The 266,587-nt window shown below is 54.3% G+C and overlaps 6 protein-coding genes, 1 long non-coding RNA gene and 2 pseudogenes across 18 annotated transcripts; 4 read left to right on the top strand and 5 right to left on the bottom strand.

The window, feature by feature from the left end:
• Nucleotides 1-13,542: 13,542 nt before the first annotated feature.
• On the top strand, nucleotides 13,543-14,479 carry LOC111178505 (small ribosomal subunit protein eS28 pseudogene; annotated as a pseudogene).
• Nucleotides 14,480-50,263: 35,784 nt separating this feature from the next.
• Nucleotides 50,264-90,865, top strand: SLC9A3 (solute carrier family 9 member A3). Of its 2 annotated transcripts, none has more exons than XM_089908637.1 (16): nucleotides 50,264-50,477; nucleotides 74,993-75,295; nucleotides 77,181-77,341; nucleotides 78,724-78,802; nucleotides 79,441-79,618; nucleotides 80,174-80,394; nucleotides 81,257-81,459; nucleotides 81,911-82,000; nucleotides 82,089-82,159; nucleotides 83,123-83,252; nucleotides 84,414-84,529; nucleotides 85,021-85,150; nucleotides 85,382-85,558; nucleotides 85,690-85,762; nucleotides 86,254-86,367; nucleotides 87,440-90,865. In XM_089908637.1, the coding sequence occupies exons 1-16, from the start codon at nucleotides 50,264-50,266 to the stop codon at nucleotides 87,799-87,801; spliced, it is 2,622 nt and encodes an 873-aa protein (XP_089764763.1). In that variant the 3' UTR covers nucleotides 87,802-90,865. The 2 variants fall into 2 exon arrangements, with proteins under 2 accessions (XP_089764763.1, XP_022437005.1); XM_022581297.3 differs by lacking the exon at nucleotides 87,440-90,865 and adding an exon at nucleotides 86,662-87,340.
• Nucleotides 90,866-92,401: 1,536 nt separating this feature from the next.
• On the bottom strand, nucleotides 92,402-118,881 carry EXOC3 (exocyst complex component 3). 7 transcript variants are annotated; one of them, XM_089908633.1, is made up of 12 exons: nucleotides 117,431-118,881; nucleotides 113,821-114,011; nucleotides 111,112-111,331; nucleotides 103,007-103,688; nucleotides 101,145-101,262; nucleotides 100,414-100,539; nucleotides 99,040-99,140; nucleotides 97,106-97,216; nucleotides 96,846-96,996; nucleotides 95,612-95,734; nucleotides 93,318-93,607; nucleotides 92,402-92,829 (listed from the first exon to the last, which is right to left on the bottom strand). In XM_089908633.1, the coding sequence occupies exons 2-12, from the start codon at nucleotides 113,962-113,964 to the stop codon at nucleotides 92,658-92,660; spliced, it is 2,238 nt and encodes a 745-aa protein (XP_089764759.1). In that variant the 5' UTR covers nucleotides 113,965-114,011; nucleotides 117,431-118,881; the 3' UTR covers nucleotides 92,402-92,657. The 7 variants fall into 7 exon arrangements, with proteins under 7 accessions (XP_089764759.1, XP_022437002.1, XP_022437003.1 ...); XM_022581294.3 differs by lacking the exon at nucleotides 117,431-118,881 and adding an exon at nucleotides 115,159-115,598; XM_022581295.3 differs by lacking the exon at nucleotides 117,431-118,881 and adding an exon at nucleotides 114,976-114,991.
• A 563-nt stretch (nucleotides 118,882-119,444) lies between these two features.
• AHRR (aryl hydrocarbon receptor repressor) lies at nucleotides 119,445-193,224 on the bottom strand. The gene is made up of 13 exons (XM_089908636.1): nucleotides 193,210-193,224; nucleotides 184,326-184,398; nucleotides 177,009-177,190; nucleotides 170,510-170,517; nucleotides 164,781-164,795; nucleotides 159,680-159,763; nucleotides 135,413-135,502; nucleotides 129,116-129,245; nucleotides 128,066-128,202; nucleotides 126,315-126,502; nucleotides 123,707-123,768; nucleotides 123,331-123,475; nucleotides 119,445-122,911 (listed from the first exon to the last, which is right to left on the bottom strand). The coding sequence occupies exons 2-13, from the start codon at nucleotides 184,385-184,387 to the stop codon at nucleotides 121,918-121,920; spliced, it is 2,097 nt and encodes a 698-aa protein (XP_089764762.1). The 5' UTR covers nucleotides 184,388-184,398; nucleotides 193,210-193,224; the 3' UTR covers nucleotides 119,445-121,917.
• On the top strand, nucleotides 123,394-133,761 carry LOC149749499 (uncharacterized). Its single transcript, XR_016392573.1, has 3 exons — nucleotides 123,394-124,679; nucleotides 124,878-124,986; nucleotides 125,154-133,761. It is a non-coding gene; the product is annotated as an uncharacterized LOC149749499 (long non-coding RNA).
• A 10,702-nt stretch (nucleotides 193,225-203,926) lies between the features above and the next one.
• Nucleotides 203,927-219,647, bottom strand: PDCD6 (programmed cell death 6). 2 transcript variants are annotated; one of them, XM_022581289.3, is made up of 6 exons: nucleotides 219,489-219,647; nucleotides 218,518-218,579; nucleotides 212,134-212,178; nucleotides 211,100-211,252; nucleotides 207,362-207,471; nucleotides 203,927-204,494 (listed from the first exon to the last, which is right to left on the bottom strand). In XM_022581289.3, exons 1-6 carry the CDS (start codon nucleotides 219,581-219,583, stop codon nucleotides 204,396-204,398), a joined length of 564 nt encoding a protein of 187 aa, XP_022436997.1. In that variant the 5' UTR covers nucleotides 219,584-219,647; the 3' UTR covers nucleotides 203,927-204,395. The 2 variants fall into 2 exon arrangements, with proteins under 2 accessions (XP_022436997.1, XP_022436996.1); XM_022581288.3 differs by having other exon boundaries at nucleotides 211,094-211,252; nucleotides 219,489-219,646.
• A 5,148-nt stretch (nucleotides 219,648-224,795) lies between these two features.
• Nucleotides 224,796-245,933, bottom strand: SDHA (succinate dehydrogenase complex flavoprotein subunit A). 2 transcript variants are annotated; one of them, XM_022581281.2, is made up of 15 exons: nucleotides 245,814-245,933; nucleotides 240,467-240,556; nucleotides 239,324-239,485; nucleotides 237,283-237,426; nucleotides 236,894-237,058; nucleotides 236,135-236,283; nucleotides 235,369-235,493; nucleotides 233,673-233,841; nucleotides 232,650-232,845; nucleotides 231,867-232,038; nucleotides 229,971-230,089; nucleotides 228,557-228,668; nucleotides 228,264-228,394; nucleotides 226,382-226,495; nucleotides 224,796-225,118 (listed from the first exon to the last, which is right to left on the bottom strand). In XM_022581281.2, exons 1-15 carry the CDS (start codon nucleotides 245,892-245,894, stop codon nucleotides 225,032-225,034), a joined length of 2,016 nt encoding a protein of 671 aa, XP_022436989.2. In that variant the 5' UTR covers nucleotides 245,895-245,933; the 3' UTR covers nucleotides 224,796-225,031. The 2 variants fall into 2 exon arrangements, with proteins under 2 accessions (XP_022436989.2, XP_022436990.2); XM_022581282.2 differs by having other exon boundaries at nucleotides 240,467-240,553.
• A 63-nt stretch (nucleotides 245,934-245,996) lies between these two features.
• On the top strand, nucleotides 245,997-259,639 carry CCDC127 (coiled-coil domain containing 127). Of its 3 annotated transcripts, none has more exons than XM_022581285.2 (4): nucleotides 245,997-246,100; nucleotides 247,255-247,385; nucleotides 255,916-256,155; nucleotides 258,613-259,639. In XM_022581285.2, the coding sequence occupies exons 2-4, from the start codon at nucleotides 247,265-247,267 to the stop codon at nucleotides 259,266-259,268; spliced, it is 1,017 nt and encodes a 338-aa protein (XP_022436993.1). In that variant the 5' UTR covers nucleotides 245,997-246,100; nucleotides 247,255-247,264; the 3' UTR covers nucleotides 259,269-259,639. The 3 variants fall into 3 exon arrangements, with proteins under 3 accessions (XP_022436993.1, XP_022436994.1, XP_022436995.2); XM_022581286.2 differs by lacking the exon at nucleotides 245,997-246,100 and adding an exon at nucleotides 246,112-246,220; XM_022581287.2 differs by lacking the exons at nucleotides 245,997-246,100; nucleotides 255,916-256,155 and having other exon boundaries at nucleotides 246,638-247,385.
• LOC115802653 (U6 spliceosomal RNA) lies at nucleotides 251,883-251,982 on the bottom strand (annotated as a pseudogene).
• Nucleotides 259,640-266,587: the final 6,948 nt, after the last annotated feature.

Raw genomic sequence — 266,587 nt, 5'->3', positions numbered from 1 at the left:
CTTCACATCCTAGGAAATACAGTGTGGTATCTGTGACAGATTTTCTGTTTGATGGTATGTCTGAAGAATGTTTGGGTTATTACTTCTATAAGAAAGAAACAATTTCTCAAAGTTGACAAAAACAATGATGGCCATTAGGAGGCATTAGAAGGTAGAGCGGGAAACACCCAACACCAAGTCTTGAACTCGATGCACACCCAACCTGATCTCGGGCGAATTACCTGAACATATAATGTTCATGTAACGTTTAACCTCGCTCTCCACAGTCCTGGGGTTAAGTGAGGTCAGAATCAGCCTGACAGCTCTGAGATAACGTTTCCACGTCTTTCAAAGCACAGGCAACCTCGGAGGTACTGTGGGTTTGGTTCCAGACCACCGCAATAAAGCAAGCTTCACGGTAAAGAGCGTCACACAAACTTTTTGGTTTCTCATACGAAAGTGCATGTGAAAGTTATGTTTACATCGTGCTGCAGTCTGCTAAGTGTGTGATAGCTTTATGTCTAAAAAAAGAATGTATATGCCTTAACTAGAAGTAGTTTATTGCTAAAACACTAACCATCTTCTGAGCCTTCAGTGACTCATAATCTTTTTGCTGGTGAAGGATTTAAAATATTTTGAGAATTACCAAAAAGTAACAGAGACAGTAAGTGAGCAAACGCTATTGGAAAAATGATGCCGATAGACTTGTTCAATAGAGCGTTGTCACAAACCTTCAATCTGTAAAAAACGCAGTGTCTGTGAAGTGCAATGAAATGGATTGCAATAAAGCGAGGTCCGCCTGTATGAGGCATGAGCTGCCCGTCGTGTGAAGCTGGCGGGGCTCTCCACCTGGCGAGAGGACGGGCTGAGGCAGGGGTGGGGGGACTGGAAGGGTCCTGGGCCACCTGAGAGCCGTTAAGGGGGAGCAGGCGCCAGCCGGGCCCCCAGGGCAGAAAAGGCACCAAGGGAGGACATTTGGAAGCACACGTGAAACGGAGCGTCTCGGGCTGGGGGCCCTGGAGAGAAGCAGCCCTGCTAGTGTTATGGGGCCCCTCGTGGGGCCTGACTCCACGCCTACACTGCTGTCCCGCTTTGCAGCCATCCTGCCCTGGAGGCCGAGGCGCGGGGCCTGGGATCTCACCCAGAAGGCTAAACAGGAGTTCAGCAAGCAGCCTGCCTGTCACTTTCCGGTGTGTCCTTCCAAAGTTTGTTTATGCAAATGTAAGCAAATGTATGAGCACGTCATTCATCACCCTCCCCCACTTTAGGCAAAAGGCCGCATGGCACACAGACCGCTATTCCCCACCTGTTCTTTTCCTGACGAGAGCGCTCGGAGCTCTGCCGGACGGATTTGAATTGGGAGTTGGTCGACGCCGTTCCAGGGCGTCGGAGCGAGCCAGCCCCAGCGGGTCCCGCTCAGTCACGGAACCACGGTGCCCCCGCCCTCGCCCCCCGCGTGGGGACCCCGTGTGGCCCGACTATCCCCATTTTACAGATGAGGGAGCCGCGACAGCGTTTGGGCCTGCCGAGGGCTCACAGCTAGGAAGAGGCAGAGCCAGGATTCAAGCCCAAAGCTGTTTGTCCCCAAAGCCCACACCCTTTCCCTTGAGCCTCTGGACTTCTCTTGTCCACCCCCCTCGTCTGTCCACCACCCACCCATCCTTCTGTCTAACCATCCAGTCATCAAGGGCTCACGGGTGCCACTCCCTGGACCAGCCCTGACGTTACAAACCCCGCAGCCAGAGCGACCTCCCTGACACGTAGAGTGGCCACGCCCTGTGTGAAACCCGCCCAAGGGTTCCCATCGCCTGCCCGCAGAGGAGGCCCCGGCCCCTCCCGGCCAGGCGCCCCTCCTCTCCCACTTCATACTCCGGACCCGCCCCACCCCCTCCTGCCTCGGAAGGCGCCGCCCTGTCCCTGTCCCACGCTGGAGCACACCTCTCCTCACCCCAGCCTCACCCATCGCCGGACACATGCGTCCTCTGCCGCTGCGGCATCGGCTTCCCTTCTCTGACTTCCAAACCTTGAGTTTCCTCTGGAGCTGCCTCTGCCCCGCTCTGTCCACATGTTTCCAAGGGCACCGGGGTGGGCGCCCGCCTCAAGCTGGCTGAGTGAGAGTCTGAATCAAGACCTGCTGACGCTTAGGAAAGAGGCAGTGTTTGTACCAGATTTTGGAGCTGGGATCGATTTGCCACTACTTGGGAGAGCCCACCTCTCTGTGAGAACACCGCATCGTGAGAACATAACAACAGAGAGGAAAATGGCTAAGAGATGGACTGGGCCAGACTTGTGAACTTATCACTTAAACACCTGGATCCAGCCATGTCTGAATGAATTGAGGCTGCCCCAGAGTTGGAGCAGGAGGTCATCACAGCTTCTCTAGAGCATCTGCTGGAGATGTGCTGACTAGTGGCACAGCTTGCTTTCTGTACAAGTTGAAAACAGCAGAGTTCTGTCCTACGATTCCATCTGTGGCTTCAACAACAAAAAGTCAAAATGAGTTCTGTCCACAACTTGAGAAACCACCTTAGAAACAGACATGCCATTCCAAGAGGAAACACACGTCACTAATTCACACCGTGGCTTTAGGTTGTAAATCTGCTTTAAAAGTACAGTTATAAGAACTACCATATGACCCAGCAATCCCACTACCGGGCATATACCCTGAGAAAACCATCATTCAAAAAGAGTCATGTACCAAAATGTTCATTGCAGCTCTACTTACAATAGCCCAGAGATGGAAACAACCTAAGTGCCCATCATCGGATGAATGGATAAAGAAGATGTGGCACATATATACAATGGAATATTACTCAGCCATAAAAAGAAACGAAATTGAGCTATTTGTAATGAGGTGGATAGACCTAGAGTCTGTCATACAGAGTGAAGTAAGTCAGAAAGAGAAAGACAAATACCGTATGCTAACACATATATATGGAATTTAAGAAAAAAAAATATCATGAAGAACGTAGGGGTAAGACAGGAATAAAGACACAGACCTACTGGAGAATGGACTTGAGGATATGGGGAGGGGGAAGGGTAAGCTTGACAAAGCAAGAGAGAGGCATGGACATATATACACTACCAAACGTAAGGTAGATAGCTAGTGGGAAGCAGCCGCATAGCACAGGGAGATCAGCTCGGTGCTTTGTGACCACCTGGAGGGGTGGGATAGGGAGGGTGGGAGGGAGGGAGACGCAAGAGGGAAGAGATATGGGAACATATGTATATGTATAACTGATTCACTTTGTTATAAAGCAGAAACTAACACACCATTGTAAAGCAATTATACTCCAATAAAGATGTAAAAAAATAAAATAAAATAAAATAAAGCACAGTTATAAATGGTGCACATTTGGTTTTCCTCGGACCCCACCCATCTACCCTCCACCCAGCTCCTGCAGTGTGGTTTCAAAAGACCTGCAGGTGTGACACCTTCCACACCTGCCCAGGTGGCCGGGGCACAGGGCAGCCACCCCATCAGGAACCCTGAGGGTGAGGGCCACTGGAGCTTGCCATGAAAATGGCATTGCTTTGTTTGTTCTCTTCCTGCTTTCTAATTCTGTAGCCAACAGGAGCATAACACCCGCGTGAAGGCTCAGGGATTGGAGACATAAGTATCAGCGGATGTTGGAGGGTTAAGAGCAGAGAAGGGAACACCGTACGCCCTGGTGCCGTGTGAATGCCCGAGTAGGGCAGAGCAGATGTAAAGAAATCTTTAAAACACACATATACAGAGACCGGGCGAAAGTCAAAACAAGGCAGAGCTTACCAGAGGAGGAACCTGCCCACACATTTAAGGATTAGGACAGAAGGGTGCGGTGTTTGCCCACATACTCCATTACCTCTGTGTTGCTCTCATGCCCGGCAGAGAAACCCCCGGCTGGCTGGTCCTCTCGGCGGCCCCGGACCTTCTTCCAAGGTCCTCATCCCGCGAAAGGAAGCGAGCGCTCCCACTGGGCCGCGCACACACCGCACGATCCGGTGTGGAGTCTGACGGCAGGACAGCCTCGGAGGCCGCGGGTCACACGTCCTCATCACAGCCAGCACCGTGACGTCCCCAAAACCCACATCCTCGGAGAGAGGCGACGAGTGCCCCAGGCCATGGCCCTCAGGGAGCCCGCCTCTCAGATGCCCCCTCCAACTCCCCCGACCCCAGTGCCTTAGGGCGAGGGCACAGGCTGGGGTCAGCCCATCTTTCTCGACCCTGAGAATTCAGACAGATATCCCCAAATAGTTGTCTACAAGTACTGATAATATTTTAGGCCTCCTTAATTCCATTGAGGAACGAGATGGCGATAAGGAAATAAAAGTGTGACGGTGGACGACAGTTGAGCACAAGGGATAAGAGCTTGAGTCCCAGCGCAGCCTCTGTCCAGCTGCGTGACTCTGGCCGGATCTAGCAGCCTTTCTCTGCCTCAGTTTCCTTACCTAAGCATGAGGATGCAGCTGCTCCCTGCGTCCCAGGCTGAGCCACCAGGGGCCCCGGAGCCATTGCTATTGAAGGGCTGATTTTTGAATCAGGGTTCCCTCCCACCCAGCCCGTCTCTGCCCTTCCTCCACCCCAGATTCGTCAGACAGCTTGGGTAGAATTGACAGCTCATCAATAATGAATGTTCCAATCTGTGAAGGCGACTTCCCATGCCTCTGATCGAGACGCCCTGTATGCCTTTTGTTAAATTTAGTCCTAAGTATTTTAGAGTTTTGATGCTATTAAAAACTGAATAAGTCAATATTTTTGTTTTCAACTTCTTTGCTACTGTATAGATACATAACTGATCTTGAATTCTGAGACCCAGCTAAGCTCTTATTCATTCTAGTAATTGTTGTGAAGATCCCTTAACATTTTCCGTGTTAATAGTTACATCATCAGTGAATCGTTGGAGGTAGTTTTACTTTTTCCTGGCCAATCTTTATTCCTTCTATTTCTTACTTTACTGCTCTGAGACCTGCAGTGAGGTGTGAAATAGACATGGTTAGAGCAGGCTTCCCTTCCTTGCCCCTGGTCTCAGAGAAGCATTCAGTATTTTGTCACTAAGTACGATGTTAGTTGTAGGTTTTACGCTGATGCCTTTGCTTCCTGAGAGCTTTTATCTTGTATGGTTTTTGAATTTTGGTAAATGCCCTTTCTGCTCCTACTATGATGTTTATATGGGTTTCTCCTTTATTTTTTCAATATGGAGAATTCCATCGATTTGATTTTCAAATACTAACCTAGTCTCACATTCATTCCTGGAAAAGCCCTACTTTGTCATGATGTATAACCTTTTTCATATATTGCTGGATTCACTGGCCAGTATTTTGTTTACATTTTTAGCGTCTCTTTTCATGAAGCTTGTTCATCTGTAACTGTCATATCTTGTACTGTCTTTACCTGGTCTGGACATCACAGTTTAGCTAGTCTCACGAGTCAGGTCGGGAAGCGCCCTCTTCTCCCTGGTTTGGGAATAGTTTATGGAATACTGCCGTTATACCTTCATTAGCTATTTCATAGAATTCATTTGAAGCCATCCGGCCCAGGCGTTTTCATTGTGAAAAGGTTTTTGATCACAAATTCCATTTCTTGAATAAATAAGGTGCTGCCTGTAATAGTATTCAGTTCATTAAAGTTCTTGCCCAGGAAATAGGACCGTTCTGATTGTCTGTCTCACTTGCTGTCAATCTTGGTAAGTTGTGTTTTTAACAGAATTTGTGTATTATATAAATTGTCAAATGTATCAGTATAATATTGTTCATAATGCTCCGATATTGTCCTATTAAAATCCATAGAACCTGTAGTGATATCCTCTCTTATATTCCTGATCTTGGTAATTCATGATCATTTTTTCCTTTAACCATCATTTTCTTCCTTCTACTTACTTTGGATTTCATTTACTCATCTTTTTTGAACTTCCTAAGGTGAATTCTTAGATCTTTCTTTGAAAACAATTTTTTTCTCTAATGTGAGCATTTAAGGTTATAATTTTCTCTTTAAGCTCATCTTTCGCTCACTTTACAGATTTGATATGTTATATACTCATTATCACTCAGTCTCAAATATTTTCTAATTTCCCTGATGATTTTTCTGACCCATGAGTTATTTTAAAGTGTGTTCTTTAATTTACAAATATTTGTGTACAATCATTATTGATTTCTAATTTAACTCCATTGTGGTCAGAGAATATACTCTCTAAGATTTCACATATTGGAAATAATTGAGACTTATTTTATGACCCAGCATATGATCTATAGTAGTATTAAGTTCCAGAATTTCCATTTGGTTCTTTGAAAAAATCACTTCCATTTCTCTGCTGAGACTCCCTGTTTATTCATTATGGTTATATTTTCCTTGAATTCCCTGAACGTGTTAAAGTTCTTATCTTCTAATTTCACCATTTGTCATTACCTGCCCACCAGGTAGATTTCTATTGGCTGCTGCTTCTCGTAGTGACAGTTCACACTTCCCGTCTCGTTGCACGTCTAGTTACTTTTATTGTAAACTGTTGTACGCCTGGCATTGTGCCGGTGTGTTGTAACAACGCTGAATTTTGTGATCTTTATCTGATGAGTGTTCGCTCTTGTCCTAGCGGGTCGCTTGCCTGACTGAACTCAAACAGCAGCTCTGTCCCCCTTCCGTGAGTGGCAGCGCCCCTGCTCAGTTCTTCCTGCTGTTGCCTTTCTTCATGGGACCCTTGACATCTTCCCCGCAAAAGCAGCCAGGGGCCAGCTGAGCATTTGGATGGAATTTGCACACAGATTTGAGCTCCCTCCTTTTTGCGACTTTAGCCTTCATTTCCCGGCATCTGGCTCTTCCATCCAGCAAGGCTGCAGCTTTCTCTTGGGTTACAGCAGCCCCACACCACATAGCCAAGTGTGTCCTTAGCCGAAAGCTGTACATGTGTGAATCTCACCTCTTGCAGCGCCTTCTTCCAAGGATTGTCTGTGTCTAAGTCGTCCTCCGGTGTCTTCGACTAGTGTTTCATATTTTTTCCAGAGGGCATAGTTATTATCTGCGGGAGAGTTACTCTGATCATGCTACCCTGCCACTTACGAAGCTCAGCTCCCCACATCGCTTTTATTCAATGCAAAGTTTTCTTTCTAAAGTAATTGATACTGTTTACATTTACTAATAGGATTTACCAATGTCTTTCCCTTCTCTTTTTTCATCCCACTCCTTCCTGAGGAAGTGTATACTTGGTGCTTATTTCTGGGAAACTCTAAGACTTATACACCGATCGCACATTTTAGGACATGACAATTTCGGATGACATTCCAACTTACATTAGATCTATTTTTGAGTCCTTTCAGTAAGACAAGACACCGAGAGAGACAACAAAGGTCTCACAGTCCCTTCCTTTCTTCCAAGACAACGTCGAGCCCATCCTCCTGCCACTGCCAAAGGCGAGATGTTCAAGGTCCTGAGTGAGGTGGTGCTGGGGATCGGCACAGGGGAGAGTCCCACAGTCTGCCAAGCTTAGTGGGAACACCTGGGCGTCTGTCCCAGAAAGAGGAGGTGTCTGGCCACTCTCAGCATCCTCCTTAGGAACCTTGTGACAGAGCTCTCTTTCTTCATTTGGGACACTCAAGTGCGGGTCTCTTCTTGTTTCCCTTTGAGGTATATGTGGTGAGGGTGCTATTGAAGTAGCCTCAGAGCCAAGGAGAGAAGTGCCTCCCTGGGCCCACAAGGCCACGTCGTGGAGGTCTCCCAGCTCCCAGCCTTGCAAGCCCACAGACCCCAGGCTTTGGTGTCCCTTTTCCAATGCCACGTGCAAAGGGATCCATTTGTTAGGGGCACGCCTACCTGTTCATAAGACCCCAAACTCAGATCTAACATACAGCCAACCTAATATTTCTGGTCACCATGTCCCAATCAAACTGGGACAACTGCTCGCCTGGGAATGGTTAATACCACAAGCCTCCAGGATGAAGGAAATGATACGGCAGGAGGAAATGTTTCTTTTAATGGTTGAGAGAGGATTCTCGGAGACGGTGGAGGAGGAAACCCCAGGACTCTGTCCCCCACCTGGGCGACATCTCACTGGCCCATCCCCCAGCCTCCTGAAGAAGCCACACATTGCATGCAGAGCATGTTGGAGAAGGACCCTGACCCCAGACATCAGGGACCTGTGCTCATCGCCACCTCCTGCTCCTGAGCACAGTGTTGCAGACAGAGGGGGTGCCAGTGTGGCAGCCCCCCTCTCTCTGACTGGAGGGACTTCCAGGGGATTTAAAGGGCCAGTGCTTTCCCTCCTTCATAGCTGTAGAATATACACACAAGGAAATGAGAAAGAAATGTAAAAGTTACACTACAAAATATCAACTAAACACGAAAGAAGACAGGAAATGATGGACTAAAGTCTATAAGGCATATAGAAAACAGACAGTGTAATGACAGAGTAAGTCCCTCCTTATCACTAATTACTTTAAATGTAAATGGATTAAACTCTCCAATCAAAAAGCAGAGATGAGCAGAATGGATAAAAACTCATGATTCAATGATATGCTGCCTGCAAAAGACTCACTTTGGATCCAAAGACATAAATAGATTGAAAGTGAAAGGATGGGAAAAGTTATTCCATGCAAACAGTAACCAAAAGAGAGCAGGCGTGGCCGGTACTAACATCAGACAAAACAGACTTGAAATCAAAAAGGTTATAAGCGACAGAGAAGGAATTTTATATTAATAAGAGGTTCAACCCAGTTAGAAGATACAAATACAAACTTTTACACACCTAATGATAGACCATCAAAATATATGAAGCAAAAATTGACAGAACTGGAAAAACAGACGGTTCTACAATGATGGCTGGACACTTCAATATGTCGCTCACAATAATGAACACAACAACCAGGCAGAAGATCAGTAGGGAAATGGGACTTGAACCTCACGACAAACTAACTAGAAATAACAGACGTATACCGAACATTTCACCCAACACAACAGCACACACAGTCCTCTTAAGTGCACACGGGACATTCTCCAGGACAGACTATAGGTTAGGCCATGAATTAAATCTCAATAAATCATAAAAAGTATCTTCTCTGACTACAGTGGGTAAAGTTAGAAATCTGTAACTGATGCAACAATCACTAATTTGTGGAAATTAAGCAGCACACTCTTAATCAAAGGGTTAAAGAAGAAATTTCAAGAGCAATTAGAAAATACTTAGAGACAAGTGAAAATGAAAACACAACATACCAGGACTTGCAGGGTGCAAAGTGGTTGAAAAATGGAATATTTCCTGCCATATCAGTAAACAAAGGCTATCACAGTCATCAGTGACTGCAGCCATGCAACGTGAGCGGGTGAGCTCTAAGGGAACTCAGGAAGGAAACAAAGAATGCCTGCCATCTAGCAGCCATCAGACTGCAGCCACTCCCAAGGGTAAGCCCTGTGGAAACTCAGGATGTGAAAACACAGGATACTGGCCCCAGATAGCTGAGGTGTATATCAAAGGAGTGACCTCAGTGAGCCCAGACTCTTGCATCTTCCCACACACAGAAAAGCGCTAAATTCCTTAACTCAAGATGTTGCGTGGCATGCGGGATCTTAGTTCCTCACCAGGGATCGAACCCGCGTCCCCTGCAGTGGAAGTGAGGAGCCTTAACCACTGGACCACCAGGGAAGTCCCTAGTCTTCTTTATTAACAGTAATCTTTTGTTCCTACTACCTGTCCTATTTTGTCCTTGCAAAATTCCTATATATCCTGGCTCCCCGCTTTGCCTCCTCAGAGCAGTTTTCTTAGGGTTACTTGAGATTCTGCATCCCAGGCTTCAGTATGTCCACTCAGTTTTTGTTTTTGTTTTTGCGATACGCGGGCCTCTCACCGCCGTGGCCTCTCCCGTTGCGGAGCACAGGCTCCGGACGCGTAGGCCCAGCGGCCATGGCTCACGGGCCCAGCCGCTCCGCGGCACGTGGGATCCTCCCGGACCGGGGCACGAACCCACATCCCCTGCATCGGCAGGCGGACTCCCAACCACTGTGCCACCAGGGAAGCCCAACTCTCACCTTTTAAGTTATGAATATTTTTTTTTCTTTAGTTGACACGGTGCTAAGGGGGAAGTACAGCTATAAACGCTTATGTTAAAACAGAAGAAAGAAGGACTTCCCTGGCGGTCCAATGGTTTGGACTCTGCACTTCCAATGCAGGGGGCACGGGTTCGATCCCTGGGTGGGGAACTGAGATCCTCCAAGATGTGCCTCACAGCAAAAAAATTTAAAAAAGAAGAAGAAGAAGAAGAAAGGTTTCAAATCAGCAACCTAACTTTACAATTTAAGGGACTAGGAAAAAAACAAGCTAAACCCAAAGCTACCAGAGGAAGAAAATAATAAAGATTAGAACAGAGATAAACAGATTATCGAATAGAAAAACAAAACAGAAAATCAACAAAAGCAAAGATAATTGACAAATCTTAGCTAGATGAACTAAGAAAAAAAGAAGATTCAAATACTAAAATCAGAAATTAAAGTGGGGACATTACTACCAATTCTACAGAAATGAAAAGGATTGTAAGAGTTCTATGAACCATTGTACACCAACAAACTGGATAACCCAGATGAAGTGCAGATTCCTAGAAACACAAAACCTAAACCACAAAGAAACAGAAAATCTGAATAGAACTAATACTAAGAAGGAGATTGAATCCGTAAATCAAAAATTTCTTGACAAAGTAAAACCCTGGACCCAGCGGCTGACCTCAGTGAATTCTACCAAATATTTAAAGTACTAAGGCCAATCCTTCTCACACTTTTCTAAAGAACTGAGGAGGAGGAGACTTGTCCTTACTATTCTATAAGACCAGCATTGCCTGATAACACAGCCAGACAAAGACCCTAGACAATAAGAAAACTACAGACCAATGTCCCTTATGAACACTGATACAAAATCCTCCACAAAACATGAGTAGACTGAATTCAGGAGCATATTAAGTGTTCCACACTCTTTCCCCGTGATCTGTGACCTCACTGCCCCCAGGGCACGCCGTGTACCCTCCAGGACCTGTGAGTAATAGACCTGTCTTTTCCAAGTTCCCTGATGGTTGTCGTGGAGGGCGTACTGCAGTCACACTGAGAGCCCCAGGGGCCGGTCCAGCCACAGCACCATCTCCGGGAAATGTCTGTGGGGCTCCAGGAAGGTAGTGCGGCTCAGGTGAGCGTCCCAGGCATCCCCAGAGGTGGCGTCGCTAGTAGCAGGCTGAGACCAGAACAACACACAATGGAACCTTATTCAGCCTTAAAAAGGAAGGGCATCCTGACACCTGCTACAGCACGACTGAACCTTGAGGACACTGAGCTCCGTGAAGTAATCCAGTCACAGGACAAATGCTGTTTGATTTCACGGTATCAGATACTGAGAGAGGTCAAAACCAGAGAGACGGAAAGTAGGGTGGTGGGGCGAGGGGCTGGGGGAGGGGGAGGGGAGGGATGTTTACGGGGACAGAGTTTCAGTTTTACAGGATGAAGAGTTACAGAGATGGATGGTGCTGCTGGCGGTACAACAGAGTGTACTTCATACCAGCGAACTGTACACTTAAAACTGGTCAAAATGGTAAATGTATTTTACCACAATAAAAAATTTGAAAGAAAAAGTGGTTGAGGAGAATAAGTCTAGTTTGGAGGAATAGAGGTAACCAACAGATAGTGTAATACCCCCTCCTAAGTATATACCCACGAAAAGTGAAATCCTCTATTCACATAAAAACTTGTACATGGATATTCAGGCAATATTTCTTACAATAGCCAAAGTATAGAAACAACCCAAATGACCATAGACTGGTAAATGGATACATAAAATGTGCCCATCCACACAATGGAATGTTATTTGGCAATAAAAATAAATGAAGCACTGACACCCACTACAGCTTGGGTGAACCCGGGAAACATTGTGCTAGGTGAGAGGACCAGGCACGAGGCCACGTAGCTATGATTTCTTTTCATGAAATGTCCCAAATGGGCAAAAACATAGAGACAGGAAGTAGATTGGTGGTTCCAGGGGCTGGGGGGAGGGGGGCTGCATGGTGATGACTAGGGGAGCAGGGTTTCTTTGGGGGATTAAGAAGGTCCTAAAATTGATCGTGGTGATGGATGCACAACCGGGAATACACTATAAGCCTTTGAAACACACACTGTAAACAGATTAATTACATGGTATGTGAATTATACCCCAGTAAAGCTGTTTTTCAAAAAACAAAAAGCAAACAGAAAAGAAATTTTGTCACAAAAGAATTGGGACCTCCTGGAAGTCCAGTGGTTAGGACTCCACGCTTCCACTGCAGGGCGCTGGTTCTATCCCTGGGCAGGGAGCTAAGATCCCGCATGCCGCATGATGTGGTCAAAAAGAAAAAAAAAGAGAAAGAAGTTATGTAACAAAATAATGACTCACGTATGTTAGGGCAACCTGCTCAGTTCAGAGGAAAGTGCAGTGTGATGAATGTGGAGCCCTGATTTTTGGAGGATCGCACTGAAGAGCTGGCCGGACGCACCTACTGTGCCCCGTGAACCGTCTCCTCTTAACACGCGTGGCTGGAGGGAGTCGTGGAATCGGGTGAGGGACGGGGAGCCCCTGGCCAGCTCTGCTGGTCAGCGGCACCCCAGAGAACTGGGCCTGCTCCCTCTCCATGCCTCTCAGGCCAGCTCACACACAGGGAGAGGGGCAACTGGCACTTACATTAATTTTTGAAATCATGTTTTATTTATTTATTTAAACAGAAAGCACATGTATACGGTAGGAAATTCAAAGGGGACAAAAGGGGTTTACATGATGAGCGGGTCCCCTAGACACCTAGTTTTCACCCCGGAAGTAATCAGTCACTGGCTTGGCCCCTGTGCTTCCAGAGCCGTCCATGCTGCAACATTCTTTTTCTCCACATTTGGGCATCTTCTGCCAGATTTTAACTCCTCCACAGATTGATCTATTAATGCCTTAGAACTTGTCTTGATTATCCAAGGTTTTTGACACGTCATAATATGATAGAGCTAGCTCCACCTCATGGCTGTTCCCTTCCCAGAATTTTCCTGGCTATTATCTATTTAGCCAGAAAATCCTTTATTCACACTACCCAATCAATCTGCAGATTTAATGCGATCCTTATCAAATCACGCATGACATTTTTCACAGAACTAGAACAAATAATCCTAAAATTTATAAGGAACCATAAAATACTCAGAATTGCCAAAGCAATCTTGAGGAAAAAGAACAAAGCGGGAGGCATAACCCTCCCAGACTTCAGACAATACTACAAAGCTACAGGAATCAAAACAGTGTGGTATTGGCTCAAAAACAGATACATGGATCAATGGAATAAAAGAGAGAGCCCAGAAATAAACTCACACACCTATGGTCAATTAATCTTTGACAACAGAGGCAAGAATATACAATGAAGAACAGACAGTCTCTTCAGCAAGTCGTGTTGGGAAAGTTGGACAGCTGCATGTAAATCAATGAAATTAGAACACATCCTCACACCACACACAAAAATAAACTTAAAATGGCTTAGAGACTTAAACATAAGACATGACACCATAAAACTAGAAGAGAACATAGGCAAAGCATTCTCTGACATAAATCACACCGCTGCTTTCTTAGGTCAGTCTCCCAAGGCAAAAAAAATAAAAGCAAAAATAAACAAATGGGACCTAATCAAACTTACAAGCTTTTGCACAGCAAAGGAAACCATAAACAAAACATAAAAACAAACTACAGAATGGGAGAAAATATTTGCAAACAATGTGACCGGCAAGGGCTTAATTTCCAAATATACAAACAGTTCATACAATTCGACAACAAAAAAACAAACAGCCCAATAGAACAATGGGCAGAAGACCTAAATAGACTTTTCTCCAAAGAAAATATACAGGTGACCAACAGGCACACGAAAAGATGCTCAACATCACTAATTATTAGAGAAATACAAATCAAAACTACAATGAGGTATCACCTCACACTCGTCAGAATGGCCATGATCAAAAAGTCTACAAATAGAGCAAATATATGGACACTAAGGGGGGAAGGTGGCTGGTGGTGGTGGGATGAATTGGGAGATTGGGATTGACATATACACGCTAATATGTATAAAATAGATAACTAATAAGAACATGCTGTATTAAAAAGTAAATAAAATTTACAAATTAAAAAAAAAGCATTAAAAAAAGTCTACAAACAATAAATGCTGGAGAGGGTGTGGAGAAAAGGGAACCCTCCTACACCGTTGGCGGGAATGGAAGTGGGTGCAGCCACTGTGGAGAACAACATGGAGGTTCCTTTAAAAAGTAAAAACAGGCTCTCTGCCCAACCACCGCCACGCTGCCATCATGGGCATAAGCCGTGTGCAGCCCACCAAGCTTGCCAGGGTCACCAAGGTGCTGGGCGGGACCAGTTTGCAGGGACAGTGCACGCAGGTGCGCACAGAATTCATGGGCTACACGAGCCCTCCATCATCCGAGATGCGAAAGGCCCCGTGCGCAAGGGCGACATGCTCAGCCCCACTGGAGTCACAGCAAGAGGCTCGGAGGCTGTGCTGAACTTGGGACTGGGTCCTGGACGTCTCGTGACCACTTGGCCCATGAGGGTGACCAGCTGTTGATAAAGTGTTTAGATTGTAAAAAAGTGAAAACAGAGCTACCATATGACCTTGCAATCCCACTCCTGGACATATAGCTGGAGAAAACCATAATTCGAAAAGATACATCCACCCCAGTGTTGATAGCAGCATTATTTACAGCAGTCAGGACATGGAAGCCACCTAAATGTCCATCCACAGAGGAATGGATAAAGAAGATGTGGCACATATACACAATGGAGTATTACTCAGCCATGAAAAATGGCTCCTTAAGGCTCCTCCTGGAGACTGTGCCCTTTGTGTTACTGCTGCACGTGGTGTCTGAACAAGTCAAAAGCATCAGATGTTCCTGCCCATCTGGCCTCCTCACCGTTCGTCTTGGTGTCACACAGATGTTGCATGAGGGCATTGCACCTGTATTTACCTGCATGATTACCCTTCTCGTGCGGCCACTCCTCCTCACTCTTCTCTGTTTCCAATCTGGGGCCTTTTTCTCCCAACCTGAAAAACTTCATTATTTCATCACACGAGTTTTGTCATTCCAAGGTCTGACATTTTTATCTACCCTCCATGTTTGCAGGATAGTTTTGCTTTGCATGAAATTCCAGGCAGGCAGGGATTATTCCTTTGCTTATGGTTGCTTGTTTGGTTTTTTTTGGTCAGCTCAGGGGTGATGTGTTTCACCGTCTTCTGAATGCACTGTTTCTGCTGCTATGAGAGCTAACATGCTAACTGCTGATCCCTCAGGGTGATGTCTTTTTCCTTTGGTTGCTTTTAGATGCTCTCTTGACGTTGGTTTGCAGGAGCTGGCTGTGACGTACGGAGCTGTGTGGGTCTTTATGAACGTGTTCTGCTTGGGTGTCACTGAGATTCGTGAATGTGGTCTTGACGTTGCTGATCAATTTGGGGAAATTCTTGGCACCTAACTTTTCAAGTATTGCTTCTGTGCCATGGCCTCTCCTCTCCTGGGTTGGGGTTCCATTTACAAGAGTTTTAGATTTTTGACCATTTTTCTGTCATTTCCACCGGCATATGGGTCCTGTAAGTCCACTGTCCCTGACTAAAGTGGAAGTCTCCTCCACCCCCTGCATTCCCACGAGGGGCTCCCCACTTCCTGAGGCTTAATTCTTTTAGGTTTCCTTGTATCCTCAGCCTTTTAATGGGTTTTTTAAACTATAAATTTATAGCTTAACCAGTTTGTGTGATTGTTGGGTGAATCTAGACAGTCTCTTGTGACTTTCTACATTGTAATTGAAGCAGAAGTTATCAATAAATGTGTATTTTTTATATAAACTTTATTTGTAGAAATTTTTCCTGACCATTTGAGAGTAAATTGCAAACGAGATGTCTCTTCATTCCCCTATACCTCCGGGACAGGACGCTAACTTGAATTGCGACCACCCTCCAGTCCTCAGGTTCCATGAAGTTTCTCCAACTGTCCCCCAGCATCCCTTAGCAGAGACTCCAACCCAAAATCGAGCATTGTTTTAGCCGTCACCCTTGACGGTTACGGTTCATTCATTTTGCAGAAAGCCCCTCAGTGTGGGTCTGTCAGATTTTCCTTGCGACCACAGGCAGGTTACAGGGCTGCGGCAGGAACATCCCAGACGTGGGGCGATGCTGTCCCCACGGCGCTGTGCCACCTGGCAGGACTCCCACCTGCCCCTCAGCTGAGAGGCTCCCCTGTTCACTTTGACCTTTAACTAAGGCAGTGTTTTCAGGCATCTTCACTATAAAGTTGCTTTTCCCCCCAGTGTAGTTAGGAAGCATTTTATGGAGAGGTTTTCTGAGGCGGTAAATATCCCATATTCCTCCTCAAATTTACTGTGTCTTTATTTATGGAAGTCTGGACTCATGTATTCCAGTCGCATTCGGTGGGTTATAGCTCATTACTGTCATTCTTTAGTTTCGTGGCCAAATCGCCCCAGACTCAGCCAGTGGCAGCCTGTTCGTGACGTTCCAATGTTCCTGCCCCGCCTTTCTGTGAACAACAACTCACTTTCTGACACAAGATTTCTGGCTCACCTGTACTTCCCTTGCCCCGGCCCTGGAATTGTTCGTCCACCGAGGTGGATCCCGGGTCCTTTGGGTAAAGGATGGTATTTAGAAGCCCAGGTCTGGGCGCGGGTGTGCTGGCTGCTGTTGGGTTGATCCCCAGACATCCCTGGTCCAAAGTGGGGAGCACATGGTTTCTTACATCTGTGATTATGTCCATATCCACCTGTATATTTGGAAAATGGTAAGTTCACACAGATGCCGTCAATTACAATGCAAGTCAGAGTTTACAGTCATTTTCTCTCTTGAAATTTGTGACTCCCTTTGCTGACAGTAAGAAACTCAGGTCCCATTGTCCTCAATGTGCTTACGTGTCTGATCCACCCTTTAGGGAACACATCTCCATCTCACCCCCCCAGGACAGCCTCTTCCTCTCACGTGTGTGGGTCCCCTCAGCCACTTGGGTTCCAACACAAAATGCCAGGCCAGACCTTTGTCCCCACCCCCATCTGCCTGGTGTGCTTGGGCCTGACCATGCGGCGTCCCCAGCCTCTGGTCGGGGGTCCTCACCTGCCATGGGCAAGGTTACCTGGGCACAGGGAAGTGGCAGGAGAAGCAGCCAGGGATCCAGCTGAGCTGGGGGACCCAGGAGCCTGAGCCTGACTTGGAGGAAGGGGTCTTGGCAGAAGAAAAGGCCCTGGCGCCGCCCTGAAGCCTGAGGAGCCCCAAGGAGGTGGGAGGGGGCTTTGTGAAGCACATGCTAGCTGCAGACCCCACGGTGGGAACCGCAGTGCCCAGTGCTGGACCTGGGGAAGTGTTACTGGGTGTGATCCCTTTCTGCGGTTCCCCCATCCCGGGCAGTATTCCAGGCGAAGACTGGAACGCCCTGATAAAGCAGCAATTAAACCCCCTTTCTTCATCTGCTTCTCTTTGCCGTGACCGGCAGATTAATCTCATGAGGGGCTGGGCCGGCCCCTTATCTCCCAGCACAGGGAAGTGGGCAACGCTCCTTGCAAAGGCTTTGAACTCCTGTGGGGAGAGAGCCAGTCCTAGGACGGCCCACTGGCCAGAACTCGGGACAGGGAAGGAGATGGACTCACAGCGGACGCCCCGAGCCTGGCGAGGTGCGTGCTGGGGCCCCACGTACAGCGTGTGGGCGCAGGGCCCTGGTGTGCGTGCCCTGGCGCCGTTGGACACCATGCACCCGCAGCCACACACCGCCCCCTGGAACAGCAGCGGCGGGGTCCCGGTGGCCAGCCTGCAGTGGCTCTCCGTGCGGACCCCCTTCCTGCTCAGCCTGTGGACACTCGTGGCCCTGTCGTCCATCCTGGGTAAGCACGGGCGTCGGGTCGGGTCCACTCCTGTCCGCGGGGCAAGCCTCTCGAGTGTGTGTGTGGGTTCCGGCTCTGGTTCAGGACTCCTCGTGCCCTGTGGCGATCTCGGGTCAGTACTCCCTTCCGGAACAGCACGTGGACCCCCAAGGCCCCTCGGCCACCCTGCCTGGGGTCCTAGTCCCGTACCTGCCCAGAGTCGTAGGGGGCTGAGCCAGAGAGGCTGATGGGCCTTTGGGGGCCCCTTTGAGGGGAAATGACTCATCGAGCACACGGGCACCGTCCTGGCTGGTGCAACAGCCGCAGAGCCCCAGGAAGCGGTGAGGCCAGGGGCCGGCCTCCTGTCTGTGCTCAGCACACACAGGGTCCTGCTCCCTCGTGGGCCAGGGTCTCCTCTTAGCACGTTCGCTTAGCAGTTCTCATACCGAGTATGAAAGGATGAATGCCAACCACCCCATATATTCACAAACTTAAACTGGCGGAGTCGGGATTTGTGAGTGTCTATTCCTTATAAGCACTTAGCCGCTTGGTAAGAGTGTGCAGAATCATTCAGCTCTGAGGATAAGTTGAACTTTAGGGCTATGGTATCAAATTAAATTAAAAACTGACATCCAGCATGTGATCAGTCAAGACAAGACAGTGTATTCTATTATGTCTGAGTCCAATGACCTCTTTGCAAGGAGGGTTGACTTGGCCAGAATACTCCCCTCGGTGCCATTGTCTGCGTGGGGTGATCACCCACGAGCGTAAGCGGCGTGTCTGTGGGCGGCTGAGGGTCCCTTCCAGCCTGCCAGCTGCCGATGACCACATGTCCTTCCTGCTGGTAGAAGTGCTGAACCTCAGGTAGCCACGTCCCACGGGCTCACGGGCACACAGGCCAGCGAGGAAAGGAAGGTAAGACTTTGCTAATTGAAGAGACACCTACAAAATGCAGGGCTCCCTCGGGACAGCCAGTTTCCTGGCCCTAGAAATTTCCCCGGGCAAGAACACATGTGCACCTACATCCCTCTGCTGCTGTGGCAGAAGGGAGCCGCCCCCTGGGATCCCAGAGAGAGCCTGGAAGGGCCTGGCGAGGGGCCCACGTCTACCTGCAGAATGACCCGAGGCCGGGAAGGGACTAAACAACCAAGGTCTTGCCCCCAGCTGCAGGGGGCTGGGGCCGCATCCCTCCAAGGTAGGAAATGGGGAGGGACAGCATGGCCAGAGCCCAGGCGGGTCCACGAGGTGCTGCCTGAGTCTGGGCCGGGAGGCAGGTGTCTAGGCATGGCTGCAGCTGCCCGCCCCAGAGAAGGAGTGGACCAGACTGAGATGGCGCTGGCCATCGGCCTGTAGTTCAGGAGGGAAGTGATAGCCAGGGTGACAGCACTCGGGCAACCGTGAGCGTGGACGAGGCCACGCTGGGTGGGCAGGGCCAGCCATCCAGGGCACCGACAGCCCTTTCCTCCGTGTGCTGGCGGAGGAGAGGCTTGGGGGCAGCGGGCATGTCTTGGAGGGCCGGTGGGGAGAGCGCCGAGGGGATTCTGGTGGAAGGCTCGTCTTCCAAGGTAGGAGGACACACAGCTTGTTTATGTGCTCTTAGGGACCCTCCTATCGGCGGGAGGAAGCAGGCGGCAGGAAGACCTAGGATCCTTTTAAACATGGAGCCGTTGCCAGGGGAGCCCCAGGGTGACGATGCAGAGAAATGGGAGGAAGTGGAGGGAAATTCGAGGGCTGACTGCACCTGTGGGCCGGGCGCACGAGGTAGGGGCAGCGCAGGCCCGGGTCGCTGGCCTGGAGCCCCTGCTGGTGGGTGGCAGAGGCAGCAGGTGTGCCGTCGGGGTTGGGAGGACAAGCCTGGGGTGAGGCCGTGGCAGTGAGGGGCCAGGGGCGCGGAGGCCAGGACTCCTGGAGGGGCGGTCCGGGAAGGAGCTGAGTGTGCATTTCCACAATGACAGATTCAGGCAGGAGCAAATGGAGAGGGTGGCATTGATCCAGGAGCTAATGAAATGAGCTGGGGAAACGAGGGGGCACGGCCTGGCAGCGGATGGCCATAGGTGATGACCTGGGTTTTTAGGGAGGGGTCCAGAATCAGTGGAAGAATTCTAGGGGCAGGCAGAGCCTCGTGGGCACACAGTGGTGAAACGAGGGGTGGTCTGGGAGGCGGGGCTTCTCGCGAGGGGCACCGATGGAGAGAAGGGACGGGGTGGGGTTGGTCCCGAGGACTCAGGGCAGGTGGGAGGTGAGGCTCTGTGGTGGGGAAGGGACGTGGCGGCCTCTTCACCCCCAGGAGACGGAGGTGGGTGCAGGCTCAGCCCAGGCCAGCCTTCCTCTTGACCTTGGTGATGGGGTTGCGTGGGGAGACAGTCCAGGAATCCCTGAGCTTGTGGGCGCGCCTGCAAGTGTGGCAGACTTTGCAGGACTGAAGCATCCGTGTGTCGGTGCAAAAGCATGGCTATTCGGACAACATGGACTCAGGCAGGCTCACACGAACGCCCTTCCACCTGCGCCGCTGCTTCTCATCAGGAACATCCTCAGCGGTGAACTGCGCACGGGCCCCACAGTGACGGCCAGAAAGCCATCACCCCCCAGGCTTCCCTGGGGAGCCCCCTCCCCCCGTCAGCCAAAGGTGGCCCCTGCAGCCATGGGGAGGGTGGATCTGAGGGGCACAGCCACGCCTGCCCCAGTGGGCGGGCTTGTCTGGGTGGGCCTGTCCCTGATGTACAGGGACAAGGGTTCTGCTGGGGAAACGCACGCGCACGCTGGGCTAGGGTAGCGAGTGCCCGCCGGAGCCGTTCCACCAGCCCCGCCAGGGCTTCAGAGAGTCCCACGCCCGCAATCCTCGCAGCTCAGGGCTGATGAGATCTTTGCGTCTCAGGCTTTCCGTGGTATCTCGTTTTGGTTTTGTTTGAATTTGCTTGATTGATACTGAGCCTTTATACATTTACTTATCGGCTACTTGGATTTCCGTGACGGTGACGTACTGTTTGAGCCTTTGGTCCACCTTCCTTGTTCTTGTTTGTAGGACTCTGTGTGACCCGACACTGCTGCTTTGTAACCCATGTATCGTCACAGACCCTCCCCAGCTCCAGCTTACCTTTCCTCCCTTAAAACCATGTCTTCTGAGTGCAGAGGAGTTTTCTTTTAAAGTAGTCAGATTTATCTGTGTTTTATGGTTAGTGTATTTTTGTCCTATGTAAGCCATCTTTCCAAAAGGACACCTAGGTTTTCTTCCAAACAGACACTTACTCATCCCAGTGACCTTGACTCACAAACACCATCCTTTACCCATGAGCCTGCGAAGCACCTTTGTCACAAGTCAAGTGACCATCGTACTCTATCTGGGTTCCCTATTCCCTCCCACCCTCTGTCCAGACCCGGCCTCTCCTAACCACTGTGGTTTCTTAGTCGGGACGCCCAGGAGAGCCTGTTCCGCTACGCACAGTCCTATCAGGGTGGGCCGCTTAAACACAGACACATTGTCTCTCAGTTCCAGAAGCTGTATGTCCAAGATCCAGGTGTCACAGGATGGGTTCCTCCTGAGGCCTCTCTCCTGGGTGTGTAGACAGCCATCTCCTCCCCCTGTCCTCACATGGCCGTCCCTCTGTGTGTATCTGTGTCCTGATGTCCTCTTCTTATAAGGACCACAGTCACTTTGGATTAGAGGCAACTCTTATGACCTCATTTAACCTTAATTACTTCCTTAAAGACCCCATCTCCAAATATAGCCTCATTGAGGGTTAGGGCTTCAACATAGATATCGGCAGGGGCACAGTTCTGTCCATAACACCTGCCTCATTCATCTTTAAGAGTGTTCTGGGCTATTCAGAGCTTCATGCGTGTCCGTGTAACATTTGGAATGAGTTTGTCAAGTACAGCAAAATCCTCACTGGGATTTTTATTGGGAATATATTGAATCCACAGATAAAAGTATTTTGCAAGTTGAGTCTTCTGATACAAGAACATGCCTTATTTCCTAATTTGGAAGACAAAGTGCAGCCCCCTCCATAAAGGGAGGGTTCTCGGTTGATCAGTTTGTTTCCAGGTAGCATTCTGTTCTCCCCCAGGCAACGGTATCACACTGGAGGTGAGTTTTTGGCCTCTGCTGTTGGCAGACTGGATGCTCAGCCTTGGTGTGGGGATGTGGGCGTTGCGTTGCTAAGCCCCTGCAGAGCCTCTGTCTCTGCCGCCTTGGCCACTTTGCCCCTGGGCTCACTGAGCCACAGTCCTTTGTCCACGTGCTCATGGAGGGACCCTCTGCAGTCGGCATCCCCTGGCGGGCATTCAGGAGGGACCCCAACATCTTAATGCTCTGTGCTTGTCCCAGGAGGTCCATCCACAGCTCCATCTCCATCCCAAAGACCACCTTGTCACCAGTTTTCCAACCAGGGGTGAGATTTGCTGCCCAGGGAGACATTTGCATTGTCTGGAGATATTTTTGGTTGTCCCACCAGGGAATAGAGCCCCCTGCATCTAGCAGGGAGAAGTCAGGGATATTGCTAAACATCCTACAATGCACAGGTTGTTCCCATCGACAAAGAATTACCTGGCACCAAATGTCAACAATTGAAGTTGGACCCTTACCTCACACCTTATAAAAAAAAAATAACCAAAATGGATACATGACCTAAATGTAAAACCTAAAAGTATGACCCTTAGAAAAAAACATAGGGCAAAATTTTCACAACATTGGATTTGGCAGTGATTTCTTTGATATGACACTAAAGGCACAGACAGCAAAAGAAAAAATAGACAAATCGGTCTTCATGAAAATGTTAAATTCTTGTACATCAAGAATTTGTACATCAAGATGTACAAGGGCTTCCCTGGTGGTGCAGTGGTTGAGAGTCCGCCTGCCAATGCAGGGGACACGGATTCGTGCCCCGGTCCGGGAGGATCCCACATGCTGCGGAGCGGCTGGGCCCGTGAGCCATGGCCGCTGATCCTGTGCGTCCAGAGCCTGTGCTCCGCAACGGGAGAGGCCACAACAGTGAGAGGCCCGCGTACCACAAAAAAAACAAACAAAAAAAAGACACTATCAACAGAATAAAAAGACAAACCACAGAATGGGAGAAAATATTTGCAAGTTATATATCTGATAAGGATTTAATATGCAGAATATATAGAGAACTCCTGAAACTCAACAACAGCAAAACAACAATTCAAAAATGGGTAAAGGACTTGAATAGACGTTTCTTCAAAGAAAATATACAGATGGCCAATAAGCACATGAAAAGATACTAATCATTAGGGAAATGCAAATCAAAACTACAATGACATACCACTCCACACTCCTTAGGATGGTTTCTATCAAAATTTAAAAAAGCCAGAAAATAGTAAGTATTGGCAAGGATGTGAAGAAATTGAAACCCTTGTGCACAGTTGGTGGGAAGGTAAACTGGGGCAGCCTCTACGGAAAACAGTAGGGAGCTTACATAAAAAATTAAAAATAAAATTACCACATGATCCAGCAATTTCACTTCTGGGTATATACTCAGAAGAATCGAAAGCAGGCTCTGGAAGAGATATCTGCACACCCATGTTCACAGCAGTATTAGTCACAGTAGCTAAAGTGTGGAAGCAACCCAAGTGTCCATTGGTGGATGAAAGGATAGCAAAATGTGATATGTCCACACAATGGAATATTATTCAGCCTTAAAAAGGAAGGAACTCCTGACACCTGCTAAAATATGGATAAAATCTTGAGGACTTTATGTTAAGTAAAATAAGACAGTCACAAAAAAACAAATACCCTGTGATCCCACTCACAGGATGTCCCTAGAGCAGTCAACTCCACAGAAACAGAAAGTTGGACGGTGGTTCCCAGGGGCTGGGGGAGGGGGAGTTAGTGTTTAATGGGACAGAGTTTCAGTTTGGGAAGATGAGAAAGTTCTGGAGTTGGATGGTGGGGATGGTTGCACAACGACATGAATGTACTTGATGCCGCTGAGCTGTGTGTGCACTTAGAAATGGTGAAGATGGTAAACTTCGTGTTATGTGTGCTTTCACGTGAAAGACTTGGGCGTAAAATGCCAACAATGCTAAGGTTGAAGGACCCTGGATGAACCCTCCCAGCAATCTGCCAACGTCCCTCCAAGTCCTGCACATGCCCGTGAGTGTCCCCGCCCCCCCCCTCCCCGCCACCAGCGCTGAGGCCACTTCCACACCCGCGAGTTGCTGCGGCTGCTCCTCACGGCATCCCGCCCCCGTGTCTCCCCATCTGCTTTCCCTCATTTTCTCCCGCGGTCCGTGCTGCTGCGTGGACCGCCCCCCTTCAGCTGAAGGCTTCTCCTTGCTATGTCGTTTGTGTTTGTAGCACAGGAATGCTTTTGCTTATCCGAAAACATCTTTATTTTGCCTTCATTTTGGAGGATACTTTCAGTGAGTATAAGATTATAGGTTGGCAGGATTTCTTTTCTTCCGCCACCTTTCAGACGTCATTCAATTTTCTTTTTAAATAAATAAAATCATTTATTAAGAGCACGTTACATTGGCTCAGGAATATGCAAATAAGAAAATTACTTCAAACAAAAAATTTGGATTACTTGTCTTTTTCATACTGATTCCCAGAAATTCTAGTTTTCTGGATACTAATATCTGTTCTATGAATTGCAAATATCTTCTCACAGTCAGTAGCTTTTTCTTTCTTTCTTTCTTTCTTTTTTTCATTTCTAAGGTGTATTTTCTTGAAGAGTTTTAAAATTTGAAACTAACTTAACGATAAACCTATCTTTTGAGGTGTTTTATTTCACTTATGGTATTTTCCCTCCACCTGGAAGACAACATGGTTCTTATTTAGCTTTGGTCTAGCAAACTTGTAAGTATTTAGTCAGTTCGCTATAAGCTAATAAGTAACCTCAAAAGTGTGGAAAATGACATTCTCATCTTGAGACAGGTCACCTTGTTGCCTGAGAAGTATCTGGTCCAGCTCTGCCCCAGAGGAGGGGGTGTCCATACAGCAAGAGAGTGGTGCCTTGTCTCTCCTTAATCGTAACAGGAACATAAAAGGCCATCCCAGTATCACAGAAATAACACAGTAATAGCTCCTACCTCACTGGCTGTGATAAAGATGAGCTGATATAACTGCTTACACTGTGTGCCCCACTGTGTCAGCTTCCTTGTTCTTTTCCTAAGGGGCAGATGCGCTGGGACCCTGAACAGTGTGGGTGGTCCAGGCAGTGTGGGTGGTCCAGACAATGTGGGTGGTCCGGGCAGCGTGGGTGATCCATGCAGAGTGGGTGGTCTGGGCAGGGTGGGTGGTCCAGGCAGAGTGGGTGATCCATGCAGGGTGGGTGGTCCGGGCAGGGTGGGTGATCCGTGCAGAGTGGGTGGTCTGGGCAGGGTGGGTGGTCCGGGCAGAGTGGGTGATCCATGCAGGGTGGGTGGTCCGGGCAGGGTGGGTGGTCCGGGCAGGGTGGGTGATCCGTGCAGAGTGGGTGGTCTGGGCAGAGTGGGTAGTCCGGGCAGGGTGGGTGGTCCGGGCAGGGTGGGTGATCCGTGCAGAGTGGGTGATCCGTGCAGGGTGGGTGATCTCTGCAGGGTGGGTGGTCCGGGCAGGGTGGGTGATCCGTGCAGAGTGGGTGATCCGTGCAGGGTGGGTGATCCGTGCAGGGTGGGTGGTCTGGGCAGGGTGGGTGGTCCAGGCAGGGTGGGTGATCAGTGCAGAGTGGGTGATCCGTGCAGGGTGGGTGATCCACGCAGGGTGGGTGGTCCGGGCTGGGTGGGTGGTCCGGGCAGGGTGGGGTCCGGGCAGAGGAGAGACAACCATGGAGACATCAGGCTGTACCCCTTTCCCCAGTGGGCTTTCCTCGAGTGTGGCTTGAGTGCTGGTCTGGGCGCCGCTCCGGCATCATCTGGAAACCTGCTGCTGCTTCCCCGGCGGCCTTGCCCTCAGCCTCTGCACCGGGAAGCAGCGGCTGTCCAGCAGGTGGCAGGCCCGTCAGCTCCTCGCTGGGGCCACCAGCCCGAGGTCCCCTCCCGCTGCTTGCTCCTTCTCTCTCTTCTCAACCCACCGCACAGAAGGAACGGTGCTGGCCTGGCATTTTCCTGTTTCTTGGGAATGTACGTGCTCCTTTGGTTTATTCTCACAAGGTTTTTATACTTAATCAGAATTAAGGGTAGGAGGTCAGAATCCAGAGAGCACAGCCGAGAACCCTCCCAGGAGTTCCAGGAGCCCTCGGGGTCCCTGAAAGGTGGCATGGGGGCCGCTGTTCCATCCCCGTGTTGGGGAGAAGGGGCAGACTCAGGAGGAGGGGCCTGGGCACGTGCTGGCACTCTGCTCCCCTCCTGCTGGTCCCCGCCACGGAGACAATCCAAGGACACGGAAGTCGGCTCCACTGGTCTCCAGAACCCCGAATCCTCACCTGGCTTCTGCAGTCAGTCACGGAGAGAAGAGATCCTCCCCAGCTCCACATGAAGACAGATAAGTAACTAGCTTCTTTTTCAGTATCAAAGCCCCCCACACGCCACTTAATGTTTCAACGTCCTCAGCTTGGGGAAGATTAACAAGTGTGTCTCCGTAAGAAATGGTAGAGAGGCCGGAGGGTCTTTACCTATTCCCTCACCCGCCAGCGCAGCGGGGCCGTGGCGCACTGCCATCATGGCACTGCCAGGAAGTGGGCCCGCGAGATCTGGAAACAAAACCTGTGCTGGCCCCCCGCCTGCTTCCACCGGTCAGACCCCTGAGCGTCCGTGCTTCCCTCGGCCCGACCCCACGTCTTGGCCGCAGCCCCTGGTGGCCCAGGCACCTTGGGGAGTAAAGGTGCATCCCAGGGTCACCTGGAGGCCCCAGCGTCACTGACCTCCTGGCAGGCAGTGAGCTCCCTGCCGTTCATTTCCATTTCTGGCTAACTTTCCCTACAAATACTGGGGCTATGGTCTTATCTTTATATCAGATGTTTTGAATGGTAAATATCCAATGAACACGGAACAGCTGTGTCGCCCTCGCTTTGGTCCAGAATGGAGGCACGTCTGGGTTTTGTTCGTGCTCGAGAGAAGCTCTGGGGCCCAGCACTTAGCCCTGTGGTGCTCGCGCTGGTCTCTTCTCTGAAACGAGCTTGGGGGTGGGCACCCGGGGAGGGATGGACACGGCTTACTGTGTGTGGAGGGTCCCTGGTGGGGCCCCGGGGCAGAGGTATATGGGGAGAGCTCTCGGACCCGCAGCTCTGGGCCCCTGGCACGTCCCTGCAGCCCAACCCAGCAGCCGTGGTCGGGTGTAGCTTGCTGCCCTGCTTGAGGCGGGCCGCTAACCTTCCCTCGCGGGGGTGGGAGCCGTGGCCCTTCGGGGGCACCTAGGCCGCTGCCCTGCCTGCTGGGACTCGGTGCTCACGCAGGTTATTCACAGGACAGCAATGCGAGGGAGGCCGCGCATGAGGTTCATAAGAGTTAAGCAACCTCGCAAGGTCCCTGGGTGGGAAGACCGCACGAGCCTCGCCAGGGCACCATCCCAGGTGTCACCACCTCTGGGGCTCTTATTTATAGGAGCCTTGTGCCGTGTTGAGCATAGTTACATAAGTGGCCCAAAACTCCTTTGAGAAGGAGATAGGGGTGAACACCCTAAATAAACAACCGGAGGGATTTGTTGAAAGGTAAAGACTCGTTTATTTCCCTCGTCATAAACCTGCCGTGGTAACTGGGCAGCGAATTCGGTGGCCGGGGCGCCTGCTGAGGCCCTCGCTGCTTTCGGGACCTTCTTGTAGACACGTGCTGGGCGGCTGGTACGAGACTCCAAACTGGGGAGGAAACGCCGGAAACAACAGAACCAGGGGCTGCCCCTCCTCGTGTGGCTTATTCCTGGCTCTCTCTGAGCGGGCCTGGCTGGTGCCCACAGTTCAGTCTGCACGGCAAATGCTGGGCAGACACTGTCCAAATAACTCTTCCGTTTGCTTGTAGCCATGTGTGTTCACTGTAAAAAATCTGGGAGCTGTAGAGAAGTATAAGTTGATGAAACAAAACCGCTCCCAAGTCGTGCGGTCTGGAGCCTGTCAGGACCTCGATGCACGTCCGTGCAGGCAGCATCCACGTGTGTGTGACCTTCTCTCCTCCGCTCTCAGCATCACGTTGCACATATGAGGGTCCTGATTTTTTTTTTCTCCTAACATCACATAGTGGACATTTTCCCATGTCATTAAAAGTGTTTGAAATTTTAAAGGAAGCAAACATCAGATGAATGCACTATAATTTCTTTAATCAGCCCCTCGTTCACGCTGCTTACTGAAAGGCATGTTATGGACCCAAGCGTGTGTCCGTGTGCGAACACTGACCCTTCAACACCCCCATACCCAGCCCCAAGTGCAGATCCCACATGTTTCCTCACCTTTCTGGTAACAAAGGGACTCTATAAACTGTGCCCAATGCAAAGACAAGACTATCCCGGGGCAGTATTCAAGCTGGCACGAAATGGATATTCATTCACTGTGCACTTGCTGCTAGAGGACCCTGGGAAGGTGGTGCCCGCAGAAACGGGCAAGGCCACCAGGTCAGGAGGCCGGCGAGACGCACAGGGCACAGCCACAGAGGTACCGGGTCATCTGTCCTTCGCAGCTGCCCGGCGTGATATTTGGGGTGGGGGGGGGCGGTCCCTGTGGCTCTGGTCTCCTGGGGGGCAGGACAGCAGCCCCAGCACAATGGCTGAGGGACCAGCAGCCTCGGCTCCTGGTGCAGGTGTGGGCAGGGCCGGGGGCTCTCACCTGGCGCCTGGGCCTCAGGTGAGTGAAGCAAAGAGCCCCTTGGGTTCACCTGAGCCAGCAGCACCGCCCACGGTGGGCTGTCCCAAGGGCAGGCCACTGGCAGGAACCCATCCTGACCGGACCGCTCCGTGGGCCTGGCTGCCCTGGGTCGAGCGGCCTGCAGACAGGGACGTCAGCAAGGCCCGCACAGCACCGGGCAGCACCGCCCAGACAAGCCACACCCCGCCGGGTCCCGGGGGCCAGCCTGCCCCGGTGCCTGGGAACACGGCCCCCCACCTGCCTCGCCAGCCCCTCCCCGGCTGCCTGCCTAACAGCCCATGTCTCTCACCCCCTTTGCTGGTGCCAGACTTGAACAGCCTTGACCCTGGGCCCCTGACCACACCCCCGGGCTATGCAAGTGGCTGGACAGTGCCCGTGGCACTGAGGTGAGCCTGGGAGGGCTGAGCCCCGGGGTGCTGATAACAGCACTTGAAGGTAGGGCTTCCCCTCCCCGGTCTGGCGGGCCCTGGAGGCGGGGGGCGGGGGAGCAGGGCCTGACCCCACTCCCTCCCGAGGGTGTCCGCTCTGCCGGGGTCAGGGTGGCAGGAGGGAGACCCTGGTCTGGCGAGGCGCTCCTGGCCGCTCAGAGCCCCCGGAGCACACCTTCTGCCTCCTGGGCCCCAGGCTGGGCCTCCCTTCTGCCGGGGGTCCTGGGTGCCTTCCTGCTGGGTGTGAGAGGGCAGGAGATAGCAGCGGGGGGGACCCACGTTCCTGACCATCTGGAGGCTCCAGGCCCCCAGGGTGAGCTGTGGAGACAGCGCTCCTGCCTTGGCTCCCCAGCAGCAGGCCTAGCGCAGGAATAATGGGGTATCACGAGGTCCACGCCTGTAACTCTGGGGACTTTACTGGCAGGAGGGGCCGTCTCCCAGGCCCACTCACCTGTCTTCTAACAGCACCAGGTACGTGGTGCCCCAGCGCAGAGCAAGGCCACAGTGAGGTGAAGGGCAGAGGACGGTCCAAGGCCCCCCAGAGACCTGCAGGCCGGCTCCAGGGCAGGGCGCTGGCAGGGTCTCAGCCTGGGCAGGTGCTGCCATGAGGTCCGGCAGCCACACGTCGTGGAAAAGCCGCGCGTGGGTTCCCCGGGGTCAGGGTCACGGTCACGTCATGGCGGGCAGGACCGCAGGGCCGCCTTTCCCGATAAGCCCCTGCCAGCCGCTGCGAACCTGGAGGGACAAAGTCACTTTCCTGCACGGCCTTCCCGGCACCTGCCCGGTACCTGCCCGAAGCGGCCAGAGGCCACAGAGGCCGAGCCTGCCGGGAACCCAGGAATCCACCGTGGGGTTGCGGGGACGTCCCCACCCTGCGCCCCTTGGGGCCCAGGGCCGATTCTCTGGGCTCTGTGGTGGGCGGTCCTCATGGCCTTGAGGGGGTGGGGAGGCGGGCCTTCAACCGGTTGGGGGCCGCATGGGCCGGGGGGCAGGAAGGAGGCACCCTCGTGTCCGGGGCTGCCACGCCTTCCTGAGGAAGGGCCGGGCCTGCTCTTCACCAGCTAAGATAAGCGGCTTACCCTTGGGGAGTGGCCAGCATGGCCGTGCCAGCCTCTGCCTCCTGGAAGCCCCGTATCTGATGGCTGAGCAGCAGGCGCCACCACCCTCCCGCTGCTCGCACAGTTATAAAGCATCGAAGTCACACAGGGTGAAGACGTCCCGGGCGCCGGCCCCTCCCGCCGCAGCCGCTGAGCCTCGAGCCTGCGCGTGGCGGAGCGAGCTTGGCTAGAGGTGACTTGATCATAAAACGATTGGCAGATCCTCAGCCCGAGCGTCCAGGCAGGAGCCCCGCCCGCTATCAGGAGCCCTCGGGGCGGTGGCGACAGGCCTCTGCTCTGAGCTCCCTTCTCCTTTGCTGCTGAGGGCGTGGTAAACCACGAGAGGCTAACAGCTGGGCGTGGGCAGGGCAGAGACTCTGGGGCCCCCGAGTGGGCCCGGCTCCCAGCCCTCGGGAACAGCCTCCACCCCACGAGCGCGGCCCTGACCACACTTGCTCTCTCATCTGGTGGTGACGTGGCCCCAGGGAGTGTCCCCAGAGGAGGCCTTGAGGCCTGCGGAGCAAAGCCCCCCGGGACCCAGAGCCGGTGGGCGTCCAGCTGTGGCTCCCTAAAGCCCCGGCCACCCCACTGCCGTCCAGTGCCCCATCCAGGGTGCGTGTGCAGAAACCCCAGAGGCATTACCGCCTGGGCTGGCTGAACTTGGGCACCGGTGTCTTCCTAATAAACAACACGTGAAACATCCCTAGATGATCTCTCTTCACAACTTTAAGGTAAAAGACACCTGCTTCTGACTGAAGCAGCTCTGCTGGTTCTGCTTCAGAGCCTGCTTCTGACACGCGCTGTTCGCACAGCTTGCACAGACGGGGGCTGCCGGCTGGGCTGCAGCTGCAGGCTGGGGCTGCGTCTTCCCCGCGCGGTCTTTCCCGACCACCCCCGCCCTCATCCCTCATTCGCGGGTTCATCCTGCACACGCGGGCACCAGGGGACCAGCACTGACTCGGGCAGAGAAACCCCGGCGCCCAGCTCCACGTCAGGGGGGACAGGCGCTACAGAAACAGAAGGGGTGCGCTGGGGGTCGCGGTCTTCAAGGCTGGAGGTCAGGGGAGGGGGCGGTGCCGCTCAGCACGGTTTGAGGACGGGCCTGCAGGGGGGTGGGCAGTACAGGCTTTGGGGGGAGGGCAGGTCTCACAGAGGCCAGAGGCGGGACAGAGGTCAAGAAGAGGTGTGGGCGCAGGGGCCAGGTCTCAGGTGGGCTTTGATTTCTCCAGGGGGCATCAGCAGGAGGCTGACGGCCCACCCACCTTTTAAAAGGATGGCCTCACCTCCTACAGGTCAAGGGCCTGGACCAGACCAGGTGTCACGACCCCGCATGGCCTGTGACCATCGCCACGTTCTGCTCATCCTGGGGAACTGACTAAACACACTGTCCTGTCCGGACACACTTTCTGTTATCTTTTCCTATTTTTTAAGACTTAATTTTTCTAGAGCAGTTTTAGGTTCAGAGCAAAACGGAATGGAAGGTACAGAGAGTTCCCGCATACCCGCTCCCTGCCCCCCACACAGCCTCTCCCATTATCGACGTCCCCACCAGAAGGGACATTCGTTCCAACTGATGAACCTATACTGGCTCATCCTCTCACCCGAAGTCCAGCTGACACTGGGGCTCACTCTTGGTGCTGTACATTCTATGGGTTTGGACAAACGTATAGTACGTGTGTCCGCCTTTATGGCGTCCCACAGAGCAGCTTCCCTGCCCTAAAACCTGCCTGTGCTCCACCTGTTCTGCCCTCCCACCGAACCCCTGGCAACCCCTGATCCTTTTAACGCCTCCACAGTCTTGCCTTTTCCAGAATGTCCTAGAGTTGGAATCCTACAGGATGCAGCCTTTTCAGATCAGCTTCTCTCACTCAGTCACATGCATCTAAGGTGCCTCCACGGCTTTTCATGACTTTGGTGCCTCGTTTGTTTTAAGAGCTGAAAATATTCCAGGGCCTGAAGGGCGCCTTGGTCGCCTCCAAGTTTTGGTGGTGATGGATACAGCCGCTATGAACGCCTGTGTGCAGGGTTTTGTGTGGACGTAAGCTTGCTACTCCTTTGGATAAATCCCGAGTACTGGCGTGATTATGGATCAGATGCTGAGAGAATGTTTACTTTTGTAAGAAACCACCAAGCTGTTTTCCAAAGTGGCTACGCCAGTTCGCATTGCCACCAGCAACGAGTGGGACTTCCTGTTGCTCATTGCCTGTGTCCCAGGTTGTGGCTGTTCTGATCGGTGTGTTCTCGTTGTTGGTCTCTCGTTGTTCTAATTTACGCTTCCCTGCTGACACATGAGCGGAGCATCTTTACATATGCTTATGTGCAGTGTGTTTATCTTCTTTAGTGAGAGGTCTATTAACGTCTTTGGTCCATTTTCTAATTGGGTTGTTTGTTTTCTAAATGTTGAGTTTTTAAGAACTCTTTGTATAATTTGGATTTTTTTTTGGCTGCGTTGGGTCTTCGTCGCTGCACGCAGGCTTTTCTCTAGTTGCGGCCAGCAGGGGCTACTCTTCGTTGTGGTGCCTGGGCTTCTCGTTGCAACGGCTCCTCTTGTTGCGAAGCACGGGCTCCAGGCTCTCAGGCTTCATAGTCGTGGAGCAAGGGCTTAGTGGCTCCGTGGCATGTGGGATCACCCGGGACCAGGGCTCGAACCCGTGTCCCCTGCATTGGCAGGTGGATCATTAACCACTGTGCCACCAGGGAAGCCCTATCAGATGTGTCTTTTGCAAGCATTTCCTCCAGTCTGTGGCTTGTCTTCTCATTTTCTTGAAACTACCTTTTGCACAGCAGAAGTTTTTAATTTTAATGAAGGCCAGCTTATCAATTATTTCGTTCACGGGTCATATCTCGCTGTTGCATCTAAAAACTCATCTCCAAACCTGAGGTCATCTAGGTCTCTCCCATCTTGTTTTCTGGGAGCTTCATAGTTTTGAGTTTTCCATTTAGATCCCTGATTCATTTTGAGTTGCTTTTTGTGAAGGGTGTGAGATCTGTGTCTCAATTCATCTCCTCTTGGACATCCATTTTTCCAGCACCATTTGCACCCTGGCTGATGTAATGCCCCTGAGGCTGCCACCTCCCGGAGCCACTCTCCCTCAGAGTACGAGCTGGAAAAACCGAATCTATCTGAATATTTCCTTGAGCACATCAGTGATTGGCAGGGATTTCTTAGGGAATGAATGCAAATTTTGCTTTGAAGCCAAATATGACTGTTGGATTGTCTGCTGCCCCAGGCCCCGTTTCCCGAGGGTGGGTCGCTGGGTGAGTGTAGAAGCAGGTCTCAGGACTGGAGCCCAGGGCCGCAGGGCACAGGTCCTGCTCCGAGGGGCTCTTGCCTGGAACAAGCACCCGCCGCCACAGAGGCACCTCTGCAGCAGCATCGCAGGCCGCGATTTGGGGCTTAGCTGCTCCCTCCTCCTGCTCTGGGTCCCGGAGCATCAGTCTGAGGAGCTGAATGTGACTTCAGGGCTCTAGGGGATGCTCCAACCTTAGGCCTGAGGGTCCAACAAAGTTTCTCATTTCCTTGTTGAAATTCTCTCCAGGGAAGACGAACTGGGTGACCTGGTGCAGCTCAAAGCTGCAGTGGGACCCTGGGCTGGAACCCACACTGGCCTCGGTCCACCCGCAGAGCACTCCACCGCCCCCAAGAGCGCCTGCGGCAGGACTCGGGGGAGGCCTGCTCTCGGGTGGGCAGGGCCAAGAGGCAGGGCCCAAAACTGTCCTCGGCGAGACTCGTGCTGGGCATTTCACGAAAAGCTTCCGTGGTCATGGTGAGAAAGCCACAGAATTGTGGGTGCCGGCCTTACCCGCTGCATGGCCAGGTGGGACCTCCCTTGGAGACGCGGCCTGAGCACCTGGCCTGGCCACAGGGGGTGTGCAGATCTGGAGCTCCCAGGCGCCACCTGAGTTAACAACTGCCTCCTCTTAGAAGGGGGCTCGGCCAGCTGGCACCCCCTGCAACGCAAAAGTGGGGAACGGGGCTAGCGCCTGGTCCTCTCCTGGGACGTGGGGAGCCAGGGCGGTGCGATGGGCCCGGCACACTGCTTTTTCGCTTGAACCCCAAATAAGACGTGGCGGCGACCCCACCAATGCAGTCAAATTGTAACAACGCACCATGATTCCCCACAACTCACCCACAATTTCAGTCTGCCTACAGGCCAGAGGGATGGCCTTCAGGGAGACCCAGTATCAGCTCGGCTCAGCCCCGGCCCGGCCCCCGCCCCAAGCCCCGCCCCCAAGGCCCCGCCCTCTCCTGCGGCTCTAAGGGGGAGGGAGCTGAGAGCAGCCAGACCGAAGGACGAGGGCACAGAGGGTCAAACGGTCTGCACGGCAGCGCGGGGGGGGGGGGGGGGGGGGGGGGGGGGCAGATTGAGGGCGCCGTGCAGCCCCGTGCCTGGCCTTGACACTCACCCTGCTTGTGAGGACGGCCTGCTTGTGACGGGGCTGGTCCAGATGCCGCCGCTGCCCCTTCTCCAGTCCCAGACCCTGGGGTCTCGCTGACCCACTGATTCTCAGGCAGGGACGCCCCACCTCCACGCCTCCGCTCCCCCAGCTCCCACTGTCCCCACCCCAGCTGGCCCTCCCTCCACTGCTGGGCTGGCTGGAGCCCGCATCCTCGTCTGACCCCACTGCCAGGGGGCCCGCCCCCCACCCCCGCCCCCCGGGGCTGCAGGACAGACCCCCAGGTGGGGCTGGTCCACTCCTGCCTGCCGCCGGTGGGCACATTCTCAGGCTCGGGGCCAGAGCCCTCCTCTGGGCAGACTGTCTCCAGGCCTGAGGCCTTTGCGGGAGCCGCTTGTGGACACCGTCGTTGTGGTCACTGTGGATGAGCCCTGTCTGGACTGGCTTCCCGACAGGCAGTGGGAGGGGCAGGGGGAGGTAACCCGGGCTGAGCCCGCTCAGGACAAGGAGAAAATGGACGGTGTGCAGGTCAAGCCTGGCCTCTGGAGATCCCCGTGAGGAGGCATGAGGGAGGGGGTCTGCAGCTGGCCTGGGGGCGACAGGGGAGGGCCCGAGGCAGGAAAGAAGGCTCGGGGGCTCAAGGGAGGACCCAGAGCCCAGGGGAGCCTCAGAGATAGGCAGGGGCGGCTTCTCCAGCCACCAGGCAGAAGAGACAGGCCTTGGGGGCTCAGAGCGGGCGTCCTCCCCACGCTCCTGTTGCTGTAGAGGCCCAGGGGTGGCCAGGGCAGCTCCCTGCGTCCAGGGAGGGGGCTCTGATGGGGTCTTCGGGGAGGCTCTTTGGCCTGAGGCTGGACCAGGGGCCACCTCTCCTTGGAAGCCGCTGTCTTGAGGCACCCTCTGCCGTCAGCGTGAATTAGCAGGAGTTAACGCGTAGTTCTGCAGCCCGCGCGGGTATCTTGCCAGAACCAGGCTATTGTCTGATAAGGATTGAATGAGAAGAAGGAGGGAAAACACCCGATAAGAGCCTTCTCCCATTGTGAGGCGCACCAAGGTCAGGAGGGGGTCGGGGGAGGGCACAGACCTGCCCCTCCACCACCCAGGTGGGGCCGCACCTCCGGGACCCCGGTGTTCCACCGATGTCCGCGCCGCCCTTGGGGGACTTTGCGGCGATAGCTCAGCGCTGGTCTATACTGAAAGTTCCGAGTTACTCTGTTCTTACCACTTTGTGCTAGCGGCTACCCCGGGGCTGGTCACTCAGGTCACCCTGGGAGCCCCGGCCTTTCCATCTCCATGGGCTTCTCCCTCCCGGCTCACAGACAGCAGCCCTGAGAGGCAGGGTCAGGGCGAGTGGCTGTAAGGTCACCCATCCCACGTACAGGCAGTTCCCTTCCTGCTGGCAGGTTCCAGTGGCAGGTCGGGCAGAGCACAAGCTCTTGAGGTTAAAGTAAGAACATGGTGCGTCATAAACTGGGCTCATGTCCCACCCAGCCCGAGCCCAGGGCCCTCACGCCACCTGTTTATGGGCCCGGCTGCCAGCGGAAGTAGGGCTGGTGGCTAAGGGCCCGTGCCTGCTGCTCCCCAGAACGATTCTGCCAGGGCGGGGTACTGGCCTCTGGGGCACCTCCGGCCCTGCCCAATGCCCCCGTGTGCAGGTCACACCTCCACCCTCCTTCCTGGGGTGATGGGCACCCTTGGGCACGGCCCCCTCTCAGACGAGGCCCCCTCTCAGACGAAGGGGGGCACCATGCATGTTAGAGAAGAGCTCCCGTGGACTATGACTGGGAGGCGCCCCCCACAAGCTGCTCAGAGGCGTGGACTCACAGGAATCACCATCCGGAGTCTCAGGACACACGCGCTCACACACGGCTTTGCTGTCGGCGTCTGGTCCTGGTCGAGGACAGCCTTCCTGCCCTTGGTCTCCCGTGCTGCCAGCAGGTGAAGGGTGTCTGCCTGGGAGACGCCATGGGGCCGGGCGCGGGATGCCGCTGCGGTGCTGGCAGCCTCGCCTCCGCCAGCTGATGGGGCCAGGCCCACGGCTGGCAGAGCTGGGCCCCCCCGAGAAAGCCTGTGGGTGCGTGCAACCTCCTCCAGCCACCTGCACCGTGACCATCACGCACGCGACACAAGGTCCACGCTCTGCGGCTTTGTGGTGTTAATGAAAATACTGCTGTGTTGGTCAGCAAATGTCTGGTGGTCACCTGGCCAGCCCACTGGAGACGTCATCTCCCCCGGTGAAGCCGTCCTCTTGCCTGAGCACACATGTGCAGACACACTCTGGGGCGGCCGCGGCCACACTGTCCACTGGTGGACAAGGCTGAGAGGTGGTCCAGCCGAGGTTCTCGGCGTGTCTCCTGAAACCTGCTGGCCAGGGACTCATCAGGGTTCCCAGTCGCCCCAGGCCAGCTGCCCCCCACCGCCAGGCCTCCCCCTCAGCCCTCATGCTTCTCCCACTGTGGGCTCTGGGACGACGGTGCTGGGAGTTGAGTGGAGAGGGGCTTCAGGCCGAGGTGTGTGGGTGCACGCCAGGGAGCGGCGACCGCCACAGTCGGCGGCAGGCAGCCCATGAGCAGAGCGCCTGTTACCCAGGGCCGTCTGGGCAAGTTCATAAACCAGTTGCTGTTATCATACATCACTCTCCTTCAGGTGAGCCAGCCCAGCTCAGTGGGGCACGTCCACTGTGGCTAAGCTCTGTGCCGGCCCCGTGCCCGGGCAGTGGCTTCACTGGGACCATCACAAGTGGCCTTGGGTGCCTGCAGAGAGCACCTTCCTCCTGCATGGGTGGACAGTCGCCCACACCTCTCACTCACTGAGCCCAGACACTGGACCCTCACGTGGAGCCCTCGGGCTGGGCGCTGTTGCCATCACCCCATCTGACAGATGAGCTATTAAGTCACTCCCCAAAGGCAATACAGCCAGCCAGAGCAGGGGCAGGATTCCCCCAGGCCCTGGGGCCGGCGCAGGCCCACCCTCCACACTGCTGCCCCTCAGGGAGAACGTCCACAGCCAGGGCAGCCATGGGGGCTCTGGGGGCCTGGCTCCAGGGCCACGTGATGCGCGGTGATTCACCAAAGCCTTCAGCTTCCTTGCTTTACGATGGGATTAGGAGGCGTGGACGGGGCTCACGGGGCTCACTGTGCATGGGGTTCCCATGGGTATCGAGTGAGATCAGGCACGCAGTGGGGGTTAGAGGCTGCTTTTATTTCTCTGTGTATGTAACTCCCGATCTCTAAATAGGGAAGTCCAAGGCAAAACAATGAGCATATTCATTTGCAGGCAAGCACAAAGGCCCATCCGTGTCCTGAGCCAGGATCCCAGGGGGTAGGCAGCAGTGTGGCCGGGGAACCGTGCGGCTGGCTCACAGACATGCACACGTGTGAGCAGGCCACAGATTCTTCCTGGTACGTTTTCTTAAATGCCAAAGGTGTGTTAAGTAAAGGACACCTTGGCCCCAACACAAAGGAAAACTCCACAGGCTCGGGAATTCCCTGCCACAGTCCGCGCCGTGAGCTGGTCGTGGGCAGACGATATGCATTTGATAAGGTGTCAGAGTCACAGAATTACTGAGAAAATATTTTCACGTGAGGGAAGTGGTGAGCAAGCATCCACTTGCCTCTTGCTCTTCAGTCGATTTCGGCCGACTGTGGCCCGGCGAGCCAGCTGGGAGGGGGGCCCAGCCTGGCTGTTCTGCGGGAGGACCCTGAGCAAGCATCCAAGAAAAACACCCTTGTTTTCACACGCTGAAATGCAGGAGCAGGAGAGATTGATTTTTGAAAATATTATTCCTGAAATCTAAACCTGCCGCTGGTATTTCCCGGCAGCCTGGCTGCTTGGGCATCTCCCATTCGGGATGACAGCATTCACCCTGGGCTTGGCTGGAGCCGCTCAAGGAAGCACATTTGAACTGGGGAGGAAAAACTTGAATTTCCATATTGTCTCCCCCGCCTCGCCCCACATCTCCGCAGTGACCTTTGCACCCAGCTGGCATGGCCGGGGGTGGCAGGGGGGTGGGGTGGGGGGGTGACTGCTGCAGGAGGGGTGGGGAGTGGCCCTTCCACGCCCTTTCTGGGGCCACTAAACGGTGACTCAGATGGTGTTGCTTTCCCAATTCTTCCTCAGAATTACACTCAATAAACCTGGCGACTCTATTTCTGGAAAGAAGTCCGGTTTATGTCCCACACGGCCGTGTCTCCTTTACAACCCCCAATTGACCTCGGCCCAGCCAGGGCCAGCCCAGGACAGCCTGTCCTCACCGGTGCCTTTGCTGCCTGGCCCGGGCGGTGCTCAGGCCAAGCTCCAGCTCAGGAGTGACAAGTGAGGATGGGCTGCATCCAGGATGGGGCAAGTCCTCCCTGGCGGTGGGGTGGGAACGGAGGCCAGAGGGGATGCAGCTGGACTCGGGAGGGGTCCCCTGGGCTGAGTCTGAGCCACCGGAAGCTGGTAGGGGCCAGAAGCTCCACAGCCCAACACCCGAGCTGCGGATGGGAGGCCCGCTCAGGCCACTCCTCAGGGAGATGGGCTCAGCGTCCCTTCCCTCTCCAGACTGGACCTTGGCCCGTGAGACTCTCAGCCTAGGGGTGTTGGCTCCTGCCCACGGGGTCCCTGCAGACAGGCCACCCTCACGCGCAGCCTAGGGCTGTCTCTCTGCGCGGGTTTCCCAGTCTCTCATCCTCCCTCGATCTGCTTTCACCCTCATTTTACAGATGGGGAAACCGAGGCACAGAAAGGCCACGTACCCAACAGTACTCCACAATCCCCATGAAAGCACCAGTGTCCTGGGAGCCTGGTGTGCAGTGGCGCCCGGCAAACCTCATGCCACGAGCAGGTCGCCGGACATAGGCAGGATGCACTGGGGACGGGGCAGCAACCTGCAGAACGCTTCCAACAGGCCTGTGACGATGTCCACTGGGGGACCGGGAGACAGACTCGCCCCCCTCGGGGACAAGAGCTGGTCTCGACAAAGCATGGCTCAAGGCCCAGTCCTGGAGTCCCCGGCCATGGGGCCGGCGAGAGGCGTCCCTGGAGAGGCCCTGGCGGGGGTGCGGGAGTGGCAAGGGTCAGCGGGTCTCAGCCGTCTCAGGCCCCAAGGGGTGGAGCAGGGGAGCACTTGGCCGACGCAGAGTGTCCCCGCACGCAGGACAGTCCTGTGGGAGATGCACTGAGGACAAGAGCAGGTTTGCTGAGCCCGGCTGACCGCGGGGCCTGGTGGCCTCCCATCTTGGCTTCTGCGTCCCCTGGAATCCAGCACACACCCTGAGAGGGCAGGTCCCTGCTGGGGCCAAGCCCGGGGCATCTGGGAGCCTGGGGACAAGCATGTGGGGTTGCCCTGTCCTCTGGCTCCACCCCGTCACCAAGGAGGCCAGCAGCCCCGCTCCCCCTGCTGCTCCTGGCCCCGTGGCCCCGTGGCCCCTGTGCCCTACAGGGGAATGCCAGGGTCTTCAGGGACCAGGCGGCCCTACCTTGGGTCATCTTCCTCCAGTGGGGATGGGTTCCTCCAGAGCCCTTATTTCTGTTTGGGGGTGTTTCTCAGGGGAGTCTGAACAAACAGCTGTGCTCAGGCAAGTATGGGCCAACAGGGGTGGCCCCCGCAACGGCATGCTGCACATGTCAGCAGGGCAGGTGGAAGGGATCCCCAGACCCTGGGACAGGTGACACGCTCGTGCCCTGCAGCGTCCAGGCAGAGGGCCTCCCACGGCTGGGAGGCCCGGGGAGAAACAGTGGAACGGCCTGGGTGCACAGTGGGTGCCTGGGCTGGGGTCGGCCTCCTGCCCGGACACGGATGGGTGTCCTGCACCGAGCCGGCCCCGCCTGCAGCCAGGGCCGAGGACTCCGCGAGGGTCACTCGGGACGGTGCAGGGACAGTGTGTCTGGGACCCTCGCTGGCAGGGAGCGGTGCTGCTTTCACAAAAGCACCAGCAGAGGCGTCAGGCCAGAGGGAGCAGGGCCGTCCTGACCGACCTCGCAGACAGAGCCCTTTGTCCTCCCTGTGGCCCTTCTGACGAAGGCAGGCAGCCCTCGCCTGGGGGCCTCGAGGGAAGAGGCTGTTGGGGGCGGGCGGACCTTGGCTGTGCCCTGGACGCCGAGTCCCCCAGAAGCCGCCCTGTGCCAGGCAGTCTTGCATGAGTGGCGTCGCCATCTGAAAGGCTAATGTGTGCAAATGAGTGCTCTGCTCACCGCAGCCCTGCCTAGGAATGTGCCTCCCCGCCACACATCCCACACGCTCCTCCCGTGAAAACTTTCCATCGTCAGCTGGTCCCGCCGCGCGCTGTCCTCGGGGAAGCCTCCAGCTTCAGGCAACACCGGAGCTGGTCAGAGAGCTTGAAGGGAGGCTGGGGGCAGCTGCTCTGAGGCTCAGGGGGACAGGGGTCGGCGGCTGCGCGCTCACCGTCGGCTGGTTTCAGGACTGAGACTCTGGTCGTCGATTCCGCCTGTGAGTCCCCATGGGGACCCCGGCGCGAGCCAGTGTGAAGCTCCCCAAACAGGAGCCTGTGGCATTCGTGGTGCTTCCTAAATGGGGACAGTCCCGCTGGTGACAATGACAGGCCCCCAGAGCCAGCCAGAGCACCAGCCTGAGTCACGACAGAGGCAGCCGGGGGTCCAGCCCCGCGGCCTCCCGCCACCCCAGGGCCCCGCCTCTCCAGGTTCTGCAGCTGCCCAGGCCTCCCGGCCCCTCTAGCGTGTGTGAGCCCAGGGCTCCCAGAAGGCTCCTGGCTCTCTGTGAGTCCGCAGCCAGCCAACCAGACACGGCTCACACTTAAGAATGAGGGTAAAAGGACAGATGCATGAATCTGCTCACGGACAATTTTCATAGCATGTTAGTAGGAGTTCTAAAGTTACTCCTGGAGAAATCTCTCTGGATTTTTTTTTCGGGGGGGGGGAAGGGGCGTGGTCAGGGGGAGCCATGCTGCACAGCTTGCGGGATCTTAGTTCCCCGACCAGGGACTGAACCCAGGCTGCCGCAGTGAAAGCACCAAGTCCTAACCCCTGGACCGCCAGGGAATTCCCACTCTGGATTCTTTTAAAGTAACTGCTGTCAGGGGTGAATGTGTTAAAAATGCTGGCGCGTCCCCGGCGAGTGGGGCTCGTCCCGGAGGACAGCAGTCCGTGCGGGAACACAGTGTTCACTGGGCGGCACCCAGCTCCGAAGTCCGGAGCCTCCTAAGCCCTCTGCACACACCGTGCTGGCCCCAGACAAAGCCCAGCTGCCCTGCTCTCCCTGTCTGGCTATTGTCACCTGGCCTTTTAGGCGAGTGTTTGCTCTGGGCCTGGCCTGATACTATCGATCGTCAGGTGAAGTGGGGCTGCGGGTGAGGTAGCAGAGGTTTTCAGTCCCAAGGGGACCCGCCGTGGTGCACATCGCGGGGTGCAGGTGAGGCCACCGGGCCGTCCACATCTGTGCTCCGTGGTGGGCGGCCACCCGGGAGAACTCGGGCTCGTCAACATAAAGGAGACCTGGCCCGAAGCAGGTGGGCGTCTGGGGGCGGGTGCAGGCCCAGCGGCTTCCTGTGTCAGCGGCTCCAGGCCCTTCTGGTTTCAGGGGAAGCACGGAAAGTAAAGGCATCAGGAGAGTCTGAACGCCCCCCTGGAGGGAGGATGCGTGTGGGGAGAGTGTTAGGGCTGGGACGCAGCTGCCCGACGAGTCAATTCCTTTCTTCTTCAGTAACGTCCAGCAGCCGGAGCGACGTGGTGCTGGAAGGCAGACCCGACGGCGACCGGGGGCCCCCCAGCCCATTCTGAATGCCCCTTCACTCATGTGGCTACAGCCCTGCGGCCCCAGGACTCAGCGCCCCATCCTTCCCGGCTGGGCGCTGGGAGTGCCCAGCCAGCACGCAGCCTGGGGGTCTGTCTGCATGGGCTGCAGCCTTTACTTTGGGGGTGAACGGGCCCTCACAGAGGGTGGGCCTGGTAGGACTGGGCTGGGCCCAGGACAAATCCAGTGATGAGGCTGACCCAAAGGCTCAGCCCAGCAAGCCCACTGCATCTGGCCGGGACACACCCCAGAGTCCGCGGGGGCCATTGGGCCTGGGAGGAGGCCAGAGGACGTGGCCCGGATGACCACTCACCTGTGAGAAGCCCCGGGAACTCCAACGACAGCCAAATTCTGTGTGAACGGTGACTTGGAACGCCGCAGGGCAGAGGCAAGCAAGACGGGACCACAGGAACTTGGGGTGGCGGTGAAGTGATCCCCATGTGGCCGCTGCCACTTGGACTGGCCCTGCTCTGTGTCTCTGTGTCTCCAGGGCTCTGCTCTGTGTCTCCAGGGCTCATTCGTGCTGTTCTGACATTTAGGCACGAGGGTCCACTTCCCATGGGTTGGCTGGGCAGCTGGGGTGTCGTTGCTACATGCAGAGCCTAGTGGGTCAAGCAAATCTCTGCTGAAGGGAAATGAATATAAAAGGGGAACTCCTGGGGAAATTAACTGGGCCCAAAAAGCCGAAGAAAACATTCGAGCACATGGAGACATTTGAGCTAAGTCTGAGCAAGTGATAGAGCAGAGGGGAGCTGTGGCCCTGGCGGGGTGCTTGCTGTAGGTGACAGGAAAGACAGACACGGCAAGAAGCCCACGGCAACGCCCAGGCCCTGAACCCGGCGATCGCCATGCACACGTTACTAGTTACGAGCAGATGCGTGAACGTAAACCTTGTCAGACTTGATGAGAAAACAAAAAATGTACTTTAAATATAAAGACGGACGGAAAGCAAAATGCACTTTAAATATAAAGATGGATGGAAAGCAAAATGTACTTTAAATATAAAGACAGATGGAAAGCAAAACAAAGGACAATGATTCTCCATACACACATTAACCAAAAGAAAACTGGTGTGGCTACACGAGTATCAGAGGAGACTTCAGGCAAGAAGTATTAGGAGACAGAAAGAAGGACCGTCCATAATGACACAGAGCCAATTCAACCTGAAGACACAGCAGTCCTCAAACACAGCTTAAACCATGGAAAGCAAAAGCTAATAGAACTAAAACGACAGACAAAGCCATCGCCAGAGAGGAAGGTTTTAACGTATCTCTCTCAGTTACTGAAATTAGTAACAATATAGATTTGAACAACACAATTAACCGATTTGACTAAACAGACTAATATCAATAATAAAACCCTACATCCTTCAACTGCAGAATGTACACTCTTATCAAGGGTGCATGGAATATTTACCAAAATAGCCCAGATTCTAAATCACAAAGCAAGTTTTAACAAATGTAGAAGGATTGAAATCACACAGTGTACGTTCTCTGGTCATGGTGGAATTCTATTAGATCTCAACTACAGAAAGATAACAGGAAACACGCCCAAATATTTGGAAATTAAGCAACTGTCATAAGCGAAACACTTCTAAGTAACTTTTGTCAAAGAAGAAATTACAATGGAAATCGGAAAATATTTTGAACTGATAAGAAAATGCAGCATATTAAATCCACCGGAATATCAGAGGGGGCTTTATAGTTTTGTTTTTTTTTTAATTGAAAAAGTCACATATTGAAAAAAAAAAAAAAAAAGGAGAGGGCTTCCCTGGAGGCGCAGTGGTTGAGAGTCCGCCTGCCGATGCAGGGGACGCGGGTTCGTGCCCCGGTCCGGGAAGATCCCACATGCCGCGGAGCGGCTGGGCCCATGAGCCATGGCCGCTGAGGCTGCGTCATCCGGAGCCTGTGCTCCGCAACGGGAGAGGCCACAACAGTGAGAGGCCCGCGTACCGCAAAAAAACAGAAAAAAGGAGAAGCACTGAAAATCAAAGACCTAAGCTTCCAGTTCAAAAAGCTAGAAAAAGAATATCAAATAAAAGCAAAGAAAGAAGGAAAGAGACAATGATGACTATGAAACAGAAGATGGAACTACAATAAAGTCAGCAGGACCAGAATCCAGTTCCATGAGAAGATTCATGATGTTGAGAAACCTCCGGTAGGATGGATCCCTAACAAGAAAGAAAACAAGAATGACCAACATGAGGAACGGAAAGCGAAACATCACAGCAGAGTCTTGCAGACACAAAAAGGATCTTAAAACACTATGAGGAACTTTGTGTCAATAAACATGATATTTTTGATGAAAAGGGCAAAAATCCTTGAAAATTCAATTTACCAAAATGGACACAAACAGAAACAAAAAGTCTGAATAGTCTGAGATTTATTAAAGAAATTAGATCTATAATTTAAAGCTTTTCCACCTAGAAAAGTCCAGGCCCGGATGCTTCCCTGGAGAATTCTCCAACAGCATCTTGCACATCTCGTGATAGATTTTTTTTCCTAGGTATTTCGTATTTTTGATGTTGTGTAAATAGTCTTTTTTTTTTTCTTTGCAGTATGCGGGCCTCTCACTGCTGCGGCCTCTCCCGTTGCGGAACACAGGCTCTGGACGTGCAGGCCCAGCGGCCATGGCTCACGGGCCCAGCCGCTCCGCGGCACGTGGGATCCTCCCGGACCGGGGCACGAACCCGTGTCCCCCGCATCGGCAGGCGGACTCTCAACCACTGCGCCACCAGGGAAGCCCCTAAATAGTACTTTTAAATTAACCTTTGGACTTCCCTGGTGGCGCAGTGGTTAAGAATCTGCCTGCCAACGCAGGGGACAAGGGTTCGAGCCCTGGTCCGGGAAGATCCCACATGCCGTGGAGCAACTAAGCCCATGCGCCACAACTGCTGAGCCTGCACTCTAGAGCCTGAGAGCCACAACTACTGAGCTTGTGCTCTAGAGTCCGTGAGCCACAAGAGAAGCCACCGCAATGAGAAGCCCGTGCACCACAACGAAGAGTAGCCCCCGCTTGCCGCAACTAGAGAAAAGCCCGTGTGCAGCAACAAAGACCCAATGCAGCCAAAAATAAATAAATTTTAAAATAATAATAATAAAGTAACTTTCATTTTCTAAAGAGTTTGTTGCTGCATGTAGAACTGGAGCTGGTTCTGTAGCCAGCAGCCTTGCTTGCCCACTTCTCCTTAATTCTAATAATTTGTCCAAGTCCTTCTTGGCATTGCTAAGAGTTCTCCTTCTTGTCTCTCTTGTCCTGAGTGGATTTTCAATTTCACCGAAGTCCCTTTCTGCCTCTGTTGATGGTCACCCACTTTCTCCCCAGTCTGTCAAATGATGGTCACAGGCTGGTTCTGGGGGCCGAGTGCTTAGGAGGTTCCAGCTGCGTCCTGCAGGCAGGGTTTCCTGGCCGCTGGGCTGGCCTGGAGGCCGGGAGGGCAAGTCACCAGGCACAGGGTCCAAGCATGCCCCCAGCCGAGGGGTTTTCGTGGGGTCTCAGTGCCAGGAGCACGGTCTGCGGTTTGGGGTCCCAGGGTCATTTTCGGGGAGCCGGTGCCTGGTCCCTAAGGAGTCCCAGCCGGGGGAGGGCATGGGATGTCAGGGACATCTGTGGTAGGGGTCCCTCCCATAATGGGGGTCTTGCTTCCAGAAAAGGGGTCACTGAGACCCTGCAGGGAGGGGTCAGGCCCGGAGAGTGGGGGTCCCGCCAAGAGTCCCCAGCGTCAGGGCTGCAAGGACCAGCTGGCAGGGGAGTGGCATCAGTGAGAGAGGGGGGTGGGGGTCTTTCAGGTCACTGGAGTCAGGGAGGGTCTCCGGTGTCCTCGAGGGTGAGGAGGGGAGGACGGGCATGGCCCCTGGTCAGGGTCGGGGTCTGCAGCCGGCCCAGCCCCCAAAGTCCAGAATGTGCATCGCCCTGGGGGGCCCATGGGGGCCTAGACCCTGTGGCGCGGCCCACAGTTCCCAGGACCTCGACCCCACCTTGGACCCTGGCCTGGCCATCCTGGCGGTAGGACAGTGCTGGGGGTGTGAGTCCAACCCCAAGGGGGGCAACCTGGGGGCACTTGGGACAAGATAGCGCCTGCTTGAATGTCCAAAGGCTCCTTCCCTGCAAGCTCGGCCTTAGGCCAAAGGCTCCAGGCTCACCCGAGGCCTCAAAGCCTGACAGGCAGACCACAGAGGAGCTGGACTCACAGTTTGTTCGAGAAATGCAATTTTATTCCAGCAATCAAACAAGAGAACATAAAAATTCAATTACGGTGATTTTGGACAGCTCCCAGAGGGGCTGTCACCTGGACAGTCCCTGGCACACAGTAGGTGCTCAGCAGAGGGAATAAGGCAGTGCAGGAGTTCCTGGGTAATAAAACCTTCAGAGGAGCCGGAGTGACCACTGGGTAGCGGTGATGAAGCCCTGTGTGCAGCCTCCCACATAAAACATAAAAACGTGACTCTCATCCCTGTGTGTCGTCAGCAAAAGCAATGAGCCTCTGCCTCTTTATTCACAAGATACTTTTCACCAACGACGTGAATGAGATTCATAACCAAAATTACCATGATGGACTAGATGCGATGTTTTCCATTTTTATTTTCTTAATTTTGCAGACTGGTTACTTGCATTTTTTTAACTTTTTAGGTTATGTTGTATGGTTGTGGCTTTTGCATGGGTGTTATGGACTGAACTGTGTCCCCCCTGAAATTCCTATGTTGAAGCCCTGACCGTCCACTGTGATGGTATTTGGAGGCAATTAGGGGTAAATGAGGTCATAAGGGTGGGGCCATAATCCAATAGGATCAGTGGCCTTATAAGAAGAGAAAGAGAGAGAGCTCCCTCCCCCCTCCCACCTGCACTCTGAGGAAAGGCCACAGAGGACACAGCAGCTGACAGCCAGGAAGGGGCTCTCACCAGAACCAGAACTCTGTCAAGCCTTGGCCTTGGGCTTGCAGCCTCCAGTTCTGTGACAAAACAGATTTCTGCTGTTTAAGCTCCCCTGTCTGTGGTGCTGTGTTCTGGCAGCACAAACATCTGTGTGCAGGCAAACCCACAGGTGATCCAGGCTAAGGGGGAGGGGAGTGGAGTGGGGGCAGGGGGCAGAGAGGGGAGGCGCATGGCTGCCTGATGGCCACTGTGAGTAGCGCAGTTATCAGGGTCCTGAGGACGCTTCCCAACACGCCCTGCCAACCCTCCTGCCCAAACACAAACCGCCCTCTGGGTACATTTGGCCTTGCAGGTGTGTCCTGGTGTGGATGGCAGCCTTGGAGTGGAGTCACTGCAGCCCTGCCTAAAATCACACCCCAGTTAGAAGCAAGGAGGTCATGAAGGCTGCACACCCACCCACAGCCCCAGTCCACGGGGGTGACACTGTGGAGAAGTGGTTGAGGGGAGGCGCCAGCAGCTGGGCGTGGGTGTCAGAAGGGAAGGAACAGTGCACACTCCATGCCCCTACGCTGACTAGGCTCACAGGGCAGGCTGGCCTCCGCACCGTTCTTGACCATCTGCCCCGGGGATGCTTTCATCCTACAGATGCCCACAAATCCAGCCAAACAGCCACGCTTCTCACCCGAGCTCTGCTTCCCGTGTGAGGTGCTCCAGCCTCTGCAGGGGCTTTGGGCTTCCCATCCCCTGTCCTTGGGCATCTTGTGATCACCTCTGCAGCACCCGGTCCAATGGCCAACGATGGCATCACGTTCCTTCTGAATCCGTGAGTCCACAGGGTAACGCTCTGCTCTGCTGCCCTTTGGATGGCTTCTCGGGTCTCAGAAGCAGCCCCACTCAGGAGAAATGCCGTGAGTTCTTAGGACAGGCTCTTGGCGAAAACCCCAGAGGGTGACATGAGCGGAGGGCCACTGGGCAGGCAGCACACGCTGTTCTGGTGGAGATGTGGCTGTCCTGTGCGATGTGAGGGCGCTGTCTCCACAGAGGCCACTCTTCCGAAAGGCTTTGCTCAGGAGCCCTGACAAAGGGACAGGGGCGTGTGCTGGGCCAGAGGTACCCCAAGCTTGTCTGAGGGCTCTGTCTCCGGGACAGGGGGCTGAGGATGGGGCTGCGGACAGAAACATGGACACGGCTGAGCTCACCACAGCCCACTGCGCCGGGCCACACCCCTGGTGCTGGGCGCCGTGTGCCAGACCCTGTGCTCAGCTCAGTCTAGCCCCTGACAGCAACGCTTGAGGCTGGCCTTCCTCCCCCTACTGAGCACCCCTGGGCTACCTCACAGCAGAAAGTCCTCGAAGGACACCCAGTGAGGACTGAAACCCTCGGCAGCATCTGCCCAAATGGTCTCCCAGTTCCCCCCCTACACACACACTCAGAGCTCAGCCGCCCAGTCAGGCCACCCACTGAAGCAGGATGTGAACCCGCTCTCTCTCCACTATGCCACTGGTGGCCGCTTCCCATCAGCAAGAAACCGGGGAGAAAACGCAAGGGACAGGCATACTGCTCAGGTCTCCTGGGACTCCTACATAGACTCAGATACTAGAAGATGCACCCGCCGCGTCCCCACCCACCTGCCCACCAACCCATCTGTCTTCTGTCCATCCAACCAGTGTGTCCTGGGTGCTCTGTGGGTCAGGCAGTGTGTCAGGAACTGGAGAGGCAGCCAGGAGCCTCACGGGCTTTATGGAGCCCCTCATTCATGGAACGCTCTCCCCACGGGGAGGGCAGGCCTGGCTGGAAGCCTGGAGGAGGCAGCCCGCGTGTCACAACTGTGAGATGCGATCAGCTGTGGTGGGAGGAGAAGGCAACACCTCAGAGAAGGAGACCCAGAAAGGGTCTCCAAGGAGGTCAGGGAGGGAGCGAGTCCTTTCCTCTAAATAGGAGGGTCCCCAGGCGGGCGACAGGGCAGGTGAAAGGGGCGGGAGGGAGGCTCTGAGCAGCTGCGTGGTGGGCACAGGTGCTGAGAAGAGGCCAGGTTTCTTCTGGGTTCTGAAGGTGCGGCGGACAGGTATGCCGGGGGATCGGAGCAGGGCGCCTGCCTCCTAGGCCTGGGGCAGAAACCCTGGGAGAGGGTATGCCCGGTAGGTACTGAGGCTGCAGGGCGGGCCTGGGAGGAAATGAGGGCTGTGCTGGCCTCATCCAGGGCCCAGGTGAGCCATCCAGCTGACAGCACCAGCCAGAGCAGGTGGAGGGCTGGACGTGGAGCCAGGGCCAAGCCCCGGGGAGGAAGGGCCGGGGATCCCCCTGCTGGAGGTCTTGGGGGGTGCGGGGGGGGGCTGGGCTCCCGGGTCGGAGGGGAGGGGCCCCTCATGCAAGGCACAGGGGCAGCCCTGGATGGGCGAGGGCAGAGGGACTTGGTTTCTCCCTCACCAAGGTGCAGTGGGGAGGCCCTGGTTTCTGACAAGTTGTTGACCCTGTCAGGAAATGCAGGCTCCAGGCGGAGACACAGCAGGGGCCTTAAGGCCTGGCCCCTTCCGACCGCAGGCCTCTAGTGGGTTCGGTGCAGCCCCAGGCCCCCGCCTTTAGGGACGAGGAGCGCCTCCGGGTGAATGTGCCCACAGCGGCCCCAGGCAACTCAGGACTGGAGCCAAGGGGCGCCCGAGGCACCGACGCCCACACCCGGCAGCTGAGACCGCAGGGACCCCGGCGCTGCCCTCCGCCCCCAAGGGAGGCGGTCGCCCGGGCCTGCGCCCTCCAGCCCCGGGCGCCAGAGAGGGCGGGACGCAGAGCGCGCGGGGCGGGGAGGGGGCAGGCCGGCGTGGGTGGAAAATGAGGCTCCCGGGGCGCGGGGGTGGGAGGCGAGGTCTGGCGGCCTGGCGGGCGTGCGCCGCAAGCCGGCGGGCGGGCCGAGAGCAGGCGACTCCGGCTGCGCTCTCGTGTGCGCGGCGAGGGCGGGAAGGCTCCGCCCCGGGGAGGGAGGGGGCGTCGGATTAAAGGCCACCCAGGCGGGCGGGGACCAGGACAGCAGCCCTCACCCAGAGCGCACTCAGCTCCGCGCCGCCCAGCGCGAGTCCCGCCGGCCCCGCTGGTCCGGCGGCCCCGGCGCGGCACGTCCCGCAGAGCGCAGCAGGGCTCTCGCGACCGGAGCATCTGGACTGGGCGCTGAGCGGTGGCGGCGATGTCAGGGCGCGGGGCCCCGGGCCCCGGATGGGGGCTGCTGCTGGCGCTGCTGGCGCTGGGCGAGCTGCCGCGGGCGCAGGGCGTCGAGGAGATGCCTGACGGCGCGCACGGGGAGAGCCAGGGCTTCCAGGTGGTCACCTTCAAATGGCACCACGTCCAGGACCCGTACATCATCGCGCTCTGGATCCTCGTGGCCAGCTTGGCCAAGATCGGTAAGCCGGCCCGGGGTCCGTCGGCGCGCCGCGGCTTCCCCGCCCCCCCACCCGCTGGGTCTGCGGGTCCCTTCCTGCGCCCCCGCCCCCGGCGGACAGAGCCGGCTGCCTGCGCCGCCTTCTTCACGCGCCCCGCCGGGTCCGTGGTCTTCCCTGTGGAAGGGGCGCGTCCAAGGTCGGTTGCCCGGCGGTCCCGTCGGGGAGCGCCGCGGCCAGCCCCGGGGATTCGGCCCTTGGGTCGCTCAGGGCGAGGCTCGGGGACTGCGAGCCTGGCCGGGCCCGGAGTGGCAGTGCTCGTGGCCGAGGGTTACTCGGTCCCGGCCGGGCGGGCGCAGCCTCCTGAGTCCCCGCGTCCCCGGGTCTCCGCGGTCGGCACTCCCTCTGCCCCATCCAGGCCAGCAGACGTCGCGGACTGCTCCGCGCTGGGGCTCCCGCAGCCAGGTTTTCTGTCCGTCGGGCTTGTCGGGGCTGTTAGTGCAGGAGAGAGGGAATGTCCTTGCCTTCAAGCGCCGGAGCACTCCGTCCCCAGTGCAGAAAGAAAAATGGTGTCACCAAGATGAAAGCCGGTACCGTCCTATTTATAGGAGCAAGTTTTCCACTGACGGTGTTTCTCTCTTCAAAATCCTGGTCTGTCAGATTTCTCTCCTCCTGACTGGCTCCACTGAGCCAGCAAAGTGGGAACTGCAGGTAACTCCCGGGCAAGGTGACAGGAAGGTCAGCTTTCTTAAGAGCCTCTGAGGACCAAAGCTTCAACGTGTTGATCAACACCAGGGAGGGTCTTCCGTGAGGTGGCGGAGATGTGAGGGCAGGTGTAATTAGTAGGTGGAGCGGGGGAAACCCTGTGAGGGGGTCTGAGGACTCCCCCCTCACCACAGAGCAGCCGGACGGGGATGGGTCCGCAGAGGTTTTGGAATGGGGATGGGCCGGGGGTGCTGGCCTCCTCAGCGGGGCCAGGAGGGGCAGGCTCTGGGGAGAGGCGGTCAGAGGACTTTGGACCTGGCTTTGGGGGCTCCCGGTGTTCCTCGGCGGCTGGTTACAGCCCGTTTCTCCTTCAGCCCTGCCTCTGCCATGTGTCCTGCCGTGCCAGCGACCTCCCTTTAAGTCTCTCGTTTTGTTCTGTTTCTTTCAAAGCTCTCCGGCCCCTCTGCCTCCCCCTTTCTCCTCCGGTGTGTGTTTAGTTCCTTGGCCCTGCTGCCCAGTCCCTGTGCCCAAGCTGCCCTCCACTCCTTGGCTTTTTTGTGGGGGATTGTGACGTCAGGAGTGAAATGTCGGCACCGAGAGGCGGTCTCACGTGCTATGTGTCCTCTGGGTGTCTCTGCCGCAGGGGACTTGCCGACACTGGCCACTTTCTACTGGCCACTTACGGGGCAGGTCCAGCCTCACCCTGGGGCTCTAGGAGCAGCACCCCGTCCTGAGGCTCCCCTGGGAGCTGACCGGTTTCTGGGGCAGAGCGGGGGTCTCCTCCTCAGCCCCCTTCTCTCTTCTGTGAAACCACAGATACGTGCAGGGTGGACCCATGACACTCCGGGGGTCCCCACCTGGGACCTGGAGCCCCCCTGTCGTGTAGAGCGAACGTGTGCTTCCTGTGCAAGCCCAGCCCCAGGTCCTGCACCTGGAGGTCCAGTGTCTGTTATTCACCCAGGAAGAGCCTGCCCCGAGGTCTCCTAAGCGCTCAGCTCCTCCAGAGGGGACCTTCTTGGGGGGGGGGGGGCCCTGCTCCCACCAGCTCCGCCTCTCGTGGGCAGGGCGGGCCCAGAATGTGTTTGTCTGTGGCCACTTCAGTAGCTCCGCCTCCCCTGGGGCTGCTGGCCCCATCCGAGGGGGAAGGGGGGCAGCTTGGGTAGAGGCTCGGTGGGGGGCTGTAAGGGAACATGAACAGGACCCCGGAGAGAAGACCCATGGGGCCGGCCTAGCTGGCCTGGGAGTGCCCTGCCCCGGGCCAGGCCTGACCCCGACGCTGCCCACGCTGTCCTGCACTTGGAGGGTCCTGCTGTGACGGCAGAGGGTCTCGCCCGTGAACAGGCTGCACAGAGGGACTCTGTTCTCCCATCTTAGAAAGCAAGCTGGGACCCTCCCCAGGCCCAGCCCCCTCCCAGCCATGCCCCTGTCCTCTGGAACCCACTGCACTGACCCTGCCCAGGTCCCCAAGGCTCTCCGGGTGGCTCAGCATGGGCTTCACGTGACCCCGCCTCTAGCCCAGCAGGTGTCTCTGCACAGACATCCCTCCCCCGCCCCCCGCACCTGACGGAGAAGAGGAACTGGGGTGGCTGCTGAGCTCGCAGATGCCTGAGGCCCCAGGTCCCTATTCGCAGACGCATTTGGGCCTGCCGGGTCCCTACCTGCTGTCGCATCTTTAGGAAATGCAGAAGGGGATGAAGCCAGGGAGGGAGCTGGCCCACAGCTCCCGGCTGGGCCTGCAGGGCCGAGGTTGAGGACTCTCCTGCACTGGGGGCTGTCTGCCCTTGGGTGTATGGGGAAAGCCCGGGCCGGGGTGGGACGTGTGCTCCCCAGGGGGCCTCGAGTCAGCAGCCACTCACACCAGGATCAGTCTGGGCCTTGGACCAGGTTGGACTCCCTCTCCCTCAGCCTGTCCCACCTCCTCTGGCCTCCTCTGGGGCCAACGTCTAGTGGGCTGGGTGGGCGCGCTTCGGCCGCGTGCGATGGCGAAGCTGTGGCAGCAGTGGGCGGGGCCCACCTGAGGCTGGGGATCCAGGCAGCTTCGGGAGACAGCCTGGAGGTGGCGGGTGACCAGGGTAGGTGCTCCTGGAGGCCGCCAGGGAGACCCCGTGTGTCGTGCTCTGGCGCCGAGCCAGTGGGTTGAGGGCTCCGCTCACTCCTGGCCGGAGCTGCTGGGAGCGGTGACTTGGCTTCTGAGCTGCGGAGCCAGAGGGGCAGGCGGAACTCGCCGTCTCTGCTGTTTCTCCTCTCCCTCTCCGTCTCCTCTCTCTCTAAGAGGGCGCCCCCCCCCAGATCCCACCCCCAAGGAGGCAGGGGGCTGCCCCCACACCCTGGCAGGAACACTTCGGGAAGAGCCCGGAGCCCGTGGGTCCCCCTGGATCCAGAGAAGGGAGCAGCTGGGGTGGGTGGCGCTGGCCCAGGCGTGCCCAGCAGCCATGGTCCTCTGAGATCCTCGGCCTCTCCCCCATGGCCCCCAGGGTTTTGTGAGTGCTTCTGTTCCGTGCTTGGTCACCCCCTCCCTCTTCACCCAGTCTTGGAGGAAGAGACCCCGGCGGGGGGCACGGTGTGTCTTTCCTAACCAGCAGAAGCCGGACGTGGTCCCCCGGGCACCCTGAGGAGTAGCCAGGGCCTTTAGGGTCACGCGTGCGACCCTATCTGCACACTTTACCCGCTCTGCCCCTCCGAGACTGCAGCACCTTGGCTCCTGGAGACGCAGGTCCCTTTTCCCACCTGTGCTCCAGCTGGAGCTCAGCCTTGGGGTCCCGCTCTGTTCGGCTGGACGTGTCAGCCGCTGCCTTATCAGGTCAGACTCTGCTCTCCAGGCCCCTAGACCCCGATTCCCGTCACTTGCAAAGCGCCTTCCCTGTGGCTTCTCCTCTGGTCCAGCCCCAGCCCTTGCCAGGGGAGGGGCACAGCCCATGGCTTCTGTCCAGAGCACCTGCCATGTCGGTGGATTTCTCTGAAGTTCAGCCTTCGGGCGCTGGGTGTCTGCCCTGGGTTGTGCTCCCAGGCTGTCGGGGAGTGGTGGACAATATTTACCTCCTTGGGTTGACACCAGAAGCTTGTGGTTTTCGCTCCGTGTGCTCTGGTCCTAAGACCAGAACCCCCATCACTGCACCCAACCTCTGTCCCTCTTTCCTGTGGGCTCCCCGGCGCCCTCCACCATGCTCTCCTCCCTGTTCCCACCAAATTTCCCTTACACCGCAGCGTGAGCAGCAGGAGTCTTCGGTGGACCCCATCCTCCCAGGAGTAGACGAATCAGTGGGCCCTAGTGGACCCCAAGCCTGGCAGGACAGATGGAGTCAAGACCCATCATCCAAGGTCTTGGAACCAAGGCCTCTCCCAAGAGTGTCTATGGGAGGGACATTCTGTGCTGAAAGTGTAAAGTCTCATTTGTCAGGAACTGCCCATGGGAGAATTAGCCACGGGCTGTCAAACAATCCCCTGCATTTGGAGCTAAGGTACCTTTGTGGAGTATCCTGAGGAAGAGGGGCAAAGGTTGGGAAGTGCTGATAGCCCCAGTCCTGCCTGCTTGGCAGAAGGAACTCTCCAGGGATTTTCCCATCCAGCCCACTCCCGCGGTCCAAGAGAATCACAGCAGTGTTCCCAGGACTGCAAGTCCCAAAGGTCACTGACACCTGCCGCTGGGCTCTCCCAGTCTGGTGCCTGATCGGCCTCACGTTTATTTCTTCCCAGCGTCTGAGTCCCTTTTGACAGCAAGTTTTCCCAGGAGCGTGTGGCAGAGTGGGGCAGGAGGCTCAGTGTGCGGTGGACCAGGTCAGGGCTGGTGGTCCCGGGCTCCCTCCACGCCTCCTGCCTTCCCTCTGAGAAGGGACTCCTCCAGCCCTCTCTGCGCTGGAGCCCAGAGTGGGTGGTGACCTCCCTGGGCTGAGGTGGGCACAGCTGGGGCCCCGTCCCCTGCACCAGGAAACCTTGGAGGCGCCTGGGTGCTTTCCTGGCGTGAGGTCCGCTCCACTGGGGTGGCTTTGTGCCCAACCCCCGCCTGCACCTTCGCTCCCAGCCAGCCCCCGGCCTCCTTCCTGACCTTGCTCGGTGTCTCCTGCCCCTTCACCATCCCTTCTTCATACTGTGAAGTCTGTCTCCTCCGTCTGCCCAGGGCAGGGGGAAGAGGGGCGCTGGCGGAACCCAGGTGCCTGCAGAGGCCGTCCCCACCCAGCCCTGCCTACAGAGCCCATCAGACTGGGGGAGTTGAGCTCCAGGGGCCTGTGGGCCGGGTGGGGATGGGGGAGGCACAGTATTAGTGGGGGGGTGGGCAGGGGACTGGCAGGGTGGCAGAGGCCCAGGGAGCGCCGGGCACGGGAGCAGCAAGGCCCCGTGGGTGCGAGGCTATGGCCCTGCCGCTTCCCTGGGTTCTAGCTGAAGCCCGGCCGCTACCCCCCGTCCCCCCTGCGGCCAGGCCAGGAGCCCCACCCACCAGCATCTCTCCCCCCTCCTCTTCTGAGCTCAGAACCCTCCAGCCCACTGGGGTTTTGAGGTCGCCCCCTCAACACTGGGGTCTGGGCTCAACCAGGTCAGCTCTGCAGAGGCGGGGGCTGTGTCTGTTCGTTCCCGCGTGTCCCCAGCGCCTGGAGGCCGGCCTGCCCCGGCAGCGCTCCTGCAGGTATGTGTGCGGACGCGTGTGCTCGGCCGGACGCGTGCTGGACGGGTGGCTGGACAGGCGTGTGAGTGGGTGAGGGAGCGGACACTCCACGGTGGTGTGAGCTTCGTCCAGACCCTCGAGATGCTAAGCTCCTTAGCCAGATTCTCGACCGGAATTGCCACACAGGCACACCCGGTGACCGCCGCAGGCTGAGGGCAAGGCCGCATCAGCTTGGAGCACCGTGGGCTGTAGGTCTGAGGCGGGGAGCGCTCGCCCGCGCGAGGCCCGGCCTGAAGCAGCTCCCTGACGAGCTGAGTTGGTCAGTTCACACCCAGTCCTGCCTCCTGGAGCAAGACAGGGCAGAACAGGCCCGCGGGTCCCCGCTCGCAGGCTGCAGACGGACGCCTACACGCCCTCTGGGCGGAGCCTGGACTCGGGCCCCAGCCGCGCAGTATCCCCGGCCCAGGACGACATCTGGGCTCGAACGTTTGATTTATTCTATTAGTGCAGCCAAAATGCTTGATTTTTAGCGGCCACAACAGCTCCGAGTGCTAGTTTAACATTCATCTTACAAACCTTAATGCTGCCACGTGTCTGGCGCTGCTGCAGGCCGCGAGGACACGGCTTCCCATGAAACAGACCCAGACCTCCCTCGGGGTGTGTCACACCCCCCGGAGCAGGCGAGTTCGCCGCAGGGTGCATGTGTCGAGTCCTGACGGAACAGGGAAAGAAGGGAATAACGCAGGTGGGGAGGAACGAGCCCTGAGGTTTAGGGGGACGTTTCCAGGGTCCAGACGGCCCTGCAGAGGCCCTGAGGTGGCCATATGGGGGCATGTTTGTGGGGCAGCTGAGGAGGCCCCCCAGGAGAGGGGTGGCAGGTGAGGGGCCAGCGGGTCCACCAGCCACATGCGTCCCAGCGAAGTGGGGCCTTGGAGGCTTCTGGGCCGAGCACCCTTGACCCCTCCGGGAGGGACAGGACCCCAAGGGAGAGATGAGGGTGGGTCGGACCCATCACCCCCTGAGCTGAGCTGCCCCGTGGTGGTGTGTAATGTTTGCAAAATCCCTCTGATTTTGTAAGATTCTCCCCATAAGCATGTTCAGAACAGACAAGCCGGAAAAATGGTGCGTACCTGCTCAAGGATTAGAAGGGAGAGCCAGGTCTGCTTTCCGGAGACTCTGAACGAGGTGTCTGAGCACTAAGGGCCCAGCCAGGCCATGCTGCTCCAGCCTCTGCGCCCCCGGTGTCCCAGGACAGGGAGGGGCCTGGTGCTGCCTCGCCTCTGCCAGGACCCCGGCTCTGCCAGGCCTGACCCACCTGTCAGGGCTGAGGTCCCACTGCAAGGCACTGGGCAGCACCTTGAGGTCATGGGGTCTTTCCTTGGAGCTGGCCGCACCTCAGGTCCACTTCTGTGAGCTGAGCGTTCGCTCATCGGTTCTAGAATGAATGGAGAGGCCCCAGGGTTTGCTGGACACCGGGGTTCAGAGTCCAGGCTGAGGGCTCAGGTGGTGGCCAGGGTGCGGGCTTCCCCTCTGCGGGGCAGTCGAGATGGGCTGCAAAGGGAGGGGCCGGCAGAGGAAGACGGGCTGGCGGAGGCAGGGCCGGGCAGAGACGCCAGCCCCGGGGCCCCAGCGCTGGCGGGTGGGAAGGTGTCAGGGCTGCCGCAGCTACGGTGGGGGGTGGTCAGGGCCGGACGGTGGAGAGGTGGGACAGGCTGGAGGCTGTGGACTCGGGGGGGGGGGTGTTGAGCTGAGTCATCCCAGGCCCCTGGTTGAACCCTCTGCTTCTGGCGCAGATGTGGCCCTGGCGGGGTGGCCAGCTGTCGGCTCGGCGGAGCGTCCCGTGAGCCTGGACCTCCAGCCTCCAGGGCCGGGGGCAGACCAGGATCCTCTAGGGCCCACCCTGTGCTCGCGGAGGAGGCCGCGGGCTGGAGGGCGAGGGCCAGGCTCCGCTTCCTCCCGGGCATATCAGGAGGTTTCCAGTGAGTTTACCGCCTGCTTAGCTCTCTTGCCAAAGTCCAACTGGTTTTGAGTTCTCAGCTGGGAAAGGCCCAGCGTGAGAGCTGGAAGCGGCTGCTTCTCACAGCTCTTGGAACCACACAAAGGGTGGGAACCACCAGCTCACGGGGCTCTGTTTCTGCTCAGGTGTAGCGGGCCCTAGACGCGGGGGCACAGCGAACACGGGCCTGCAGCCTCCCAGCCTGCTTTCCTTGGAACATGGCCCGCACGCGCTGGGTGCTCGTGCAGCGCCCCCCTGCCTGCTGCTCGCTGTGGACCCATCGAGGCAGGGCCGCCCAGAGGCCTTCGCACCTGCATGTGTGTGCTGGTGCCCGTGGGTTGAGGGTTTCACCTGTGGCACTAAGATCTAGTCCCCAAGGGGCCGTGGATGCTGGGGGCCTGAGGACCTGAGGTCCCCTCATGTGCCTCTGGGTCACCCTCTCCCTAGCAGGGTCTGTGAGGAGTGGGTGAGACAGGCCTGGGGCTCTGGTCGTGCTCACGTTGTCCTCACCCCACACAGCCAGCGGGAGCACACGGGGCCGTGAGGAGACCCCCGGGCCCCACTCCAGCAGGAGAAGCCGGGCTCCCAGGGGCGTGCTGGGAAGAGCCTGCCGGTGGTGGAGGAGGCTTGGCCCCCCGAGAGCTGTATCCTGGGGTCACAGAGACCTTTCTGCTGCAGAAGCCGCCGGGCACCCCCAGGGCAGGGCCCCAGAGCAGGCCTGGGGGCGGCGGTGGGAGGGGTACGGCCTCCCTCCTGCTACTTTGCACAGGCCAGTTCGGAGGCCAGGCTCTCCGGGAGGCAGTGTCACCCCCACGCAGCACCGGCAGTGACTCAGTAACCGAGCAGAATGTGCGAGGGCACCTCCACGTGTGACTGCTAACCCTAACCCTAACCCTTCCGCATCCTGAGGCTGCAAAACCTTCATTCTCCTTCAGTTGACAATCCGGACGGAGACCCGCTGCCTTGTAGCCTGGGGCGTGTGGCCGGCCTCAGACTCTCAACAGCTTCTGGGAGGCCTGGCGAGACCCCCGGTTCTCAGTCCGGTTCAGTCTCCTGGGGGTCGTCGGCCCAAGCATCTCGAATCAGAGCTTCTGGGGTGAGGCAGGGACCAGGCCCAAGCTTGTGGGTCTCCAGGGGGGGCAGCAGGCGGAAGCAGATGGTCGCTGTCCTGAGCAGGTGCCACCTGGCTAGGCTCCTGGAGGCTGCCTGCAACCTCACAGAATTTGAGGACTCCCCAGGGCCCCCCCACACTCTTGCACCTGCCTGGTCTGCTACTGCATCTAAGAGGACTTGTGATGGCCTTGCTATGGGCAAGCTGCTGTCCCCTCTGACACCTCAGCCTCCTCAGCAGGGACACGGCCAGGTTCAGCACCTCCCTCAGGTGCAGACTTCAACAGGTGCTTAGAGGGTGCCTGGCGGACATTCTGTGAACACTGTAGTTACCCTGCACAGCACCCGGCCTTAATAAGAGGTCAACGAACAATAGTTGAATGAAAATGAAAATGCCAAGACAGTCACACGATAACTACAGATACTAAGTCTGAGGTGGACGGTGGGAGCCAGGACCTCGTGGCACCAGCAAGGGCAGGGGCCAGTGTCCTTTAATGCCGGGTAAGGAGGGGACTGGGCAGTCCTGCCCCCCACACACACCTGTTGCCTGCAGCCTCCCAGTTCCCACCTGTCCTGGGAATGATTTTGTGGACTCGGCAAGGTGCTGGCTTTTACCCAGTGAGGTCCCAGCTGGAGAGGGTGTTGCATGGAGCTGGCCAGGAGTGACCTCCCTGTGACCTGGTGTCGGCCCCAGGCAGGTGCACCTCAAACCCCGGCTGTTAGGTGACCCTTTCGGTGCTGGGGTCTCCAGTACAGTGTCGCTAGGATTTGGGAGGGGGGATCATGTGACCGCCATTTAGCAATATAATTAGCGAACAGAGCAGGGCTCAGGGGTGAGTGTGTGAGGTGGGGCCTGTGGGCACACACCCACGTGCAGGCTGTGAGGGTCCAGCCCTCCCCCGCTCATCCCCTCCAACCCCATACAGCCTACCTTCCTACAAAAGGAGGGCAGTTTTAAGCTTCTGAGAAGGCCCTGGATGGAGAATGCGGCGTCTGTTGTCAAAATCCTTTACTCATTAACTTGCTAGGACCAAGAACGTTCCAATGTCAAGGGCGCCCTCAGCCCCAAGCCCTGTGCACGGCCTGCCTCGGGGGTCTTAGGGGAGCACATCCTGGCCCAGCACCCCCTCTGCCTTCTGCCAGGGCACCCCAGGGAGGCCTGGCAGATGCAGGGTGAGCACACGTGGCCGGCCGCCCAGGGGCGAGGACAGGCTCCTTTCGCCAGACCGGGGGAATCAGTCCAACCCGACTGCCTCCCCGGGCCCAGTGCTCTGGGACCCTCTTCCCAACATGCCCGTCCCCCCGGCCTCTTCCAGCTGGTGCGGGGGGCAGAGACCAGGGGAATTTGTCTCTGCAGCCCCCGCAGACCCCCACCTGGCCCTCAAGGGCACCCAGGGAACTGGCACGAGAGCAGCAGCTCCGGCGGGCTTTCCATTTACGATCCTGGATTGCTCATGATCTGGAGAGATTCCTTTCAGTGTTAATGAGCTGAACATGTCTGGAAGGCAGGTGAAGTGAGCGCCCTCCCAAGCCACCAGCTGCAAGTCACTGCCGTCCTGAGCCGTGCTTGTGGCCCGTAGCCACGGGATCTCGGGGGAGGGGGGCCCGAGGCGGCCAGGAGAGGAGTGGGAAGGAGGCCGGCTGCCCGGACGGCCTGTCCTCAGAGGAGGCCTGGCCCCAACCCCGCACCCGCGGTGGCCGCCTCTGAGGACAGGCCGCCCGGAGCGCGTGGGACCACCACATCCCCGCCCACCCCCACCTGCAGGAGCCCCGGGGCCCGCACTTAGCTGTGCTCAGCCTGACCCGCGCAGGCCCCACGGCCTGACTGTGGGAAGTTAAAGTTAAACAAGACAAATCGTCCGCTGTCGGGGAGCAAGGTCCTCTGCTTCGCAGCCGTGCACTCATGTGCACCTCCTCCCGGCAGCCTGGCCTGGGCCCACCCATCGGGGGCCCACGGGGTGTGCGCAGGGGCGGGGCGCAGGGCTCGCAGCCTCGGCTCTCGCCTCCCGTGGAGCCCCCGGGCTCCGAGGACCCTACGTCGGGTGGTCGTCGGGGCCCCTCCTTCGGAGCAGGGAGAGGCCCGCAGGGGTGAGGAGAGGACGCTGGTCCTGGCAGCGAGGCCGCGGCGCCCCGGGAGGGACTTCTCCCCGGGGAGGTCCTCTCGCCCCGAGTCACGTGTGAACGGAGCTCCCGGATCTCGGCGAAGCGCCTTGTGCCGCAGACTCGAAGGTCTGAGACTGCCATGCACCAGGGCTGACCGGCGCTGGACCGCGGGTCCGGCACGTTGCTGGCTTTGCCGTCGTCGCCGGGGCCGCCAGAGCTGGTGTCTGAAGCTGGTGCCATCCCTGCTCGCGCACGCCTCCCTCACCACCTGCCCTCCTTGGCGCCCCGCCGCACACCCCCCAGTGGGCAGGCCCCCTCCCGGGCTGGCGTCCCGGGTCCCGGACCTCACTCTGCTGGTCCGTGGGACCCCTCCCTGTGGATGGCAACAACACCCTTTGCAGTAAAAAGTGGGGCTTTTGTTTGTAAAAGTTCTGGGGGAGCCTTCCCGTCGTGTTGGCGCAGTAGAATCAGGACAGATGGTTGACGCTGACGGGAAGTTGCAGGCTGACGGCACCGGGTTCTCCCTCTGGGTGACAAGCAGGCGTGTTTCCCAGCCCGCCCGGCCCGCCTTCTCGTACTCAGTGTGTCACCTCCATCCCTGGCCCGGCCTCCTGAGGCCACATCCCAGTGCTAGGCCCACCCTCCAGAGGAGCACCCACCATGGCTGCAGAGATGCTGGCTTTTAAAAATTAGTACACTGAATATTTTTAGTTGTAAATTTACAGGATCATTGAGCAGAGAGTCCAGAGAGTTCCCTGTACTCCCATCCCCATTCCCCTCCCCCCGCCACACACACACAGTTTCCCTGTTGTCAACATTTTGCACTGGCACTGATCATTGGTTACAATAGATGAACCAATATCAATACGTTATTATTAACTGAAGTCCAAGGTTTACATTAAATTTCCATCAGTGTCATACAATCTATGAGTGTGGACAAATGTCTAATGACGTGTATCTACTTTTTTATTTATTTCTATTTTGTGGAATCTTAGTTCCCCAGCCAGGGATCAAACCTGTGTCCCTTGCATTGGAGCGGAGTCTTAACCACCTGACTGCCAGGGAAGTCCCACCCACTGAGGCTTTTACTGTCTCCATGGTCTTGCCTTTTCCCAGAATATCCTAGAGTTGGAATCCTACAGGATGCAGCCTTTCAGATGGGCTTCCCTCACTTAGTCACATGCATCTAATGTTCCTCCACGTCTTTTCATGGCTTGATGGCTCACTTCTTTTTTGGTGCAGAATGCTCCACTGTCTGGATGGGCCACAGTTTATCCGTTTGCCGGCTGAAGGACACCTTAGCTGCTTCCAAGTTTTGACAGTGACGAATACAGTTGCTATAAACATCTGTGTGCAGGGTTTTGTGTGGACGTAAGCTTTTAACTCATTTGTGTAAATACCAAGGAGCATGATTGCTGGATCACATGGTAAGAGTGTGTTGAGTTTGTAAGAAACTATTATACTGTCCTCCAGAGCGGCGACGCCCTTCTGCGTCCCCACTGGGGTTCCTGGAGCTCCATGTCGTCACCAGCAATTCGTGTGGTCAGTGCCTGGACTTTAATGATTGTGGAGGATGAACAGTGGTGCTGTTTCCGTTTGTGTCTCCAACAGCGCATGGTGTGAGTGTCTCTCCGTGTCCTAACTTCCGTCTGCACTTCTTCTTTGGTAAGGTATCTCTTTAGACTTGGGGCCCATTTTTCAGTTGGGTTGTTTTCTGATTGAGTTTTAAGAGTTGTTTGCATATTTTGGATACAAATCCTTTATCAGATTTGTGTTTTGCAAATACTTCATGCCTGTCTACGACTTTTTTCATTCTCTTAGCTTTCACAGACACTTCATTAATTTTAAGGAACCCCAACTTATCAGTTCTTTCTTTCATAGATCATACTTTTGGTGTTGTGTCTAAAAACTCATCTCCAGACCTGAGGTCATCTAGGTTTCTCCTGTTTTATCCTCTGGGAGTTTCATAGCTTTTCAGGTCCCCGATCCATTTTGAGTTGATTTTTGTGAAGGGCGTGAGGTCTCGATTCATCTTCTGTGTGGACGTCACTTGTCCCAGCGCCATTTGTTGAAGAGACTGTCTCTGCTCCGTTGCGTTGTCTTTGCTCCCTTGTCAAAGGTCTGTGACCACATTTATAGGGTCTGTTTCTGGGCTCTGTTCTGTCAGTTGATCTATATGTCTATTCCGTCCCCGACACCACACTGTCCCGGTTACTGTAGCTTCACAGTAAGTCCTGGAGTCGGGTGGCGTCCGTCCTCCAACTCGGTCCTTCTCCTTCAATGTTGCCTTGGCTGTTCTGAGTCTTTTACCTCCTCTCCATGTTAATTTGAGAATCACTTTCTTGATATTCACTTACAATAACTTGCTGGGATTTTTTATTGGGGCTGCATTGTATCTGTGGATTACGTTGGGAACTGATATCTTGACCATATTGAGTCTTCCTCTCCATGAACGTAGACTCTCTCTCCATTTATTTAAATCTTTTTCAGTTTCTTTCATCCAAGTTTAGAAGTTCTCCTCATACAGGCCCAGCACATATTTTGTTAGATTTATACCTAAGCATGGGTTCTTTTGGTGCTGATGTAAATGGTATTGTGTATTGAATTTCAAATTCCATACGTTCATTGCTAGTTTATAGGAAGCAACTGACAATCTATATCCTTCAGGCTTGCTACCATCGCTTACTAGCTCCAGGAGTTTCCTCTTGATTCTTTGGGGTTTTCTACTCAGCTAATCGTGTCACCTGGGAGCACAGCATCTGCCCTGCGGCCCCGCCCCCAGCAAGGCCGCTGTGCTCGCCCTGTGGCTCCTGGCTTTGCTGCCATGTGTTGGGCATTTCAAGCTATCTTGGCCGGGACCAGACATGAGGTGGGCAAGGCGGGAAGGAGCTGTGATGTGAGCTTCCCAGATGTGGGGAACCTGCCCCCACCCACGTGTTGCTCCCTGAGTTCTGACGTTCCCACCGAGGTTTCAGTGCCATACACTGTTATGACGACACGAGACGTGGCCTGGAATAGCACGGATCACTGTTCCATTTCCTGCACAACCGTTCGTTTTACCTAAAGTTAACTATTGTCTGGGGTCGGTGGTGCCATTTTCTATGTACTTAAGTAACTCCCTGCCCCAGACCCCTGCGGGCTGCTGTGCTACACAGCACTCCAGCGCCCGTGTCTGCTGCTTTGTCCCGAGACACCAGGTCCCTGGGCTTCCCTCTGCCACACACAGCACCGGCCCTCCCGTCACTCTGCCCTCCACGGGGCACCCCGCCTGCCATCCCATGCCTTCTGTCTTGGGGAGCCCCTCTTTGGTGGACTCCTTCTCCATCAAATGTGACTTTCCCCCCCTTCCTCTGCGGACTGGCTGTGCAGGAGAGGGTGACATCGACCGTCCTGAGCAGACTGATGACCTACTGGATTCATGCTGGGGACCCCCTCCCCTCTCCCCTCCCTCCTCCCTCCTCCTCTCCCCAGTAATGATGTGCTTTGAGGCAGATCTCATTTCATCTGTCGAGCTTGGTCCCTGGAAGCACAAGCCTTTCATCTGGAGATGTTTGTGGCTGCTTCGTCCGTGTGTCTCCCTCTGTCCCTCTTCTAGCTCCTTCTGAGAGAACCTGTGTCGTCCTCTTTCTACTCTTGAATGTCCTCTCCTGCATTGGTGTCTCTGTCTTTTTCCTCTGTCTTCTGAGAGATCCTTTAACTTCATCTTCCAACACCTCCGTTGGGTTTTGTTGGGTTTTTTAATTTTTTTTTTTCTTGGCTGCGTCAGGTCTTAGCTGCGGCACGCGGGATCTTCGTTGCGCCATGCAGGCTCTTTGTTGCAGCCCGCAGGCTTCTCTGTAGTTGTGACGCGCAGGTTCCAGAGTGCGTGGGCTCCGTAGTTTGCAGCACGTGGGCTCTAGTTGAGGCGCACAGGCTCATTAGTTATGGCACACGGGCTTAGCTGCCCCGTGGCATGTGGGATCTCAGTTCCCCGACCAGGGATAGAACTCGCGTCCCCTGCCTTGGAAGGAGGATTCTTTACTGCTGGACCAGCAGGGAGGTCCCTCCATTGAGTTTTTAGTTTCTGCTCCCGTATTTTCTCATATAAACAGGAGTTCGTAAATCACTGACTGCACCCTTTGGCCTAGGATGCAGCTCCTTTTCCCGGTGTGGACCTGCCTCTCCCGGCAGTGTTTCCTCACTTGCTCTGCTTGTGTTTTACATGACTCGGCCGCTGGTTTTCAAGCCCAAGACCTCCCACGCCCCACCCCCAGGGTGGCTGATCAGGCTGGGTCCGCGCATATGGGGGCCGACCTCACGGTGCCCAGCAGGGAGCGCGGGGGCTGCAGGAGTGGGGAGGCCAGGATGCCAGCGTCTTCAGACCACCCCCCCTTCCTGCTGGCCTGGCCAAAAATCTAAAAATAAAGAAAATAAATGACACCACTGCCCTTTTGTTTCCACCGGGCTTGGGAAGGAAACACTTAATCCACCTTCCTTGCAGGAATCTGATTTTCATCTTTACGGCAGCCCAGAAAGGTCTAGACTGTCATCTTATGATAAGAAAACCAAGTCTAAAAGGAATAAAATAATAACTTGCTAGTGACCAGCAACACAGGTCCCTCAGAACGGAAAGCCCTCGAATGTGCAGAAACCCTGTCTCTTGACCCCCCTGACAGGTGCTATTCCTCTGGGTGGCCCCAGCATGGGGTGGGGGGCAGCTCCTGCCCTTGGTCCTGAGCCCCCTGCACGCATTTGGGCCAAACGATGGGAACCTGGGGGTGCAAAGCAGTCCCAGTGAGGGTGTTGGCTGTGCTGTTCGCCCCCAGGGACAGTTTACATAGCTCAGTCCAGCTTTTCTCAAGACCCGGTGCCCGTGCAGGGTCCCCTGATGGTCTCCCCACCTCGGGAGCCCTTTGCCCCCTGCAGCACGGTGTCCATATCAGAAATCAATAGTCCCGTCACTTCCTGCTGCTCTGGGTCTGGGCAGCGGCCTGTGACAAAGTCCTGGCTTCGGGGCCAGTGCTGGGAGCGCCCTGATAGCAGGGGCTGCGGTGATCCGGCAGCCACGTGAATGGCAGACGTGGTTTATGACACCTTGGGACATTGCCCACACACTTTATCTGCACAAAAGACATCCTCAGAGAAAATGGCCTTGCTGAAATTTTTCACACGAAGGTATAAAGGTCAGCGAGATGTAACGTTGCTCCTCTGCAGGAAATCTGTTTCCAGATTCCCCGAAGCCACGCCAGAGTGGGGCATCCTGCATCCTGGCCCCGGTGGACTTCAGTGAATTTGATCACTGCAGTCAGTCTCCAAACCTCCAGCCAACCAGCAGCTCCACCGAGGTCAAGACTTTTCTCCCCCCACGATGGCTCCCTGTGATGTAACTAACTTTATGTTCTTAAATGCTAGAACTTTGAAGAATGCCTTTTCCGGTTTGTTTAGCCTCCAGTGCCACCAGCCTCCAGCTTCCTCTTTCTGTGAAAGTAGAGTCACCGAGCACATGCCGTCCTGTGGCCCTTTTTACACCTCCCGCAGAGAAAGGGAGTTTGTGTGGTGCCGGCGCCGGGATCTGTGTGATTCTGATTTGGAAACCTTACCTCTACCTGCCTTTGCTGTTTTCGCTGCTGTGCCTGTCACAGCTCAAGTTCAATGAATTCTTTTGTGAAGTAAGGTCTCAGTGACCTGATTAGCAGCTACCTTCAGCAATCACGCCCTGTGTGTCATTAAACTGACACCGTCAGCGTGAACCATCTGTGCCTTGGCTCTGCCGTGGTGATCTGCTTGGGCTCAGGCTCTCCTCTTCTGAGAGCCTGGCCCCAGACCCCACCCAGCTCACCCCGAAGTCCAGGCGCCCACTTCACCTCTGACCTGCAGCTTTTAGGCCCTTCCCGCACCCAAACTTACCTGCCCTGGACCCTCAGCTTCACTTGAAGACAGAGAAATAGAAATCATCTAATCTGAAGTAGTTCTCAAGTCTATAAATTGATACCTTTCATCAAATTGGGGATGTTTTTGGTCATTACTTCTTCAGATTGTTTTCTACTCCATTGCCCTGTCCTCTCCTTCTAGGACTCCAATTTCTTCTGATATTGTCCCACAGGCCACTGAGGCTCTGTTTACTGTTGATCTTTCTTTGTTCTTCAGGTTGGATCATTTCTACTGCCATCTCTATGTGCTGTTAAGCCTATCCACTGACTTTTTTATTTCGGTGATTGAATTCTTCAATTCTAGAATTCCAGCTTGGTTCTTTTAGATATCTTCTATTTCAAGGGCCAGCAGACCACGCCCATGGGCTGGCTACCAGTTTTTGTAAATAAAGTTTTATTGGAACACAGTGGTGTTCATCTGTTTATGTATGTTATGACTGTTTTGTGCTACAGTGGCAGAGCTGAGTAACTGAAAAACAGAATGTGTAGCCCACAAGCCTAAACAATTTACTATCTGGCTCTTTTAGAAGAAAATTGCCAAATCCTGTTGTATTCCACTGCTGAGATTTACTATTGTTAATTCATTACAAGCATATCCTCCTTTACATTCTCGAGCATGGTTATAATAGCGGTTTTTACGTCCTTGTCTGCTAATTCCAACATCTGGATCATCTTGAGGTCTCCACTGATTTATGGATCCCATTTTCCTGTTTCTTCGTATGTCTAGTAATTTTGGTTTGTTTCCAGGACACTATGACTGATACATTGTAGAGACTCTGTATTCTGTTATGTTCCTCTGGAGAGCATTGATTTTTGTGGTGGGTGTTGTTGCTGCACTGTGGTTTTGCCAGGACTGGACTGAAACTCCAAATGTGTCTCCCTGTGGTGACAGCAGCTGAAACCTCTGAATTTTTAGCTTCTGCTGGCAGCTCAGGACCTGCCTCTCTTGTGTGTAATTCAAGGATCAGCCAGAGATTTCAAGAGTTCGTGCACAGAATTTGGGGTTTGGCCTCTCAGGCTCTTTCCTTTCTGGGATTTCCCCCCTCTCTTTTCAGCTCCTGTGGTTGCCCTGACCTCTAGCCTCTGATTTTTCAATCCAGTCAGACTGTAGGTTTCTATTTGAGTTTTAGCTGCTCTGCATGGCCCCAGCTGGGACCTGCCCTCTGAAAAAAAGCCATAAAAAAACAAGGAAAAGTGTAGAGCCCATCTGGTGTCTGCCTTCATTTACTCTCTCTTCAGTGTTGTGTTTGTTGTAGGTATTTTTTCCAGAGCTCATGGTCATTACCCAGAGGACAGTTGGCTGGACAACTATTGACAGCGGGTCCATTGCTGGGACAATGGGAGCCACTCCACTGGTGCCCATCCATGAGGTGTGATTGTCATGAATTCTTCTCCCAAGTCTTTAAGTCAGAGCCAATCATGAAATCATAAGAAAGAAAAGCTTAAAATGTGTGCTTCCTTGTATGTGGAGCACCCAGGAGCGGGCTGACACAGAAGAAGGATGGAAAAGCCTCTTGGGGAGAAGGGCACTGTGGGTGGAGCAGGGCTGGCGGCTGCAGACCCAGCTGGCGCTGGGGCCAGGCCACTCACTCATGGCTTCACTTGACAGCACTTGTTAATTATTATCATTAATGTATATAATTATATGTGACATCACCAGTCACACCTGCTGTGTGGTTGCTGCCTGCCCTGCAGGGGATGGCATCTGGGTGGACGTCTCTGAGCACAGGACGAGGGTCCTCGGGCCAGTGCCTGCCCTGGGAGGGGCTTCGGGGACTCCACGGCGTGACTGTAGAGGGTGCTGGAGAGTCAGCGCTGGGAACTGCGTGTGTGTCTGTGTCCCTGTGTGTGTCACTGTGTCTTGTGTCCCTGTGCGTGCCACTGCGTGGGTGTGTCTGTGTGTCTTTGCCCCTGAGTGTATGACATTTCAGGTCCCACCCGGACCGCTCGTCCTCCCGAGCAGGGGGAGGGTCCCCTGTGCATCCCAGTGACTTCCCATCCTTCTGCTGGAAGTGTTTCACCATTCATCTGGTGACTTTGAAGCAGAGCTGGACTTACCAAGGCTCGTATGTGTTAAAGTAAAACCAAGGGATTTACTGCGCCGCTGCATCGCGTGGACTCAGCTGAATCCGGCCGAGCAGTCCCTGGGGGCGGTGGCCACAGAGGGCCTGACCCTGGGCCCCGGGCTCCCGGCCGCGTTCTGAGGGGGCGTGAGGGCCATTGGCAGCGACCTTCCGGTGCCCGCCCTGCCCAGGGCCCCCTCCAGAATGGCGGGCTGGTCGCAGGGCCTCCGGACCTTTACCGTCAGTCCGAGGGTTTGTAATTAGAAGTAAACACACGTGTCTCTGCTCTTACCGTCCTGCAGCCGTGCTTAATTAGCTGTGACTCCCCAGGCCTTGGCGATCAGAGACCCGTGGGCTCGCAAGTCCCTGTTGGGAGGCCCGGCGGGCAGGCAGCTCCGGCCCGGCCTCATGCGGCTCCTCGGGGCCCTGCCGACGCGGCGCCCCTGGATTTGTGCTCCACAGAGACTGTGTCCTGTCTCCTGCGGTCGTTAGCGCTCTGCCGGGTCCCGGGTGTGTGTCACGTGCTCTCCCTGCATCGGCACCTGTAACACTTGTGGGGTCCCAGTCGCCCGCGAAGCTGCTGCCTGTGGGTCTCGGCCTGGCTCTGGCCCTGCGGCGGACTTGCACTTGGGCCCCAAGTGGGCCCTTTACACATAGGGCGCGGGAGTCCCTCGAGGCCTCAGGCGGCCTCCACCCTCCCAGCCTAAGGGTTGGCTTCCCAGCAAATGCGGGACCGATGGGGAGGGCTGCCCCCGCCACTCGCTTCCCAGGGGCGCGGCCCCAGGACACAGGCCCTCGATGTCCGTGGCCCAGGCTCTGGGTTGGCCGGACGTGGAGGCCCCAGAGCTGCAGGGCCCAAGGTACCGAGGTGGCTGCTCCGAACTGCTTCACGGGCCCTCATGTCTTTGGAGGCAAAGGAGGCGAAGGTTGGGAGGGGGGCATCAGGACCTGCGCTGCTGTTGGGGTCTCTTGGCGAGCAGGCCCCCAGCAGGTGCCCCCAGCAAGGGCCGGGGTGCCAAGGGGTGGCGGCGATGAGCCCCTCCACTGTCCTCGCAGCTTCCCCAGAAGACCCAGCCATCCGGGGCCATGGATGCTGGAAGGAGGGGCCCAGCACGTGCTCTGGCCGCTGCCTCCACCCCGTCATCCCCGCCATCTCGCAGAAGCTGCGACGTGAGTGACTGTCTGTCCTAACCATGCACAGTCCGCGGCCGAAGGAAGGGTCTGGCCCCCAGGGACCTGCCCCACCGGGAGTGGCCTCCCTCCCGGCTGGTGGACAGCATCCTCAGGCACACATGGACGCCCAGGCACCTGGAGCTTGGCCCACCAACTCCTAAAACGCCCATTATGGGCTTAATGGCTGAGCCACTAACAGATTGCCATTTAAGATCAATCCAGTCTTCAGTTTAATTAGCTCATTACAATGCGGACTGCCGTCTGATGGTGGTCACGGGAGAGCCGCCCGCAGGCCTGACCGGGCCCAGCTGGCAGGACGGCTCGTGAAGAATTCCCATGAAGCAGAGACCCTGGAGCTCTGGGCGAGGACGGAGAATGGGGCCCCCTGCACACTGTTGCTCCCCCTCCCCCCAGACCAGACAGACCAGAAGCCGGGGGCCAACCTGACGCCAGCGACCTCGGACCACAGGGGAGGGGCAGCGCCGTCCGCCCCGACCGCTCGCTCAAGGGAAGGCGCGCGGACCCGCACAGGCAACCAGTGTGCGTCAGGCCGTTCCCCCCACACCTGAGAGGCAGAGGGTGCGGACGGAGCTGCGTGACACGGGGCGGCAGGGACTGACGCGGAAGCAGGAGCTGGGGAGCGAGGGAGGGAGGAACCCCCTGGAATAAAACGTCACCCAAGAAACAGAAGGAAAGTCTCCGTGGAGCTTTACATCACAGACAAGGGTCAGAATACAGATTCAGTAAGACAGAAGCTCAAATTGAGACAAGAAAATGGTGCTGAAAATGTCAAGAGGATTTTCCTAGCTAAGAAAACTGGAAAAGAAGTAACACGGTGAGATCTGAGAAATAAGCTCGGGACAGCAGGAACCAGACGGAAGGCTTGGAGGCAAAGCACCGGCCGGACAAAAGGTCTGAGAGATTGTGGGTGGCAGGCGGGCGGAGGCAGCCGCTGACTCCCTCCTCCCGGCGCGCTCGCTGGACCCCACGGGCCTCCGCAGTCTGCCCGGAACCGACTGTGAGCAATGAGCGCGCGGCACGCGCGTAGTTAGCGCGATGGCCTCGAGGAGCCGGCCTGGCTGCTGCGGGGACGGGGATGCCTCCTCGAAATGCAGGCTGAGCCAACGTCCCCCGTATCAGAGGAAGGAGGAGAATCAGCGCTAAGATATACCCTTGCTATGAGGATGCTCTCAAAGACAAAACATCTTCTGACAACCAGACAGAAAAAGCAAGCAAACTGGCGACCACATGGGAAGAGTAAAGTAAAAACCGGGCTGGTCCGGCCCGTCTCCCGGGTCTGCGGGAGGCTAGGGGCCCAGCCGGGCAGATACCCGCAGACGTGAGAAGGTGGTGCCGACCTCTGGCCCCCAAGGGAGACGGGTGCCGAGACTGTCTGGGCGAGGGCCTTGCGGCGGAGGGTTCCGGTGGGGTCCTGACACCCCCAGGGGCTGGAGGGGCCACGCTGACTCGCGGGGTTTCGGGAGCCTTTCTCTCCGGAGTTGGGCAGGTCCTTCCGTTTCAGGACTATTTTTAAATATTTTCTTGGTGAAATTCAAGTAAAAAATTGAACATCAAACCTTCAGTAGAAAACATAGGAGAAAGGAGGGCTTTTTAAAGCATAACACAAAACTCAGAAGCCATGGAGCAGAAGACCAACAGATTTACGTAAACAGGAGACATCTGCACATAGCAAAACATGAACAAGAAGCTAAGTGACCACACCTTCGAAAGTGAAGATACACCTGCGCCGGTGCGCGAAGAGCTGCCCGTCGGTAAGAAAAGGCTGATAACCCAGTGACGCGGCAGCATGGTTCACAGAAAAGGAAGAAATGTCTCCCAAATGGGAAGAGACGCTCAAACCTCACTCGGGATAAGAAAGTCAGGTTAAGATGCCGTCTCCCACCTGCCTGGGATGAGGGACAGGTGACCACCGCCCCCAGACCCCCCGTGGGCAGGTGAGACGGGCATCTGTGCAGGACACAGGTGAGCGCTCAGTAGGCCCTGCCGTGCACAGAGGTTGGAACGGCACGCCCGTCCGTCCACGCTGTGTGTGTATATACTTCTTTCTCAATGAGTAAAAAGTTCAAGTCACATTTTCTCTGGGTTTTCAGGGCTTCCTTCCAAGCAAGAGCATCTGGTGTGAAGTCAGCCTGTGTGTCATCCACCCGTTTTCCAAATTAATAAGATGTTCTGGTAACCAGCTGCTGTAGAGGAATGTGGCGGGGGGTTGGGACTCCGAGTTCCCCAGGGGCCGAGTTTTGTTGCTGTTGTTAAGGGCCACCTGGTTCCTCGGCACCTTCCTGCCCCGCTGGCCCCACGGTTGTCAGAGGAGATTGAGATCCGAGGTCCACTGGGAATGTCTAATCTGGGGAGACGTTCGGCTAAAGACTGAACACGAGCCCCAGGACCGGAAGCCAGCCCTGGGCCGCCCCTCTCTGCCGCCTTGGCAGGGGGTTCGCTAGGGGTCAGCGGTCACTCGTGCTCCGCACCTGGCCCTGGGCCCAATGACCCGCGGTGCTGGCCTCAGCTCCAGGGGCCCCCAGACCAGCGGGCACCGGGGGGGGTGAAGGAGCAGTTGAGGGGCCGTCCCAGACGTGACCTCCGCTGGAGCCTGGCCAGGCCAGGAGGACAGCAGGAGACACACATTTCGTGGGGAACAGCAGCTCTGGTGAACGGGGTGGGGTCACGGGGGAGGCCCTCCGTGCAGTTTGCTCGGGGCTCGCTGGGAGTTTGGGGGGCAGGAGCGGACGCCACCCATGCCCCAGAGAAAGGCACAGCCTCACGACTGTCCAGCAGGTAGGGGACTCGGGACGCGCCTGCGGCTCTGGGCGGCTTTTCTAAACTCGGCTCCCGGCTGCCGAGCCCATCGGGAAGGAGACGAGAGGACAAGCCCGCCGTCTGTGGACTTCAGGGAACCCCTGGGAGGTGCAGAGGAGGGGCGAGAGCCGCAGGCCTTTCTATACCAGCACAACTCCCGAGCGGCTGTCAGAGCCCAGTGCGGACTCCTGGGCCCAGGGCCTGCTGATCCTGGTGTCCGGGGGGATCCTGGGGCCTGCAGGGGTTCTTGCGCTGCCCTGTGCGCTTGGCCGTCGGGGCCAGGAGCCACGGGGCGGAGGGGGCGTGGGCACGGCCTCCCAGGTCTCCTCGCAAAGCCTAGGGCGGCCCCGACCGACCGTCACTCAGCCCGGGGTGCGGGAGTGTGTCGTCAAGGGAAGACGCGTCTCTCCGGGTCCTTGCCGGGTGGCCGGGGTGGGGGGAGCAGGTGCCGCCAGAATGGGGCTCTGGGGCGCTGACCCGTCTTCCCCACGTCAGGGCCCCTCCGACGACGCTGGGCTCAGAGAGCCCCTCCTGGGGACCATGAGCCTGCCAAACCCCGATGCCGCACGCTCACGGGCAGGGCAGGGCTGGAGGACTTCCAGGGAGCTGGGGCTCGTGCTCAGGCACGGCCTCCCTTGCCGTACCTGCGGCAGCCACCGAGGCCTGGTAACTGTGTCACGTGGAAACGTTGAGGCATCAGCCTCCTGGCCTTTGAGTCTCCCCACAAAGGCGGGACCCCTCTGCTGGCTCCTGGGGAAGCACCTCTACCTGGGGAAGCAGCTGCCCTCACCCCCCACCTGCCACGTGTGAAAACTTTCAGAGGAAGAAGCTCGCTCCCAAATCAAAATGTGCAGCTGGTGCTGGGGCGCCAGCGGGTCCTCGGGTCCTGGAAGCAGTGCCCGTTCTACCTCCACCGGCTGAAACCTGACCCTCCCCGCGCCACAGAGTAGGGCCCGCACCTGTCATGCTGCGTCTCAACCAGACGCGGAGAGGACCGTCCCGGGGGACGAGACGCAGTGACACGGGCCCTCCTTCCTCAGGGAGCCCCCTTGAGAGCCAGCATCTAACCCCCAGATGTCCCCTGGCTACCAGCAAGGACACAGGCCAGGGACAGGGTGCAGGGCTCCTGGATCAGAACCCGCGGGACCCGGCCCAAGAAGCCTTCCCTGAGACAGCTGGGACGGGTCAGCCTCTCCCACTGGACGCCCCGCCCCCTGCTGCCCTGGGGTCCTTGCATCTCAGGAGACAGCTCTCCTTAGAATACAAAAGAAGACCTCTCCGTAAACAGAGCTTTCGTGAGTGAGGAGAGAGCTCTCAAACTGCTCAAGCTGAAAAGCCCGCCTCTTCTGTCAACATTCCAACTATTTTGAAATCAGACTTAACACAGGATTCTTATCACATTTTCCCCTGAGTCTTAAAATAGAACAAAGGAGAAATGGCCCCAACTGTTGGAGTGCACGCCTCCCTCAAGGTCCTGGCAGGGTTGACAGGTGAGGGGGCCGTCGCTGGGGTGACCTCTGCGGCCCCGCTGTCCCCCGAGCGCGTGACTGCCGCGGTGGGGCTGATTGCTGCTGGGGAGCCCTGAGGCCCTGGCCTTACAAGGCTCTCATCCTGGGCACTCTGACCCCAGGAGAGCCGAGTAGAGGGGACGGCCGGCATGGGGTTCCTCCACGGAAGATCAAAACACAGCTAGGCTTCAAGCAGGGTGAGGGTCCCGGTCACCAGGTACGGCACGAGGGATGATGTCGGAGGGGGTCAGTGGGGCCTGCGGGCCCTGCACTCTGCCCACCAATCCGGGCCTCCGTCCCCAAGCCACCGTGCAGCCCCTCTGGCCTATCACAGGGGGCTCCCTGTGGAGGGGGGCCATTCTCTGAGCAGGAGGCAGGGGGACATCTGAGGAGGGTGTCCTTGGAGCCAGGGCGACTGGCAGGGCCTCCTCTGCGGCCACAGACCCGGATGTCGGGCCTTGTTTCCCGAGTTCATGTCTGTCCTGTGGTGCCAGGCCAGACCCCCCATTGCCCCCCCCGTGGGGTCCCGGCCCCCCTGACCCCTCCCCTACCCCGCAGGCTTCCACCTGTCCCACAAGGTCACCAGCGTCGTCCCCGAGAGCGCACTGCTCATCGTGCTGGGCCTGGTGCTGGGCGGCATCGTCTTGGCGGCCGACCACATTGCCTCCTTCTCACTCACACCCACGGTCTTCTTCTTCTACCTGCTGCCGCCCATCGTGCTGGACGCCGGCTACTTCATGCCCAACCGCCTCTTCTTCGGCAACCTGGGCACCATCCTGCTGTACGCCGTCATCGGCACTGTGTGGAACGCGGCCGCCACCGGCCTGTCCCTCTACGGTGTCTTCTGCAGCGGCCTGATGGGTGAGTGGGCACCGCCCCCCGGCCGGGGGGCTCATGGAGGGTCCTGGGGGATCCTCAGGGCGGGCTCCAGGCAGCCTCGTTTAAGAAAGCCCAGGACGAAGAACACAGACCTTAAGGGGGGGGTGAGCTTAGGGGTCATCAAGAGATGTCACCGGTGGCCGCATGCCCCTCCTGGCTTGTAAGTCGTCAGTAGCCAGCCCACGCCCGGCCCCAGGCCGAAACACGTGTCCCGCTTGGGAGTAAAGTCTGGTCTGACCAGGTCAGGCAGTGGGTGGCGCAGTGGGAATGACCCAGCCTCAGTCCCCCCATCTCCAAGAGGCCAGGGAAAGAGGAGGAGGCCCCTGTGGCAGAGGCCGGCATCCGAGTCCCACGATCGTGGAGCCCAGGTAAACCTGCACCTGAGCAGAAGGTTTGGGTGTCATTTCTACGCAAACCGGCAGGGAAGAGCCGCACCAGCTTCTCCTCTGTCACCGTGGCATCTGCTGCTCCCCCACCCCCGCTGGTGTTTCCTGCCGGCTGGTTACTAACCTTGGCCCTGGCATACCTCAGAGGTGCACCCCACCCACCTGGGGGCTGGCCATTATCCACCGGGGAAACCGGAGCAGGTGGGGCCTGGGCTTACCTGAGGCCTCGCACAGATGTGCCCGATCGCACAGCCCTAAATGCAGCCCGTCCCGGGGTGGCTACGGCCGCCCCTATTTGCCTCCGGGCTCTGCAGTTTGAGCTCCTGGCATCGGGGACCACTGGAGGTGGGTGTCGGCACCCCGGGCGCCAGTCCACGCTCAGCCTTGGCCTCAGACACTTCCACCAGCTGAACCAGACCCAGGGCCAGGCCCTCTGACTGAAGGAAGGGCATGGCACCCCGAGCCCCACGGTGGGGCTCACAACCTACCTTGAAGTCGCAGTGACAAGACTATAAAGAAACAGGGGCCGAAGGTCCCCCCTGTGGAGGAGTCACCTCGGGACTCTGTCCTCACCCCGTGGGGAGTGCGCACTTCCGCGAGCCCCCGCTGCCGTCCGGCACCACCCCCAGGCCCGGCCGGGAAGCCCACGAAGGCTGGCGTGAGGCCGCACGCGCCCGGCCAGGCCTCCCAGGCGCCTGAGCCGCAGGGGCCGTGTGGGTGCGATTAGACTGCTTTCATCGGCGGTGCCGTAGGCAGTTGGGACAATCTAAGGCCATCGGGCCACCTCCAGCTCCCGGGCCCAAGGGTAGGTCTTGGGGTTTGGAACGGGCATTCCTGCTCCTCGAGGGCCCACAGCTGTCTGAGGCCTGTGCTCAGCCCTTGTGACACAGCTGGTCAAGGCCGGGTGTCAGCCAAGGTCATGGAGCAGAGCAGCGCCCAGGGGACACCCAGAGCCGGGGCCCTGCCGCCTAGAGAGCAGCGGTGGGTCTCTGCTGAGCGGCGGCCGGGCTCCAGGCTCGGAGGTGCGGCCCAAGGCCAGGGTGCACCTCCGAGGAAGGGTCACCTGGGGGGCGTCTGGGCACAGCGGCCCAGCACCCAGAAGCTCTGGGCCATAGACAGGCCCTGCAGGTGGGCAAGGCCGTGGCAGAAATGAGGTACTGGAACACACAGCCTGGCGGCCCTGAGCCCACAGTGCAGTCCCGGGACCTTCCTGGCAGGGCTGGTGGGTGGTGGACTGACCCGCCAGGGAGGAGGGCAGGCTGCCCCCCGCACCGGGCTCTCCTACCTGGGAGGCTGCCCCCACCCCCCCGGGCTCTCCTGCCTGGGAGGCTGCCCCCCCACCACCACCAGGGCTCTCCTGCCTGGGAGGCTGCCCCCCCACTCCCCGGGCTCTCCTGCCTGGGAGGCTGCCCCCACCCCGGGCTCTCCTGCCTGGGAGGCTGCCCCCCGGGCTCTCCCGCAACGGCCCACTCGTCTTCCAGGAGACCTGAACATTGAGCTGCTGGACTTCCTCCTGTTCGGCAGCCTGATCGCCGCCGTGGACCCAGTGGCTGTCCTGGCCGTGTTTGAGGAGGTGCACGTCAACGAGGTGCTGTTCATCATCGTGTTCGGGGAGTCGCTGCTCAACGACGCCGTCACCGTGGTGAGCACAAGCGGGAGGGAGGCACCTGCCTCTCGGGGCCTCTGCGCGCGCCCCGCCAGCGCCTCTGCCGCGCTCTCCTGCTCCAGGGCCTCCTAACTCAGAATGACCGGCGGCTTTAGTCAGATTGTCTGGTTCTTAGAGCCCACTTCACACCTTCGCAGTTGGCGACTTCACTGCTGAAATCTCACGAGCACTGTTCCCAGCTTTGGGTCCCGGCTGGGGCCCCCATTCCTGATTGTGGAATCGGTGGACGATCACAGTCTCACGGGGACCACGGAGGGGAATCAGCTGCGCTGTCGGGAGCCCGCGACCCTGGCGGCCGGCAGGGGCCCGCGTCAGCTCCGTGCGGGGTGGACAGAGGTGCAGGAAACGGGAGGCGGCTGTGACTGGACGTCGGCGTCCTCCGCGACACCGGGCCGCGGGCTCCGGGGCAGTGAGGTCCCGGGCGGGGGCAGCGCAGAGCCGCCTGCCTTCCCCGCATCGGCCGGAGGTGCATCTGAGCGCCTGCCCGCTGGCACCTGGCCTGCGGATTCGCAGACACAGCAGACGTGCAGTCTCCTCTTTGCTCTTAAAGCCCCATGCTTTCGTGTCTCGTAGAAGCGGGAACTTCTGCCCGAGCCAGGGAGCTCTTCCCTTGACCCCTCCGTGAGGTTCATCTCCCCAGGACCTCCGTTCCCGTAAAGAAGCGGGGCGGCTGTGGTCTGGTCCCGTGACCTTCACGGCTGCACCGCGCCCCCCCAGTCCCTGTGCGTCGGCACTGCGTGGGTTTCCTTCTGGTAGCACAGCTTTGCAACCCACCCCTTGAGGGCCCTCTCCCCCGCTGGAGAGCACAGACTTGGGAGCACAGGGACAGGTTTCTTCCCTAGGGGCCTGCAGCCCACCCCAGGCTTCCCCTTGGGCCCCTGTCCTGGACGTGGAGCCTCTGCATCATTTAGGAGCTCAGAGAGCGCAGCAGCGCCCACTCCCGAGGCCTAGGATGAGGTGTTGGGCCTTCATCTCAACGTCTTGGCAGGATAAGGTCTAAATGTCAACAGGCAAAGATGCCCTGGGTGCCACCCCATAGTCAGGGCCCAACATAGCAACAAAGTAGCTGAAGATGAAACTCTGGGTTTGTCCTGGGAAATGAAGTCGAGGATTGTCACTGTGGGCTGGCTTCGTGGTCGCCCTGCTTAGCCGACAGTGGGAAAGGCCAGGTTTTCTCTGAAGGTTCTTGCTCCTTCCAGGCTGCTCTCCTGCCCCCAGACCCCACACTGCTGCCGGGATGATTTCCTCCCGGGGCTTTTCGGTTTCCGTTCAAGTTCCACAGGGCCTGGGGCCCGAGGCAGGGAGGGGTCAGCGCTGACCCAGGGCTGATGGTGTCCCGTCTGCCTCTGTCCCCCCAGGTCCTGTACAACGTGTTTGAATCTTTCGTGACGCTGGGTGGTGACAAGGTGACTGGCGTGGACTGCGCGAAAGGAATAGGTGGGTGACTGGCAGGGCCGTGCATCAGGGGAGAGCTGGGGCCGGTCTGTTCTCCAGAACATGGGCCCCTCAGGGCGGTGTCAGTGACGGTCTGGGACCCACGGCCCGGGGAGGAAACGGCGTTTCCACTTCCAAGTCTCGGCCACAGGTCCCTCCCTCCCCCACGTGTTTCACTGGCACGATTTGATCAGGCCCCAGGCACCCTGGGCGGCAAGGGTCATCGCTCCATCAGGCCCAAAAGGAGGCCGTGGATCCCGTATCCTGGGGGTCCCGGGCATTTCTCTGGGCAGGGACAGTGACAGCGGGCTGTCCCTGGGGGCCCAGGACCCAGTCCTTGCTGCCAATGCTCCGCACAAGGGCTCCTGGTCGCAGTGCTGCCTCCACGGGGGGGAGCAGCCGGGCCTCCCTCGGGCGCAGGGCTGTCCCCTCCCCAGCTGTCCCTGTGGAGGCTGGAGCCGACGCCCAGCCTGTCTCTGTCCTCCGAGAGAATCGGCCTCTTGTTTGCTGAGCTGCCGGTGCCTCGGGGGGTCAGCGGGAGACCTCAACGAGGAGCGGTCCGGAGGCCGGCGGCCAGCTCGCCTACGCCGCGGCCACAAAGGGCCATTCAGGGGCCAGCGGCAGCGTCCTTGCCCTTGCAGTGTCCTTCTTCGTGGTGAGCCTGGGGGGCACGCTGGTGGGGGTCGTCTTCGCCTTCCTGCTCTCGCTGGTGACGCGCTTCACCAAGCACGTGCGCATCATCGAGCCCGGCTTCGTGTTCGTCCTCTCCTACCTGTCCTACCTCACGTCAGAGATGCTGTCCCTGTCGGCCATCCTGGCGTGAGTCCTCGCTTGCTGGTGGGCCACAGCCTCGGGGTCCCGGGGAGGGGTGGCCCGTCCCCCGCCCGCTCTGCCTGGCCCACTTCCCCACGCTGAGTGGGAGCTCGCTGTGGGCGCCAAGAATTTGATCTATTTAGTCCTTCCAGTAAGGAGTTGGTGTTTTCACAGAACTGTCAGGGGCTGCCGCACCTGCTCTGAGCAGAGAAAGGGCCCACACGCAGCCCCTCCCGGGGACTCTGAGTCTCAGAGCTGGCCCGCTTTGGGGTGGGGACAGAAACTGAGGCAGCCCACTCCCCCGCAGTGCGGGGCCCAGGCCTCCAGAGGCCGTAAGCAGCGTCGGGGTGCGGGGGCCCACACGCCCAGCGCAGGGCACCGAGTCCTTAGGAGGAGCCCTGTGCTCACGAAGAGGAGGGCTGACCTGTGGGGCGGACGTTTACCTGGGACGCAGAGGCCCTGAGGTGCCGCCTGCCCGGAGACGGGCCCTTAGCCCCACGGGGGTCCGGTGGGAGCGGAGCCTCGGCCCGAGACCTCACGGTGGGCCGGCCCGTCCCGCAGCATCACCTTCTGTGGCGTCTGCTGTCAGAAGTACGTGAAAGCCAACATCTCGGAGCAGTCCGCCACCACGGTGCGCTACGCCATGAAGATGCTGGCCAGCGGGGCCGAGACCATCATCTTCATGTTCCTGGGCATCTCGGCCGTGGACCCTCTCATCTGGAAGTGGAACACGGCCTTCGTGCTGCTCACACTGGTCTTCATCTCTGTGTACCGGGCCATTGGTGAGGGGGCGGGGGGCATGGGGGGCACTGGAGGGAAGATGGGGATGACGGGGGCATGGGGACCACGGGGATGGTGGCAGGATGAGGGGACACAGTCGGCCAACGGCGGGGATTGGTTGCAGGGAGTCTGTGGAGCCCCGGACATGCTTTTGCCCCCAGCCCCCAGCCCCCCAGCCCCATGAGTGGCAGGTTCAAGAGACCCTGGGGAGCCTCAGGCTGGCCTGGCCACTGGCCCTCCTCAGTGAAGGGGCAGGCCTCCTCACAACCTTGTAGCCTCACAACAGAAATAGGACAACCTAGAGGTCAGAGTGGAAGGTTCCAGCACCCAGGGGAACCCACGTGGCTTCCCACTGACTCACTCTGGTGTGGCCACTCGGGGACAGCATCAGTCACCATGGCACGTGAGAGGCAGGACCCTTGCTGCCTGCACCCAGCTCAGGTCCCTGGTCCCTGGTGTGTGGCGCTGACCCAGGGCCAGGGAGGGGAGGAGACGAGAGGCAGTCCAGGTGGCCCCCACGCGCTCTGCCCACAGTCACTGAACTGTGGGCTCCAGGGAGCAGATGCTCTGCGGGCAGGTGGCATCTGGTCCTGGAGCTGCTGGGCAGTTCCACCTGTGGTCACAGTGAGGCCTGAGAACTTCCAGAGCTGCTGGGAGCAGAGCTGCGGGGTGTGCGGAGGTTGGCTGGTGGCCCAGAGGGCAGGGGCCTGGGTCCAAAGTGGACAAAGGGACTTGCGGGGAGGGGGCTGCAGGGTGGAGTTTCCTGGTCCCACGTGCAGAATGCGGCTGCAAGGAGGGCCTCAGCAGGGATGGAAGGGCTGCGTCCCCCTCCCAGAAGTGCTGAGCGCACACTGGACCCTGCAGGTGTCGTCCTGCAGACCTGGGTTCTGAACCGGTACCGGATGGTGCAGCTGGAGATCATAGACCAGGTGGTCATGTCCTACGGCGGCCTCCGCGGGGCCGTGGCTTATGCCCTGGTGGTCCTTCTGGACGAGAACAAGGTCAAGGAGAAGAACCTGTTTGTCAGCACCACCATCATCGTCATCTTTTTCACTGTCATCTTCCAGGTACTGTGCCCTCCCCTCCCATAGTGGGCGGGACCCACTCTCACAGGCTCCAGGCCCAGCTGGGTTTGATAATTTTAGTAACTAGGAGCAGTTTTGTAGGTTTCCACGTGGCCCCACTGGGGATGCAGCGCGACTTGCCCTAAAAACGTCCTTCCTCGGTCCTTGCTGGTTAACGAAACCCCAGTTAGTATTTCATTGACCAGACATGCCCGGGAAGGGCCCCACTTCGCCTTGCTTTTGGCTAATCTAAGGAGCCGGCCAGGGGCCTCCGAGGGTGTCCGGTGACCCGCAGGTGGCAGGGGCTCCTTCCCGCCGGGAGGTGGGCACAGACCGCCTGGAGCCTGGCTAAGGGGCGGCTCCTTCCTGCCCATGCGGGTGTGGGTGGGTGCTGGCTTGGTGGGCCACAGTGGGGCCTGCCCCAGCCTCAGGGTCCGGGTGCCCTGTCTTCTAGGGCCTGACCATCAAGCCCCTGGTGCGGTGGCTGAAGGTGAAGAGAAGTGAACAGCGAGACCCCAAGCTCAACGAGAAGCTGCATGGCCGGGTAGGGGGAGTGGGGAGAGGAGGGAGGGGGAGGGGGGAGGGACGGGTCTGTCCAGATGATGCTGACCCACTTGCCTTTCCTCCCAAAGGCTTTTGACCACATCCTCTCAGCCATCGAGGACATATCAGGGCAAATTGGACACAATTATCTCAGAGATAAGTAAGTGGCTGGAGTGGCCCCTGACCCAACTGCAACAGGAAAATTCAGAGGCACGTTTGTCTCGGCTGTTAACTGATGACTGTGGGACCCCCAGGCTATAGAAGGAATCTCTGGCATCACCATAACCCTAACCCCACAAAGCCCTAGTGACCTAAGAATACTGCCCTCAAAGGAGCCAGAAGCCACTTGCCCACTTGTCTGGGTCCCCCCCTCCCCCTCCTGCCCCTTTGGCCGCTGGAGCTCCCTCCTCCCCCAGAGCCCACTTCTCCTCCTAGAATCCCTCTCCTCCTTTTCCTGGGAACCCCCTTCCCTCCTTTAGATCCCCTCCTCCCCCTGGGCACCCCTGTCCCCCCATGTCCACTGTGCCCATTCAAGTCTGGCCCAGCCACCTCCTTTTCTGACCCAAATAACCCATTCTATTTGTGTTGGAGTTAAAGCCTCCTTCTGGGCAGGCTAGTTCTCTAAGTGTGAGAGCTCAGGGGGCTTCTGCCAGCCTACCACTGGTGCAGGTAAAATGCACCCCGGGCACTGTAGCCAGAGCCCCGGCCCCGCCCCTGCCGGCCCACCCCGCCCTCCACCCATCTTCCTGGAGGGTTAGGCAGTCACGGGAAAACTGCTTGCAACATCCGCATTAGAGGAGAAGGTGTAATCCCACTTTTACGCACAGCACGCTAATGACCACGCTGCCATGACAGGAAAGTAGGAGCGACGCACATGACTGGGAGGCGGGGGTCAGGTGGCAGCATGGAGGCTTTTGCGTCCTTTCTTTCAAAGCTCGCCTGTGTGGTTGTCACAGGAAATGGAAATCAAGGTGTCCTGCCCCAGCAGCCAAACACTGTCCATCCCGAGTCCGGATGGTGGGAGGGGGACCCCTGCTCCCCACAAACGCCACCAGCGCTCCTCTGTCCCGGGGCCTCACCCAGGCCCTGCCGAGCGCTGACAGCTATTGGTTTGGCCCCCCAGGTGGTCCAATTTTGATAGGAAGTTCCTCAGCAAAATCCTTATGAGAAGGTCAGCCCAGAAATCACGAGACCGGATCCTGAATGTTTTCCACGAGCTCAACCTGAAGGACGCCATCAGCTACGTGGCTGAGGTACCAGATGTCTCGTCTGCTCGTTTTGTTGGAGTCGGGGTTGAAGCAAGACAGACACACATGTGGACAGCTGCTGGGGTCCTGCACCCCGAGGTCCCGGGGTGGGGCTGGGGGCAGCTGGCGGGCGACGCCCGGCCTTCTCGATGCCTTAGCCGCGACTTCACCTGAGCTCCCAGGTCCTCAGGCACTCCCGAGGATGGGTCATGTCACAGCCCCCAGTCTGTGGCACTGGTGGGTCTGGGATCGCAAACCCCAACGTGCACAAGCTCCAGGCTCCAGCAGGGGCGAGGCCAGGGGATGGAAGCTACTGGAAGGACTGTCGTCTGCACCTCCGACCCTGGCTGAGAAACTGCAGCGCACGAATCCCGGCCCCTGTGACTGTGATGCCTCCGAGGCCTCGCAGCCTGAACGGGGCTGGGAAGGTGGGAGGTGTTCTCCTGGTGGTGTCCCCCTCTGCTGGCCGCATCCTCTCTCCTGGGGACCCTCCGCGGCCCCCAGTCCCCAGGAGGTAACACAGGCTCCCGGCAGGGCACCAGCCTCCCCTCCACCCGCTGCTGCAACGTCAGTGCCTGTGACCCAGGCCTGTGGGCGCCTCCCTGCTCAGACCAGACGGGGTGGCATGTCCCCCCGGGCTGTGCCTGTGAGCGGCGGCCTCTGGCAGGCCCGCCCGCAGCATCCGCTGTGCCGTGGCGGGGTGGCCCCAGCCCGGCCACCTTTCCCGGCTCCACCCCCCTCTCCTAGGGCACCCCAGCACACGGCGCCGCACCCCGCTTGGCAGTGTGACTACTGTTGCCCCAGGGCTCTGCTCCGTGTGGTTTTAATCTGATTCTGGAGGCCTGGGGATTCCCTTCTGGGGTAAACGAGGGCAGCTGGTCTGGAGCCCCCAGTGGGGACAGGGCCACCTTCCCAATCCCGGGGGGATTCGTGGTGTCTTCCCGATACTCCCCGAGGTGCACCAAGGCGCCGTGTCCTTCGCACGATCGTCTGCGAGCCGTCCAGCTCCAGCACGGTCCCCACCGTGGCTTCCAGGGCCTCGGCTCTCCCGTGGCTGCGAGGTGCCTGGGGGCCAGCGCACAGCCCCTCGCGGCGGCTGGGGCCCTCTGGCCGCACCGGCTCCCTGCAGCCAGGCCACGGGTGCTCATGAGGGCGCCACTCCTGCAGGGAGAGCGCCGCGGTTCCCTGGCCTTCATCCGCTCCCCCAGCACGGACAACATGGTCAACGTGGACTTCAGCACCCCGCGCCCCTCGACCGTGGAGGCCTCCATCTCCTACCTGCTGTACGTGCCCCAGGGCTGCCACGGGCCAGGCTCTCCCCGGGCCCCCCAACCAAGCCGCAGGCACCAGCAGTGGGCACGCTGGGGCTCCCGGCACGGAGCGGAGGGGGCGTGGGAAGGGGGCCAGGGCCCCCGCACCAGATTCCCCCGTAGTGTCAGTTGGTGCTGGTGGTGGCACTGATTCAGAGGCAGCAAGGCAGGGCCGGGCAGCAGATTTAAGGCCGGAGGCTTCATTGGGAGTGCCCCCTCCCCCCGCCACGAAAGACAGGGCCGCTGGTCCTGGATTTCAGGCCTCCAGCCTCTGCCCGGCCGGGGTGCTTGACTGGGGCTTGCGGCCAGCTCAGGGCTATTCTGGACATCACCCACCGGCAGCCATGTGCCGGAGAGAAGGTCGGGGCTTTGGAGGGGCGGGTGCACTGCTAGGGGCCGAGAAGCCCTTGGGGGGACGGCCCCCAGGTTGCGTTGCAGCGTGCGCTCACCGAGGCCCCGCACAGGAGGGAGAACGCCAGCGCCGTGCGCCTGGACATGCAGTCCCTGGAGCAGAGGCGACAGAGCATCCGCGACACGGAGGACATGACCACTCACCACACGCTCCAGCAGTACCTGTACAAGCCCCGGCAGGAGGTGGGCATGCCCGGACCCCTCCCGCCAGAGCCTAGGGCGGGGCAGCATTCTCACCGCGCCCCCCCCACCCCGCCCCAGACAAGGCGGGTCCTTGCTTGGCGCAAGACGGCTCCAGCAGGCCGGGAGGGGGCAGGGGAGGGTCGGGGCTCGGTCCCCGGGCTCACGTCCGGGGGCAGCCCTGGCCCTGCGGACACCACCAGCTGTGACTGTCCGGCCCCCCTCCTCCCCCAGTACAAACATCTCTACAGTCGACACGAGCTAACTGCAGACGAGGACGAGACGCAGGACAAGGAGATCTTCCACCGGACCATGCGGAGACGCCTGGAGTCCTTCAAGTCGGCCAAGCTGGGCGTCAGCCCGCACAAGAAGGCCTCGAAGCTGCTCAAGAGGGAGCGCGTCCAGAAGCGGGTGAGGGCGCCACGCTTGGGCTAGCCTCACCGAGGGGGGTGCCCCGGCGGCAGGGCCGGGGGTCTCCCGGGGGGTGGACAGGCGGATCGGGCACGACCCAGAGCTGTGAGCAGTTTCCTTCTGTCTCTCAGAGAAACAGCAGCATTCCCAACGGGAAACTGCCGATGGTGAGCCCCCTGCACGATCTCACCATCAAGGAGAAAGGTACGGCTGGGCCGTGGCAGAAACGCTGGTCAGCGGGGACTCAGGAACGCGCGAGGGGCAGGCGGGTGCAGAGCGCTGTCCTTCCAGGGAGGCCCTTCCCCTCGGCACCCGGGACCCTTGCTGCCCTGCTCTTCCCGCTGCAGCCGCTCTGGTGCGCAGTGCCCTGGAGCTGGGCTCCGCATCCCCTTCCCCTGTGGCCACGTGGTCCCAGCCCCTCCCTTCCAGCTCGCCCCCGTCCTCAGAAAGGCCAAGTGTGGCTGGGGGGGGGGGGCAGCGGGAACCCCCGGTGTGGTTCTCTTTGCCCAGCCCCGTGCTGGTGCGACCCTCAGGGCACCGCCGTCCGTGAGCTGCCCAGAGGCTGCTGGGTGAGGTGGAGGCAACGACAGCACTCGGGCTCGGCAGGCCGGTCCGGGGCGCCGGTCAAGAGCGCGGGACGAGGTCGTCTGCGCCTCCAGCCTGTTCCCCTCATGCTGCCCCTTCCCTGCCACCAGATTTGGAACTTTCAGACCCTGAGGAAGCCCCCAGCTATGATGCCGAGGAGGTGAGCAGGGGGATCGAGTTCCTGGCGAACATCACGCAGGACGCAGCGACAGACTCCCCCTCAGGTGAGGGGACGGCCCTCTGCCACCCCAGAAACGATCACTGGCGGGAGGGCCGGGCAGTCGAGCGCTGGGTCCATGTGGCCGCACGGTTGTGGGCAGCAGGCCGAGGCCTCTGCTCTGAAATAAGGGAGAGCGAGAGCCGGTGGCCCCCAAAGGCCCATGACCCTGACCTTCCAGGTGACCTTCCAGGTTGTGGCTGCCTGCCGGACGAGCTGGTGTCTGAGGCCAGGGCAGCTCCCTCCCTCTCTGCCCTTGGGTGTGCCTGGGGAGCTGATGAGCCGCTGCCCTTTCTCCTAGGAATTGACAACCCCGTGTTCTCCCCGGACGAGGACCCCGGCATCCTCTCTGCGGTGCCGCCCTGGCTGTCTCCTGGGGAGACGGTGGTGCCCTCCCAGAGGGCCCGCGTGCAGATCCCCCACTCTCCCAGCAACTTCCACCGCCTGGCACCCTTCCGCCTCAGCGGCAAGTCTGTGGACTCCTTCCTGCTGGCCGACGGCCCCGAGGAGCAGCCCCACGCCCCGCCCAACTCCACACTCATGTAACTGGTCCCTCTAACCCCGCCTCTCTCCTCTGCTCCTCTCGCAGCGCCCGCCTCCTCCCGCCTGGACCTGAGCTTCTGCACACTCTCTCCGGCAGCTGCCTGCCTCCTTCTAAGCCTGTTCTCACAAGCCTCTTGTTCCAGCGCACGTTTCTTAAAAGACCCATCTGACTTCCTGCTTCTCCAACCGAGCGGGGTGGGGGATCACTGCTGTCGAAGGACGTGACTGTTTTAGGCTGTCGGTTAGGAGAACGTGAGCTCAGAGCGGGCGGGGCACAGGGAAGGGGAAGGTGCTTTTCTCCCTGAAGGCCCGCGGCCCTGGAGAGCCCACTGACTGACAGAAGTGAGTCCAGGAGAGACCCTCACACCGAGGGCAGTGCAGGGGGGCTCCCCGAGGGCCGGCGCCTCTGGGGCAGTCTTCTTCCCGCGGCTTCGCCTCCGGGCCTCGCACCCTCCTCGGGCCTGGGGTGTGGTCCCCGGTCCCGCCTGGGCTGGGGGCGCCGCGCTGCCGCGCGCTCACGCCGGCTTCTCCCGCAGGTGACACCGGCTCCGACGCGCCGCTAACCGGACGCTCGTCCCCGCGCGAGGCCCAGCCCGCCGCCGAAAAGACCCCGCGCGTGCGCGCCCCGAGCCCGGCCCCGCCCAGCCCCGCGAACGCCCCGCCCACTGCGCCGCCCGACCCCTATACGGGAGCCGGGCCTGCTCCGGGGACGGGGCCAGAGCGCCGCGGGCTACCTGGCGCACACGCGCGGTCGGCGGCGGCGCGCCGCGTGCATAGCCGGCGCTCTTTCCAGCGGCCCCGCGCGCGCCGCCGCCCCGCGTTGCTCAAGCTGTCTTCGCTGCAGCCGTCGTGCTACGCGCCGCCGCACGCGCTGGAGCAGGAGGAAACGCCGCTGTGATGGCCGCCCACCAGGGGTCTGCACGCACGACCTCGCCCCCGGGGTGTGCCCCACGGCCGCGCCCCCCTGGGGTCTCCGTCCCCCCCCCGGCCGCGCCCTCATGGGGTCTCCACCCCCCCCCATGGCCGTGCCCCTCGGGGGGTCTCCGCCCTCATCACGGCGGCTTTCCCGGCATCTGCACCCATTACCTCGCCCCAGGCGATAACTTCGACCCTCACGACCTCGCCTTCCAGGGGTCTCTACCCCGCCATAGCCGCCCATCCGGGGATCTGCTCCCATGGTCGTGTCGCCTGGAGTCGTGCCCTCCATGGCCTCACTCCCAAGGGGTCTTCCGGTCGCCTGGAGTAGCCCTGGACACTCACCCATCCACTTGGGTGCTGGGGTGGACAGGAGCTGGACTCCCCGGGGACCAGATGTGCAGCAAGGCCTGAACCTCGGCATTGCATAGGGTTCCTGCAGAGAGGCCGCTGCGGGCCAGGAAGTGGGCCGTGAGCCTCCTCCACCTTCTGGGAGGCCTGGGCAGGTGCCCTTGCCGGGAGACTCCATTGTGGGCCCTCTGTCCCGTCCTGGATTTGAACTGAGCCGGCACTTGTGTGTTACTGTTTCCACAGTCACCCCTGACTCAGGGACAGTCTGTGCTTGAGTTCTTGCCACCGGTGTCCATTCTCATCACTGCTCGGGAAACTGAGACCCAAACCAGATGAGATTTGCCCACTGTGATACCCACCCAGGGACTCCAGGCCAGGCTGGCCTCTCCCAAAGCCCCCAGGCTTCTCACCTTGGGGCAGCCCCGACTCCAGGCTGGGATGCGGGATATCTTCGTGTCCACTCACCAGGTCTTTGAACCACCTGTCACCTTAGGGACTGTAGGTACAACCGCAGAAACATTCTGCGTTTGCTCATCCTTTTTGTGCTGAGATTCCCAGAGCCCAGCCCTCGCCCCGCAGACACCCCAGTCTCAGTATGGTGGCTTCTGGGTCTGCAGGCTGATGTGCAGATCTGCTCACCACGTGAGCCGCTCGCTCAGCCGTCACCAGGACAGGAGTGACACACGGTTTGCAGTACTTGTCCCCACACTCGCAGCCATTTTGACCCACTCTGAGCACAAAAGCCAGCCATTTGTCTGACGCACAGACCAAGGCACGTGCTCCGTCCACTCGCTGCAGGAGTGGTTCATCCAGAGCAGGCTGGCCGGTCCAGACTCCACAGCCCAGCCAGCCCGGCTGCCTTAACAACTCCCCTGGACCGCTGGACCCAGATCTGATTACCGGCTGCAGGGCCAGAGGCTGAGCCGGGAAGAGCAGCTCTGGACGGCCACTCGACACAGTAGACAGTAAACTTGCAGGTGGCCAACCTCTCCTGGGCTGGCTCCGCAGCCGGTGTTTTCTGGGATTGGGAGGCAGGCTCTCTGTGACTGGCACAAGCTGAGCGCAGCATCGTGGAGTGAAGGTTCCAGGCCGGACATTTCAACCTGAAAGACTGTGTTTGGTCTGTGACACGGTGTTATAAACCCTAGTACTGTGGATACATTTCATAAATGAGAATCCTAGCTGTTCTTGTCATTGTAAAACAGAATGTAAACAGTCTTATGAATGTATTTCCTTAGGAAAACTTGTAAAATTTTTTATTAGAAAAGAATTCTTATTTATTTAATACTGAACTTTGGCCTACTTTGTGGTAGACCAGAAAGTACACAAATTTAGGGGTCACTCTCACTTCTGTAGTTACAGTGCTCGTATACTGTACTATTATCGATCTCTATTGTTAAAGGAGATTTAATGGAGAAATTTCACTGAAACTCGAATTGGAATGCATTTTAAGCTATGAGTGGTGAAGATTGTGAATGCTAATTCTGTGAATGTAGTCTAGTCAAGCAAGCTTTGTGTGACCCGAATCACAATCCATGTGCCTTATCAAAGTCCTGCCCCACGTGCTGTCGGCAGCGTCTGGGCGGCGCCCACCACAGACCCTACGACACCTGCTTGATCAAGTCCATTAAAAATGTTTCAAGGCGTTTGGGAGAAAACTTTGTTCACAAGTGAGAGTTCATATCAAGGAGGCTTTAAGGAGCCGTCTTCGGCAGGCAGACTGTATTCTGGCCCTGAAATTAACGCATAGCCTGTGCGTGCGTGCGTGCCCGCGTGCGCGTTAGGCTCAGGGGTAGTGCAGAGGCTGTGCCACGGCCTGGGCCCTGGGAGCCAGTCCCTCCTCAGCAGAGACTGGACATGCACCACTCTCTGGCTTCTGCGGTAGGGGCAGCCCACTTGGCCAGAGTGGGAGGACCAAGCACCCGTCCCAGGCGTGGGCCCAGGGCTGGAAAGAGGTGGGTGGGGACAGCGGGGTCCAGAGCCTGGGGGGCAGGGAGGCGGCTCTGCAGGCTTGAGAGGAGGCTGGTGGGGGAGGCAGCCAAGTGGGCGGACCCTGTCCCCCAGGTGGAGCTGCCCGGGGCTGTGGGTCATCTCCTGCAGGTCATCCTTGGGGCCTCCCTGCCAGAGACAGCCTTTGATTTTAATAGTTAAAAATTTTAATTTTACTGTAAAAAGAAAACAGCAATTCCAAGTGGAGTCCACAAACACTGTTTCCAAGAAGAGCCTACCCAGTAAATTTACAGCCCTTTCCATGTTGGTGGAAAGCACAGACTCCAGCAAGGAGGGGGCTCTTTCCCGCGGCTCCCCTCACTCCCTGGGATAAGAAAGTATCACAAAGCAGGTGGCTTCAAACAACACTTACTGCAGGGAATGGGCATCAGGTGAGGGCAGGGCCGCGCCACCTCGGGCCGCTTCAGCCTCTGGTGCTCCTAGGCGGGTAGCAGCTTCACGACAACCCCGTCTCCACGTAGCGTTGCCTCATCGGGACAGCCACGTCTGCTTAGGGGCCCCACCTCCACTCTTCCACGTTGGCTGCCCACGCAGGAGGGTGCACGGGGCAGCTGGAAGCCCCCGTGTTGCCCCCCAGCCCCGACTGACTTCCTCGGAAAAGAAACCCCCTGCTTCCGGGATCCGTCGTGGGGTGTCCTTGTTACGGCAGCGTGGACTGTACGTGGGCAGGTGCACAGGGACAGCACGCCAGGCAGTGCAACAGACACACAGGGTCAGGCGCCCCTCTCCCCTGCTTTTTGGAAACCCGCTGAGAGTTGGAAACTTCCCGACTTGAAGGACGCTTTTCGACTGAACTTATAGGGAGAACCGCCCCAAGACTCGGTGAGTCTGCCACGGCCTGACAAGGTGAAGCTGCCTTCCAGCGTGGGCCGCAGGCTGTCCATCCTGGTGCACCCACTCGCCCTGCCGGGCACGTGGCAGCCTGATCAAGAGGCAGGCACTGGCCTTCGGTGTGGGTGCCTGCTAGCCTTTCGCCCAGTGACCCGGAGGTGACCCTCCCCTAGGTGCCGGTGTGGACGCCACCGCCCACCCACCGGGACGTGGCCCTCACCACACCTCCCAGCACATCCTGGCCCCGCTGGAACATAGTGGCATCTGGCGCTCAGCTTGGGGCCCACCATCGCACAGGTGTCCCCAGCGACCGAGGGCCCTGCCTGCCCTGTCGTGACCACTGTGTAATCAGGGCAAGGACAGCACAGGGCACTTGGGTCTGCTGTTGGGAAGAGCCACCCCGGGTATTTATTCCAGAAGTAACTCAGAGTGAAAATTCTCTCAGCCAGTGGAAAACTAAATGTAATCTGCATTATCGTAAGGGGCAATGCCCAACGACTGTTAACACTCGACTTTATTCATTCAAACACTGTGTACTGAGCACCGCCACCTACTAGACACTAAGTCCCGTCACACAGGGAACTGATCAACGTGTGTATTAACAGACAGACACTGGCATGAAGCCTCGAGGAGGATCACGTCTCTTCTAGGAACACTTGTAAGAACACCCTCATGTCTCCATTTAGGTTTTGATCCTTCAAGAAAAAAGTCCCACCTGTGAACTTTTCACCCCTCGTGAGGAGGAAATAAGAGCACAGCATCCACTCTTCCGTCCTGAAAGCCTGTGAGGAAGGGACTGGGACCCTCAGAGCAGCCCAGCACCGCACACGCCACGTCCTGCACAGGAGGAGGAACGGGGCGAACGCTGGAGCCATCCCCGTGGTTCCCTCGGAGCTCGGCTGCCAAGAAACCTGTCCAGCAGGGCAGCGGCGAGGGTAGGGACCACACGGGGCTCACCGTTTACTCAGGGTGCGACTCTGCAATTCACTTGGCGGAAAAGTAAGATGGATTTGCAGGCGATGGGGATTCACGTGCCACACCCACCCGGTGGCAGGTGTGACCCCATGGGAGGGAGGAGGGAGGGAGGGGGGAGGGAGGGGGGAGGGAGGGGGGAGGGAGGGGGAGGGAGGGGGAGGGGGAGGGAGGGGGAGGAAGGGGGAGGAAGGGGGAGGGAGGGGGGAGGGGGAGGAAGGGGGGAGGGGGGAGGGAGGGGGGAGGGGGGAGGGAGGGGGGAGGGGGGAGGGAGGGGGAGGGAGGGGGAGGGAGGGGGAGGGAGGGGGAGGGAGGGGAGGGGGGAGGGAGGGAGGAGGGAGGGAGGGAGGAGGGAGGGGGGAGGGAGGGAGGAGGGAGGGGGGAGGGAGGGAGGAGGGAGGGAGGAGGGAGGGAGGAGGGAGGGAGGAGGGAGGAAGGAGGGAGGGAGGAGGGAGGGAGGAGGGAGGGAGCAGTACGCCCACCAGACCCCAGCAGGCTGGCTCATCACCAGGAAGAGACCCGCACAGCGGGAAGCCCTCACGTCCCATCAGAAGTCCAGACTCCGCTAAGCAGCAGTGTTAGAAGTGTGTACACAGCGCAGAGGCGAGGGGGAGCTCTCCCGAGACAAGGCCGTCCCCAGACACGCAGCTGACGCCTGGTGGGGGGCCCCGCCGGCTACTTGAGGAGCTTGGCCACGTTCAGGCTAGGAACCACGATATCCTTGAAGATGGGCACGTAGTCTGGACTCGCCTGGGCCGGGCCCTGCTCCAGCGACTCGATGATGGTCTGCTTCATGTCCCGGCTGGCGTCCCCCCGCACGGCCAGCAGCGCGCCGATGTGCTCATCCCTGGGGGGGGGGGGGGGGGGCGTCAGGGTGCAGCCGCGGCCACTCAGCCTCCAAAGCCGACTCAAGCCCCCCCGACCCCCGACTGGGCGGCAGGGTTCCTGGAGGTTCACAAAGGCTGGCGGGGAGCCAGCGCCGGGGAGCCGCTCCCCTCGCTTCCTTCCCCCACACGCAGGAGGGGCCCGGCTCAGTTCCCTGGTTCCACCTACACGCGGCACAGAATCAGCCTCCAGAAACCAGTCTGCTCGGCCACCCTCCCATCGGTGCCCCGAGCACCAACTGTGGCCTGGTGATGCCCGGGAACCGTGACCCGCGGTGGGGCTGGCGGGCACCGCTGTCGTCTCTGAAACCCACTCTGCCCGCATCGCCGTCCGCACGGCATCTGGGGTCCTCGCTGGAGCCCGGACCTGCCACACTCACCCGGGAGGCTCCCACCTAATGCCCGGGACCCTCCCTCTCCCCAGCGACCTCAGGAATGACCCTGCCGCTACCTGATGTCTGGGTATTTGCTGACCAGAGTCGAGACCTCCAGGTAGAGCAGAGAAGGGTCCGTGAGCTTAATGACTTCGGCAACGGCGACGATGGTGTCACAGTGCCCGTCCATCTCCTCACCAAACCCGGCAGCCAGCTTGTGGAAGAGGAAGCGCAGCTGCTCGGCCTCCCGCCCCATGCGCTCGGCGCCCTCCTTGCGCTCCTCGGCGTTCCGGAACGAGATGCGCTTCTGCAGGACGGCCCGCAGGTACTCCTGCACCACGCGCCGGTGCGCCTCGGCGATCATCCGCTACAGGGCACACGGAGAACGGGGTCAGCTGGCACGCGGCCCCAAGGCGAGTCCAGGCCCACGGTGCACGGGCCAGCGCGCTCCTTCCCGTTTCTCATTGATACAAATTTTAGAGTCAACAAAGTAAGCACACCTGAGTCTTTATTACAAATTCCATCTTAGAAAACTGTAGCAGGTTCACCATGTTCCACGTCTGGGACGCGGGCCGACGCACCGGCCGCACGGCAGCAGCTGGAAGTCGGTACTGCCTGGACACCTTGGATGCTCACGTCCATTCTAGAGAGCCCACAGAATAAAGTACGCCGCGGGGACGCCTGCCTGCAGCCCCGCCAGACACGTCGTTCTGGGCGCGGACCCGCTGCAGAGCAGCTTCCTGTCGGGGGCGAAGGGGCAGGTGCCAGGGCGGCACCCGCTTTACTGAGACCCGTCTGGTGACTCACGGGCCCCCCCCCCACCCCCGGAGGATCCGGGTCTATCTTCCTCGCCCTGCCCATCCTGCACGCGTCTCTCAGCTTCTCAGCCCAGGAGTGTGGGGTGTGGGTTCAGTGGGAGGGCTGGGGACCCTGGGCCAGGCCCTGCTCTGCCCCTCACAGGCTGAAGGGCTCCACACACATCACACCTCGTGCACAGAGGCTAGTCAACGACCAGTCTCTGGAGATGGTGTGACGAGCTTCTGGGAAAAGAGGAGCCCCAAGTCCACACGTTTGGGGAAGTTTTGGAGAAGCCCGTGGTTTTCTCCGGAGCCCACCCACAGGTAGATGGACACCTGGCCGTCACCCACGAACACGCGAGCACGACTCTGCTGACACAAGGCGCAGCCTCAGAGTCCCAAGAACAGACATCAGAAGCTCTGTGTACCAGGGAGGCCGGGCAGTGAGGGGGACCCCAAGGGCCCCAAACAAGACAAAGCGAGACGACACCCGGCAGCTGCAGGGACTCAGGCGGAGGCCAGGCTCTTGGCAGAGCAAGTGAGACCGCGGGCTCCCGGCCGCTCCAGGAGGCGAGCCATCTGGACCACGAGTGGCTGAGACACAAGCCCCAAGGACTTCACACACCCGGTTAGATCAAAGGACAGATGCTGAGAAACATAAAAGGCGGAACCAAAAACTGTACAAAAAACAAGAAATTCAAAATTGAACAGAGCTGGTCCCACCAACCTCTAACCACCAGAGGCTCCTGACAGCTGTGAAGCGACCAACCAGGTGGATTTAAAACACCTGGGTCTCCCTGCAAGCATCACTTTTAATGGCAGGGTTAGGAAAATTTAAGCTTACGAATGAGACAAAGATGCCCCCGTGCTGGGGGGTCCCAGCCAGGGCAGCGAGACAAACAGAAGACACGAAGGTACAAGAACCAGAAATGAAATGACACAGTGACGCTGCTCACAAATGAGACAAGTGTCTACAGGGATGCCCAGAGGACCTGGAGACACGTCCTGAAGTGTCTGCACCCAAGCTCTGTGTGTCAAACCACTCACGCTTCCATAAACCACAAACAGAAAGGCTGATTTTAAAGCAACAACAGCAAAAACCACCCAAGGCCCTGAGAATTCCCCCGTGGAAAGCTGCCTGAGCCCCAGACGGGAACAGGGGCACTTCACGGGGCCTGGAGGGGACCCCGACGGCCAGGGACCCTGGAGTCTCCCGTGGGCCCTGTGCTGAGAGCCGCCCGCTGGCCCCCAAGCGTGTACGTGAAGGGGGAACTGCGGTTCCCGCCCAGTCTCTCATCAGAGCCATGGCCACAGCCCCACCCGCCCTTTGAGGGGTCCCTGCTGAGGAAGTCCCCACTATCCATGGGGTTCTGGGTCTGCGGCCGTGTCAGCGTGGCCTTGGACAGCAAGGTGCGTGCCCCATCGCCTCCACCTCTGCCACCTTCAAACAGCAACGTCTCCGACCTGCTTGGGTTCACAAAACCACCCGCCAACTTCCACCCAAGAACTGATGATACCAAATTCTACACAAGATGCCAGGGGACTCAGGCCACATGTGTGCCCCACACTCTTACCTTTCTATATGGCTTTTTAATTTTGGCAAAATCATTAAAATAGTCTTCCACGGTGACACAGATGATGTCTACAGCATTTGATCCTAACAGCCACTTCTTCGTCATCAGCTCATTGAGATGTTGCTGAAAGTACAGACCACAGAAAACGCCCTCGTGACGGCCTGTCATCGGGAGAGAGGCACTTGCAGCCACCTTCCTACGCCCGCCTGATGTTCAGCGATGCTCATGCAGAAACTCTGCAAACATGCACTTTAACTGTAAAGACTTATATGAGACGCAAGGGAGGTATCTGTGCGGACACATCTTACCTTAATTGACTACACCTATTTATTGTGTGGATGCTCTGTAATTTGTGTACCCAATTCTGATGAACATTTAAAATGTCTCATTTTGCAATTATAAAGAATGCTGCAGTGAATCTGTATACTTTTGCAGGTGAAATTCCTAAAACTAAAAGTTATTAGTCAGAAAGTATGCAAACTACAACCTTGACGACTGTTGCCCTCCAAAACTCGTGCCAACTGCCCTCCCATAACTGTGCCGATTCACGGTTCTACACGGAATACAGGAGTCTCATGCCCTCGACATCACGTGGTAGCAATGTTCTTAATCCCTACCGTCCTGGTAAGCAACAAAAATATTCAGTTTTAATTTGCTTTTCTTTGAAGAGCAGTTAAGACTAGGCACTCTGTTTCCTACTTAGGACACATGACTCCTTGTTCTGTGAAACAGTTATTCATGTCCTTTGTCTATTTCTCTATTATGTTGTCTTTTTAAGTACGCTTTGTTTTCTAAACCATTTCTGAGAAAGTTGCAGCTGTCAGGAAATGATACCACCCATCACCCCAGGAGCTCCTTCCCTGCAGGACCCAAGATGATCGTGATTCTGTTTGTTAAATACACTCTGGTTTCTGCCAGTTCTATATGATGCCGAGCCATTTTCATACCTTCTGAAGTAAACTTACTTGCTCAACACACACCACGCCTTGGCTGTGACCTGAATGCACTTTGTTTATGGCTGTGCTCTGTGCCTTTGCTCAAACCCGAGCCCGGCTGTGTGACGGGCGTGCAGCCCAGCTCGTGCCCTCAAGCAACAATCTGCTAATGGCCATAACCAGTCTCCTCTCCAATACCAGCTTCTACCCTGTAACCTGCTGAGTGCTCTGGTCTCTAACACTTCCTGCAAGGGTCTCTCCTTGACGCCACACCAGGGGACCCGGCCCGCGGCGCCCACCTCCAGGTCCAGGAAGACTTCCTCAAGCAGGCTGCTGCAGCCCTCCTCAGCGATGGCGTCCAGAAGCCAATCCATGCTCGGCTGGCTCAGAGACACGCCTTCGTCCGTGTCATGCTGCAGATACTTTCTTTTTAAACTGACTATGGATTCTCTGCGAGGAGACAGAGGAGGAGACAGAGGGCCGGTGAGGCAGCCGGGCACCCCCGCCCCGCGGCCGCAGCCGAGCACCCCCGCCCCGCGGCCGCAGGGCCCCCGCTCACCTGAGGGTCCAGCAGTTGTTGATGAGCGCGATCATGTACTGCACGTAGCAGTGTGGGTGCTGCCGCTTCCGCAGGTGCTCCTCCTTGTACAGCTGCGCCTCCTCTCTGTACCTGGGGGACACACGGCCATGTCAGAGCAGCCTCGCGGCACGGCGCCAACGCGCAGCCTAACGATCGCATTCTGCATCGCTAGCATCTGGCCAGACAAGTCTTCAAAAATGAAGGATTCTAGGGGGGGTGACCTATGCTAATAGAAGTTGATCATCTAAAAAAGATTATTAAAAATTAATTTCATTATCAGGCTTTGAAATATGGCTCAGTGTTCTGATTTTACAAATATTCTGAAACATTTGTAATTGGGAGAGTATTATTTCGTCTGACATATGATTCAGCTAGAAACTCATACAATAGTGTTTGGGACACAATCAAATGTTAGATAAAATGTCCTTTTCTGAGACTTTCCCCGAAAAAATCAAACTAAAAATAAATTAGACTCTTTAAGATGTCAAGAAGACAGCTGAGATGGCTACATACTTCATTTTTGAATTTATCATGGAGATTCTCAAACATATATGGGAGTACAAGCACAACACACCGTATAAATTTGTATGCGTTTTCAATAGATGTTAAGGAAGGAGCAAACTGAAAACTGGCAATTAAAGGGAAGTAATCAAGCATTTATTCCACCCTTCTGTCCAAAGCATGATTCAGGTAACCACACAGCTGAGGCTGCTGAGGAAGACATCTACTTTACAGACAACACCAACGGGATGACTAACTCAGGCCATGACCCATGGGTGGACAGCTGACGGGGATCCTAAGCAGAGGCCCGGCTGTCAGCACCCGAGCCACAGGAGCAGGCTATGGGCAAACAGTAAGGAAACACCGAGGAGCCCCACGGCCTTCAGAGCCAACCTGTGGTTCGTGGGCAGACGGCGGCTTGAGGCCAGGCTGGAGGACACTGGACAGGAGGGTCTGTGCATCTCCACAAGCCAGCGGCTCAGAGCGGGAGGGGCTGCCCTCCGGTACCACAGACTGCAGGCCTTCTGGCAACCCGGCTGAACACACAGCTATAAACAGGTGGGTCTGAGACCAGCGGGAAAACCCAAACGCAAACCTGGTGTCAGGCGGCCCCACGGAACGCTCCTGACAGATTCGGTGGGTTGACGGCACTGCAGTTAGGGTAGGGAATGCAGGGGATGAAACGCCGCAACGTCCGGGATTTGCTGTAAAGCACAGCTGACCCCTGAACAACGTGGGTTTGAAGTGTGCAGGTTCACTTACAAGGGAACTTTTTCAGCCAACACGCACCGCAGCACTACACGAGCCGAGGCTGGCTGACCTGTGGGTGCGCGACCACGGCAGGAGCGCCGACTGCAAGCTTACATGTGGATTTTCAGCAGCACCAGGGGGTTGTCCCCTCCAACCCCCATGTTGTTCAAGGGTCAAGTGTACTTCAGCAGAGCGAGGGGGAGGAGAGCCAGATGAGGCAAGGGGTGGCTTCATAGGGCAGCTTTTGAACCTGGATGGTGGGCTAAACAGGTTTTTAGGCCATTCTTCCTACCTCCGTATACATTTGAAAATCTTCTTTGTGTACAACTTGGTGGGGGGGGGGCCATCCCTGTGGAGGGCACCCCGGGAAATGGGACAACAGGAAGGCTGACTGAAGGAGGTCCCCAGCTCCAAGCCTGCAGTAGCACCAGCCCACTGCTGAGAACCCCACACCATCACACCCGGGACCCCGGGGGAATGCAACCCATTCAAAAGGCAGATAACAAGAAAGCGCTTGAGTTCTGACTAACGGAAAAAGGTGACTACAGTGAATCCAGGCTTGAATTCTTTCTTAATACTAGCCAGGTTAGGATCAACACAGTTTCCTCTCCATTAAAAAAAAACAAAACCTACTAAATTAGCACACTGGCAAGAATACATACCTACTTAAAAAAGAATTCATTTGCTGAAGACACAAAACGAGTACCTTTGTTTTCAAATCTTCACTTATCTGAGCAGCGACTTGAAGGTTCTGTTCAAACATCTAAAAATCGGAGAACTTATGAATTCTGATAGAAACTCACGAGTGTGCAGATTTCCCATTATATAAACCCCCCACCTGTGTTAACAGGACAGTCCAAATTCAGAGGAAAAAATGACGCCAGGTGAAAAATAACAAAGTTACTTAAACAAACACACAAAACTTTCTGACCAGGTAAAAAAAAAAAAAACCCAGGGAAGCATTTCCTAATTCCCTGCAAACAGGCTGGTGTCCACAAGGGGGACACGTATGTTCTCACGGGGAGACAGGGAAACGAGGGGTCCGGGGAGGGCGGGTGTGGCTGGGGTCACACGGGTACCAGGGGCTGGGCTGTGGTTTGCGATGTGGGTTTCTTAAGAAGCGCTAGGAAGACACACGCTGGAGCTGGGGGGCCGGACGTGGGAAGGTGGAGAAGCGCCAGAAGGCAGAGCTCACCCCACGTGGTCACCGGACGTCAGCTTCCAAAATAAAGGAAAGGTGAAGCCCAACACATCATGGACTAGTGGGATCACCCAGAGCCTGGCTAGAGCCCCAGCTCTGTGTCAGCAGAAGGAGAGCCCTCTAACACGGCTCGGCCCTCCTACCATCAGCAATGTTTCTCAAAGGAAGGGGACTGGACAGGCCAGACAAAGAGAGCAGGCTACCTGTAAGAACGCACGATGACACTAAAACCCTAAAAGACTCCTCCCAGAGTACGTCAGATTAGACTCGATCGTGTAGCATTTACGAAGACAAACCTTGGCCATTACATCAGGAAATAAGCAAATTCAAATTTGAGCATCAGACACAGATAACACATAATTAGCTTCTGGTTTGAGATCAAAAACCATTAGGAGGGCTTCCCTGGTGGCACGGTGGTTGAGAGTCCGCCTGCCAATGCAGGGGACACGGGTTCGAGCCCTGGTCCAGGAAGATCCCACGTGCTGTGGAGCAACTGGGCCCGTGAGCCACAACTACTGAGCCTGCGCGTCTGGAGCCTGTGCTCCGCAACAAGAGAGGCCACGATAGTGAGAGGCCCGCGTACCGCGATGAAGAGTGGCCCCAGCTCGCCGCAACTAGAGATAGCCCTCGCACAGAAACGAAGACCCAACACAGCCAAAGATAATAAAAAAAAAAAAAAAAAAACAAAAAAAAACCATTAGGAGAACAAAAAACATTAGGTTTTGCGGCCGTGGGCAAAACTACTTGGCAAGTCTGACCCTCGGTTTCGCAGCTTCAGAGAGAAGCAGGTTCTCTCTGCCGGCTGCGTGCTTCTGTGAAGCCCGAGGCCCGGTACCTGGAAGACGATGGCGGGCAGTGTCGTCTGGTAGTAGCCATCCTGGTCGGCCTCAGGTTCAGTCTCTTTCACCCAGTCCTTCTTGTCTGTTTCTAGGGCTTTCCGCAGCCAGGCAATGATGTTTGACTAAGCAGGAGGAAAGAACAGAACCAGGCTTGGAGTCAACAGGCCGCTCTTCAGTGGAGCAGCTGCAGAAGCCAACACCACCCCCTGGGGATCCCAGGCCCCACACAAGGGGACAATCCACCTCCACCCGCGGGAGCCCGCCAGCCTCCCTCAGCTTAACCTTCTGGACGACGGTCATGCTGGAGGACAGGCCAGGTCAGTCAGGACAGGGAAGCACGAGACCTACGCGCCTCTGGCAGGCCATTCACGGAGACCAGACCCCACGGCCACTACCCCAGCCGCCCCTGCGTCCCAGCACCGCCTCGGCGCCTCCGTCAGAGGCTGCCTGGTGTCAGGCTCCCCGCGTCCAAGGAGCAGACCTGACCACCTCATCGCACCCTCGGACCCCCGAGGGCACTGGGCGGTACCCACCCCACCCCCTGCCACCTGCCGCCCTCCCACTCCCAGGCTCGGCGCTGTGAGGCGGGCAGGCGCCACGGCACATCCAGGACACCTCCAGACCCGACTTCTCAGAAAGAGCCGCGTGTCCTCTGGAAGCCCGACGGCCAGATGGGTCCTGGCTGCAGCCCGACTCGGCCCACGTGGGCCCACATCCCTCCACTCACTGTCAGAGTCGACATGTAGGTGTCGAGCAGCTCGGCGACCACGTCTGGAGAAAGCAGGGGCTCCAGGACCCCGACGTCCACGTCCGGGGCCAGCTCTGCGTTCCCCATCATCTCTGCACTGCGGGCACAGCCGGGAAGGGGAAACAGGAAGCCCTCAGGTGGGTGGTGCAGTTCCCCGTCCCAGGGGCCTGCAGGGCAAGGTTTGCTGGCTCCACCCACGGTGCCCCGAGGAAGACCAGGGCCTGGCAGGTAGGAGGTCCCATGAGTTGGAGAACAACAGACAAGCACTGCATTTAGAAACGCAGGGCACAGGCGCTAACGCTGCTGGTCCAGCAGGACAAGGACCAGAGCGGGGAACACCTGACGCCCGCAACCAAACGCGACTCAGCAACTGAAGTGTCAGCACTTCCAGCCTAGGGGCTGAAGAAGGGAGGGATGCGAACCAAAACAGATAAAAGCCAGGTATGCGGCTGGGTTCCTTAATGTCCGAGGCTGATCGCTCGGACGACTCCCTAAGTATGGATTCAGAATGACAGTCCTGAGTGGTAACAGCTTGTCCACCACTCCTAAGACATCCAAGGTCTTCCTGAGTGAATAAGCATGAGATTCTGCAAATACTAAGAGACCATCTACAACTTAGATTATTTCTGCCCCAAGAACCTTAACTCCGCGTGAAAATGTTTCTAGCGTGAAAGCGGTCCAACTTTTCCCATAAGAAACTCCAATACGAAAGGATGTGGTGACCAACAAGAAGCTGTCAAGAACTGCCAAGGACAGAAAAATGCTCACAACGTGGCGAGTGGAAAACAAAATCAAGGCCTAGAGCCGTGCAGGTCACACAAATGCGCACCCCGAGGTCTGGTGGCCGGAGCACGGTGAGGGCCCCGACCCCAGTTCAAGTCGCGCCCCCCACCCGCGGGCCGTGTGACCCTGGGCGTGTTCCTCCCTGTGCCTCAAAACGAAGATGATGGTGAGAGGTCTTCCTCAAGGGTGGCCTGACGACAGGATCATGCGACGGCAATGGAGGGCGGCACACAGGAGGTGCCGAGGCCCAGGGCCAGCACGGAAAAGCAGAGACAGCACCAGCCACAATGAATACGATGTTTTCTTTCTCTTTATATGTTTCCGTGTTGAAATGTACATATTCTCTACCACAAGCAGCTACCAAAAAACAAACAAACACAGACCCCCAAAATCCCCAAACCTTATTGCTAAAACGAGAGGTTTAATTAATTTCTACACACTAGCAACAAGACAGGCTAGAATAAGACGTGCTTTCCTCTCGCTAGCTAACCGTAAAAGAATTTCAGAATGCCCCACCACTGGCTTGTTTTTCAAACCCTACCTCAAAGTAATGCCTGCGCAAAGTGGCTCACAGCCCTTTCAGGAAGCGACAGAACGTCAAGGCTGAAGTGCCGAAGGGCAGCCGACTTTCCTCTTGTGCTGCTGAGAAGAAACCAGACTCGGGTGGGCGGAAGCCAGCAGGAGCAAGCTGGTATCTCCTCAGCAGCACGTGACTCTGTGCAGGTCTCGGGGCCTCCTGGGTCCACGTGTCCTCACCTGTCCAACAGGTGACACCACCTGCTCTCAGTGTCACCGCGAGAAGGCGGGTCAGGAGTGCAGGAAACGCAAGGCCGAACTGCTCACTACGGACTGACCGGCCAGGGCACAGGCACCACCCAAATGCAAGAGCGTGCACACGACCAGGGGCCGGGCCCGACCTCGGGTCACAGATGGACCAAAAGGGGACGCGTCAGCCGGAAGGCAACGCCCTGAGCAAGAGGACTCGGCGGCCGTTTAGAAACGGTCAGTATGCTTCGCCCCCAGGAAACAGGAAACGCCAGGTATACAGGTGGAGTTACCTGGTGTAAGTGTTTAAGACCCAGGTCAGCAGGCTCACAATCTCGTTTGCTTCCAGGTCCTCTGCTGCGAGCTCCTGCATCCGCGTGCTTACAGCCTGGTGGTACACGTTCAGGAGGCTCCTGAAAATCTGGTAGCGAGGAGGAAAGCACTGCACCATCAGGCTCCGGGCGACGAGGAGGTCGTCCAGGACACACTTCCTTATGATCTCCAGGTGGCGCACGAGCCACATCCTGTCAGACTCCCTGGTGTCCGCCTGCGTGCCCTCAATCCTCGTGGTCACGGTTCTGTCCAGGACGGCGAACATCTTCTCCTTCCAGTTCTTGGGCCTTCCAGGAGGAACAAAGCCAGTTTGCTTCTTTCGGTCAAGTATGCGCCTGTCAATTTTTTCCTCCCTTTCGATGATCCTGACAACTGAGACCAGCAAGGTGGGGTCACGGCGCACGGTGACCAGAGACCTCTGCAGCACCATCCACAGCTGCTTGGCCAGCTCGTCGGACAGCGCCTGCGTGCTCCCAAAGTAGCTGTGGATGAGGGTCATGTCACGTGTGTTCCCGCTGTCCATGCGGTACTGCTCGTACATCAGCCCGTCCCGGGAACACTCCAGGTCCATCAGCTTCCGGTGGGCCTGCAGCAGTGCCCCTTGCTCTATGAGGTCCTGGGTCTCCCTCACGATCTCGGGCACTGCGGGGAAAGGCACAAGATGGCACCGTGAAAAGCCACACAAAGGGCCATACGGGACTCTGGGCAGATGGGGACAAGGGTGACCAGCAATCTGTCTCCCACTTGGACAACTGCTGCACTGACAGACTCCATCCGAGTACCTGTTTTGGAACTCTGGAGTCTACTGAAGGCATACAACTTCCAGGGACAGGTGTGAAAGTAAGGTGTGGTTAATACTGGTGCATTTCAGCCCTCAGCACCAGTAGAAAAGTAGAAGCTGACTGCAAATGACCAGGAGAGGCGCAGGCTCAGAAAGACCTGAGAAGACCTTGAGTTTACATCTCAGCCTGACCCTCTGCACACACACAGCCTACGACAATCAAAACAACAAAAACAATAAACAGAATCAGCATACCCTGGCCAAGAGGAAAACCTGATTTCCAGAGTCACGTTATTAGATTCGAATGTCCAACGTTCAACAACATCATCACAAGGCATACGAAGACGCAGGAGAGAACGGAGGTTCAAGGAAAAAATAAACCAACAGAAATCACCCCCGAGAAGGACCAGATGGTGGACTAGACAAAGCCTCTGAAGCAAACTCTTCAACACGCTCAAAGAACTAAAAGAAAACGCGCAGGAAAGTATAAAAACTGGATGGAAAATTTACTTCAGATTTTCAAAGCAGATTTCATCAAGCAGAAGAAAGAAACAGCAAACTTGAAGACAGGACAAAGGAAGTTATCAAGCATGAGGATAAAAGGAAAAACAACTAGAGAAGAGTGAACAGAGCCCAAGGGGTCTGTGGGGTGCACACGGTGGGAGACCCAGAGGAAGAAAGAAAATGGGCAGAGCGACTACAGGCACGCTGCGCTTTACCACGGTTCGCTTGACTGTGCTCCACAGACGCTGCATGTTTTACAAACCGAAGGTCTGTGGCAACCCTGCATCGAGCAAGTCAATCAGCACCATTTTTCCAACATCATTTGCTCACTTCGTGTCTCTGTGTCACATTCCAGTTATTCTTTCAATATTTCAAACTTTTCACTATGATTATAAGTGTTACGGTGATCCGTGATCAGTCACCTTTGATGTTACTACTGTAATTGTTTTGGGGCACCGAGACTCGTGCCCGTATAACATGGCAAACATAACTGACAAATGTGGTGTGTGTCTTCACTGCTCCCCGTGCTCTCTCCCTCTCCTCAGGCCTCCCTATTCCGAGACACGAGAATACTGAAATTGGGCCAATCAATAACCCTACAATGGCTTCTAAGTGGTCCAGTGAAAGGAAGAGTCGCACATCTCTCAATTTAAATCAAAAGCTAGAAATGATCAAGCTGAGTGAGGAAGGCCTGTCGAAAGCTGAGATAAGCTGAAAGCTGGGCCTCTTATGCCAAACAGTTAGCCAAGCTCTGAAGGCAAAGGACAGTTCTGGAAGGAAATTAATAGTGCTACTTCAGTGAACACACAAATGGTAGGAAAGCAATACAGCCTTATTGCTGATATGGAGAAAGTTTTAGTGACTGGACAGATCAAACCAGCCACAACATTCCCTTAATCAAAGCCTAATCCAGAGCAAACATAACTGACATTTGTCTGAGGCTGAGACAGGTGAGGAAACTACAGATCTAAAGTCAGAAGCCAGCAGAGTCTGGCTCATGAGGTTGAAGGAAAGAAGCCGTCTCGATAACACAGAAGCCCAAGGTGAAGCTGCAAGTGCTGGCGTAGGAGCTGCAGCAAGTTCTCCAGAAGATCTAGCTGAGATAACTCACGAGGGTGGCTGCACGAAACAACAGATTTTCCATGCAGACAAAACAGCCTTCTACTGAAAGAAGGTGCCATCTAGGACTTTCATAGCAGAGAGAAGTCAGCGCCTGTCTTCAACGCTTCAGAGGACAGGCTGACTCTCCTGTTAGGGGCTAATGCAGGTGGTGACCCTAAGGTGAAACCAATCTTCATTTATCATTCCAAAAATCCTGGAGCCCTTAAGCATTATATTAAATCTATTCCACCTGCGCTCTATAAACGGCCCCCCGCAAAGGCCGGATGACAGCACCTCTCTTTACAACATCATCTGCTGGATATTTTAAGCCACTGCTGAGACCCACTGCTCGGGAAAAAGGTGTCTTTCAAACGCCACTGCTCCTTGATAATGCACGTGGCCACTCGAGCTCTGACAGAGACGTGCAACAACATCCTTGTTGTTTTCACGTCTGCTAACACAACATCTATTCTGCAGCCCACGGAGAGAGGAATAACATCGACTTGCAAATCTTATTATTTAAGAAATACATTTCGAAAGGCTACAGCTGCCATACATAGCGACTCCTCTCATAGATCAGGGCAGAGTCAATTGAAGACCTTCAGGAAAGGATTTACCGTTCCGGAGGCCATTAAGAACACTCATGATTCATGAGAAGAGGTCCGAATACCAACATTAACAGGAGTTTGGAAGCAGCTGACTCCAACCCTCGTGGATGACTTTGAGGGGTTCACGACTTCAGTGGAGGAAGTAATGGCAGATGTGGTGGAAACAGCAAGAGAACCAGAATTAGAAGAGGAGCCTGAAGATGGGACTGAACTGCTGTGATCTCACGATAAAACTTTAATACATGCAGAGTTGCTTCTTATGGATGAACAAAGAAAGTTCTTAAGATAGAAACTACTCCTGAAGTTTAAAGATGCTGTGAAAATTGTTGAAATAACAAAGGATTTAGAACATTACATAAACTTAGTTGACAAAGCAGCAGCAGGGTTTAAGAGGACTGACTCCAATTTTAGACCCCAAACAACATTGCTGCTACAGAGAAATCATTCCTGAAAGGAAGAGTCAGTCAACACAGCCAGCGTCACTGCTGTCTTATTTAAGAAACAGCCGCAGCCACTCCAGCCTTCAGCAACCACTGCCCCGATCAGTCAGCAGCCATCAACGTTAAGGCAAGACCCTCCACCAGCAAAAAGATTAGCACTCACTGAAGGTTTGGATGAAGTTAGCATTTTTCAGCAATAAAGTATTTTTTATTTTAGGTATGTACATTTTTTTTAGACATACTGGTATCGCACACTTAATAAACTACAACACAATGTAAACATAACTTACATTCAGTGGGAAACCAAAAAATTCACGTGACTCGCTTTGCTGAGATAATTTGCTTAACTGAGGTAGTCTAAAAACGAGCCTGCATTATCTCCAAGGTGTGCCTGTATTTTAAATAATGGTCAAAAGCTCACTAAATTTGATGAAAGACATAAATATAAACATTCAAGAACTCAACAAACTCCAAACAGAAAAAACTCAAAGAGACCCAACACCAAGACACATTGTAATCAAACCACAGAAAGCCAAACACAGAGAGAGAAATCTTGAACGCTGCAAGGGAGAAGCGCTGATCACATACAAGGGATCCTCAGCGGAGTATCAGCAGATTTCTCTTCAGAGACTTTGAAGGACAAAAAGCGGCCTGCTGGTAATATTCAAAGTGCTAAAAGGAAAAAAACCTGTAACTCAAGAATCCTATATCTGGTAAAACTGTCCCCCAAAAGTGAAGGAGAAATTAAGACATTCCCAAACAATAGCTGAAGGAGTCTGTGACCACTGGACCTACGCTGTGAGAAATGCTAAAGAAGTCCTGCAGGTGAAATGACACCAGACAGCAACTTGAAGCTGTGGGAAGAAATGAAGGTCTCAGTAAAGGTAAATACATGGGCAACTGTAAAGCCAGTATTATTGTAACTTTGCTTTGTAACTCTTTTTGTTTTACATAATTCAAGAGACTAATACATGTAGAGAAAAAAAAAAAATTAGTCCAAAGCTAGTACTAATAGAAAGCTAGAATTGCTGTAACTCTGGTTTATAATTCCACACTTTACTTTCTACATAATTTGAAAGACTAACACATTTTTTTTTTTAAATAGCAACTAGTCTATGTTTTTGGATACACAATATATAAAGGTGTAGTTTTGTGACATCAGTAACTGAAAGGAGATGGGAAGTGTTGTATAGGAGCAGAGTTTCTGTATATTATTGAAGTTACGCTGGTATAAATTCAAATTAGTGTTATAACTTTAGGATGTTAAATGTAATCCCCATGGGAACAAAAAAACGATAATAGCTATAGAATATACAAAAAAAAAGGATTGAGAAAGGAATTAAAACACTTTACTACAAAAAAAAATCAACTAAACAAAAGACTATAATGCAGAAAATGACAAAATAAGGGCATACAGAAAACAGTTCGGAAATGACAGAATTAAGTCCCTCCTTACCAGTAATTACTTCAAATGTAAGTGGATTAATAAACTCTCCAATCAAAAGACAGAGACTGACAGAATGGATAAAAACACATGATCCAACTTTACGCTGCCTACAAAAGACTCACTTGAGATCCAAAGACAGAAATAGATTGAAAGTGAAAGGATGGGAAAAGTTATTCCATGCAAACAGTAACCAAAAGAGAGCGGGGGTGGCCCTACTAACATCAGACAAAACAGATTCAAAGTCAAAAAAGGTTGTAAGAAACAAAGAAGGAATTTTATATTAATAAGACGTTCAATCCAGTAAGAAGATACAAGTATAAACATTTACACACCTGATGACCATCAAAATATACGAAACAAAAATTGACAGAACTGGAAAAGCAGACCGTTCTACAATAATGGCTGGAGACTTGAATATGCCGCTCACAATAATGAACACAACCAGACGCAAGATCAGTAGGGAAATGGGACTTGAACCTCACGACAAACTAACTAGATCTAAAAGACGTATACAGAACACTTCACCCGACCCAACAGCACACACAGTCAGTCCTCTTAAGTGCACATGGGACATTTTCTAGGGCAGACCATACCCTTAGGCATGAATTAAATTAAATCATTAGGCATGAATTCATTTAAACCATGAATTAAATCTCAATAGATTTTAAAAGATAAATACCATACAAAATCTCTTCTCTGACTACAAATGGGTAAAGTTAAATATCTGTGATTGACAAAAAATTCACAGATTTGTGGAAATTAAGCAGCACACTCTTAATCAATGGGCCAAAGAAGAAATTACAAGGGAAATTAGAAAATACTTAGAGACAAATGAAAATGAAAACACAACATACCAGGACTTGCAGTGCTAAGGGCGAAGTACAGCTATAAACACTTCAGTTAAAGAGAACGATTTCACATCAACAACCTAGCTTTACAACTTAAGGAACTAGAAAAAGAATGAACTAAACCCTCAACTACAATGGAAAAGAATATGAAAAAGAATATACCTACATATATGTGTATAACTAAACCACTTTGCTGTATACCAGAAACTAACACAACATAAGTCAACCATACTAATTTTTTTTTAAAAAGTTCTTAGAAAAAAAAAAAAAGCTAACCCCAAAGCTACCAAAAGGAAGGCAATAATAAAGATTAGAGCAGGGATAAACAGAGAATCGAAGAACACAGCAGAAAATCAACAAAACCAAAGGCAGTTCTTTGAAAAGATTAACAACTGACAAATCTTACCTAGATGAACTAAGGAAATAAGAAGACTCAAAAACTAAAATCAGAAATAAAAGTGAGGACATTACTACCAATTCTACAGAAATAAAAAGGATTGTAAGAGTACTATGAGCAACTGTACACCAGCAAACTGGATAACCCAGATGAAGTGCAGATTCCTAGAAACACAAAACCGAAACCACAAAGAAACAGAAAATCTAAATAGACCTATAACTAGTAAGGGACTTGGGGGAGGGGGCCTGGGGAACTATTATTTAATGGCTGCAGATTTTTTTTTCTTTCAGTTTTATTGAGATAGAATTGACACTGCACTATAAAGTTTCAATTTTGCAAGGTGAAAAGAGTTCTAGAGATGGATAGTGATGGTTTCACAACGATATGAAAGCACTTCATACTACAGAACTGTGCAATTAAAAATGGTCAAGATGGTAAATCTTATATTATGCATATTTTATAATTTTTAAAAGTGTGGAGAAAAAAACAGGCTGTGTGCACAACACTACCGAATTACAGGCAATGAGAAAAGTCGGAAGGGAGCCAAATAAGCACAACATCTTCCCAATAAAAACATACTCCTAACAAAAACCACATCTACATCACAGCCTCATTGTTCATCAAAGGAAGAAAATTATTTTCAACCTCTGTGGATGAAAAGGTAACTTTTTGGTCATTTGGCATTAGCTTACAAGACTGGAAGAAAATGTCAGTCAACAGGAAATTATAAGAGGGAAATTAACTAAGAAGGCTGGTTGAATGTCATGAAGGAGATTGTGGCAGGTAGACTGGACCAATTCCAGGTCGTCCACAGTCACCAGGAGAAGCTGCTTCCAGAGCACCCACCACAGTCGGCAGTGCTGTGTCATTAATGGGGGGACGGAGAAGGGCCCCGGGAAGCTGAGCGTGCACAGAGGGGCGGGGTCAAGTACTCAATAATGCTGCCCTCAGACACGCTGCGGTTCACATGTGGTGGGCTGGTGGGCGGAGGGGAAGAACTGCACCAGGTTCCACTCCAGGGTGGAGCAGAGTTCAGAAGGAAGCGCAGAAAGAACTCGCTGAGACCAGACACCAGATAAAGGCAGGGAAGGGGTCGGACCATCCCAAGGCTTCGGGCTGGGATGATGACCCTGACAGCGGCGAGGGGACGAGGGGACGGGGGGACGAGGGGACGAGGGCACGAGGGGGCGAGGGGGCGAGGGGGCGAGGGGGCGAGGGGGCGAGGGGGCGGGGCGACGGGGCGACGGGGCGACGGGGGGACGGGGCGAGGGACTAGCTCCAGGGGGTGGAGCACAAGCGAGGAGGCTGTGCCGAACACAGCAGGGCACCCTGTGCTGGTGACGGCCGACGCTGAGCCCACTCTTCCTCCCGCCAGCGAGGTACTGGGACAGGCTTCTGAAAGGGCCCCTCCCGCGCCCCCACCTTCCCCACCAGCCCCAAGGACTCCCCCAGGCCCAGCTCCCATGGGGACTGAGACTCCAGGGTGTGCCCTATCCGCCCCCTGCCCTGCCCCCAGCCTGCGACCCGTGCACACCCTTCCTGTCTGGGAACTGCGCCCTCTCGTCCCGTTCGCAGGGCTGCTTCGCCCGCAGACCATGAGCCTGACCACGAGCCGTCCCGCGGGCGGCGCATCTTCATCCTCCAGCACCTGGCCGAGCCCCGCTGAGCCACACTGCAGCTGAGGGAACAATGCTCACGCAGCGCTTGCTCAGTTACCCATTTCTGTGCCTGTCCTGACCATTTCAGAACCACAAACGTTCTACCAGCCTTTATTTGCTCAACTGACCATCCGCCTGTGTTCAAAATAAGAACCCAACTGTGCAGGCAGAAATCACCCCTCTGAGCAGGGCGACGACAGCTACAACTGCCCTGCAGCACCCACAGGGCGAGGAAACGCACACGTGAGTCGTGGGAGAGAGCGCGGCCGTGGCCCGGCTACCTGAGAAGATGTTCTTGAGGTTCTCCACGGCGGCTGCGAGCTGGCTGTGCCGCACGACGGCGTCCTTCACAGCCTTGAGGCTCTCGACGGTGTTGATGCTCTGCCTCCAGTCCTTGCTGACGTCGGCCAGGGACCGCTGGATGTCCTTGACGTCGCTCAGCGCGCTGTGGAGCTGGCTGAGGCCCGTGCGCACCCCGTCCAACTGCGACTGGATCGCGGCCTAGGGAAGACACTGGGTGGGTGAGCAGAGCTGGGACGGCCACAAGCAGACCTTCCCCAGGAGGCTCAGAGTGTAGAAAAGAGGCGTTTCAGTAGTAGAGAACAGTCAATGCCCACAGACAAGACAACAAAACGCAACAAGGATTCCACTGATTCATAAGGTAGCTTTTCCTTTTTTCCATTGCTTCTTAGCACAAAACAACGTTTTTAAAGCTCTGTTGAGAAAACCTCACAACACCCCTCATCCAGCCCCTTGACCTGAGAACGCCAGACTCCACCGTGGGAATACCCCGAGTCCCAGGGCCGCCCCTTAAGTGGTGCCCTTAGAAGGACTCTACACACCACCTCTCAGGCACCCCTCAGCTTCCTAACAGGCCTTCACTACATGGAGAAACCGTCAGGACTTGCTCATCAGCTTGAGCGGAGAGGGTTTTCCTGCCATTCGGCCAGAACCAGACTCCGCTCCAGGACGGCCGGCCCCACGACGCAGAGCTGGTGCACCTGAGATTCAGACTCACTCTGAGAGCCCGTGGCAATGCCACCCAGTGATCCGTACAGTCAGAATGGAGACGGCGTGAAGGAGCAGCAGGTGGATGGGAAAAGGAAGGGAAAGGCCAGGGAGCACAACGGTGCCCAGGAATACCTTTCACCCATGAAACACTAAGTAGCGTTTAGAAATAGTTCATGATTTCAACAAAACACAACAACTGTTAGCTAATCCCACAAGTTCCTAGAACAGATTAAAATTCTAAATAAGGGCTTCCCTGGTGGCGCAGTGGTTAAGAATCCGCCTGCCAATGCAGGGGATAGGGGTTCGAGCCCTGGTTGGGGAAGGTCCCACACGCCGTGGAGCAGCTAAGCCCGGGCGCCACAACTGCTGAGCCTGCGCTCTGGAGCCCAAGAGCCACAACTACTGAAGCCCCCGTGCCTAGAGCCCGTGCTCCACAATAAGAGAAGCCACTGCCATGAGAAGCCCACGCACCGCAAGGAAGAGGAGACCCCACTCGCCGCAACTAGAGAAAGCCCGCGTGCAGCAACGAAGACCCGACACAGCCAAAAATAAATTTAAAATAAATTTAAAATAAATAAAATAGGGCTTCCCTGGTGGCGCAGTGGTTGAGAGTCTGCCTGCCGATGCAGGGGACATGGGTTTGTGCCCCGGTCCGGGAGGGTCCCACATGCCGCAGAGCGGCTGGGCCTATGGGCCATGGCCGCTGGGCCTGCGCGTCCGGAGCCTGTGCTCCACAACGGGAGAGGTCGCAGCAGTGAGAGGCCCACATACCGCAAAAAAAATAATAAATAAATAAATAAAAAATAAAATAAAATAAAATTCTGAATAAAAACGTAGCAGGTCTAAACTATTTTTTTTCCTTTTTTTTTTTTTTTTTGGCTGCGTTGGGTCTTCGTTGCTGCACGTGGGCTTTCTTCTAGTTGCGGCGAGCAGGGGCTACTCTTCGTTGCAGTGTGTGGGCTTCTCACTGCGGTGTCTTCTCTTGTGGAGCACAGGCTCTAGGTGCACGGGCTTCAGTAGTTGTGGCTCGCAGCTCTACAGCGCAGGTTCAGTAGTTGTGGCGCACAGGCTTAGTTGCTCTGCAGCACGTGGGATCTTCCCGGACCAGGTATCGAACCCGTGTCCCCTGCGTTGACAGGCAGATTCTTAACTACTGTGCCACCAGGGAAGCCCTAAACCATTTTTTAAATTGACATGAAACTGTTTCAAATTAGTCCAACAGGTCTTTGGCTGCTTCACTGGTGCAAGTGAATGAGCCTCATCCTGTCTCAACAAACCTGCACTTACCTGGCCGCTAACGTTTTCAACTGGAGAGGTGACCTCACTGCCCTGTCAGCATGAGAAGTAACCTTCCTAAAATGCGCTCTCGAGTCCTCAGGACCGCTGTGCTGCCAGTCAACTACAGCAGGCCACGGTCTCAACGTTTTTACAACTACACCAAGTGTGCGTAATTTTAATAAAACCTCCTCTCTCCGTGTGAATTAAGTTGAAAGCCAATCCAAATCATACAAGATCGATTTTCTTTCTTGCCTCAGTCTCCCACACTCTAATAAATGTGCCGAGCTCTCCTGCTTCCTGCCCCAGGGCCAGCAGCACGCCGGGTACGCAGCCAGCCTACTACAGCACGTGCCAGAATGAGCCAAACAAAACGCTCTCTGGGTACGCTCTGCAGAAGAGCTTTTAATGAAGAACAGAAGCTGTCATTCTTCTAGCGTTCTTTAAAAAGTTAAACGGACATTTCTGGGTGCTCAAAAAGGTTGTTCCTTTGCTGTTTTCAACATTCCCCCTGTCTTGTTTGTCAATCTACTGATTGGCAGGATACTGTTGGAAGGAACGTGCTAAGTCAAGGTACGTCCAAGGCTGCCCCCTTCCACGTCATCACAAAGTCCAGTTGTTAAGCAGGAACCAGAAACTTGAGATAAAAGCCTGTGTCCCACCTGGGAGTGAAGCAGGTGCCCATGGCCACACAGGCCTCATACCTTCAATCTGGCCTCCACAGAGGCCTTCTTCCGGGCCTCTCTTCGGCGATACTGCTCCACTTTGTCCAGCTGGTCCGGGCGCTGAAGCATCCCAGCAACCCTCTGGACCGCTGTCGCAACAGCCTCCCGGTCCGTCTCCTTCATGGCTACAAAGCTGGCAGAATCTCTGCGCCTGTCATGCTAGAGGCATCCTGTGTCCATAGGCGGAGGGGGAAAATGTGTTAGGGAGATAGAAATGTTAGCAACAAAACTTACCCCCTCCACCAACAGCGCTGTTCACAGCGGGGCTCTAACGAGAGCATTCGAGGTCATTCACTAGGTTGAACTAGGATTATGAACTGCTCGATAAGCAATACAAACCTTCAGAACACAGTCTACCTTCAAGCGGCCCAGAGGCGATTACAGGTGTAAGATACTGACACACAGATGATGCCTCTGTGGGGGCCCCAGACTACTCCTCGTATCACGCGTCAGTCTCCAGGGCACTTCTCTGCCCCAGATAGGGCCAATTTCTCATTTCCAGAGCCCTCACACCACCCCTTTACACACCAGGGGACGGGGGCGGGGGCCACGCCAGGACACCTCGTGAACACGCGGAGGCACAGGGACAGCACGCACCTTCCCCTCCCTCGCTGAGGTTCCAGCACCCGTCCTACCATTTCCCTCAAAAATCACCGTCTGCAGTATCCCAAATTCCATTTCCTACCGCTTAACAGCCCTAGTCAACAAAGGTGAGAGGGCAGAAGGCACTCTGCTCAGGTGCAGCGCACAGGGCACAGGTGCTTGGACACCAAGCACACCTGCCTTCAGCGCCAGCTCCACCAACATCCCAGCCACGGAACTAGGGACACCTGGTGAGCGTCTGGCAGAGCAGGACTGACTTCAGCTATTAGCCGCCCGTCTCCATGCGTGTTTTCTGTGCAAAATTCTCGAAGACATTTCTCACCCCTCCTCACACGCTTTCAGAGCACCACCCAAGTCCGCGCAGGCCCCCGAGGGCCCTGGACACGAGTGCCTTTCGTGCCCGCCCACGGAGCGGGGCTGCGGCGCCGTCCCTCCTCGCCCCCTTTCCTGATCACAGGCCCGCGCACAGGGCCGGACACCCGGGGCGGCCGCGCGTCTCCCCGCCCGCCACCCGCGCGCGCAGCTCTGCACCTGCTTCCTCCCTCCTCGCGCGGCGCGTCGTCCGCCCCTTCGCGGACAAGAGCCCGCCCCCGGGACCCCACTGCCACCCGCACCGCCTCCCGGCCGCGCCCGCACCCGCCGGAGCCCGGGGAAAGGACAGCGGGCGGCGACCGCGACCACCGCCCGGAGACCGCCCCACCACAGCTGCCTCACCGTGCGTGCCGCCGCCGCCACCCGGAAGTGAGCGGCCGGCAGGCACTTCCGCTTCCGGCCTCGCGACTGGAAGGGTGGGGTCTGGACGGTCCCGACGCTGCGTGCCCGGCGCGCGGGGTGAGCGACCTGGCGAGCTGGCTGCCGACGGGTGCCGCCCAGATTGGCGGAGACCGCGCGACCAGGAGGGAGCAGAGCGGGGATGCGGCGCGGCGCGGCGCGGGAGGGCGCGAGCGCACACACACCGCACGCACGTAAACACATACCACAGGCACACGTCACAGACGGACACAGACACGCACGTGTAGACACACCAAACACTTGCACACCACACCCAAAGACACGCACCACCCGTATAGACACAGCACACACAGCAGACACACACCGCACAGACACATACCACATACAGACATGCCACACACATACGCACACGCCACGCACACACGCCATAAACGTACACACACACACCATCCACGTGAGCACACACAGGCACACGGAGGCAGGAAGGTGGAGCTGTGTGAGCCCCCCGTTGCTGTGGCCACGTACACCAAAAATTACCAGCCAGCTATTAGCGGATCACGTTCCAAGGGCCAGGACTTAAGCACCGTACTGACTCTGATGGCTGATCCCTCTATTATGTCATCTGCACCTAGTAATTTATGAAAATATAGCACCAAGCTGAGAAATGAAGAATGTAAACAAAAGTTAAAATTATGTTTGAAATTCTAACCTCAGTGCAAGAGTGGACCAGGGAAAACAAAGGACAAGACCCCCAAAAGCCATACTTCCCAGGTACTGGGATCCCCGGGTCAGGAAAGGCCCCCCAAGAACACATAGCTAGGGGCCTGCGCTTCACTTGGGTTTGGTGTCCTCCTTAGCCTAGAAGCTCTCACTGAAACCCACTGCTCAGCAGAAGCAAACCAGGAGCGTTTTTAGAGAGGCCCTCCAGCCTTGGCAGGAGTAAAGAAGGGAGCCAGGTGGTTTGCTTCTAAAGCGTCCTGAGAGAACAGAGGTCTTGATAAGCTCTAGCTTAGACTTTGTTAAATATGAAAAGAAAGTGCAAGCAATCCTGCAGGGACACTAGGAAGAGAAAAGCCAAAGGATCATATGTAACTAGAAACACAGGGTAAGGAGTACAGATATGTTCAGCTATATCAGTTATCAGAACACAAGCAAGTGGGGCTTTCCTGGTGGCGCAGCGGTTAACAATCCGCCTGCCAGTGCAGGGGACACGGGTTCGAGCCCTGGTCCGGGAAGATCCCACATGCCGCAGAGCAACTAAGCCCGCGCGCCACAGCTACTGAGCCCGTGTGCCACAACTACTGAGCCTGCGCTCTAGAGCACATGAGCCACAACTACTAAAGCCCACGGGCCTAGAAGCCACCGCGACAAGAAGCCCGCACACCGCAACGAAGAGTAGCCCCGGCTCGCCGCAACTAGAGGAAGCCCGCGCGCAGCAACGAAGACCCCACGCAGCCGGGAAAAAGGAAAAAAGAACACGAGTAAAATGGATTTTAAACCAACCAGCTATTTATGAGAAAAATATCTAGAACATAAAGGAACAGGATGGTTAAGTGTGGAGGAGGTTTGCACGCCGGCTAGTCCAGGCCCAAGAAAGCTGGTGTGGCAATATTAATACCAGACAAAATGAGAAAAATGAGCTTTGTATCAAAGGCACGGTCAGAGAGAGTCATTTTCTTAAGATACAAAACACATAAACCATAAAGAAAAAGATAGTTTGCCATGCTAAGATTTTAAACCCTTGTATTTTTTTTTAATTCTTAAAAGACAAGCCATAGACTGAGAGAAAATCTTTGACGAAGCACTACTATCCTGAATTTTAAAATGACACCCACAATTCACCAAAAACGGCAAACAAGTGCAGGACAGACAGTAGAGGAGCAGCCAGCGCACCGGGGAAGAAACCAGGGCGGGGCTGCCTCCCAGCACTGTCATGGTCCTTAGGGTGGCCGTGGGGCCCCTCTCCTGCCCTGCAGCCGACGCGGCCTCCAAACCGCGGCTCAGGGTCGCTTTCACCGGAAGCCCTGCCGTGCTCCCCTCCCTCAGACCTGCCTGTGACCCGCTGCCCCTGCCTGACCTCATCCCACCCTCTCGCCCCAGCCCGTAAGGCTCCTCCACCCCTACCCTGGACACTGTTCCTGTCAAGTCTTGGCTCGAAGTCTGCCTGGCCCACAGAACTGCCACCTGGGCTACAGGACACCAGCTGACCCGTCTGCGCAGCACCCGCCGCCTCCCGATGCATCACAGAACTTACACGGTTCTTTGGTCACTTCTCTGCACCCTGTCCCCTGTCCACATGCACAGGGATGTCAGCAGCATGATTTCTGCATCTTTTCTTCCCTAATGTGTCCCTCGGCGCTGTCACAGGGCCTGGTCTTCAGCAGGGACTCAACAACCAGCTGAGTGAAGGAGGGAGGGAAATGCACATAAAACAACTCGCTGCCTCCTCGCCCCTCGGAGAGACGGAGCTGAAACGTCTGACGGCACCAAATCGGTGGGGAGGTGAGACCCCAGTGGGCGCCAGTGGGCTGCTGCTACGGGCTGAATGCTGTGTCCCCCCAGATCTCACATGCTAAACCGCCCCCCAAGGTGATGGTGTTAGGAGGTGGGCCTTGGGGGGGTGACTAGGCCATGAGAATGGGACCAGTCCCCTTCAGAGAGACCTCACAAGACTCCTGCGCCCCTCCCACCGGCGAGGACACAGCGAGCAGTCAGCAACCTGGAAGCTGGCCTGCGCCAGACCCCACTGCCACCGCAGCCAGGCCTCAGGCCTGCAGCCTCCAGAGCCGTGAGGAATACGTGTCTGTTGTTGATAAGCCACCCAGCCTCTGGTATCTTCGTTCCAGCGGCCCGAACGGGCTGTGACAGCTGCCCGTGGCAGGACACCTTTGGAGGACGCCTGGGCAGCCCCTGGTGACCCCGCCCTGGTGAGGTGTGAGCCATGAGCACCCTCGGGTGTGTCCTCGGTCCCGCAGAGGCGCACTGGGCGGGGGTGGGGGGCAGCCGCTGGGCACGTAGAAGTCTGGGAACTACCCGCAAGTCCACCACAGCAGCAGGCTAGGTGGTGGGAGAGTCACGTGACGGCGTGAACATGAGTGTTGTCCAGCCCCAGGTCTCAAGGCCGTGAGTCTGAAGATCACAGATGGGGGGAGGGTGTGGGGGACGGCAAGCTGGGCAGGTGGCCTCCTGGGACGGGGAGCAGCTGGCTTACACCCAGCTGGCGGGGGCAGGTTGGCCTGGTCTCCCCAGGAGGGACAGGGAGTCACAGAGTACAGACGGGGGTGGTGGCCTGCAGGACGCGGGAAAGGGGCCTGGCCAGGGCACGACTGCTGCAGCAGGGGCAGATCCAAGCTCTGTACGGGGCACTTGACGCTAGTGCAGTTTGGGGGTGCTCCTTGACCAAACAAAGGAAATGAAAACACGGCTCCCTGGGCTTGGGAGGAGTCTCCGCCTGGGCCCTGGTGACCTCCCAGCCCTGCCCACACACACCTGTCACCAGGTCCTGGGCGGGGCGAGGCCAACCCCACCACACACATGACACGAGGCCAGGCGTCTGCTCCTCGCAGGAGAGCTTGAGTCTGGGGTGTCCTAAAGACACCTGGGATGGTCCCCCCCAACCCTCAGTAACGGGCGGGAAAGGGAGGGAGCGCTGAGAAAGCGGCCACCGGCGCTCCTCCTTTGGCCCCGGGTCCACTTGTGCTTTTATTACCGCCTCGGATCTGGTGGTGAAGGACAGTCTTATAATATAAATTAGCCTACACACGCTTTAAAGGAAATAAATTTGGAAACTCAAGTAGACGTTTCCATTTACAGTAAACATGTGCTAACATGTATGATTTATTTTACATCAATATTGCAAATTTAATACAAACCACAGTATCGGAAATGTATTTGAAAGCTTTCTAAAGGCACTGAGAAAACAGTACAAATAGTTATATTATAGTGTATCCATTTTTAAAAATTCAACAAGTCAGTCTAGATATTGAAAACTTTTTTCATCCAGTAGAAACTGCAAAACTATAAAATATAATTTGTGTTTATCTCCTCCCTTCCACCCCATTCCTACATCATATTTGATTTTAATATTTTTCAGCTATATAGACAAAAGCTACAGGCAACAGAAAATACAAGCCCGTAATTAGCACTGTAATGACATTTTAAAGAAGGACTGGCCACACCTGACCTTCTACATTCCATCCTCACCTTCCCCACACGATTTTTCAGCAGGGGCATGGCTGGAAAATAACAAAGGTGCTGACTGAGGGACGTTTTTGGTTTTTTTTTTTGTTTTTTTTTTTGCGGTACGCGGGCCTCTCACTGTTGTGGCCTCTCCCGTTGCAGAGCACAGGCTCTGGACGCGCAGGCTCAGCGGCCATGGCTCACAGACCCAGCCGCTCCGCGGCATGTGGGACCTTCCCGGACCAGGGCACGAACCCGCGTCCCCTGCATCGGCAGGTGGACTCTCAACCACTGCGCCACCAGGGGAGCCCTGAGAGACATTTTGTTCCCACCGACCTAGCATGTCAGGACCTGGGCCCCGAGCATGATGGCCTCTCCAGAACGCAAGACCTGCAGCGCTGATGTCCAGATGCTGAATTCTGCATCGGCAATGCACGACTTGTCCGCCCACCAACCGTGACCAATTTGGTGCACTTGGTCCCAGGAGAGTGGGTGCATCTGAAATGTTGGGGCACCGTGGCCCTCATGGGCGGGGACAGCTGAATGTCCTTCAGCCTGCAGCTCTTTTTTGGTTACACTAGGATCTGGCTACAGCGTGCAAACATGCAATGGTGTCTCTCAATTCCATCTTTTCGGTCCAGGGTTTTCCCACTTACGTGTTACGCGCATGCAGCGCACCTGTCTGCTGTACCCTGAGATGGGAAGGGCAGGCGTCACACTGAGAGGTGCCCCGGTGCATCCCAGGACCCACCCCTGTGCTGAGGGTGACATTGCACAGAGGGAGCTCCAGAGAGGCTGACAGTTACTTCTGAGAGACGGTGCAGGGCTGCCCGCAAGGAGCTGGGTACTTGGCGTGAATAGAAGGGAAGGAGGAAGTTTCCGATATTCCACCCCTTGTCTTAGGGATGAAATCTATCAGGTGTGCTGGGCTCAGCGTGAGAACTAAGTAGAGAGGGATGCTGAGCCAGCGGGGGGTGAGGGTGGGAAGCAGGTGGTCCCGACGGGCGGCCTGGCTGCCATTGTGACGGGGAGGGGGAGACTCTGGCAAGGGAGTGGGGGACAGCACAGCACCGATGTCACTTTTGCAAGGCCCCCGGGGGCTGGGCAGAGATAAGCAGGCTGCTGGGCAGGGCTCGGGGATCCCAGGCGGCCACAAATTGATGACTCCCAACCCTGGGCTCCAACGAGTAACCTCTGTCAGTCCAGGGAGAGACCTTCAGCTCCCACCACGCCCCCCAGGGGAAGCCTCTCCACGAAGCAGACAGCTGCCTAAGGGTCAGAAGACCCAGTCCCGCCAGCCCAGTCCCGAGTCTGATAGGGTGACGATGCATTTAGCAAACAGCTTCGGCAGTAACTCAGGAGCTGAACATTGACACCCCAAAGCCACAGATGCTGGACAGAAAGACCCCCCGCTGAACGTGGCGGGGCTGCAAGGGGCCCCTGCCCGTCCCGAGCCTCCCGGGGCGGGTGGTCACATCCGTAAGGAGGGTCTCCAACCACAGCACAGGGGGGTCTCCGACCAGCTCCCTCCTGCTCGGTGGTGATGTTGTCCCCTGGTATCGTGTCCCGTACTAACTGCACCCGTGGCGTGGGGTCACCCCGGAAGGCGCGGTGAACTTCGCCCTGAGCCACGAGCCACTCCTGGTGATTGCAGGTGACCTGCACTTTCCCCCGTAACCACTGGACCGCCAGGGAAGTCCCCACAATTTTTTCGTTTTTATAAAGCATTACCTGTCTGTCTTGTCTCTAATGGCTCCTCCTAGGATGATGACTGGCGTCTCATTTAAAAACCTCTAGAGAGTCAGCAAGGCAGCTGGACAACTGGGCTAACTCGTTCCTCTCCCTACATCTTGTACTTCTCTAGACTTGCAAATCCAGACCCTGTAAACTAGGTTGCGTGATGCGGTGAGAGGCAGATGAGCAAGAACCACCTTCAGGGGCCCCCTGACAACACCAGAGACGCTCGCGGAAGGAGGAACAGGGTGGGATCAGGCCAATCCTCCCCTGGGCCGGCCTCAGCCTGCGCCAGCGCCTCAGGCACACGCACGTCGTCGTGGTGAAGTGCCGGCCCGGTGCTGACAGCCTCTTCCGCCTGGAACTTCTGGACTCCGCCCAGGATCGGGCAAGTGGTCACCTGCCGCTCAATAAGCTTGATTCCCGACTTGCTGTCTCGGCAGTGGGACCCCCAGGGTGAGGCTGCTCCCCGAGGTCCACTCGCCGGAGGCGGCGTCGGGGAAGCCGGGAAGGAGGGGCGCTGGGTGCTGCGGTCGGGCCAGGTCGCCGGTCGCCTGCCCTCGCTTGCTGCACCTCTCGGAGCGCCGAGTGCTGCCCGGCCAGGCAGCCCAGCTCACTCCGGCCTCTTTCTGGGAAACCGTGTCCCCTTAGAGGGCAATACTGTCACACTTGAGCAGACTTAAGGCCACTCTGCATTTAAGAACTTCAGTGGCACTGGACGAGATGCAGGATTTGCTATTGCACGCGCCTCCCTCAGGAAAGTCTCTGCCCCTGCACTGCCATCCCGGCCAGCCGAGGGACGGACGTCAGCCTTTGCAGACACCTGCTTTACGGCAGGAACATGCACTCGGGGTCTCTGGGTGGCATCCGTGTCGCCAAGGTACTCCTGGGGAGCATCCCGGGCGCCCCGCCCTGGCCGTGAGCGGCCCACGGGGGCGAGTCCAGGGGCTCAAGCTTGACTACAGGCACAGGCCCAGGAGCCTGGCAGTCACAGCCCAGGCTGGGGGGTTGGTGGCCCCCAGCACAGAGGCGGGACGGAGGCTCCAGGCAGGCGCAGTGTGCGGGGTGCAACGGGGCCAGCTCCCTGCCGGGCCTGGGGTGGGCCCCCAGCAGGCCGGGCCCCAGGGGTGGGCTGTAGAGGGGGTGCCTGGAGTCCGGCTCCATCTTCAGGTGCATCCTGGTAGGGAAAGTGACCAGCTGTCTCTTGGCCACGTCGCTGGCCCCCAGCCACGCCTGGCTCGGGGACACACAGTAGCCATCCGCCGCATCCTCGGACCCGGATTCACTCTCCATCTTGATGGGCACATCGAGTGACAACATGGGGTTACACGGGGCTCCCGGGGGCATTGGGATGCCTCGAAGCTTGTCCTCGGTGGGATAGCACCCCACGGGGAGACGCTGCCTTCCCGGCCGAGGAAGCCCGTCCTCCAGGCTCCCCTGAGGGAAGGGGCAGCTGGTGGGAAGGGGAGCCTGGCCCTGGTGGCCATCCCGCAAGGCTCTGCTGGTCCGGCTGGCGCAGGGCCCGGGGGGAGGCTTTGGCTGGTGAGAGCCAGGTGAACTCCTGACGGCGTGGACAGTGCCCTGGGTGCCCGGGTAGGGCAGGCAGGCGCCACGGGCCTGCGCGGCAGGGAATGGGTCACCCTTGCCGGGCTCCAGCTTCAGCTTGGCGCCGCCGTCCTGACCGTGTCTCCCCGGCGTCCAGTTCAGGTGCTTCGAGGGTCCCTGTGTCTCGAGGTGGCAGCTGTACGGGGGGATGTCCCTCCGCTCCCTTGGGCAGGAGGGGCCCCTCGGCACCCCCCCCAGTTCCTCTCCTCGCCCATCCCTGTGGGAAGAGACGCCCGTCAGACAGAGCAGGGGTAGCGGGGGCCCAAGGGGAGGCCCTGCATCACGATGGTGCCGGCCACCTGCCGGGGCTGCTCTGCACTGACTGTGGCACTGTGACACTGGGCCAGCCTCCGCCCCTCCTGAACGGGCCTTCCCATGGCCTCCCCAGCCCCCAGAGGCGAGGGCAGGTGGGGCCTGGGAGGGGAGAGGGTTTCTGAGCAAAGGTGAGCACGGAGGCCGGGCGTCACCCGGGGGTCCAAACCATGGGCAGAGCCACGGCCGTGGTCCCCACGTGAGTGATGACGACCCCTCCAGGGTGAGGAGTGGGTGTGGGCACCCTCTGTGCATCCCCACATCCCACTGAGAGAGGTTCAGCCACGTGGTCAAGGCCGCCGACGCTGTGCCTCAGCCACTTACCCTGCGGCCCCCTCGGGGTGGGGGTGGAGGAGGTCGTGGCCGCCCCGCAGGCACAGGCAGGGGCCCCGGGTTGCCAGCCGGCCCCAGTGGCAGGCGTCTGCGGGCCTCCTGAACACGGACAGGCCGTTTCCTCCGCTGCCCCTCCCTGCCAGGATTCAGAAAAGGGGGGGTGAGCCGCGCCTGGGCTGGGCAAGGCCTCACCCTCAGCACCATCCACGCATGACGCATGGCTTCCCCGCGATGCCCGAGGGGCCGGGCACCCTCCGTCCTCCCGCCCAGCCCTCCAGGCCGCATCGCCACAGAACGCAGCATGTCTCCAGGGGCACGGTCATTTTTACCCATTTCAAAAAGACGAGATGGAGAATTTAACAAGTACCTGCTAAGTAACTGGGTTTTCCGTGCAATTCTGGTTCACAGAGACTTGCGGCAGCTTTTGCTCTGCGAAGGACAGGAAACAGCAAAACACGCAAATGAAACGTGTGTGACGGCAGAAATGACAACACGACCCGTGTTGTTGTCACACCCAAGAGCAGAAGATACAATGACTCACACTTTTTAAGCCTGTATAGATTGCAAAGCCTTTTCCCAGTTACAGGTTTGCTGAAAATTCCAACTCTCATCACCTTTCAGGCCAATGAAGCACTAATGAATTTCCTTCAGAGAGCAGACATACGCCTAAGATGACTTTCAGTGCATTTGTTTTCTTCTGCGTGGTCAGAATGGAAATACAAATCAGATTCCTCTGATTTGCAGTAGTTATTTGCGGTAGTTTACAAAGTCATCTTGAGTACTAAGTTAGTGATAGTGAGCCATCGCCCCAGGGGAGTGTGTACACACACACACACACACACACACACACACACACACACGTCTCACAGATCTTGTAATCTTAGATCCTAAGGCAATGTGCAACTTATCCTGGGAGATCATATTTTCTTCATATTTCAAAAGAAAAAACAAGGCTCACGGGTGTTAAGTGATTTGCCTAAAGCTGCCCCTATAGCAGGTACGAGAATGGGATTCTAACCCCGTCCGACTGGCACCACAGCCAGAGCTTCCTGAACTGCAGTTGGCCCTACCTCTCCATCTTCTGGGCGTCTCTGTAGGAGCCAGAGACAGAGACAGAGCCAGAGACAGAGGTGGAGATGGAGACAGAGATGGAGACAGAGACATGAGGTTGGAGTGTCACCCTTAGCGGGGTGCAGATCACACACACAGATCCTGTGAACATTTAGGTGTGAGGGGGTATCACGAAGTCCCGTTCAGGAAAAATTGTGAAGGACCTGAAATGCCTTCCAGCGACCACGACGTCCCTTCCGGAGCAACCCTCCTGCGCCTCGGGCTCCCGGGTTAGTTCCTCACAGCCTCTGAGCTCAGAAGGGAACGGGCATGACGCGGGCACCGAGGCCGGTTAGGAATTCAGGTCAGAGCTGAATTCAGCTCCAGAAAACCTGAAGTCGAGAGAAGCTATTTGCTTCTTTCCTAAAATGTTGGCTGGCTCTTCCTCTCTTCGAGTTTTAATGATGTTCTGTACAATGTGTATCTAGTATTCGTTGCACGGTCACTCTGTGGGCAGCATCCTAACCTTCACCGCACAGACCCTCGCCAGACCTCCGAGGGACGTCCAGGTGTCTACGCCGCCCAGGGCAGTGGCAGGTGAGCCGGGGAGCCCGCACCCACCGCCCCGGGCTCAGGGCTCCTGCGCGGCCCTGGCTGGGAGTGCCGTCCTCACGCCTGCGCTTCCCCGCGTGGCCGCCGGGGGGCAGCAGGGCCTCTAGGAAAAGCGATAGGAGGGGACGATTTTCCCTCCATCTCGTTTGTAGGGCTGGGGAAACACACAGAAGAGGAGAGCTCATCGTGTGGGCCTCAGTTACCATCATCAGGCCAGAGAGCTCGAAAGCAGAGAACTCAGACGGCAAAGGCAGGTGGAGGGTATTTCTCGCCAGCGTCAGCCCAGGCGGTGGGGAGAAAGCAGGTGCGGCAGAGCTGTCTCGCCGCCGGCAAGACACGCGTAGGTGTGGTCGAGCGTAATCTACGTGCTTTGTCGCACCTCACAACTCTTATTTTTAGAGTTTTTCCCCGCGGGCATTCTGTTTTTCCTTCCTCCTATTTTACAACATTTTCTACCTTTGTAAAAACGAAGGGATATGTATTTAATTTTCAAATGCTCCAGAAAACTGCTGTCTTAACGAGCCGGCACGTGCGAGACCCAGAGGCCGTGAAGACATGGCTCCACCTGCAAACCCGGGGCAGGAATGGGGACGCAGGGGGCTCAGAGCCCGGTCATCTGAACGGGCGCTGAGGTCAAAGGGGAACCTGGGTACTGAGGAAGGACAAAGAAGCGGGTTGGAGACTCAGGTCTCCTGACATTCTGCCCCTGGTCGCGGCACAGGGGAGGGTATTGAGGAAGAAGAAAGGCAGACCTCAGACGTCTCTCCTCTTCCCCGGGGTCTCCCTCGCACCACGGGAAACACGGTTTGCACGCGCACAGCATCTTAATCTCTCCCAGAACCTGACCCATGCAACACAGACCTAACCCATTCCGAGAAATTACAGACAGGAATCTCCCAGAAAACCTAACTCTGAAGAGCCAAGAAGTCGCGGGGGTGGGGCGATGTGTGCGGCACGCCTGTCTGCAGCGTGTGCCCTGGCGGTGGGCCTGGTGTTGAGGGAGGACACGCAGAGAGAGGCAGGGAGGCTGCGGTCCGGCCTCCCATCCCCCACGGGGGACACGGGCCCAGGTAAGTGGAGGGGTTAGGCATGAAGAGATGCAGCAGTGTTTGGTGCCACAGTCCACAAGTATCAGTGAAAGGTTTTCTGTTTTCTAATAGCTGCTTCCTACGTGATGTAGTAACTTTAACAGCAAGCTTCTCATTACATTCCTTGCTGGAAACGAAGGAGGGACAGACAGAAGATACTAAGTGTGGAGACGCTGTGTTTGAACCACTAGGATGGGACCGCGGCTGCTGGGGGCTCTGACTCACTTTGTGTCCGGCGTGGCCGAGGCGTCCACCCTGTGCTTCGCCCTCAGACACACACTCTGCATCTTCACCGCAGTAGGCAGGGGCGCCACGACGCAGAACAGGGAGAGCCGAGGGGGCAGGGCGGCTCCCGACGGGGCCCTCCTCTTCTGCCCGAACAGGAATTTTAGTTTCCCTTGAAACTGCATCGTCTGGTGTTTCAAAGACAGAAGCGAAGGCATGTTCACAGAGTGAATCATCGACGCGGTCAAAGGCCGTGGAGCTCACATTCCCGGGGACAGAAAACCAGAGAGCTCTGATCCCGAGTCTCTGAGGAGCCATGAACCAACGCGTCTTCCACGCTGGCCCTTGGGACAGGCGCTCCCTACCGCCTTTGAATGACTCGGGGTTTCTCTGGCATCCCCGTAACATCCTCTAACCTTCCAGCGTGTTCTCATGTGTGCACTCATGGGTGTGAGGGTGTGCGAGCCCTCACTCGGGGGCGTGAATGTGCATGGACTTGGCTGGAGCCACCAGGCAGCCCCCCAAGAGGATTTGCTGGAGCAGATCATCTCTGAGGACTGTTCTACATTAACCGTCCACTTCCAAATTGTCATTCATTGACAATTGTCATTCATGGTGATAAAACTTAGGGACAACTTGATTTGTTTATCTGGAGCACATGGTGCGAGTTAAAAAGCCAGAAAGTAACTCTGGAGTTTGTGATAAAAGAAAATAAAAGATCTCCCTATTATGGAAGAGTTGATCTATAATTGAGTTAGTTCACAGGTGACTTCAGGGTGCCCCAGCCCTGGATGGAGGAATAAGCCCACAGTGTGGCTGCACTCCTTCCCTATCCCTCGTCTGTCCATTCACCCCTCCCTCCATCCTTCCATCTGTCCATCCATCTCTCCCTCCATCCACCATCCCTTCATTCACCCATCCATCTGTCCATCCCTCCATTTGTCTATGACTTTATTGGGTGAACAAATGCTTGCAGAGCACCTGCTCTGTGATGGTCACATGCTTGGTGGCGCAGTCAGGGCAGTGGTGCTGGGACATCTTTAACATCCAGCTCTCCAGAGGGAAAAAGCCCTGACTTTTAGTTTTTGACGATTTCTTCGGTGTAAGAATTCCCACCATGACTGATTTCGAGCTGCCAACCTACCATCAGCTGGATCTCTATATTCCTGAAGTTTCGACAACGGGCTCCCGTGGGCAGCCCCACCTGCCGGGTGTGGACAGGCTCTGCACAGGCTCAGGAGCAGCTGTGGTGAGCCCGGAGGCCACGTGATGCCGCTGCCCACTGCCCTGTCCTCGGCGCTCTGCTGCCCGTGCCGGACCCCTTTCCCGCACGTGCAGTGACCAACCTCGCAGTAAAATATGATGAGACACTTTTCAAACTGATTTCTTTTGCTTGTTTCCTCTACTCGGTGCTTCTGACACAGCTTCACTTCAGCTTAGGTTTCGATCTCTGCCTCACTGTACAGTGAAATCTACCTACATTCACGTAGAGGGAAAACGATCTTAGTTTCCCACAGAACTGAGAACAAAGTATGATCAGAACAAAAGACTTTCTGGACAACCAGTTGACTGCCTGAATAAGAGACGAGCAGCGGGGTGCGGGGGTTGCCAGTGCTTCATCCGCCCCGGCGGACCTCCCACTTCATTCTCACTCACCCGCCGTCACTCAGCCTTGCCACAGCAAGGCCGGAGCCCGTGTGCCGCCAGCACCCCGGCCCCTGGCTTCTCCCGCCCAGCAGCCGCTCACTCACCAGGAAGCCCGAGGTGCTGTCCAGCAGGCAGCGCACGCGGCAAATGAAGCACCGCGTCAGGAAGGCCGAGTACTCGGTGGGCCAGCCCGCGGCCCCCTCCTGGGCCCGGAGCAGCCTCCCCAGGACGGCGTCCTCTCCTGGCCGCGTTGGCACAGGCGGTGGTGGTCAGGGAGAAACCGGAAACACACTCTGATAAGCAAGCTCGTAATGTAACAGCGAGCTATCAGCACATAACACACAGGCCTGCCCCAAACTGACACCTGCCTCTGAGCATCCCTCCCGCCCCCACCCCCGCAGAGCCAGCCGCCCTGACAAAGTCAGGTCTTTGCCCTCGAAAACGGCGTTTTGGTAGAACCGCGTGTGTGACAACCACACGTGAGACTGTTGACCAGTTCAGGGTTTTTGGTTCTGAGCTCTATAAAACTGTGTCGGCACCCGGGGGTTGCGCTTTTCTCTAACTTTACAGGGTAACTCATGCTGCTGCGTGAAGGTGTGCTGCAAAGTCCTCCTGAATCACGGACTGCTCGTGGGGAGACGTGTGGGAGAGCCAGCACTCCCTCCCCCCGCTCTGGACCCCAGATGGACGCCGCCCTTCCCCTCGAGCTCCCGTCGGCTCTGCAGTCTCTTGGGCACTTGGATGCCTGCCCGGTGTGTCCAGTGGGCAGGGGCCACGGATCCGGGACTTTGTAGGGGGTCTCGCTCACAGGGGGCAACGTCCCTGAACAGACAACAGTCTCTGGGGGATTTTTTCTGGTAAATCTAAAGTGAGTGGAAGGAATTTCCTGGAAGACGTGTGTCTGAGGGGGAGTTTGCAAAACCAGAGACAAGTACCGTGGCTTCTCGGCCTCACGCCACGCCCCGGGGGGCACAGAGCAGCAGCCCAAGACACAGGGGCACTCGGGAGCCAGGGAGCCACGTGGGGCTGGAGGAGGGCGGGGCGGGGCGCGGGACGAGGTCTCCGAGGAGGGGGCATCCACACCGCACCAACTGGATGGGAAGGAAAGGGGGCGATCCGTGTCTGAGTTAGACCAGGGCCCCCCCAAGACCCACCTGTCTCTGAGAGCAGGTTCTGCCCACACCCAGCCTGGGGAGGGTCCATGGCCCAGTGCAGCTGCCGGCAGAAGTCCTGGCGGTCGTCCACGTGGATGTAGTCGTAAATATTTTGGTGCATCACGTCCGTCTGGAACATGGCAACAGTCATTTTAGCCTTACCCTGAGTGAATCTCCACACTTTATTCCAGTGTTAATAACTGCAAAAATGTCTCTTCCATCTGTCAAAGGCAAGTCACACCTGTGAAGAGAAAGTCCCTCCCCGGAGGACATGACCACATGGCCTGGACACTAGGCACCCGGCTCACGAGGCACAGAGCCGGGCACACTGCGGGTGCCCCCCAGGCCAGGCGGTGCCTTCAGGGGCAGGTCGGGGACTCAGAGACCAAACGTCACTTGGGGTCAAGATACCCACTTTTCCAAGTTGACTCCAACCTCACCAAGCTGTGCGTTTGTGTTTGGTCACTTTCCAGCCTATCTGTTATACTTGAATCACAAAAGTTAATTAAGAAAGCATCCCTGTGAAGTGAGCTGGGGGCCACCAGGTGAGATGGGGGCCAGGCCAGCACCTCCAGGCCTGACCACCACCCCCCCGGTAGGACGCCGCAAAGACCCACCAGTCCACAGCCCTCTCTCTGGTGCTGGATCCTCCCACCTGCTCGGGCCCCGAACGCAGAGGTCAACCCACAGGTCCATGCTGGGAAACTGCGGTCTGGGGCACAAAGGCCACTGCCACGGACTACGAAGACTGGCTTCATTAGACTCAACGGTTGCTGTTGTCGGCAAAAACGTCCGCAGAGTGTCGATAGATGACGAGCCTGGAGCACATCTCCCCACTACCCTCTCTTAACTGAAGGGCATCACTCATTACCCGCCTGGGAGCCCAGCCTGCCAGGTGCTGTCTGTGACCTCTTCAACTGGTCCATTTCTGAGTTTCCATCATTTCTCAACTGGATCCCTGTAACACTAGATGGAGGAAAAGTGCCTGAAGGATGAAGACTTCACAAATGACGTTACCTCCTTAGAAGGTAACAGGTAACCCCACCCAGAGTGGATGAGGTGCAGCATCTCTCCACAGGCTCCTCCTGTAACTGGCCCCCGGACATCAAACGGGTAGCCTCAGAAAGGTAGAAAATGAGTATGATAATAACTCGAAGGCCGGACTCTATCCCCTGTGCGCCCCCCAGTCCAAGACACTGTTTTCACAGGAACAACAGGACCCTGAGGTCAGAAGTGATTGTGGTCCTCGGTCAGTGCTGTCCAGCGTCAGGGAGTCTGGCGTGACTGGGGACCAACTCATGGTGGACGTGGGCACACCTGACTTTCCCTCCTGCTGAGACCTGGTGGCACCTGCCGCACCTTCTGGTTCTCACCCGCCTGGCAACTGGCAGCCTCACCTGGAGGCTCCCTCTCACCAGAGGCTCCCACCTCACCTGGTAGCTCTGTGGTTACAAGGGCACATCCCATAGCCATGCTTTCCTAATACACTTTTGTGATTCAGGCATAACACATAGTCTGAAAAGTGCCCACATCATAAATATGCAGCTTCACCACCCAGTCGGGAATCAGGACCCCTACAGCATCTCAGAACCCCTTCCCTCCACCCTCCCCAGAGGCGGTCGTGGCGCAGAACCCCGCACTGCCGGCTGATACTGGAAGTAAATGGAGCGCTGTGACCTCTGTGTCACATCACAGCTGTGCGTGTGACGGCGGTGTTCCGGCCCCACCATCGTGTGGTACTCCACTGTCAGGACATACCACACTGACTACTCCACTCACTGCTGGGCCCTCTGAGTTATCTCCCGTCTGAGCCTGTTACAGAGGCTGCTGCTCTGTCCTCCAGGGCGTTTCTGTTGGATGCACACCCAGGAGTGGAATGAGCGGGTCATGGAGTGAGCAGAGCCTCAGCTTTAGTGGAAAAGGCCAAACAGCCGTCCAAAGTGAGCACATGAATACGCACTTCCGTCGTGACAGTGTGTGGAGCTCCAGTTGCTTTATGTTCTGGCCAACCTTTGGTATTTTCAACCCTTTTTTTTGTTTTGAGCTACGGTGGTGGATGCATCATGGTTTCTTTTGATGGTTTTAATTAGCACGTCATGAAGACTAATGAAGTTGAACATCTTCTCACATGTTTATTGGTTTTTAGATGTGGGGGTGTGTGTGCGTGTTGCTCGCTTCTGTCTTTCCCATGAATTTCCGTCGAGCTGTCTTGCTGGTTTGTCAGCGCTCTTCATCCTTCTGGACAGGAGTCCTTTCTTGGGTGGATTCCTTTGCAAAACTCTTCTCCACTCCCTGGCCTCCCCTGCTGCTCTCCTAATGGGTCTGACACAGCCTGATTCATCAATCTCTCCTCATGGACAGGGTTTTAGAGTTTTTGTCCTGTCTATGTACTCTGTCCTCATATACCTCCTAACTCTGCCCTGTTATCTTCTAGAAGCTTCCACCACCCACCCGACATTGACTGTGCATGGTGTGAGGTAGGAGTCAAGACTCGTTCTGTTCATGTGGATCCAGTTCACGAAGCACCATTTACTGACGAGACCAGCGCCTGCCCACCTCTCGGCAGCACCAGCTTCACTGTAAACCCGCGGCTGCTCTGAACCTCCGCTCTGTCCTGTGGGTCCACCTGTCCCTCTTCCACCAACCCCACACGTCTCAGCCACTGAGCTAGATGGGCAGTCTTGTCTCCGGGATTGTATGTCCCAGGGAAAATCACACCCCCCACCGCCCTGCCGATGGGAATGCTCAGCCCTCTGCATTCCCAATTAGCTAGTCAGTTTCCTCCCAGAGAAGCTGCTCAGTTTTTATTATTAATTAATGTCATTCTATAACCTGATCTGATGTCTTTATGATAATAATATCGAGTCCCCCAGTCCATGATATGGCATACCCTTCCATTTACCTGGATCTTCTTTAACTTCTTTAAATAATGTTTTATATTCTGTGTGGAGATATTGCACATCATTTGCTTGACTCATTCCTAGGAATCTGGTGTTTTTCCATCCTGCTCTGATGGATGGCATTTTCCCCTCCATGGTTTTGATTAAAGGAAAACAATTGTGCTGACCTGTGAGCGCTGGATACGTCTCACCATAAACTGATACACAGGCACTGTGATCCAGGTTATTCTCTGGTGCGTTTTAGCAGGTGACCCCAAGCTTCGCAGAACCCCAGGGCCTCCCTGCTGCCCCATTTGCCGTCTCCACACACCTCAGATGCTTCACGAATGGGACGCAAGGTGTGGGTCTGTGGCTTAACGGGCACGGGGGGCAGGTTGACTTGGAGGAGACATCGCTGACCAAGGTGAATTTGAAGACCAGTTATCTGGGGTGAGGAAACCAAGTTGGTAGCAACTGGTGTGGCTGCCCTTCGTCCTTCCTAATCTCCTAGGGTCTGATTCCTACAAAGGAGGTCAAGAAAAATAAATGGTGGGAAACGTGAGAAGGAGGGGAGAGAGTAGGTAACAATGATTCAAACAGCACAAAACAGGCCCTGCTTTGGTTGGGTCAGGCGGTCTTCATCCTGCCTCTAAACCACCCTTTGCGGAGTTGAGGATAAAAGTATTGATGCAACCGTTTTCACAAACGGCTCGTTCCAGCAGTAACCATCTCTACTTTCTGTGCAGAGAGGGCGCACATCCACTCTCCATGCCCGTGGATTCCTTCCACAGGCCCTCACATCTGCCCCGGTTCACATGGGGACAAGCTGCCCCTACCGCAGACCTCCGAGAGAACAGACAACATCCTGAAACAGCAAACGGTAACAGCAACTAAAATATACATCTAAAGCCTATCCATTCGTCTCAGAGAGCGCTAAGTGCAAGATACTGAACCGCTGCACTCAGGTTGTGACAGGAAATACCTGGTTCCTGACTTTTTGTAAGGCGTTTTGCACAAGAAGCTTACAATAGCACAAAGCAATCCTAACATGTTCATGAAATATTTTGCATAAACTAGAGGCACGGCCTGATTTAATGGCATTTGGAAACAATTTCTTTATAATAAAAGGCAAAACTTTTTTTTGTTTTCACTTCTAACGCTTCAGCGGAAATAACCAAGTTCCAAGAAACCAAAAGAGCCAATTAGCAAGTTCAGACCTGGAAGCAGGTATCCTCTGCAGGGCTTTTCCCACGAAGGTCCTACCGGGTGGTGAGACCTTCGAATTACAGCCAAAGGCAGGTGGCTCTGGGTGTCTGGAGAATTCACGGAGCAACTCAGGCGACAGTAATGGGAACGAAAAGAAATTCTGAGCACGCAAAAGGCAGACCGAACCGCGTTTTTCTAGATCCACATCCTGCACACGACCTCCAGGGGAGCACGTGGAAGGCTTCGCTATTTGGGGCTGGAATCCCTCGTGCCCACGGCCTCGCGGAGTCACCTGACGTCCTGGAGGGGGCGCTGCCCCAGGGGACCCTGAGCCCGAGCCTGCACCCCGGCCACGGCCCCCGACCTCGTGCGAGCGCGGCCTCCGCACAGCGACTGCAGAGGCGGAGCGGGTGGCCCACCTCCCGCGTCAGAAGCGCCCCCAGCCCCCTGGGGCTCCCGGCCGCGGCCTCGCAGCCCCACCGCGCGGAGGAGGAAGTCGGACGACCCCGACTCGAAGGGGCGGAGCCGGCTCCCCGAGGCCACGCCCCCGCGGGGGCCGCGCCTCCGCCCGCTGCTCGGCCACAGGCCGTGACCGCGCGATCGCTGCCCGCGAGGCCGCCCAGACGGTCCCGGGGCCAGGACAGGGCCTGGCGGTCACTCTGTGCGGGTCCGGGTGGCGGGAAGGTCAACCTGGAAACGAGCGTGGGAGGAATCGAAAACGATTCAAATGAGGATTTTCATGGAAATTAGATCACGGGCCCCATCGGCCTCAGGGGCTCAGGCGGACCTCAGTTCTCAGCCTGTCGGGGACCGGGCTCTCACACCTTGGCTTCCGCTGCCCTCAGCTTCGGGCACCCCCTTGGTGCTCGGCCCACCCAGGGAGATTTTCGTTCTTAACGCCAGTCTGGCCTGTCCCCGCTCCCTCGCTTGGCTCTGATCCCGGCTCTGATCCCAGATATTTCCCCTCTGCCGGCAGAGGTACCCCGGCCCCGCGGGGCCGTCCACGACCTCCAGGCGAGCACCCCTGTCCCAGTCTCGCCAGCGTCCCAGCGGGTCGGCGCCTCGGGGGACTCTCCATCCCCCAGGGGCCGCCGCCTCGCCCCAGCCAACGGGGGGTGGGGCTGGGGGTGGGGCGGGGGCGTGGTCTCCGAAATGTGCTCCTCCCGGGCGCCGGGGCTCCGCCCTGCGGGCGCTGCTCCCTCTGCACCCACTGTGTCTGCACCCCTTTCTCGCTCATCCTGTGTCACTAGGCGATGATTCTTTACACTAAACTTACATTAGTGTAAGTTTGTAAATTCTGTATATTAAGCCGTGCGAATCACTGCACAGGTTCTGCCTCCGGATGTGGCCCTGAGGACAGACACACTGTTCTCCGTTCCTCCAGGTTCTGTTTTGTTCTCTCGCAAATCCACCTGTTTTTGTCTTGAATTCCTCAGGGAGGGTGCCAGTGCCGCTGGCCCGTGGCTCCCTCGAGCTTATAACTCCGCACCGCGAGCTCCCTGCAGAGGGCTGCGTCTGGGGGGTGGCCCCTGGCAGAGCAGCTGCGGCCACTGTGGTGCCCGGCTTGTCCTCAGACCTCAGCCGTCGAAGTTCCAGAGCCGGGAGGCTGCACCATCAGGCTGGTGACTTTGGGCTGGGATTTCTCACGAGAGACTTCTTTTCCTTCCCGGAGGCCAAGCCAGATCCTTCTTCCTTTCCTGGGACTTTTCATTGAGCCACCCTTCTAGGACCCAGTGTTGCATGGGACTCCATCCAGCTCTGCCCCAAGGTCTGGAATCATCCAAGCTAGGCTGGCCTGGGGCAACGTTCCAGATGAATTATCTGTACACCAACAAGAGCGTTTCCAGAACACACTACGTCCTGACTGTACCTCGTGTCTGGGCTTTGAGACACCAATGCACAGATGAGGACAGGTCCACTGCCCTGGCCCTGACCAGCCTCTCACGGCCAGGGGCCCGGGAGGCCCGGCCTCAGTCAGCACAAGTCACTGCCCTTTAGACAGGGGACGCCCAGGACACTGTCACGCCTCTCGCTGTGACCCTGGGCCCTAGACAAAGCTAGGTGTGCAACTCCTCATCTGACAAAAGCTCCATGATTTTAAAAAAAAAAAAAAAAAAGCAGCTTGATTTTAGAGACATTTTACACCTTGAAGACAACGCGTACTTTCAAGGTAACAGAACCGAACCGCAGCAGATAGAGTAGCTGTGTTTACCTGGTGGAAGCCCAGATAGTCCACAATCGTTGCTGACGCGTAGAATATCATCCCTTCTGCGCTTACCACCAGAGCAAAGCCGTGGAGGGACTAGAAAAAACAAAAAATCGAGTTGGCTCCAAGATACCTTTGTGAAATCATTCAAAATGAAAAAGTCAAGCATTGATTCTGTTCGGCTTTTCAACCATTTCTCCCCCGTTTTGTGGTCTGTATTCATAACCTCCAGAAAGGCCCACTTTTAATTTATTTATGACCATTTTGCAAAAGGTCCCAAGCTAGCAGGTGACACGGGAACTTGGTCACGGTTTATAAGGTTCAAGACTAGGGTTCTTCTTTTTCTAATGATTATCAAATTTATGTCTTATAAAATATACACCATCACTATGAGATGACACGTCAGTACCTGAAACAGAACAGAACCTTTATGCCACCTTGTGGATTTCCCCATTCATGCACCCTCCTCTATACCATGTTCTGATTTTTCTAAGAATTTTTATCATGAAAAAATGTTGAGCTCCATCAAGTGCTATTTCTATATCTACTGAAATCATCACATAGATTTTCTTTAATCTATTAATGTGGTGAGTTACAGTGACAGATTTTCTGATGGTGAAATCATTCTTGCCTACGTAGGGTAAACCTTATCTGATCATAATTTTTAATATGCTCTTGGAATTGATTCATTTCACTTACGAAATATTCATTTATATATAAGGAAATCCGGCCTAGAAGCGTCTCTCTTTATTTTGGTGTCAAGTATACCTCATCTTCCCTCTTTTTTCATTCTCAGGACCCACTTATTTATGATGAGAATGATGTATTCCTTGAAAGTCTGGTTCACCTCACCTCCAAGATCCTCCAGTTTGGGTGCATTTTGGGAGAGATGGTGAGTGAAAGGGGGTGGATTTTAGTGCCATGTCAGTTTATTTATTTATTTATTTATTATTATTATTTTTGTGTGTGGTACGCGGGCCTCCCACTGTTGTGCCCTCTCCCATTGCGGAGCACAGGCTCTGGACGCGCAGGCCCAGCGGCCATGGCTCACGGACCCAGCCGCTCCGCGGCATGTGGGATCTTCCCGGACCGGGGCACGAACCCACGTTCCCTGCATCGGCAGGCGGACTCTCAACCACTGCGCCACCAGGGAAGCCCCATGTCAGTTTATGTAATGGTTGTTAGTGTATTCAGGATTTTTCTCGTATATCAATTTTGGCATTTAAAAATATTTTTTAGTAATGCACTCATTGCATCTTGATTTTAAATTTACTCATGTATGTTATTCACAATATTTTTATGATTATTAAATTTCAGTTATATCTGTAATTATTGTGGCATGTGCTATGTTGGGCTCAACTTAAAGTCTCTCTTTGTTCGAAAAGCGGGCCCTCCAGCCCCTCCTGCACAGGCTTCCCAGAACCATCACTAGTGAGGATGCACGAGGGGCCACGGCCACTAGAGCGCGTGATCAACGCGCATTCTACCTACCTATCTATATCCATCTATCATCTGGCATCATCACCATCACTTTGATACAGAAAATGGCAGCACACTCTGTGTAGGTCCTGGTGAGTGTCAGGCACCACATGTGGAATAGCTCATTCAGTTCTGCATCACCTCCATGAGGCAGGAACAGTCTGATTCTACTGGGCCAATACAGAAGCTGGAGGTGAGGGAGGTTCTGGCAACTGGACAGTGGTGTTCAAAATATTTCAGTTTGAATCTTTAACATACAGACATTTAGAGACTCTTTTTTTTTTTTAATTTTTTGGTCGCGCAGCATGCAGGATCTTAGTTCCCTGACCAAGGATCGAACCTGCGCCCCCTGCAGTGGAAGCGAGGAGTCCTAACCACTGGACCGCCAGGGAAGTCCCCAGACATATAGAGACTTTAACTTCTATGAAGTTTGTAGCTATCAGCAGTGTATTATAATACCCATTTCCCTTAATTCTTGGCCATGCTGGATACCTTTTTCTTTTTTTTCTAATCTTTGCCAATTTTATAAGTGATAAATTATCTTACCACCATTATAATTTTCATTTCTTTGATTATTAATGAGATTGAGAATTTTTCATACATTCATTGATAACTTGTATTTCTTCTTTGGTAAACTGCCCATGCATGTCATGTGCTGATTTTTCTATTAGGGTTTATACATATCAATATCCAAGAGCTTTTAAATTACTGATATCGAAGATTTCTAGGCAGCCATCTAAATTCAAATCCCCACACTTCTAAAAAATGATGGAGAACAACGAGAACAGGTAAAACTACACAAATCTGCACCCCCATCAAAATGAGAACACAGAGGTGATGAACTTCAAGTTACACATAAGCAGAAAAGGCAACATAAAGTCCCAGTAAGCTTACGATGACTGTTTTAAAAGAACAAAGTGTGTAATCGCTCCTCAAGAAACTAGAGAAAGCAGAGACAATTAAATACGATGTAAGGAGAGGGAAAGAAAAATTTTAAATAAGAGAAAAAACAATGAAAATTGTTTAAACAGTTAAATGATAAAGATTGTCAACAAAGTGAAAAATTGCTTCTTTAAAAAGATTAATAAAATTGATAAACTCTTAGCAAGACTGATCAAGAAAAATTACGGACACCAGGAATTTTAAAGAATACATCATTACAGATCCTACAGACATTAAAAAGATAGTGAGGAAATAATAAAAATGATACTGAAGAAATTAATTTACCAGAATTGACCCATTAGAGATAGAAACCTTAGAAGATCAATTTCTGTAGAAGAAATAAAGTTATCAAGGAACTAACCCAGGATAATGCACCAGGCCCAGATGGTTTTAAAAAGGAATTCTACCAAATCTTTAAAAATCAGATAACACCAATGCCCCATAAATTGTCTCAGAAATAGAAAGTGAAGGAAATTTTCTAATTCTTTTTAAGAAGTATAACACTGACACTTGATTCTGATAAGGAAAATACAATAAAAATAAAATTGCTTACTTTGACTACTGGTGCAAATATGCTAAATAAAATATTAGCAAACAGACTTCAATTTCACATTAAGAAAAGAATACATCATGACCAAATGAATTTATTCCAGGAATGCAAAGTTGGATATCAGGAAATATTAAGAAATTCATTAATATAACACACCACATTTATAGATCTAAGGAGAAAAACCTATGATTATCTTTTTTTTTTGGCTGTGTTGGGTCTTTGTTGCTGCGCGTGGGCTTTCTCTAGTTGTGGTGAGCGGGGGCAACTTTTCATTGCTGTGCGCAGGCTTCTCATTGTGGTGGTTTCTCTTGTTGCAGAGCATGGGCTCTAGGCGTGCGGGTTTCAGTAGTTGCAGCACATGGGCTCAGTAGCTGTGGCTTGTGGGCTCTAGAGCGCAGGCTCAGTAGTTGTGGCGCATGGGCTTAGCTGTTGCGCAGCATGTGGGATCTTCCCGGACCAGGGCTTGAACCCGTGTCCCCTGCATTGGCAGGCGGATTCTTAACCACTGCGCCACCAGGGAAGTCCCTATGATTATCTTTATAGATGGCAAAAAGCTTTCAACAAAATTCAACACTCGTTCCTGATAAAAACACACAAGAAAATAGGAATTGTGGATACATCTTAACATGGTAACGTGTGTGTGCATGTTGTACGTGTGTGTGTGTCTGTCCATGTTATTCCCAAGGTAGCAACTTAATGGGGAAAAATTCTAGGTGTTTCCAGTATGATCAGGAAGCAAGGCAATGATGCCTATGACATCCCATACTGGGGTGTGTAAACTACACCCCCCAACATATAGCCTGCCACTGGTTTTGTAAATGAAATTTTACTAGAACACGGCCACACCTGTTCATTTACGTATTGTCTTGAGCCACTTTCGCACTACAACAGCAAGGCTGAGTAGTTATGACAGAGACAATATGGCCCAGGGGTCCCCAGTGCCCAGGCCGCACAGCAGGAGGTGAGCGCAGCGGGCAAGTGAGGGAAGCTTCACCTGCCACTCCCCATGGCTGTCTGTCACTAGCATCCCCGCCTGAATATCCCCCCAACCCCATCCGTGGAAAAGCTGTCTTTCATGAAACCAGTCGCTGGTGCCAAAAAAGTTGGGGACCGCTGATATGGCCCACAAAGCCTGAAATATTTCACCATTTGGCCATTTAAAGAAAGAGTTTGCTGACTCCTGTCCTGTAGTATCTGGGGGGTGTTAACTGTTGCAACTAGAAGAGAGAAATCAATGGGAGGCATAAGAACTGAGAAAGTAAAACGATCACTATTTGCAGGTGATACCATGGTTTACTCAGGAAACCCTAGAGAATCAATGATAAAATAACTCAAATAAAAGATTTCAGTAAGCAGCAAGGGTATAAAATTAAATATATATACTCAATAACCTTTACATATGAGAAAAATGACCACATTAGAGGACATCATGGTGCTTAAAACCCCATTTACAAAGAAGACCCAGGACTTGTAAACTCAACAAGAAATGTGCAAAATCGATGCAAAGAAAACGTCAAAACATCTCAACAGGGCTTCCCTGGTGGCGCAGCGGTTGAGAGTCCGCCTGCCGATGCAGGGGACACGGGTTCGTGCCCCAGTCCGGGAAGATCCCACGTGCCGCGGAGCAGCTGGGCCCGTGAGCCATGGCCGCTGAGCCTGCGCGTCCGGAGTCTGTGCTCCGCAACAGGAGACGCCACAACAGTGAGAGGCCCGCGTACCACAAAAAAAAAAAAAAAATCTCAACAGACACAAAATTATATGTGAACAAATGGAAAGACATCCTTCGTTCTTGGGCTGGGTGACTCACCATCATAAAGGTGCCCTTTCTTCCTAAGTGAAGTTATCAACAGAGTGCAATGTTGTCTATATCAAACTTTTTTTATTGAACTATAGTTGATTTACAATATTGTGTTAGTACAGGTGTCCAGATATATATATATATCTGAATCACTATATATATTTCTATATACTCTTTTTCGGATTCTTTCCCATTATAGGTTATTACAAGATACTGAGTATAGTTTCCTGTGCTGTGCAGTAGGCCCTTACGGTTTATCTATTTTATATATAGTGGAGTGTATATCAAATTTTTATGGCGCCATCAAGTTGATACTAAATATGGAAAGTAAACATGCACTAATTGTTACAAAAACACTGAAAAAGAAAGTTAGGGAAGACTGTTATTCCTTGTCAAAATATACCATCAGGCCTCCACAACTAAAGGAGTCGGGTGCTGGCGCGTGAATAGACAAGTGCGTCCATAGCCTGGGATAGGAAGCCCAGAGCAGGTGCAAGTACAGGTGGAAAGGTGGTGTCATCCGAACTACTAGACAAAGCGGGCTTTTCAGTAAATGGTTCTCCCCTGAGATTCTGTCTGTCTGTTTAATAGGCTGAGTGTTCATCTACAGTTGACCAATATTCCTTGTCGCGGAGCATCATCCATTCCAGATCTGCGCTCAGCCACCACGCCTCATTCCTTCACGGCGATGATGGACTTGGTGTGCCGTGCCGCGTTCGGGATGGTTTCATCTAGTCTCACAAGTAAAACGGGCTGAATTTCTCCCGAGCGCCGTCTCTGCCTGGTTTTAGTACAGGGTTCCTGACTGTACAGAATTAGCTGCCCCTTCCCTCATTTTGTGTGCTCTGGAATGGCTCTGGAATGGTATTTTCTGTCCCTTAGAGGTTTACCTAAAATTTGCTTTTAAAACAAGTGGACCAGATACCAGAGAGGCAAGAGTCTGAGCAGCTGCCACTCTGGTCAGTGTCCCCTCAGCTCCTGCAACCGGAAGGCTGGAGACTCCACTGTCCAGCCCTGCCCCAGCCAACCCGCAGCCCCGGAGGCTGTGTGCTCAGGCTTCTGCCTTGTCTTCTCCCTACATTCTTCCAGTTAATTTTGTTGCAGATTTTCTGCCTTCTCCGTTTCACATTAGGACGGCACTTTTGTTTCAGATGTGTGTGTTTCTCTGTCGTTGGGTGTCGGGGGCAGCGGGGACACGGAGCTGCTGACTGGTGTCCGGCTTAAACGGAGGTCGTGTGTTCTGCCCAAAGTGACATCACACCACACACAATTCACGAGGAAACCCCCTGGAAAGGGACGCAGTCTCGCAGCCTCAAACGAGACAAAGCCACAACTTAGCCATTAAAGTATAACTCAGAGAAGAAACGTCGCAGCTCTCAGGAAAACATACAGTAAACACTCGACAAAGATCTTATTCAAGAGGGAAGCACTGAGACATTAAACCAGCCTAAGACGTGTCTGAGACACTAGGTGCTCACAGGCAGCTGGGATAAGATTGCTGCGTTAGATGCAAAATTCAAATCCCCCGGGTGATCCCTGAGCAGCCCTGTGTCCACATGATTTGAAAAGGAGGTGCCACCCAACTTTTCACTTTATTTCAAAATTCTGGACAACTTTCTGACACAGAGGTTCAAACACCAGGGTGGTGACTTTGCAATAGGATTTAGACTTTGTGCTTAGTTTTCTGAGCAAGAAACAAACCCAAGCCTCACATAGCCCCCAGCTGCCCCTCTGCCCTAAACAGTGTGGCACTGGTGACCACATCTCATCGCAAAGCCCGTTATCACTCACCCACCCCAAACCCCAGTGAACTGAAAATCGACCCTGGGTGACACCCATGTCCACTGGAACGTCTCCAGAACCAGACAGACTGTGTCATTTGTCACTGTAATTCCTGTGCGGCTCCTGGGAGAAGTGTCTGGTCCCACTGTCCTCACGTCTTTGAGCCGCAGATGGAAAGTCCAGCGTTTGCCTGGATCTCATCCCAGTGGGCTAGTCACGAGTCTGTGAATATGCCAACACCCAGTGTTTCTCGGTGGTGGTGGGGAACCTATGAAACGTTTGCGATGTTCTATGGTTAACAAAAGGCCCAATTTTCCTATATGTTGACTGCCTCTTTCCCTCCCACTGTTTGGGTCAATCACTAGGACACGAAGCAGACCCCGAAGAGCCTCGTCGGTGAGTCCTTCCCACCCAGACTGGGTGCCAGCCCGGAGATGGCAAGTCCTGTGCCAGCCCGGAGATGGCAAGTCTGGACAGCACTTCTCACAGTTTCTGCGCCACTTCAGAGATGCTTTACCTAAAAACAGAAAACCTTCGCATCCACTTCCACCGGTCTGGAGGATTTCCTGAAGCGCTGTCAGTCTCAGAATCGAAGATGAGGCTGGGCCTCTGAGGCTCAGATTCCTGTGCCCCTCAGACACTGACCCAACCGAGACACTGCACTTTGTTAATGCCAGGTTTTCTTATATTGCGGTAAAATCTATGTAACAGAAAACTCACCATTTTAGCCACTTTCAAGTGCACAATTCTGTGGCACATTCACGTGGTTGTATGGCCGTCACCACCATCTCCAGAACTTTCACATCTTCCCAAACTGACACTCTGCCCCCGCCCCCAGCCCGGCCCCGCCATCTACCCCCTCCTCCAGGGACCTCCTAAGTGGACTCGCGCAGGACTGGTCCTTCTGTGACGGGCTTGTTTATTTAGCACCACACCCTCCGGTGCATCCGTGTTGAAGAATGTGTCAGAATGTCCTTCCTCTTTAAGGCTGACTAATATTCCATTGCACGTACAGACCACCTTTGCTTATCCGTCATCGTTTGATGGGCATCTGGGCTGCTTTCAGCTCCTGGCTCCCGAGGACGATGCTGCTGTGAACAGGGGCTCCAGCAAGGCGTGAGCACACTTCCGGGAAGGAAGGTGTCTAAAGCAAGGAGGAAAGTCCACAGCCTTCTCCCCCTGCAACACTGCCTGGGAGGAAGGAGGCGTGTGATGGGGCGGACCTGCCGCCAGCTCAGAGCTGGGAGTCTTTCCAGAATGAGGACGGTGTCTGTGTTCTCACTGGCCCTCCTGCTCTGGCTTCAAGCGCCTCACCTGGGAAACCCGGGGTTCCTGTGCTGCTGGGATTTGATCTGAATGGGCACCTGCCTCCCTCCCTGCCCCGTGCCCATGCCCAGCGGGGTCTGATGGCCGAGACCCCGGGGGCTGGTGCCGCCCATTGCGGGCGTGACTGTGACCCTCAGACAAGGGAAGCCAGCTCTGGCCTCCACAGGCCTCGCGTCTTATCAGGAGCCGTCCGCAGCGCCCCAGAAGGGGGCCCTGCAGGCTGCCGGTCCAACACCTTCCCTCGGGGCTCTGCAGTGCCCCTCCGCCAGGGGTCTGGGCAGAAGCAGGGCGGGTGGCGCTGGGTCCACCTCGGGACTGTCAGGACACAGCATCCATCCTTCTTACAGCCTCAGCTCAGCGCTGACCAGGGAGAGGTGACGTCACCAGTGGCCATGCGGCCCAGGTGACTGAGCCCAGACACCTCATGGGGCTGGGCAGTGGTGGCCGCGAGGGCCTTGCGCCCTCCCCCGGGCAAGCTGCAGACTCGGTGCATTCCCCCCCAGCCCCCCGGCAGCGGGAGGGGGCGAGGTGGGTGCTGGCTGTGCCACCAGCCCTCGCACAGCATTTCCCATTTCAGAGGCTGCACAGACTCATGATATCCCACTAATAATAGTCCAAAGACCAAAGAAATGTTCAGGGTTTGAGTACATAAAATGCCGTCTCAAAAAAGATTTTACGAGATTAGTCACGACCAAAAACAACCTTAATTTTAACTCCTAAGGCAGAAATTTAAAAAAGAAAAAAGACCATAAAGTGCTATTTGCCGACTCATATGGATTCAATATCAGATTGACGTTCTGGTCCAGAACCATCACGCCAAATACTTCTGCACATGTGGGACCGTCTTTCAAATATGCGTTGCAAACATTTGTTTGTTTTCTCTCTCTCTCTTTTTAATCCTACAAGACTTCTGTGTTTTTTTAAACATGGTACATGGAAAATGAGATCACTTTTCCAAGTGGAAAAAAGAATTTGGCCCCAAGTGGAAGGCTGCACTTTTTTAAGGGCAGAAACAACCACATCCACATTCAATTACTTAGCAGTCACAGGACCTGCACCTGCCACTGCAGGGCCTGCCACTCGCTCTGCCCCCCGACGCCGCTGCCCTAGCCCCTCTTCGGGGATCAAGCCAAACGGGTGAGAAAGCGGAACTTCCTTTTGCCAACCCTTGAATATCCTGATCTCTTCCAGCCCATGCAGAAAAAATAGCTAGCCTGTACTTCAAAGATTGCTTGTCAAGGTCACGGCAGAGGAAAAAGAAGAGGGAAAAAGGAACAATTCCAACGGCCCCTCTCACCGCCCCTCCCTGGAATGAAGGGAAGTTGGGAGCTGTGCCCTCCCCTGAGAGCCGTTGCCACGGTTACAGAGCAACACCGCAAGGCCAGGGCCGCCAGTCACGCGAGCTAGTGAGGGGCACCCGGCGTGTAGGGCAGCCGCTCGGCCCTGCTGGAGCCAGATCACTCGCCAGGCCTCGCAGTGGGGCCTGAGTGCGTGCGAGGCGCTCCTGCTGGGAGCGGATCGCTGGCTGTTTATAGATCCCACAAACAGTAAACTTGGCCTTGGGCTCCTGCCATGGAGCGGCTACGGCACTTGAAAGCAGTTCTCGAAAGATGCAGTTGGCTGACAGGGGCAGGACTGCAAGGGTGGAGGCAGGTGCGGACGCCCAGGCCCTGGGAGCTAGACCCTCGTGCCAGCGCGGCCCCTGCTCTGGCCGCCCACTGCCCAGGGCCCTCCAGGTCCTTCTCTCCAGGTGAGTGACTTGGCTGTGGCACAGACACCTGGGCGGTGGAGGTACCTGGACGGTGAGCTTGGCCCTGGGCCCTCCAGCCTCCCTGTGGCTGGTGGGAGTGGAGCCCAGACCCGGACACAGACATGGCCACAGCAGACAGACACCTCTCTTCCTTCCCTGGGGGGACGCAGCTATTCCAACCAAGTGCTGCCTCTTCAGCTGTGTGACCTTGGACAAGTCAAGGGGCAGAGCAGGGCCTGAGTGACCACAGCGATCGCTGACCAGTGAGCCCTGCACAGTGACCCTGGACGGTCAGGGGCTCCTGGTGGGCAGTCAGGGGTTTCACAGTGGAGAGTTCTGGGGGTCTAAAAGCCACGGAGAGGCCATGTCCAGCCAGGCCCCAGGCAGCTGAACTGCCTTCAGGGGTGGAGCCAGGAGCTGGGGGCTTCTGACCCACAGGGAGACCACTGAGTGGACAGAAAGCACGACCTTGAGGGCCTCGGTGGGACACAGCCTGGGCGTGGCGCTGCCCTCGGCCGCTTGGTGTACGGTCGGGCTGGCGGGGACTGTGGGCCAGCGGGAAGGAGGCTGGGTGTGGGCTGGCGGCCGCCGGGGAGTGGGGGGCAGGCTGCCCTTCCCGGCTGCGTCCACCTGCAGGCCAGCTCTCATGAAGCCTCTGACACTTTTATCTATGTCTGTCGAACCCCTGAAAGAAAAGCCACGTCAAAGGAGTTTGGGAACAACAGGATCAGCGGTCACAACGGGAGGTGAGAAAGTGTGATTTCTCTGAGCACCAAGACCAAAGTGGGAGACAGAGCAGCCCGTGCCGCAGCCTGCTCAGCGGACGCCCCGGAAAAGTGTGGGTGCAGGGGTGAGGACATCAAGGAATTCTCCCCGGAGCGGTCGAGCTGGGCATCCTGGGGCTGCCCGCCCCGGATCCCCAGACATACGCCCGTCAGCCTCGCCAGTGCATTCTTCAACAGCTGGGGACCCAGGGGGTTGTGCGGCCCACCATCCCTCACAGCCACCCCGAGACCCTTGCTCCTGGGCCACCCGGCCCCCCCACCCCTGCCGGCTCTGCTCTGCCCTTCCGGCCGACTCCTACTGTGCTCCACTTTCTGTGCCGGGCGACTCCGTGATTCGGCCACACGTGCTCTGGGGTTTCACACCTGCGTTTCTGGAGGACGCGTGGGCCCTCACCCGCGCGCCCGGCACCAAGGGGCAGAAACAGCAGCAGGGAGGCCCCGTCCACGACCTGCCGGGAGCCGACACCCTCGGGGCCCCCGGCGACTTCTCCCAACCAGGGAAGGGTTTTCTAGGTCTTTCTCTAGAAGAGCGACGGCCTGAACGTGAGAAAGTCTCCACTCTTGTTCCCAGTAGGTCGCCTGTGGTTCCTGAGAAGTTCCCGGCAACTGTGCTGGCTTTTCCAGAAACCACGCCAGCACGGGTCGGCAGGGGTCGGTGGCCTGCTGGGTGTCTGCGGGGCTCCCAGACGCGCAAGGCCGCTCTCACACCATTTCCGCGGGGTCCGTGGGTGCCACTGGGTCCAGGCTGCATGGGTCACCTTCACAGGCCCGAGGCTGGCGGTGGGAATGGGTGAAACCCCTTCACCTCGGCAAGTCAGCACATCTGCCCGTTGGCCACCCCCTCCCCTGAGGATTTTTATTGTTTTAGGGTCCTGCTCCAGCCTCGAACTCAGAAACCAAACACAATCCAATGAGTCTGAGCCTCCCCTCCGGCTCCTTTTAACTTCTTTTGGCATCCAGGTTAAGCACGGATGCGAGGCTTCTGTGTGGGCGCAGGGCGAGCCAGCAGGGCTCTGTCCCCTCCCCAAAGTCAGCCCACGTCATCCAAACGGGAGTGAGCCCCAGAAAGGCCATGGGGACCCCAGCTGCTCCTCACTGTGACCCAGGCAGCCCTGCGCGGGGGTGGGGGTGGGGCCGGGGGAGCAGAGAACAGGTAGAAGGAAGCCTCTCTATGGTCTGCTGCGGCCCCTCCCCCAGCTGCCTGGGGACAGTCGGCCTGGTGGGATGACAGAGGCAAGGGCACAACGGGCACTCACCCCTCCCTGCCCCCCCTCCACAGTCTCATGCAAACCCCAGGCCAGGGCTCCTTCCGAGGTGGCCCTTTCTAAAGGGGAGCCCTCACCAAGGAGGCAAACCCGCCGGTCCAGCCCCTCCCCCCAACCCCTGCCCTCTGACCCTCCCTCCTGCCCCCAGCACACAGCTGCTCAGGGACAGAACACACAGGCCAGGAGACAGCCTGGGAGATGGCCGGCAGGTGGGGCAGCACAGAAAGGAGACCAAGGATGAGACAAGCATGAATTTAAATAAATATGTTTAAGGAGGTAAGAAAATCGATTAGCAAGATGAAATAATAAGAAGAAATAGTACAAGCAAACCAAGGGGAACTATTTATTAGGTATGAGAATGTAAGGAAGAAAGAGAACATTTGAGGGTGTGCTGTGATGGGTACCAACCTGGAAGATCAGTCCTGAAGACAGCAGAGAAGGGAAACCAGACAGAACACAGAAGAGCAGTAGATGGGAGACAGTGCCCAGGAATAGCTGGGTAAAGGTGGCTCCAGAGGTAGAAGCAGTAACGGAGAGGGACAGCATTGGATGCCATGATGGAAAACAAAATCCAGATTAAAGAAGAAAGGCCTCAGATGGAAAGAACTTGGAGCACGAAGCAGGCAAAACAAGACGACAGACACATTACAGTGCGATTCAAGAATATCAAAGCCAAGAACATCAGGCTCACAAAAGCTCAAGAGGGAGCCAGAGCGGAGCCGCTGCAGAGAACCAGCCTCGGACCTCATCAGCGGCACCCGTGCTGCAAACAATGGGACAGGATTTTCGAAGGTTGAAGGAAAAACTTCGAACCTAAGATTCTATATCCCACCAAACTGTTATCCAAGCATGAAGGCGCGGGGTGAGATGCAGGAAGATTTCACATCAAGACCCTCAGTGAAAGCACTGAGGGGAGGCCCTCAGAACAAGAAGCACATCTGGGGGCTGCGAGGAGGGTGACCCACATCCTGAACCTCAGGGGGGGCCTTAAAAAGTCAGGAACACAGACCAGATCTGTGCCGTCCAGGATTCCACTTCTGGGCAAAGTCACTGTGTCCGTGCGGGGTCTGGGGGCCTGGACGGATGCAGGACTGCTGGGGAGACGCCAGCCCTGCTAAATCTAGGGGGTCAAAGAGAAACATGCTTGGAAAGACCTGCTCTGAAGCTGATCCCCCGAGAACGAAAGCAGAGTGTGTGACTTAAACTAGCATGAGAAAGCTCAGTCAGAATGGGGAGCTAGAGAGAAGAAAAAGAAACCAAGGACAGTGCAGTCAATAGAAACAAAATACGAGGGCAGAAACTCGCCCCCAAACAAGAGTAACTACAAGAAGAAGTAACGGGCTAGACTCGCCAACTACAGGATCCCCCCACAAACACTGCAAGAGAGCCACTTCCCAAGAAAGGAAAGCTGACGACGAAAGTACGAGGAGGGGTCCCAGCTGCAAGGACACCAGAAAGCTGAGCAGCTTCAAAGTCTGGACTCTAGCGGGACGAGGGCTGGAGTCAAACGTGCAGGATGTGAGAGCCACAAAGCCCCGGAGCCCCGGCCAGGCTTCCTGCTAGAGCGGCCGCCTGGAGCCGGGGTGGCGTGAGCTGCAGCTGACGGCTCACAGAGCTGCTGCCCCCGGGTTTCCCCAGGTTTCAGGCGTCCGCGTGTCCCCGCCGCCACTGCAGCCCTCGCTTCCGCTCTGCCGGGGGATTGAGCTGCGTCATGGCTCTGCTGGAATCCGCCCGGCGTCTGTGCTCGCAGACTCTTCTGGGGGGAGGCGGGGGTGGGGGGCAGGGAATGCACTGTCCTCAGTGACCGCAGGCCTGGGCCTTCCTTACCTCCCTGGCGGACGAGCTGCCCCCCACAGTGTCTGGTCCACCGCCTTCTCCCCCCACCCCTTCTGGAGGGGCCTTGGGCTCCAGGTCCCCAGCTGCCACTTGGTCACGGCCTGGCCCATGCGGAGGAAGTGGTGCTGGGGGGCCAGGATGCCGGGGCTGTCCTCACTCCCCACCGCGACTCCAAGGACAGGCAGGTACATGTGGATCCCCGGTTGGAAGCCCCTCCCCTGAGGCACCTCCTCGTGGCCTTCCAGCCTCCACCTTCTCGTCTCCGAGCCCGGACTCTCCTGTCCTGGGTGCAGAATTTCACAGAGGCGAACACCTGGTCCTTCTCATCCTCTGTGCTGTTCACCCAGCAGGGCCTTTCAGGCTGGAAACTCAGTCCTGGGCTCTGGGAAACCTTCTGGGTTGCTTCCTTGATGATTTCCTCCCCTGTGGTCTTTCTGGAGCTCCCATTATGCAGGTCCCGTGGGGCCTGGCCATTTCCCCGACTTCCCTCTGTTATTCTCCGCTCATTCTTCACTTAAGCACGGGAGCACTCTAACTCCAGACCCTTCTACGGATTTCTAGGTGTTGCTCTCATGCTTTTAATTTCTGAGCTCTTTTAAGATCTCTGAATGGTCGCTTTTACAGCTACCTGTGTCCCCTGTGTCCGAGCAGCTCGAGGGCCGTACGGTCTGCCTGTCTGGTCATCTCCACTTTGCACATCTGTCTCCTCCAAGCTGACTTTCCTCCTGGATTCTGTGTTTTGCTCCATCAGCCTCTTTCCCGGAGGGTCCAGGATCCCTGTGTGCGCTGGATTTGAGGAGCGGGTTTGGGACAGCTGACAGGAGGCCCGCCACCACAAGCCTGTGCGGCCTCGGTGCCGCATGTCCTGCAGGGGGAGCCCGGACGTCTGCACTTTTAGTCCCTTATCCATATAAAGTAGCAAATTCACAGGCTCTGAGAACCAAGACGGGAGCACTGGAGGCCCTTCCTCTGCTGAGCACCCGACCCCAGTTACTGCATACGCTCAGCACCAGAATGTTCGAGTCACGCTCGGGGGAAGGCAAGAAACAGTGCCACCTCTGAGCTGACACAAACAGCGGAGTGATCAGGTAAGGGATGCAAACCAGCTAACACACCCTCCTCCATGAGATAAAGGTAGCACTTTGAAACGAAAACAACAAAAAAGATGAAAAGTCTCAGAAGAGAAACAGACACTATAAAGAAAAGAACCAAATGAGAATTTTAGAACTGAGAAATAAAATATATGAAGTTAAATTTTCACTGGATGGGCTTAATGGCAGAATGGAGGTGACAGAGAAAAGGGTCAGTAAAGGCAGATAATAGGAAGTATCCAGCCTGAGAGAGAAAATATTGGAAAAAAGTGAAGAGAGCCTCAAGGACCTGTGGGACAGTGTGAAAAGGCCTAACACCTGGGCCAGTGGAGTTTCTGAAATAAAAGAGAAAGAGGTTGGGGAAATAAAAATATTTGAAGAGTATGGCTGAAAACTTTCCAAATTTGGTGAAAGACATAAATTTATAGATTCAGAAAGCTCAGCGAACGCTAAACAGGACAATCTAATAAACCCACTCCCAAGCACATCAAAATTAAGCACCAAAAGTCAACAGAGGGGCTTCCCTGGTGGCGCAGTGGTTGAGAGTCCGCCTGCCGATGCAGGGGACACGGGTTCGTGCCCCGGTCCGGGAAGATCCCACATGCCGCGGAGCGGCTGCGCCCGTGAGCCATGGCCGCTGAGCCTGCGCGTCCGGAGCCTGTGCTCCACGGCAGGAGAGGCCACAACAGTGAGAGGCCCACGTACCACAAAAACAAAAACAAAACAAAAGTCAACAGAGATACTGAAAAGGAATACTAATAAATATTACTAAAATCAAAAAGAAGGCAGAAAAGATGGAAACAAAAAATAGAAAAATTATGAAATGGTAGACTGAAATCCAATAATATCAATGATTACCCTAATATAAACGGCCTCACACACCAATTAAAAAAAAAAGATACTGTCAGACTGGACTTAGAAAAACAAAAAAGGTCCAAATATGTACTGCCAACAAAGGAAAGATATACATTAAATATAATAATACAAATGGACTAAAAGTAAGAAGATGAAGCAAGACATGCCGAGGAAACATTAACTAAAAGGAAGCTGGGGTGGCAACGTTAGCATTAGACAAAGCCCACTTCAGAGCAAGGACAATTACCGGGAATAAAGAGGCATCTTATATAATGATAATGACAGAAAGGTCAATTCATGAAGAAAACATAGTAATCCTAAGTGCGTTTGCGATATACGACAGAACTCCAAAACACATAGAGCAAAAACTGGCAGAACTTAAAGGAGAAATACAAGATTCCACAATTATACTAGAAGATGTCTTTCAGGTTAAGACTAGACAGAAACTCAACAAGGATATAAAAGCCATCAACATTGTCAACCAACTTGATGTGACTGGTGTTTATAGAACACCTCACCCAAGGAGAGCAATCCGGTGGGGGCCCCTTCCTGGCTCACAGATAGCCGTCTCCCACGTGGTAGAAGGGGCGGGGGACTCTCTGGGGTCTCTTTTATAAGAATACAGATCCCGTTCATGAGGGCTCCACCCTCATGGCCAAATCTCCTCCCAAAGACCCCACCACCAAACACCATTGCACTGGGGGTTCGGTCTCCGATCTAGTATGAATTTGAATTATATTAATTTGCGGGGGATACAAATATTTGGTCCACAGCAACAACCAATGAAATCAACAGCTGTGTCTTTGAAAAAAGTCAATAAAATGAATACACCTCTAGCCCAACTGATTAAGAAAAAATAAGAGAAGATGCAAATTACCAATGAAATGAGAAAGGAGACATAGTCACAGAACCCACAGACATTAAGAAGGCAACATGGAGCCCACGGTGCTGGACTGCGGAGGCTGGGAGACGGCTGGGAGGCGCTGCGGGGCCTGGGAAGCCACATTCTGCGGAGGCGAGGGGGCAATGGGAGGAGACTGGGCCCAGGTGCCCCAGGGTCCTTGTAGGGGGAGGGGGCAGCCTCCCAGCCTACCCGACAGCCCTGTGTGGGAGTGGGCTGGTAGGATGAGTAGACCGGCTGGTGGTGAGCCCGGCGGGGCCCTGAGGGGCTGCCTGCGAGCTAGCGGCCCCTGCTGGGTACATGTGAGCTGGAGAGATAGAGGAAAGAGCTCACCACCCTGAGGTGGGGGGGGGGGCGGGGGGGGGGGACGGCGGGGGCCCTCCTCTGACTTTTCCTTCTCCTTATGACTTTTGGAATCAAGTTTGTGTTTCACATTCTCACAAAAGGATAGTAAGTGAAATCAGCAAAGATAGGAAAGGACCCCCGGAACGTCACACTCTCGGAAGACCAGTCACACCCAAACTGAGGGGTTCTCTGCAAGACGACAGGCCAGTGCTCCTTGGGAAGTCAGTGTCCCAGAACCCCAGGGCAGGCCAAGGAACGTTCTAGATTAAAGGAGGTGAGAGAGGCAGGACAGCTAAACATGTGACAGGTTTCCTGTTGGCACAAACGGGGCACTGGGACCGTGTGGGAGCTGAGTCGGCTATGGACACAGTCACAACACGGCCTCAGAGCCCTTGGTCCGGCATCTGTGCCCAGGCCGTGGGGGGCATCCTGGTTTAGCAAATGCACCGAGGCCTCTAGGAGTAAAGGGCATCACGCCTGCCACACACCCTAAATTGGGTCAGAAGAGAAAATGAGTGTGGAGAGAGGGCAAGTGCTAACACGGAAACGTCTGGGAATCTGAAAAATTCTTTGTACCGCTCTGTCAACTGTTTCGTAAGTCTGAAATCACACCGAAATAATAAAAGAAGAAAGAGGTTAAAAAAAAGCAAAAAAATAGGGCAACTTGGGAAAACCATGGACAATTTTGTACCCATAAAATCAATAACATAGATGAAATAGACCAACTCTTTGAAAGATACAAACTACTAAAGTTCACACTAGAATAGATAACCTGAATAGTCCTTAATCAATTAACAAAACTGAATTGATAGTTTAATCTCCATGATTAAAACTGTGATTTGAATTATTAAACTTCTAAAGAAAACTCCCAGACCAGTTGTTTTCTCTGGTGAATTCTAATAAGCATTTCAGGAGGAAATAATACCAGTTCTACACAATCTCCTTCAGAAAAGAGAAGAGAGGGGAACACGCTCAGATGGTTTTATGAGGCCTCCACTAGCATAACACCACAACCAGACAAGAAAAAAACAAAAGTGTTTCTCATGAACATAAACACAAAAATCCCCACAAATATTACCGAATTTAATCCAGCAATATATAAACAAGATCTATCCTGGGCATGCAAGGTTGGTCAGCATTTGAAAATCGATTAATGTAATTCACAATATTAACAGACTCAGGAAGAAAAATCATGATCATCTCAATAGACGCAGAAAAAGCATCTGACAAACGAATCCATTCATAAGAACTCTCAGAAAACAAGGAATAGAGGGAAGTTTCTTAATCTGATATAAGGCATCTATAAAAAGCAAAACAAGCAAAAGACTGAAGTTTTCTCCCTAAGGTTAGGGAAACGCAGAGGTGTTCGCTCTCACCTCATCTACTCTGTTGCACTGGAAGGCCTAGGAGTGCAATAAGGCAGGAAAAATAAAGCATGGAGCTTGAAAAGTAGATAAAAGCTGTCTCTATTCTCGGAAAACATGATGATCTACGTAAAAATTCCCACGGGATCTACAAAAAAGCTCCAAGAATTACTGATGAATTCAGAAGGGTCACAGACAAAAAGTCAACCTAGAAAAATAACTTGTATTTCTGTATACTAGTAACGAAAAGAGAAATTAAACAACAGCTCCACGTACAATAGCGATACAAATATTAATGGAAAATACTAAGGTATAAATCTAACAATATACACAGGCTCTCTAGGCTGAAAGCTGTGAAACGCTGATGAAGGTAATAAAAGACCTAAATTAATGGGAGACACTGTTCATGAATTGGGAGAGTAGTGCTGTCAGGCTGTCAATTCTCCCCAAACTGATCTGCTGCTCTAACACAATCCCAGTCAAAACTCCAGCCAGAATTTCTATAGCTGTCAACAAGCTAATTCTAAACTTTATGTGGAGGGGCTTCCCTGGTGGTCTAGTGACTAAGACTCCGTGCTCCCAACGCAGGGGGCCCAGGTTTGATCCCTGGTCAGGGAACTAGATCCCACATGCTGCAACTAAGTAAGAGTTCGCATGCCACAATGAAGATCCCGCACGTGGCAACGAAGATCCCGAGTGCCGCAACTAAGACCCAGAGCAGCCAAAAAATTAAATTAAATAAATATTTTAAAAAATAAAATAGGGCTTCCCTGGTGGTGCAGTGGTTAAGAATCCACCCGCCAATGCAGGGGACATGGGTTCGAGCCCTGGTCTGGGAAGATCCCACATGCCGCGGAACAACTAAGCCCGTGCGCCACAACTACTGAGCCTATGCTCTAGAGCCCGTGAGCCACAACCACTGAGCCTGCATGCCACAACTACTGAAGCCCGTGCGCCTAGAGCCTGCGCTCCGCAACAAGGGAAGCCATCGCAATGAGAAGCCCGCGCACCGCAACAAAGAATAGCCCCTGCTCGCCACAACTAGAGAAAGCCTGCGTGCAGCAACAAAGACCCAATGCAGCCAAAAATAATTAATTAAAAAATAAAATAATAAAATAAAACAAATAAAATTTATGTGGAGAATTGGGAGATTAGGATTGACATACATACACTACTATGTATAGAATAGATAACTAATGAGAACCTACTGTATAGCACAGGGAACTCTACTCAATGATCTGTGGTGACCTAAATGGGAAGGAAATCTTTAAAAGAGTGGATATATGTATACGTATGACTGATTCACTTTGCTGTACAGCAGAAACTAACACAACATTGTAAAGCAACTATACTCCAATAAAAATTAATTAAAAAAATAAAAAATAAAAGAAATAATACTTGAACTCTCAAAAAAATGAAATAAAATTTATGTGGAAAGACAGAGAAACCAGAATAGCCAAAACAATTCTGAAAAAGGACAACAAAAAACAGGGGCCAATTCACACTGTCTGATTTCAGGACTTATTATAAAGCTATATATATATTTTTTTCTTTAATTTAATTTAATTTAATTTAATTTAATTTATTATTTTTTTTTTTGCGGTATGCGGGCCTCTCACTGTTGTGGCCTCTCCCGTTGCGGAGCACAGGCTCCAGACGCGCAGGCCCAGCAGCCATGGCTCACGGGCCCAGCCGCTCCGCAGCATGTGGGATCTTCCCGGACCGGGGCACGAACCCATGTCCCCTGCATCGGCAGGTGGACTCTCAACCACTGCGCCACCAGGGAAGCCCATAAAGCTATATTAATTAAGACAGTGAGCGACTTATTTGTGAAAGGTCAGACAAACAATCTATGCACCAGGACAGAGAGTCCAGAAACAGACACAAAAATGTGGCCAACTGATTTTTTACGAAGGTGTAAAGGCAATTCAGAGGAAAAAGGATCAATTTTCAAATAAATGGTTCTGAAAGAACTGGAATTCATATGCCAAAAAAAAATAAATCTTGACCTATGCCTCCCACCTTACACCAAGTTAACTAAAAATGGATCACAGACTTCAGTGTAAAACTTAAAACTGAATGTAAGAGTATAAAACACTGGACTCAAACATAAAAGAAAAATCTTTGTAACCTTAGGGTAGGTAAAGAGTTGTTGCATGTGACATCAAAATCATGACTTATTAAAAAGATGGATAGATTGGACTTTGTCAAAGTTAAATACTTTCACCCTCTGCAAGGCCTTGTCAAGAGAAGGAAAAGACAAGCCAGGTTGGGAGCAATCACTACAGAACCTACATACAACAGAACCTACATACAACAGAACCTACATACAACAGTTAGGACGCTTGTCCAGAACATTTATATGAGCTCTAAACTCAACAGCAAGAAAGCAAACGACCTGATTTCTTTTTCTTTTTTTTTTAGTGGACAAAGACCTGAACAGACAGTTTACAAGGAGGATCTATGGATGGCAAATAGACACATGAAAAGATGCTCAGAATCATTAGTCATGAGGGAAATGCAAACTAAAACCATAGTGAGAGTCCAGCTATTAAAACTGCTTGGTAATACTGTGCAAACCAGGGACTTGCAGCAGCTGGAACTCCCATTCCCTGCTGGCGGGGACGCGTCAGCACAGCTACCTTGGAAAGCAGAGTGGCCATGTCTTACAAAGTTAGGCACACACATATGTAGGTATCATCCAAACAAAAGGAAAACCTATGTTCAGAGAAAAACCTGTGTGTGAATGTTTATCACAGCTTTACTCATAGCCAGCACACCCTGGAAACAACCCCGATGGCCTCAGCAGTTGGGTGGGCAAGCGCTCTGAGACTCCCACAACGTGGGTGACGGACACTCAGGTGGAGGACGTGACCGCAGATGGACAGCAGGAGGGAAACCTGGGGGTGGAGGAATTGCTGTGTTGCTCACCCTATACTCCCCAAAAGAACTCAATCAGGAAATGTCCCGGGCAGCACAGGGCACCCGAACTCCAGCCAGGGTCAAGTGATCAGAGTGTCTTCCGGCCGGACAGGCCTGAACTCATGGCTCCTGCGGGCACGTTGTCCCGTCCCCACTGAACTAGATGGCCCTGCAGCCCAGCTTGGACGGAGGATGAGCCCCGGGCGTGGCACTGACCACACACCCAAGGTCGGTGCTTCCAGAACCACGTCTGCCCTCATCCCCCACTCCCACGCCTCCTCCACCCCTCCCAGTGCCTGTACCAAGGTGCTTACTGGCGGCAGCTCTGCTGGGTCTTGGCTTCCCCGGGGGAGCCTCCAAACATGGACCAAGAGACTGGGCGTCCAGTTCCACCCCAACGGGGACCCTGGACAAGCCCCTAACGGCTCTAATTCTCGGTTGTTTCATGTTAAAATCACAGATGTTAGACCACAGTCACTCTTAATGTCTGTGTCAGCTCTAAATCTTATAGGGATTGATGACAGTTTATCTTCAAGAGACTGAAGATTGGAAATAAAACCTAGGATTTTCTTGTTATTATTGCTTGGTTCGCTTATTTTGCTCTGTTTGGGAATATTTTTAACTTGAAAATTAGTCTCTAATCCCGAAGTTTGAGAATCATTGCTCTGGCAGTGCTGTGAAGGGCCCTCGTCATATAACCAACCCTGATTCCAATCAAAGGGAGCTTCCAGAAACATCCTGTGGCTACAGAGAATGTTGGATATGAAGGCGGCCACTTCAGGAACTGCTGGACCTCATTCTCCAAAATGGAGCAGGCGGGCACCCTTCTGGCCTGGCCAGCAAGCCCAGTGGGCAGGGTGTGCACCAGGGCAGGCTGTGGTGCCCAGAGCAGATGGGCAGCAGACCCAGACCCCTCAGCCTCAGGACCTCTTCTTGAGAAAGTCCACCCGGCGGGTAGCTCCCCAGACATCCCCAGGCCAGACACAGGACGCACCACCTCCCCTGGCCCTAGCCCCCCAGGAGCTTGTGGGGACCTGGGAGTCAGGCCTGGGCATCACATCTTGGGCTTCAGCCTCAGCCAGGACGCAGGGCGGCCCCAGGGGAGACTTAGTAGTCCAGGCTTCGAGGCACACCCACGAGCAGAAAGGCCCGAGGTGCCCCCGGCCCGCCCCACGCCCCCCCACCCCGAAGGCAGGACAGCCTTGCGGTGCCGCAGCTCTGCACCCACTGGAGAAGCAGGAAGAGTGTGGCCCTGGGCACAGAGTTGACGACAGTGCCCTGGGCACTAACTGGGAGACCGGGCTGTGTGCACTGGCTTCTGTATTTATAGCTCAGAACAAAAGTTTAAAAAAGATTTTATGGCTAAGATGTCATTTTAATTTTGAACATGAATACGAAAAAGAGCAATGCCAGTTATCTTTTGCCAAGAATAGAATTCAAACTGGCAGGACATTTTTCAGCTCCATGATTGCTAGCACTGACAGAAAAGAAAAAACAGTTGCAAAGGAAAAAGAACAATATTTAAGATTTGCTTCCTAAAAACCTGATGAATAATAAATATGGGAACACTTCCTCTACCGAAAGCACGACATCTCCAAAAGCACGCTGCTCTCAGGCCCACACTCTGCTCCCGACGGGCTCCAGGGGTGGGAGGCCCCGGGCTCCCCACACAGGAGACTCAGACGTGAACCCCGTTGCCTGCAAGAACTTCAGTCCTCGCCTGTTCTTATCTCTTTAGAAAGCAAAAGGTCCCTAAGCTCATAGATCCTCAAAGCACATCCACCCCTCAGCAGGGGCCGAGAGCTTGGGGGGCCGGGCCGGAGGGGGCGCCATGGTCGGGCACATGGGAGAGCAGAGGGCTGGACGCAGTGCCCGCACGATGAGAAGGTGCAGCGTGAGGAGGGGCACCAGGGCGAGGGGTGTCCGAGGAGACATGGGCAGAACTGGAGGAACCGGTTGGCCACTGCTGACCACAGCCGGAGCCCGGCCACCAGTCCCGCCACCTGTCAGGCCATCCTCCCTTCCTGGTCGGCGTTTGATGCTTCTAGTAAAAAGCTGGAGTAGCGTGCAGAGAGGCTGCCCGCCTCCGAGAGGCTTGGCTGAGGTGGGACAGAAGGGGCGTCTCGTGGGCTCCCTTCCTCGTGGCGGGCGCTGCTGGACGGGAGGCGCTGTCGGGGCCGCGGGGGAAGTGGGGTGCTGCGGCCGCTGCCGTGCTCAGCCGTGTGTCTCCGTGGGCGGAGCGCAATGTGTTCCCTGTGAGAGGCGCTGGCCCCAGGGGGCCGGGACGTGAACGGGAGCTGACCGCTGTGATCAGTCCCGTCGTGCTGGCGAGGGCGCTGAGCCCAGGGCGACAGGTGCAGGAGGGGCTCGGCCGACGGAGCAGCCTGGGCTACAGAGCAGCGCCTGGAGGAAGCCGATGGGCTCCTGCCCGGTGGAACTTCTCCCAGTGTAATTGGCACCCATCCTGAGCCACGTCTGCCCCTCATCGGGTCAACCTAACAGATGCACCGAATGTCGGGGTGCGGAGGGCATCGAGGATGCCGCTGGCTTCCCCTGGGGGCAGAGCTGCCCACCCAGTGGGGCTCTAGGGTCCTAGGTGGACAGGCAGGGAGACATGTGGGCACGGCCAGCGAAGCACGGCTCCAGGGTCACCTCGGTGGCCAGTTGAGGGGCAGCCTGCCACGGGCTCCTCTCCCTCAGCACCCACACTGTCCTGTGGAGGGACGGCCTGCATCCCCCCAGCCCCCTGGAGGAGGGGCAAGACCAGGGCCCGAGTCTCTCTAGCGGAGGCGGCGGCACCCTCGCTCTGTGATTTGATCCAACCCAGGAAGCTCCACCTCCTCTTTTCTTGTTTAAGAAACTGACCCACGAGCAACAGGGTCAGGAAAAGCAGTTCAGAACCAGCCGGCCGGGTCTGTCTCAGGTGAGAAGCCCAGCCCGGGCGTGACGCCCAGCGTGTAGTACCAACAACAGGGCAGCTGGCTCGCCCGCTAGAGCTGGGACGCACAGTGCACAGTCTTCTGTCCTCACTTTGAGGGGTAAAAAGCCCGCTCAATTTTTCGTTAGGTTCTCCCGTTGACAAGTAAAACCAGAAAATGCAGAACAGAAAACGGTTTTCAGATTTGAAGCTCATGGGCCTCAGGTCACCGCCTGTGCTGCCCCCAGGGGTTCCTGGAGCCACACCCTGCAACCCTTCCTGAGGCTTAACTTCCCAGTGGCTGTAAGCGGTCACAACCGAGGCCCACGGGGACACGGCCGCACGTGACACGGGCGAGGGCTCACCTCCAGTAGCAGCCTTCCCTCCAGCACGGCAGACCCTCCACGCGGATCCCTGTCTTCTGGTGAGGGGGCACCGGCCGCCGGCTGCTGCAGGGCTGTTGGAGGAGAGCACAGTTAGTGATGGTTCCCTGACGTTTCTCCAACTTCCACCCACCCTCCACAGGCACGCTGACCTGTGGTCTCCTCGCTGCCCAGAAGACACCCAGGGCGGCGGGCGGGGCAGCTGGGTGGGAGCCGGGTGACATTCCGGGGACCGGGACTTCATGGCTAGGCCGCATCTGAGGACCCCGCCCCACTCTGCTCCCCAGAAACTGCACTCCTCCTCCCCTCCTGCAAACCCCTTAACCCCCTCCCCATCTCAGGGACCCCCCGGGGGTCCCCAAAACTCCTCTCTCAAGACCCAAGCGTGGGCAGGTCCCCCAACTGGACACCACTGGTCTGGGTAACCAATCACCGGCCGGGACCCCCACGTGCCCCTCACCCATCCCTCCCTTCTGGAGCCCCCGCCCCTCACCCAGAGCGGAGCAGACAACGCCCCCGGCAGGCGGGCGCCCCCTGCAGGCTCACGCTGCTTCTCCCAACGCCCCCTCTGGCCTCACATCCACTTGGGGTGAAAAGCTCAGACAGACAGATGTGCAGCTCAGACAGACGTCATCCACATCCCAGCCCCTGGCGCTTGGTGGGGGACCCCCAACTCCGTGCTCAGCATCATCAGCACCTGGGAATTATGGGGCCGCTGGGGGCTGCCGAGGGCACAGGCATTAAAGGGGGTCCCGGCCACGAGCGGGCCTGGCGCTGGTGCCTCTGTGGAGGCCAGGAGGGCTGTGCGTACCGTTTCCCTCATTCAGGGGAAATGTCAATGCCACCAAGGGCCCTGCAGGCGGTCCCTGTTTCGTCTGGTTTTGGAGTAAAATACAACCACAGCACGGGACTCCCCAGCATTTCTCTTTCAAAACCAGCAAGCTGTGCCGAACTTTCCCTCCAGGGCGCATCCGCTCCCCCAGGCGCTGGTCAGAAATGCAGGGTCCCAGGCCCCAGGACAGCAGGCCCCCGACGTGCTCTCCAGGTTGGACTAGGACCACTGTGGACCGAGACCCCTCACACGCACACACAGGCAGTGGCCAAGGTGGCCCTTCATTTACACCCCTGACGCCAGGCTCAGGGCATCCACGGGGGCAAAGTGCACGATGCAGAGGCCCTCAGGGAGGCCCCTGGACGGTGGCCCTTGGTGGCCCTGCCATGGCCTTCAGTCTCCGCCGGCCTCTCCGTCCCTCCCTCTCTCAGAAGCTTCGCTTCATCGCCTTCCTCTCCTGCACTAGATAGAACAAGAAACGAACCCATTTCCTCGAGGGAAAGCAGGTGTGTTCTGGGAAACACGACAGGCACACCTGGGTGCCTGGGCAGAGACGCAGACGCCGCCGTGTGTGCCTTAGACGCCCAGGCCTCCCTTCCCAACCAAAACCCGCCAGCAGCCAAGCTCCCCTCGAGGCTGCTGGTTCTCTGGGCAGTGAGACAGCTCTGAGCAGAGAAGCCAGAGGCGTTAACTAACGTTTAGTCCATCTTGAGCTCCACTCTGCTCAGGAAGCTGAGAGGTGAATGCGTGAAACTCATAGAGCTCGGATTACTCAGACCCAGGAGGAGCCCACCGAGAGAGGCGCATGTCCGCGCGTGAACCTTCTGGCGTCAGAATGCTCCGAGCCTCTGACAGAGGGTCACACAGACCCCGTGCTCTGCTCTCAGGGGCTGAGAAAGCTAAAGGAGGAAAACGCCGACCGGCGGGGGCCCGGGACCCACTCCCACCCCACCCCTCCCCGCAGCCCCCTGCCAGCACAAGGCCACGTCTCCCAGCTGGGTGGGCAGAACCCAAGCGGGCCTGGGCGGACGTGGGGTCACAGCGGCGGGGCTGGGGGTCAGGACCCCGCCTCGGTGCGCCCAGGAGGACCGCCACAGCCCGGACCGCCAAGGCCTGCCCGCCACACACGCCGCTGCAGGGGCCGCCCCGGCTCCAGCCAGCTCCCCGCCCCCGCGCGCGCTGGGCTGAGGGGAAGGGGACGCTGGGACGGGGCTTCCCTGCTCGCCGGGCCTGCGGACGCCGAGCCGGCTGTGCTGCCGCCCACGGCCGGAGGCTGGGGAGCCCCAGGCGGTGACGTCACCGCGGCGGACGCGGTTCGCCGACCCCCGCCGGGACCCAGCCCCACTCGGCGGCGCGCAGACAGATGCGCTCCGTCGCCCACAGACGTGCAGGGGCCGCGGCCCGCACAGGGGCAGCCGCGGAGGGGGTCCCCTCCTAACCTCCCTCCCCGCCCCCCCACGCGGCTCGCCGGCCTCGCGTGCGCCCCCGCCGGGCACCCGCACTTCCCTCCTCCGCAGCCACATTCCGCGGGGCACGCCCGGCGGGGCCTCCTCGGGCTCCTGTCACGCGATGGGGCGTCAGCGCCGCGGTGACAGCCGCCTGGACCCCGGCCAGGGCCTCGCGTGCGAGCAGGGCCGCCAGCGCGCCCCACCCCCAGGCCTGTGGTGAGACTAGAAGAAACCGAATGTGATTCCGAGGCTGTCCCGGAGGCCCAGCCAGGGTGGGGGGCGCCTTCCCGAAAACTCATCTCAGCCGACAGCCCCGGCCCCCAGGTCAGGAGCGCCCGGAAGCTGACTCAGGGCAGCAAACTCCAGTGCGGGTGGGGGCCACGGCCAGGCCCGCAGGCGGCGGGTGCCAGCCCCCTTCCGGGTGGGGGGCAGTCGGGAGGGGGGAGCGCCCGCGGCGCTGGGAGAGAGCAGCTGGGGGAAGAGCCCCGGGGCGGGGCGGCAGCTCCGCCGTCACCTGGCTCTGGTATTCGGCCCAGCGTCTCTCTCCAGGGTGCCGCTTCTGCTCTCCCAGCCACCACACGTCTCACCCGCGGGTCTGAGCGGGGCCCTGGAGGGGAGGCAGGGCTCTGGGCAGGGGCCTCCGCCGGCGGACCCCCCCCCCCCCGCCCCATCGCCGGCGCCCTCTCCGTCCGGTCTCCTTCGGGACGAGGGGCAAGCCCGCCGCCACGCCTCGCCCCGCCTGCTCCTGGTCGCCCCTGGCAACAGGCCGGGGAGAAACGGCGGCAGGGAGCAGGTGTGTGGGGCGAGGGTCCACGGGGAGTTGGTGAACGCGTGCAGAGAAGGAGTCACTGTGGCCCCCTAGGCCCCGCGAAGAGGGACGTTTGGGGACGGGGTGGGGGAGCAGTGCCCCGAGGCCCGGAGCTCGAGGCGTCCCCTGCGGTCCAGCCAGAGGCGGAGAGGCCTGTCACGTCGAAGGGCCTCGTGCCCCTGGTGAGCCGCTGTCCCCAGAAAGGGGGCCAAGCCACGAGACGGGACCCCGGTGGCACCCGCGTCCCTTCAGCCCCACCCTGCGGGCAGCTGGCCCTCCTCCTGCCCAGCCTAGCCTGAGGGGCAGTGGCAGGTGAGAGCGGCCAAGAGCCCTGGTCCCACGGAAGCCGTCCTCCCGCAGGGCAGAGCCCGGGCCGCCTCTGGTCTGTAGACAGAGCTCAGGGTCTCGAGGCAGACAGGAGGCCCAGCCAGGGCCGCCCCTTCCGGAGATGAACGGGCTCCCAGGGGCTCGCGCAGCCCAGCCTGGACCCGGTGCTCCGCCTGGAGCCCTGGCTCCCTCCCCCACTCAGGCCCGAGCTCAGCCGCCCTTGAGGTTCTCACTGCCTGGTCCAGGCTGTCCACCAACTGGCTGTAGAATCAACCGGAACCAGCCTTCCTCTCACTTCCTTGATTTCTTGCATACCTGAAAAGGCTCATTTGGAACAGAGAGAACGTGAGGAATCGTGCTGGAGACAGTGGGCGTCCCTGTGAATATGCTGCACACACAGCCATAGGGGGAGGGGGAGAATGGAAAGGCCACTGCCCTTTGGGGCTCGGACTGGGGCTGACTGCACCCCGCCGGCCCCACCCGGTATCCCGCTTCCTTCCGAGTCCTTCCCACAGAGGAGACTCAGGGCAGTTACCACCCTGGGCCGAGCCCTGGGCCATGGACACCCTGCCCCCACCAGCAGCTTCTCAGGGGTCCTGTGCCTGGGTCTGGCCCCTGAGGGGTGCCAAGTGCTCCCGGTGGAGGAGAAACCAGAAGACGCCCCATCTCTGCCCCTAGATGGTGCGTGATGCCCAGAAGCCACTTTGCTGCCAGCTAGCTCCTCAGGGGACAGGACAGGTGAGCCCAGATCGTGGGGCACGCTGAATTTGGGACGTGTAGGGCAGTCCGGGGATTGGGGTACAGGACTTCTGCCACCCAGGGTGATTGAGAGAGAAGCTGGGGACACCACGGGAAGATGGGCTGAACCCCGATTCTGACCAGCTGCAGCTCCTGGAGTGGATAGGTCCACGTCCACAGCCCAGCCCCTGCTTTGAATGAACACATGCCTGGTAAAACCTGGCATCATCTCAGCATCGAGGGAGCACCCTAGGCTCTGCACAGCACACATGGCCTTGGCACCTGGGTCGTTTCCGCTCCAGCCCTGGTCCAGCAGCGCGCTAGGCCCCAGGCCCTCGAGTTCAGGGCTGACATCCACGCTTGTCCGCGTGTCCCTCTGGCGGCAGCTGGCATGACCACGGCTCTGCCCGGCTCTCCCCAAAGCTGTGCCCAAAGGGCAGGGTGGAGGGAAACAGTGAGCTTGGAGCTCCTGGGACCCCAAGGAGCAGGCATGCCTCCCGCTTCTGCCCACTTCCAGCCCAGACCCCCTCAAAGGCCTGCTTAGCAGAGGAGCTCGGGCTCAGAGCAGGGGTCCTGGGAGCCTCAGCGCTGCCGTAAGACGGGCGTGGGCTGTCGTGAGGATCCAGCAGGGACACACACCGGAAGAGCTCTGAGCGGGGTGGGGCAGCGGGTGCCCTGCAAATGTCGTGATGTTCCGCGTCCACATCTTGTTGCCGCCAACTCAGCGCCAACCTCCACAAGGCCTGTGGATGGATGCCTGTGTCCCCAGATTCCTGGCCCCCCAGGGTGATGGTGTTCGGAGGGGCCTTTGGGTCACAAGGGTGGAGCCCCACGAATGGGATTAGTGTCCTCGTAAGAGACCCCAGGGAGCTCCCTCACCCCTTCCGCCATGTGGGGACAACCCAGAAGCGGTTCTCACCAGAGCCCGACCATGGGGCACCTGACCTCGGACCTCAGGCCTCCAGGACTGTGAGAGGTAAAGGTCTGTGTATTTGTCACAGCAGCTGAGCCAGGTAGCCGGCGGGGCAAGTCCCTGGCGGCCGGCCGTCCCCTTCGTGCGGCTGAGAGCAGGCGCGGGGGCTGGGTGAGCAGGACCTTCTGGCGGGCTCCCCTGCCACCTCCTGTGGGGCCGGCACGCCCTCCCGTGAGACAGAGGTCCAGGATGTGGGAGACCAGCCACCTTCACAGGCCGGGCTGCTAACCGGCTCCACTCACCACTGCCCCCACCGCTAGGCCCCACTCTGGGTGACCCTGGCGACAACTCTCTGGGCCCAGAGGCCACGTGAGTCCAGGGGTTGACAGGAACCCCGAAGAGCCCCAGCTCACCTCTCCCGACACCTGCTCTTCTCCGTGATGAGCGGGCGCGCATGGGGCTCCCGTGCAGTGCAGTGCACCTGCCGGGGGAGACCAGTGACCAGGCCTGGCGTCCGGGACGGGGCCAGATGGAGGGCGTGGAGCTCCCCGCCCCGCTGCAATCCTGGCCTCAAATTAATGGACCACTTCAGTTTTCAGACATTCAAACTGTCCTCCCTTCGCTTTTCAAGAACTCAACGATAAACTCCTTGTTTTGCCTTTGGAAGACGCACGTGCATCACACAGGCTGGAAGAAAGCGCTGCACCAGAGGACGCTGCTTACTCTCAGTCTCCTTCTGGACAGGCTGTTTTCTGCACCTGGGCTGCCAAGAACGGACTTGCTCGCCAGGCTCTGTGCCCTCCCGTCCAGCTGTCCGCCCACCCAGCACGGGGAAGGTGACGGCAAGCACGTGGGAATAAAACAGCAGGCGCCACAGGAGCTCGTATCTAACCACGGAGGGAGGCGGGCTGGGGAGGGGGCACCAGCAGGTGGTACGGGCAGGGGTGCCCGTCCTTCCAAACCCCACGGTTAGGCTGCGGGAGAGGAGGGATTCCAACTGCCAGTCAAAGCCCCAAGTTCACTTAGGCGAGAAGAAACCTCAGGAGTGTGAATAAACGTGCTCATTTCACGCAGAGCCGTATTTAGAAAACAAGAGAGTCCACGCCAGGATTATACTGCATCAGCTTGTGGATTTTCCTATGGCCGGGTCACTCGCTTGCCCACAGTCATTCATGTCTCCAGCCCCTGCCTGGGGACACAGGCGAGCACTGAGGGTCCCAGTGTGGCTGGAGGAGGCCTCCAGAGGGGGTGACTCTGAGCAAAGCCTAGAGGAGAGAGACCAGCGGGCCGGGCTGTGAGGGGGCCGCAGGGGAGCCCCTCCCCGCCCTCAAGACACTTGTCCCCACAGGCTGCTCCCCACCTGCTCACCCAGTAATCTTAGCGTCCATTGACGTTTCTGGCCTGAATTATTCCTGCAATGGTTACCAACTGGGGATTTTATAATTCACCTCTTCTCTCTACAGTCATCCATCTAGAATGGATGTATTGTTAGGAAGAACTTTCTCTTAGTATTTATTTATTCATTCACTTATTTATATCAGTGTGGATTTATGGAATCCCATTTTATTCGCTGGATTATAATCCATCACCATCCTTATTCATCTTAACGCTGAAAACTGTCCCAGACCTGGCCAGGGAGCCCCTTTAGGGTGGCTTGTGTCCCAGGGCAGGTCTCCTCACGCTCTGAGCACGGCCTTCTGTCCAGCACGGACATTCTAAGCTCGTCTAGTCCTTTCTCTGCTCCAACTCTAGACGGAGGCCAGAAAGCCTCCTTTTAATGGTGAACCATGTCTGGAAACCGAGATCTGAATGTAAGTTGTAGCTCTCTGCTACTGGTGTGGCCCTTTCAGCAGACAGAGCTAGAAAACACACACACACACACACACACACACACACACACGTGTGTGTGTGCATAATGTGAGTTCACACCGATACCTCCAGTTCCAATTCTACACCACAGGATTCAGTACAGAGTGGACTTATTTTTCCTTTAATATTTGATAGAAATTGCTTTAATTCTATCTGGGCCTAGATTTTCTCTGTGGGAAGATTTTAACCACGGATTCAAATGGTCATGTGACTATTCGGATTTTCTATTTCTTCTTGAGTCAATTTTAGTAAGCTATATTTCTAGGCATTTATTATGTTTTCAAATTTATGCCAATAAATTTGTTCATGACAACCTCAACCCATCTTTTACATATCTGCAGCATCTATAATTGTGTTCCTTTTACATTCCTAATACTGTTTGCTATTTTCCCTGGATCAGTCTCACCAGATCTTTGCAGTTTTTTTCATTTTAAAGGAACTCTATTGTATGTTTCCTTTCTATTTCACTAATATCTTCCCCTTTATTATTTCCTTTCTTTGACTCTCCTTTTGCTTATTTTACTCTTCTTTATCAAAACTACAAAACTGAATGCTTAGCTCATTAATTTCAGCCCTCCTTCTTTTACATATAAACACTCAAGGTTATTTATTTCTAAGAATTACATTAACTGCATCCCACGCATTTTGATTTATAAATATTTTCTCAGTTCCATAATGCTTTCTTCTTTGATCTATTTTATTTATAAATATGTTTATTTCCAAATATATCGGGGTTTTCAAGTTTTCTTTTTTATGGATTTCCAGCTTAACTGCCTTATGGGCTCACCATGCATTCTTCATGGTTTTGTCTTTTGAAATTTATTGTGACTTGCTTTATTGACCAATGTTTTCAATATATTTACAAGTTCCATTAGGTTTGAAAAGATGTTGAGTTCTGAGTTTCAGAGTATAGTGTTATGTAATGTCCATGACATTAACCCTTTTTTGCATTGTTCAAATCTTCTATAATCATTACTGATTTTTATTTATTTGCTCTGTTAAGTACTGAGAGAACTATCTAAAATCTTTCTCTCTGATGATGAATTCATGTATTTTTCCTTGTAGTTCTATCAATATCTGTTTTATATTTTTGAGATTATGTTATTAAAGGCACACAAATTTAAAATAATTTTATTTGCTTGATGAAATAAAATGTTTTATCATTACTAAATGATTATTAAATTATACTCTCATGATCTCCAGTAGTGTTTTTCATCCACAAATCAATTTTTTGATATTAATATAACTTCATCAGATTTATTTCAGTTTCCAATATATCCTTTTCCATCCTTTTACTTTCACCCTTTCTGTGCCTTTTGTAAACAGATATAGTAAATCACTTTAATAATCCTTATCTGTTAGTTGGCATGTTTAGTCCATTTACATTTATTGTAACTAGTGACACATTTGGAATTTTATGCTATTTGTTCCACTCCTTCACGTTTCTTTTTTCTCCCTTCTTGTCTTTTTTCTTTTGACTGTTTATATTTTCTCATTCCACTTTTCTCTCTCCATTAGTCTGAAAATTATACCTTTCTGTCATCTTGATGGTTATCCTGGAAATTTTATTATGAATTAGTTAATCAACCTCCAAAGTTAATTAATACAAGAACTGTTGAAATCTTTAACTCAAATCTCCTGCTCCAGATTTATATGCTATCACAGCTAGGGATTTATTTCTCTCTTTTTTTGTTCTTACAATACACCATTACTACTATTTTATACATCAGTGTTTGCTTTGATTGATACATATAGTCACCACCTTCTTATCCATTCCTTCTCAAAGCCCTAACCTTCCTTTCCTTCTGCATGAAGTGCATCCTTTAAATTTTTTTTTTTTTTTTTTGCGGTACGCGGGCCTCTCACTGTTGTGGCCTCTCCCGTTGCGGAGCACAGGCTCCGGACGCGCAGGCTCAGCGGCCATGGCTCACGGGCCCAGCCGCTCCGCAGCATGTGGGATCTTCCCAGACCGGGGCACGAACCCATGTCCCCTGCATCGGCAGGCGGACTCTCAACCACTGTGCCACCAGGGAAGCCCTCCTTTTAAATTTTTTTTTAATACATTCTCATTGGGTTCTCAGCTGCACTTAGTTTTTGATCTCTTTGAGTATTCCTAAATTTCCTGCTGGCTGATCAATATATTTTTAAAGGTTTCAGATATTTTATCTTAAATTTTGGATGTTATCTGCAGGACGGCTGATTGGTGCCTTGCTGCTGAATCTGCTGGAAATGGAAGAGGCTCTATGTCTGGTGGCAGATCTTCTCCACTCGACTCTAAATTCTAGGAGGCGGGGACCATGGCAGCTGTTCTGTTTACTTGCATTATAACTAGTTTTTTGGGGGGTTTTTTTTTGGGTTTTTTTTTTTTTGCGGTACGCAGGCCTCTCACTATTGTGGCCTCTCCCATTGCGGAGCACAGGCTCTGGACGCGCAGGCTCAGCAGCCATGGCTCACGGGCCCAGCCGCTCCACAGCATGTGGGATCTTCCCAGACCGGGTCACGAACCCGTGTCCCCTGCATCGGCAGGCGGACTCTCAACCACTGCGCCACCAGGGAAGCCCTATAACTGGTTTTTAATGTGAAACTTTTAAGTCTGAATTTGGGCCAAGGCCCCACAACTATACATATGCCAACTATACCTGGGTCCCAAAGTGAGATCCCAGGTGACCTCGGCAAGGCTGCAAAGATGTCAGAGGTGAGAGATGTTTGAAGCTGGGAGAAGGGCCTCGTTGGAGGGCTGTGCTGTTCATCCCACACCCCCACCTGCACCAGGAGATGGGTGGGGGCTCTCTCCTCACCTGATGCCCAGTGAGAGGGGCTTCATGATGGCCCTGTGAGGGCCTGCCACATGCCTCCATGGGCTAGTGGGGCTGGGGTCTCTCTACACTCAAGAAATCCAAAGGAGGTTGGACTGAAAGTGAGAAGTACCACGTCCCCACCAGCAGGTCAAAGATGTACGTTTCCTGGGGAGCAGGTGGGGCCACAATGTCCAAGCACTGGCCTAGGGTGTCTCAGCTCCTCCCAGGAGGGTGCCTGGAGACATGAGAAGAGACTTCAGACCATCTGACACCCAGGCTAAGGAAGGAAACACAAAGAACCAGCTGGAGAGGATGGGTCGCCCATGTTGGCCACCGAGGCAAACAGACCCCCAGGTCCATGGTCCTCAGAAGCCAGGAAAACACCAAGACCACCCAGCCTTGTGTGCCAGGGCAGTGCCGGTCAGGCAGGAGCTCTGCCAATCTTCAGCTCTTCTTCCTGCTGCTACTCCAACCTGGAAGGGCCAGAAACCATGGCTCCCCGTGAGGCAGGACCTTAGGGAGGAGCAGCTGACCTCACCGCCAGGTACCCCCCACCCCTGCCTGCTGCAGCCTCTGTGCAGGCGGGGAGAAGGCTCACACTTGAAATACTTTTAGAGATTTAACTGTTTTAACTGAAAGGCACTAAATGACCCAGAAGGGACCAGGAAAGTCTGGGGCCACCCCCAGTCCATCCAGGGGCAGTGAGAGAAAGTTCAAAGTTGTTTTCTATGTCCTGGGGCGGGGGTGGGGGGCACGTGGTACCAGGAGAAAGTGAACGAATGAGTGAATGAACAAAGAGCCTGCCCCTCCGCTGGGCCAGACTCACCTTTCAGAGGTAATTAAGAGATGAAGGGGGAAATAAAACCAGCACAAAACGATCCAGGGTGAACTTTCTGCAGGATGGCTCTGCAGGGGCCTGCCTGGGGTCTAGGGTAAGAGGCAGGTGTGCACACAGCAGGGCCAGCTCCCTCCCCTGAAGGCCCTGACACAACCCAAGACAAGTGTATCTTTGCTGGAAATGCCCCGGGGAGGCTGTCTTCCAGAAAGTGTCAGTGATAGAGGGAAGGGGGCTCTGGCACCTGAAGGGCTGGAAAGTAAACGCAGTGATGACCCAAATCCAATCCCTGGCGGGAAGGAATCCACCAAGCACTCCACGTGAAGAGAGAAAAATCAGGTCCCAAACCTCCCTCCCCATCACATCATCACAGGTGCCTCGGCCACTTTGACAAAACCCCACACTCAGCAGAGCCTTACTTCCTCACAGCTCTGAGGCCAGGAGCCCAAGCTCAGCTTCCAGAGAGGGCTCTTCTGCTTACAGACGGCCACCTCCTCACTCTGTCCCATGAGGCCTCGGCCGCAGGGGACAGGAGAGGAGAGGGCCCTCTGGTGCCTCCTCTTATGCGGACGCTAACCCTCTGGGATCAGGGCCCCACCTCGTGACCACTTCCTACCCTAATGACCTCCTCTGAGGCCCCATCTCCAACACGGCCACACTGGGGGTAGGGCTCAACATATGCTTTTGTGGGGGATGCAGACATTCTGTCCATGTCAGGGCTCATCAGGGGAGGATACCTCTTCAGTGAAAGCTGAAAACCGGTACAATTTAGCTCAATAGTTGCATACACTTCACTCCTGGGTTACAGGATTGCTAAGTCTCAAGGAGCATTTCACCTCTGACCTGCTAAGGAGCACTGCATCCTGTGTGGGGTCCCGGACACATCTCATGACGTGAGGGCTTCTGGACCTCCGCACTGGGTGGGGGTGAAGCAGACCCGCCCAGCCCAGGTGAGCCAGGGGCCAGGATCGACCCCATTGCAGAGGGTGCAAGTGGACAGAGGCCCAGATCCAGGCCAGGGTGCACAGTGAAGGGGGGGTGGCAGCCTTTCAGCGTGGAAATCTCCAGATTTTCATGGGAAGCTGGAATCGTGCTCTTCCTTCCCTTCTTGCCTGCTGAGACTGTCCCCTCCCTCTGTTGATCCCCCCGACAATCCTGCCTGCAGGCCACGCGACAGGCCTGGGTGAACCGCAGGCCCTTGGTCATCTCCACGCTGGTCCCCACTCTGGGCGCTTGAACCCCAGACCCGGCGAGTCTCCCAGCTGGGCCGACGCCGCGGTGCAGACCGCTGCTGGGACCTCACATCCTGGGCCACATGTCCTGGAAGGAACCCATCTCTGGCCCCCCTCAGTGTCCTTCATGCTCTTCACTCACCCACCCTCCCTCCCTTTTCTTTTATCGACCCCCAATTTCCCCTCTTTCGAACGGTGAAATCTGCAAGAATGGAAAATCCCTCTCTTTGGCACAAGCAGACGGTTTGTAACTTAGAAGCGCCAGCCCTCAGTCTATGCAAAAACCAAATAAATTAATTAAATAAGCCCACTGCCTTTTAAAAATTCATGAAAGTCAACACCAACACAAACATTACAAGCAAATTTTCAGGGCATTATTGCCCTGGGAGGTTGGAACTTTCCAGTTCATGTCCTTCCTGAAGGTGACTTTTTATGGAAGCTTTAATGAAATTAGTTTATCCGTTTCTGAGTCAGGAAGCACAGATTAAGATCCAATTTTTATAGCTTGACTTTTTTCTAACTATGCAGAGGAAATGAATTCAGGAAAATATTTAGAATGTCCCCTAACGTGTACAGCTTGAGGGGGATTACAAACTTGGGAAGCCTTGGGAGAAAGGTGTCATGGAGAAACCAAGTTCATGAGCTCACCCCACTGTGACCTGCAGCTCGAGGGCTCAGCAGACCTGACAGGCATCCCCCTGCCTCAGGGGAGGGGGTGGGATCGGCCGTAATGTGGGAAAAGCACTCTGCTCCTGGTCAAGAAGAACCATGGGTTCAGGTGGACACCTGGACAGATGCCTGAACTCCTGGAAACAGCAAAACTGAAGCCTTTCCAAGACCACCAACCCTGGTGTGGCTGGGCACAGCTGGACCTAAGGAAGTGACCAGAGAGGAAGAGACCAGTCCCTACTAATGTCCCACATGCAGCTGGATGCTTCTGGGGGAGGAAGGTGAGCAGAAGCCCCACCTGGGCAGCTCCAGAGCTGGCCAAAGCTGTCCAACAGGTCACTGTGCAAGCCCAGGGCATGGGGAACCCCAGGCACAGGGATGGACACCCCAGCATGGAGATGGAGACCCAGCGTGGAGATGGAGACCCAGCATGGAGATGGAGACCGCAGCATGGAGATGGAGACCCAGCATGGAGATGGAGACCCCAGCATGGAGATGGAGACCCCCGTATGGACATGGAGACCCCAGCATGGAGATGGAGACCCCCGTATGGAGATGGAGACCTAGTATGGAGATGGAGACCCCAGCATGGAGATGGAGACCCCAGCATGGAGATGGAGACCCAGTGTGGAGATGGAGACCCAGCATGGAGATGGAGACCCAGCGTGGAGACGGAGACCCAGTGTGGAGATGGAGACCCAGCGTCGAGATGGAGACCCAGTGTGGAGATGGAGACCCCAGAATGGGAGATGGAGACCCAGTGTGGAGATGGAAACCCAGCGTGGAGATGGAGACCCCAGCATTGAGATGGAGACCCGGCGTGGAGATGGAGACCCAGTGTGGAGATGAAGACCCAGTGTGGAGATGGAGACCCCAGTGTGGAGATGGAGACCCAGTGTGGAGATGGAGACCCCAGTGTGGAGATGGAGACCCAGTGTGGAGATGGAGACCCCAGAATGGGAGATGGAGACCCCAGCATGGGAGATGGAGACCCCAGCATGGGAGACGGAGACCCTAGTATGGAGACGGAGACCCAGTATAGGAGATGGAGACCCCAGCATGGGAGATGGAGACCCCAGCATGGAGATGGAGATCCCAGCATGGAGATGGAGACCCCAGCATGGAGATGGAGACCCCAGCATGGGAGATGGAGACCCCAGCATGGAGATGGAGACCCAAGTATGGGAGATGGAGACCCCAGAATGGGAGATGGAGACCCCAGCATGGAGATGGAGATCCCAGCATGGAGATGGAGACCCCAGCATAGAGATGGAGACCCCAGAATGGGAGATGGAGGCCCCAGTATGGATATGGAGATCCCAGCATGGAGATGGAGACCGAGTGTGGAGATGGAGACCCAGCATGGAGATGGAGACCCCAGCATGGAGATGGAGACCCCCATATGGACATGGAGACCCCAGCATGGAGATGGAGACCCCAGCATGGAGATGGAGACCCCAGCATTGAGATGGAGACCCGGCGTGGAGATGGAGACCCAGTGTGGAGATGGAGACCCAGTGTGGAGATGGAGACCCCAGTGTGGAGATGGAGACCCAGTGTGGAGATGGAGACCCAGTGTGGAGATGGAGACCCCAGAATGGGAGATGGAGACCCCAGCATGGGAGATGGAGACCCCAGTATGGGAGACGGAGACCCTAGTACGGAGACGGAGACCCAGTATAGGAGATGGAGACCCCAGCATGGGAGATGGAGACCCCAGCATGGAGATGGAGATCCCAGCATGGAGATGGAGACCCCAGCATGGAGATGGAGACCCCAGCATGGGAGATGGAGACCCCAGAATGGGGATGGAGACCCCAGCATGGGAGATGGAGACCCCAGCATGGGGATGGAGACCCCAGCAAGGGGATGGAGACCCCAGCATGGGGATGGAGACCCTTGCATGCGGAGACCTGGCATCAGGAGCCAGGGTCTGATAGTTTCCAAAGGCTGGGCTGTGAGTCCCCAGCACTTCCCGGGCTGTCCCAGAGACCTCCTGTCATCCCTTCAAGGAACTCTCTCCGCTTCATGAGCACAGCCCTCAGTACCCCAACCTGGGCGCTGCAATCTCTACTTTTCCGATTTCAGAGGTGTTGGCTCCTGAAGAGATGGAATTCCCACTGCTCCTTCAACGTTTTCCAAAGCCGGCTCCCTGGGCCCCACAGGCTGCTCCATGCCGACCACACGTTTTAGACTGTGTGTGTTTGCATGTCCTGCACTTATTTGGAAGCCAGCGATGCTTCAGCAGTCACCTGAGCAACCTGCACCAGCGACCTGGCAGCACCGGCAGGGCCTGGGTTCCAGGATGAGGACCCCGGACTCCACACCAAGACCACAGCAGTGCTGAAATGATTGTCTTTGCTGTTTTACACATTTGAGTTTTCCCAACCTAAAAAACTGATGCATTTCAGTAAGACTTTGGAAACCTGGAAAGTAAAACAAAACTCCTGTAACCGCGTCTCAGAGATAAATGCTGCTAACGATTCTGTGTGTCAGTTCCAGTGGGGGCTCGGGCGGGGTCTGTGGATGTCCCCACTGCAGGGCTTCCTTCGGCAAGGTGCAGGGCCCTCCCCATTGTCCCCACAGCAGGGCCCCTGTAGGACAGAGACCCTCCCCTGGAGGGACACAAGGAGGGCCTGAGAGGCCTGAAGGCCGGACCCCAAGTCAGAAAGCTGGTCACAGCCCCTGGTCTCCTTGAAGCCCCCGAGGACACGGCGTCCAGCAGTGAGCCCACTGCTGACCTGGAATTACGTGCCCTGGACCCCACTCGGGAGGTGCCACTGGCCGGTGGTTATTGATTTTTAATTTTAAAGTAGTATAATTCAAAGCCACTTTAGGGGCTGTCGCTTTCAACTTCCACTCGGAACAGACGAGCTGGGAAGAGCGGCTGCCCACCTCGCACAAAGCACCGCACGATCCGCGAACTTCCCCGTTTTCCTGAGCCCATCGGAGAGCCAAGTCCCGGGGCAACGGTAACCCGAAATCCAGGGAAATACAGGCGCTTTTGGGGAGGGACAGGACACCGTGGGAACGAGAAGGGCTCAGAAAAAATTCAGGCCCAGTCCTGAATGTGGGCCAGTGGGATATGCAGGACCACTGGAGGCTGCAGAGGTTGGGAGACAGGGTCTGCAGGGGCCTCGCAGCCGCCCACAGGGAAAAGGGGGCTGTCAGGGGGAGGGCGCTAAGCCCCAGCACCGAGGGCCTGATGAGGTTCCGGTGCCACTGGGGGAGGAAGAGAAAACCCTTCTGCCTCGGGGAGGGGGCCCACACCACAGCTGGGGAGGCTGGGGTGCCGAGGAGGCCCCACCCCAGATGCAGGAATGCAGCAGCAAGGGTCCCTTAGACGGCTCCTTGAGGGGGCTGCCTCTGTGTGGCCTGCAGATCACACCCACCCCTCACCTCCTCCTGGAAGCCCACCAGCCCGCACAACCCTCCTGGTGACCCCCCGCATTCCTCCCCCCGTGGCACCCACCATTCTCTGTCGTCTTCCAAACCTACTTTTCCAGAAATGTTTCATGAGCTTGGGCCTCCAGCCATGGGGGGTCTGGGTGACGGACACCCAGTAAAAGAGCACGATTTACTAGGGGGACGGACCTGGGCTGAGCACTGGGTGAACCCCAAGCCAGGCTGTCAAAGCTCAGCCCACGAACCTGTGGGGGGATGGACACAGGCAGGTGTCACAGGGAGCAGGGACCAAGCCCGGCTGTGCAGACACAGAGCCCTGTGAACTGGGCCCTCCCCGGGGGGCAGAACGGCTTTCCACGAGGGACAGCTTGACACACTCAGGTCTGCACTACCAACGAGGGCCCAGGCCCCAGAGCAGAGCAGGACACAGCTGAGGGGCCCGGGGTCCCGCGGAGTCAGACCCCTGTGCAGAGCTCTCACACAGAGGGTGCTCTCAGAGGCCAGCAGCGGCAGGAGGGTCTAGGCTTCCTGCTCCGTGAGAGGAAGTGAAGGCCAAGGGGGGCCCTTTGGAGGGGCTGGTTGGCGCTGGCCCAGCTGGAGAGCACAGCGGGTAGAGCTGCTGGCAGTCCCTGGAGGGTCAGGGTGGAAGGCAGGCTGAGTCCTTAGGAAAGCTGCCCTCCCTCTCCCGGGGCCGAGAAAGCCAGGAAGGCGCAGAGGCTGTCACACCTCAGACACGTCGGAGTCACATGGCCTCCCGGGCCCAGCAGCAGGGCCGGGCAGCGGCACGGGCCCGGGTGCCCGTGGTTGCAGGGCTGCAGCCTCACCAGCTGGCCACGCTCACCACACCCCAAGGTGGGTTTTGGCCGCGGGAGGCTGTCCCAACGCCTTGAGACAGAGCATGAACTCAGCAGTCTGCTGCAGTCCCTACCACCGGCTACTGTCCACGCCTGCCCACCTTCAACACTTATCCTACCTGCTCCCAAAGACATATAACAAATTCAGGATTGTGTAAGAAGCTCAGACGTAACTGAGGGGTGATGGCAGCAGTCCCAGGTCTGAAGCAGAGTGGTGACAACCACGTTTCTTCCTCAGGAGCTCAGCCAGGCCACATGCAGAGTTAAGGCTTGGCCTGGGGCACCAGATGTGGGCAAGTACCCAGAGCTACTGCAAGGGTCCGACACACCAGGCACCCCCGTGCAGAGAGGCGCCGGTGCCTGGCCGGAGCTCCCAGCATCCCCAGGGCCCTGGGGCAGGTGAGGCCAAGCAGGGTGAGGTCTGGCCCCAGCAGCCCCTTCCCCCAGGGCCACTCGTGTGGGTCTGCATTCAGCGCTCCGCCTCTAAATGGTTCCCCCAGGCTGAGAGGCGCCAACCGGCCGATCCCAGCAAAGCCGGGTGGGACCCAGGTGAGGTCCAGGTGGGCACAGGTGAGAGTCCTACCTTGGAAGAAGCTCTTCACCCGGAGGTAACTGACGCTGAGGCGCAGGACCGAAAGCTTGTCCAGCTTAGAGATGATGTCGGGGGGCAGTGGCAGCAGGCCGGCTAGGCGGTCCAGCTCGGCGTTGAGGCGATCCCGGTGTCTCTTGGAAGGGTTCGACTTCTCGGCGCCCACGGCGGGCCTCCTGTGGGGAAAGGTCACTATCAGACTGGGAGTCCCAGGCTGAAAGCCGTCCCAGGCGGTGACCTCAGGAGGAGCCATCAGCTTCAAAATGCAGCTGCCAGACGAAAACGCGCCCATCCCCGAAGATGCGCGAACTAAACCGTCAGCCACGCCAACCGTGCCAGCCACTGGCCCACAGCAGTAGGAGGAAGCACAGAGAGACACGGAGCGGGCAGCGGGAGAGCTGTGTGACCCCAGCACGCTTCCTGGCCTCTCTGTGCTAACTGCCCCGACGCGGCAGAAGGACACCGGCTCTGGCCGCACCGCTCACCTCTCTCGGTGCTCCTCTAGGGCCCTCAGTCCAGGTGTAAGCGGCCCCTCCGGGCCTCAGTTTCCCACTACACAGCAGGGCTGAAAGGTTCTGAGGCGAAGATGATGGAGGCGGCCCGGGCACCGCAGCGCTGTCCCGCCCGCCCCTCCGAGGCCCCAAAGTGCGGTGGCCAGGGCCCCGCCACAGGCCTGCCCCCCCCACACACAGAGGGAGCGGCCCCTGCCCAGGCTTCCCCGCCCACCGCGACCCCGCTCCTGGGCCCTCTCAACCCCGGGACGACGGTGCCCTCCCCCGCCCCGCCCCCACCTTCCTAGAAAGCAAAGCCAGGACGGCTGGGGAGGGGCCGCTGCCCCGGGCCTGCCCCTCCCTGCTGCTCTTAGGGGCTCGGGACTCTTTTGTCCGGAAGTTCCTATTCCTCTACCGTGTGGAAAGCTGCCTTACGCCATCCTTTCTGTCAGAAGCCCCGGGGCTCACCCCCCACCCATGCTGTCGGCGCCGAGGCCACACAAAACCACACAAGAGCTGCAGCTCCAACCCAGAAGCGGCTTCTTTCTTTTAATGGAGATGCAATTCACATAACATAAAGCTGTTTTAAAGTTTTGGCATTTACTACATTCACAGTGCTGTCAACCTCTATCAAGCTCCAAAACATTTTCTTCACCCCCAAGTCACCCCCCGCCCGCGCCACTAAGCAGTTTCTCTCATCTTCCCCGCCTCTCAGCCCCCGGCGGCCACAATCGCTTTCTGTCTCCCCAGGTCTGCCCGTTCTAGACACTTTGTGTAAACGGAACCAGACTTTGCGCGCCTGGCCTCCTTCACCGGCCATCGGGCGTCAAGGTTCACCCACGGCACAGCCCGGGTGGAGCTCCACTCCTTTTCACCGCTGTGTTCCACGGCCTGGATGGATGCACCTGCTCATCTGTTCACCAGTCCACGGGCGCTTGCCTCGCTCCCACTTTACGGGTATTGTAAACCCTGCAGCCATAAACTTCGAGTCCATGATTCTGCTTGAACACGTGCTTTCAGTTCTCTGGGGTATACGCCTAAGAGCGGAACAACGGGCTTAACCTGGTGGTTCTAGGTTTAACTTTGAGAGGAGCTGCCAGACTGTCCTCCACAGCGGCTGTGCCCCGTCACGTCCCCCAGCCACACTCCGCAGCCTCGCCAGCACTTGCTCTTCTCCTTTTTTAAAATAAGAGCCATTCTCGTGGGTGTAAAGCAGTATCTCATTGTGGTTTGATCGGCATTTCCTTAATGACCAGTAAAGTCAAGCGTCTTTTCACGCGTTTGTCGGCTATCTCTTTATCTTCTTTGGAGAAATGTCTACTCAAGTCCTTTGCCCATTTTCGAATTGGGGTGTTTGCTTTTCTGTTCTTGAGTTGTAGGAAATCTTTATGTATTCAGGATTCTAGATCCTTAACAGACATACAATTTGCAATTATTTTCTCCCATTCTCTGGTTATCTTGCCGCTCTCTGCTGTTTCTTTTTTATTTTTTTCCCCTCAGTGAGGCACCTACACCAACATTACTCATGCTACTAGCCAAAATTTAAAGGGTCAGGAGGCCTGGGGAGACTGAACAGACCCCGTGTGGAATGGCACTTGACGGCCAGAGGAGAGGCCCACCCAGGAGTGAAAGACACTCGAAGCCGCCCCAGAAAACAAGGTAGCACTGAGGGCAGGTGTGGGGGCCAGAGAAGGGGAGAGGGTGGACCGGCTCAAATCTCACCTCCGGGTAGACCTGTGGGGAGCAGTCGCCCCTCCCAGCCCACGCGTGCCTGGGATGGGACGAGCCGTGACTGTCCCCAGCCCGCACCCCCGAGGGACGACTAGGGGGACACTCGCAACTGAAGAAACAGGTGCTGGAAAAGCTCTAGTCCTTCCAGCTTTCTCAGACCACCTGGCTGCCCCTCCACGCAGCCCCCCTCCAGCTCCAGGCGCCAGAGCAGAACCTCCCTGCCCCCGCCAGGTGGGTGAGAGGGGCCATGTGGAGGGAAATGCTCCCCTGAGCTGGCCTCTGGTTTAAGCCCAGGGCCACAGGGAGGAAGCTCCAACTCCCCAGGGTGGAGACGCGGCAGGAGGTGAGGGGACAAGGGACCAGCAGCACGGGAGGCGCCTGGCCACTCGCTGGCCGGAGGGTTACAAAGGGAGCCAAAACATAGAACACCTGGGACAACCCCAACAGAAGACATTCCAGACGCCTAAACGGAGACTATAAAATAGTGCTGAGAAAAACTTAAAGAGACATAAACAAACAGAAAGACACACCATGTACAGGACTGTAAGACTCAATACTGTTAAGACTGTGTTACTCCCCCAAACTGATCCGTGGACTCAATGGAGCCTCAACTGAAATTCCAGCAGGACTTTTTACAGAAATGACAAGGAGTCTAGACTTTACATGGACATGCAGAGGACAGAGAATAGCCAATTAGAGGGCAAAGTTGGAGGACTTGCCTGACTGACTATAAGCCTCTCTGAAGCTGCAATGTTCCAAATGGTTTGGTATTCGAGAAACGATGGAAACATAGATCAATGGAACAGAATAGAGAGCCGAGAAACAGACTCACATATTTTTGGTCAATTCATTTGACACAGATACTGAGGCAATTCAACAGGAAAAGAAAGTCTTTTCAATAAATGGTGCTAATCAACTGGACATCCATGAAAACAAGTAAACATCAGCCCTTACCTCACACAATACCTGAAATTAGCTCAAAATAGATCATAGACCTAAGTCTAAAACGTACCATGAAAGTTTACAAGAAAATACGCGAGAAAATCTTTGAGACCTCAGAGTAGTCCTGGGACTCTTAGGACACACACCAAAATAAAAAACTTGAGAAAGAAAAAAATGATAAATTGATTTTTTTCAAAAATTTTTAATTGTCTTTGAAAATCACCATTAAGAAAATGAAAAGGGGAGGCACTGATTGGTTAAAAATATTCACAAAAAGAGCCTGTATCCAGAATATGTAAAGAAGTTTTACAATTCAACAAGAAGACAAACAGCCCAATAAGAAGATAGGCAAATTATTTAGAAAACTCTTCACCAAAGAAGCTGTATGGACGGCAAATAAGCACATGCAAGGATATCAACACCATTAGTCACTAGGGAAACACAACTTAAAACCATGGTGAGCTACCACCACAACCCATCAGAGTGGCTGAAACCAAGACTGACACCCCAGGCATCGCTGAGAAAGTAGAGGAATCACACGCTCAGCGGCCAGGAATGTAAACGGTGCAGCTGCTTTGGAAAATGGTCTGGTGGTTTCTTAAAAAGTCAAACCCTCCTCTGCCGTATATGTGACCCACAATCCCACTCCTAGGTGTTTACCCAGGAGAAATGAAAACGTTACATGCAAAGACCCGTACGTAAACATTCACAGCAGCTTTATTCGTGATACCCCAACCTGGGAACCACCCAAATGTCCACCTGAGATGAACAAACACACGTGGTTCATCCACACGACGGGCACCACTCAGCGTAAGGACACACCCGGCACACAAACCACAGAGGAACCGACATCATCTCGACAAGGGAGAGAAGCCCCACGAGGTGTAGGATCCCATTTATAGAAAATTCCAGGAAATGCAAACCAGCCTGCCGGACAAGAGTGCAGGCAAGGTCGCCTGGGACGAGGCTACCGGAGGAGTGACAAGGGCACTAGGAACCTTCGGACGTGATGGGAGTGTCTGTGACCTTGGCTTCGGCAATGTTTCTCCGGTGATTACACATCTCAGAACCAATCAGACTGTGCACTGTAAGTGCGCGCAGCTCTGCGTGCTTCAGTCACAGCCAATCAAGACCAAACATGCAAATGAGGGGGGAGCCCCGCTGCTCACACACCTCCGAGCTCAAGGTGCCGATCCGCGGTGCAGGGACCCGCCGCTGCGGTCGCGCCCCAGCCCTGCTTCCCTCCAGCGCAGGTCCAGCCCTGAGGGCCTGGTAGGGGGCAGGTTCTACCCTGGGGTTCTAGCAGGTTCCAGCTCCCGGATCAGGCATCACAGGCTCACGGCTTTCACGGCCTATCCACGGAGGATGGGGCCAGACCACAGTCCACAGCCCTCGGCGAGGCGAGGGGGCAGTACTGCAGCTGACCCGTGGGGCTCACACCCCAGGAGGGGCCGTGGGCCCGGGCACCTGCACATGTGCACACCGCCGGCAGCTCCTCTGGCCTTTGCGATACACAGACGCTGGCACTCGGACAAGCCGGCATGGCCACGTCCCCCAGAGGGTCCGCAGGCACAGCCAGGGGAGTGTGTTCAAGTTACTCCACTGTCTTTCACTGCCCCTCAAATCACAAGTCTAAGTACTCAATGCCATTACAAATCGGTGAGGAAAACACTGATTATCGAATAGAAGTATTAGGAACAACCAGTGGCCACAGGGGAAAAGAGAGAGATTCAGACCCCACACCTTACACCAGGAAAAATTCCAAGTGCTCAAAATTTAAATATATATATTAAGGAATCCAAGAAATTTAGAAGAAATCCTGGGAAAATTCTCATAAACTTGAAGCAGGGGAGATCTTTCCAATTGTGACACAAAGTAAAAGATGAATAAATTCAACTTCATACAAATTAAATGCTTTCTGCGCTGCAAAGAATACCACAAGTAAATAAAAACTGGGGAAAGGTATGTGGAATGCATTTAAGAATCAGTCTCCCCAGTGTACAGCAAGCCCTTACAAATCAAGAAGCAAAAACATAAACAGGGCTTCCCTCGGGGCGCAGTGGTTGGGAGTCCACCTGCCGATGCAGGGGACGCGGGTTCGTGCCCCGGTCCGGGAGGATCCCACATGCCACGGAGCGCCTGGGCCCGTGAGCCATGGCCGCTGAGCCTGCGTGTCCGGAGCCTGTGCTCCGCAATGGGAGAGGCCACAACAGTGAGAGGCCCGCGTACCACAAAAAAAAAAACCAAAAAACATAAACAATACAATAGAAAAGTTATCAAAAGTTGTCAACACAGACAGTTCACAGAAAAGGAAATACAGTGGCTGCTACGCCTCACGTATGAGAAGGACACACAAATTCACCAAAGTCTGAGGCACACCATGTGCCCGGCAGGGCACGCCTCCAGTGCTGGCCAGTTTGGCGACACCTATGAAATCACAAATGCCACACTCTTGGCCTGAGCAATCCCACCTGCAAGAATGCATATGCCTGTTGGGTCTGGCCTTGATTTACCTGCTTGCAAGCTAGTAGCCTGCTGCTGTCCACGGATCCTGGCAGAAGGCGTGAGCCTCCACGGTCAAGGACAGGAAACTCACTGCTCACAGCATGGCAGGCAGCGCGAGCCTCTGTATGCATCACTGAGCCCAAGTCTGTGAGGGTGACGCAGAAGGGGCCAGGCAGGGGCTGCAGGCGCAGGGTTTGTGTCAAAGCCGAGCAATCCACCACTTTCACAGTAAACAGTTAACAAGCCTGCTCGGGCCCGCGAGGGAACGGCCAGCACACAGCCACGGCGGTGGCCTCTCCAACGACGAGCACGAGTCCAACGCCAGGCACGAAGGCACACAGCTCAGTGGCGCCTGTAAGCCAGTCGGAACGGACGCTGGCGGAGGGCTAGTGATGACACAACACGGCATGCCCCGCACAGCTGGACAAGGAATCCATGAGGAGCAATGTCGAAGGTGCACGGCCGTGGCCCCTCGTGCACAGAGGCAGGGAGCTGCTGTGCTGCACACCGTGTTTGCTGACTTGTGCGTTAATGCTCCCAGCCCCCCAGATCCTGGTGTACACAGCTGCCCCTCCAGGTACTTCTTTCCTTATTTAAGGTGACAAATGTTCTCACCGGAACAAATGAGCTCAGGACATAGGCCCCCCGCATCACCTCCTTCTAGTGCATAGCTCTGCCCCCCACACCTGCCCCCTCTCACCCGCAGACCAGGCTGAACACTTCCCCCAGCACCCTGGCTCCATCCCAAGGCCCACAGTGGCCACACAAGTGACTCAGGTGACAACCAGTTTCCGAAGTCCAGCCTCACCAGCCTTTGACACCCATCCTTGGGACTGGAGGTGCCCGCGTTCCTGTCGACCTCTCATGGGGTCCTGCAGCCCCTGGGGGCCCGGAGGGTGGCCTGGGTCCCAGAAACCCAGATCCCCACATAGGCACTACTGCAGGTGCACACGTACACACGCCCACACCCAGACAGGGCTGTGTTACACACATGAAGCTACATCACACATCTGTATTACACACACAAAGAGGCTCACACACACACACAGCCCCAGCCACAGTGGACACACCGCAGGACCTGTCCCAGGACGGACGCAGCCCTGGGCTCTGGGAGTCGCTCTCTGCAGACCAGTTCCATGACTGCAGGCCACCCGCTTCATGGCCCCGAGCCCCACTGGCCAGCCACGGGCAGGTGGGGGATGTGAGCGTGGTGCTGTGTCCCGGGGCTGGCGGGGGCCGTGCCTGGGGTTCCCTGCCCGCATCCCACTCCGCCTGCCGGACGCCCCAGGCCGAGCCCCAGTCTCCTTTCGTTTGGGGTGAAGCCCAGAGGCACTGTGGTGCATGCAGCTAAGGACGAGGATGGGGTCTTACCAGGGCGGGGGAGGGGCGCCCTGGGCCAGACCTCAGTGTCCAATCAGGGCTGGGAAGGCGGCCCAGGGTCCCACCTGCGCTCCCGAGCACCAAGAGTGTCCCCTGCCCGGCCCGCCCCCCGCTGGTCCTGCGGGTCCCCACACCCTCAGTAAGGCTTGACCGAAACCTCGCCTCACTCACTTTGTTTCTAAAATTCACTTTTTTCAATGCAAACACAAATGCCTCCCCTCCATCAGTAACAGTCAGCAAAACCAGAAGACAGATACTTTACTGTTTCTGAATGGGCTTCCTTCTTTTCCTCCCGGCATACAGGCACTCTCCCGGCGGAATCATCGTCTTGGGCACTAAGGAAAAAGGGGCATCAAGTTGGTCACACTGAAGAGACCCCAGTGCCCCCATAACCCCCCAAACCACCGAGGCGGCGAGAGCAGCAGCGGAGGCCCGGCGCGCTGTCCTCCCCCAGCGCTGGCTAAGCGAGATGCCCGAGGGCATGACCGGCACGGGGTGGGGTGGGGGTGGGGTGGGGTGTGGGGGTGCGGGGGTGAACCATCCCCTCCTCAGCCCAAGGCTGAAGCCGGCTCATGACGTCTCCCCTTCGATGGGCCGCCTTGCAGCCGCCAGCCTAGCCAGAGGACGCAGTCCTGTCACCACACTCCTGAGACAGCCCTGTGCCGGGAAAGCTTCCGGCAGGTAAACACCCTGAGGCGTCAGAAAACAGGAGCCACTCCGCAGTGGGCACCGAGGACCATGTGCTGGGTCAGGGCGCGGGCAGGCAGGCTATCCCAGTGCCGCCTGCAGCCACGCTGCCCCTCCCACTCCTCCCCTACGGCCTGTATTTCTAGGCACACAGGCTTCCTCTCTTCTACTAAAATCTCTCTCCACTCCACAATGCTGGGCTTCCACTTTGGCCACTAACTCACGGCCGCACTGAGCCCAGCTGACCATGCCTGCTGGCCTCCACCAGCAGTGTGGACACTGCAGTCGGTGTCTGTGCCCTGAGGCTGGTCAGCTCGCCCATCACCTCAGGGAGTGCATCAGAATCTTGATTTTCCCGTGCAGTGAGGATGTCTGAGCCATCACAAACATCCTGCAGACCGGTGACCCCTCAACACCAGGCTCTGGGCCAGCTGACCCAGAGAGGAGGTTAGGAGCCCTCCCCTGGCCTCAAGTGTGTACTACCTGGAAGAGGAAGCAGAGTCAAGCACACGATTTCCACCCTGTCCAGAAAGTGCAGCGAAAATACTGGAAACATGTCATGGATCCACTTTAAGTATAAGAAACACACTTTGACTACTGACATAAGTAGGTAAAGTAAATGGATCAGAAAAGATACACTAATCAAAAGTACAGCTGGAGTAGCTGTGTGAGTATCAGACAGAGCAGACTTCAGACAAAGGAATATTACCAGGGACAAAGCGGGATATTATAAAAGAATAAAGGGGCCAGTTTTCCAAGAAGACGTAGCAATGCTAAATGAGAATGCATCACCCACAGCTTCGAAATACAGGAAGCAAAAACTGAAAAGATAATTCATTAGTAACTTCAACATTCCTCTCTGAGTAATCAATAGAGCAAACAAACAGAAAATCACAAAGGAAAGAGAATCTCCAAACAACAGATGTAGACTAACTGAAATATAGAGACTACTCCAGCCAACAGCAGCAGAATGCACATTCTTCGCACATGGAACATTCATCAAGATAGACCACGTTCTTGAGCTTAGAACAATCCTTAGCAAACCTAAAAGAATAAAAGTACAGAGTATGTTCTCTAACAATAATGGAATTAAACTAGAAAGATATATGGAGAATTCCCAACTATTTGGTAAGCAACCCATTTCTAAATAACCATGGGTCAAAGAGAAAGTCTCAAAGAAATTTAGACGTATCTTGAACTGAATGAAAATGAAAATACAGCACATCAAACTCTGTGGGATACAGATGAGCAGTACTTTGACGGACACCGATAACATTAAATGTTTATATTAGAAAAAAATTAAACGTTTCAAATAAGTAATCCAAGCTTCCACTTTAAGTAATCAGAAGAAGAGAAAACAAGTCCAAATCAAGCAGAAAGGTGGAAATAATAAAGAGAAAAAATCAATGAAACTTAAAATGGAAATACAGAAAAATCAACAAAACCAAGAGTTGGTTCTTTGAAAAGATCAACAAAATTGATAAACTTCTTCCCAGACTGATCAAGAAATAGAGAAGATATGAATTATTAGTATCATGAATAAAAGAAGGGACATCACTACAGACCCCACAGACATTAGAAGGAAAATAAGAGAACACTGCCATGAACTTAGCTGTGTGCCCGCCAAATTCATATGTTAAAGCCCTAATCCCCCATTTGACTGTACTGCAGGTGGACCTTTAAGGAGGTGATTAAGGTGAAATGAGGTCATATAGGTGGAACCCTGATCTGATAGAAGTGTTGCCCTTATAAGAAGCAGAAGAGAGAGGAGAGCTCTGTCTTCACCGTGTGCAAGCCAAGAAGAGCACACTGTCATCAGAGACCAATCAGTGGGCACCTTGATCTTGGGCTTCCCAGCCTCCAGAACTGTGAGAAATAGATTTTCATTGTTTTTAGGTGTTGGTTAAGCCACCCGGTCTGTGGTATTTTGTTACGGCAGCCCAAGCAGACTAAAACAAATGCTATCCCCACAAATTCAACAATTTAGATGAAATGGGCCAATTTCTTGAGTGACATACACTACCAAGCTCACTCAAGAAAAATCAGATAACCTGTTTAGCCCTGTATTTATTCCAACAACAACAAACAAAAGCAAAAGCCCAGATGGATTCACTGGTAAATTCTACCGATTTAAGGAAGAAATAATACCAATTGTTTGCAGAAAACCAAAAATTAAATTAAAAATTGCCAACTCATTTACAAGTTCAGCGTTACCCTGATACCAAAGACATTTTGAGAAAATGATGGTCAAAAATCCCTCATGAACATAGGCACAAAAATCTTCAATTAGATGTTAGCAAGTGGGATCCAACAATATATAAAGAGCACAACACATCACAAATGGGGTTTGCTCAAGGAATTCAAGCCTGATTCGACATCCAGAAATTGACCAGTATAATTCACTTTATTAATAAATAAAAGAAAAAAAATATATGGTCACCTCAACATACATAAAATGCATTTGAGAAAATCCAAATCCATGCATAATAATAAAAAAAACCCTCTCATCAAACTAGGAATAGAAAGGAACCTAATTAACCTGATAAAGGACATCTACCAAAAAAACCTACAGCTGACATCACACCTAACAGTGAGAGACTGTATACATCCCCAGAGATCATGAATAAGACAAAGATGTCCTCTATCACCATTCCCCTTAAAGTTCACAGACAACAGGATGGTACATACAGAAAATTCCAAAATTTGGCTAAGACAAATCTTTTATAACTTATAATAATTGAGTCCAGCAAGGTCACAGGGAAAAAGGACAATATAAAAAAGTCAATTGTGTTTCTATACACTAGCAATGAACAACTGGAATACACATTTTTTAAGAACCATACCGTTTACAACAGCACCAAAATAAAAATTAAATATTTAGGTATTTCAATGGGTTGAATATGTGTAACTGGGGCCCTAAAGAATAGGAGGGTGATAGAGGTGACAGAGAACATTTAAGTAATAAAAGCAGAAATGTGTCCAAACAATGAAAACTATAAACCTACAGATTGAAGACGTCAATGAACCCCAAGCACGAGAAACAGGAAGAAAACTACACCAGGCACATCATAGTCAAATGACCCATGACCGGGATAAACAGAATAGTCTTAAACGCCCCAGAGGAAACAGCGCTGGGTCCGAAGCAACAGGGACACGCATGGCAGCAGACGCCTCCTGCGGAACGTGTACCCGAGGGGACAGCGGAGCAGCACCTTTGAAGCACTGAAAGAAAAAGCCTGCAACGAGAATTCTAAACCCTGTGAAAATATCTTTCAAAAATTAAGGCTAAATGAAGACTTTTTCAGACATAAAAAAGCTGAAAGAATTCGTTGCCAGCTGACCCACACTATAAGAAATGTGAAAGAGTGTCTTCAGGCCAAAGGAAAATGATACCAGATGGTAACGTGGATCCACAAAATGGAACAGAAAGCACAGGAAGTGGTAACTGCATGGGTAAGAATGCAAGGCTCCTTCTTACTATCTAACTATCTCTAAAAAATAATTGACTGTTTCAACAACAATGACAACAATATGTTGTGGGGTTTATAACCTATGCAGATGTCAAGGTTTGGCAACCACAGCACGAAGGCCAGGGATGGGAGGTGGTGGCACCCCACTGGGAAGCGGTGTATTGGTTCCCCTCCGGCTTGCTCTGCACGGACGGGCTGGACCCTTCGAGCTTCTCTCCTCTGTAGCGAGCGCAGAGTGAGGGGCTTCTGGGTCCCGTGCATCTCCCGTGTCTTCTTGTTCCTGAGGCTGGGAAGCCCAGCGAAACATCTCCCCCAGCCCAGAGCCTGAACCCCTACATACAGGCAAGCCCTCTCGGCACCCCCACAGCCCTGAGTACCCTTCCGACCTCTCCTGCTGTTGTTAATACTTCTTTATATGAATTAAAGTCTCTCGATTCAAACAAAAAATTAAGTAAAAAACATAAAAAGCTGGTTTTTAAAGTTCACACGTTTTAGAGATACATGCTAACACCTGTGAAAGGATGACACCTCAGCGATTTGCTTCTGTGTGCGGTTTACATGACACTGAATCAGCCAATATTGACAGCTGACCATCTATGATACTCGATGAATAAACTGGACTCATTATAAAATTCTCTCTACTTTTGTAAAAGATTTGAAAATGTTCATAATAAAAAGGTTTTTAAAAAGCATTGAGGGCTTCCCTGGTGGCGCAGTGGTTAAGAATCCGCCTGCTGATGCAGGGGACACGGGTTAGAGCCCTGGTCTGGGAAGATCCCACGTGCTGCAGAGCAACTAAGCCCGTGCGCCACAGCCACTGAGCCTGTGCTCTAGGGCCCATGAGGCACAGCTACTGAGCCCACGTGCCACAACTACTGAAACCCATGCACCTAGAGCCCATGCTCTGCAATGAGAGAAGCCACCCCAATGAGAAGCCCACGCACTGCAATGAAGAGTAGTCCCCGCCCACTGCAACTAGAGAAAGCCCGCATGCAGCAATGAAGACCCAACGCAGCCAAAACTAAATAAATTAAATAAACAAAATTTTTAAAAAAGCATTGAAAAAACAGAAATGTGGCACAAGAATAAACATAATGTGGTCAACTGATTTTCAACAAAGCCATTCAATGGGGAAAGAACAGTCTCTTCACCAAAAGGTGCTGGCACAAATGGACATCCAACACCAAAGAGTGAAGCTGGACCCCTACCTCACACCCTTTACAAAAATTAACCAAAGTTAGATAAAGACCTAAGTGTAGGAGCTAAAAGAAAACATAGGGCTATATCTTCATGACCTTACACTTGGCAATGGATTCTTAGATATGTCACCAAAAGCACAGGTAAGAAAAGAAAAATGAGATAAACTGAACCCCATCAAAATTTAAAACTTGGGCTTCAAAGGACGCTATCAAGAAAGTGAAGAGACAACTCACAGATGGGAGAAAATATTTGCAAATCATATATCTGATAAAGGTCTGGTATACAAACTACATAAAGAACTCTTAAAACTCAACAACAAAAAGACAAACAACCTAATTAAAAATGAGCAAAGGACTTGAATAGACCTTTCTCCCCAAAAAAACATACAAATGGTTAACAAGCACATGAAAAGATGCTCAACATCATTAGTCACTAAGGAAATGTAAATCAAACCCACAATGAGATACCACTTCATACCCACGACAATGGCCATGATATTTTTTTAAAAAAAGGAAAATATCAAGGGTTGGTGAGATTGTGGAGAAACTGGGACCCTTGTGCCGTGCTGGTGGGGATGAAAAATGGCACAGCTCCTGTAGAAAACAGTTTAGTCTTTCCTCAAAAAGTTAAACACAGGGTCACTACACGACCCAGCAATTCCACTCCTACGTATATGCCCGAGAGAACTGAAAACGTATGTTCAAACACAATCTGGCACACAAATACTCACAGCATCATTACCCACAAGAGCCAAAAAGCAGAAACAACCTAAATGCCCATCGACTGATGAATGGATAAACAAAATGTGGTCCATCCATACAGGGGACTATTACTCAGCCATAAGAAGGAACGAAGCTCTGATGCATCCTGCAACACACACGGAGCTTGAAAACATCATGCTATGTGAAAACGAAGGCAGACACAGAAGGACACATATTGATTGCATTTATATGGAATGTCCAGAACAGGCAAACCCACAGAGACAGAAAGTAGGTGAATGGTTGCCAGGGGCTGGAGGAAAAAGGAATGGGGAGTGACTGCTTAAAGGGTATAGAGTTTCCGTTCGGGATGAAGAAAATGTTTTGGAATTAGAGGTGGTAGTTGCACAACTTTGGCAATATACTCAATAAATACCACTGAACCTTAAATTTTTAAATGGTTAATTGTATGTAGTGTGAATTTCACCCCACTAAAAACAAAGAACACAAATTTGTATATAAATATAAATTAAATGTCTGGAGTGGCAGGAGAGAACCGTGCAGCGGGACTAGGAGCGCCTGTGGGGCATTGTGAGAGCAGAGGCAGGGATGGGTGGCAGCTGCGGGGCCCTGGGGGTCAAATGCTGGTTTTTAAGCTGCGGGGGATGACGTGGCAGAGGAGATAGGAGAGCTCTGGAGAGATGGGCTGGGGTGGGTGGGTGCGGATAGGGCCCCGGTGGCCGCAGGCTGGAGCAGGAACGGGCGGACGGATGCTTCGGAAGGGTCCAGCCTTCTCGTCTCTGCCTGAGCCACGGCCACCAGGCCTGCGCTTCTCTGGGAAGCTGGAACCCGGCGGGCAAGGTCATCCCATCTGAGCTGCAAGGGCTTTCAACTCAAGCAGGAGAGGCCGGAGCCGGGCCCAGGCCTGGCCCCAGCCTGGGGGGAAACCGGTCAGGGATGCTTCCCCACACACGAGAGGGGCCGGACGCCCCTCAAGATCAAAGGTGAGGAGGCTGGCTGACCTGCCTCAGCCCCAGGAGGCCCATCCCCAGCACCACCGTTCCCTGAGTGAGTCCGAGCTCAGAGCAGGGGTGGTGCGGGCTGGAGGCGACAGGGAAGACAAGCAGGGGCCGGAGGCACTTCGTGGGGCAGAGTTGGCCCCTCACTTTCCTCCAGCCAAGACCCCCTCCCCACAGCAGGAGCCGAGACGGGGTCCAGGCTCCTGGGTGCGGGCCCTCCCCAGCCGCGCACGTGGCCTGCCAGCTGGCCCACAAGGCCCGTCCTCCCTGGGGGAAGGGGCCTAAAAACACAGGCTATGGCGAAAAGCACCAGGGCAGATAAACACCCTCCAGGTACCCCTTCGGGGGTGGGGGAGAAATCAAGGGGGCCAGCCGCTGTCCCCTGGAAGAGCCGTGGCTTGGGGTCCAGTTCCTGCCAATTCCTGCCCTAGGAATCCTAAATACCGGCTCCATTTTACTAAATACTGTGCACTTTCCTCAAAAAGGTGAAGCCCTCATCGGATTGGACCAAACTCCCCACAGAAATGCGCCACTGAGGCAGCACGAGGGCCAGCCCCCCAGAAGCTCTGAGCTGACTGTGTTTCTCAGAGAAATCTGAACTTTTATAAGAACCTTTTATGGTAAAAATAATGGCTGACCATTTCAGAAAATACACGTAAGCATAAAACAAACATAAAAGATCGTCCCATGCCACGTAGCGGTGCCCTCAGCTCCCGCCCAGCATGTGTGCCCCGTCCACAGGGCCACACCGCCCTGGGACTGAACTGAGAGGGAAACAACGCACGCGGTCAGGGTCCAGACTGCCCGGTATCCACCTGGAAGTCATCACCCGTAAACAGGGAGCCTGCAGCCACGGCTGCTGGAGGTGGCACAGCCCCCGTCAGGGCCACACTGCCCACCGGCTGCTCAGCTGCCCACGAGCGGGTCCTGAGGCCTCCACTGGGATTGGGCGTGGGCCCAGGAGGCTGCAGAAGCCAGGCTCTAGGCCCTGATGGCGGACGCTGGGTGGAGGCCAGCCGGTCAGAAGCCCGCCTCTGCCAGAGGCCCCTGGAGAGTGTCCTGGGTGGGCTGGGCTGCTGACCAGGCCGGGAGAAGTCCAGTTCACCACTGTTGAGTGCCCAGAGCAAGGGGGCAGATGCCCAGGGCACACACTCGCGCAGCCCCTCTGTGCCCGGCCCCTCGAGGACCGGAGCCTGTGGCTGGTCACACAGAGGCCCCGCGTGAGTCACAGGGCGGCCACAGCTGGAGACCCACTGGATGCTTCCAAGGGGGGCTGACGCCTCCGGCCCCAGCCCTTCAGACCAACCAGGAAGCAGACGAGGAACCCAAGGGCAAACTGCCCAAGGCCTCTGACCTCTGACCCTGGCTAATCACCTGCCCTGTGGGCAGCCCCCTCCCCAAGGGGGGGGGGGGTCACAGCAGCAACACCGGGTCCCTGAAGTGTTGAGGGCCTGTGCCTCTCACAAAGTATCCACAATCTGGGATTTTCCACCTCTCAAAATAAGACTTTAGGGAAAAAAACTTTCTTGGTGCCACTAACTGAAACCCAGTGAATTCCTGGAACACGCGCCTTCCGCCCTTCCAGAGTGTGTGAACCAAGGCTGGTGCTCCTGGCCCGGAAGGAGGGGGCTGAGCTGTGCACCCCCAGCTCTGGGACCCCCGGCTGGGGGCCTCCCCTCACCAGCTGCCCCGGAGAGGGCTCAGGAGTCCAATTCAAAGTCCCCCCGCCGCCCCCCAGCATCTGCCCAAAACAGTTCCGAAAGAAACTGTGCCAAGAGCAAAGGGCAGTTAGCCCAGCTCCCCCAGCGCGGGGGTCGGACGCTCCCAGGCCGGGAAACTGAGGGACCGCAAGCAGTGAAAGCGGACTGGCTTTCCTCAAAAGCCCTGTTTTTAGTTTTAGGTGAGAAGCTGCCCGTTGGACCCCAGGGCCTGGCGACGTGAGGATGGGGTGAGTGGGCTTGGAGGGGAGAGGGGGATGGGGGGGCCGAGGGTGCGGGAGCCTTGGGAAGATGGCCCTGCGCTAGGGTCTCCCTCGCGGAGTTGGACCTGCGGAGCACGTCCAGCGCACTTACCCGGCCGGCGGGGCGCGGAGGTTCAAGCGCGCCCGCGGGAGGTGTCCGCGGGGACAGGGAGCTGTGGCTGCGCGGCTGCCGGCGCTCGCATCTCGGGGACCAGGCGGAGGCTGTGGCCGCGGAAGGACAGCCCCACCCCGGCACGCGAGCCGCCCCGCCCCGGCGACGACCGAGCCCGGGAGGCGGCAGGGGGCGCGCGCGCGCATCTCCGCCCGGCCAATGGTCCCCGGGTCTGTGTGCACCACGGTGGGGTCCTGCCCTGCGCCCCTCGCGTCCCCGTGGTCCCTGGCATCTCTGTGCGCCACGGTGGGGTCCCGCCCTGCGCTCCCCCGTCCCCGTGGTCCTCCGGATCTGTGTGCGCCACGGTGGGGTCGCGCTCTGCGCCTCTCGTGTCCTCGTGGTCTACCCAAGGGTCTGTCGGCACCAGGGTGCCTGTGCCCCTCGAGGCCCCCGTGCTCCCCGCGGGAGCCCCAGACCCTCTGTTCCTCGCCCGCAGTCGCGCGCCCCCTTCCACCTGCGCCTGCGGAGGCTGAGCGCGCACCTGCCGGCGGGGCGGAGGTGCGGGGCCCAGACTGTCCTAACGGCTGGGTCCCGGCGCCCGGATCCGAATGTGTAACGTGAGCGTAGCAGGTCCTGCTCCGCCTGCTCCAATTAGGTTGTTGCTAAAATCAAAGGGTTTTACAGTTTAAAAATATTAATGTAATACTTTTAACCCTGCACCTTCCTGGAGCCGCAGGACAGCTCGTGGAAGTCTCATCCCGACATTTCTGGTTCGAAGGAGCCAGGCCTCCAGCGGGGCCCTTCCCGCCCCTCCGGCTGCTCCTTCCCCCTCCTCCACGCGAGCCATCTGGCCCCTCCCCTCCTCCGTCCTGGAGGACACGTCCAGACTTCGAAAGCTCCCCTTCCCTCACCGGGCCCCTACTGTGTGTCTGGTCCCGGAGCGCCCCGGGACACGCCGTGAGCCTGGCCTCACATGCTGGGCTTTCTGCCCCAAGGCCTGAGGGGCCCCCCCGGAAACCTCGCCCGACTGCTGCCACCATCCTTGCCCCGGCGGGGGTGGTGTGGGGGCTTGTGTTGCCCCCTCATGTCCAGTCCCTTTGCGTTCCCCAGGCAGCCCCTCAGCACCAACCATGTCCCCACCCAAGCCCCACCGACCACCGCCACCGCAGCCAGCCCTGTGGGGTCTCCAGTGCTCACTCGCACCCCACAGTCAGTCACAGCAAAGGGAGTCATTCCTGGCACCTGCCCGGCTCTGAGCAAAATCCCGCCCCCACCCAAGCCCCAGCTACCTTCCCCAGCCTCACAGACCAGCGTGTGTGCCTCAGGACCTTTGCACTTGCTCCCCACTCTGAGAAAGCTCTTTTCCAGATACTCGCAGGGCTAACTCTCTGATCCTGTGTTCTCAGAGAGGATATCCACCTCAGTCAAAGGCCACCGCTGTCCATCTCTCCCTGCTCTGCCTTTTGTAGGGCATATTCCTGCCTGAAATTACAGCAGGTGTTTCTTTGCTCCTGTGTCTAACAGGTAAACTCACCAGGTCTGTTCTGTTCACCTCTATCCGAGGAAGAGCAGGGCTTCTACTGCAGAACAGGGGCTCAAAAGTGTCAGCTGAGTGAATGATCTTGTATTATTTTTTGACCTGGAACAACATCCATCTGTATTACTGTATTTTTTAAGTAGTTAAGATCAGCAGTTGCACCTTGGTCCAATTTTTGTAAAGTGCATTATGCACAGAAAAAAATCTGGGTGAATAACTCAGGTTACAGGCGAAGTTTAATTTTTTACTTTTTAAAAATTTCCACTATTCCTGACCATTTTGCAAGAAGCATGGACTGCTTTTGTCGTTTTTTTCTTTCTTTCTTTTTGCTAAAAAGAATAAGCAAGCATGTGTATGACGTTGGGAGGACATATCTTGGAGTGGCAGAGGTAAGGTGGGTCCACCCTGTCAAGTCCAGGCCTGTAGGGGAACCCTCAGACCCAGGGATTTGGGCAGAGACACCTGGGTGGGTGCCCCAAGGATTTGAAGCTTTGTCGTCAGAGCCTGCGTCCCCTGCATGGGAAGACAGAGCCCACGTGTCTCAAAGAACCCCTTCTAGCCTGTTGTCTAGGCATCAGTCACCTCCACCCACCCAATGCCATTGGGAACCAGCCTGACCGAGATGCCTCTTTGCTTCTTGCTGCCACTTCCCGGGGCAGGACAACGGCAGGCGAGGCCGCACAGCCTGAGGTGCAGGAGAAACCAGTGTCCACTCCCCCTCCTTCCCTCCAACCCACCTTGGCTGTGCCTGTCCCCAAAGCCTGTAGTCTCTGTAGACCCGGGGGCAGTCACTGGGACTGGACACGAAAAGGATGACCCTTGCCAGGGAGGTGCCACCTGTGAAGTCCCAGGAATTCAGGGTGAGCCCCCTTTGTGGGAGACCTTGGGCGTTGTTCTCACCAGAATGCGGGTGACTCCAGGCCCCCCAGGCAGCATTCCCACGAGGTCAGCCGGACACGACTTCCCTCTGAACTTCCTGTTCACACAGGTTCTGCAGACACACACAACAGTTTGCAGAGTACGTCTGGGCGTCCCCTATTTTCTTCTCCACCGTGACCACCCTGACCCACCCCCGCACCGCAGTGTTTCCCCTTTGGGGCTGCAGCTCGGGAGGCCTTCTCGGAACCTCCCTCCTCTCTGCACTCGGGACCTCCAACTGCAAGTAGGCTCCGTCTTGCTGCGTCCTCCCACTCCGCCCAAACTTCCGACCAGCTGGGGACAAATTCCTCTTTCCTGGATCATTTGTCCTCCCAGGGTGGGAGGGCGGCCGACACCTGGCAGGAAAGAGGGCTTGGAAAAGAGACAACACCCAAGGTGCCCCCTGGCCCTCACTGCCCACGCTGTGTCTCCACGGCTGTGTCTCAGACATGGCCGTCCTGGGAGCTCAGTGATGTGACAGCTACACGAGCTTAACGGCCATCTGGCTCTGCCCACCTGTCCCCCCCCAGACACACCAGCCGAGGGGTGTGCTGTCACCCTGCAGGTGCCTGGCGCAGGTGTCAGGCCGCACGGTTCCCCGGGGGGACAGCTGTGTTGCTCGGGCAGTCCTTGTTCAGGTCTGTGCTTTCTCTCCCCCACCTCACTTCGTCTGCAGGCCAGAGAAAGATCTGGAGCATTTTGTCAAGAGCCACTGCTGCCCTTGTCTCTGTGGGCCGTCCCTTGAGAGCCCCTCCCGTTGTGTGCACAGCCAAGCAGGGCTTCCCACTCCTGGGAAGGCTGCCATCATACAAGGTCTGTCAGCTTGGGGAGCCCGCCTGGCCTGCAGCAGGGTGGGGGCAGGGAGGTGCAGGACGAGGCCGCCAGGTGAGGGTGGCCGACATGCACCTGCACCCTTGAATCTGCAGGAGTGTCCGTGGGAGGCCCAGGGTCCCGCCTGCAGGTGGAGAGGGCCCAGCAGCGGGGGCTCCAGGTGCCTCCCCAGAGGCTCACTCCGAGGAGGCCCCAGGACAGAGACCCCAGGAAAGGGCAGGGGCCACCCAGTGGATGCCCGTCCAGAAGGCCCAGATGTGGCTGGGGGTCCAGCACTGCCTTAGAGCCAGGTGGTGCCTGGGACGCGGGCAAAGCAGAGTGAACCAGGAGCTCTGCTGGCACAGGGACATTTGAGTCAATAAATGCGATTCAGGGGTTGTTCCCGAACACCAGAGACGTTGCTTGTGGCGGCTGGCAAGGGTCGTAGATGAAGTGGGAGAAGGTGAGGTGCCTCAGGGGATGGGCAGAGCCAGGGTCCCCACCCGGTCTGACCCCACCCCTCACCTCCACCTCCCAGCGCCCCTGCCTGGTGCCAGCAGTCACCCTGAGGCCCCTGCAGACCCCAGACTGGCCACACGGCCCCCTGCTCCCGACATCCCCTCCTCTGGGGCTCCTGTCAGCAGGAAACAAGGAGCAGTGGGCAGGTCCCACCCCTCAGCAGACCCTCAGGGTCTCAGCCAACTCGAGGGTCCAGTGGGAACCCAGCTGCCTGCACATTCACTGCTCATGCGGCACACAGCAGGGGAGGGACAGTGCCCTCCTTCCAGGGAAGCAGCTGGCCCTGGGAGCTGTGGCCTGGAAGGGGAGCCTGGCATGTCCTGGGGGCACCCATGTGCTGAAGCTGAGCTACCTTCAGGGTCAGGATCCACAGGACCCCGTGCTTGTGAAGAGGGTGCAGCCAAGACCCTCCAGGCTCTGCCCTCTCTGCCTGCTCCTGGGGCTTTGCAGGTACTGTTCCTTCTGACTGGAACACTCTTCCCTGAATATCTGTCCTGTCATTTCCTTCAGCTTAAGGCAGAGGCCACCCCTACCGTCCCTGGCTATCTGACATTTGGGTTTACTGGGGGGGGGGGAGGACGCAGGAACTTTCATCTCCAATCCTAACCTGCTACAGCCTCACAGCCCAGAGCCAGCCATTGTGGGGGCAGAAGGGAGGAAGGAGAAAGAGGGGGAGGGGGAGGGGAGGGGAGGAGGGGGAGGGGAGGGGAAGAGGGGGAGGGGAGGGGAAGAGGGGGAGGGGAGGGGAAGAGGGGGAGGGGAGGGAGGGGAGGAGGGGGAGGGGAGGGAGGGGAGGAGGGGAGGGGAGGGAGGGGAGGGGAGGGAGGGGAGGAGGGGAGGGGAGGAGGGGAGGGGAGGGGGAGGGGAGGGGGAGGGGAGGAGGAGGGGAGGAGAGGGGAGGAGAGGGAGGGGAGGGGAGGGAGGGGAGAGGGAGGGGAGGGGGAGGGGAGGGGGAGGGGAGGAGGAGTGGAGGAGAGGGGAGGAGAGGGAGGGGAGGGGAGGGAGGGGAGAGGGAGGGGAGGGAGGGGAGGGAGAGGGGAGGGAGGGGGAGGGGAGGAGAGGGAGGGGAGGAGAGGGAGGGGAGGAGAGGGAGGGGAGGAGAGGGAGGGGAGGAGGGGAGGGGAGGAGGGGAGGGGAGGGGGAGGGGAGGGGGAGGGGAGGAGGAGTGGAGGAGAGGGGAGGAGAGGGAGGGGAGGGGAGGGAGGGGAGAGGGAGGGGAGGGAGGGGAGAGGGAGGGGAGGGGGGAGGGAGGGGAGGAGGGGAGGGGAGGAGGGGAGGAGGGGAGGGGAGGGGGAGGGGAGGGGGAGGGGAGGAGGAGTGGAGGAGAGGGGAGGAGAGGGAGGGGAGGGGAGGGAGGGGAGAGGGAGGGGAGGGAGGGGAGAGGGAGGGGAGGGAGGGGAGGGAGAGGGGAGGGAGGGGGAGGGGAGGAGAGGGAGGGGAGGAGAGGGAGGGGAGGAGAGGGAGGGGAGGGGAGGGAGGGGAGGGGAGGGAGAGGGAGGGGAGGGAGAGGGAGGAGAGGGAGGGGAGAGGGAGGGGAGGGAGGGGGAGGGGAGCGAGAGGGGAGGGAGGAGGCCAACTTACTACAGTTATTTCCTTTCATGCACAACCCCGGCCCCCACTGAACAATGACTCACTCGCCTGGTTTTCTTTGAACCTGCCTTGTCCTCCACATCCTTTGGTGGCCCCGTGGAATGAGCCTTCCGCAGGCTCTATGAGTCAGTCTGTCTCAGTCCCCCAGCCCACCTGCATGGTCCGTCCAGGCACTGCCCACTCAGGACCCCAGCCTCCTCTAGGGTGACTCCCTCTGTGTTGCTGAAGCACATTCTCCAGGAACTTCCCAGTTAAAGGAACATGGGAGGAACGTTTCTCAGAAACTGTCTCCTGTTCAGCTGACCATGGCTCCACCAAGGACTTGCAGGGTGGAACCCACTTTGCCTGCTGCGTCTGAGGTCCACCCCAGCTCACCTGTGCTTTCTCCTTGTCCTGGGCTCCAGTGGTCCTCTGTGCACCCTGTCCTCCAAACCTCACCTCACCAACGTTAGCTCTGGAAAAGGTCCTTTTCAGTTTTGAACTTTTATTCCCTACAGTTTTTGTTAACTTTTTCCCTTCCAGATATTCTATCTTTAATTTCTGAGTTATTTCCATTCTGTATTATTTCTTTTTTATAGAGTTGGTTCTTTTTTAATGGATGCCTTGTCTTTGGCCACCTCTGAGATACTGGCTGTAGACGACAGGGGTTCTGAGATGTTCCTTCTAGTCCCTGCTTTGCCCCTTTTACTAATGTCAGGTGAACTTTCCTGAGCTTCATACAAGAGGGAGGCACTGCCCTAAATGGACAGAGTGGTGGGCTTGTTGGGCAGTGGGTGCCTGTGGGCACGATCTCAGGCGGTGGGTTTCTCCGCCCTCCTGCTCTGGGGGGATGGGGCTTGCTCTGCAGGGGCCCTCAGCTCTCCTCCACCCCGCTGTGTAGGGTCCTCCTCAACCCCTCCTGCTGCCATTGCTCTCCTGAACCTCCGCTGGCTCTTAGGGGACGTCAGCTTTGCCCTGGAATTTGCCCTGTCTGGGTCTCTGCGCTGTTTGAAGGCAATTTCAGTGGGGCCTTTGCCATCTTAAAACTTCCCGGAATTGCTGGCAGCTAGTTTGAACCTATATAAACAAGGTGAGGCTCAGCGCAGCTGGTGTGGAGTGTCATCTGGTGGGAAGAGTGGGTGGGTCAGATGCGCCCCCTGAGCTCCCCACCTCTGCATGGACAGGGTGAGGACCAGGGCACCCTTCACCCGAATCCCAGCCTAACCACCACTTACCATGTGACCTCGGCCAAATTATGGGCCCTCTCTGGGCCTTCACTTTTTTATCTATAAACCGGGTAAGTATAGGCCAATGGAACAGAATAGAGAGCACAGAAATAAATCCTCACACATATGGTCAATGACGTTTGACAAGGGTGCCAAGATCGTTCAATGGGGAAAGGCCAGTCTTTCCAACAAATGGTGGGGAAATGGACATCCACTTGGAAAAGAATGAAGTTGGACCCGTACCTAACATCACATACAAAAGTTACCTCAAAAGGGACCAAGACCTAAAGTAGACATAAAACTCTTAGAAGAAAACATAGGCGAAAAGCTTCATGGCTGAATCTGGCAAAGCTTTCTTGCATATAACACCAAAAGCACAGGCAAGAAAAGAAAAAGAGATAAATTAAACTACATCAAAATTTAAAACCTTTGTGCATCAACGGACACTATCAATAAAGTGAAAAGGCAACCTGTCATAGGAGAAAGTATTCCAAATCATGTATCTGATACGGGATTAATGTCCAAAACATATGAACAGATCCTACAACTCAACAATTAAAGACGAACAACCAATTTAAAAATGGGCAAAGGATGCGAACAGACATTTCTCCAAAGACACAGGAATGGCCAATAAACACATGAAGAGATGCTCAACATCACTGATCATTAAGGAAATGCAAATAAAAACCACAAATGAGATACCACCTCATACCTGTTAGGATGGCTACTGTCAAAACATATGTTGGCAAGGATGTAGAAAAATAGGAATCCTTCCTTACACACTGTTGGTGGGAATGTAAAATGGTGCAGCCACTGTGGAAAACGGTATGCAAGTTCCTCAAAAAATTAAGCATAGAGCTACCATAAAGTCCACTACTTCTGGGGATATAACTGAAAGAACTGAAGGCAGGGTCTCGAGGAGATGTACGTCCACCCAAGTTCACAGCAGCATATTCACAATAGCCAAGAGGTGGAGGCAGCCCAAGTGTCCATCAGCAGATGAAGGGTAAACACACGGCGGTCCATTCACACAGTGGAACATTATTCAGCCTTAGAAAGGAAGGCAATTCCGACACAGGCTTCCAGCATGGATGGACCTTGAGGACAGACATTATGCTCAGTGAGATACACCAGTCACAAAAGGACAGATCCTGTAGGATTCCACTCACGTAAGGGACCCAGAGGAGTCAGATTCCTGGAGACAGAGGAGGACGGTGGGGCCGGGGGCCGGGGGAGGGGGAGGGATGTTTACGGGGACAGGGTTTCAGTTTTACAGGACGAAGAGTTACAGAGGTGGATGGTGGTGATGGTTGCTAACACTGTCAGTGTACTTCATACCAGGGAACTGTACACTTAAAACTGGTTAAAATGTTAAATTTTATGTTACGTATATTTTAACACATGTACAACGGGTAAGAATCTCCACCTTTACCCATTTTCCCACCAGGTACGTACATTCCCACTCAGGGGCAGACCTGGAGTCATGGGCTGGCTTCCTGGAGCCTCTAGTCTGGACACTGATCAAACAGTCACACACATCCTCGCACACTCACGTGCTCTTAAATGGAGCCACGCGGTGAACTCCGAGCTGGCCTGGGTCCACCTCCGTCAGGTGGTGTGAGGTGAGGAGGGCACACGGTGCCCCAGCCCCTCTGGTCCTCGAGTTCCAGGGCAGCAGGGCGGCCCCTGTGGGCTGGGGGCCGTGGTCAGAGGAATTCAGGGACAGGAAGAGGACCCAGTGGGGACTCCATGGGGACTGTTTCAGCCACACTGCAGAGAGTGTGCATCTGACATCAGCTCTGCCTGCAGCCCCCGACCCTCCACAGGTGAGGGGTGACAGCCTCCACCCCCGCCCCGGACCTCCCACCTGGTCCTCCCTTGACCAGGCTCACCTGGACCGGGAAGGTGACTCTCCCAGCCGGCTGAGGTGGCTAGTGGTGACCAGGGTGGTGGCCACAGGTAGTCCGTCCTACCTGTCCTGGACTATTTCCTCTTCATGAAGCACCGACTTTGAACCTGGGCCAGAATTCCGGAGTCTTGGGCACATGCTTCGTGTCCCCAGAAGTCAAACGGGGAGCTGGTTCATCAGGACACGGCGCACGTGGAGAGATGAAGCGTGAGAGCAGGCGGCCGGGGTGGAGCGCCAGGTGCAGACGGACAGGCACCACGGGCAGAGGCCAGGCCGGCTTCCTCTGCCCCATCCCTGAGCCCCGACTCCCAGGGGGCGGGGCACGGCCTGAGAACGGAGCACCCTGCTGGAGGAAAAGCCGCAGACGTGTTGCCACCCTCACTTGACCCCCACTCCCTCTGGTTTCTCTGTTGCTTCTGTAAGTTCCACGCTGGCTGTCCCTCGAGGTCACCCCTCTGGATCCAGATGAAGCACCAGGGTCAGGCAACCCTGCAGGCGGGACAGCACTGCCCCCGTGTGGCCGACTGGCGCTAGACCAATCAGGTGCGGCCTTGGCGGAAAGGAGTCATCTTGCTGCACGCCCGCCTGGGCAGGGGCTTGGGGCTCGTGACGGAACCCCCAGACCTTAAGCCCATCTGCTGCTCGTGCCTTCCAGGGACGCAGCCACGTCCCCACCCACTCCTCAACGTGCGTCCACTGGTTCAGGCCACAGACTCCACTGAGGGTCTGTGCAGTGTGTATCTCTACCACACACCTGACTGTACCTGTGTACCACCCACCTCTATCTGTGCCACACACCCGAGTACGTCTGTGCCTCTGACCCGAGTACGTCTGTGCCTCTCACCCGAGTATATTTGTAACACACAGTCAGACCTTTCTTTACATTCTGCATCTCCCCTTCCCCTCACTTCCCTGAATCAAGGAAGGCACCTAATCACACATGCACCATCCCCTGCCCAAGGCTGACATGCGTTTGAGAGCAGGCCTCTCAGGGTCTGCTCTGTCAGGCCCCCAGTGATCCTCGGAGATTAAACCGTGTACTGGGCAGGTTCCGCGCTGAAGCCATGAATTGCCGTTGCCTGAGACCAGCTTGAGGGGTTCCAGCTTCCTGGGAATCCGGGATGAACCCAGAGCCCAAGGTGCCACAGGTGCAGGATGGCGGAAGGGGTGGACAGGAAAGCCAGCACGTGGAGGGCGGGGTTCCCACGTCACAGGGGGCAGAGTCCGCAGAGGCTGGACACCTGCCGCCTTCACTCTGAGCTTGGGGTGTCTGCAGGCCAGCGCTCAGGGGACAGATGAGCACAGCGCCTCCCGGGGGGAGGAGGGGCCCCCGCTACGCACAGCTCCGTCTAGTGGGGGACAGGGAGACAGGCTAAGGGGCGGTTTGGGCTGAGGCAGTGGGGCACCAGCTGGAAGAGTCCACCTGGGCACCTGGAGGTCCCAGGCCTCACGGAGTCAGGAATTTGGGGACTGACCTCACTGGAGTACAACTTGGGATCGTGGGCTGCTGTCCTCACAAGTGTGTTGAAGTACAGAGAGGCACCCAAATGGAAAGGCGTGGAGATCCTCAGAGACCCCCTTGGGCCCTCCTCCATGAGCTCACAAGGCCAGTCTGAGCCACACAGATTCTTTACCTCGACCCCAGTCGTGTGGTCAGTGACATTCCTTGTAATCAGATACCACAGATAAGAAACCCACAGCCCCCAGGCTCCATCCCCAACCAGCACAGGTCCCCCAAAACAGACCCCACGGATACCCAATTTCTGATGCCCCAGACCCATTTATAGATCACTGCCACCCACCCAGAATCCCAACGTCCTCACAGCCCCCGCCCCAAATCCTGGTTTGGGGAAGCACACTTAAAGGGTGAGGGGACAGAAAGAGCCTAAAGCGATTCCGTGTGGGCAGGCACAGGGCCACCCTGGGACTGGCTGTGCGCCCACCACGTGGGGGGCTGACCGCATCCCTCCTTCTGCTTTCATGTGTGAAAAACCGTAATTAACAGTCGATCAGAGGGCACAGAGGTGCATCATTAGTAAGTGAAGGAAAACCCATTCCCTTCTAAATCAAATTTGGGTTTGTATTTCCAAAGAAGTTTCACGAAATGCAAACCACCTCCTGTCATAGTGGATGGATGAATCTCGGGACTTCCACGAGCAGAGCCAGGGTGCACCCCAGAAGGTGCCGGACCCCTTGGAGCTCCAGGTGAGCAGAGCTGAGACGGATGGGGACAAGGGCACATGTGCTTTATTGCTTACGCTGCACATTCAAATGAATACGATAAACCCCTTTAAAAAGTAAGGCACGTGAGCAGCCTTCTGTGCAAGTTCCGTATTATTTAAATCCCTATTGGCTAACACAGTATTTCCACTCCAGAACTGGAGCTACCTAGAGAAGCACGTGATGAGTTTCTGCAAGCTAAGTACCTGTAACATTACTGTATCGCACCTCATGGCACAATTAAACAGCCTCAAACCAAATGTGTGTATCTAAGTAATGATATAGCTACTGTTACAATTGCAAAACGTTAACCAGCTTATCCACATATGTACAGTTGGGTCCCCAAATGGTAATCATACAAAATTTAAAGGAGGAACAGTATCTAACGCATCTGTGTACCATTTCATTACAGGTAAGAGATTTGGCATTTTCAGTCTTTTCTTCCGTAAGTCCCGTCAGTATCCGCAAGAGACGAGTGTCATACGATGCTGAAGACCATGGAGAGATACTGCTCATATGACACCTGAATCCAGCCGTCCTGGTCCGTGTCATAGCGTCTGAATATATCTGTCAACCTCTGAGGAAAAAACAACAGGTGTTTAGATCTAATACTTATCAAACAGAAGGAACCAACTGTACTGGTAAAAGGGCATTCAGGAACCCAATTTCAGAAGCATTCACGTCTCTGCCCGCAGAGGGGCACGGGCGAGGTGCCCTCGACCACCCTCAAAAGCCAGGCCGGTCCACCCAGGAGATGCAGGACAGCAGCGCATAGGCGGGTGGGCCGCCAGCCCAGCTCCACTACGCACCGCGGCCCTGGGTCCTGGCGGAGCCCTCTGGCCCCAGAACCTGGCCTCCCAAGTCCCTGGTGGTGAGCCTGGGTCCTCCCTTCCCACTCGAAGGCTGTCCTCCTGGGGGGCCTCCCTGAAGGTTCACCTCTGCTCTGGCCACTTGCCGCTCAGGACAAAGGGAAACCAGCCCCCACTGGGCTCCTCCTCTAGAACCTGCCGCCCAACAGGGGAAGCCCAGCGCAGGGCCAGAAGGGCAGGATGACCTCGTGCCAGCCCAGGACGCTGGCTGATGCCCAGCCGCCCTCCCTGCTCAGGGCCCGCCCGCCCACCTCCTGTCTGACCACACCCCCAGGGCGCCACCTCAGTCTGTTCACAAGCCTGGCCGCCCGAGAGCAGGGACGGTTAGGTAAGTGCCACTCCAAATGACAGATGCTGGGCAACCGTGGCAGGCTCTGAAGAATCCTCCTGACAGAAGACAGTGCCCCACGCTCATCGTGACCTTGGTGGTCGCCTATCCACCTGCCCAGGGGCCGAGAGCAAGGCTGCAGCCTGGCCCGTGAACCGTGTCCCCTGCACCTCAGTCTCTCCAGTTCCACCCCTCTCCTGTGCTGGGCAGGCTGACGGCCAACAGCATACGGACTGACACAGGTGACAGTCCACACGGGCGTCAGCCACAGAAACCACCAGCGGCAGTAACCTCCCACCGGGAGACCGATGGGTGATTTCCCTTTCTTTACACTTAACTGTCTTTTCCCAAGATTTCTACATGTTTCCACGTTGCTTTGTAGAAAACAATTTTCAAAAAGCCTTTTTCTTTTTGGAAAGAGGCAGATGAGAAGAAAACGCTTTTGAGGGCTTTTGAGGATTTTTTACATGTGGCCTGCAGCTTAGCCTTTCCTTTTCAATTCCCCACCTCTGTCCAGCGTTTAGGCTCCTTCTCCAAGGCTGGGAGGGAGCAGGGCAGCAGCAGGCTTCCAGCATGGCCCAGAGGCAATGACCAGCTGCGGGCAGCCTCCCGGCTGCCCTGTGCTCAGCTCACAGACGAGCAGAGGTGCCACGTGAACTCCTCAGGGGACTCAGATCCTGCTACTCTGGGGGCTGAATGCTGCCATGTGATGACCCTTTCTTAGGCAGAGATATAAGGATGAGGTGGTCACTTATGGGACATAACCTCAGATGAAAATCCTAAGCCCACAACAATCCAGACGCAGATCCTACTGAGAGACTTTCACACTACACCTGTTCCTAACGTGTGCCGACAACACTGCAAACATGTAATCCTGCCTCACCAGACACCGAGAGGGAGAGACAGGGTAGGGTAAGGCTCTCCGCTTTTCAGAGACGTGAGGCTTAAATGCTCTCCACGTCACTGAGGGACAGGGACTGCTGGGCCCAGATTCCCCGGGAAAGAAATCAGGACAGCAGACCAGGCAGAGAAACTTCACTTACTGAAGTATCACTTTAACAGGGAAAAAACCTGAGAATGCTTTCCCAAATTCCAAATTATACTGATAACCTCATGCCTAGCACACCCCTCTGTGGATTCTAAAACCAACAAGATGTAACCTCGATTTGAATGCGAAGTGCAAGGGTATCTTTCGGGGATAGGTTCTACTGAAATACTTACGGAAAACACATTCGCTTCCCATAAATGGAATTGTGACAGAATTAAGAGGGAGGGTGTCACAGAGTCTTATGTAGACTTGGCCATGAGCTGATAACTGCTGAATCTAAATAATGGGCACATGGGTTCATTATACTGTTGTCTCTGCTATTTTTTTTTTTTTTTTGCAGTACGTGGTCCTCTTACCGCCGCGGCCTCTCCCGTTGCGGAGCACAGGCTCCGGGAGCGCAGGCTCAGCGGCCACGGCTCATGGGCCCAGCCGCTCCGCGGCATGTGGGATCTTCCCGGACCGGGGCACGAACCCATGTCCCCTGCATCGGCAGGCGGACTCTCAACCACTGTGCCACCAGGGAAGCCCTTTTTTTTTTTTTTTTTGAGATTTGTCAAAAAAGGAAAAGTTTTGCAAGACATTAGGGTTTATACCAATTCACTGCATTTCTGAAGCTTAACTCTATGGGCCTTGGCTCCCCACCTAGAAACAGGAGCAGGGCCTGTGCGGGAACAGCCAGCGTGGGTGCGAGCGCTCGCGCCCTCCATCCTAGGGGGGCTCCCCTGGGTGCTTTGTCCAGGCCTGCACTTACTTCTCTCCTGGGTAAGGCAGGGAGGCCGCAGAAGGATCCGCAGAAGCACTGCAGGAAACCGCGAGGCGGTGGTCACTGTGATCGCCAGCCCTGCCAGACACTGTTTCTAACACCCGAACAGGGCCCCCTGTGCTCAGGGCACGGCTCCGAGCTTAGGAGCCAGCAGCGCACACGACAGCAGCTTACCCAATTCTAATAAGACACACCAAAATAGCAGGGTATGCATGCCCACCGGATCCCCTCCAGAAGGACAGCTCCCGGTGCTTCCAGGGCAGGAGGGGCCCTGCTGTCTGCACCTCCGTCTAACAGAACGACCAGCTACTCCTCCAAACAGCACGCTAACTTCTCTAAGTTCCGGAACCAGTTTCCGTGTCTGACTCCTGCTCGCCTGCTTCGTCGTCCCGTCCCTTCCCGCAGTCGGCGCCTGCGGGCCCCGCGCAGCCGGTACCTGCAAGACGATGCAGCCCTGGATGAAGTCGTCAAAGGCGATCTGCCCCCGTCCTTGTCTGTCGAACTTCCGAATGAGGGTGTCGTGAAACTGGTCAGAGAGCCGGTACCCTGGAGGAGGAGAGCAGAGTCAGCACCCACGCTCTCTCCCCAGACCCCAGCCTCTCCCTCCCGAGAGAACACGGCATGGGCCCCAGGGGACATGGGCCCCAGGGATCCCCGGCTGCAAGCGCACTGCAACACACTGAGAGCCTGGTGGCCACTGTGCAGTGCCGGCCCCACCCCGAGGAGGGACTCACTCAGAGACCAGCAGCCCCTTCCTGGAGGGTCCGGAGTAACCCAGTCACCAGTTCACACCAACCCCAGTGCCGTGCCCCTACGCCCCGAGGGGTCTTCTGGACCCTGTGGAGTTAGCCTCCTTAACAGCCCTTTATTGTTGAATTTCACTACGGTATTAACTTAATGGTGAAGCTGTGAATAACTGGGCTGCCCTGGGTTACTCATTGCTGGAGGAGGCTTCGAAAGCTAAGACCTCTAAGACCTCGTGCGGAGGTTGACTGACGGCCCCTCCCCCACCTCAATCAGCTCACTGACGTCAGGACAGGAGGTCAGGACAGGAGGCCGTGAGGAGTAAGGTGGCCTCACACAGACTGAAGCTCTCCAAGGGTCACCCAGGTGACTCCACCTTCAGCTTGCTGGGCGTCCTGGAAGGCCTCCAGCAAGGACGCCCCGGGGCGGCTCTAAGCCCTTCCCCTTCCTTCCCTCCTAACCTCACCACCTGTGTGACCGTGGTTTCCTTACTTATTCAGGAGACAAGATCCAGGTGCCAACATATTTTTACTGGTTTTCAGTCTCGCTGGAATCTTTGCAAGGATATGTACACCTACTGTCTGAGTGAACGTCACAGTTAATTACCTGCACAAGCACTTCACTCTACTGAAAGAGTCACACATGCAAACACGTGCCAGTACTTTCCAGAGAGGTCAGCGCGCTCTATGCGTCCTGTGACTTAAATCCAGGGCCCCTGCCCTGCAGCTGAGTAGAAGACAGGACCCCAACTCAGAAAAGAGTGACAGGCGGGTGCTGGATGGGCGCCCCCTCACGCCCGGTACCGGTGCCTGTGGCCCAGAGAGACAGAGGCCCGGCTGGTGAGGGTGAGCCTGGGACACCGTGACAGCGCAGTGTCCGCCCAAGCCATCGCTGTGCAATGGTTTCCTGCCCAGGCTGGGAAAGGACACACGAGATGGTGACAAAGACACAGCAGCAGGGAGAGCAGAGCTCCAGAATCAGACAGGGCTCCACTGGCCGCTGGGACTCTTGGGCCTCTGGGCCCGCTCCTCCCTCCAAAACCCAAGACATGAACCCCCCTCAGCAGACCATTTTAGGGTCAGTGAGGCAGGTGGAAACCCTGCTGGCCCCTCACTGTGTGTCCCCCGGCCCCGCTGCTGCAGTTCCAGGGCACAGATGCCCAGTGGAGGGAACAAGCCCTTCTTTCCTGAGAACCAGCAACCTCCACTGGGCATCCAGCGCCTGCTCTCAGCACCGGGAGAAAAGCCAGACGCCAGTCAGTAACCATGGCAAAGGACAGACCCGGATCAGGGCACCACCCGTGTCTACACGGAGCCAACGGCACCAAGAAAGGGGCGGAGGCTGCCGGAGACCTGATGGGGCCTAACTCAGCCGACCCGGCTGTAAACACACTGCTAACGCGGTCAGGGGAGCCAAAGGCTGGGGCTCCAGGGATGAAGTGACAGGGTGCCGGCTCGGACTCCTCAGCATGAAAAGGGGGGGCAGAGCAAATGCAGCAGGAAGATGGAAAGTGGTTGAAAGCGAGCAAGGAGGAAGTGAAGGTTCACTACACTCTCGTGAAATAAATTCCTTATAAAAACCACACTGGCCTTGAGCTGCCAGGGGCTGGGTGCGGGACGGGGTCGTTTGCTGGGGATGGGGCTGTCAGCTCCCCACACACACACTAGCAGAGTATGAGGCCCAGGCCTTATGCACCTTCTTATTTCCAGGTCTCTGCACCTGGCATGTAGCAATACTAGGAATAAGAGCCTAAATGATGAACAGGTGCGCTGGTCAGTCACAGCCCCGCCAGGGCAGCCTGAGACCCTGTGTGGCACTAGCAGAGATCAGAGGACACCTTAGGGCTTGACCTCCCCCCGCACCTCCGACTCCCTCATGCATCTGCTGGGCTACAGCACAGCCCCCAGCTGGGCTGACAGACGCTTGTTCTTAGGAGTGAAACCAGAACAGGAAATTTCACTCCTGGGGCACATTTCCTAACAGTTACTAACAAGTAACCTGCGAAAGGATGGCAACACTCCTTGTGTGGAAGAAAAGGCTCCAGAGAAGGCCCTAGGAAATGGCGGACCAATCACAGGCAGAAACCTTTTGGAATAACTGAAGAAATGCTGCAACCGGATATTTACTTTTTCCAGGAAAAGCTGGAAGTCAGGAAGGATCTCGGCTGTGCCCAGCTCGACGGGGCCTGTCGGCTCGTGACCTTGAGGGACCACCGCGGACCTACCACGGCCACAAACGTCCCAGGTCTGACCGGGGCTTGTCGACCTCAGCGTTTCCAACGTGAGCTCCCAGGACGCGAGGGTCACCGGCACTAAGTCAAAAGAGAGCTCCGGGGCCTGATGAGGTTAGAAACACTGTGTTCGGGGACACCTGAGGTCACCAGTCTGGAAGCTAAGTCACAGGGTCCAGGTTCCAGCCGGCCAGGCCTCCAGCTCCCTCCTGCCCAGGACTGCTCTGCGGGGGCCACCTCCCTCCCAGCCCCCACCTGAGGCACAGCAAGGTCAGCTGCGTTCCAAGTTTCAATTCAGAGAACCTGAGGTCAATGTCCTGCCCAAAGCCTGAACCACGCGTGGCAGGCTCACAACACAAGCTTCCTGTGGGGTCCCAGAGCCTCTAAAGCAAGAAAGAGAAACCGAGAGGACAGCCATAAAGCACACGCCCAGAGAAAGAGAGGGGGAGGGCAGAAGCACCTTAATAGCCACAAGAAACAAAATGTACTTTGTGTTATTAAACACTGAACCAGTCGGAATAAAGCACATTGTAATCTACCAGAAGGGCCCTGCGAACAGAGGGCCCAGTGAATGTCAAACAAGCCAGAATGTTGGTGTAACGAACACAGTCCTCCCTCCATAAATGACAAATCCCAAGTTCCCCTCAGGCCCACGTGGGCGCTGGACCAGAAGGCCCGCTGGCATGCTCTGGAAGGCACCACGTGAACATTGCTCACAGCACGGCACACACTCAGGCTGGCACGCGTGCTGACATGCACTTGAGAATGGGAGCTTCCACACTCAGGCCTACGCTCCGCGCAACTCACGGGCTCGTCCCCTGTGGGCACTGTACCTTCTTTCTGTGTATTTTCACGTCAGGAAATATAAATAGCCCTACACTGTTTTCTTTTGACTCGTTCACTTTAAATTGTTTCAGAAGCCACATTCTCAATGTGCCTGTGACATCACTCCACTTCACAAAAGACAAACTACTGCATAGCCCTTATCTCATTTTGGATGAAAAACCGTACAGAAGCCTCCAAGTCAAATATCAGCCTTCACGATGTAAGTAACAGGAAAATATAAACCGTGTCATGTAAACAAAGATTTCACAGACTGCTTTCAAAATCATTAAGTTAAACGAAGTAACAAGGTAAACTTTATGGCCCTGGCTCCAAAATGAAACAGCTACGCAGTCAAGACAAGTGTTTTACCAAAACCTGAGAGGGCTTGCTTGAGCTCGTTCTTGTCGATCATGCCCGAGTTGTCCCTGTCGTAGGTGCGGAAGACGTTCTGCCAGTCCGTGATGTACTTCCAGACGCCAGTAAACTCGCTGAAGTTCACGCCAGCCTTGTTCTCTCTGTCAAACATGGCTGAGACGGAAGGGCGTGAATCAGCAAGAACCTAGAGCAGAGGCGTGCCCACACCCCCGGCGGGCCTGGCTCCTCCGGGACCCAGCCTGGTGTTCGGCCAGCGGGTCCCCAGGTGCTGGTGGTGACCCAGCCACAGCCCTAAATCGTGCTAGGTGGACATGAGGCATGCGAGCCAAACACCCTGGTGGAGCCACAATAAAAACGCTTTACACTGAAGGAGGTTCCTCAAAAGCATGACGGCGGCAGGGCGCACCCGCGCTCAGGAAGGAACTGGAGCCGCAGTGCAGAGCCGTCGAGGGGCCCACCCCAACCCTCCCAGCTCCGGGTCCCATTCCTGGAGCCTCCCCCCGTCCCCCAGCGGACCCGAGTCCCGAGTGGGGGCTCAGAAGAGTCCTCGGGCGAGGGAGGCCTCTACTCCGATGAGAACAGGACTATTGGCTTTAGATTTTTTTAGTAAGGCCTGCCTTTCACCGAGAAAAAAATCAGCCTGATTCCAGGTCCAAATAAGAAAAAACTTCTAACTACATTTACATACAGCTGCAGGCACAATGGATAAAAACTCAGTGTGAAACACTGCTACAGAGAGAGTAATACACCGTTTGGTCTCTTTTCAGGTCATCTGAGTGTTCTTGGTTTGGTCACAAGCACATTCCACTTCAGAGACATTTCACATGAGAACTCGCACGCTTCCTCTAGTCAACAGGCATGCAAGACGTGACTGCGTGTGAAACGTAAGTATGTGAGATCATTAGACTGAGAAAAGAAGGACGGGTTGGACAGTCCACTCCAAGTAAAGACTCAGTGAAGGGCCAGGGCGGGTGGCAGTTCCGGATGAGAAATCAGCTCAGAAGCAAAGGCAGGATGGTGTTGCCCCTACTTACATATGATTGACCGGACAGTCACTGGATTAAACGGAGTCCAGGTGCCTGAAACAAAGAGCAGAAATTAAGAAAGAGAAGAAACTCTGAATCCCCAGTTGTAACCCCAGAAGCCAGAGAAAATAAGTAATTAGCTTTCAACATCAAGAACCTAGAGCCACGGTTCGTTCTCCGCAGGGGACGCCGCCCCCAGGACGATGGGTCTGTCAGGTCCTGTCCACACTGCCCGGGGAATCGCTCAGGTCCAGCCAGGCATTCAAAGCTGCTCAGGAAGACCTGCACCTGGAAGCTCACTCATGTTTACCTTATAACCAAGAGATGCTATTTTAATACTCACTGAACTTCCCAGGGCCACAGCACCAGGTAAGCTGAGAAGATGGCACTTAGCTGTGCTAAGAACGTCACCAGCTACCACTTCAGAAAATCCCACCCCAAGGGCACCACTGCTCCCAGGACCGGGGCAGCTGCACACGTCGTGCAGAGACCCTGCTGGAAAGCACACCGTGAAACCATGCTTTACATTTTTCTCCTAAAATGACAGTCTGGGCAGCATACTATTTTCTCTGGAATTGTGAAAAGGCAGGACACACTGTTCCACAATTCACTGCAGAGCAGTAAAGGGGATGTTACCGAATATCTATCATAAAGGAGCCTGCTGACACTGATGGATCTGACGATTGAGAACCATTTATCCACTGTGATGATGGACTGCTCACCAGGTACCCTTATGCCCAAGGATCTGTTTTCAGAGTGATTTGCACCTTTACCAATTTTTATACTCACTAAAAACAACGTGAAAACATTTTTATGGGGCGGGAGAGCAGCGTCTCTCCCCATCCCCCCATTCTTCCCTCTCTACAGACGGTTTCAGCTCTGGGTGGCAGAGTCCCATCCCCTGGCCACACATGAGGCAGCACCCTTCCTGCCTGGCCGCGACCACTGGGCTCTGAGCACGTCCCCGGCCTGGCCCACATGCGCTTCTCCCGACGCCCAGCATGGCCCCCCAAACACACGCACACCTTCACCTCAACCCCTGCCTCTCCTTACGCCTCCGTTTATACGAGGCTTCCTCAGAGGAGCCCTCCTGAGCGCCCCGCACCTAGGCCCCTCGGTCACTGCATCCGCTCCAGCGGCGCCCTGAGCCTGGCCCGCAGCGGGGAACCCTGGGCACTGGTGTGCATCTCTGCAGACTTTACAGGCGTTTGGGGGAGGGCAGGCAGGAGGATGTATATAAAGGTATCAGAAAAGGTCAGCATCGTTGGAAACCAGTGTACAAAGAAACTGTGCTACAGAGAAGCCAAGAGAGAGAGGGGGACTCCATGTGCACAGAAGGGTGTCGCTTCTTCACCGTTCCTGACTTTCTAGCTGCCCTGGCTGGTGTTTCCACAGGAGATAACCCACCAGGACCAGGAGCCCGAGAAACCAAACGCAGCGGCTGGACTCCTTCCCGCCTTCCCTCCGCCTCGGACGCAGGCTGTGACCTGAGAGCCCTCGATGACCGCCCCGCTAAGCGGCCTGCGCCCATTGCCCATCCGGCTGTGCCACGCTGGCCAATGACTCGGCCGAACGCGTTTCCCACAGAAGTGACACGAGTAAGATAGTCAGATGATGAGGCAGACACAGGCACTTCGCGCGGTGAGGCCCGGCAGAGGGATGTGTGGACCCGAGGAACCGGCAGCCGAGCTGGAGGGCCGTGAGGCTCAGCAGAGTGGCAGGTCACCCCGGGCTGAGTCAGGGGTGGAGAGCAGACCCGCAGGCTGTCCAGCTTGGGAGGTGGAGGCAGGCTCCTGGTGCCTCCCCTGGCCCGCCCTTGTTACCCAAACGGGGCCTGACTCTCCAGGGAAACCAAGGGATAATCACAATAGCCAACAGTTAATTGACTGTTTAGCTCATGGCAAGCCCTGTGGCCTGGTTCTCAGACTAAACTTCAAAGCTTCACAGCCCCTAGTGAGGGCAACATTTAGTATTCCAGTTATACTAAGTGTTAAACACACTGGAGCGTCGGCCTGAAAATCTGCAGTTTTCTGTAAGAAAATGCACTGCAATGTGGACAAGCATGTCTAACAGAGCCTACTGGAAATACAGGGTACACCGAGCAGCGAGATTCCCTTCAGTGCCAGTGACCCTCACCCAGATTTTCCAGGCCAGCCCCAACTGCAAACATTCCCAGTAAACAACATGTCTAGGAATGTCACAACCAGCAGCTTGCAAAAGATTTCCTGTCAGACTTTTACTTAGAAATACAATATATGGTTCCTGTTTCTGTAAGTCTTGCCTCAATTTCATCTGAAAAGACCAAAGAAAACAGAAACATACACAGTATTTTCCATGTAAACTGAGTACACATAACTTTTTTCACCCATAATTTGGGTACGAGTGGGTCGCAGCTCCATTGAGGGGTGGGTCAACATCAGGACACTTAGCACTTTCCCCTGTAACCGTCAAGCACACAGATGATTTAAAGAATTTATATCTGATCCCTTCTCAAATGAGAAAAAACCCCGCTCTGCTCTGTGATAGTATATTCTGTTTTTTTGCTCTCCAGAGAGTTTTCTTTCTTGAAATTGCAACCTGTTACCACAAACTTGGACTTCAGTGAGAGATAACGGGCTAAGTCGTCATGGCATCCAGCAAACGCACACTGAAATACCTGTTTATCTGGAATCTTTGGGGGAAAAAAACAGACTTGTTTTTTACAGCACCACTGGTGATCTCCTTCCACTTTACTGCATCAGATCTGGGACTCCCAGCCCTTCTGGGCATTTCTTCCCGCAAGCGGAGCCAAGTAGGAAGGGGTGAGAGCAGTTCTACGGGCTCGCATGGAATCGGCCAGGACACTTGTGCCTCTTCAGGGTCACGAACTCTGTATCCCACCAGTCACCTTCAACTACGGCCTCAAAGAGCCACGACTGGAAATACGGCCTTTCAAAAGGCCATCTGAACACCATCGATAGCCATAACAACACCTACAGGTTTCGAGCTGATAAACGCCACTTCCAGAAACTCGTTCTATGAAATCACCACAGTATTTACATCGAAGAAAATCAGAAACAACCTAAGTGTCTCACAGTGAAACTGTACACTCAGTTCTGATAGATGAGTGATGTCTCCGGTTCTGTACCAGGCGATGTGGGACCTGGTGGACATGGGCTGGGCCCGAGGCGGAGGGGCTAAGCCTCCAGTTGTCCCAGAGTGTGATCTGCCCAAGGCCGAGGTCGTGGAATAAAGCCAACCCTGTCTTCCTCTGCTTCCACCTGAAACTCTGCTGCACAGGTTTCTGGGACGAGCAGATACAACAGGCTGTGTTGGGGGCCTCCAAGACCACCCCCAGGCTTGATGACTCGCTAGGACTCACAAAACTCACAGTCAGTTTATTACAGCAAGAGACATAGAGTAAAATCAGCAGAGGGAAAAGGCACGGGGAAAAATCTGGGGGGACCAGGCACCCGCTTCCCGGGGAGTTGCACAGGGCGCCCCTAATCCTCCACTGAAAGCTGAGACCACATCTCGCATGTGTTGTCAACCAGGGAAGCTCCAGGCAGCGAGGGAGCACGTGCCTGCCGCAGCTGCAGTGCAAGCATGAGCCACCCAGGCAGAGGGGCAGCAAGTTCCAGGAGGCGGCCAGCAGCCATGCAGGCAGGCCCTCCTCGGGGACGTGCAGGCTCTGAGCACAGCAGGTGCAGGGTGAAGAAGGTAAGCCCCAGACCCTCCGCTGCCTCATAGGCTGGGCCTATGACGGAGTGACAGTGAGGTGACCCGATGGGCAGTCGGCAGGGAACTGTCGGCTTATGTGGTCTGATCTCTCTCACTGCTAGTCAATATGGGATCCCCAGAAGAGCTGAAATCTATTTTGCTAAAAATACCTCTAAAAGAATATATGACTTATTATTATTTAAAGTCCAGCTGAAAAACGCCTCCTCAAAATACATCAATATGTTATGTCAATGTAAACCTACAGAAGCACAAAAAAAGAGGCTTGAGCGAAATTAATTTCCTATAATTCCAAGGAACAATGCTAAAGTAAATATTTAAAAAAAAAAGTACCTAGCTGAAGACAGTTTGTGACATGTCATTTCAAACAGCAGGCAAGACAGTCCTGTCTCTATTCACACCTCTTAACCGAGCAGTCATTCTCAGACGCGCTCCGGGGAGACAAGCTGCATAAAGGACTCAGTGTACAAGACCCACGAGTACTTCTTCAGGGCGGTTTCAGCTGGATTTTAACAGAGCGCATCAGAGGCACAGATCTCACTGCAGAGAGAAACCATGCTACTTTGAACCTCCAGTTTTCCCACCAGTAATAAGCTAATTAAACTGATTTCCTGAAATAGCTTAATATTCTAGTCCTAATATGAAAAAAGAAGCCCAATCCTGGGGGAGAAATCAAAAGTCAAAAATAACTCCAATCGTATCAGCTATGGGAATTCGAGGACAGTGAAGAGAACTGACTTGTGTCCATCCTTGGTGACAGAGGTGACACGACACGACTGCAAACAAGAGACCAGCTCGACCAGCTTCCTCCAAAAGCTGATGCCCGGTAGGCAGAGACTGCTGCAAAACGACTCCAGAGGAGCCAGGAGGAGGAAAACGGCAGCATCCAGGAAAGGAAGGTGCCGCGGGTGCCTCGAGGAAAGGCAGGTATCCTGGGTGGGAGGAGCAGAGCCCGGCAAGCGGTGGGAGCCACGGGGCACCTGTGCGTCCGGGGGCGCCAACGGGAAGACACAGGTGGGACGGCACAGGGGTGGGGCGAGCGCCTAGCGGTGCAGGCACACACCCGGATTCTGGTCCCGCTCTCAGCCTGAGGGCTCACCGCGCGCTCTGAGGCTGTGGAAGGACGAGAGATCTGTACCCATTCATAACCTGCCTTCCTGCAGAAAGGGCCGAAGGGAATGTACAAGATATTCACGGCACAGCAAAAGAAAGCAGACTCTGGTCATGTTGGATGGGAGGAGAAAAGCATACGAAAGTTAGGGGTCTCAGACTTTCAGTAAAATTCACCTCTTCAAATTCTAAGCTCATGGGACTGGCGAGCCAAAAGTTTAATTTAAAATTTTTAGCAGCTAATTTGAAGAGAAAATGTAACTGGTTACAAGATTCAGGTTAAGACAAACAAAACAAGACAGAACAGCCATCACAGTTGCTCCACACAAGAGGCACCACACCCCCAGGGAGGAGTGAGGCGGCCACGTTGGGGGAAGGGGGGCTGCCACGCCCGTCCTGCTCAGGGCTAGGCTACTACCTGCTTCACGGGGCAAGTTCTTACATCGCCCCAACAGAAGCTGAGGGAATCCCTCAGGGCAAATCAAGAAAAGTGACTCTACAGGGCCGCTGTGAGACGGTCCTGATACACACTTTTCGGTGGGCTTAAACCAGGTACCGATTTCAAAGCATCTTAGGAATGGAGGGCTGAACATCCTGTGGGCAATTCTGTTAAAATTCTCTCTCCAGCAGGCTCCTGATTCAAGGGCAAAGAACCATCTGCTTTAACAACCAGCTCAACTGGAAGCAGTACTGACTCCCCCTAGGGAAAATATTACTTGTGTTCACCTGTAAATACCAATCCACCAGCAGTAACAAAGGGAACATCCGTGGTGTGCGCCACACGCAGGGCTGTGAGGCAGCGTCCGCCTGCCACACCACCAGCTGCTCCCACTAGGCAAGGTGAGCCTTTCAACATCTTCATTACCTCTTAAAGCCAACCCCCTTCTGGCTTAAATGGCACACCTCTGGACGGCACCACAAACGTAAGAGTCAGAAAAGACAGTGGCATCTGAGGGGTTAAAAAAAGGGCCACACAGCCAGGTATTTATGGAATCAAGGTCTTCAGTAGTACCTCCACGGATCAATAATGCTGAAGCCAGCAACAAGGCGACTCCACGGTGAGCTCCCAGCACCAGCACCAATAGCTGTAACCCCCTCTCACCCATGTCTGAATGACTAGCATCCCCCACCGAAAAGCCCACCTCCCCGCGATCCGGCTGTCAGAGCCTCCAGTATCCTCAGTCGCTCCCCTATCGGTGTCTCTGGGGCCTTGATGCCCCTCTCCAGAGGAGTCACAAGACGCAGTCACCTGCGAAGTTCAACAGCCCTCAACAAACCTGAAGGATGTCTGCCGTACAAAGCCGGGCTCCCTGCGCTCCTGAAGCCGACACCCCAGCCTCCTTTTCTCAGGCTTTCCCCGTGTCCTCCATGCAGTTGCCCCAACCGCTCGGCAAGGACTCAGAGCGGCACCGACACAACCACCAGGAAACCACCCGACAAAACAAGATGAGATGATAACCAGAGATGATAACTAAGTCTTAGTGATTCGGGAAATAAGAAGAAAGTGATTCACTACGGGTGGTCAGACTTGCGGTTCACAAGTCCAGACGGCCAGGTGCCACTCACCATTGGATAGCGCTTGTTGGAGCTCGTTGTCCGATATCACACCGCTCCTGTCTTTGTCAACCCTACAAAATTGAGTCAGTTAAGCTAGCGATTCAAAGCGCAGGAAAAGCAAAGGAGGGCGAAAGCAAAGGTTTGACTCTGCAGTCAACCCTAAATTAGCTCTGGCCCTTCCTTCCCTGGGCCCTTCCCTTCGGCTGCTGGACCTCTCAGTCCCATGACCCGCTGGGGAAAAAGGAAGCGTGCCTCCTTCGCTGTCCAGGCACGCTCCCTGCCGAAACCCAAGCTGCTTCTCCACTTTCTCAGGTCTCCCTCCCTCGGCCTGGTTGAATTCCACCTGCACCAGGTTTTCTCCTTTTCACAAGCAGGAAAAGATTCTCTCAGATAACTAAGTCGTTCCCTGATCATGAGTCACTCCACTTTGGGTCATTCGTTCGCCGGAAGGACGACCAGGGACGGAAGGCACTGCGGTGATGGTCACCTGCCCAACAGCCGCGGCCCGGCTTCTTTCCCGGTTGCTGGCATTTCAGCAGCCGGGGAAGAGTCTGCGTTTCTGCTCCCCTAAACAAGCATCCCTGGGAGACCCTCCGCCCCGGAGCAACTCCGGGCACCGGCTGTGAGGGGAGAGGGATGGAAGCCGAGCCCCAGGGCGAGCGGGCTGCGACCCCCGGCTGGCAGCTCTGCACCTTGGGAGGGGCCTGGGGACTGCGGGAGACAAGGCGGGGGGCGGAGAGAAGGCCAAGGGTGGGGGGACGGAGCAGGGGCCGGCGTGGGAGAGGCCGAGGGGGACTAGGAAGGGGGCCGGACAGGACGCCAAGGATGGAGGGTGGGGGGACGGAGCAAGGGACAGGGGCCTGGGGGCACCAGGAAGGAGGCCGGACTGGAGGCCGGGGTCACGGGGCGGGGGAAGGCCCGGGGCTGAGACCAAGAAGAACGCAGTGGAGGCCCGCAAGCGCCTGCGCGGCCGGCCGCACCTCTGGAAGACGTTCCACAGGAAGCTCTGGTCCGGCAGCGCGGCGCCCGCGGAAGGGCCAGCCCCGGGGCCCGGGCGGTACGGGTAGGCGGCCATGGGCCGAGGCGCGACTGGGCTGAAGCGCTCCTGGGACACGGACGGCTCCGGGCGGCTCCACTTCCGCCTACGCCTAGGCCGGGGCGGGGGCCCGGAGTCACGCCACTTCCGGGGCGGTCACGGGAGCGAGCGCAGCCAATCCAGTCGCGGCCCTGTTGCCAGGCGACGCCCGTGCATCCGGCCAGCGTGTCTGGGTCCCGTGGGCACCGCGCAGCAGGTGGCCTAGGCCAGGGTACCCCTAGGGTCGCGGACGCGCGTTGGGAGCCGCTCCCCGCAGCGCAGAGTGGACATGAAGGGCGGAGGCGGTTCCCTCGAGCATGGTCCATTCTTGCACCAAGAAGGTCGTGGAAGGACTGTGATGGAGGGGAAGAACGCGCCCGACATTCTTGTTTTTCTGGACTTATCGCCCGCCCCCGCTCGCGCATCTCAGCGTCCCTGCGCCCCGCTTCCCAGGAGCACACGAAGCCCCCCCTCCGGCATCTGACAGCGCCCGCCGCTTCCCGGCTCGGCCTGCAGGTGCGTGGCCAAGCCCAAATAGGCCCTGCTGGCCATGGTGGGCGGCTAGCGTGTCCCTCTCGGCCAGTTGACGCCACCGCCTCCGTCTGGACACCGACTGAGCCGCAGCGCACCCCGCGCAGGGAAGCCCAGCTTCATTCAGGGCGCTCCCGCCGCCTTCCAGCCTCTCAGGATTTTGAGCTCCTGATCCAATCATGCTGACTCGTTTCATCCTCCTCCCCTACTTGGTTTGTGGAAGGGCCGAGCACCAAGGAAGCGCCTGACACTTCCTTCCTTGGACACGAATCCATTATTCAGCGCTTTGGCTCTGTATCTGACCCGCTGTTATTCTCCAGTTGTATTGTCCTCAGTCCCTTTTCTCCTCTAACCACCAGAGCATATGCTGGAGAGTTCTTTAAAACTCTTCGAAGAGATTAAGATACACAGATTATTATTCTACAAACCTCAACAATGTGGCTTTTTTCATGACTTAATGAATTAATGAATTCAAGTGTTTTCTAGTTTTATCCTCATAAAGCATTCACATCACTCGTTGACTAATGCTTTTACAGTTTTCCACAGCTTTTTGATCTCTAGTTTCTGAAACCCATTTTTTCCTATCTCCCATCTCTGCCTCTTTTTTTGTTCTCTAGAAAGCTACAAAATTAGTAACTATGATTTTGCAACCCAATTTATATGTTTTCCAGTACAGAGTGTACAGGGAAACTTCAGCAAGAAACTTCTCAGCGACTCCAGCTGGCCTCGGCTTCCCTCTCCTGACAGTGTCACGGGTTCCACCAACCCTTGATGGAGTCCAGCCTCGACTGCCGCAGCCAGCACCATCTGTGGGGCCCAGAAGTGCTCCGTTCTGCTTTCCGTTTAGTTCCAGGGGTAGGAAATGATTCATTCACGGGAAGAAGCATTTACTGAATCTACCCTAGTGTTTAAATATTACTATGTGTAATCCTCACACCAGCACCTCGTGGCAAGGTATCAAGGTCCACATTTTACTGATGAGAAAACTATGCTGGTCTAAGGTCAAAGAGGCAAGAAGAGATTGTAGCCCAGGTCTGTCTGTACTTTTCCTGCATCATCTCACCGGTGGCAAGGCTGACTCTTGAAAGGGAGATCAATTTAGGAAACGAAGATTGAAACAAAAAAATCATCCCCCCTAATGTATACCCCTATATATGTACAAATGAGTCTAGGATTCATCAGACTGGCCTGGTGCTTTTGCAACTAGGCAGCCTCAGTCACCTCAGCCCTGATGCCTGAGAAACTGAGGCTCTGAGAGGCTAATGGGAGTGCACACGTGGGCCATGGCACCTGTGCTGTGCTCTAGGGCAGGGCTTAGCCTGCAGTCCTGGCCACAGACAGCTGCCATCTATTCTGGGCGCGGGGGGTGGGGGAGGTGTTACCTGGAGTCCTGACACCACCTTACAAAGATGTACAGCAACAGTGGCGACCGCCTTCTGACAAGAGAAAAAGGCAGACTGTTTCCTGCCTATGGTGCTGCTGACCCAGTCATTTAAAGTATTGATGTGCTTTTGCCACTATCTCCTCGCCTATCTTGGGATTCAGTTCCCTCCTAACCAGGTCTGTTCTAAGCTTTCCATTTATATAGTGCTTCTGCGTGGAGGAGAGGAGAAATGAACTGAAAGACAACACTCCCCTAATATTGGGCCAGCCTTTCCTTTGGTCTAATTTCTCTGAGCTAATTGGAAAATGCCTCTTATTATCCTTAGAATTTTTCTAAACATTGGCTCTAGACATAGGGTGCTAGCACTCCTAACACTTTTCAGTCCACCCTCTTGTTCATCTGTCTTTGGCACATAGTAGGCCCTCAATAAACATGTTAAATGAATGGACGACCAAGTACCTTATGTGCCCTTGTTCTGTCCTTTGTGCACTTGTGCACATGTGCACACACACAATCTCGTGTTATCTACCTCACCAGCTTCCCCTCTGAAGACACTCTGGCTCGTTACTTGTGTTTATTTTCTTATCAGGACCACTCTGGCATTGGTACTGGAGACTTTTCCTTTTTCAGTCACTTTCCCCTTTTACAGCCTGGCGTGGAATTCCAGGCACAGGCTGACTGAGCCCTGCTCTACCCTTCCTTTCCAGCCAATACTCTTGCCAGAATTCAGAGGAGAGCGAACGACCTTCCGGTTTTGTTTTTCCCTCTGGCTTCTTACCGAGTAGCTGTCAACTTACTGAACGGAGGATGTTCAGTATAAGAAACTGCCAAACGTCTACACTAGCGTTGGCCCACAGCACTTCCAATGAAGGAACTGCTCTTTATCAGCCATCCAAGTGTGGCTACTGAGCACGTGAAGTGGATCATGGTGACTGGGGAGTGGAATTTTAGTGAACTTAAATGTAAACAGCCATGTTGCTATGGCTGTTGCTATGGACAGTGCAGGTCTGAATATTTTACTGTATATCTTACCTTTCTGCTTCTTTTGATACATGTTAGAAATTATATCTCTCTGGGCAGTATTCTATTTTATGTTATTTTATTTTTTTAAGATTTTTTTGATGTGGACCATTTTTAAAGTCTTTATTGAATTTGTTACAATGCTGCTTCTGTTATATGTTTTGTTTTTTTTGGCTGCGGGCCATGTGGGATCCTAGCTCCCTGACCAGGGATCGAACCCGCAACCCCTGCAATGGAAGGTGAAGTTTTAACCACTGGACCGCCAGGAAAGTCCCTCTGTTTTCTTTTTATCTTGACTCACGTTTTTTTTTTAACTTCTCTGGTTCGTCAATTCCCCTAACACACGTGGGTTCATTGAGAAACCTTGAACACACATTTTATAAAACATTTCCAGTATGAAATATTCTGCCCGGTGGTTCCATACCTGGCGGAATTCCATAGGAACTTACATTTCCAGACTACCCACTCCCCAGTGGTTTTCTTAGTCTCAGAATGTTCATGAAAATAGTTTGAAGGTTTGTTTTTGGCTCAGAAGTCGCAGACAGACATAAGGAAACCACCCCCATCCATTATTCCTTTGCAACGATCAGCCCTCCTGTTACCCTCCCTTGCTTCAGGGGTACCTGTGCTAGCTTTGAATTCCCTGTCCTAACACTTCAACGCTGCTCAAATGCCCAGGTTAACACTCCCACCTAGTTTACTAAATGCCCTGGCGTCTACTTCCTCATTATACCCACTGGCTGGAATGAAGCGGTCTGAGGCTGTCAGCAGTCTTTCTGCCAGTTATTTTCTCCTGAAAACTACCTCCTTCATATTTGTTAGGCCACATCACATTCCATGCAGGTGGTTTTCAACGTGTGGTCCCTGGACATGTTAGGAATGCAAATTCTCAGGCCCAATCCCAGAACCTACTGAGTCACAAGTTCTGGTGCAGGGCTGGGAATTCTTTACCGAGGTGATGTTGATGCACTGAAGTTTGAGAACCACTATATTAGGATTGCAAAATGGTGACCTTGAAATTCTATCATTCTTCACTCATTCATCTGCGGAATTCCTCTGTAAAGTTCCCTGATCAACTAGGTTATCGTGAATTGCAATTTGTAGAAAAAAGGCAGGATAATCATTTCATCATTTTCCTTTAATTGTCCATTTTCAGTGTCAGGGTTAGTGCCCTAGTTACTTTCAAGAGTGACCGATTATATTTCTTGTTCAGTTACCTTTGGCTTTCTAAAACTATCATTATGAATTTAGTTTTTAATATATTCCATCTGTTTCAATCAGATATGGCCATTGTTGTTTGAACTGGTAAACATCCAAAAGCTTACCATCATACTTTCTCTGCAAAGCTGTGGGAAACAGGGACTGAGACACTGTGGTGGGAATGCAGAATGTCACAGCCCTTTTGAAGAGAACTTACCAGCATCTAAGAAAACGACAAGTGCATTTGCCCTCTGACCCAGCAACCCTACTTCTAGAAATCCACTTCTAAGAAACTGGCTAAGAAAATGACTTCACAGTTACTCACTGTGGCATCAACACAAATGTCCTGCCGGGGACAAGGTACGCTCGTGCAGTGGAGGAGGGCTTGGCCATAGGATGAGTGACAAGGAAGGACCTCCAGGATATGCAGGCAAGGGGCAGGGCCGGCTGTCTAACACAACAGAAATACATACTTGCTTTCTGTTTTCTTAGGACACTGACTAGAAAGAAAAACAACAGTGGGTCCTGCGGAGCAGAGAGAGGAGAGCATGAGGGACAGCTAAGGAGGTGAGCTCTGAACACAACAGGCTTTGAAATCATGTCAATGCTTTACATATTTACAAACTTTAAATTTTTAAAGGCAATCCCTAAACTACAAAAATAGAATCTGAAATGAATGAACTCAGTTGCCTCGGACCGGATCCTACAGAAGCTGACCCTGAGACAAGAGCTTGGAAGGTGGCCCCAAGCAGCATCTGCATGGAGGTGGAGAAGGAAGCAGCCCATGTGCACCCACCTCAGTTTCACTTAGTATTCGGTCATTTAAGTACTTCAGGACACACGTTCACATATCAAACCATTTGCTTCCTAAGAACTAGGAGGAAACCGTCTGTTTTCTTCATTTGCTGTCAGGCACCAAAATGTATTTTCACTTAAACATACACTGCAGCAAAATTTCTGGATTTTGATGCAAAAGAATAAAAAGATAGTCACGTTTTATGTTTCAGGTCAACAAATATGCCTCAGGTCAAACAGTAAGATTTTAAAGGAACTTGGAAATCAACGCAAGTTTGTAACTTATGTTTCATCTAAGAATTGCGCCCAGTTTTATTATCTCTCAAGAATGAAGCAGGGACAAAGGCAAGCTGAACACTTCCTGGCTGTTGATTACTGGCGAGCTGCCGGCCTCTGGTGGGAATCTCTGTCAAGCGGCATCCTCAGTCACTCGAGGACAGTTTAAGAAGGCAGTTACGATATGAACACGTGCCTGAGCTATTATACATAATTACAAGAGCTGGTAAACTCCGGTCTCCTCAGTAGGAGCGGATGGCTGGGGGGACAGTGGCGCAGTCAGCCTCGTTCAAAGTTCTGTCGATTACGGGTCTGTATTCCAGGGAGACCTAAGAAGAGTCGGTGATGAGTTAGCGCACAAAAGCGTACAAACAACCCTCTTGTATACTTTTGGAAAATTAACCATAAAAGCAGATTTGCAGACAAACAGGAACTTAAAAACAAAGGTGTTCACGGGAACATTTTTCAATAACAAACTCGGGACTGACTATGTAAATCCATGTATGGAATACAGCAATTAAAATAACACTGTACCAAATTCTCAATGCTTTAAACTAAAACTTAAACTGAAAATGCTCAAAAAGTAGGTGAAACCCTGTATGTACCATTATCCTTTATCCGTAAATTATGTTTGTATTTGCAGTTTTTCCTACTTCTAAGTGAACAATTTTATATACATACGAAACTTGAAAGAAATATTTCAAAATGATAATAAAAGATCTCTCTGACTGGTGAGCTTATAAAGGTTAATTTTCTTCATTCTTCTTGTACTTTCTAAAATGAGCATGTATTTCTTTTACGATCATAAAAAAACCCAAACACTACAAAAGTAGGCTTGTATTAAGAGGATCGTCTGAATACACTGTCAGAAAAGAGCCTACATGAAGAACTATGAAAATTGCTGTCTGCCTGTATTAAACAATCCCACTAGGCACTCTAGAAGTATGAGGACACAGCATAACTTCTGTAAACCCAGATAGACAATTAAGACTATCCCTTAGGGAGCTCTGAAAAGCTTACACTTTACATCTTAATTATTTCTGAGTCTTAATGCCGAGCAGAAAGGCCAAATGGGTGAGTTATGCTTTGCTGGGGTAAGACCGATGGGAGCCCCACTGCTCTCTCAGCTGGTGGTTTCCAGGACGCTGCCGGCCCCTGCCCCTCCCAACTTGTTCCCTGCCCAGGGAAGTTAAGAGCTGAACAGCATCCCCTGGGCTTCCCCGAGGCTGCGTCCAGGTGGTCCAGTCAAAGGGAAGGGAGGGGAGGGGTGCCTTCCCGCCCCACCCCCATCCCTGCCCACAGCTCTCTGTGGGCTCAGAACCTCCATCTGCCCCCCTACAGCAGGCCTCTGGCGCTGACCCACCCCTGCCCAGCACCAGCGCAGTGGGGGCGGCCCTTATGGACCACCCGCCCACGCAGGGTTCTGTTTCCAGGCAGAAGCCTGACTGTGTCTTTTCAGTGGTGCCTCAAATCTGTCCACAGTCCGTTTAAACCCATGCTGCTTCTCCCGGTTCACCAAACGCTGACCGGCATAACATGAGGGACGGCCCACGCGCCATGGCGTACGTGAGCAGAGCCCGTTCCCCGCGTACCTTCCCAGTCCTGATGTCCACATAGGAGAGCGTGTGCTTCCTCCAGTGCCCCTCAAACGGCCTCTTGTGCTGCCCCTGGATGGGCTTGGAGTAATCGTACTCGTCAACCCGCTCCTGAGGCCACAGAAAGTACGTTTATTTCAGACAGTGCCGTCAACAAACATTCTACACGGCAAAACCAGAAAACATGGCAAAACACGGCAAACTCCTTAAAAAGATACACGACACTAGTCTGACATTAAATTCCCCAGATCCCACTCAACAAGGAGGTCTCCATCGGCAAAGCGGACCTCGTGCAGAGCCAGGACCTTCCCAGTCCAAGCATGTCTCTACAATCCCCACCGAAACCACGCGTGCAGATCTGACCCGGAAGGGCACATGGCAAGAACACACGCCACCGACCACCACACGCAGAGGAAGGCCACGAGACTCGGGATCCCTCGGCCAGTGGCCAGTCCTCTAGACGCACCCGTGGGCCCTCACTGATGACCTGTCAGTCCTCTGGACGTAGAGATAAGCCCTGCAGTCTGCGCTGGCCCAGCCTAGGGCCCCTCCCCTTTATTCATCCCATCTGCACCCCAGCAGTCTGACAAGGTCGGGCCCCGTGCAGCACAGCTGAGCAGCAGGCTGCAGCACAGTGGGACCCAGAGCTCCACTTCTGCATTTTCTCTCTACAACTAGCAGACGGGTGTTGGAATTAAATTGATCTTTTATGCACTTAAAAATATATCAAATCCTTTTCCCGTCTTTTTGCTCTGTACTCTTGCAGAGTTCGACTTTTTCTTTCAGCCTTTTTAATTTAAATGTTCTAATTTTAGCAATTATATTAAATTTTTCAGAAATTTTTAAAGAGAGGCTGAATGCTGCTAAGGAATATCTTGCACGTGGTAACAGATAAGACACACAAAAGCCTCTTCAAATAAAACCCAAAACGTCCAACTACTTGGCAGCTTCTGCTGAGCGAGGCCAGGCTCTTGCCGGGGGCAATGGGGTGGGGAGCACACTCCCTCATTCTGCACCCATGCCTCCGGGAGGGGAGGAACGAGCTCCCCAGGGTGAGCGGGCTCTGCCTGCACATGTGCAGTGATGTCTCAGCCGCAGGAACCAACCACGGGCTCTGGGAGAGGCTTCTCCCAGACCTGTACCTTTAGATGCCCTTTCTCCATGCTTGGTGCACAGGACGAGTGTGTTCACCAACCTCCTCCTCTAACCAAGTACACAGCAACTGGAATCCAGCTCCAATCAGTGTCTCGTGGTGGATCGAAATCCAGTTCTTCTTGCCCAGCCTCTAGCTGAGCCACCCAAACACTGTCCCGGACCAAAGCCTCTGTGTCCACCATGGGAAAGCAGCTCAGCTCCTGCTAATGTGCTCCATCCTTAACTTGACCGCCCCCCAAACAACCGCTTCCGTGAAAATCTTAACTACCACATGCCGAGTACTCTTCTCTGAAGAATCTGATAAGTGAGCTCTGCATAAAAACCAGTTCATTAAAACAACGGTGACCCAAGATGAGGCTCTATAATCCTTTCCCAAACCAGAGGTGGGTCTGAAACAATGAGTTACTCGTCATTTCAAGTCAGTAAGTGAGCACTTCCAGGCAACAGAACCCGCTGCACGCTAACCTTTGCCCTAATGAGGCTGAGAGATGTAGCGATCCAAAGCCAGAACAAGGTCAAACTAGTACTGAACTCGGTGAGAACAAAGGTACGAAGGTTAAGAAGAGAAAAAGCATTCTTCTCAACTGACTTGCGGGAAATGCAGAGAAAGCGCAGAGAAGTGAATGCAGAGTGCAGGGTCAGGGCTGAGCAACGCAGCGGGGAGGACAGCGGTGCACGTGGTGGTGGGCGGGGCGGGGGGGGGCGGTTGGACATGAAGGTGCACCTTGAAATCCTCCCTGGCATGAGCGCCGCGAGACTCCTTCCGGGCCTCTGCTCCGTAAATGGTCTGCAGGGCACAAAGCATCAGGTTCTGCAGCTCCAGGGTCTCCACCAGGTCAGTGTTCCAGGCCATTCCTGGGCACACAAGGCAGCCGTCAAAGACAACAGGATGCAGCCAGTGTCCGCTCAGCAAGGACGAGTTACGTCGGCGCTAAACGGGTCGGGCTGCGCCCAGAAGCAGCCCGCCCTGCAGACATCCAGCAACAACCGTATGCAGGGGCCCGAGGAACCACTCACCCCTGTCAAACGTCTTCAGATGCTTTAGATCTCCATAGAGCTTGCTGATCTTCTCACAGCCTTCCTGTAACACGCTTCCCACACGGAACACTGCGGCATGACTTTGCATCGACTGCAATACAAAATATCTGTAAGCTTTTAATCCATGTGGAAAAGCCACGCCAAGAACTGTTAAACCTTTAGGTTCCTTTTCTTATGCATTTCATTTTTTGTAAAATATTTATGTAAATAGAAAAACTAGGAAATTCAGACTGTGAGTTTATTACTCTGAATTTTAAAACGAAGTTTGTTTGTTTGTGAGAACTTAAAAGACCTACTCTTTAAGCAACTTCCAAATGTACAGTACAGTAACATTAACTATAGTCACTATGCTGTACGTCAGATCCCCCGGGCTTATTTTCATCTGGAGACTTGTACCTTTAGATGCCCTTTCTCCATGCTTCTGATCCTTCACTCCTGCCCCCTGCCTTACCATCCCATGAGGCCTCCCCGAAGCCCAGTCTCGTTTGAAGATAGAACCACAGAACCACAGTCCTATGAGAATGGCCATATTCACCTTTTCCCTTTTGGTGGTGTCTGTGTGGATGACCCAATGGAACCCTTTCAGGACGCAACTAAAGCAAGGGGCTTCTTTCCAGAAAATGCACCCACACAGAAATTCTTGCAAATAATTTCAAGTGGATAAAGGTCTCATTCATGGACCAAGAATCCCGGTATTAAAGAATTTGATTGATTCCTAGCTGCTTTATTTACGTATTTATTTATCTAGAGTAGTCAACTGGTATTTTTAATTGACCTAAACCTGTGTTACCTCACGCAGTAGCCACTAACCATGTGTACCTACCTACATTTAAACTGAAATTGAATAAAATTAACTTAGACCGGCCTCATTTCCCACGCTCCACTATCACGTCAGAAATACAGACCGTTCCAGCGGACGTGCTGACGCAGGTGAGCACGGCTTCCGCACGCCATCCACACTCCCCTCCTGACCTCATTCAGGGGCATCAACGGGCCCAGTTTAAAGACATTTCCCAGAGTTGCCGTAAATACGTGTGATGATGGGATTATTCCTCAGCAACGAGACGTGCTGGGTTTGGGAAGCTCCCAGCTGGGAACTGAGTTCCTCGGACCTTCCACTGTCCCTCCTCCTTCAGGCTGGGACAGAAGGCCAGGGCCAGAGATGGTCTGAGGAGGGAAGCTGCACCAAACACCTAGCACGTTTGAGAGAAGGCCGAGTCCTGATGCTGCAGAGTTGCTGTGTCTGCCCTGGGTTGCCCCCTCCAGCCTTCAGTGTGGAAAGCACACCCTTTTATCTTACTCGGGCCTGAGCTCGCCTTCGTGACTCAGCAACCCCAGTGCAGGGCTACCAACGCAGTTGGCCCGCTCATCCAGAGCGTGTCCAGGCTCCTACCTTCTGCATGTTCAGCCGTAGTTCCGATGTTCTTATGCTTCCGTTGGCAAATCTCAATTTGTCAAGATTCATGACAGATTCTTCCCCAGCGTTTGGTTTAATCAAGGGAACTTTATCTCCTTTAAAAAAGACCAAAAAACCAAAAGACCCCACCAAATGTGTATTATACCTTTGCAGGGAGTTTGGAAAATGCATGCATAACCTGAGTTAATATGCCACCTGGACCACTCTATCCCTGAGGAAGCATCTATTGACCTGGGGCCAAAGAGTAAACAAGAAGGCAAAATTTCTGGCAAAAAGTTGGTGTCCAATAAGTAATCTTTGAATGAACAAAACAGAAACCCTCTCTTAAGGTCAAAAATTAGATTTATGCAAACAAACCTTGCACTGCTACTCTGTGAAGGAAAAAAACTTCATCCTCCACAGCTGTTCTCGTTCTGCCCAACCCGTTCTGGTTCTCAGACCTGGTTGAGGGGCGGGCGCCCGGCTGGAGGCATTTAACAGCCTCCTGCTGATCCTGGCCCTGCACCCTCTTGCATACACCTCAAGATCTTCTGTTCTTGCCTTTCTAAAACGAGAAACGCTTTGAGGGGTTTTAAGCTGTTCTGGGATGACATGTTTTTAAATGTATTTTCTGTAGAAGGTAACACACGCAGGTGTGAAATACAGAAGACAAAGTCCTGCAGCCACCCTCTCTCCAAGGCGAGACCTGCCCAAGCTCTTCTAGGCAGGCAATTTTGCTAGCTTTTGTTTTTAATGCTTTAAAAAACGATCATTCCGTAAAACGGAGTTTTATCCTTAGGTGCACTGTTCTACAAATTCTAACACACACGTAGGCTCCTGTAACGATCATGATCAGACTATAGAATTTAAGCATCTTAACGTTTAAAATAGTCCTGCTTTGGGGAAAGTAGTTGGGCAAACACTTTTCCTCTCCTTTTGTCTTTAAAAACTAAAGCGTAACGAAGGTGTGATACCACTTTTAGTGCAGTTTGCTGGTTTTGACAAGCAGAGCTGCGTCAGCCCCACCACAAGTGGACCCAGACCCTGGTGACCACCCACCATCTCCTGCCCCGGCTTCCCTTCTCCAGGTGCCACACACAAAAAATCGCACATATGTGGTCTCTTGCGTCTGGATCACACAGCCTGACAAAGACCCACCCGTGCTGCGCACGTGTGGGCAGTCTGTTCCTTTCTAATGCTGAGTTCCCAAGGTCTTAAACGCATGCATTGATCCTTCAGAGAGAAAAGTATTCTCAAAACACTTCCTTTTTCTCGCTGTCAAAGAAAGGGAAGCTCAAAATTTCTGTTTTGCTCTGAGAGATTGCTCCCGGGCTCTGGCGACAGCAAGATGAGCACTAGAGCTGCTGTGAGACCAGCACATGCATCTTTTCCTCGGCAAATGATTTTAAGTCGCCACAAAAGAAAATCACTGATGGAAATCCATTCTCTCACTGAGGGGAGAGAGCTGTGACCCATCTTCTATTTTGTTTGCATTAACTCCTCCCTTTCTCCCTGAACAGATTTAGTTATAGTTTGTTTTTAGTATTTTATTAATTTTCTCTAAGTACCAAAAAATTATATATTCATTTATACCTACCATTTAAAACATTTCCTTGGAGATAATTCATACCAGACAAGTAGTATGTGATAAACCCCTATTAAATAACGCTTTCCCAACAGTGATTTTTCTGAGAACATGATGACTGCAAAAAAACCTGACTGAAGTTACTCTTCTAACTGCCCCACCTACCCTGTGTCTAGCCTCAGGTCTCTCAGCATAAAAATCTCTGACTTTCTGTTTCCTCGCTTCCAGGGAGGGAAACCGGACGCCCGCTAGTGACCGCGCGACGCAAAGCGCCCTGAAACAGCCAGACCGCCGGAAGGAGCACGCACCGGGCTTGCAGGACTCCGCGATTCCCAGCGCACACGCCCGGCCGAAGACGACCAGGTCCAGGAGCGAGTTCGCCCCCAGCCGGTTGGCGCCGTGCACTGACGCGCAGGCAGCCTCCCCACACGCGTACAGGCCGGGCACGACCTGGTCCTGGCCGCCCACGTGCTTCAGAACCTGGCGAAGAAGACGGAGATTACGGGGTGCGGTCTGCTCAGCCCCCCTCCCCTACAGTGGGGGGTCAGAAGAAGGAGAAACGGTAAAAACTGGGCCTGCACCACCGACAGGGACCCCCGCAGACACCGCGCAGCCTCCTTCCCTGGCCCCCGTGCCGAAGTCAAAGGACCCCAGGGCCACTCCACACACCCGGCAGCGCCTCACCCACCTCCCGACGTGCCCCTGCACACCCGCTCCGATGGCGGGCGGAGGGCCTTCAACGGGGAGGCGGGGGACTGGAGTCGTAAGTCAGCCTCTTACAACAGTCCCACCCAGCTTACAACAGTCCTGAGGACTGAAACCAGGTGACTAAAAAGCTCTTTGTGAGCCGCAAACCGTCCAAAGGTGTTAACTGTAAAGAACACTTTGTAACACACAACCATGTAGGAAAACCCGCAAATGACCTCACGTCTTACTAAGAAGGGATGAATCAATTATCAGCGGTTACTTGAGGCGTGAACGCAGACACCGCAGCCAAGCCAAGGCCCCTGCCTCGCCTACCAGACTGCCCAGGGCTTCTGAGGGAGGCCCCGTGCGAGGGGCCGGCTGTGGCACGGGCTCGGCACCGTCACCTGCCCCTTGTAGTTGGTGGGGATGCCGCCCATGTTATAGTGCACGGTGGGAAGCACGGGGATCGGCTCCTTGGTGACGTCCACACCCGCGAAGATCATGGCTGTCTCCGAGATGCCAGGCAGGCGCATAGCCAGCTGTTCCGGGGGGAGGTGATGCAGCTGCAGGTACACGTGATCCTTCTCAGGGCCACAGCCTCTGGTGAAAAAGAACATCACGCCGTAAGGTCGAGAACAGCAATCCAGAAACCGTGAGGTCACAAAATCCTGGCAGCACACGAGGTTCCACATGTTTTGATGCTGGAGAAAATGCTCCCTTCATTAAGGCCACCTTTTCATGGCGTCTCTTCTCAGCACCCACCATGTGCCAGGGTAGACACCAGGTGCTGGGATGCAGCCACGAACACGACGGAAGCCCTGCCCTCACCGGGCTCCCACCTGAGGGTCGGGAGGTGCCAATTTGTGGCAAATTGTGTGGCACTCTCCCTGGTGGATGCATTACAGGGGTCTTTCACACCAGATGCTCCAAAGAACCACCTGACGTCTCCTTTCTTGTGTGCGAATGTGACGCCTCACCCGCAGATACTTAACCAGTGTCACCACAGCAGCACGAAGTCAGGCACTGAGGCCTCACGCCGCTTCACTGAGGAACAAACAACCCACCCACCTTGAGGGCCCCAAGCACCCAGGAGTTCAAGCAGCATACCAGCTGAAGCTCACGCACTGAACTCAGGACAGGGGTGTGTCTTCTCCCCCATACTGTCTGCTTCTGTCACACACTCACTCACACACACAAACCATCTGAGGTGGACTTACAGCTAACCGACTAAACTTCTCAGATGCAGAGATCCTAAACTGACAGACAACAGTCAGAGGTAACCGCACACAGGCCTCCGGGGTGGGCGGGGTGCCGACACTCACACAGAAGCCCCCCAGCCCGTGCAGAAATGCAGACACAAATCACAGCCACCAGAGGGGTGGCGCGTGCAGACACGCTCAGACCCATCTGGGTACACGCACACAGACCTTCCTTCACGGATCTCCAGGGTCATGGAGCGGGATACGACGTCCCTGGATGCCAGGTCCTTTGCGACAGGAGCATAGCGCTCCATGAACCTCTCGCCTTGACTGTTGACAAGGATGCCTCCCTCTCCACGGCACCCTTCCGTGATGAGACAGCCAGCACCGTATATGCCTGCAAACAACGAACTGATTAAACACGTATAACCTAAGGACCGCTGGGCCTACGTCTCAAATGCAGATGTTTTTCCCAAGATACTTTGGGAGGAGACAGAAAGGGTGTGCAAAGAGCACCACACTCACGAGTGTAAGAGAGGAAAACTTAGGGCACAGCCCAATGCCGCGGTATGAAAAAACGCAATGACCAAGCTGCAGAGGAGAAAGGTCGGCTGTGTGGACGACGCGGCTCCGCTCAATACTCCGATTACAACTGTGCTTTAAACTCTCAACATGACAAAGTTTATGTTAAATATCTCGGTTTTAATTGTTACTAAAACCTTATCAGGTTTTAATTGCTGAATGTTCTTCTGCACCATGAAATCGTGTCGGCTCCTGTAGATACACAAAGCAGCTTGGAAATGTGGCGTATCTAGTAACCGAACAACCATACGGCAGATCACTACACCCGATACTTAGGTTGCACCCGCTGTGTACAACCCTAAGTCCCACCACAACCTGTGGGATGGTCCCCCTCTGCCGAGACAAGCCCACCAATGCGATGCTGGGAGACGCAGAGCCCAAATCCAAATGTGGCAACGGGGAGCTGCGCCCCGATCTCAACCGTCCCTCTGCGTAAGGAGCACAAGGACGCCCGGCACTGGGTGTTGCACGCCCAGCGTAGTTTGAAGGCTATCACTTTTATTAGTGCACCAAAGGGTTACCTTGCCTTTAACACAAGGTGCAAATTCCTGTATCTCATCTTTCAGTTTTCCTAGTTTCAGTGGCCATGTCTTCTGGTGGTTTATTTCTCATACGTTGAAAAGGAAGCAAAAGAAATGGAGCTCTAACTATAGAGGGAATTCAGAAGTCTCAGACATTTTATTGGTTGAAAACAGCAATAAGACTACCACCTACTACTTTTTTTTACTACTCATCCCTGCCAGGGTCAGAAGGAACACACGGATGGAGCAAAGAGAAAAAACAGGCCCTGTTCTTTAGTACAGTGGCAGCTCCTCAGCTGACAGATCAGTAAACAACCCAGAAACAAAGTTCAGGATGGGATTCACCGACTCCCCTCCCAGGCCCCCTGCCACGTTCCTCCACTCATCACCCTCACTTGTGGACATCTCAGGGCCCCGCCTGCCGTGCTCTGTCACTGTGGCAGCCTGCCATCTGTCTGTGCCACTTCTCCACTCAAATACATTCCCTCTGGCTCTACTGACTGAGGCCCTACCATGTGCTGGGCGCTGCGAAGGCAGCGGTAAATGAGACAGACCTGCCCCCGCCTCCCAGGGGGAGCTGACACCTTAGTCGAGGAGAGGGACACCGAACAATCACGGTCTCGCGTCTGGCTAAGTGCGCCGAGACAAGGCGTGGAAGTAAGACGCTGGCCTCCACTGCCTTGGGGGACGCAGGGAAGAATCTCCTCGGGGAAGTCACGAGTTAGGATGTGAGATACGAGAAAGCAAGTGCACGTAACTGCAGAGAAGCCTTCCCACAGGTACCGAGCACCTGAAAGGCACAGAGCCTGATGCCATCCTACCTGTAGGGTGGAACTGAACAAACTCCAGGTCCTGGCAGGGAAGGCCTGCCCTGGTGATCATGGCAGTGCCGTCCCCGGTGCTGGTGTGGGCGGATGTGCAGCTGAAGTAGGTGCGCCCGTAGCCTCTGGAAAACAGACAGGCCGGCAGAGAGGTGACTGCACAAGCGTCCCATCAGGACCTCCTTTCTAATGGACTGGAGTGGACCGAGCACCCAGGCAGCACCTCTGTGGGTGCATGTGTACACGCTGCCCTGGGCAACTGGGACGGTAGCCTGGGGGGCAGAGAAGGCGCTCTCGCTTGTACCTCAGGGCACTTCTGCGCTAAGTAACTGATTTTCCTGATAAAAATGTATAAAATAATAAAATCTAAAAACATTTATGGATTCACTTCTTAAAACGGTTAACAGACTGACAGCATATAAGATGGAATTTACTTATTTTCCTCATGTGAACAAACAACACTCTTCTACCCCAGAAATCAGCGTAAACACAGCATCCCTCAAAGCAAAGGAGACGCTACTCCAGACAGCATCAGACTCTCCAGGCCTGTCTCCTCAAGGGTCCTCCCAGCTATGAACTGCTGACACTTTCTTGCCACCGTGAGGCAGGTGCTGGTGTCGCCCCTCTGGCCCACAAAGCTACCCCTTGCCGGGTGAAGTCACAGCCTGAGCCTCAGCCATTACTCCGTGACAGCCCTATTCTCATCAGAATAAATAAATTCAGCTCGCCTGCAGAGAAGTTGAACACGACTAAACCAGACTCTTACCCAGTAGCTACAACAGTGTTCTTTGCTCTGATGCGGTGGATGGACCCGTCTTCTATGCACAGAGCAATAACGCCTCGACACTCCCCGTTCTCCATCAGGAGATCCAAGGCAAAATACTCCACAAAATAGCTGGTATCATATCGCAGAGACTGAAAAAGAAAGAAAAACAACCAAAAAAGGGGGTCCCGCATTTGCAATTGCACTGTTAAAACTAACAGACTAGAGACCTTGATCTGGCGTGGGGCACTGGGATCAGGCGGACCCTAGCGGAACACTGGCTCGGAAAAGGAGCCACAGGCTTCAACCCATGGATGGCAGTGCCGATGCATCGTGTGACAACTCAGCTGTACAAACAACGCAGCCCAGAAGGATGCCGCACGTGGGACACATCTCTCGGCTCTACACAACCCCGAGGCGCCAGAGAGGCAACACTAACCTCCCCTCAGAGCTGCTGCGAGAGCTGCGCCCGTGGACCACGGGGTCCCGACTTAGACCAGGGTGTACTGCACGGCGTCTGCAGCCGTATGGCCACTTAGTCCAAGTAAAGCAAAACGCTCAGCACATTTGTAATGATTATGAATTTAACTTTTTAGAACAGATACTTGCAAATTAACAACTATCAAGTTACTCTGCTGCTCAAAAAGCGATCCCTGGGCGCAGGCTGACACGCTGACCCGCCCCCGGGGTGGCCTGCTTCCCATGCCACCACACGCCTGGCCTGGCTGCGTCCCACCACCCTGGGCACCCAGGGTGCCTCACCCTTCCATACAAAGTGTGCAGCAGCGAGTGGCCAGTGCGGTCGGCCACGCAGCAGCACCGATGGGCCTGCCCGCCCTTCCCAAACTTGAGGCTCTGTCCACCGAAGGCACGCTGGTAGATCTTCCCATCTTCAGTTCTGCTAAACGGCATGCCGTAATTCTCCAGCTGAGAAACAGAAAAACACCGAGCGCCTTAACGGGATCCAGATGCTCACGGCTAACTCACGCTAGAACCTCAACACAAATCTGCAAGCCCCGAACAAACACATTCTACGGAGAGCTCAGCAGCAGAAGACAGAAGCATTCCCGTTAGAGCAGCTCGCTGCCACCTGCCGGCTGAGCGCTCCCACCACAACCCCTCCTGCATCGGACAGCCGGCAAGGATGTTACCTCCACCACGGAGGCCGGGGCCTGCTCCGTCATGTAGTGGATGGCATCCTGGTCCCCCAGCCAGTCGGAGCCCTTCACGGTGTCGTAGAAGTGCCACCTCCAGTTGTCCTCCTCCATGTTCCCCAGGGCGGCGTTGATCCCTCCCTGAAACACCAGCAGCCCCGTGAGCTACAGCAGGCTCACTTCCCCACTGCCTCCTGCCCGGAACCAGATTCGGAAAAAGCCAGCTACTCGTGCGAGAGGGCCAGTGAGGGATCTCACCGTCCGGCAGACTCCAAAGCTCATCTCCTCCCCCTGCAACCTAGAGGCAGGGCCCAGTTATGGAATCCCCCAGCCTCAGGCGCCTCACCCATGAGAGGGACACAGAGCCCAACCCCTTGGGGCATCCTCTGGAGGGTCGGCCGAGGTTCCTCAGGTGAGGCTTCTTCCTTACCAAGCCCGGCATGTAAAAGGGATTCAAATCTAATAGCTTCATGACAAACGTTCCCAATGGTACTGGAGTGTAGGCGCTAAAAGCAGAAGCGCTTCCTGCCGAGGGCTCAGAGCCCCAGCCCCCCACGCCCCCGAGCCTGCCCCTCAGTCACAGAAATCGCAGCACACCCGTCCACCCCCCCAAATTAAAACTGCACATCTCTTCAGATAACCTTTCTCACAAGGCACGCTAACCTCCCTTTCTCCCCAATTGTTGCTCAGTCATAACTTTTGAGTCCGCACTCTCACTGGAATTTCTTCTCCAGCTGTGCCTGCTGTGCCTCAGTTTCCCATGTTACGTTTGGCTACCACTAAACGAGTCACTAGCACAGAGCAAGGAACCCTGGACAGACACGCGGCACGAGTCACCACGTTCCTTCCTTCCTCCCTCCTCCATCCCCTCCAATCGTAAACCCAAACTCAATCCTGATAAAAAATGTTAGGTACCGGGGCAGCAGAATGCAGAAAGCTGGTTTAGAATAATGCAAAAACGAAACTGCCTTCCAAAAAGGTTATATAAATTTATATCCTCAACAGCAATGTAAAAAAATGTGTTTCCCCATAGCCTTGCCAACAGAGTTTTGTCAAACTTGGAGTTTTGCTAATCTAGTAAGTAAAAAATAATATCTCAATAAATAAATAAATAATACAAAAACACGTGGCCCAGTGCATGCAAAAATGCTGTTATCCTTCCCCCAATTAAACCTTCTTTTCTTGAGAACCAGCATTCAAGTTAAGCTACCCTTTTCTCATTCTTTTTATTGCATTACTATTGCACTACCTGAAAACTATTTTTTGCAATACCGTTCAAAATTACCTGCTTAGATCTATTCTTGCTTTTGGACAATGAATTATCCAAGGATATTTATTACTTATTCTTCAGTTTAAAAAGCGCAGCTTTCGAACAAAGTATCTAGGCAGTTTGGTGCGTAAAGAATGTGGCTGGACCCTGAATATAGCTATTCCAGATGTAACGGTGAGGGGAGCTCTTATTGCTCCGTAGAAAATCACCACAGCCTCTGTTGTCTCAACGGGGAAATGCGTTCAAATACCAGAAAAGATGGTCAAATGTGATTGCAGAATGCTACCTGCATACCAGCTGGGCACTACCTGTAGTGTGTCTAGAGTGAATAAACGAAATAATAAAGTCACAGAATTTTCCACCTTACTTTTTCTTCTTCCCTAAATTCAGAGCATTAAAGGCCATTGTTTTCTGTGCTGCAGCTTCACACCATCATCAGAGCTCATCACCACCACTCGAGGTCTGCCCTGAGGTTCCTCCAGCAGGTACAGAGCGAGCCCACAACAAACTTGTTCACATCGGGTAAGGGCAGTGAAGGCGCTCACACCATGATGGAGGCGGGCACGACTGGAGCAGAAATAGGAGTGACAACAAGGCTCTGGGCAGTGGGGCGGGGGCAGGGTGGGCAGAGACCTCCTGGCGAGGGAGCGCCAAGAACAGAGGGAGCCCAGTGGAGGGCGGCCTGCGGCGGGAGGCTGCTGTGGTGGAGCGCCGGGCTGTGCAGTGCCTCGCGAGCACCAAAAGGACGGAGAGAGCCCTTTCTCATACCTGGGCTGCGACGGTGTGTGACCTGGTGGGAAAGAGCTTTGTGACACAGGCCGTGTTAAACCCTGCTTCAGAAAGGCCAAATGCAGCTCGCAGGCCTGCCCCTCCGGCGCCGACCACCACTGCATCGAATTCATGATCCACTACGGGGTACTGCGTAGAAATCTGAAAAAGAAAAAGCCCCCTGTCAATCACTGGTTCAACTAGGCCAGACACTGAGGCTGTGGTTACGGTGAAAGAGAGTCATTGCCACGCCCAGAGGGCCTCCATCCTGTGCTGGGACTGCACACCAGGTACAATGCAGTAGTCACAGCAGACGTGGTGGGCTCACCCTCGAACTGAAAGGGGACGGCAAACAGCTCTCATCAATAGCAGGGCACCAATCCCATGGAGCTAGGACACCCACCATTAGTTGAAAGGCCGAAAACTAAGTAGGGGACCAGAGATGCAGAGGAAAGCAACATCACAAATCAAAATACCAGTTCTAACTACGGTTTTTCTTTGCAATTATCCTTTCTACTTATCTTCTCTTTTTGCATTTACACCCACATACATGTACAAATCTAAGCTTACAGTGTAGCACAGATCATGATTTGAAGCTTCTCATGAAAACACTGCAATGCTGTTTCATTTAGATAAGGACAGTCCGTTCACCTGAGTGACCGTCCAGGAACCAAGGACACAAGTCTACTCCAGGTCCATATTGTATTTACGACTGAGAAAGTGCCAACAAGCATTCAGTAACTATTGTGGGCTTATGAGATAGAAACTTAGAAGCAAATTGCAGTTTCTTCAACAGACCGCAGAAGGGCCTCGTAAACACAAAAGAGCCCAAGTTGCTACACAGTCCTCAGCTGAGGAGGGTGTCTGTCACCATCCATTCCAGTAAATACCGTTCATCTGACATTTGTATTTCATTATTTTTTTACTTAAAGTTTAATCTGGCTTACAGATATGTAAGAGCTACAAACAAAAAAATGTTAATATCTATGCTTGTATTTGTACTATTATTATTACACTAAAAATAATGAGTATGAATGAAAAATTTTTAAGTAAAACCTGTGTTACTCAAATACATTAAAACCTGGTATAGAACCCTACTCTGTTAAGTCAAAAAAATCACTTATAACAAAGTCACGAACTTACTGCGTCTGAAACTTTAGCGGACGACCTCTTACTGCTATCAACGGTGAAGTGAAAACTGCGGGCTCCTGTGTGCAATGCTTCTCGCCGCTGCTGAAATACAGATGGAACTCTAAGTGTCTTCACGGAACAGGGGACTTGTAATTAAAACTTCCCTTCTAAGTCGACAACCTTCTTATGTACCCAGATGCTCCCTTTTTTAAAAAAAAAAAATTAATTAATTTATCTTTGGCGGCGTTGCTGCATGCGGGCTTTCTCTAGTTGCGGCGAGCGGGGGCTACTCTTCGTTGCGGTGCGTGGGCTTCTCACTGTGGTGGCTTCTCCTGTTGCAGAGCACGGGCTCTAAGCGTGCAGGCTTCAGCAGTTGTGACATGTGGGCTTCAGCAGTTGTGGCTCGCGGGCTCTAGGGTGCAGGCTCAGTAGTTGTGGTGCACAGGCTTAGCTGTTCCACAGCACGTGGGCTCTTCCCCGACCAGGGCTCGAACCCGTGTCCCCTGCATTGGCAGGCGGATTCTCAACCACTGCACCAACAGGGAAGCCCGCTGGTGCTCCCTTTCACCAGAAGCCTTACCTGGAACCCTCCACTTAACCCTGAAGGATAAGGCAAGGGCTAAGGACCCAGGGCAGGCCCAGGAGGCGAGGAGTTGGCACTCCAGCGAAGGCCCTTCTAGGTGAAGTTTGTTTCCAGACAGGACACTGACTCGGGAAATGACAAAAGGCACACTTTCACATTAATTTCTTAATTTATGGTGGAGAATGGAGAAGACATCTGTGTTGCCTAAGTGGCAGTTTTGCAAAGAATGAAGTGCCTTCCCGGGATCCATCCCAGCCCTCTTCATGCTGGAGCTCCCCTATGAGGTTCTGCGGGTCACTGGAGGAGGCACCAGGCAGCGCGTTGGGAGTGGGTGCTCCAGAGCAGGCTGTCACTGGGTGTGGTGACATCCCTTCCCTGAAGACGAGAAGATTCAGGCCCAGAGATGCTCCTGGTCCTGCCTCACCACTCCCCACACCTGCGCTAGGCTCAGCCACGCCCCTTTACCTGGCATACTCCACGTGCCGTTCCCTCTGCTAGGACACCTGTCCCTGGCCAACCTCTACAACTACAAGTCTCAGCTCAAATGTCCCATCCTATAACCATTTACCCAAGGAAATGGTATTAATGAAATCACAGCCCAGCATGAGAGGCAACCTTCTCCATAGGCTAGCAATGGTCAGCACTTGAGGGAATAAGTTTTTCCATTCTGTTGACTGCATTTTACTAGACCACTGATAAAACAGTCTTAGAAATACCTTGAAGAACAGTTTTGGGAAATAAGTACATTCAACGATGACAAAAGGGATGCCTTCAAGTATTCTGCAGTTGGAAGAGATGTTTCAATTCTGTGGGGAAAGAAATTACGCTATGGGACAAACAAGTGGGGATAACAGGGAGGAGAATTACCAAATACAAAATGAACTCCAACTGAGCTGTTTGAAACTGGACAGACTTCCCTGTAAGTGAGGGACTCAGGCCGGAGCTGGATGACCTGACCGACTACTTGCGAGCAGCGTCAGAGATGGCTCCCTCTAACTCTGAGACTGAGTGGTAGCTGACACAAACATTGAGTTTACTTTAATAGCTCCGATTAAAAAGTATTTTCCTGGGTTTTTAAGTAGATCTGAACTGATAAGAGTCATACTCTTGAATTCTCCATTTGCAATGTTAAGTACGTTTGTTTTTATGGACAAAACCACTCTTTCAGATATGAACTAAAAAAACAAATATTTTTCAGCTGTATTATAATTTTTAAATGGTAAAACCATATTTTAACAAAAAACTAAGTCCCTGAAAGAATTCTAATACAAATGTTCTTGAAAATTTCATAAATAATAATATAAATACGGCTAATAGCACCAATAAGAACAGTACATTTTGATGCCAAATTAAAATTAAAACAGAAACCGTGAGATTCCCTAAATATTTCTTTCTAGGATGTTCACACACACACACACCCCCACACACGCACACGGTTAGCTTAAAAAGCAGTAGCTACCATAAAGAAATCTTTAACAAATTATCATATTATCTCTCTGTGGAAAATAGTAACATTATTTTTTGTATCTAAATCCAATTTGGGGAGTGATATTAGAATTTGGAGAGTCCAATTTTAATCCAATTTCTGTCTTTAGATAAAACTTGTATTATGTCACTTCTTAATCTAACGTTTTTTGAAGAGAAATTATCAAACCTTTCCCAAGAGGGTAACGAAAAAGAATGCAGAAATTCTACCTAAGGTAGAATTAAAAGAACACAGAGCTCTTAATAGCATAAAAGTACAGGTGACTGAATTAGGAGGAAAAGGAGAGAAAAAGTGAGAAGGGTAGAGATACTGATGCCCTCCATCCAGCAAAGTGGTGCTGGGGGCTGTCCTCATCTAACAAAATACACCTGTGAATCATGAACAAGAAACCAATTTGCAAGCACAAGCTACACAATTACAAAAGTAGACCATAAAGGATCTGAAGTGGTTGCATAATTATATTGGGAGAACTGAGGACGTGGGTAGGAGGATGGTTTAAGTGAACTAAATCCTCATTTACCAGCAAAAGTCAATGTCTAAACTGGACAAAAATGCACCCTCATATCAGCTAGAGAAATGGAGGTAAACAGCAGGGGCCAAAACCAAAAACAGTTCAAAATTGATTCCACTGGGGAAAAGGTCTGGGGAAGGACGCGGTCTTACTCCTTTCCACTTATAAGGGCTTCTGTACTGACATTTTCTTTTCCAACTACGTGTAATTATTTTCACTAAAAATGTAAAGGTTTTTAAAACAGGGATGTTTCAAATACCATTCACATGATTACCGAGGGCAGGCTGTGAGCTGTGGGTCTGGCACGGAGGAGGGCCACACGAAGCTCTCACAGGTTACCTCACAGAATCCTCATTCACCCCACAGAGAAACCGAGTCTCTCCAGGACGCAGCAGCTCTGGACTGGGTCTGCCCGGCTGGCTCCAAATCCTGTACTGTCCCCACCATCTAGGGACCCCTGGGGAAAATCTCTGGGTCTCCAAACTAAGATGAATATCCAGGCTGTATGCCCAAACAGAGCCACAACTTTTCAAGTGAACCAGGAAGAACACGACACGGAATGCAGAACTGAAAACCAGTGGCATTATAATTATCCCAAGAAACAAATCGTTACTACAGTGGCCTAAATAATGTAAATCTAGATACACCATTAAGACACACCCAGAATGATACATTCAAAGAGAAGAAGCTGACTTATTCTAGAACAGTATCTTGTCGAAAATTGAAAAATCTCATCTGAAGGGAGAAGTTAAGCAACTGAACTTGGTTTTACTTTCCCTTTTGATTTAACTATCAATACTTTGGAACAGTTTGTAAATTCTGTCAGTGCACTGGGACAACGGGAAAGGAAACAAAGGCAAAATAGGTTTGATAATTTTGTAACTTTAAAGCAGCTGTAAATATAACTTGGAAACACCACAGAATTGAACAAAATGAAATAAAGAAAAATTTTGTGGACTTTATTCAAATTATCCTCATCAAGGAGGCTTTATGAACATTCCTCAGCTGGAGATCATGAATTCCTTTTTTTTTTTGTTCTGCTAATTTGATGCTTTTGTTCTTGCCAATCTGAAACTCCAATACACAGCTTGTGGACAGATTAATTTCCATAGACAGAAATAATTTCCAAAGCTATCTACATCAGAATAAAAAACCTTTAGAAACCCAAGATCATCTTCGGTAGACCTAACCTGTGGTTCAACTTTGCTAACTCTACCTTGCCATCATGTTCACAACCACCTGAAAATGGGACCGTGGTGAAGATTCAAGGAGACAGTGGAGCGCAGTGCTGGCAGCCAAGAGCGGCTTCAACTGAGATCACTTCCAATCAAGCCAATAGGAAAGGAGAGGTTTATGCTCCAACTTGTGGTGCGCCGAACTTTACTCTTACTTTCAGCTAAAAGCTCACAGCTGAATTCCTTCCAGCCCAGCTTGTGTAAAGGACAGCAATATTTTCATAAAATGGCAAAGGGCGAGTGGTAGGTGAAGGGTGTCTGCAGGATGGAATAAGGAACTCCTGGCTCCAGTCTGGTCTGAAGACAGACGTGTCAGCTCTTCCCCAGTCACCACCACATACCAAATCTGTCATCTCACCTAACGATAAGGGCCCACCCCACTCAGGAGTTTGCTCAAACTTTGTTGACTAAAACTACCGCACTGACCATGGACTTCATTTCCTGCTTGTGGACCCCCTGCTACAACTGTGTCTTAGAGCCCAAGATTTGGGGGCTGGGGGAACCTCTGCTCAGTAAGAAGCAGCAACACATGAAAGCATTTAAAATGCTTTCTGGTGTTGATAGGTTGTCCGACTAAACCACCTCACATTTAACATTAACTTTTAATTTCTGTATTTTAAAAAGAAGAAAACTGTGGGTATAATTACAGGCATAAATCAAGTCAACATTGTTGAAAGCCTTGGTTCCCACTGGAACCTTTACTTTGTAATTAAATTACTAACTAGGAGGCTCGAGGAGTTCATGTAAAAGAACCAAATAACTAAACCCTCTAAATTCAGTGCTTCCAATAAAACCCCCCAGGGCTTCCCTGGTGGCGCAGTGGTTGAGAGTCCGCCTGCCGATGCAGGGGACACGGGTTCGTGCTCCGGTCCGGGAAGATCCCACATGCCGCGGAGCGGCTGGGCCCGTGAGCCATGGCCGCTGAGCCTGCGCGTCCGGAGCCTGTGCTCCGCAACGGGAGAGGCCACAACAGTGAGAGGCCCGCGTACCGCAAAAAAAAAACAACAAACAAACCAAATCGACTCAGAAGGCCTCACCGTCAGGAGTGCAGGGGACACGGTCCAGCAGCCAGGCCTCGGGAAAGCACATCCCGGACCGACCCGAGCGGGGCTAGCGGGACTCCGCAGCCCAGGAAGACACCCGGCCCGCGTCCGCCCCAGTGGCTTTGCGGTCAGTGCTCAGGGGTCACCGCACAACACCTAGAAGCAAGGTCGAGCCTAGTGCCGGGGCTCCGCTCGGATCCCACCCGCCCGGGTCCACCGCGATCAGGCCGCCCCGGGCCCGTCCCGCCGTGTGACCTTGGGCGGCCGCGTCCTGGAGCGCACGCCCGGAGCTGAGCGGGCTGCCTCGGCCGTCGCCCCGGGCTCCTGACCGGGCCCTGGGAGGGGAGGGGTCCCGGGCGGCCCGCAGCGTCGTGACCTTCACCGCGCCGCAACCCGCTCGGCTGGAACAGAGTCCGGCGGGCCCTCCCCAGCCCGTCCCACCTTGGGGTCGGGGGCACGGGACCCAGCGTCCGCCCTGCCCCACCCGCAGCGCCAACTCACCGCCCAGGTCAGCGCTAGGCGCCGGGCGCGAAGCAGCCGCGACACAACCCCGATCCCCGACACAACCCCGATCCCCGACATGTCTGCCCTCCGCAACCGTCCCGCCAGTCCCCGCGCAGACCGCGCCTGCGCACGTCGCCGCGCTCGGGGCCGAAGGTGGCGGGGCGGGACGCCGCGCCTGCGCACATCGCAGCGCTGGGGGGTCGACGGGGCAACGCGGCGCCTGCGCAGAGGGACGAGCGGACGGCGGCGCTCAGGGCACAGGGGCCGAGACCTCCGTGCCGGAGGTAGGTTGGGGTCTGGGGTCGGGGGTCTTCACGGGTTCGCCTGATTTCTCCTTCGGTCCAGACGGTGTTCGAATTTTCTCGAGTTTACGGCAGTTTTGGGAGATGAACCGGTGCTCGCAGGTAACGTGGTGTTCGCCCCGCTTTCTCTCGGGGACAGAGAGGGAGTTCCCGACGTTTAGGGGTCCCGCGGGTCCGTGTCGGGTTCCGCTGCTTTATTAGGACTGCGCGTTCCGGGAGGCGGACCCTGTAGGTTACCGGGGGGTGGGGGCGCGGACCCTCCAGTTCATGAGGTCTGGGGGGCGCGAACTCCATAATATAGTTTACGGTGTCGGGGTGGGGGGCGCAGGCCTTGTAATTTATGGGATCGGGCGGGCATGAACCCTGTGGGGTGGGGCTGGGGGCGCGCGGACCCTGTCGTTTACGGCAGCGGTCCCCAGCCTTTTTGGCACCAGGAACCGGTTTCGTGGAAGATTATTTTTCCACGGGGTGGGGGGAGGGGATGGTTCAGGCAGTAAATGCGAGCGATGGGGCGGGGGGGATGCGGAGCGGCAGGTGAAGCTTCGTTCACTTTCCCGCCTCTCGCCTCCTGCTGTGCGGCCCGGTTCCTAACAAGCCGCGGACCAGTATCGGTCCACGGCCCGGGGATTGGTGCTCCCTGGTTTACCGGGTTGGGGGGAAGGGAATGCTGCTCCCAGACCTCCCCTATGAGGGTTACGAGCTTCACTACTTGAGATCTCTTTTTTTTCTGTGCTCGCCACAAGCTCCTTAAGTACTGAGCCTTTTTGTGTGTATGTCATTGCTTTATTGCCAGTTAGAATTTTATATCTTTAGGTGTTGAACAAGTATTTATTGAAAAGCCTGTTAAGAGTCTTTGAAGTTGAATTAAGTTTGTTTTGACTATATTTGCTTCGTCCTATTTGTATTTCAGTTATTTGAGACACATCTTCTCCCCCACGATTTGTGAGTTGCTTTTATCTGAGGTCTTGTTTTTTTCTTTTAATCCCATAAGGCTCAGTGCTGTGCAGCGCATACCTAGATCTGAACAAAATTTTTTGAAAGAAAAAAAGTCTCACATGAGCCATGTAGGTGATATAATTGTGACCAATGTATTTTGTTTTTTGTGTGTGTTTAATGGTTTTATTATTTACTTCAAGGTGTATCTCCATGAATAACTTAAATGACCCCCCAAATTGGAATATCCGGCCCAGTTCCAGGGCTGATGGGGGTGATGGAAGCAGATGGAATTATGCCCTGTTGGTTCCAATGCTGGGACTGGCTGCTTTTCGTAAGTCATGGTTTTCCTAATGTGTGTTTTCTGGGCTGAAAGTGTGGCGCTCTAAGATCTTGGGCTTTGGAACCTGACAGATGTTGACTGTAAAAAAAAATGTACAATGTGAGAGCTATGAAGACTGTAGCCCAGGATACAGTCTCTCAGATAGCAGTTAGGAACTGCTCTGAAGAGGCAGGGGAGGAGCCAGGAAATACATGTGGTCCAGCATACGTCTCGGTAAAAGATTAGTACTTGTCACAGAAACCCAGGTGTGTCAAGTTAGTGACTTTAGTGCTTACCTATGTATGGGAAGATGCAGGAATTTGGGGCCACTGCAATTCTTTCTTAGTCATGTATCTTAACGCTGTAGGGTCCCATGTATCCAAAACACAGAGTGCATTCACCCTGAATCCCTTTCCGGGTGAACTTGTAGGTCAGTGACTGTGGCTAATGACTTAATCATAAATGGCGGGCAGCAGTCTTTGTTTACAGAGATGCATGTGTACACCCTAGTTTTTTCTCATGTGGTACATTCTGCGCAAATTATTTACCCTCTGAGCCTCAGTTTCTCTGACCATCATAACTGCCTCAATGCAAGTGAGGGTTAAATAAGACAAGATATTTAGAGGCATTTTGTGTGGAGTGAGTTCAGTAACTGTTAGCTCCCTTCAAGGCTGTACTGCTCTGAGGGGGGCTCCCTTGCTTCATTTGCCCTCATAGGCACTGATGAGGAAGAATAGAACCGGCATAAAAGGAAACTGGTTTTGTATGTCTGTGTAATGTTTAGGAAATCAGTCTTTGGGAGGCTTCATCCATGAAACCTCTGCTCAGGCTGGCCAGAAATTCTCTCTACTTTGAATCGACTTTGTACCTCTTTGGGGAAATTACCAGTCACCAATCAATTGTAATTATTCCAGCTCTTAGCTTATATGCCTACTACATGATGAATTTCCTGATGTTTAGGGGTTGGTTTTATGTTTTGTCACTGTCGCAGAAGAATAAACTTTCCTCCACCCTTTTAAGTTCTCCTGGCTGGTCTAAGAATTAAATTGATATGAGACAGATTAACAGGAGAAAATCAAACAAGTTTTTAACATGTATCCATAGGAGAGACTCAGGAAAATTGAGTAACTTACCAGAATGGCATAATCCCTCACCTTAAATACCATCCCAAGCTTAAGACAAAAGAGGATGTTGAGGTTGGGGAGAGTTAGTTACCAGAGGAGACTAGGAAAAGTGCAATAATCAAGGGTAAGGTTGTTATGCAGATTTAAGCTCTAGGCTTTTCCTATGATAAGAGTTTCCAGAAATTTGGTCAACCTCTTCCTGGTACAGCCAGGGAGACACCCTTACAAATGCAGAACTCCCTTATAAATGTAAGTGTTTCTTACAAAAGGGTAACTCCTACTTGGTTTTCAAAGTTTCTCCCATGTCTGCTGTTTCTTAGAAAATAACCAGTTGAAAATAATCCCTATGCCAAAGAGACATGTTATTTCTTTTTTTGATAGGTAGGAAGTGGATTTATTTAGAGAGAAACACACTCCACAGACAGATTATGGGCCATCTCAGAAGGCGAGAGAGGCCCCGAAATATGGAGTGGTTAGTTTTTATGGGCTGGGTAATTTCATAGGCTAATGAGGGGGAGGGTTATTCCAATTATTTTGGGGAAGGGGTGGGGATTTCCAGGAACTGGGCCACAGCCTAGTTTTGACCTTTTATGGTTGGCCTCAGAACTGTCCTAGCACTGGTGAGTGTGTCATTTAGCATACGCTATGTATTACAATGAGCGTATAATGAGGCTCAAGGTCTACTGAAAGTCAACTCGTCTGCACTCTTGGACCTAGTTGGTTCTAACCAGTTTTTGTCATGCCCTATGGCTGTGTCATTCTTTTAAAGGTTGTGCCCTGCCCGCTTCCCTCCTGTTTCATTCCCCCCGTCGGAGATTTTACTCCCATATTTTTGTGGGAAGCAGAGGGGCGATGGTCCATCTTCTGAAGTTGCTTTGAGACTGAGTAGGGGCATCGACCCCGCCTGTCAGGGAGTAAAAATCTCTAGGATGCCTGATCTAGGGGCCCCAGGAGCAGGACAGCTCCTTGTTTTAAGTCGGTATGGGCTGGAATCCTTGCATAGCCATTGTCTTGATGTGGAAGTGTTGTAACTGTTTCCTTAGCCTTCCCATGAATCTTCTTGGTGATGAAGCACTTTTTTGTTAACAGCATCAGAGTACAACAATAACTATAAATGACAAAAGACTTAAAAGGCGTGGCTAACCATCTGATTACATTTAATTTAACAAACGAAATAATCCTGGTTAAATATTTTTCTTTGAGCTACCTCAGGGACCCTCTAAAGAATCCCAAAGTTAGCTGGAAATCCAAAGAACTTTAATTAAAATTTGATATTGGGAAGTTTGTCAAAACGTTTTAAAAGACTTGGTCAAATAAGATCGTAGGTCACTGAGACAATACTTATTTCTTAACCAAAGTTAAAACAGATCTTGAAAGCAAATACAGATCCCTTTAAGGCGAAGTAACTCATGTTATTAAAAGCAGTCATTCAAGAAAACTTTGCAGGGAGAAACCAAATCCCGTCTTGCCCCAGCCCACTCCCAACAAAAGCCGTTTACCCAACTAAGTTTAATCCAATCTTAGAGAATCTTGATCATGTACAACTCTTGTTATTTATTAGTTATTTATTTATTTTGGCTGCACTGGACCCTTGTTGTGGCACGCGGGCTCTAGAGCGTGGGCTCAGTAGTTGAGGCGCGCAGGCTTAGTTGCGGCATGTGGGCTTAGTTGCAGTATGTGGGATCCTAGTTCCCCGACCAGGGATCGAACCCAGGCCCCCTGCATTGGGAGCTCGGAGTCCTAACCACTGGAACACCAGGGAAGTCCCAAGATCATGTACAACTCTTTTTTCCAGTATTTTTTTTCTCACTCTTTACACCTTCTTTTACTGAAAACATACATTTTTCCTTAAAAGTTTTTTTTTTTCCCACTTCAAATTACTTTTCTTGCTGACAGATTTGCAACATATAATAAGGTCTTATTTGACCTCTAGTAAACCTAGGTACAGCAGAAGTACTATACTTAACATTGATGACTCTAAAGACATATCTGTATTAAATCAACAAGTTTAAGCCTCCTTCAATTCCAGATATTAATTTAATGTTGAATATTTCCTGGATTGCGTGAACCTGAAATTCATTCTGGCCAGTTTTATATTCCTGAGTATTTATATAAGCACTTAATTTTTTTAAGTCAATGAAGTAGAGCTTCTTTACAAATTAATTTTGGTAATACTATACATCTACAACACACTCAGATACACACATAGATACATACAAACACACAACCAAACACAGAGACCTTATAGTTCTCATTTGAAAATTTCAGCCCTGAGTCAGGTACAACAAGGTAAAACCCATCAGTTACAAGGGGTTGGATTCAAATTGGGCTTCTGGCAGATGGAGCAAATCAAGGTCACCTGTCTAGATGGCTAAACCCTTTTTTCTAATGTTTACAGAAAAGACACTTAGGATTTCTTTTCGTCCTTGACAAGTCAAGTTCCAAATTACCTACCCCGTTTTTGAAATTTGCATTTTATTTTATTTTTTATTTTTTTAACCCAAATTTTTTTTTAATTTAATTTAATTTATTTATTTTTGGCTGCATGGGGTCTTCGTTGCTGCGTGCGGGCTTTCTCTAGTTGGCGGCGAGCGGGGGCTACTCTTCATTGTGGTGTGCCTGCTTCTCATCGTGGTGGCTTCTCTTGTGGAGCGCGGGCTTCAGGAGTTGCAGCACGGGTCCTCTGCATTGGCAGGTGGATTCTTAACCGCTGCACCACCTGGGAAGCCCGAAATTTGCATTTTAAAAGGATGCTGGAGATTAGGGTTCCTGGAGAAGATTAGGTAGACATTTGCATCTTAAAGGCATAGGCAAATACCTCCTAGGATGACTTTGTTCTCTTAAGGCCAGAAGAAACAAGTTTTTTTCCCCCTAAGAATTGAGTAGCCACCTCAATGATATCAAATGACTGACACACCCATTCACCTATGTGGCAAGGTTTTACCTTCCCTCATTTAGCTTAGGAGAGGAGAAGGCCTCCCCCCCAAACTCCTATCAGGCCCCAAATGTCAGCTGTGGTTAGTCAGACCAGTGGCCCCCCATTTTGGTTACTGCTGTTTACAGGGATATTCCCATCCAGGTCTTAATTTAATAGCCACCAGTTGGATATTTCCGGCCAAGCCTAGAACCTTGATATTCCGCACTCCTACTAAGGCTTCTATTGCAGCTCCAGATTTAATCTGTTACCTTCCGCTTCCGGTTAGAATCATTTGGTGACGAGGGTGGTTCCCTTGCCCCTTGAGAACCTTAGTAAGGCCCAAGGGGCCCATTTAAGGGTGGCATGTTGTGCTTCCCTACAACATATCCCATGGTTCTGGGTAGGCACTTAAGAGTATGAGAAACGGGAAAACAGCTGCGCCCTGTTGCAGGGGTGCTTTTATTTTTAAATTATATGGAACACGTCATGAATTTGTGTGTCATCCTCCAGCAGGGGCTGTGCTAGTCTTCTGTGTGTTTTTCCAGTTTTTTGTTTTTTATAAGTATATGTGCTGCCAAAGTGAGCAGGCAGTGGTACTTTTTATGGAGTGGCCTTATGTGCCTGGATTTCTTAGGTTAGCAGGTTTGAGTAGAGAAAGTGGAGGCTGACAAGAGTAGCATTTATCAACTTCATTTTTCTGCCTTTACTTTTAGGCTGTGCTAGGGGGCTACTTAACACCCATATGTTCGATATAATTTCTTAATCTTGTAATAACACAGTTTTGGAGAATCCTTACAAGAAAGCAAAGTTAAAAGTTTTCTCTGATCGCATTACCTAAGCAAGATAACCAAAAAGAAGAAAATACAATATTCCCCAACCCTTCTCAGGGACAAAAAGCATCATTTCAAAAGTATAAGAAAGCAGGAACTTCAAGAATAAAAATTACTATGAACAGCTGTAGAAGCCAGAGATGAGTCTGAAAAAACAAACGGAAAATGAAAGTCACCTCAGGGCCTCTCCCAGCCTCAACACTAATTAATTAATACGTCAGTCAGTGTAATATTTTTTTTTTGAATTTTATTTTATTTTTTATACAGCAGGTTCTTATTAGCTATCTATTTTATACATATTAGTGTATACATGTCCATCCCAGTCTCCCAGTTCATTCCCCCACCCCTGCTGTCCCCCCTTGATCCATACGTTTGTCCTCTACATCTGTGTCTCTATTTCTGCCCTGCAAACCAGTTCATCTGTACCATTTTTCTAGATTCCACATATATGTGTTAATATATGATATTTGTTTCTCTGACTTACTTTACTGTGTTTGACAGTCTCTAGGTCCATCCATGTCTCTACAAATGACCCAGTTTCGTTCCTTTTTATGGCGAGTAATATGCCATTGTATATATGTGCCACATCTTCTTTATCCATTCGTCTGTTGGTGGGCATTTAGGTTGCTTCCATGTCCTGGCTATTGTAAATAGTGCTGCAGTGAACATTGGGGTGCATGTGTCTTTCTGAATTATGGTTTTCTCTGGGTATATGCCCAGTAGTGGGATTGCTGGGTCATATGGTAATTCTGTTTTTAGTTTTTCAGGGAACCTCCATACTGTTCTCCATAGTGGCTGTATCAGTTTACATTCCCACCAACAGTGCAGGAGGGTTCCCTTTTCTCCACACCCTCTCCAGCATTTGTTGTTTGTAGATTTTCTGATGATGCCCATTCTAACTGGTGTGAGGTGATACCTCATTGTAGTTTTGATTTGCATTTCTCTAATAATTAGTGATGTTGAGCAGCTTTTCATGTGCCTCTTGGCCACCTGTATGTCTTCTTTGGAGAAATGTCTGTTTAGGTCTTTTGCCCATTTTTTGATTGGGTTGTTTGTTTTTTTAATATTGAGCTGCATGAGCTGTTTATATATTTTGGAGATTAGTCCTTTGTCTGTTAACTCATTTGCAAATATTTTCTCCCATTCTGAGGGTTGTCTTTTCATCTTGTTTATGGTTTGCTTTGCTGTGCAAAAGCTTTTAAGTTTCATTAGGTCCCATTTGTTTATTTTTGTTTTTATTTCCATTACTCTAGGAGGTGGGTCAAAAAAGATCTTGGGGCTTCCCTGGTGGCGCAGTGGTTGAGAGTCCGCCTGTTGATGCAGGGTACATGGGTTCGTGCCCCGGTCCGGGAAGATCCCACATGCCGCGGAGTGGCTAGGACCGTGAGCCATGGCCGCTGAGCCTGCGCGTCCGGAGCCTGTGCTCCGCAACGGGAGAGGCCACAACAGTGAGAGGCCCACATACCGCAAAAAAAAAAAAAAAAAAAGATCTTGCTGTGATTTATGTCAAAGAGTGTTCTGCCTATGTTTTCCTCTAAGAGTTTTATAGTGTCCAGTCTTACATTTAGGTCTTTAATTTATTTTGAGTTTATTTTTGTGTATGGTGTTAGGGAGTGTTCTAATTTCATTCTTTTATATGTAGCTGTCCAGTTTTCCCAGCACCACTTATTGAAGAGACTGTCTTTTCTCCACTGTATATCCTTGCCTCCTTTGTCATTGATTAGTTGACCATAGGTGCGTGGGTTGATCTTTGGGCTTTCTATCCTGTTCCATTGGTCTGTATTTCTGTTTTTGTGCCAGTACCATATTGTCTTGATTACTGTAGCTTTGTAGTATAGCCTGAAGTCAGAGAGTCTGATTCCTCCAGCTCCGTTTTTTTCCCTCAAGATTGCTTTGGCTTAGTCAGTGTAATTTTAAGCCTTCCACTTCACTCGCCAAGTTCATTGCCCTAGCCATAGGCAGCAGGCAGCCTTTCTGAGGGTTCAGTAGGGGTTTTCAAGATGGCAGGCTAATGAGTTTCTAAATAGCAGCCCTTAGGGCTGCAGTTGGATCTTTCACTAAGACGCAGACACTGCAGATCATTGAATAATAGAAACTACCTACTCTTGTCAGCCTCCTTGGGAGTTGATGTTCAGTTTTCGAAGAAGGTAAAAGAGTGGCTGTACCGTTTTGCTTTCTGGCCAGCAGTGTATGAGGGATCCAGGTTCTTGGCGTCCTCAACAGCATTTGGTGTGATCACTATTGTTTTTATTTTGCTTGTTCTTGCAGGTGTATAGTGATAACCCCATTTTGGTTTTAATTTGCACTTCCATAAGGGCTAATGATGTTGGGCATCTTTTCATATACTTATCTGCCATCGGTGTATCCGCTTCCTTGAATCCTGTCTTTCAGATTCAATCTATTTCCTAATTGGATTGTTTTTTTAATGTTGAGTTTTGAGAGGTTTTTGTTTTGTTTTGCGTTTTGTTTTGTTTTGTTGTCACCACGCAGCTTGTGGGATCTTAGTTCCTTGACCAGGGATTGAACCCTTGCCCTGGCAGTGAAAACGTGGAGTCCTAAGCACTGGACCACCAGGGAATTCCCGAGTTTTGAGAGTTTTTACTGTGTTCTAGATTCTAGTACTTTGTTGGCTGTCTTGTTTGCAAATATCTTCTCCCAGTCTGTAGACTCTTACTGGAGTCTTTCATGGAGCAAAAGCTCTAATTTTGATGAAGTCCGTCTCACCAGTTTCTCCTTTTATGGGTCATGCTTTCATACCATGTCTGAAAACTCTTTGCCTGGCCCTTGATCCTAGAGATTCTCTCCTGTGTTTTTTCCTACAGTTTTAATTCTACATTTTACATGACAGTCCATGATCCAGTTTGAGTTCATTTTTCTGTGAGGTACGAGACAGGTTTTGTCTCTTCCTTTCCAGTCTGTTGGCCTCTATTTCCTTTTCTTGCCTTCTCTCACTGGCCAGGAATTCTGGGACTTCGTTGGGTAGTTCCTGATCTTGGAGGAAAAGCATTCAGTCTTTTCACCACTAAGTATATGTTAGCTGTGGCTTTCATAGAGTATCAAGACAAGGAAGGTCCCCTCTGTTCCCATTTTTCTGAGTTGCTATCATGAATGGGTGTTGTGTTTCTGTATCAGTCAATATGATCATGTAGCTTTTCTCCTTTAGGCTGCTAATTTGTTGGATTACAGCGATGGGTGTTTGAATGTTGAACCAGTCTTACATTTTTGAAGTACTCCCCACTTGGTCATGCCGTGTCATTCTTTTTATATATTTGCAGAACTGGATTTGCTAGTATTTTGTTCGCATCTTCATGTCCGTGTTCGCAGGAGCTGTACTGAGTATCTTGGTGGGGTCCTCTTCTCCACACCTGTTTCACATTATGTTTTTTATTTCAGTTCCTGCCTTTGTCAGTTTCAGAAGTTCCATTTGCTTTCTTAAGTATTTCCTATTTCTCTGCTGAGACTTTCTGTATCTTTGCGTAGACTTTATGTTACGATGGCTGCCTTAAACTGTCAGATGACACTCACATCTCTGTCATCTTGGTACTGGCATCAACTTATTACCTTTTAAGTCACCTTGAGATCTTCCTGATTCTTGTTATGAGGAGAGATTCCCAACTGAAACCTGGGCATTGGCGGTATTATGAGGCTGTTCTTTATTCATATCTTCTTAGGCTGGCTTCTTGGACAGGGAGAGGTAGCACTGCCTCCTCACTCCCAGGTGGGAGTGGACGTCCAGGCTCCCCACTCGTCCTCCAGCCCGTTGACACCAAAGAAGGGCCCCCTGTTACCGCTGGGCAAGAGTGGGAGGTCCAGCTCGCCTGCGATCTGCTGGTGCTTCCACACGGGAGAATCCCCACATGGCTTCCTCTGCCACCATCAGTGCCCCTCAGGCTTTGCCCACATGGATGGAGGTGGGTCACAGTGTCTTCTGTGCTACGTAGCAGGGGCAGAATGGTTATTGTTTAAAAGTTTTCTGTCTTGCTAAGCCCCTTTGCTAGTTGTTTGGCCAGAGAGAGCAGACTTTTGTTGGGGCTTTGAAAGGAAATCTGCATCATTGGCATTTCAGCTTTAAATCTGGGATCTACAAGGCAAAATGAAGCCCCCAGGGACTCACCAGCATGGTGTTCCTTGGGTGTCAAGGTCCCTCAACAGTCTGCCGGCCGCTCTCCGCATTTCTGGGTCGTCTTGTGTTAGTTTTACATACGACGTCCAGGTTTTTTGTTGTTCTTAGCAGGGAGAATAGGAGAGAGTATTTCTATTCCATTTTCCCAAAAGCAGGAGCCCCAGCGCTTTTACAAGTCTTCTGAGACCGAGGCTCGAAAAAGTTGTGTCTGTGCAGAGTCATGAGGCGGGACTCCCCGAACGGACCAGAGCTGGGTGTCCAGACGTCCGGTCCACCAGCCTGCACACTCTGGTCTCCGTACCTCCCTGGCCACCTCCTCACCCAGCCTGTCTCCACGTCCCTCTGCCACCTCTTCCAGGAGGCCTTCCTGATGAGAGGTGTTCTGTGGTCTGATGGGTGTTCTGTGCCTGGGTGTGTATCGGCCTCCCTGGCTCTGTGTGAGCAGCGTTGCACTTTGGGTTATTATAGCAGGACTGGCGCTCTGCTTCTGGCCTCCTGTCTGCCCCCTCCGCCCATGCCCCCTCATCTTCTCATCACAGCCAGGGCGCTGTCAGATCAGGTCAGTCTGCTTCCTGAGCGGAGTCTGACTTTCCCAGCGTCTGCTCCAGCGTCTCCTTGGCATAAGCCCTGTGCCTGGACAGCAGCTCCTGGAAGCTCTCCTGTACCTGTTCATTCTGCCTAGAGGGACCTTTCCTGCCAACTCCTACTGGCCTTCCACACTTTGTCCACATTCACCCAAAACTGAATTAGTCCTTCTCTCCTCTGTTCTCCACGCATACCTTTTGCCTGCCTCCAGGGCGTGTTGAGTCATACTATGGCCCCTTCTTTCCTGGTCAGCCCCAAGGAGGAGACAAAGACGGCATGTGCGTTGGAGTTGGAATTGTCAGCTGGGATAGGATTAGGGGCTGCTTTAGTTGCGGGAGGACGAGTTTGGTCTCCTGGTTGTAGAATCGGGGCAGCAGCACCGCAAGTGAAGAGGCTCTCAGGTGCGCGGGAATGCTGTCCTCGCGAGGTGACGGCTGACGTTGTGGACTAGATGGGCTTGCCTGGGACCTGGGGAAAGGCCACACAGCAAGCAAGGACAGCACCTCGGGTGTTGATGGGAAGGGACCAGAGAGCAGCAAGAGAACCGGAAGGGGGACGGACGCCGTAGAGAGTTAGAGAAGGCAGGAGAGAAACGCGTGCGCCGCCTTGGCTGTGTTTGGAGAGCTGGGCATAAGTGACACTTTAAGCTGCTGCTCTTGGTAACTTTGCCACTTAGGCTTGTTGGGCAATCCTTCTGTTTTCCAGAGGACTCAGATCTGTGCTGCGTTTTGCACGTACAGGCTGGACAGGTTACCAATGTGAGAAACGAGGACTCAGCGTAGCTGCCCCAACGTTTATGAAGTTACTGAGCAGGAACGCCGGTACAGAACGCGGTGGAGGTCCAGTAGCAGTGAAAGCCGCGCGCTGACGTTTATCTTGTTATCGGGACACACCGGCCTCTTATTGGCGGGACGGGGAAGGATTGGTGACGACACCCAGACCCAGGCACCTGCTGGCCGCAGGCTTTGTGGTCATCAGACTCCCTTTCTCTGTCCTTGGACTTCTCCGTGCAGCAGAGGCCAGAGGCCTGGTGGCTTCTCACTTTGTGGGGCAGAGCGGGGCATTACCCACCCCAGTTACCTGCACCCTTCTGTCCCATGTTTGTTAGATTACGGTGGAGCCTCGTCTTAAGGCTGAACTTCCGAGTCCTTATTTACATGACCCCCTATCAGAACAGAAGCAAACACGTTGGGCTTCAGCTGCTTACTAGTGATGACCAGGCAAAGCTGAACACGCTTTGAACTTTACTCGGTTCTTAATAGCCTAGCCAACACTCTGAAGCACACTCACCCATACTCACTTCTAACCCTTGCCAATAGTATGCTGGGGCACCGTAGCCAGAGTAGGCACAGGGTGGTAGGCTTGGGAACAAAGGAAGGCAGCGGTGGCTCTTCTCAGCCATCAGACATTAGGAGGAGGCTGAAAGGGGTCTCTGCAGCCTTGTGCTTGTCTTTGGGGAGCCCTCACCTGATTTTAAGATAAGAACTTTGCAGTTGTATAGCTTCATTCAAAATGTTGTCTTTTTTGTACCTCTTGGGACTTAAGATTTTATTGAAGTGCCATCCTTAGCTGCTTTATGTTTTCTGTAAATAAATATTATAGAACTTGAGCTTTGACTTTTCATCATGTGTGTTTTCCTCCTCCACTTTCTTTGTGTCAGGTTGGATTTGGTCTAGGGAGTCCCGAAAAGAGATAGAAAAAGAGAGGGAAGCATACCATCAGAGAACAGCTGCCTTCCAGCGGGACCTCGAAGCCAAGTACCGTGCCACGATCTCAGAAAGTCGGCGGGCCGTGGCACAGTTGTCCCTGGAACTTGAAAAGGAACAAAACAGAACGACTAGCTACCGAGAAGCCCTCATCTCTCAGGGGCGCAAGATGGTAGAAGAGAAGAAGCTTCTGGAACAGGAGCGGGCTCGGGCCCTGCAGGAGAAGGGGCAGCCCTTGCGGAGCGCGTACCTGAGCTACCTGGGCAAGGAGGAGGAGTGGCAGCGGAGGGCCAGGCTTCTGCTGAGAGACTTCGAGGACGCTCTGACAGAAAGACAGAGCGTCTACTGCAGTCTGCTTCTCCCTCGCCACAAGCGGCTGGAGATCGAGAAGAGCCTGCTGGGCCGAGCGTCCACCGACCCAGTTGCTGCTGACCTAGAGATGGCAGCTGGCCTGACCGACATATTCAAGCACGACACATACTGTGGTGACATCTGGAACACCAACAAGCGCCGAAACGGGAGGCTTATGTGGCTGTATCTCAGATATTGGGAACTACTGGTCGAGCTGAAAAAGTTTAAGAGCGTAGAGAGAGCCATACTGGAAAAGTAAGACGGGGGTGAATGGCTCAGCGTCAGACTGTTGTGTGTTCTGGGTTATCCGATGCTTTCCTTCTGCCAGCGCTCCCTGTGTTGTGGCCACGCATGCACAGCCACCTCTCAGCAGCGGCCTTCCACTCCCAGCACCCTCCGAGCAGGATGGCGAGGCCTCAGGAGACTCTCCGTCCCCCTCGGCGGCTAAGGACTCAGTCTCTCAGAAGCGTGTTTTAAGCCGTCAATATTTTATTCAGCGGAACAGGGTAACCCCATAGCTTTAGGGAAAAATGGTTTCTAAGAATGTGAAATATAATATTCATCCTTACTGTAAGTCGTTTTTTTGTCTGTTTTCATCACTCCCTAAATAAACTCTTTTTTCTCCTCAAATTATTGTTCTCTCTCCTAAAATTACAGTTAGAAGTTGTCAGGTAGTGGATAGGACTGCCTAATAGATGAGAAAGGAAGGTAGCGACACCGTCAAGGTTTTGTGGTGTTTTGAAGCTCTTTCCCGCCAAAGGGGAAAAAGTGTTTCTTATTTCCAGTTGATACCCTTGTGTGTGTTTATAAGCAATGACATATAATTAAAACACCTCAATTTAAAAGCAACAGTGCTGCTTTTTATGTGTGTCATTCCGTACTCTTTACATTTTTAAATAGATTATCTCAATTTTTACTGCAAACTTAGACCCATTTTCCATAAAGTTAATATGACTCGGCCTTTGCGCGCCTTACGCATGTCACTCACGTCATCCTGACCCTAGTGCTGTGCCCTGAGCACTGTTCTTACCCTTGGGCTCCGAGTCCCCAAGGCCACCCCACACTTGCTCAGGACTCAGCACATGGTTGTACTCACAGCTGAGACTCGTCGTATAGAAAGGATACAAGGCAAGGTTAGTAAAGGGACAGGCACATGGGCAACGGGGGGAGACCAGGTGCAGCTTCCAGTTCCCTCCCAGGGGTCACACGGCCATGCGGACGCTCTTCAGAAACAGCGTCCGGGGTTTCTGCAGAGGGCCGGTCACACAGGCACCCTCTGCCTGGCACAGACCCAAATTCCAAACTCCCAGAGGAAGGCAGGTGTCCAAGCTGTTGGCAGGGTTTGGTCGCAGTGATCCACTCTTACCAGTTGATGGTGGAGGGAACCCTCCCAAATCCAGGTCCCAGATGCCAGCCGAGGGCCGACCTGTCAGCAGGCCTCTCAGGCCCACGGTCTCAGGCCTGTGGTGTGAGCCCTTCTCTGCAGCCCTCATTCTACAGGTGAGGGGTGGGAAGTCAACCTGCCCGAGGTCGCACAGGTGGTCCTGGAGCTAGTATGAACCCAGGCAGCTTGGCTTCAGAATTGCCCTGATCCATGTGAAACCAGGTCCTTTTCGAATGACTGAGCGGGTTTTTCCGGGCTGATGCCTAAAGCGCTGTTCCCCGCCTGGCGTACGACAAAAATAGCTGTCCTGCTTCCCTAGACATCAGGGCTTTGGTGGCAGACAACAGGGCTCAGTTCTGCTAGCTTACACAGCTAAGGGGGCATTTGTTTTAAGGCTACCTTGTGGAACCTCAGGGCAAGGATGGAGAGTGATGGCTGGACCTCAGAGGAGAGCCAGAAATGGCTAGAAACCAACACTGGGAAGCTTGCAGTAATGACCTTCTGGCCTCAGATCTCTGCATGTCTGTTTAATCTTCTCTCCCTGCAAACCAGCTTTCTCTCCCCGGGCCCCATGGTGAGAACAGCTGCCTTGTTCTACTCCCGTGTGTGGCAAAGCCTGGGAACCACTGGGTTGTGCTGTGCCGTGGCTTGTGAGCGCAGTGGGAGCAGAGAACCAAGAAAGCGGGGCTCAAACGCCAGCCACTGGCTCGGGCAGCTCCGAAGGAGGCGGCAGGCCCTTCAGCAGATCGAGGATTTGCGCTCACCCGTGGGATTGCCAGCGGCTGGTGGAGAGAGAAGGGGATTCCTGGGATCTAGTGGGTGGCAGCTGATGAGAGAGGGAGGTGCAGGCTGACGTCTCCGGGTCTCTGGACACGGCCACTGCACAGAGGGTCTGCTGGGCCTGCAGGTGTCTCCTAGTCTGAGTATGTAATTGGAAAGAACCGTCTGGAACAAGAGTTGCTAAGGTAGGAAAGAGAAGTGGACGTCCCTGAATCTGCATCTCCTCCTTGCCAGGATGGTCAACAGGAAGCACTGCTGAATTCCTGGAGGAAGTGCAATGATAAGTCCACCACAGGGGACGAGGGGAGGCGAAGACGGTGGTCCCAGGGTGTCCATCACGGTGGCCATCGTGTCCCCGTTCAGTGCGACTGTCTGGCCCCCGGGAAGACCAGGTGGGTTTGTACAGTTGATAGCCCGCTCGGGCTCACCGGGAGGAGCCCAGTCGAGTTTGCCGTGTGGCATATTCACGCCCTCCTGGCCCTTGGCACTCTGTTCTGCTCTTCACCTGCTGAGCGTGTTTCCTTTTCCCAGTTTGTCTTTGCATGGGAGCCACGCCGTCTGCAGCACGAGAAGCACAGGAACGCTCCTGGGCCCTGACAGACACCCACGACCGCATTCGCAGCCAACGTCACCTTGGGCATCCTCAGGGCCACCAGTCTCGGGCTGGGCAGGTACAGGTAAAACCCATCGTGGCTGCAAGTGGCACATTCAGTGTTGGGGCTGAGCGGGTCCACAGGAACAAGTGAATTACATGCACTGGGGTGAGTGGGAGGCGTGGTCCCACTTGGGCTGCTCCGTGTGCCTCAGAATTGCTCCGACGAGCCTCCCAGCCTCTCCAGCTTCACAAGAATGGGTTATTCTTCAGCGTGGGGCAGGGGCTGTCAGGGACATTCCCCACTAGTAGACACCTGTGTGCCCAGCCCTGCCCCAAATTTCAGGTCCTGGGTCACCGCAGCATCCCTGGGCTCTTCTCCACCACAGCTGCTGGGCCCAGCCATGCCCATGCTGGGTCCTACCTGCTGACCACCCAGAGGCTGGGTCTCATCAAGAAAATTCCACAGACACAAACAGCAGAAGCTACTCTACTCTTTAGAGTTAAAATCAAATCATTTCAAAATTTTGCCCTGTGCCTACTCTCTTTCCAAGAGCTTCTTGCAATAGCAAAGTCCATGTGGCTGAAACAGGGTTCCAGCATAACACAGCTAAGGAGATACACAGAGGTGAGCAAAGAAGGCAGAGCCCAAGAGCACAGGGAGGTAGAAGCCACCACGTCCCTCCTTGCTCCTGCCCACCTGGTGGCGTCTCTCCTCTCCTGAAGGCCCAGTAGGAAGGTTACTGCCTTCCTCAGCAGGCAGATCCTGAGAGGACTCTCACTCCATTGTGGGGGGAAAGACATGGGCCATACCTGGGGGAGGGGGTGGCACAGGAGCACCTGCAACAGGGACGTACCTGCGGAGATGGCAGCATGGAGTTGGACCTGAGGGCAAAGCCCACTCACGGTGTGATTCAAACCCCCACTGACCACTTGGGTGGTTCTAGTGTGAGGAGCATTTGGCCACATCAAGCAGTAGCCACTCTCTTGAGAAAATGTTTTCTTTTCAGACACTTATGTCCTTTTTAAAATTCTGAATTGCATTAAAATGTCATTTGAGTAATCAAAAACCTTCCAACAAACAAAAGTCCAGGACCAGATGGCATCACTGGTGAATTCTACCAAACATTCAAAGAAGAATTAATACCAATCCTTCTCAAACTCCCAAAAGAGAGAAGAGGGAGTTTTCCAAACTCATTTTACGAGGTCTGCATTACCCTGATACCAAAACCAGATAAAGATGCCAAAAGAAAAGACAATTACAGGCCAATATCCCTGATGAACACAGATGCAAAAATCCTCAACAAGATATTAGCAAACCAAATTCAACAATACATTAAAAGCATCATATACCATGAGCAAGTGAGATTTATCCCAGGGATGCAAGGATGGCTCAATACCACAAATCAGTCAATGTGATATACAACATTAACAAATTGAAGAATTTGAAAATCGTATGATCGCTTCAGTGAATGCAGAAAAGTCATTTGGCAAAATTCAACACCCATTTGTAATAAAAACTCACGACAAAGTGGGTATAGAGGGAACGTACCTCAACATAGTAAAGGGCATATATGACAAGCCCCGAGCTAACATCACACTCAACAGTGAAAAGTGGAAAGCATCTCCTCTTAAGATCAGGAATAAGACAAGGATGCCCACTCTCACCACTTTTATTCAACAGCATTGGAATTCCTAGCCACAGCAATCAGAAAAGAAAAAGAAATAAAAGGAATCCAAATTGGAAAGGAAGAAGTAAAACTGTCACTATTTGCAGATGACAATACTATATACAGAAAACTCTAAGGACTCCATCAAAAAACTTAGAACTAATAAATTTAGTAAAGTTGCAGGATACAAAATGAATACACAAAAATCTGTTGCATTTCTATACACTAATAATGAAATATCAGAAAGAGAAATTAAGAAAACAATCCCATTTACAACTGCATCAAAAATTCTGAATAAATTTAACCAAGGAGATGAAAGACCTGTATGTTGAAAAGTACAAGACATTAATGAAACAAACTGAAGAAGACACAAGTAAGTGGAAAGTCATTCCGTGCTCATGGATTGTTAGAATTAATATTGTGAAAATGTCCATCCTACCCAAAGCAATATACAGAGTCAATGCAATCCCTATCAAAATTCTAATGGCATATTTCACAAAAATAGAACAAAAAAATCCTAAAATTTGTATGGAACCATAAAAGACCCTGAATGGCCAAAGCAATCTTGAGAAAGAAGAACAAAGCTGGAGGGCTTCCCTGGTGGCGCAGTAGTTGGGAGTCCGCCTGCCGATGCAGGGGACGTGGGTTCGTGCCCCGGTCTGGGAAGATCCCACATGCCACGGAGCAGCTGGGCCCGTGCGCCGTGGCCGCTGAGCCTGCGCGTCCGGAGCCTGTGCTCCACAATGGGAGAGGCCACGGCAGTGAGAGGCCCGCGGACTGCAAAAACAAAAACGAAACAAAAACAAAACAAACAAAAAAGAACAAAGCTGGAGGCATCACATTCCCTGATTTCAAACTATATTACAAAGCAGTAGTCATTAAAACATTATGGTACTGGCATAAAAACAGACACATAGATCAATGGAACAGAATAGAGAACCCAGAAATAAATCCATGCATAGATGGTCAATTAATTTACGGCAAAGGAGCCAAGAATATACCATGGGGAAAGGACCCTCTCGTCTATAAATGGTACTAGAAAAACTGGACAGCCACATGCAAAAGGATGAAACCGGGCCACTATCTTATAACACACATAAAAAGTTAACTCAAAAATGGGGCTTCCCTGGTGGCGCAGTGGTTGAGAGTCCGCCTGCCGATGCAGGGGACACAAGTTCGTGCCCCAGTCCAGGAAGATCCCACATGCCATGGAGCGGCTGGGCCCGTGAGCCATGGCCGCTGAGCCTGCGCGTCTGGAGCCTGTGCTCCGCAACGGGAGAGGCCACAACAGTGAGAGGGCCGTGTACCGCAAAAAAAAAAAAAAATTAAAATGGATTAAAGACTTGGACGTTAAGACCTAGAAGAAAACATAGGTGGTAAACTCCCTGACATCAGTCTTGGCAATGGTTTTTTAAAAATCTGACACCAAAAGCAAAAGCAACAAAAGCAAAAATAAACAAGTGGGACTACATCAAACTGAAAAGATTCTGCATGGCAAACAAAGTCATAAAACAAAAAAAAAGGCAAACTACAGAATGAGAGAAAATACTTGCAAATCATATATCTGATAAGGGGCTAGTATCCAAAATATATAAAGAACTCATACAACTCAACTGCAAAAAAATAAAAAATTCAATTAGGAAGTGGGCAGAATCTCTGAAGAGACATGAAAAGATGCTCAACATCATTAATCGTCAGAGAAATGCAAATCAAATCCACAAAGAGATATCACTTCACACCTGTCAGAATGGCTATTATCAAAAAGACAAGAGATAAGTGTTGGCAAGGAAGTGAAGAAAAGGGAAACTTTGTACACTGTTGGTGGGAATGTAAATTGGTGCAGCCACTGTGGAAATCAGTATGGAGGTTCCTCAAAAATCAAAATTAGAACTACCATAGGGTTCAGCAATTCTACTTCTGGGTGTTTATCTGAAGAAAATGAAAACACTAATTCAAAAAGATATCTGCCCTCCCATGTTTATTGCAGCATTATTTACAATAGCCAAGATATGGGCAACCTAAGTGCCCATCAGTAGATGAATGGATAAGGAAGATGTGGTGTATGTATACAACGGAATACTATTCAGCCATAAAAAGAATGAAAGTCTGCCATTTGTGACAACATGGATGGACCTGGAGAGCATTATGCTAAGTGAAGTAAGTCAGAGAAATACAAATACCATATGATCTCACTCATATGTGGAATATATATCTCCAAGTTAATAGATGCAGAGAACAGATTAGAACCAGAGGTGGGGCGGGGGGGGGGAACTGTCTGTGGGGGGAAGGGAGAAGTGGGTGAACTGTTTTTGTTTTTGTAAATAAATGAAATTATTTAAAAAAATAATACAAGTGGGCAACAAGCATATGAAGACATGCCCAGGGACTTCCCTGGTGATGCAGTGGTTAAGAATCCGCCTGCCAATGCAGGGGACACAGGTTCGAGCCCTGGTCCTGGAAGATCCCACATGCCACGGAGCCACTAAGCCCGTGCACCGCAACTACTGGGCCTGTGCTCTATAGCCTGTGCGCCACAACTACTGAGCCCACGTCCTGCAACTACTGAAGCCCGCGCGCCTAGAGCCCGTGCTCCGCAAGAAGCCACCGCGATGAGAAGCCCGCGCACCGCAATGAACAGTAGCCCCCACTCGCCGCAACTAGTGAAGACCCAACGCAGCCAAATAAATTTATAAAAAAAAGAAAAAGAAAAAGACATGCCCAGTTTCATGAACATCTGGGAAACACAAATTAATGCAAGACATTTTTTTCGTCCATTAGATTGAAAAAGAAAGAAAACCACATCTGAATAAGCCACAATTTATTCGTATTTAATTACCCTAATATCAGCACTGCACAAATCAGATCTCAGCAGAAACCAAGTCCAGACGTTGGCATTAACCACTCCTCAAGCACCAGGACTCAGACAGCGGGGGAGCCTTCCCGCCCTCCCCGCAGCAGGAGCCCCCGCCCGCCGGGCCTAGAGTCGGTGGAGGTGGGAGTGGGGGCGGCGGCGGGCGGGGCACCGCGGTCGTGCCCTCAGAGCCAGAGGCCGCCGGAGCCCGGGGCTCAGCCTGGCACCGGCAGAGCGCACGCCTGCCGCCCAGTGGCCCGAGGGCAGGGTCAGAGCCGTCAACTACCAAAGCCCATGTCCT

This window comes from Delphinapterus leucas, chromosome 3 (genome assembly GCF_059928025.1).
Source record: "Delphinapterus leucas isolate spDelLeu-1000000601 "Yukka" chromosome 3, BTC_Dleu_Yukka2, whole genome shotgun sequence".
NCBI classification, from domain to species: Eukaryota; Metazoa; Chordata; class Mammalia; order Artiodactyla; family Monodontidae; genus Delphinapterus; species Delphinapterus leucas.
Note: the sequence above shows the minus strand (reverse complement) of the source record. Positions and strands in the feature narration are given on the sequence as shown.

What these genes read in the sequence shown, in the direction of transcription:
- PDCD6 (XM_022581288.3), bottom strand. Translation starts at nt 219,583, where the DNA reads ATGGCCGCCTACCCGTACCGCCCGGGCCCCGGGGCTGGCCCTTCCGCG. An exon ending in CCAACAAGCGCTATCCAATG is followed by an intron (nt 212,179 to 218,517) that starts GTGAGTGGCACC and finishes TCTTTGTTTCAG; the next exon opens with GCACCTGGACTCCGTTTAAT. An exon ending in AGGGCTGCATCGTCTTGCAG is followed by an intron (nt 204,495 to 207,361) that starts GTACCGGCTGCG and finishes TTTTTTCCTCAG; the next exon opens with AGGTTGACAGATATATTCAG.
- EXOC3 (XM_089908633.1), bottom strand. Translation starts at nt 113,964, where the DNA reads ATGAAGGAGACGGACCGGGAGGCTGTTGCGACAGCGGTCCAGAGGGTT. An exon ending in CCTCAAGAACATCTTCTCAG is followed by an intron (nt 103,689 to 111,111) that starts GTAGCCGGGCCA and finishes CTTTCCCCGCAG; the next exon opens with TGCCCGAGATCGTGAGGGAG. An exon ending in AACAACTGCTGGACCCTCAG is followed by an intron (nt 96,997 to 97,105) that starts GTGAGCGGGGGC and finishes GTCTCCTCGCAG; the next exon opens with AGAATCCATAGTCAGTTTAA.
- SLC9A3 (XM_089908637.1), top strand. Translation starts at nt 50,264, where the DNA reads ATGTCAGGGCGCGGGGCCCCGGGCCCCGGATGGGGGCTGCTGCTGGCG. An exon ending in CTTCTGCAGCGGCCTGATGG is followed by an intron (nt 75,296 to 77,180) that starts GTGAGTGGGCAC and finishes CTCGTCTTCCAG; the next exon opens with GAGACCTGAACATTGAGCTG. An exon ending in CCATCAGCTACGTGGCTGAG is followed by an intron (nt 83,253 to 84,413) that starts GTACCAGATGTC and finishes CCACTCCTGCAG; the next exon opens with GGAGAGCGCCGCGGTTCCCT.
- SDHA (XM_022581281.2), bottom strand. Translation starts at nt 245,894, where the DNA reads ATGTCGGGGATCGGGGTTGTGTCGGGGATCGGGGTTGTGTCGCGGCTG. An exon ending in CCACCAACTACAAGGGGCAG is followed by an intron (nt 232,039 to 232,649) that starts GTGACGGTGCCG and finishes CTTCTTCGCCAG; the next exon opens with GTTCTGAAGCACGTGGGCGG. An exon ending in TACGGCTGAACATGCAGAAG is followed by an intron (nt 228,669 to 229,970) that starts GTAGGAGCCTGG and finishes TTTGTATTGCAG; the next exon opens with TCGATGCAAAGTCATGCCGC.
- AHRR (XM_089908636.1), bottom strand. Translation starts at nt 184,387, where the DNA reads ATGATTCCGCCGGGAGAGTGCCTGTATGCCGGGAGGAAAAGAAGGAAG. An exon ending in AGGGAAGGCTGCTACTGGAG is followed by an intron (nt 135,503 to 159,679) that starts GTGAGCCCTCGC and finishes TGTTTTTTCTAG; the next exon opens with TCCCTCCACGGCTTTGCTCT. An exon ending in GAACCTGCTCTCAGAGACAG is followed by an intron (nt 128,203 to 129,115) that starts GTGGGTCTTGGG and finishes CAACGCGGCCAG; the next exon opens with GAGAGGACGCCGTCCTGGGG.
- CCDC127 (XM_022581285.2), top strand. Translation starts at nt 247,265, where the DNA reads ATGAATAACTTAAATGACCCCCCAAATTGGAATATCCGGCCCAGTTCC. An exon ending in GCTGGGACTGGCTGCTTTTC is followed by an intron (nt 247,386 to 255,915) that starts GTAAGTCATGGT and finishes ATATCTTCTTAG; the next exon opens with GCTGGCTTCTTGGACAGGGA. An exon ending in CTTTGCCCACATGGATGGAG is followed by an intron (nt 256,156 to 258,612) that starts GTGGGTCACAGT and finishes TCTTTGTGTCAG; the next exon opens with GTTGGATTTGGTCTAGGGAG.